We start from the raw sequence: 288,358 nt of genomic DNA on the forward strand, positions 1-288,358 counted from the left end.
CATAATGTGTCATGCTAATCTGGAATAGATATACTTGTTGGTGCATATCATGGACCTATTTGTCGGTAACAGCAAATATGCAAACCCGAATAAACAATTAACCAAATTGCCAAAACTAAGTGATCGAATAATGTCTTCGACATAACCAAGTAGTCTCCAAGTCATTCCAATTGTTAGTGAACAATATAATCTATCGGTGAACCAATACCAGTGACTGTGCATAAGTCTTTGACTTGTCGGTGAACATAACCAAAGATCTCCAAGTGCTAATAAGTGTTGACAAGTGATGACCGGTGTTGACATCAATGACAAAACCATATCAACATATCCAAAATGCTAACAATCTCCCCCTTTGACATTGATGGCAACACAAGATGGAAAAACCATCAAAGTGCCAAAACAAAAATGCCAAAAACCAAAAACCAACAATCTCCCAAAGAGATCATTAACCAGAAATCAAAATACATAATATATCTCCCCCTAGGAATAATCTCTCCCCAAAAGAAAAAGATAATGTGTTTTTCCATATCAATCTCTCCCCAAAAGAAAAACATAATGTGTTTTTCCAGATCAATCTCTCCCCCTTTGACATGAAATGCCAAAGCAATACAAAAACCAATTTCAAATACAAGATACCAACTTATTATACCAACTACTCCCCTTGAGAAGTAGCTCTCCTCATCAAAGCTAGAAAAAGATTTTTCTGTTAATTCTGCCAGTTGATGACAAACATCAACTGTCTAAGTCACTACTGGTGGGGGTAGGACTCCAAGTTGCTCTCTGAGATACTCAAATGTTTCCTTAGGCAAAGGTTTTGTAAAAATATCTGCAATTGCTCTTTAGTATTCACATAAACCAATTTCACTTCTTTTGCTTCAACATTCTCTTTTAGAAAATTGAATTTGATAAAAACATGTTTAGTCTTAGAGTGAAATATTGTGTTCTTTGCTATATCAATTGCTATCATATTATCATAGTAAATAGTTATAGGTTCCTTCCATTTTACCTTTATGTCCTTGAACATTTGCTTGATCCATAATACCTGTGTACAATTAGTTGCTGCTATAACATATTCTGATTATGTTGTTGATAGACTTGTACAACTCTATTTCTTGCTCAACCAGGAGATTAGTCTGCTGCCAAGAAAAAATACTCCGCCGGTGGTGCTTTTTTTGTCATCCACATCTCCTACCCAATTAGCATTTGTGTATGCACATAAATCAAAATTTTCATCTGTAGGATACCATAAACCAAGATTTGTAGTGCTTTGTAGGTACTGAAAAATCCTTTTCACTGTTGATTCATGATTTTCTTTAGGATTACTCTGAAATCTTGAAACAATACATACTACATTCATAATATCAGGTCTTGTTTGTGTCAAATACAGTAAACCTCCTATCATAGACTTGTATCTAGTCAGATTAACAGGTGTAGATTCATCCTTCAAAGATAGTTTATCAGTTGTAGTCATAGGTGTGCTTACTGGTTTATAGTTTTCCATGCCAAATTTCTTTAGTAATTCCTTTAAGTACTTAGATTAACATAGGAATATACCTTTATTAGTATGTGAAATCTACAATCCTAAAAAGAATTTTATTTCTCCAATCATAGACATTTCAATTTCTTGTTGCATTTTGTTAGAAAAGTCTTTACACAATCCATCTTCTCCTCCAAAGATTATATCATCAACAAAAACTTCAATAACAAAGATGTCATCATTAGTCACTTTTTTAGTATAGATTGTTGTCAGCATTACCTTTAGTGTATCCAAGCTTCCAAAGATATTTGTCCAATCTAGCATACCAAGCTCTAGGAGCTTGTTTCAATCCATATAAAGCTTTCCTTGACCTGCAAACCATGTCTTTGTTATCTGTCAAAGAAAATCCATCAGGTTGTTCAATATAAACTTCTTCTTCAAGATCTCCATTCATAAATGCACATTTAACATCCATTTGATATACTTTATATTTCTTGTGTGCTGCAAAAGCCAATAAAAGTCCGACTGCCTCAATTCTAGCTACAAGTGCAAAGGTTTCATTGTAATCAATTCCTTCTTTATGTGAATATCACTTACACACTATATTGCTTTGTTTATGATTACCATACCATCTTCATTAAGTTTATTTCTGAAAATGCATTTAGTTCCAATTACATTTTTGTCTTTAGGCTGGGGAACTAATGACCAAGTGTTATTCCTTTCAATTTGTTCCAATTCATCTTCCATAGCTTTAATCGAATATTTTGTTGGCAAATGCACACTCAAAAGAGAAATTGTAGGTGATTGAACGTTTTGTCATTGATGGCAACCTTGTAATCATATGATACCGGCAAGACAATATATCGACACTGGCAATGACAAACTCTACACCGGCACACAGAACACCGGTAAAGGATAGATACCGACACCCTGGCCGACAGGAATTTTGGTTATAATCTATTTTGTAATTAATTGTAAAATCATTGTAAGCCAACATGGCGAGTTGTAATATGACTCATATATGTATGAGATCATTGTAGAACATTTTGAGAACAATGTGATAGGTGAAATAAGGCAAACCTAATATGCAATTATAGGTTAAGGGTTTATGTATGAAGCAGAGCTAAAACCGGTATTGGATCTGGCATAGCAGATGCTAATTTGAAGTAGTACAAGACATTGGATTTGTATAATCCATTTTGTAAGTCAGTGTGACTTCTTATTTTGTAATTGAGCAGTGAGCTCTAGGCACTTGGTCCTCCCTGCATGTACAGGCCCCTATTGTAAGAGTAATATTCACTTATTGGCCGGTAAGCGAATATTGTGGGTCACAAATCCCAACGAGGTTTTTCCCACACTGGGTTTCCTCGTTAAAACTGCTATGTTATGGTGTGCTTTTCATGTGGTTATTGATATTCTTGGTTACTGCATTGTTCTTGGTTTACCAATATACAGTATTGATATGCTTTACATGTTTTAAATCAAGTAAATTTATTAACCAGATACTGATTCAGCCCCCCCCCCTCTCAGTATCTTTGGGAATCCTAACAATTGGTATGAGAGCTTGGTCCTCTATTTTCAAAATCCTAATAGCTTGAGGAAGATCTTGACATTGGTAGAGATAGATAACTTGAAGAAACAATTGGAAATAGCTCTTTCAGACTATGATGTAGAAAAATTGAAAAATATCAAAATTGAAGATGATCTAAAAGCTGCTCAAGATATTATTCAAGCACTTCAAGAAAATCTTATCATTGCAAGAAATAAGAGAAGAGAACTTTGTGAAAAGATGCAGAATGAGAATGATGAAAAGGAAACTCTTAATGATCTGGTAAACAAACTAAGACAAAAGTAGTACTACATAGAATGAGATGCAGGATATGACTATGAGATTTTGCAAAGAAATTGAAGAAAGGAAGAAAAATGAAGAAGATCTGACTAGAAGACTGAATCATGTTGCAAATGAAAACACAAGACTTAGTTATGAAAATGATATGTTGAAAACATATCTGATGCATACACAAAATGACTCAAATGAACGTATGAGATAGAAAGGAATCTTGGAAAGAGAACTGGCTACTGCAAATCAGCACAAAGAAAAATTCAAGAAAATCTCAGAAAAACTTGGTGACATGCTAAAGAATCAGAAACCTAAAGGTGACACTAATGGCCTTGGCTTTGAAGTTGGTGAAAGCTCTGGTACTGCAAACACACATGATCATAGCAAACTGGTAAGGCAACCAAATGCTTATAAATTTAATGGCAAATGCTTTAACTGTAACAAGTATGGTCATAGAGCAAATCAATGTAGATCTAGAAATTATCAGAACACCAATACACCCACTGGTCAATGTCCTAAATGCAACGAAGTTGGTCATAATTCAGAGAATTGCAGAATGAATGTAAGATGTTATGTTTGTGGGAGATTTGGACACTTATCTAATCAATGCAAAATACAAACCGGCATAGGATATGGGAAAGCTATTCAGAAAAATAATGTGACTTGTTATGCTTCTAACAAGATTGGATATATTGCAAAATTTTGTAGAAGTAAGGCACCACTGGCAAATAATAATGGTGCTAGTTTGAAAGGTTAAAAAAAGGTTGAAGAGGTAAAACAAGAATTCTCAAAACAATAGATCAGAAAATCAAAACAGAATGTTGATGGGAATACTCCTCCACCGGCAGAACAGAGTAACACTCCACTGGCAGGAGACTCTTCATCTAATTGAAGAAAATTCCTTTGGGGGTTTAGTAACTAAATGAAAAAAAATGCTATTATTCCCTCGGTTGATGGTGAGAAGTTGAGATTACTTCTTTACCGGAGATAAGTTAAGTTGTGACTTAATCGGCAAGCATTAAATGTGGTAGGTGAAGAAAATAACATTATAAAACAAGTGTTTTGGCTCCATTTTCATTTCACTGAGCATTCAAATCTTTGAGAGCGTGAAAATCCCAAGCAAAGGCATTCCAAGCAAAGAAGCGAAGCAATCTATCAAATCTTTCATCCCTAAGGCATATTAAGGTATTTATAGCTATGGCATCTTCATCTACTCCTGAATTTATTGCAAACCCTACTGTTGTTAAAGTTATTAAATGCCCTAGACCTATATTCTAGCTAGTTCCCGAAATTGCGAAGAAAGATGATAGCTTAGGTGCATTTTCTCAAATAACTAAAGGGGTAGTATATGCTGAAGACCCTAGAATGTATACACACTGTCATATTGATGAACTAGGTGATGAGGAAATTGAGAATATGTATGAATTTGTGATTTGTGATGAATCGAGAAATGTCAAACATGAACATAAGATAATAGAAACCCTAGGTTTCACTGAAATTCTCAGTATCCCGGATTTCCCCAAGGATATCATAAGGATAGTATTAAGCAGAGTACATGGTGAATTTTTTTTGTTGGACTTAGTTCATAAAATCACAAAAGAAGCAGTAAAGGTTGTGACAGGGTTACCCTCCACCAGCAACAGACCTCACAAAAGTAAGAAGGTCTCAAATGATCTAGTGACAAACCTAACTGGTGCAACATTTGATAAGAGATCACTAAGGGTAAACGATGTAAAGGATACAAATATCAGATTTATCAGTATGATCTTAGGTTACAAGATACACATGTAAATATGTTAAACTCAGTTTCTAGCCTATGTATTAAGAGTTCCTATGATATGGTAAATGATAATGCAAGGATAGACATATGTGAATGGCTTAAAGATGAACTAATAGACAATCTAGCAAAGATCAAAAGGGAAAAGAAAGGAACATTCAGATTTGGAAACCTACTTGTTTGTCTGATGCTATATATAACCAAACAAGTACCCGGTATTGGCACCAAAGATTTTGGATATGATATACCAGTAGGAAAATAACTATCATAATTGCTAAACAATATGGGAGAGAACAGGGAGAAAACCATAAATGAGAACTTTCAAGCACTAAAAGATCAAATGAAAACAAGAGTAAGGTTATCACAAGCTATTGTGGATAAATACCAAAAGGAAATCTATTTTGTAATAAGGAAAGATGAAATTTGGATGGAGGCAGTTGCTCCTAGAACCATATGGGTTACTAAAATGGGGTATGAGACTTATGACAACATAATAGAAACCTATGCAAAAGCCCTCCTTGAAGCTCCTAAGGAACCTGAAGAAGAAGTATTTGGTAATGTTGAAACTATAGAAAGTCAAATTCAATCAAAGAAAAGAGTTAAACGGGTTGAGGCAACTATGAAAAAAGGAACCCGACAAGCAAAAGCTATTAAAGAAGATGTGCTAAAGCAAACCGGTATAACTGAAGGTGAGTTGGAAGCACTTCAACCAGAAACACACCTTTCACCGATTGGAACTTCTTCTGAAAGTGGCATACCTACAATATTCAAGAGAGTTGAGAGGAAAAGAAAACCTTCACCAGCACCTTCTCCTACACCAAAAAGATAGAAGCAACAGGCAGTACGGCCCCCAGCAAAGAAATTAACACCAAAGAAAAAGAAGTTGACTCCTAAGAAGAAGTCAAAACAAACTATAGATCCTATTGATAAATTACTAAATGAAATTATTAAGGATGGCAAGTTGAAGAATATCAGCAAACTGTATAACACATTATCCGCTAATGACAAAGAAAGAGTAGAGAATAGTGTAATACTACACTTAGATATTTTCAAGAAATTCTTGATGCAAGTTATTGATGAAATACCGGCAGATCTATATAACAGACTAGAAGCTAGAAGAGTAGCTATTATTGAGCTAGATAAGGCACCCTATTAACTCACCTGATGAGATAGATAAATTAATCTCTGAGGCTAACCGGTCATTATTCTCAACTGCTCACCGACATGTAGCACTGATGGCAAGAAGAGTGAATCAGATAATAGAGGAAACAACAAATGCATGGGATATATTCCTGGTAGAAAAGGAGAAATAGGAAGAATATCAAAAACCTAAAACCTTCAAGGCATATCAAAAGGATAGGGACAAAGGAAAAGGCAAGGTTGGTGGACCTCCTAGTATAAAGATAACAAACAACTTACCCCCACCACCTTTAGATACTCCACCGGTAGACACTACTGAAAATCAACCGGCAATGGAGAGTATGAAGACAACACACGAGGACACAAATCCTGATTCTGAGGTGTTGTACACAATGAATATCGATACTCAGGAAGTCAACATTTTGGTTGATAACGAAACAAGTGAGAAAAGAGATATGGCAACTGAGCAACCAGTAGAAGACACAACAGTTGAGACAAATTTTGAAGATACAGTTGGAGACATTGAAATTGGGAGTGAGCAACAAACTGAATAGACAATGGATACAAGAAAAGCTGATAGCACTGGTGTACATAATGTATCTATTGAGCAACCGACAACTGATAACAATGAAAAACCTGTTGACATACCAACTGAAAACATTTTAGAAGCAAGCGCGGAGAAACCGATAGAAAATACAGAGTCACAAATAGAAAAACTGGCAGTGGATACCACTAAAAAATCATTAGAGGCACCATCAGAGAAACCATCAGTAGAGAGTACAAAGAAACAGGTAGAACAACAGGTTCATTCACAAGTACATTCAGAGACAATGCCACCGGCTACAACTAAAAGACCTAAACCTTTGGTAGCTGAAATGCAGACACAAATTGATCCTCCAGTGAAAGAGGAAAGCAATACTATTATCACCACCGATGGATTAAAAATTTATGAAGATAGTTGGACATACATCCAGAACCTCCATGTCTAAATTCAGACGAACAAATGTGATAGAGGTATTGCTAGATTCAATTAAGAAAAAAATAGATTGTAATGCAATAGCATATAAGGCTATTGATAACACCATACCAATTTTGAAGATGATTGCACCTTAGTGTAACATAGAGAATAAAGATTCTTTAGGACAATTAGACACATTGTCTAAATTCATCATCGGTAACTTAATCACTATTGATCAAATAAATGAGGATACTTTTAAGGAAAGGATGATAAAAGAAAAAGAGAAATTCTTTATGGAAATTGTGAATAAGAACAAAGAGGAGATGGATACTCTTTTACCAGAACTCAATGAAATCATTTTTGACTTCAAGAAATTGTACAGGGATACATGCAAAACGGATGTATTAACAAAAGATCTTGACAAAGAAATCAGAAAGACACAGATAAGATTAACAATATTGCTGACAATCTAATTGGAACATCAGATTCATTTTTGGAATTAGAGAAGAAAATTGCAAAGCAGGAAGAGAAAATCAGGAAACTAGAAAATGAAAAACAAAGAATAAAGGACAAAGCAAAGGACTTAAAATGCAGACTTGGTCCAAGACTAGAGTATCTTATTTCTTTGAGAAAAGAAATATCGGAGGCCCAGGTTCCCGGACTAAAGACACCGGAAGAGAAAATGCACATACTCACTGGTACAGTGCAGAGAACCCATGAGGCTATTAAAGATAGTAAAACATTTAGCAACGACATAAATTTAATTTTGATAGATATTTTTCAAAGTGTAACCCACCAGTTACAAGAAACCAGGCACGACTCCACTGACAGCGAATGACAGCCTTTGTCATTGATGACAAAGGGGGAGTAGAGGCTATGAGAAAAATGATCAGCAGATGGCTCATTAGCTCGGGGGGAGCTCACAATTTTTTTGGTAAGACAATTCTAGTAGACTCGTTTTTGGATGACACTTTTTGGATTTTTCTCATGAGTGTTGCCATCAATGCCAAAGGGTGAGATTGTTGGCAAATGCACACTCCAATGAGAAATTGTAGGTGATTGAAGGTTTTTTCATTGATGGCAACCTTGCAATCATATGATACTGGCACACAGAACATCAGCAAAGGATAGATACCGGCACGGCAAAGAATAGATACCGGCACCCTGGCTGACAAGAATTTTGGATATAATGTATTTTGTAATTAATTGAAAAATCATTGTAAGCCAACATGGCGAGTTGTAATATGACTCATATATGTATGAGATCATTGTAGAACATTTTAGGAACAATGTAATAGGTGAAATAAGGCGGACCTAATATGTGAATTATAGGTTAAGGGTTTATGTGTGAAGCAGAGCTAAAACCAGTACTGGATCTAGCATAGCAGATGCTAATTTGAAGCAGTACAAGACATTGGATTTGTATAATACATTTTGTAATTCAATGTGACTTCTTATTTTATAATTGAGCGGTGAGCTCTAGGCACTTGGCCTTCCTGCATGTGTAGGCCCCTATTGTAAGAGTAATATTCACTTATTGGCCAGTAAGCAAATATTGTGGGTCACAAATCCCACCAAGGTTTTTCCCACACCAGGTTTCCTCGTTAAAAATATTGTGTTATGGTGTGCTTTTCATGTGGTTGTTGATATTCTTGTTTACTGCATTATTCCTGGTTTATCTGTATACAAGACTGATATGCTTTACATGTTTTAAAACAAGTAAATTGATTAACCGGTTAGATACTGATTCATGCGCCCCCTCCCTCTCAGTATCTTTGGGAATCCTAACATATTTATCTTCACATGCCTCATTAATTGATGTAGGTTCAATTTAAGAAATAAGACATACCTCTTCATTTTCCAATCTTCCTCTAGTCATAACTCCTTGAAATTTGTTTCTGTAGCGTCCTAAAATTGCGACACTTGCAATTTCGACTGCATTTCGGTCTTCACGATGGCAACGCAACACGCAACCTGAATGGAGACCCTGAAACTTGCTCACGACACTGAAAACTGCATTTTTCAAGCACCCTGGCCTGAACCTCCTTGCACCCTGCTGTCCCGGGAGGTGGGACCAGAGCACCCAGCGCCCTGGTCCCTGGGTCCTATTTTGGGCCCGATCTCCTAAGGGGCTCGGGTCTTTTTGTTTGCAATTTGGAAATTAACTTTCCTGGTCGGCCTAAGGTCAGGAAAATCAGTCTATCAGCCCTAAATGACAAGTATATAAACTACATTTTTCTCTCTCATTTGGCATGAAGAGGATATGTGTAAAAAGTGTGGAAATTATATTCAAGCATTCAAGCATTCAAGCATTCCTTCAAGCAATTGATCATTTCAAGTCTCCATTCAAGGCTAAGTGTTGCATTCAAGACAAGGATTCAACCATTGAAGAGGAGATCACATATTACATACTACTACAACATACAACATACAACATCTAAACCTTCGCACATAAGGATACAAACATCCTTAGAACAAGGTATTAGTACTTGTTTTACAGTCATTTACATTTACAGCTCTTGCTCATTTCTTGGTTAATTCCAAAACCGGGGTTTGACCTAAAGGCAAACCCCTAATCCCTAACCCCCCAATCGTCTTCGCTTTTCTGTGTGTAGGTTGTAGGTACGCGGCTGAAATTGAAGATCTGGAATCCTTGTGCAGAGACGAACAGATCCCCCTTCGTTTCGCGGATTTTTCGGAGGACCGTGGCACCGGGCACCATCGTCCTGACAACTTTTGCTCAAATTTGTAGGACAGCACCGTATCGACATTTTACTGCTAATTCCAGGTCCGCAGCTTCATCATATAACCCGAACTCAGTTTATAAGCGAATCTTTATGATTTTCTATGCATTCCTAGCTTAATTTCCTTAACAACATTCTTTACAAAAGAGGGTAGCCTTGCTTTCCTAACCCTTGAAATTCATTTAGCATCCAATCTTGCATTGTGTGGGATTGGATCTTATGAGTTTCAACCCCTCTTTTGAATGTAAAGTCTCTCCCCTAAGTGAAAAACCATCGAATCCTAGCGAACCTCCCTTCTCTCTCCTCGGAGTCGGAAGAGGGGAGAGCAACTAGGGTTCGATCATGATATTTTTCCGCTTTACATTTTGGTGAACCCGACATGAACATCCTTTCTGATTTTTCATGCTTAGATCTGAAAAAATTGATTACATTTCCATGTTTGATCTTTTGCAAAATTTTAGAGGCGATTGCATAAAAACCCTAAATTTTCTTTTTAGTAATTGAACCTGCGAAATGTCTAAATGTTAATGTCTGTTTCAGATCTGCCCTTCTATTACAAATTTTCAATTCATATTTATGCTTTAATTCTGAAAATTAAGTGGTTAAGTGTCAAAACCCTAATTTTTGAAACCCTCTTGATTCAACCTTTGTCCGACAATTTCACTAATCAAAACATCTCCAAATCAGCTGTAACTTTGGATTCCGCAATAAAATCACAATATCTTTCATCCCTGAAAATTTGGAAAAAAGTTGCGAGGACCGTGGCGCCGAGCGCCATCGTCCCCGACATTTTTTCCGAAATTTCGGGAGCGAGATCTTACTGTATTTTCCTGCTAAAATCCAGAATTTTGGCTGATTTTATCAATTTTAACACCTTCAAAATAACAGTCAAAGTTGGTCTAGGGATTGCTTGGATTAACGCTTCTAATCATTCAAAAATCATTGAAACTGAAATTTTGTGTCAAAATTGTGTTCTTACTGTCCTAAATCTGAAAAGTGTGTTATCATTCATTAAAAATTTCAGTGCTTTATTCAAATTCTTGCATTTTGTGACCTTTGAAATTAAGTGCTTAATTACAACAACTTTAATTTCCGCTTTCAAAATTGAATTTTGCGTGAAATTAAGTCAATTTTCAAATTTCAAAATTTGCATTGCTCTTGACATTCCCTCTAAAATCACAAAATTCAAAATTTCAGTTACCCTCTCTTTTTCAAAAATTCAAATTTTGCATTTTTCGACAATCTTGATAGGGTTCAATTTTGAGATTACAACTTTAATTTGGCCTATCTACAGATCGTAAAATCACTCAATTTTTTCAGATTGGCTCTAAGATCATCATACCTTTCATCCCTGCAAATTTCGAAAAAAGTTGCAGGGACCGTGTTGCACTCTGGGCGCCACAGTCCCGAGCATTTTTTTTGAAATTTCGGGAGACTGTTGTGATTGCATTTAACAGCTTAAATCTAGAAGATTGGCTGATTTTACTGAAAATTGCTACCTCTAAATTCAAAATCTTCTCTCTCTTTCTAGTGCATGAGTTTTACAACAATAAGCCCTACTTACACTATTCCCGTTAGACGAAGCCGTAGAATTAAGTCTTTCCGAGGTTTAACTACTGAGGAGATGGAACCTAATTTGAATAGCCTTTTTAACGAGGACATGGGTAATTCCTCTAATCCTCCTAATGATGAAGAAGCTCTCCATGAGGTTTCTGAAGAACAACTTTCGAAATTGGATAACCAATTTGACGATTTTCGACAATGGATGTCTCAAGAATACCCTGATAGTCAAGCTCTTCCTTTAATTGAGGGTCTAAAACGTATGCTTCAAAGTGATAAGAATGGAATTGATATTTTGCGTGGTATTTCACACATTGTGAATTTGAATGTGATGCCTATGAAGAGTTGTGCTGAAATTTTAGGTTATACACAACCTCCTACACAAGTCAATCATTCTATTCCTTTGACAACTCCTATTGCTAGTATACCTACCTTTACATCAAACATCATGGCTACCTCTATACAAGACATTCCTCCCATGATTACTAGTCATGGGGGCAACCCTTCTTCTTCAATTAACCCTCTTCCTTCATTCAATCCGATTTCTTCATTCGTCCCTTCAATGAGTGTTCCTATTACATCTCCGCAAATGAACATGACGCAAGGGGGCAATTAATTTAATCATTCCATTCCTCCTTGTAGTGTTCCTCCTGTCCAATCATCTCCTATGACTAATTATCATAGGGTCCCACCACCTTACTCTTTACCTTCTTTCAATAACATAACACCTCCATCTCAATCTAACACATCTAATATGAACTCTTCGACTGAAGCGACCATTAACAATCTTGCACAAACTGTCTCTTCTTTATAGCAACAAATTGCCTCTATGAATCAATCTAAGTTTAGTGTGCCCACATTTGATGTTGCGAGCCCACTTTCTCTTGACATTGTTCAAGCTATCCCTCCTAAACATGTTGAAATCCCGCATTTGGAACTTTATAATGGTAAAGGAGATCCTCTAACACATGTTAAGACTTTTCAAACAATTTGTACTGATTTTGCTTATGACCAAAGGTTGCTTGCAAAACTATTCACGAGAACATTAAGAGACAAAGCCCTACAATGGTATTGCTTGTTGCCTTCTTATTCTATTACTTCTTTTGAACAACTTGCAAATGCTTTCATTCAACAATTTCAAAACAATATAAGTCCTAAAGTTACTTTGATTGATTTAATGCATTGTAAACAAGGTGTTAAAGAAAAAGTGACTGATTTCATTGGTAGATATAAGCATTTGTATGCTCAAATTTCTTTTCCAGTGCCTGACAATGATATTCAAAGAATCTTTATTTCTAATTTACAAAAAGATATTCGAGACAAACTTCTGTTTTCTGAGTTTACTTCTTTCCAACAGTTGTGTGCCACTCTTCACAATTATCAACTGACTGTGAGTCAAATGGAACAATCACATCCTATGGCTCCGAGTGATAAGGGTGATAGCAGTCAACAACCATTTGGAAAGTTTAAACCGAACAGAGATTCCATCAAATTCAATGAAAACATCATCAACAACAATGTGAATGCAGCATCAGGTGTGCCTCCTATTTCTAAATTTTTCAAGAAAGAAAGAAAGTATACTCCTTTGAATGAATCATTGCATAGTATTATGCATAAGTTATTGGAACAAAATGTGCTTACTCTTCCTCTTATAAGACAAATTGATCCTGCAAAGATTACTTCACCTTATTTTGATAACAAAGCTTTTTGTCAATTTCATCGTCAGCCTGGGCATGATACTGAAAAATGTTTTTCTTTAAAGGGTAAAATTCAAGATTTGATTGATAATAATACTATCTTTGTTTCTGGAGTGAATGATAAAGGCAATACATCTGTAGCTCCTCCTAATCAAAATCTTCAGATTTTCACTGATCCATTGCCTTCTCATACCTCTAATGCAATTGAGGCTAATGATTCCTCTCTCTCATCTGATGGTCTTGTGTCTATGACTCCGAATGTGATTAACTTCGTAGAGCAGCAAGAAATCCCTAAAGAACCTTCCATCACATTTGATTCTAGCGAAACCATTAGGGCACCTGATGGTCCTTTATACATAGTTGCAAAAGTCAAGAATACACCTTGCCGTGGAGTGCTTATTGATCCTTCGTGCATGGTTAATGTTATTACTGAAGAATTTCTTTTTACTTTGCAATTGAATCAAGTGATATATGACAAAACAGATGTGATTGTGAAATTATTTGATGCATTTTCTTCTCCTGCAATTAGTTCTATTACATTGCCTATTGAGGTCCATAACAAATCTCTTGATGTGAACTTTGCTATTATTCCATCTTCCGAACAATTTCGTGTGAAGCTTGGCTATCCTTGGCTATCTTCCATGAAAGCTATTGCTTCTCCTATTCATAAGTGTTTGAAATTTCCCCATAATAGTGAAGTTGTTACTGTCAATCATAGTCTCTTTAAACCAGCTGAAAGAACCTCTAGTGTTCCTATTGATTACTTTTGGCCTAAATAATTCCAATCTCTTCCTCCGCGAAGTGATCATCTTTTCAAATCTTATCAAAAGTGGAAAACGGATATGATCCTATCTCTAAGTGAACCTAGAGCACCTAAACTTGATATTCCTATCATTCTTGAGAAGGAAGTTCTTCCTTTGAAAGATAAAACTAATGTCTTTCCTCAAGAAGATTCTCAACCCATCCCTATGGATGTGACTATGTCTATACCTAATAAACTTCCTAAGAGTAGACCTATACCTCCTCATCATGATGGACTTGGTCTTCTCCCTAAACCAAAAATTCCTCCTTTATATGGAGCAGTTCCTCCTCCTTCTTTTTATAGAGAGAAGAGACCTTCTTCTTCTCCTATTATCCAGCCTAAGAGACCACAACCTAAACACCCAAGTGCTAAGGATGAGAACATTCCTCCTCCTCAGTCTTCTCCACTTCCTACTAAGACTAGACGAAATCGTTCTCCACGTGAACGCCGACGAAAACGTCGTCTTAGAGCTCAAACTTTGCAATCTCCAAAAACACCTTCAACAAGCATTATTCCATTTTCTCCTTAGCCGGACATTGAGCCTAAATCTCCTAAACATAAGATGCATGATGGTCTTGATCCTGTGCGAGTTAAAGATCCTATTTTTATAAATCTTGATGATGATATAGATGAAAATGTTATTCATGATGAAAATGTTACTCCTCTTGCTTCTGATAGTGAATATGAACTTGTTGATGTTGATAACCATTTATCTAATGAATTTTCTAAAGCACTTATCCTAGCTCCTAGACAAGAACAATGTGGCTCGGAACATGAACATAGCCCTTGTTTGGATCTTGTGATAGCTCCATCTGCTGTGTTGGATGTTCCTCCTCTAGCGTGTTCCCTGCCTTCCCGAAACATTGATCAGCAAGATCGGGGGGTAGATGACATGCTAGACTAGTTACATTAGCATAGTAGATTCTCTCCCTCTCTCTTTTGTTACTTCTTCTATATGTTATTCTCATTCTTCTATTTGTCATCCTTAGTGTTGTCTACTTGAGGATGATGCAAAGCATTGAGATCTCTCGATCTGTCTGATGTTGACTCAAAAGACACATGTGTTCCCTTCTTCTAGGTGACCTTCCTTGATTGGGGAATGAAGAACAATTATGCATACATACATATGATATATACATGACTTATCATACAGCATACTGACCCCGAGGAAAGCGAAGTCACCTTGTGCTTTGTGTTGTGTGTCTATTATCCTTGGGTTTATCTCACACTTGGGGGCTAAATCCTTGCGATAACATGCTCCTTTCCTTTATCATTTCTTATGTGTATCACTACGTTAAAACAATCACCCCCGGTGAGGCGTGTGCGATTGCTTTAATGTAGGGGGGCATACATCCCGTTCATATCTTTTCAAGATACTTGAAAATTTCTTGGCAAATTTAGCCTTCCCTTGAAAATTTTTGATATCTTTCTTGCATGACTCATAGTGAGGGAGCCTTACTACTGACAGTCATGGTTCTTCCTCGCGATCTTCCCTTTTACTTTGTCAATCGAAGTCGTAAGATCCTTAGTCCACTGGGGGCTCGGTGTATCTTGCCTCCTTGACGTGGTGAAAGTCTTTCAATGTTGTTTCCTTGTACTTTACCGGAAGTATGAGCATACATACTCCCGCTAAAGTGGGGGCTAAATGTAGCGTCCTAAAATTGTGACACTTGCAATTTTGACTGCATTTAGGTCTTCACGATGGCGACGCAACACGCAACCTGAATGGAGACCCTGAAACTTGCTCACGACACTGAAAACTGCATTTTTCAAGCACCCTGGCCTGAACCTCCTTGCACCCTGCTGTCCCGGGAGGTGGGACCAGAGCGCCCAGCACCCTGGTCCCTCAGGACCAGGGCACCCAGCGCCCTGGTCCTTGGGTCCTATTTTGGGCCCAATCTCTTAAGGGGCTCAGGTCTTTTTGTTTGCAATTTGGAAATTAACTTTCCTGGTCGGCCTAAGGTCGGGAAAATCAGTCTATCAGCCCTAAATGACAAGTATATAAACTACATTTTTCTCTCTCATTTGGCATGAAGAGGATATGTGTAAAAAGCATGGAAATTATATTCAAGCATTCAAGCATTCAAGCATTCAAGCATTCCTTCAAGCAATTGATCATTTCAAGTCTCCATTCAAGGCTAAGTGTTGCATTCAAGACAAGGATTCAACCATTGAAGAGGAGATCACATATTACATACTACTACAACATACAACATACAACATCTAAACCTTCGCACATAAGGATACAAACATCCTTAGAACAAGGTATTAGTACTTGTTTTACAGTCATTTACATTTACAGCTCTTGCTCATTTCTTGGTTAATTCCAAAACTGGGGTTTGACCTAAAGGCAAACCCCTAATCCCTAACCCCCCAATCATCTTCGCTTTTCTGTGTGTAGGTTGCAGGTACACGGCTGAAATTGAAGATCTGGAATCCTTGTGTAGAGACGAACAGATCCCCCTTCGTTTTGCGGATTTTTCGGAGGACCGTGGCGCCGGGCGCCATCGTCCCGACAACTTTTGCTCAAATTTGCAGGACAGCGCCGTATCGACATTTTACTGCTAATTCCAGGTCCGCAGCTTCATCCTATAACCCGAACTCAGTTTATAAGCGAATCTTTATGATTTTCTATGCATTCCTAGCTTAATTTCCTTAACAACATTCTTTACAAAAGAGGGTAGCCTTGCTTTCCTAACCCTTGAAATTCATTTAGCATCCAATCTTGCATTGCGTGGGATTGGATCTTATGAGTTTCAACCCCTCGTTTGAATGTAAAGTCTCTCCCCTATGTGAAAAACCATCGAATCCTAGCGAACCTCCCTTCTCTCTCCTTGGAGTCGGAAGAGGGGAGAGCAACTAGGGTTCGATCGCGATATTTTTCCGCTTTACAGTTTCCAATAATCTGATCTTTAGAATGATTCAGTCTTACATACCTGGGTGTTTTTACTTGTTGTTGTTCTTCAGTGACTGTTGAATCTCCAGATGATGTCGGTGTCACCGGATCACCAATTTGTATCGGTGTATTCGTAATAGGTTCATTTGTGATTATCTCTATTGCCGGTTCAGAGTCTGTGTACTTTGAATTTCCTCTAAATTGTTCATCAATCTTCACATTTGCACTCTCAACAATTTTCTGCAATCTCTTGTTAAAACATCTATATGCCTTGCTCTTAGATGAATAACCAAGAAATATTCCTTCATCACTTCTAGGATCAAATTTGTCAATATACTCATCTCTTCTAATATAGCATTTACTTCCAAATATTCTAAAATATTTAAGAGTAGGAGTATTACCAAACCATAGTTCATGTGGGGTCTTACCGGTTTCACCTCTAATGTGAACTCTGTTGAATGTATAAACTACTATATTGACCACTTCTCTCTAGTATATATAAGGTATATTTGCTTCCGATATCATACTTCTGGCTGCATCCAAGATAGTTCTATTTTTCCTTTCCACAACGCCATTCTGTTGGGGTGTCTGGGGTGTTGATAATTATCTTCTGATCCCATTCACTTCACAGAATGTATTAAATTCCTTAGATGTGAATTCACCTCCTTGATCTGATCTCAAACATTTGGTTTTCTTGCTAGTTTCATTTTCTACCATCACCTTGAATAGTTTGAATTTCCCAAATGCTTCAAATTTTTCCCTGAGGAAAGTAACCCAACACATTCTAGAATAGTCATCAATGATTAGCATAAAATACCTATCTCCTTGTATACTTCTAGTTCTTGCTGGACCACATAAATCAGTATGAATTAAATCAAGAACATTGTTAGACTTCTCCGGAATACTCTTGAAATTTTCTCTAACTTTCATTCCAAATTGACATTCCTTACATACCGGATTGTGAGGTTTAACTATCTTAGGTAAATCTCTAAATGCCTTAGTAGTACTGATTTTCACAATGCAATCAAAATTTACATGACAAAGTCTCTTATTCCATAACCAACTTTCATCAATATGTGCAATCAAACATGCCTTCTCATTATTGTTCAAATGAAAGATATTACCTCTAGTCTGATTACCAATTGTAATTTCCAAACCAGTTCTGTTTAAGATTTTGCATTTACCATTCTTGAATTGTAACTGAAATCCTTTCTCAACTAATTGACCAACACTCAAAAGATTATGCATCAAACCTTCAACATAGTAAACATTATCAGTATTATGCTTACCATCAAATGATATAGTGCCTTTTCCTTTGATCAAACAAGCTTTATCATCTCCAAATATTACTAGAACTCCATCCTATTCCTGAAAGGTTAATAATTTACTTTTATCACCAGTCATATGATGTGAACATCCCGAATCAATAATCCATTCATCCTTATCTTCAACTTTAGCTTCCAGGGCCTGCTCTACCGGTTGAACAGTAGGCATCGGTTGATCTTCTGTTATAGCAACAAAAACCCATCCATTATCTGTTGGATCCTCATTAGAATCATCAGTAACTCCTTCATTAGCATAATAACAAGATTTTTCTCTATTCTTCTTAAACTTGTATTTCTGATAGTCTGGGTTAGGCTTTTATGTTATTTTAGCTTCTTCTCTTAATCTTGCATGTCTATCAGGACATCTAGAATCCATACGACCAATCTTATTATAGTTAAAACATTTAAAGGGTGTTTTAACTTTCATACTTACTTCCAATAGGACCTTTAGGCATTTTCCTTGCAAATAGTGCTTCAAGTTCTTCATTTTCTCTCCTACTTTCTTCAAGTTCTCTTGCATAGAAGGCTTTCCAATCAGACTTATTAGATAATGATGACGATGCCTTGAAAGCTAGATATGTCTTGATAGTAGTAACAGGACCAAATTTCTCAAGCTCAAAAGCTGAAAGTTTTCCAACAAAGTGTCTCTAGATATTGATGCATTAGGAATTGTTCTCAATTCATTTATAGTAGTAACTTTCATTTTATATGTCGGTGGCAAATCTCTTAAAACTTTAGAAACAATCTCATCTTCACTTAAGGTTCCTCCACAATATTGTATACCCAAAACAATTTCATTCTCTTTCCATAAAAGCAGAAATTCTTTCTTCTTCTTCCATTTTCGGACTTTCATACCTGACCCGGAAGCATTCAAGTTTTGCAATTTTGACTGTGGAATCTCCTTCATTCAATGTTTCTAGTTTGTCCCAAATAGCTTTAGTAATAGATCTATCTAATAATCCCATGACTTGTTGATCTGACAATGCACTCAAAAGTGTTTCTCTTGCTTTGCAATCATTTTCCTCATCTTTAGCCAAGTTTGGTCGATTAGGTTGACCTTGAGTAGGAACAGTATAGCCATTTTTTGTAACATCGCATATGTCCTTTCCAATGCAATTCAAATGTGTCTCCATCCTGATCTTTCATATGCCATAGTTAGTTCCATCAAGTTTCGAACTGTCCTTCCTGAAATAGTTAGAAGACATTGGATCTCCTCAAGCTATTAAACTTCTGCAAAAAGAGGACTAAGCTCTGATACCAATTGTTACGTCTCGGAGACAACTGAGAGAGGGGGGTGAATCAGTTGTCCAATAAATTCAACCAAAATTAACTTAACCAAAACTTAATGCTTAATACCAGTAAACTAAACTTTATGCCGGTAGACAGTCTTAACAGTTAATTGTAGTACCAGTAAAAATTAATGCATGGAACAGAAAGACAATAACATCCACAACACATAACACAAATATTTGTACATGGAATCCCTGTAAGGGGAAAAACCATGGTGGGAAGCCTTACCCACAATCAAATGATACTACTAAAGATAGTATGTGTGTACAATATGGATTATGCACATGCAGAAAGGCTAGTTGCCTAGAGCTCACTGCTCGATCACAAAATGAGAGTCACACTGACTACAATTGGATGGTTAAATCCAATAATAATGTACTGCACAAAATAGCATCTTAATATGCTGGATTCAATACCAGTTTAGTTCTGATTGCCATCACAAAATCCTTCCTTCAACCTTCAAATGATGTCTGCATGTATAGCTATGCTTATTTTTCACATATACCTTATTACAATCCTTTTCGCATTCACATATTAATCTCACAAATGAGATCTTACATTTATACCATAACCTAAGACCAATTTGAATAGGTCGGCTCACTAAAAGATATTACAATAAAATCAATTACAAATAAATCAATATCCGATGCATGATGTCGGCTCAATGCATTTACAATAATAATAAATCATCTCCATAATGTGTCGTGTTGATCTGGAATAGATATACCTGTCGGTGCATATCCTGGACCTAGTTGCCGGTAACAGCAAATATGCAAACCCGAATAAACAATTAACCAAATTGCCAAAACTAAGTGATCGAATAATGTCTTTGACATAACCAAGTAGTCTCCAAGTCATTCCAAGTGCCAGTGAACAATATAATCTGTTGGTGAACCAAATATCGGTGACTGTGCATAAGTCTCTGACTTGCTAGTGAACATAACCAAAGATCTCCAAGTGCTGATAAGTGTTGACAAGTGATGACCGGTGTTGACATCAATGACAAAACCATATCAACATATCCAAGATGCCAACAACAACAAACTGCCAACCAGCTACCTATATAAGGTAGAATCCACAGAAGGTGTAGAACAAGTGGTAGACAAAATAACACCTGACTGAAATGGTGTGGGTGTAGGTTTGCAAGTAAGCATGTCAAATCTGTGAAGCATATCAAGAGCATACTTTTGCTGAAGTACGGAAATCCCATCAGAAGACTGAATAGCCTGGAGACCCAAAAAATAGTGCAGAAGGCCAAGATCTATCATCTCAAACTACTCCATCAAGGCTCTCTCAATATCCTGAATCAAGGAGGATGAGCTACCGGTAATGATAAGATCATCAACATAGAGCATAAGAATAACTATATCATCCCCCTGACATTGAATATATACTGTGGGATCGGAATGACAACATGTAAAGAGTATGGAGAGCAAGAAAGAGTCCATCTTCTCATACCAAGCTTGAGGAGCCTGTTTGAGACCATATAATGAACATCAAAGTCTGCAAACTAAAGAGGAATCCTACAAAAAAGCCTGAGGCTGCTCCATATTGATCTCCTCACGAAGGTCTCCATGCAAGAAAGCACTCTTCACATCCATCTAAAAAAATTTACATCCCCATGAAGCTTCCTGAGAAAGTACAAAGCAAATAGAATTCAGCTTGGCGACAAGAGTAAAGGTCTCAGAGTAATCAATACCCTCCACCTAAGAAAACCCCTTCGCAACAAGATGAGCCTTATACTTATTAATAGAACCATCTACAACATACTTGGTATGGTACACCCAATTGCACCGAACCAACTTTCTTCCTTTCGAAAGAGTACAAAGATCCCAAGTACGATTCTTCATCAAAGAAGAATACTCCTCATCCATGGCCCTATTCCACTCCGGGTAACGTGTTGCCTCTGAAAATTTTTGAGGATCATCTAAAATGGCATGACTCAGAACCAGATGTTTGTGTATGAGTATGACGAGTGTCAGAAGGATCACCTACCATAGAACCAGCATCATCAACTGTAAACCAGGCCCACTTGGGCAAAGGCTAAGCGGCGGGTGGTGGTGGTGATGGTGGACCATCATCTGCATCATCCTCAAAGGAGAAGGAATCCTCAAAAGATGAAGAGGGTGGAGGAGGCAATGAGGGAGAAGCTGGTGATGGAAAATCCATCTGAGGAAGGTGCTCATCAAATTGGACATCCCGCCTAAACAAGACCTCTCGGGAATCAGGATGAAACAACTTGTATGCCTTAACATCCTCACAGTAGCCAACAAAAATGAGTGGTTGGCTCTTCCTCTCCATGGATTTCCTCTGAGGATCTGGAATAAATTCTTAAGCCTCACTACAAAAAACTCAAAATGAAGAAACATCAGGCTTGACATGGGACCAAGCCTCCTCAAGAGTCAACTGGTGCAATGCCTTATGGGGCATTTGATTCTGAATATAAGTGGCACAATTAACTTCCTCAATGCAAAAAGTAGGCTGCGTAGAACGTGACTAAAGAATACAATTGGTCATCTCCCTTAGTGTTTTGTTCTTTCTCTCAGCAACACCATTCTTCTAAGGGGTGTGAGGAATGGATAACTAATGCTGCAAACCATGCTCTGTGCAGAAATCTGTAAAAGCCTAATTCACATATTCTCTCCTAATATCTGTGTGTATCCTCTTTATAGAAAGACCAGACTGCTTCTCTAAAAATGGCTTAAAGACTCAAAATGAATCAAAGACATCAGACTTGTACTTAAGAAAGTACACCCATGTACGTCTAGAGAAGTCATCAATGAAAGTGAGCACATACTTGGACCCTGAAAAAGATGGAGTCGACAATGACATAAGATCATTGTGGATCAAATCCAAGGGTGCCTTAGCACGGGTGGCTCTTCTAATAGTAAAAGGATCACGGTGATGCTTTCCAAGTGCACAACCTCAATATACACCATCAGTATAGGATATCTGAGGGAGCCCAATAACAAGTGCATGTGTGCTCATCTGATGTAAGTATCTGTAGTTGACATGGCAAAAATGCTCATGCCACAGTCTACTCATTGAATCTACATGTACTACAAGAGAAATACCTGAACCATCTGGACTCTCAAAGCCATCAAACCGATATAACTGAGAATCAGTATCAACACTGCCAGTAGCCACAACCAAATTAGGATCATGGAGCTCCCTAATAACCACATCATGTGGTGAGAACTCAACTATTTTAGCAGAGCTAGAATGGCAAATCTGATAAACAGAGAGGAGGTTCGTTGAAATTTCAAGAACCAAAAGAACATCCTAAAAACAACCACCTCTCAATGGAACAAAACATGAACCTAAAACTGAAAGTTGTGTTGTCACCAACTGCTATCTATAAAGTATTACTGTGAGAAAGGGAGGTAACAAGTTGCGGTGAGTATGTCATGTGGTGAGAAGCCCCAAAATCAATAATCCAAGTGGATGCAAAAGGAATAGCTCATGCAGAAAGAGCATGTCCTTTCCCAGTTGAAGAGGAAGATGGAGGCTAAGGAGTAGAAATATGATGTTGCTGCATGGCTGCCTCCAAAGCCTCTAATCATTTCAAATAGCAAGAAACTGGATGAACATCATTGCCACAGAAACTGCAAAGTTCATCTGATTTCTTCTTAGTCTTGGAGGAAGACTCACTAGACTTAGAAGAGTGCTCTTGTTTGGGATAGGACTTCGGTTTGAAATCAAACTTAGGTGGTGGCTTGGAGGGATGCTCACTGCCAATTGAATCCTTTTTAGGCTTCTTGCTCTCTTTAGATGTCTGAGCAACCAATGTTTTTGTCTTTGATCTTATGATAGTGTCCAACTGAGATAGGTGATCCTGCTCATGAGTCAAGCGATCATAGAACACATAAAAAGTAGACATGGTGAAGTGTGTACCCAATGCATCCATAGTAGAATAAAAGGTGGAAGCAAATATCTGATAGGGACCTCGAAGCTTAGAGAGAATCAGTTAGATACACTCTAGGTCTGTCTTATTCTTACCACAACTATGTAGGATAGATCTGGTGGTTTTAAACTTGTTTAGAAAGTCCTCAATGTGAGGAAAAGACTCAAGTAACAAGGAAGAGAGCTCTGCCTCAATCTATAATGCTTTGAACTCATTGGTAGTACCAAAGAGAGTTTCAAATTTAGACCACATAGCCCGAGGAGTGAGAAAACCATCAAGGTGAAAAAGCAAGTTGTCTGAAACATGTAAGGAGATGACACCCATAGCCTCATCCATTTTATTTCAGTGCTAAAGAATCTGAAAAGGACATTGCAACAACGGCTGATCTGCATCCAAACAAGACCACAACCCCCTTGATCTGAGAAGCCTCATCATATGAGCTTTCCAGAGGTGATAGTTCTGGGATGTAAGAAGCTCAACTGAAGAATCTACCATGTGTACCTAGACCCGCTCTTGATTTTTTTAATTAAGTGATCTTTCAAACTAGATAGAAGAAGCAGAAGGGGTTTTTTGTTTTTTTTTAGTTTAGGTGTTCTGATTTTCTGAAATAAATTACAGAAAATAGTAAAAAAAATAACACCCCCCACAATATGTAAAACAAAAAACCAGTACAATCTGAGAGCCAAAAAAGAAGACAAGAGAAAAGAAAATGCGTCAGACACTATCTTGTGTACTTGGTGATTTTTTTAGAAAAAATAACTCCAAATCTAAGAAGGGCTCTCCAAGACCTTTCCGACGCCTATTCGTTTTCCAAAAATGGAGTCTGTTTTCCCAAGTTATGGCTCTTAGAGTGTAGAAAAGAGCGCTAACTTGGATGGAAAAAAATAAGTACTAGATGAAAAAATCAACAAATCTCACCTCCATATCAGAGTAGGGCTCAAAAAGAGATTTCTGGCGCCTATTCATTTTCAAAAATCTAACTCTGTTTGCCCAAGTTAGGACAAAAAAACCTCCCCCTATCAAAAAGGCTTGCAAGAAAAAACAAGAGGAGGAGAGGTGACGGAGGTGGCACGCTGGTGGCCATAGCAGAAGAGCTTTTGGTGGTGGCAGAGGTTGGGTGGCAGTTGGACTGGGTAGTCTGGAAGGCAAAGCGGCATCGCGTGGTGCAGTGGGCGACGGTGGCCCCAAGCGTTGTGCGGTGGATGGCAATGGCCAGGTGCAGTGCAGTGGGCGATGGTGACCCCAGGCATTGTGCGGTGGATGGTGCCAGCTAGGTGTGGTGCAGCGAGTGGCAACGGCCTTGGGCTAAAGGCGGTCAGGCGATGGCGGCCCTAGGCGGAAAACTAAGGCCGAGGCGGTGGGGCAGAGGAAGACATTGCCTGCGGTAACCATCGACTGCATAGCTGGATGCGACGGTTTAATAAACTGCCAATGGCTGGTAGTAGTGGGTGCGGCTTGGGAATATCATTAAAAGGCCTGAAAAAGTGTTTTTTGCCTCAAAAAACATGCATGTAATGGCCAAACTCAAAAAAAAATTCCCAAAGCTAAAGTTGTCCAATATGAAAATGGGGGTTTTTGGGTGTTTTGAGCTCAAGGGTGAGGTCTGTTTGAGCTCAAAATGCCAAGAAACAAAAAATATACCCCGGATCCAAACTAAAACCTTTGAAAAAAACTGAAACCCTTGCCTCTAGAGAAAATATTTTGAAAAGAAATCAAGAACAAGCAGCAGTAGATGTAAGCTTTGATACCATGAAGAAGTTGAGAAAGTACAACTTCTGAGATCCCAAGAGCATCTGCAAGAAAAAAACCTGTCACAAGAGAAGATTGGAGACATAACACAAAAAAGACTCTTAATAAAAGATTATCATTTAGAGAGGGAATGAAAAAGAAAAGTTACAATATAATCCTTATGACAGGAGAATGGAAACCCTAAAGATGTGCAACCCTAAAGAGATAAAGAGTATTTAATAATTAGAATAATTATTAAATACCTACAATATTATTTAATGCCTAAGTTTAGCTTAAGCATAGAGTATAATAGACTAATAATTAAACAAATAATTATTAGCCAATACAAGATAACTCTAACAAAAGATACTACTCAATAAAGAAAAGAAATTGATGAATGATCAAAGACTTCCAACACCAAGGAGGAGGTCCCAATTAAGGATATGTACTTAAGATACCCATTAGGGATGCTTGTTCCAATATGAGAGAAGAAATTCAAGTATGAATACACCTCTACAATCAATAAGAAATCCTTATAGAAGACACTACTTCACAAAGGGGAAATTTCAATCTTAAGAAGGAGAGATGTTTGAAATCACTCTTGTCCCCCATATATAGGGAGAAGAGATTAGATAGAAATAGGCTATTATGTTGCTTCCAAAAGTATGATTACACGTGAAATTGTACCATCATGAATGACAATGATCCCATAGTAAATGAGCTACCAATGTCACATAATGATGAGCAACATAATAGCCATTAATTTTATTTAAAGATATGATAGATTGAATGAGGTATTTGAATATGACATGTTAAATGCTCTACTATAAGTGAGATTAAAACACATTTATAAAATGAAGAATGTTAAAAAGTCTTTAGAAATAGAGAAGTTTATAGGAGAAAAATAGGCCACTAAGTCATACTTTTCTTGAACACAAGAAATCTTAGGAGAGGGATAAGTGTTTTTCATTAGAGCCTTATTCCTAGAAAAAGTAATTTTAGAATGAGTAGAAAATAAAGTCTTATAAGTGGGATTAGAAATCTCTTGAGGAGATTCATAAAGAGATTTGTGCATCACCAAGATTTCCTTATGAGGGGGATGAATGTTGAAAGTACGAGATGATTTAACTAAGTTGAGGTCATCATCACTACTAAATATAGAATTCACATTGAGAGATGGTCTTTTATATGCTTTGGTGGGCTTAGAGGGATTACATCCTGTTGGAAACCAATAACACTAAGAGGGGGGGTGAATCAGTGTTAGACCAGAATAGTAGATTTTAGCTTTAACAAAACATGCATACACCAACCGGTATACCGGTACATAAAGAATTGAAAAAAGTAAAGCAACCAATAAGCCAATCACATAAATGAGAATCATAACACACAGATTTATACGAGGAAAAACCATGGTGGTATTTGTGACCCACAATATCAATCCACTGGCCATATGAAGAGATATTACAAAATATGAGGGGCCTGCACTTGCAGGAAGGCTTACAGCCTAAAGCACACTGCTCAATCACAATAAGAGCCTCACTGACTACATAAAATTCCAAACAACAATCCAAAGAAGTGTGAACTACTAAGATAGCATCTTCTATGCCAGAATATAGTTTTGGTTTAAGCTCTGTATGTTCCGGTTTGAAACCCTAAACCCCTTTACTGGAATAACCTTTACAATAAATTCCTCACATACATAATCTCTCTGCATAATCTTGCATCATGATCCATTACCTCCTATCTCATGTCTATATCTCTATCAAAATGATCTAATCTTAACTAACCTATATACCCTATACAACTTTGTGCCTTATGTCGGCTTACAAAGATATATACAATATTAGATTACATGTCAGCCAAATAACATAAATGTATAAACATTAAAAAAAATTGCCGACGTCGGATCTAAGATATGTCAGCCTCCAATACCGATAACCTTTACTATACCATGTCAGCCTGCATTGTTGGTAACTAAAGAAATCTTTCTAACCTACCAGTGTCAGTGTCATATTTGTGAAGTGTCTGTCAGTACACCATATGAAGCCGGAACAAAAAATCATGTTTCCATCAATGACAACATAGTGAAATCAACCAATAGAGTGTCAATTGCCAACAATCTTCCCCTTTTTCATTGATGGCAACACTCATGTGAAAAATGGTCAAGGTTTCATCCTACCCTACTCCCCCTAAGCTAAATATGCAAAAATACTCCATCTCTCCAAAAATCCAAAAACTCCATAACTCCCCCTAATGTATGCAACTCTTTTATTCTTTTTCACATCTATACTACTCCCCCTTTGACATCAATGCCAAAAAAATGTCAAAGAATAAGAATTGTATAGTGAATATCCCCAAAAATGTCTTACCAAAGCTTGACCAACTTCAAAAATTTTGGATAAGCCTTCTCCAGTATCTCCACATAAGTATCCTAATCGGTTTTGAATGTGCCAGAAATAGATACAAGTCCACTCAATAAATGTGCAAAAGACTCTTTCTCATTTACCTCTGTCGGTGTGGGCTTTCCCACCATATCCATGCATTCTTTCTTGTGTACACAGAGTGAATCCAATCGTGGACTCACCAAGCATCTCAGACTTTTGGTTCTTCAAATTATTTTGTCTCTTTCCTTCTCAAGAGCAGAGATTTGGTTCTCCAAAATCAAAATTTGACCATCAATTGATGTAGTCAATGAAATTAATCCATCAAAAGGGTTAGCAATACTTGCAATTTTCTCTTGAATCTGCTTTATCTTTTTATAAGTATTTCAGTATTACAACATACCCTATATATATTTGTACATTGTTTCAAATAATTTTCTATTAGGATTAGCTTCTCCTCAATCTTTTTCTTCTCTATTTCAATTACCTAATCAAATGCGGCTCTCTTAGACTGAGTAAATCTTTCTAGTGCTTTCGGTTTGAGATTTGTTGTAAGGATTGAAAGTCTTTTGATATGTGCTAAGTGATTGCCTTAAGCTTGTGGGAAGGACTCGCTTCATTTTCAATCTTACATTCCAGGACCAATCTATGTAGAATAGTGATTGATTGATCTATAATCCCCTTGTCTGTGGATCCCTCCTTCATCAGTTTTTTAGCAGCTATTATCATTATTTCAGTGGGACTCATCTTTGTGATGGTTTTCTTTTCTACCTAAGAAGTTTCCATTGACAATAATCAAGGGCCAACAACTGGTTCCCGGCTGGATTCCCCTATTTTCTCCTCTCATGTTTTATCCTTTATAACCTCCTTACTTGCACCGGTGGCTTCACCACTTGGTGCAGTCTGTGTAAATGTCGGTTCCTCTGTAGGAACAGTATCCTCAACATGTAGATTTGTATCCAGAGGACAATTGTCCTCAATATTAGTATCCTATACAATGTTAGCTTGTTCATTCTCAGTATTTGTCTGTACATCTGTATTTATCGGTGGCTCAATTTCTACTATCTTAATATTTTTCAAAACTGATGGTGAAGTGCCCATAATCCCCTTTCCTTTTCCTTCAACCAAGGTATCTACAGTATCTATCTTGGTTTCTGGTGAAGTAAAGAATCCTCTATTTTCTCCCAAAAATTTGACCCATGCTTTTTGAGCTTCCTTTATTACTTCATTCACTCTCCCTAGCATCAGACTAGTTATCCTATTTTTTCCATTGAAAACTTTTTTGTCTACCGCCTCAATTGTCTCATCCATTTCATCTAGAGCTATAGTAACATAGGTAAATAATAGTTCTTGAATTTTAATGTGGTTATCCTCTTTCATAACCGATAATCTTCTAGCATCTAACATGTTATATAACTCAGTCGGCATTTGATTTTCTATCTCTATTAAGGATTTCTTATAGATATCCAAGTATAATAGGATTGCTTCTTCTACCTCTCTCTATTCATCATCCTCTAAGTTTTCATAATAAAATTTAATATTCTTCAACATGCCATCTTTAGTGATTTCATCTATAATTTCTGCACAAGTTTTAGGTGGTATGATAGTTACACTACCAGTTTCAATTGCTAACTCAATGTCACTCTTCTTCTTCCTCTTGGCAGTACCGGATGTAGTTGTAGGTGTATCTTTAGGTGCTTTCTTTTGTGCTAGTAGCTTGATTGTGACCCTCCTAACTAGTTGCTTATTTGCTTACACCTTTTTTTCCTTTGGTTTCTTCCTAACAATCCTCTTAAATACTAACGGTGTGTCATCCTCTGATTTAGATTCTGCAGTAACCAGTTCAATATGAACTTTCAGATCCTTCCTCTTTCTGCCTTTCTAGTGCAGGAGCACTTAGGCACAAGAACACTAACAGGAGGTACATTTGAAATAAAGGAAGATTTGAAGACAATCATGTCATTTTTGATATTGTTATAATGTTACTAAGGTCATTGAACCAACATATGTAAGGCTATAAAGCCAATTTGCAAAAGTTGTCCACTAGAGGCCTAGATTAGTCAAAAGGTCAAAATCATATAAAAGGACATGAGAAGGCTAGAAAGTATGTAAAAGGCATTAAATAGGTCATTTTGACATGTATTGAATTTTTTTATAAAGCCACGAAGTCATTTGTGCAAAAGTGTAAATGTTGTCAAACAAAGTCACACAAATGCAACAAAAGTTGAAAAAGGGGTTAAAAGTTGGTTATGAGAGGTAGTTGTAAGGTCAAAACTAACCAAGAGTCTATAAAAATATATTGTATGGTCATTCCAAAGGATAAAAAGAGAATAAAGGGAAGAAAAAATATTTTGATACATTTTGGTGCATTCTACTATTGCTATTTTGATTGGCTTTCCAGTTTTTATGTTGGTTCCAGGCCTTGTATGACCATGTATGGCTTGGAAAAAAATTTATATGTATAATGGATAGTTAGATATGTGAATTAAATTTATTTTCCTTTTGGTTTGGAGTGATTATGTTAAGAAATGAAGAAGTTATAAAATTTTTGGTGAAAGTTGTTAATTGCAGATTTGATATTTCCTTAGAACAGTCATGTTGCAGCGTATGGTATGAACTCATATGGGATGATTAAGACCTATAAATAGATTTATTGGAGATATATGTGAATCTTATTTCTTTTCCCTTTGGTCTGAGTCATTTTTGTTTATATTTGTGGAAGTTATGAAGATTTTGGTGAAAATTGGTTTTAAACCATCTTCAATGGAGTTGCAAGCAATGGTTTATCTTTATATAATGATTAAACCATTGGAAAATTTAATGGATTGCATATTATGAAATTAAATCCATAAAAGGGTTCATTTGAAGTTGGTTTGGGATCATTTTGGTTTGTTGTTTGAAAGATGTTTGATGCCCTAGGCGGAATGGGCATGCACATGATTTCTTTGGGGACAATAAAAATGGGTCTCAATGCAACGATCATAACTTTTAATCTAACTATTGGATGTGGATAATTTTTGGATATTTTATTTGTAATTCATTTATTCAGGGTTGGACTGAAGGGATTGAGGTTTTTTTATTTGGGTAGAGAGTTATAGACCTCTGTGTATAGGTTTATCCAAGGGGACATCAAGTTGGCAAGTTTGATACCTAGATTAAGTTTATGTTTTCTTGATTGATTGTTGAAGTATGATGAAATATGCCTCTAATGAATTGTTATAATGTTGAAAATATGGATGGATCAGCATGATCCTAGAGTTTTGATTGGTTTTCCAGGATGCCTCTGCATCACTTTCTCCAGGATAGCATCAATTAGTGCTTGAATATCCTTTGAGACCTTTTGCACAAACTTACTTGCTTTGTCTTCCTGCTTCTCTCTTTTCTTCCGATTGAACTCCGTTTCAACCTCTTGAGTTTTCTATTGGGCAGTATCACATTGCCTCTCTACCTCATCAACCAGTGCATCAATTAGCATTTTTGCATAGGCATCAAGAATCTATGCATCTACCTCATATCCCATTTCTTCACTCCAAATCTTTTGGGACTTAACTTCTTCCATGAGAGTTTCATCCTTCTTTAACATGAAGCATATGTCGGTAGAATATTTTTCTACTATCTGCTCAAGTACCCTTACCGTAGACCTTATATATTTTTGAAATGCCTTAAAATACCCCCATACTGTTGAAATGTGGCGACTGATCAGCAAAGTACTGTACACTCAGCACGTATCCTCACTGAGGTTTGAGGCCGGGCCGGGCCCTGGGCAGGGGTTTGGGGGCGGCAACCCCCGAGAAAGTGGGGATTCGGGGGCGGCAGCCCCCGAGAAAAAAAATTTTGCTATTTTTTTGTTGATGAAAACCGACATTGTAATAAAACCCTAAAAAAGGCCGACTTTGTTTGTTGCCCTAAAAACGCATGTTATAAGCGGCTGAGATGCTTAAGGCATTGGAATGTTGATGTACTATTTTTGCTGGATAATAAGAAAGATTGGACGGCTGTGTATGGTGGATGTAACCCATTCTGGGTGAACCACGTTAAATCTCTGTGTTATCTGTGTCCTGTTTTATTTCTTTATCTTTTTTATTTAAATCTGCATATAATTGTTAGTTCATATTTGCTTCGAATCTGCTTGAAACCCTAACAATTGGTATCAGAGCGAGGTTTTCTATAGATTGGCAGGACTTTCAAATTTGAGTGGGAGCAATAGAGGATTCCAAATTCAAGGTTGAAAAATTTAACGCCTAGAATTATCAGTTATGGAAAATGCAGATGGAGGATTACCTGTATCAAAAGGATTTGTAGCGGCCATTGGAAGGAAAGGCAAAGAAATCGACCACAATATCAGATGAAGAGTGGGACATTTTAGATAGAAAGGCACTGGGATCCATTCAATTGTGCCTTGTGGTGTCTGTAACATTCAATATAACAGAAGCAAAAATGACTGTAGATTTGATGGCAACATTGGCTAAGCTGTATGAGAAACCCTCGGCTTTGAATAAGGTATTTCTTATGAAGCGTTTGTTTAATTTGAAAATGAGTGAGGGAGGATCTGTAGTGGAGCACTTAAATGAATTTAATACAATTACCAGTCAATTGTCTTCGGTAAAAATTACCTTTGTAGAAGAGGTTAGGGCTCTCTTGATTTTATGTTCTTTGCCAGAAAGCTGGAACAGCTTGGTTATGGCTGTAAGTAACTCTGTCTCTGGTAAAAATACTTTGGTATTTGATGATATTGTTGGTGTTATCCTAAGCGAGGAAATGCGAAGGAAAAGCACAGGTGAGACTTCAACATCATCGGGTAGTGTTTTGAATGTGGAGAACAAAGGAAGATCAAAGGAAAGAGGAAAAGGCCCTGGGAATGAGAAGTCACGAGGGAAGTCAAAGAAAGGACGCTCTCAATCTAGAGGAAAGAAAGATTGCTGGTACTACGGAAAGCCTGGTCATCTAAAGAAAGATTGTTGGTCTCGGAAAAACAAAGAAGGAGACAAAAATGAAAATGACAGTAAGGAAGCTAATATTGCAAGTAATACTTTACAAGATGCTTTAATCTTATGTTTGGATAATGTTAATGATTCCTGGGTAATAGATTCTGGGGCTTCATTTTATGCTACACCCCATAGAAAATATTTTCTAGATTATGTTCAAGGTGATTTTGGACAAGTATATTTGGGTGATGATGAGCCCTGTCAAATTGTTGGAAAAGGAAAGATAAAGATCAAGTTGCAGAATGGTAATGACTTGTTTTTGCAGGAGGTAAGACATGTTCCTAATTTAAGAAGAAATTTAATTTCTATAGGGCAACTAGGTAGTGAAGGTTGCATAGTTACCTTCTCAGACAGTATGTGGAAGGTCACTAAAGGATCATTAGTAGTAGCTAAAGGTGCGAAGGTAGGCACATTATATCTGTCTATTGGTAACACTTACTCTACCTTAGCTGCTACAGATAAAGTTACTACAGGGACAACAACAATAAATGTTGCAAGAACAGATTCGATAATGTGGCACCATAGGCTTGGGCACATGAGTGAGAAAGGGATGAAAATCCTTCACTCCAAAAATCTATTGCCAGGACTAAAGAAGATTGATTTAGAGTTCTGTGAAAACTGTGTTTATGGTAAACAAAAAAGAGTCAGATTTCTCATGGTTGGGAAAGAGAAGAAGAGTGAGAAGTTAGAGCTTGTACATTCAGATGTATGGGGACCGGCTCAGGTATCATCTCTTGGTGGCTCTTCTTATTATGTTATTTTTATTGATGAATCAATCAGAAAAACATGGGTATATTTCCTAAAACAAAAATCAGATGTTTTTGAAACTTTTAAGAAATTGAAAGCTTTGGTTGAGAATGAGACAGGAAAAAAGTTGAAGTGTCTCAGATCGGATAATGGAGGTGAGTATTGCAGCAAAGTATTTAAAGATTACTGTTCCTTAAATGGGATTCGAAAGCATAAGACAGTTCCAGGAACTCCACAGGAAAATGGTGTGTCAGAGAGAATGAATAGGACCATCATGGAACGTGCGAGGAGCATGAGATTGCATGTTGGATTGCCCTTACATTTTTGGGCAGATGTTGTACATACTGCTGTCTATTTGATAAATAGAGGACCTTCAACCCCTTTAGATGGTGGTATTCCAGAGGAGGCATGGACTGGTAAAAAGGTAAATTATTCTTTTCTAAAACTTTTGGTTGTGAAGCTTTTGTCCATGTTGATAAAGAAAACAGAACCAAGCTTGATGCTAAATCTCAAAAATGTACCTTCATTGGATATGGGATAGATGAATATGGCTATCGGTTATGGGATTTTGAAAATAAGAAAATAATTAGAAGTAGAGATGTTATATTCAATGAGAAGGTTATGTATAAAGAACAGATGCAGGAAAAGAAGCATGAACATGACAAAATGGAATATGTGGTGTTGGATGAGATTCCTAAAAATGAAATGCCACAGGTACCTGATGCTCAGCAACAACAGATTGTCCCACAAACTCCTACAAGTGTTAGACATTCTACGAGGACAAGTAGACCCCCTGAAAGATTTTCTCCTTCTTTGTATTATATTTTATTAACAGATTCTGGTGAACCAGAAGAATATGAAGAAGCAATGCAGGTGGATGCCAAACAACAGTGGTAGCTAGGCATGAAAGAGGAGATGGACTCCCTGATGAAAAATAAGACTTGGGACTTAGTTCCTTTACCTGCAGACAAAAGAGCCTTGCTTAACAAATGGTTTTATCAACTGAAGGAGGAGGAAGGAGGTCAGAAAAGATATAAGGCTAGACTTGTGGTAAAAGGTTTTGCACAGAAAAAGGGTATAGATTATGATGAAATATTTTCTCCAGTTGTAAAAATGACTTCAATTAGAACTATCTTGTGGCTGCAGATGATTTACATCTTGAACAATTAGATGTCAAAATAGCTTTTCTCCATGGAGATTTGGAGGAGGAAATTTACATGTTGCAACCATAGGGATATGAGGTCAAAGGTAAGGAGAACTTGGTGTGCAGGTTGAAGAAAAGTTTGTATGGCCTAAAGCAAGCACCCCGACAATGGTATTTAAAATTTGATAGTTTCATGGCTGAACACGGTTATCATAGATGTCATTCTAATCATTGTGTATATTTTGAGAGATTTGATAATGGCAGTTATATTATCCTATTGCTTTATGTTGATGACATGCTTGTTGTTGGGTCTAACATGCAACATATAAATGATCTTAAACAGAAATTAGCCAGGTCATTTGCTATGAAGGATTTGGGTGTAGCTCAGCAAATTCTTGGTATGAGGATTACACGGGACAGGAAAAATAGAACCTTGAATTTGTCCCAAAGTGAGTATATAAAGGTGTTGAAAAGATTTAACATGCAGGATGCAAAAGCAGTTAGTACACCTTTGGCTAGTCATTTCAAATTGACTAAGGAGATGTGCCCAAAGGCACAGGAAGAGGTTAATAAAATGTCTAACATCCCGTATTCATCAGCTATTGGCAGTCTGATGTATGCAATGGTATGCACAAGGCCAGATATTGCACATGCAGTGGGAGTTGTGAGCAGGTTTATGAGTAATCCGGGTATGCAACATTGGAATGCTGTGAAATGGATTCTTCGGTATTTGAAAGGAACTACTATGAAGGCATTGTGTTTCAAAGGATCTAATGCTGCTCTAAGTGGATTTGTTGACTCTGATCTGACGGGTGATATTGATTCATGGAGGAGTACTACAGGGTATGTTTTTACTATAGGGGGAACTGCAGTCAGTTGGATTTCTAGGCTGCAAAAGGTTGTTGCACTTTCAACCACTGAAGCTGAGTATGTTGCTGCTACAGAAGCCAGCAAAGAGATGATTTGGTTGCAATGTTTTCTGAAGGAATTGGGTCAGACACAAGAGGATAGTCCATTGTCTACTGAAAGCTAGAGTGCCATTCATCTTGTGAAGAACTCTGCTTTTCATTCAAGGACAAAGCACATTCAGCTCAGGTACCACTTCATCCGGACTATTTTGGAAGAGGGTTAGTTACGGCTTGAGAAGATTCACACAAGTGAGAATCCTCCGATATGTTCACAAAGGTAGTTCCACAGGAGAAGCTGATTTCTTCATCAGTTTCTGTTGGTCTTCTTGATTGATAATTGTGGAATTTATACCAGTCAAGTCCTAGTGTTTTATCCAGCAGATGTTGCATGTACAATGGTGTCGTGTAGTATCAGTCTCCAAGTGGGAGATTGTTCGGTGTGGAGCCTGATCAGTCTCCAAGTGGGAGATTGTTGAAATATGGCGACTGATCAGCAAAGCACTGTACACTCAGCACATATCCTCACCGGGGTCCGAGGTTGGGCCGGGCCCTAGGCAGGGGTTTGGGGGGGGCAGCCCCCGAGAAAAAAAAATTTGCCATTTTTTTGTTGATGAAAACCAACATTTTAATAAAACCCTAAAAAAGGCCGACTTTGTTTGTTGCCCTAAAAACACATGTTATAAGCAGCTAAGATGCTTAAGGCATTGGAATGTTGATGTACTATTTTTGCTAGATAATAAGAAAGATTGGACAGCTGTGTATGGTGGACGTAACCCATTCTGGGTGAACCACGTTAAATCTCTATGTTATCTATGTCCTGTTTTATTTCTTTATCTTTTGTATTTAAATCTGCATATAATTGTTAGTTCATATTTGCTTCGGATCTACTTGAAACCCTAACACATACCTTATCATCTCTTTTGCTTCCTAATGCAGCAATTGACTGTTTCAATTGTCTTCCTACCGAAATGTCAAAAGCCCATTGCCTCTTACCAGAACCGAGTGAATCATTCAGAAAATATAACATTAGGAAAACTAACAAGTTCCCATACTAGAAATTTCCCTCCTTCTCACCCTTAATCTTTCCTAAGCTGATTAATAACTCATTAAGCATCCAACCACATAGATCTAACTTTACGTTATCTCTCATCATTTTGTATGTAGCCAAAATGCATGGACTGGAAACAAAATTCAGTCAGTTTGACTGAGTTACCTTATATCCGATAATCATGCTACCAAATTTGATGTCTATGTCGGTGATAGTGCTCACTTTCATGGATTTTTTGTCAGATGTAGCACCGATGATCTTCCTCACGAAGTCGTTTGAAACTTTCTTGTCTGGATGTTTCCCTACCAATGGCAAACCAGTAATTGCCTGGATGGATTCCTTAGTTATTTTGTAAGGTCTATTCAACCATATGAATTCCCCATGTACTTTTCTCAGTATATATCTAATTATCTCATCCTCAAACTCCAGAATATCCAAAATGTCTGTAAACCCTAGTTCTTCAATATGTTGATATGTCGGTTTTATCTTTCCAGATTCTCCCATTAGGTCACTCATATACATTCCCTTAATTTTTTAAGCTCCCAAGTCCTTGATATGATAGTGAATATAAGCCCTAACATCCTCTACATACACAAATCCCTCTGAAACATGAGAAAACACTCCAACCGAATCTTCCTGGGTAGCCACATGTGGATACCGCTTGAAAATTGGTCTAGGGCAGTCCTTGACCTCCACGACAAATGGGTTTGCAACAAAAATAGGAATAGAATATGATCTCGCTTCCATGTTTAAATAAAAATACCTTTTGATTGCTCTTGGTGAAAACCTTCAGCAAATTCTTCTAGACGTCGGTGAAATCACTCAAGAAGAAATTTGATTGCCTCTGAATAGCCTCTGATTGCACTAAATCACTATGAATTGCTCTGAAATCGATGTGAATGTAGGGTGATTAATAATGAAGTGTATTCAACCCTTTAACCTTCGACAAAAACCCTAATCTTCCATTGACATAAATGACTATTGATGAAAGATACCAAATCTCTCTCAGAACATATCCATGTTGGATAATCCTCTCCAATATCTAGAACATCTTCGAGAACCTCTTCCTGGGGCATATGCACTATCTTCATGAATTTTTCCTACCCCTAAGGCATTTTCCTTAGTTACCGGATGAGCTCATTGTAAGTGCAGGAGAAACCTCTTTTGTCGGATAAGTAACTGAGACATTCCCATCTGATGTTTATTCTTCAGTCTTCCTAACCCATCTCTGAGTATGATCTTGTCGGATTTCACTAACCTTATCTTTTCCTTTTTTATTTGATCCTCCATTACTAACCGGTGGATTTTTGCTTCTACAGAACTTAGCAATATGTCCAACTTCATTACATGCATAACATGTAACATTGTTCTTCTGAATTGCTTTGCTAAAACTAGTGAAATTGCTTGACCTACACTAATTAGCCATATGTCTAAATTTTCCACAAGCATAGCATTTTACATTCATTTTGCAATCTTTTGTCTTATGACCAAACTTATTGCATTTAAAACATTTACCAGGAGCAGAATCAGGGTTCTGATTTTCTCTATTTCTACATTGCCTATTCATGTGACCAAATTTGTTGCAAAAAAAACATCTACCATTGAATTTATAAGAATTGAATTGTCTTACCAGTGCCTTTTGGTTTTGATCTTCATTAGTAGTACCGGAACTCTATCCTTGCTCAAATCCAAGTCCACTAGAATGTCCAATTTGCCTCTATCTCTTCAATAACTCATCAAGTTGTGCTGAGCTGATCTTGAATTTTTCTTTGTACTCACTTGTAGTAATTAAATCTTCTCTTAGTATTATCATTTGTCCCTCAATCTCTTGCTCATTACTTCGGGATTGTACCAAATCAGTTCTCAACATATCATGTTCATGAACCAGCCTACCGCATTCTTCAAATTTGTTCTTCAGGGATACAACAAGATTTTCTTCCTTTTATTTTTGTCCTCAATCTCCTTAGACATCCTCATAGTTATAACTTGCATTTCATTCTTCATAACGATGTTCTCCTGACTCAATTTCTGACATTTCTCCTTAAGTACATTTTTCTCTTCATCATCCTAATTTTGTAAAAGTTCCTTCCTCCTAGCTTGAACAAATGATAGCCTCTCTTGTAGGACAAGAATGAATTCTTTAGCAAAATTCAATTCATCTTGTAGTTTTAAGTTCTTCAACCTTTCAGCATCATAATCTTCAAGTGCCATCTCAAGTTGCTTCTCCAAAGCCATATTCATTGATTTTGATTTCAAGATATTCCTCAAGCTGTTAAACTTCCTCTGAGGCACAAGACTCTGATACCAATTGTTGGAAACAAATAACACTGAGAGGGGGGGTGAATCAGTGTTATACCGGAATAGTAGATTTTAGCTTTAACAAAACATGCATACACCAACCATCAGGAAGAGAAGGGACAGAAAGGTGAAAGCAACCTGGAGCAATGGAAAAAGGAAATGAACAAAAAGGTGGAGAAGCTGGAAATTCAGATCAACAAGTTGGAGGAAGGAAAGGCTGCCATGAAGAACTTCCTGATTTTGATTACGGAGATCCTTAACTCTGCGACCAAGAATATGGAGGAAATATCCAAATACCTTAATGGTCCCACCCCTACCAAGTCTATTGTGGACCTTGATGTTGAAGAGGCTGCTACTGAGGCTGAGAATGTGGCTAGTGCTCATGGAGGTGCGGCTAAAAGGACCAGGGTGAGCTTGAAAAAGGTTGCCTCGACTTCTTCAAAGGAAATTCTGATTCTCAGGGAGAATATCAAAGAAATGCAAGGGATTAGCGAGAAATTGGCTAATGCCCTTAAAAACATAATATAATTTATCTTTTTTCTATTTTTGCTAGTTGTTACTGGTAGTGTTGGACTTTTGTGCTGGCTTTTGCCAAGTACTTTACCGGTTTTTCCCATTCTATCCTGTTTAGTTTCTCAATGCTTTTATCTTTTATGGTTCCTTTGTAAAGGGTTTTGGGGTCCCTTCAAAACCTATTTTTCCTGTAATAAAAAACATGCATACACCAACCGGTATACCGATACATAAAGAATTGAAAGAAGTAAAGCAACCAATAAGCCAATCACATAAATGAGAATCATAACAAAGATTTATACGTGGAAAACCCAAAAGAGGAAAAACCAAGGTGGTTCTTGTGACCCACAATATCAATCCACTGACCATATGAGGAGATATTACAAAATATGATAGGCCTGCACTTGCAGGAAGGCTTACAGCCTAGAGCACACTGCTCAATCACAATAAGAGCATCACTAACTACATAAAATTCCAGACAACAATTCAGAGAAGTGTGAACTACTAAGATAGCATCTTCTATGTCAGAATACAGTTCCGGTTTAAGCTTTGTCTATTCTGATTTGAAACCCTAAACCCCTTTACCGGAATAACCCTTACAATAAATTCCTCACATACAAAATCTCTTTGAATAATCTCACATCATATTACATTTGCATCATGATCCATTACCTCCTATCTCATGTCTATATCTCTATCAAAATGATCTAGTCTTAACTTACCTATATACCCTATACAACTTTATGTCTTATGTTAGCTTACAAAGATATATATAATATCAGATTACATGTCAACTAGATAACATAAATGTATAAATATTAAAACAAATTGTCGATGATGGATCTAAGATATGTCGACCTCCAATAATGATAACCTTTACTATACCATGTCGGCCTGCATTGCCGATGACCAAAGAAATCTTTCTGACCTACTGGTGTCAGTGTCGTACCTGTGAAGTGTCTATTAGTACACCATGTGAAGTTAGAACACAAAATCATGTTGCCATAAATGACAACATAGTGAAACCAACCAATAGAGTGTCAATTGCCAACATATCCAAGTCCAAATGAAGCTTGATGTGTATTATGTTCTAAAGGAACTTTAATTCATTGTTGATTTGCACCACAAGCATTGCCATCATAGCCACTCTTAGCCAAAATGTGAAAACCAAGACCATAAAGGGATGCCAAATCAGAAGGAGATGGTGATACCTCATAGGTCTCAGTGCTATATGAATGAGAGGAAGGATTTGAAGAATCGTTTGAATTGGAAGAAACCACAAAGTGGTTACTTAGTTGTTTAGACAAAGTAGGTTGCTCTTTAGGTTCCTCCTTAGATTTCTCCTTCTCAGTCTTAGATCCTTTCCAAGGTACCCTATATTCTCCTACAAACATAGGCTTAAAGTCTAGAGATCCCCAATCATAATTTGTGAGCACTTCTTCAAGAGGAAAGAGATCCCTGGGAGGAGATTTCGATTGAGTAGAAGAATCGGGATTCTTAGAAGGAACAAGATCATTAAAATAAGTAGATGTATTTGAAGAATTAGAAGGATTGGAAGAAGAATGGGAATTAGTTGAACAAGAAGATCCATATTTTAATGGTTCTTGAGGTTTAGCAGCTAACAAGGTGTAAGTCATATTGTTATAAATGAATTTGACTTGCCTATGCAAAGTTGCGGGGACAGCTTGCATGCTATGAATATAAGGTCTCCCTAATAGAAGGTTATATGCCAAATTACTAGGCATAACATGAATAGGAATAGGTAACACAATAGGACCTACCCTAACAGGCAAGGTTATGACACCTAGACATTGTTTAGAAACATTATCAAAGCCTCTAATAGTAAGAGAAGAATGCTCGATGAGAGAATGATCCACATTAATATTATCCAATAAGTCTACACCACAAACATTAAGGCCAGATCCATTGTCCACAAGGGTTTGTCTTATAGCACTATCATGGATAATAACCACAATCATAAGAGGATCATATTGATTTTGGATTTCAAGAGAAGGTAACTCATCTTGTGTGAATACAATTTGAGCTTTGGAATTGTTTGTAGGATCAATCAAACTGGACATGTTATTAGGTGTCACTGCAAGTGGGATATCTAAGTTTTTCAAAGCATCTTGTAACATCCCATGATAAGTAGGTGAAGTTTGAACCAAATCCCAAATAGAAATCTTAGCAGGAGTAGCTTTAAGTTGTTCAATGAGATCATACTCCTTGCTAATATTTGATATACGAGGTGCTTGTGGAAGAATAGGTTGAGAGGGAGAAAGTGAAGTTGGGATAACTGGAGGAGGACTAGGTTGCCTATTGTTTCTTGTGTTGTAGGTATGAGAAATTGTATGATAACTCTCTCCAATGATTTTCTTAGTATACTCATAAGGGCTCTTAGTAGGATAACCTCCTTGCATAGTAATAATAGGTTTCTTAGGAGTGCAAAAAGAATCATTAGCATAACCACCTTGAACCACTAAGATAGGCTTACGTGGGGAATTTTGAGAAGGACAAGCACCTTGAACTTTCAAGAGGGGTTTATTAGTTGTTTCATTCACATGTATCAAATTGATTGAGGATGGTTTAGGAATATCAAAGGTGTCTTTAGAAGAAGAATGAACATGATTATTGGAAGAATTGTTGATAGTCTCTTCTTGCACTAAAATATTATCATGGATAAGATTAATTTTAGAGGGAGACTAGGGGTAGGCATTGATGTTTTAGGAAAGGTCATATCATTCTCTATCACCAAAGGATCTATATGGGGAATAAACTCTTCAGGAGAAGGATCAACATTACTCTTTAAAGTCTCACCTTTGAGAGGGGGATCTTTGAAAAATATTTTAACCATCTCATCTTGAAATAGGGTATCCTTATGAGTAGAACCGAGTTGAGGAGAAGGAGATGATTTATTTTTAGAGGGAGAATGACTGAGATTCATGGAAAGTGGGATGATATCAAGGGAGTTATAAATCATGATTTCATCCCCTTTGGCTAGGGTTCTCTCATGGGGGAGAGAATAATCAACACATTCTTCTAATGGTTCATCCCAAATAGTGAGCTCATTAGGAAAAGTTATAGAAATATCTTGCACAAAGATGTCCTTATTGCTATTGCCAATTTTGGGAGAAGGGATAACATTGTTCATTAATTCTTCATCCTTTGGAAGGAGAGAATCACTACATGTATTTAAATCATCCTCTTTCCTCAAAATATCTTCAATGGGATCTTTAGGGGAGAGAGAATTAAGTAAATTTATTATGATTTCATCTTCTTTCTCTAAGGCATCTTTAGGGATAAGACAAGATTTAGGAGAAGGGCAAGCATTTCTCATTAATGTATAATCTCTAGTGGGAATTTTGTTGAAATAAAAATAGGAAATACCATCACTAGAAAAAGTAGGGACAATACCATCTTCTAGCACAAAGTTAACCTCATGAGGGGAGTATTATTTAGGAGGGAGATGAACATCTTTCTCCAAAGATTCATGCTTAGGAAGGATATCTTTGAGAGAAGTGCTCATAACCTCTTATTGCACTAGCATGCCCCCATTGGTAAGACCAAATTTAGGAGAAGATAATTCAATGTCCATCAATACCTTTTCACTTAGAGAGAAATCATGTAAGGAAGGTAAGGTAACATTAAGAAAGGTGTTTATGATATCATCCTCTTCCTCTAAGATAGCTAGATGAGAAGGGCACATTTTAGGAGAATTGTCAAGATCACTCTTCAAATCTTCATCCTTAGAGCATGGGAGAGTTTTGAAGGGGTTGGTAACAACTCTTTTAGGTACTAAAATGTTGTCATAAATAAGAGGTGGTTCTCTAAGAGATGGAAAAATTGAAACAAGGGAAGCTAACCTATTATCACATTTATGAAATGAATACATCGTGACAAAAAATTTCCTCTTTCATATGATAAAACATACAAAAATCAATGCAAGCACTCTAAATGTTGATTTATAAAATGAAATTTATGAGTGAAATGTGTTCCTAAATCAGATCCAAAATTAATGATCCCAATTAAGCTACCCACAAGTTCAATTTTGACCTCTAAATTTTGAAATTTGCAAGGAATTGAAACTTGCAAATGTAAATTTGAATTTGAAATAGCAAAAACACTAAGATCTGAGAACATAAATTAGAATTAAAGAAGGTTGGATTCACGTCGAGTTCACCAAAATGTGGAGGCGGGAAAAGCGAGATCGGGTGACTAGGACCTAATCCCACTTTTACCAACACATTGGGAATATGAAAGAGCCTAGGGAGATAGCTCACTTTGGCTACTTCTTGTGAGAAAGAGAGAGCCAAGTATTATCTCTTAGGGTTTCTCTTCCTCTTGTTGCAAATGATGAGAAAAACTAGGGTTTGAATGATCAACTAGACTAGGAGATAAAGAATGAAGCACAAATGAACTTGAAATTGAACAAACTTGCAGATCTGAAACTGGGATATTGAAAGCATGAAAGGGGGAGGATTCTGGATGTGTACCTGATGCTGAAAATTGAACAAAACTCACCTAGACTAGGGTGACGTGCCACTATCTTATTTCTATAGACAGGAGGTTGCAATTGAGACACTACAAAATAGAGGTTCTGAGTCTCCAACCTGTCAAACTTGATTGCAAGATGGAGGGACCAGAGTGCCACGCCCCTGTCCTTAACAAATTTCTACACTTCTGAGACTTTTGAGTGGTGTTGATACCTTATCCATATCTGAAACTACCTCTGAATGCCCGTTTATACACCTATAACTAGAAAGGGAAGGTTTGGGTGGCTATATAGGGTTTTGCCTTAGTCAAACCCCTATATTGGTGATTTAAACCTCCACAAATAGTCGTTAATGTACTGAAAATGTGTGTGCTAGAACCTTGTGTGTGTTGGCATTATGGATGAATTGATTATGTGTTGCATTAATGTTTTGTCATTGATGTCAACACTATCTGTTATGGATGGTTACCAGCAGACAGGTTATCGGTAGAAGATCTAGTGTTACTGGCAGAAGAGATTGTCTGTTGACACTTCTGGCATGTTTGGATCAGTGAAGTATATTGAATTTCATGTGCTATATGCTCCATGAGAATGTTTTGGTCAGTTGGTATTGGCTTGGTAATTGGATGTTGTCATACACTTTGGTTAACCCTTACCGGCACTGGTTTAAGCCTTTACCGACAGAGCTTTCATTGAGGAATTGTGACAAGATGCACAATTGGTGTTGGTGCAGCTTCTTCATGGATTTCAGGATGTTGAAGATGTTCGTTGATCATGTTTCAAATTCTTGAAGACTTTGCTTTGGCGTGGTGGACCCATAATAGGTCTAGTACCTATCTAGGTTATGGACCGGTATCATGCTAGCCTATACTCTACATGTTACCGAGATTATTCGAGATGTTTTATGGATTTTTTATTATTGTTTTGGTCTTAAGCCGACATGGCATATCATTGTAATGGAATTATGTAATGATATTATTGTAATATCTTTAGGTGGTCGACCTAATTGGTTTAGGCCTTAGGGTTTGTATAAATAAGAGGTAGAAACTCTTTGTAAAGTATCATGGTTATTGGAAAGGTCATCGTCAAGGAATGTAATGTTTGAATATTGTAATATCATTCAAGCAGAGGAGTTGTTCGATCATTGGTGATCGAACTGGATTCAGAAGAGGATTTAGTCCTTCGGCACTAAGCTTAACTGGGACTATAATCAGGCATAGTAGATGCTATTTCCAACAGTTCACTCTATTGGATTGTTGTCCATTTATCTTGAGAAGGTTGTAGCCTCTCTATAGTCAATGAGACTCTTTTTTAATGAGCAGTACACTCTAGACAGTGTGCCTTCCTACAAGTGTAGACCCCTCTTGTAACACATACTTTCTGCAAAAGTATCATCTGACTGTGGGTAGGCTTCCCACCATGGTTTTTCCCTTTTCGGGTTTTCCATGTACAAATCATGGTGTTATGTAGTATGGTTGCTTTGCATTGATTATTTGGTTAATTGTTAAGTTGTATTGTTTACCGGTATTTGTTCCTACCGACATCTATATATGCTTTACCGGTACTTGATTTGTTTAAGGTTATATTGTAGATTAAAAGTTATAATCTGTTAAGAACTAATTCACCCCCCCCCCTCTTAGTTGTTCACTTTCCCTAACAATTGGTATCAGAACTTTGGTCCTCTTTTACAGAAGCTTAACCACTTGAGGTAGATCCTATGGCAACTAACACTTCTAATCCACCGACAGCTATTTTTAGAAGAGAAATCCCTAAGCTTCATGGAACAAATTATGGGATATGGAAAATTTGAATCGAGACCCATCTTAGATGTCTTGGCAAGGATAATTGGGAGATCACTGAGAAAGGATTCACACCTTATGATCTGGCATCTGGCAATCCTACTCTTGTGGACCTGGATAAGAATATTGAAAATGATTGCAGAGCTAGAGAAGCCCTCTTATGTGCACTTACTTATCCGCAGATTATGGGATTGACTAACAGATCATTGGCTAAGGTTATATGGGACAAATTGAAAACTCTAAATGAAGGTTACCCTACTGTCAAAATTGCTAAACTTGATGGTTACTGGGTAAGATATGAAAACTTGAAGATGGAAGATAATGAAAGAATTGTTGTGTTTATGGAAAGAGTACATGAGATTGTTATGGGAATTCAATGTTGTGGAGGATTTCTAAGTGAAGATGAAATAGTTTCCAAAGTCTTGAGAGCCCTTCCACTAGCTTACAAGATGAAGGCAACTAAAATCAATGAGTTAAGAACAATGGAAAACACTTCAGTTAACAAAGACATTCTAATTGGGAAATTATTTGCTTTTGAGCTTGAAGAATTTGGATCATCTGGAGTTGTAAATCTGAACCTTCTTTTCATGCGTCATCATCAACATCTACCGACAAGAGTGATTGGAGAGCCCTATATGCAAAAGAACTGGAAGACATGAGGAAAGAAGATGAAGAGCTTGAGCAACTTGAAGCCTTATTTGCTAGAAGAGTACCTAAAAGTCCAACTGGAAGTAAGTATGAAGGAAAAGCACATTTTAAATATTTTGCATGTAATAAGATTGGTCATTTTGCATCTAGATATCCTGAAAGGATTGCAAGGTTTGAGGAAAGAGTTAAGAAAACTTTTAAGCCTAACCCGAATAGATATAGATTCAAGAAAAGTAAACACTGCTACATAGCAGATGAGAAAGGAGTAAGTGATGACTCTAGAGATGAACCGACAGAAGACTCTACTAGTGGATATGGAAATGGTAAGGAATGGGTGTTCTATGATTTGAAGGAAGATGAACTGGAATCAGCTATCAAAAATAAAGAAAAGGCCCTGGCATCAAAAGTTGAAGATAAAGATGAATGGGTAATTGAAAGTGGATGCTCACATCATATGACTGGAGATATAAGGAAATTTTTGTCCCTGCAAGAATACAATGGGGGTCAAGTCAGATTTGGAGATGACAAGGCATGTATGATCAAAGGTAGAGGTATTATTTCTTTGGATGGAAAGCATAATGCTAATAATGTCTATTATGTAGAAGGTTTTAAGCATAATCTTTTGAGTGTTGGTCAATTAGTTGATAAGGGTTTTCAACTTCAGTTTAAAGATAGAAAATACAAAATCATTAACAAGACTGGTTTGGAAATTGCAACTAGTATTTAGACTAGAAGTAATATTTTTCACTTGAACACTGATAATAAGACATGTTTGATTGCTCATATTGATGAGAGTTGGCTATGGCATAAGAGGTTGTGTCATGTTAATTTTGATTGTATTGTTAATATCAGTTCAACTAAGGCAGTTAGAGATATACCTAAGATTATGAAGCCTCATAATCTGGTATGTAAGGAATGTCAATTGGGTAAGAAAGTTGTTTTAAGAGAATACATGATAAATCCAATGATGTACTTGATTTGATTCACACTGACTTATGTGGTCTAGCAAGGACTAGAAGCTTTCAAGGTGATAGGTATTTCATGCTGATTATTGACGACTATTCTAGAATGATGTGGGTGACTTTTCTAAAGGAGAAGTCTGAAGCTTTTGAGAAATTCAAGATCTTTAAAGCATAGGTTGAAACAGAAACTGGATTAAAAATTAAATGTCTAAGATCAAATAATGGCGGTGAGTTCACCTCTCATGAATTTAACAGTTATTATGAGACAAATGGAATCAGGAGACAACTATCTGCACCTCGGAATCCTCTGCAAAATGGAGTAGTTGAAAGAAGCAACATAACCATTTTGGATGCAGCTAGATCTATGATGATGGAAGCCAAATTACCTCATATCTACTGGAGAGAAGCAGTGAGTACATTAGTCTACACATTCAATAGAGTTCACATCAAAGGTGAAACTGGTAAGACCCCTTATGAACTATGGTTTGGACATACACCTACTATTAAGTGTTTCAGAAGTTTTGGAAGTAAATGCTATATCAAAAGAGATGATTAATTTGGAAAGTTTGATCCTAGATGTGCTGAAGGGATATTTCTTGGTTATTCAATTCAGAGCAAATCTTATAGATGTTATAATAAAATATTGTAGAAAATTGTGGAGATTTCTAATGTGAAAGTGGATGAACAGTACATAAATCATTCTATATCATATGACAGGGAACCAACAGTGGAAATGATCATAACTGAACCGACAATGCCTCAATTAGTATAGGAAGTTGAGACAGTTACATCGACACAATCAGAAAAAAATTCAACTATGACTGATGATCAGAGTAGTGAACCTAAAGTTTAGAAGACACCAAGGTATGTAAGATTAAATCATTCTAAAGATCAAATTATTGGAGATAGAAACAAGGGAGTTATGACAAGAAGAAAACTGGCAGATGAAGAGGTATGTCTTATTTCTCATGTTGAACCAACAACTATTATTGAAGCTTGTAAGGATAAAAATTGGTTAAAGGCTATGGAAGATGAATTAGATCAAATAGAGAAGAATGAAACTTGGTCTTTAGTTCTCCGACCTAAAAATAAGAATGTTATTGGAACTAAATGGGTTTTTAGGAATAAATTGAATGAGGATAGTCAAGTTATAAGAAACAAGGCTAGATTGGTTTGTAAAGGATATTCTCAAATGGAAGGAATTGATCATGGTGAGACATTTGCGCCTGTAGATAGAATTGAAGTTGTTATACTATTTCTTGCCTATGTGTGTGGGGGAAAAAGCAAGACTAGGTTAATCATGCCCTAATCCTACCTTTTGACACACATTACGGAATACGAAAGAGCCTAGAGATATCGCACGATTGGCTACTTCTTTTGGTGAAAGAGAGAGCCACGGGATATCTATTAGGATTTCTATTCCCTTGTTGAAATTGTAAGATCAAGTAATGCAAGTTCAAACCCTAATCCCAAAATGCAAGTATAAACTAATAACAAGATTGCAGAATTGAGATTAAACAATGAACAGCTGTAAATACAAGGATGAAATAAGAATGTAGATATGTACCCGGAGTCAAAATCGGACTAAAAATGTTCGGGACAGGAGCGCGGGCGCCACTGTCCTGAAAACTGCACCGGAAACCACTGTTCTGCACCCTGAAACACTGTCTGCAAACTGTCTGAAAGCTGTCTGTCCGGAGGACCAGGGCACCCAACGCCTCTGTCCCAGGGACCAAGGCACCCAGCGCCCCTGTCCTGGCAGGACCAGGGCACCCAGCGCCCCTGTCCCAGTCTTCTGCTCTACAACTTCACACAAAGTGTTGTCTCGACCTTCTCTCTCCGGATCTGTATCCCGCGGCGTTGTCCGAATCCCGAAACCTGCAATAATATCTGAAAAGGGGGAGGGGCGGCTATATAGGGTTTTGCCTTAGTCAAACCCCCACTTCGGTGATTTCCACCTCCATGAATAGCCAAGTTGTTTTGTAAAATGTATTGTGTGTGCAGACCTAGTGTGTGTGCAAGGTCCAAAAATGCAAGAAAGCAAACTAGAGCAACCTAGAAAGTAAACCCTAATTGCTTGTAAATGATAATGCAAATGCTCTAAATCAAGATGCAATGTGATCTAAAGCATGACTGAATGATGTATTAAAGCTTATGTAAAGACATGAAAACAACATGAAATCATACCCAACCCTCAAGGGAGGAGTACAAGCCAATCTTCAATCGGTAATCTCCTATTGTTCTTCAATGTCTTCCAAGCCCTAAGTGGATGAATGAATTTGATAGATGCTTGATAGAAGGATGTTGTAAGATGTTGAAGTCTTCAAATATCTGCTCTTTCGCTGCATATGAAGTTCCTGAAAACAAAAATCGGCCCCTTCAAATGAGGAAAGAGAGCTTTTATGTATGAAACCCTAGGTCGTAAATTCGTATTTTGGCCGACCTAGAGATTGAATATCCCGCCAATTTCTTGGGGTTAAGCTTTATTTTATGATTGGATCGCGCTCCTAAAATTTGGGGAAAAATGTCCAGGACCATGTTGCACTCCGGGTGCCACGATCCTGACAACTTTTCACCAAATTTTCAGGGCCGTCGGATATGATGATTTTAGAGAGAATCCCGAAGTTACAGGTGATTTCGAGATGTTTTGACCCCGAAACCAAGCCCCCAAGTTCGAAATAGGACTTAATTAGGGTTTTTGATTGAGTGATGTATTGGAGGAATAAAATGCGAAGGGCGCGCTTTAGTGAAAAGGGCCCAATTTTATGATGTAGAGAATGATGAAATAGGACCTTAGACCTAATTAATTTGATTAATTAAGTGCTTAAGGAGAAATGCAATGCAGAATGTAAAATGCACTAAGGCGGGTGCTAAACTAGGTGTGAAATTGTACCACCCTAGCAAGTGTGTACAATTTACGACGCTACATTTAGCCCCCACTTTAGCGGTCATATGAGTACTACATGCATATGCAAGATAAAGTACAGAAAAGTAAACATTATTTGAAAAAGGATATATCCATAAGTTGTCGGACGAAGCCCCCAGCGGTATCTGCAGTACATAGTTAGGAACCGCACCCTACAAAACACACGTTAGATCACAAAATCACCTAATGCTTACTAGGGAAAGTGATGAAATCTGTGAGTAGCTATATGCCCCCCCCTGTTTCGACTTGCTTATTAGGGAGGTGAAACAGGGTAGCATGTTTACTTGCAACAAATTGTGTAAGAGAGTATTGATGAGGGGTGTTCACTAAATAGGCTTCATCAGAGCACTTTTTGGAACATCCCGAGAGTAGGGGAAGGAAAATACAATTCCAACGCAACAAACGGTTCGAAAATCGCATCTCCCAAACTCAAGTTATGATAAAATGAATGACAAAGGAGAATTAGGGTTTCAAAAAGTAAGAATAACCAAACGAGAGTATATACCTCGAAAGTGACACTTGTATTCATCACTTTGTTGATTTCAGAATACTATTCAGTGCAGCGGAGCCCACATAGCCATCATCATGCCTTCACAATGACCGGAGCGTCCCACGAGGATCGAGATCTTGCGCCAGGCCGTGATCGACGACGAGCCACTGGACGAGGTGAGTTGACTGAACGTTTGACTTTTGATTCTTTCGCATTTTGACTTTTTTGTGATCGTATGCGGGCCTTGAAGGCTGACCGGGGCCCACCCAGGGCGCCATGGTCCCTGTGGGGCGCCCTGGTCCCCCCAGGGCGCCATGGTCCCTGACAGGGGCGCCATGGTCCCTTCAGGGCGCCATGGTCCCTGACAGGGCACCATGGTCCCCTCAGGGCGCCATGGTCCCTGACAGGGTGCCATGGTCCCCAATCAGGGCCTGGCGAGGGGTTACAAGGCTAGCATACAATGTACGACAGTTGCATTAGCGTTTTTGATGATCGAGTACTGATTACAGTCATGTTTTGATGTTGTAGGGTCTCCCGTACATGAGAGAGCATACAGTGGGACATATTCTTCGCACTTTGCGAGATCAGATTCCGCGGCTGACTCAGTCAGAGAGAGACACACTATCGATTGTGGGATTTGGGTCTGTGATTCTCATGCCGGCCATTCGATTTTATCCTGCGATGCTGATGGCCTTGATGGAGCGATGGGATCCTGACACATGCACTTTTCACCTTCCAGTAGGAGAGCTGACGGTCACACTCGAGGATGTATACCGTATACTTCATCTTCCTATCAGAGGAGCGACAGTTACATACGCGATCGATCGACTAGCAGAGGATCATCAGAGAGAGCAGGTGTACTGCATAGGGAGAGTCATGCCGAGCGAGACGAGAGGTCGCATCATGGTCAGCTGGCTCTTACATCCTACAGGGGAGGTACCCCTTCTGAGACGCCTTATGATAGCCATCATAGCACTAGCCGTCTTCCCTAATGGGCGAGGGACACACATGCATGGGGGTCTCACATGGTGTATCAGAGAAATGGAGAGACATAGGAGAGTGTATGCTTGGGGTCAGAGTATGCTTGCACATCTCTATCACGACCTTGAGGAGTATGCATTCGGACAAGGGTTCAGTTTGATGACATGCACACTTCTGCAGGTGTGGATTTTAGAGCACTTCACATGCACCAGGCCCGTCGGCTTTCCGCTGAGTACAGCGAGCGAGCGACCTAGGGTGTTCGCTTATCCACTTACCAGCGAGTGGAGATTTGGAGATTTGTTATATTGGAGAGTGATTTTTGACAGACTGATAGCCGAGGTGATAGTGTGGAGACCTTACCTACAGATGCACAAATGGGATGGTATGGAGAGACAGTTAGCATGCCTACAGAGGAACCGCCTACTGCGAGGATGATATGCACACATCATAGTCCTTTTCTACTTCGACCGAGTACGGAGGCAGTTCAGACTAGAGCAATGTGTTCCAGCCGATGTGCCCATTTATACTCGACACTCACGGGTCCTTCCCAGACCTAGAGTAGTAGCGAGACCGACGGTAGATGACATTGAGACTACAGACTTAGAGGGATCCAATCAGGATGTAGTCACTGACTACTCTACAGAGCCTGGAGCACAGTGCAGGTACGTCTCATGGTTTATGAGATCATATCCAGGTCCTATCTTTTCACCAGATCATCTAACAGGCTATCCAGGCCCATGGAGATGTGGAGACCAAGACGAGGACCAGGGATCCAGGTCAGAGGAGCCAGAGGAGGGAGAGGATCATGAGGAGGCAGGAGATCCTGATCCACCTACAGGCGATCAATCCAGTGCCGAGGAGGAGGAGGAGGAGGATACAGATAGAGAGGAGGATGAGGGAGATGCAGGTGATGATGTGGATGAGGATTGAGATGATGAGGAGGAATCAGATGCAGCTCCCCACCATTTAGGAGACGATACCATAGCTCTGGATCCACCTCTTATTCCCCAACAGGGGGAACATGAGGCGATACGGAGACCTGTTCCTAGTACCGTCCAGCCTACACCCATCGTGCACAGATTATTCGAGCGAGGGGAGCCTATCGGTGCCCAGGCACAGATAGTACCATATCATGATCCCTACTGGCGTGAGGGAGATCCAGGTATAGTAGTTTTATATTGATTGATTAATGTTTTGATGATATAGAATGGTACTAACAAAAAATCTGTTCTACTACCACAGCTAATGTGCAGGAATGGCGTTCCCTGATTTAGCAGGCAATGACAGATATTTCCATGATAGCACAGATCCCCAGTTCCTCACAGATTGCCTATAGGCCTCAGGGGAATGCGGGTCGGCATGAGGACTTGTTTTCCCCATTCCGAGTATAGGTAGATATATGGAGGGAGAGAGAGAGAGTCCTATCAGAGGATGTCTAGCGGGCGCGACAGAGAGAGAGAGTCCTATCAGAGGACCTCCAGCAGGCGCGGCGAGATCTAGTAGCAGCTCAGGCCGAGGCTACCACCTATCGCGCGATCCTTATGGATAGGGATCATAGGAGTTCCTCTCGGAGTCACTCACGGTCTGTATCGCGCTACACACCCATGGGTCCACCTTCACGGCCAGATCAGGAGGGAGCATCCAATCGACACTCTCCAGCCACTAGCCCTAGGGATAGGAGATGATTTTATGATGTAAAAGAGAGGTCACATTTTGGATATACAGTGACCTATTTTTGTATACGATCCACATATATATATGTATATATACATGCTTCTCTTTGTCTCAAATGTGTTATCTTTAATGCTTAAAACAATGTATATTTTGTTTTGATTAAATCTAATTCATTTGGTAAATGTACATGTATGTACAGAATTTAATTTCCATGTGATTGATTTCTCAATGCCCCATGATTAAATTGATACATGTGTGACTTAATTAAATATTTAATCAAGTACTACATTGATGATAAGGAAGACATATGCATTAAGTCTAAGAATCATATAACTAATGTGATTTAATTCTGAATTTAAACACAACATGATACGATTCTACTTAACACATAAAGACACTGTATAATATGCTAGCATAATAGGAATGTAAATCTTTTACAATTTACATGAATGAATTCAAGACAAACTATAAAGTAAGAAGACACGCTTGTCAGGAACGAAGCAATATAGATTAAACAACATAACATTTAATTCTATTTTGCTTTAATTAAGAGATACTAACATATTATCCAATGTTGAAGAATTGAAAAAAAAGAAGAAAGATGAAGAATGAAGAATTAAGCATAATATCTACGCAAGTGCATAGCATTAATAGGTTCTTTAAGAGGTGTACCATCTACATCTACTATTTTGTAAGCACCTGATCCATAATCCTCAATAACGATATATGGTCCAAGCCAATTAGGACTAAATTTTCCCTTTTCTGCAGGTAAGGCATTCACATTGCACTGATTCTCATAAAGGACTAAGTCGCCTACTGAGAAGGAACGTTGAATGACCTTATCATTATAGCTTCGTTTTAGAGTTTTGTGATATGCTTGAATATGCTCAAGAGCGTTTATGCGCTGTTCATCAAGCATCTCAAGCTGTTGAAGTCGTTGTTCTCTATAAGAGTCATCATCTACTATACCTTTGAGAGAAACCCTAAGTGATGGAATCTCTAATTCTAAGGGCATAATAGCATCAACACCATAAACAAGATTATAAGGAGTAGTTCCCGTAGCAATTCGTACACTCGTTCGGTAAGCCCAAAGAGAATAGATCAGCTGGTTACTCCAATCCTTACCATGCTTGTTCACGGTTTTGCGCAAAATTTGTTCAATTATCTTATTGGATGATTCGGCTTGGCCATTTGATTGAGGATAGTATGGTGTAGAAAATCGATGTTTGATATGATACTTCTCGAGGAATTTCTTCACGTCCTTGTTCTTAAATGATGTCCCATTATCTGAGATTATAGTGGAAGGTATCCCGAATTGAGAAATAATGTTTTCTAGAAGAAATTGACAAATCACCTCAGCAGTAGTAGAGCGAAGGGGAATAGCTTCTACCCACTTTGTAAAGTAATCTGTTGTGGTTATAATGAAGGTGTGTCCTTGAGATGAAGGAGGAGAGATTTTTCCAATAAGATCCAAACCCCATGCGGAGAAAGGCCAAGAAGCTACTTGAGAACGGAGTTCTAGGGCAGGAGCATGAATCAGATTATTGTGTTGTTGACATTGATGACATTTTTTAACAAATGAAAAGGAATCCTTCTGCATAGTTTGCCAATAGTATCCCATACGAAGCAATCTATGAACCAAGGATTTGCCCCCAAAATGCCCCCCACAGGCACCTGAATGTGCCTCTTCAAGAGCAACAGGGATTTCCGACTTGTTAAGACAACGAAGGAGAAGACCATCATAACCCCTCCGGTATAGGACATTAGAAAGAATGATATACCTAGCAGACAGCTTCTAGATTCTAGCCCTAGTGTTCCTATTAGCGGAATCAGGAAAGGTACCATCAGTCAAATATCTTACGATATGCGAGTACCATTCGTCTGAGTCTACAAAGTCACAACATGTTACCAGGCTAGAATCATCTACAATAGCTGGAGAAATAAGATTGTGAATAACAAATTTAAGATCGACCACAGGGTCCTCTAAAGATACCAGAGAAGCCACACATGCCATTGCATCCACATGTCAATTATCTTTTCGAGGAACGGGTTCCATAGTATAAGAATCGAAATTTTGTAATAAAGAGACAGCAAGGTCTTTATATTGTGATAATTTGTCTTGTTTTGCTTGATATATTCCAGTTACTTGTCTTATAATCAATTGCGAATCTCCATAGATATGTATGTGTTTTATATTCAGAGCTAAGGCTGCTTTTATACCCGCTATAAGAGCCTCATACTCAGCAATGTTATTGGTACACAGGAAATTTAGACGATATGATAAAGGAATGGACTTCTTTGTAGGAGAAATCAGAACAACACCTGCCCCCGATCCCGTACGACACTTAGAGCCATCAAAGTATAACTCCCAAGTTTCATCTTTCTCTATAGAAAGAATGAAGTCGTCAGGAAAGGACTCAGGGTTAGGGAAGGAGAAAGGTGAAGGGGCCTCAACTAAGTGATCGGTCAACGCTTGTCCTTTAATTGCTCTTTGTGAAACAAATTTAAGGTCAAATTCAGTTTAACATCATAACCCACTTAGCTAGACGTCTTGATAAATCAGTTTTAGAGAAAAGATGCTTCAAAGGATCAAACTTTACCATGACATGGACTTCTGAATTCAAAAGATAATGTCTCAATTTCTGAGTCGTAAATACCAAGGCCAAGCATTGTCTTTCTATCGCAGAATATCGGGTCTCATAATCGAGTAAGGTACGACTTATGTAATAAACCGGACATTCCTTACCATCTTTATCATGTTGTGCCAACAATGCTGCGAGAGCATGAGAGGAAGCAGCTGTATACAGAAGGAAGGGTTTAGAAGGTTCGGCAGGTAGAAGAATAGGAGGACTAGCCAAATACACTTTTAAATCTTCAAATGCTTGCTGACAATCCTCATTCCATTGAAAGGTGATATCCTTTTTAAGAAGTTGAGTAAAAGGAAAGGTACGATCCGCAAGCTGAGACACGAACCTACGAATAGCTTGAATCTTTCCTTGTAAGCTTTTAAGTTGAGACACATTTCTAGGAGGTGGCATGTTGACAATAGCATCTATTTTCTTAGTATCCACCTCAATCCCATGATGCGAAACTATGAACCCTAATAGTTTTCCACTATCCACACCAAAAACACATTTTCGGGGATTCAAGTGCATGTGATATTTACGAATTCTTTCAAAGATATGACGAAGGACTTTAACATGATCCATGCGAAGAAAGGATTTGGCCAAAATATCATCAACATAATCCTCTAAAATCTTATGCATATAATCATGAAAGATAAGGGTCATCGCTCGTTGATAAGTTGCACCGGCATTTTTAAGTCCAAAAGGCATCATTATCCAACAAAACGTACCCCAAGGAGTAGTGAAAGCAGTTTTGAATTGATCTTGAGGGTTAATAAAAATTTGATTGTAACCTGAAAAACCATCCATGAAGGATAACAAGGCATGTCCTGCCGTAGAATCAACTATCATGTCAATGTTTGGAAGAGGGAAATCATCTTTCAAGGAAGCTTTATTCAAATCTCGAAAGTTAGTACACATTCTTATTTTGTTATCTGGTTTAGCCACAGCGACAATATTTGAAATCCAGGGGGAATAGTCAGTAGGGCGGATAAATCCAGCCTCCAATAATTTTTCAATCTCAGCCTTAACAAGCAGAGCCACCTTAGGATTCATTTTTCGAATTTTTTGTTTCACAGGCTTAGCATCAGGAACTAAGACAATATTATGAGTAACAATCTTAGGATCTATACCAAGCATGTCAGAATATGTCCAAGCAAAGATCTCAGGGAATTCATGCAATAGTTCTTCATATTGTTTCTATTCCTCTTCATCCAAACATTTTCCAATTTTAATAACTTTCTCTTTATTGCAAAGGTCTATCTTAACATCAGTGGTATCACTTATGAGAAGATTACTTTGTTGAGGAGTGTCCTTTAACTGAGGGAATTCTTTCACAATCTCATCATTATCAATCTCTTTTCCAAAATAGGCTTCAGTGTTCAAACAATAAGGGAGTCCCCTATTGTGATGATAACGAGGAAGAGTGTCATAGGCTCCCAAGAACTCAGCTAAAGCATCATCGGTAGGGAAGATATCCAAAGCACAGTCACCTGAAGGATCCCCATCAATATACTCAAGGTGCTGCATTGATAGAGATGTAGAAATAGCATTAACACTAATGCATGGTTTTTTAAAAGCTTTAGTACGTCTGCAGGGATTATAGCCAAGTCCAAAGGCATAATTGTGAAAATTAGTCTCTAGAGGAACTCTTATCCCTTGTTCATGAGCACCACAACCTTTTCCATGATACCCATGCTTAGCAAAAATGTGAAAACCATGACCATAATGATTAGCCATTTCAGGAAGAGAAGGTGGTTTTTCATAAGACAAAGAATCAACCTCTTCATAATTATAGATGTGAGGAGAAGAAGTTTGAGAAGCGGCCACAAAATTATTACTCATAGATTCAGGTAAGGTTGATTGATTTTTAGCTTCTTCTTTCTTTTCAACTTTATGATTTTCAGCTTCTTCCTTCTTTTCAATTTTAATTTCTCTAGAAGGAACCTTATATTCACCTACAAAGGTAGGGTTAAAATCAAGAGATCCCCAATCATCCTCTGCGAGAACCTTCTCAGGATCAAAATCCTTTTTATGTGTAGTTTCAAGTTGAGAAGGATCCTCTTCAGGAGCTCCAGACTCATCCAAAGAATTCCGATCATCGGAGAGCGAGGATTCATCGATAGGTTTCTTGTTTAAAGAGTCATCACTAGACGAGGATGGCTTAGAAGAATCTCCTTTAGAATTAGATGTTTGTAGACAAGCTTGAAAATTAGTATCACCCATCAAAGTGTATGTCTTATTGTTATAAACGAATTTAACTTGTCTATGCAATGTAGAGGGGATAGCTTGCATGCTGTGAATCCAAGGCCTCCCTAATAACAAGTTATATGTTAAATTTCCCAGCATAACATGGATAGGAGTAGGCAAAGTAACAGGTCCCACTGTGAGAGGTAAGGTGATGATACCTAATGAAGTCTTAGCCACATTGTCAAAGCCACGAATGGGATGAGAGTCAGGCTCAATAAGAGACGTATCCACATTCATCTTATGCAATAAATTAATGCTACACACATTAAGGCCAGAGCCATTATCTACTAGTGTTCGTCTTAAAGCAGTGTCTTTCATGATAACCACAATCATCAAGGGATCATATTGTTGTTGAATTTCACTAGTAGGCAACTCATCTTGGGAAAACACAATTTGAGCTTTAGGATTCATCACAGAGTTAACAAAAGATGCTATATTACTAGATGTATTCGGTGGAGGAACATTCAAATCTTTCAAGGTATCTTGTAACATTCCATGATAAGCGGAAGAAGTTTGAATCAAATCCCAAAGGGATATCTTAGCAGGGGTAGCTTTAAGTTGTTCTATGAGATCATATTCCTTACCCATAACTTGCGAAATACGGGGAACTTGAGGAAGAATTGGTTGAGGATTAGGAAGGGAAACTGGAATAACAGGAGGAGGATTAGGTTGCCTATTATTTCTAGTATGATAAGTATGGGCAACCGCATGATAACTCTCTCTAGTTATTTGTTTAGCATAACTGTAAGGACTTACAATTTTTCTTCCTTGCACGGTGATGATTGGTTTATTCGGGGTACGAAAGGAATCATGATCATACCTTCCTTGGACAGTAAGGAGAGGTGATTTAAGAACTTGAAAGTTGGGAGAAGGATAAGCACCTTGGACTTCAAAGAGAGGCTTATTATGTTCATTCAAGTTTATCATGTTAACCAATTTAGAGGCCTTGTTCTTGTTTAAAGATTTCGATAAAGCCACAAAGTCATCAAGAGCATCATCCAACAAAGCATGATCACATCGGTTAAAAGGTTTGTCATTTGATTCAAAAGGAGACATCTCCTCATAGAGGGGATTATCGAAAACAACCATGTTACTAGATTCAGGGGAAGAGTTGATAGGAATGTATCCTTGAGAGGAATCATTCGACTTATCTTTCTCATCACACCTAAATGGCATAGTAACAAGGTTTATGAGTTTTTGGTAAAATGAAGGTTTGGCATCTTTAGGGTTTAAAAACTCATCTAAAGCTTCATCTAATTCATCTTGGCTATACTCATAATAATCATCAAAAGCATGAACATTTTGCAAATAAAAATCTGACATTTTGAAAAGATTGCATAAAATTTAAACACACAATGCAAAGAAACACACTTTTTTTTTTTTCTTTTTTTTTTTTTTAATGAAAATGAAATGAAAACACACTAAATCTAGATCTAGATCTAACAAATGTAATGCAAGAGGAAGCAATGATAGATTCACGTCGGGTTCACCAAAATGTGTGGGGGAAAAAGCGAGACTAGGTTAATCATGCCCTAATCCTACCTTTTGACACACATTACGGAATACGAAAGAGCCTAGAGATATCGCACGATTGGCTACTTCTTTTGGTGAAAGAGAGAGCCATGAGATATCTATTAGGATTTCTATTCCCTTGTTGAAATTGTAAGATCAAGTAATGCAAGTTCAAACCCTAATCCCAAAATGCAAGTATAAACTAATAACAAGATTGCAGAATTGAGATTAAACAATGAACAGCTGTAAATACAAGGATGAAATAAGAATGTAGATATGTACCCAGAGTCAAAATCGGACTGAAAATGTTCGGGATGGGAGCGTGGGCGCCACTGTCCTAAAAACTGCACCGGAAACCACTGTTCTGCACCCTGAAACACTGTCTGGAAACTGTCTGAAAGCTGTCTGTCCGGAGGACCAGGGCGCCTAGCGCCTCTGTCCCAGGGACCAGGGTGCCCAGCGCCCCTGTCCTGGCAGGACCAGGGCGCCCAGCGCCCATGTCCCAGTCTTCTGCTCTGCAACTTCACACAGAGTGCTGTCTCGACCTTCTCTCTCCGGATCTATATCCCGCGACGTCATCCGAATCCCAAAACCTGCAATAATATCTGAAAAGGGGGAGGGGTGGCTATATAGTGTTTTGCCTTAGTCAAACCCCCGCTTCGGTGACTTCCACCTCCACGAATAGCCAAGTTGTTTTGTAAAATGTATTGTGTGTGCAGACCTAGTGTGTGTGCAAGGTCCAAAAATGCAAGAAAGCAAACTAGAGCAACCTAGAAAGTAAACCCTAATTGCTTGTAAATGATAATGCAAATGCTCTAAATCAAGATGCAATGTGATCTAAAGCATGACTGAATGATGTATTAAAGCTTATGTAAAGACATGAAAACAACATGAAATCATACCCAACCCTCAAGGGAGGAGTACAAGCCAATCTTCAATCGGTAATCTCCTATTGTTCTTCAATGTCTTCCAAGCCCTAAGTGGGCGAATGAATTTGATAGATGCTTGATAGAAGGATGTTGTAAGATGTTGAAGTCTTCAAAGATCTGCTCTTTTGCTGCATATGAAGTTCCTGAAAACAAAAATCGGCCCCTTCAAATGAGGAAAGAGAGCTTTTATGTATGAAACCCTAGGTCGTAAATTCGTATTTTGGCCGACCTAGAGATTGAATATCCCGCCAATTTCTTGGGGTCAAGCTTTATTTTATGATTGGATCGCGCTCCTAAAATTTGGGGAAAAATGTCCAGGACCATGTTGCACTCCGGGCGCCACGGTCCCGACAACTTTTCACCAAATTTTCAGGGCCGTCGGATATGATGATTTTAGAGAGAATCCCGAAGTTACAGGTGATTTCGAGATGTTTTGACCCCGAAACCAAGCCCCCAAGTTCGAAATAGGACTTAATTAGGGTTTTTGATTGAGTGATGTATTGGAGGAATAAAATGCGAAGGGCGCGCTTTAGTGAAAAGGGCCCAATTTTATGATGTAGAGAATGATGAAATAGGACCTTAGACCTAATTAATTTGATTAATTAAGTGCTTAAGGAGAAATGCAATGCAAAATGTAAAATGCACAAAGGCGGGTGCTAAACTAGGTGTGAAATTGTACCACCCTAGCAAGTGCGTACAATTTACAACGCTACACTATGCAACTTATAAGAACTATAAGGTTTATCAAATGGATGTTAAATGTGTATTTTTGAATGGTGAGCTTGAGGAATAAGTTTACATTGAGAAACCTGATGGATTTTCACTGACAGATGACAAAGACATGGTTTGTAGATTGAAGAAAGCTTTATATGGTTTGAAATAGGCTCCTAGAGCTTGGTATGCAAGGTTGGATAAATATCGTTTGAAGCTTGGTTTTACTAAAGGCAGTGCTGATAGTAATCTATATTATAAGATCACTGGTAATAATCTTCTGATTATTGAAGTTTTTGTTGATGATATCATTTTTGGAGGAGAAGATAAACTATGCATGGAATTTGCTAACATGAGGAATGAATTTGAAATGTCCATGATTGGTGAGATGAAATTTTTCTTAGGTTTGCAGATTACTCAAACTGAAAAAGAAATTTTTATCTGTCAAACTAAGTATCTAAGGGAATTGTTGAAAAAATTTGGTATGGAAAATTCCAAACTGGTAAGTACTCCTATGACTACAAGTGATAAATTATCTATCAAGGATACTTCTACACCAGTCAATCCGACAAGGTATAAATCTATGATTGGTGGTCTATTATATCTAACTCAGACTAGACCTGATATTATGAATGCAGAAAGTATTGTTTCAAGATATCAAAGTAATCCTAAAGAAAATCATGAATGTGCAGTAAAGAGGATATTTCGGTATTTGCAAGGAACAATAGAATATGGTTTATGGTATTCCAGAAATGATGATTTCACTTTATGTGCATATACTGATTCAGACTGGGCAGGTGATACTGATGACAAGAAGAGAACTTTTGGTGGAGCTTTCTTTCTTAGATAGAAAATGGTTTCATGGATAAGCAAAAAATAGTCATGCATTTTATTATCTACTGCAGAAGCTAAGTATGTTGCAGCAGCAACTAATTGCACTCAAGTTTTGTGGATGAAGCAAATATTGAAGGATATCAGGGTAAATTGTAGTGAACCGGTAGTTATCTATTGTGATAACTCTACAGCTATTAACATGTCTAAGAATCTGGTATTTCACTCTAAGACTAAGCATGTTTCAATAAAGTTTAACTTTCTGAAGGACAAGGTTGAAGCAAAGGAAGTCAAATTGGTTTATGTGAACACTAAAGAATAGATTGTAGACATATTCACTAAACCGCTATCTAAGGAATCATTTGAGTATTTGAGAGATAGGTTAGGGATTTCTGCCCCTCCGGCAGAGACTTGATTGATGAATTTTTTCATTAGTCTGACATGTATTATCAAAGACATTATTCATTTTGGCACTGATGAGTGGTGCTACTACTCAAGGGGAGTAGTCAGCTTTGAGATTCAGAGGTTTATATCATTGCTTTGATATTTTTGTCAGATTTTTGGAATTTATGTCAAAGGGGGAGTGATAGTAATGTGAAAAATCATTTAGAACCTTACAAAGATATCATTCACAGGGGGAGAGCTATTGATTGGTTGGTTGTCTTCCACAAGGGGAGACTTGTTTGGCATTTCTTGTTACTTAGATGTTTTTCACATCTAGTGTTGCCATCAATGCCAAAAGGGGAGATTGTTGGCATTTTGGATGAATTGATTATGTGTTGCATTGATGTTTTGTCATTGATGTCAACACTAGTTGTTATGGATGGTTACCGGTAGAAGATCTAGTGTTACCAGCAGAAGAGATTGTTTGTTGACACTTTCGACATGTTTGGATCAGTGAAGTATATTGGATTTCATGTGCTATATGCTCCATGAGCATGTTTTGGTCAGTTGGTATTGTCTTGGTAATTGGATGTTATCATACACTCTGGTAAACCCTTACTGACACTTGTTTAAGGCTTTATCGGCAAAGCTTCCATTGAGGAATTGTGATAGGATGCACAATTGGTGTTAGTGCAGCTTCTTCATGGATTTCAGGATGCTGAAGATGTTCGTTGATCGTGCTTCAAATGCATGAAGACTTTTCTTTGGCATGGTGGACCCAGAATAGGTTTGGTACCTATCTACATTATGGACCGGTATTATGCTAGCGTGTACTCTACACGTTACCGAGATGATTCGAGATGTTTTATGGATTCGTTATTATTGTTTTGTTCTTAAGCCAACATGGCATATCATTGTAAATGGAATTGTGTAATGATATTATTGTAATATCTTTAGGTGGCCGACCTAATTGGTTTAGGCCTTAGGGTTTGTATAAATAAGAGGTAGAAACTCTTTGTAAAGTATCGTGCTTATTGGAAAGGTCATGGTCAAGGAATATAATGTGTGAATATTATAATATCATTCAGGCAGAGGAGTTGGTCGATCATTGGTGATTGACCTGGATTCAAAAGAGGATTTAGTCCTCCGGCACTAAGCTTAATCGGGAGTATAATCAGGCATAGTCGATGTTATTTCCAGAAGTTCATTCAATTGGATTTTTGTCCATTTATTTTGAGAAGGTTGCAGCCTCTCTATAGTCAGTGAGACTCTTTTGTAATGAGCAGTACGCTTTAGGCAGTGTACCTTCCTGCAAGTGCAGGCCCCTCTTGTAACACATACTCTCTGTAGAAGTATCATCTGACTATGGGTAGGCTTCCCACCGTGGTTTTTCTCTTTCTAGGTTTTCCACATACAAATCATGGTGTTATGTGGTATGGTTGCTTTGCATTGATTATTTGGTTAATTGTTAAGTTGTATTGTTTACCGGTATTTGTTCCTATCGACATCTGTATGTGCTTTACTGGTACTTGATTTGTTTAAGGTTATATTGTGGATTAAAAGTTATAATCTGTTAACAACTTCTTCACCCCCCCTCTTGGTTGTTCACTGGTTATCCTAATAGTGTGTATGCAAGATCCTAAATGATAAGAAACTAGAGCTACCCTACGCATGAGAGTAAAGCCTAAATGTAAATGTAAATGTAAATAATATTGCTTCAAATCAAATATGCTAAATGATATAAAGAATGAATGTAAATATGCAAATTGATGTAAAGAATCTCATACAAAGACATGAAAATAACATGAAATCATACCAATCCCCAAGGGAGAGATATTGTCACTAGATCTCATATTACTCTTCAATGTCTTCAAGGCTCCTAATTGATGATGAATGCTTGATGAAATATTGTTGAATGTTGTTGAATGTTGTTGAATGTTGTTGAATAATCCACATAGGCTTCTCTTTCACTACATAGAAGGCTCCTTTTGTTCCAAAAACCTGCTCTTAGATTCTTAGAAAGATCCCTTCAAATGAAGAAAGAAAGCTCTTATGTATGATACCCTAGATCTTAATTTCGACTTAATTCCACCTTTAGGCCAACCTAGGAATTGAATTTCTTGCCAATATTTTGGGGGTAAGCATTATAAGATCATAGAATTGTGCTTCCAAAATTTTGGGAAAAAAGTCGAGGACCATGTGCACTCCCGCCATGGTCCGACCAACTTTTCACCAAATTTTCAAGGCCGTTAGATATGATGATATTAGAGCGAATCTCAAAGTTATAGCTGATTTTGAGGTGTTTTGATATGTGAAATCGGTCCTTAAAGGTTGAAATAGGACATAGTTAGGGTTTATGATTAAATGATTTATTAGAGGAATAAAATAAAAAGGGGCACACTTAGGGTAAAGGGCCCAATTTTATAATGTGGGGAGTGATGAAATATGACTTTAGATATAATCAAATTAATTAATTAAATGTTTAAAGGGAATTAGAAATGCAAGATGCAAGACACACTAAGGCGGGTGCTAGCCTAAGTGGGAAATTGTACCACCCTAGCAAGGGTGTACAATTTACGACACTACAGGTCCATACTATGTCTTAGCTGACATTGTATTGGTCTACATGTAATATTGTAGCGTGTGTGGTTATATCTTGTAATTTGTGATGTGGGTTGACCCAACCTTAAAATATAGTTCGATGATATGTATAAATTAATGTAATATCATGTTGTGGATGTATCTACGGTATTTGTGAATGTGTGTGGTGTGTGAACAATGTCTTGATCTTTCGGTAGCAGGGGAGAAGTGTGAAAGAGCAGTATATGAGCTTAATCAAAACTATAACCAGGCATGAGGAGATGCTATTCTATTAGTTCATGATCTGCCAAATGTAATCTAAATGTTTTTGTAAGACAGTGAGCCTTCCCCAGGGTCGTAGCACTTGTTGTTGTTGTTTTGAGTAGTGAGCTCTAGGTAATGTGCCTGAATGCATGTGCATTCCCCATTGCAATATTTTATATACTTCTAACATGGTATCATCATATTGTGGGTAGGTTCCCACTGTTATTTCTCCCTTAACTGGTTTTCCACGTCAAAAATCATGGTGTTATGTGTGTTATTGATGTGGTGTTAATTTATGCTTTCATTGTTATTTATCAGATCTGAAATTGTGTTTGAGTTAATTAAAGTTTTTGAGAAAACTGATTCACCCCCCCTCTCAGTTTTTTGTCTTGTTGCCAATAGTTATAACTCAAGAATATGATCCAAGATCTCATAGATCAAGGAGATGTCATTGTGGATAACAATAAAGGCTCTTCCAATACTGATCACATCATTTTCAGTGACCCATTTGTCAAGCATGACAAAGGAAAGCTTCAAGTTCAAACTCATGGGATCACATTGCAAACTACACTAAGGTATCTTATGATTATGTAATCAATAATATTAGTCAAGGAGATGATATAGTGACAACTATCACTATTAATCCAAGGAATCATGACTACACAATTATCACCCTCTACTCAAAATTCACACTGCAAGGAGTTTCTTCAAACCCTCCTCTGCCAATGGGGACTTATAATGTTATTGATCAATTGAAGAAAATGTCTGCACATATATCAATTTTTGAGCTACTTCACATCTCTCCAAATCATAGAGTAATCCTGGATAATGTTATTTGTAAGTCAGTTGTCTATAGAGACATAGATGAGAACACCTTCCAAGCCATGGTTGGAAATTTAGTTGGTGTTCCTCATGTTGCCTTCATAGAGAAAGATGTTCCAGCATATAGACACTTGCATAAAGACCCATTGCATCTAGAGGTCATTGTTCAAAATAAAGATTAAGAGAGTAATGAGAGATGGTGGAGTTGGTTTGAACATATGTAATATGAATCTGATCAAAGCTTTGGGCTATTCACATCTTCACATTGATCCTTCCAAAAGGATAAACATTAAAGCCTATGATGATAAAGAATGCCCATCGAAAGGTGTGGTTAATCTACCAGTGCAAGTAGGAACTGTCACCATAGATACCACATTCCAAGTGCTAGATAGAGAGTTAGGATACAACATGCTATTGGGTCGCCCATGGATGCATGCCATGCAAGTTGTGTTGTCAACTTTCCATCAATGCATCAAAATCCCATACAATGACATTGAGATCACAATACAAGGCGATCCAAATCTATTCCAACATTGTAATAATATATGGGCAAGAAATAACAACTAGGTCCCTATAAATCAAGTATCTCCTCTCACCTCACAACTTAAGTCCTTGACAATGGCAGACACATCAACTTCTTCATCTTACACAGCTAGTGTGTCATTAGAAATCATGAATGGAGGATGTGGTGAACATTCTTACTATGGAACTCTTTTTATTGGGAAATTAAAATCCTTTGGGAGACCACCACCGAATCATGTTAGTCAAAACAAAGGAAAATAAGTGGTTTGGTATTCTTCCTCTTGTTCTTTCATTAGATGGGGAGAGTTAAATGAATAATTTTTGGAAGAAGATGTAAGTAAATGGCTATACAGAGATGAAGAAGATAACCCTTCAATCAAATTTCCATTGGATAAATGTGGAAAGGGTTTCAAGATGCTACAAAGACATGGTTATGATAGTACAATAGGATTGGGGATATAGTATCAAGGGGTTATAGAACCAATCTTACCCTCATAGAATCCTAGAAATCAAGGTTTGGGATACACGAGCGTAACACAAAGACCAATAGCTAGACACGATACTCTTGTTATACTAAACATGCCCACACCAATGACACCTCCCATCACTCAAATGTTGAGCAAAGATATCCCACTCAGAGTAACTTGTCAATGGTTGTTCGTGTGTCATCATCCCATATTAAAATATCAGAGGAAACTAGTGTAGCACTCACCAATGAATCAAGTATCAGGAGACCAAAACACCTTATTCAAGAAACTGGCACTACCTCAGTCACAAAAGAAAGGTATAACATATCAGTGGAAATAGGTGTGGCACTTGCCAATGAATCAAGTGTTAGGAGAACAAAGCCCCTTATTCAAGAAATTGGTGTTGCCTTAGTGATAGAAGAAGGATCCACAAGTCATGAAAGCATCCCATTAGACATTAACACTATTGGATCATATGTAGAAATATATGTTGAAACTAAGATAGATTCTCATGAATATGAATGGTTCTCTCTTCATATCAGAAACACCTATGTAGTGGACAGACCTCACGATCATCACCACCTGTTGATGATGGCATTATCTATGAAGACAAGGAAATAGATCCTAACTCCTGGAGAGAAAATCATGAAACCCAAGCATGCATGATTACAACAACACCTTACTCTGACAAAGGGAAAGACCTATGTCTCATGTTTCCACATCTGATAGATTAGAGATAGCAAGAGAAACCACACTTGGATTGATTTGAAAATGATGAAGCAATAGCAGAATTCCTAGGTGCACGTGAGGGATTACCATATGGAGACCACAAAGCAGGTTTTTCAGTTGACTTAGATAGAACTGCATACTTCAGAGAGGCAAGCTCATCCTCTATTCTAGAGAATCCTAAAGAAGATGAAAATACAAACAAAGATAGACTAGATTATTTGTCAATTGATAAAGAAAGTTTAGTAATACTTGTAGAGAAGAAAGAATAGGTCAACATCGGTGATGGTGAAACTGTACATAAAATTCACTTAGAAGAGTCTTCAAAGCCTAAAGAAATAGAGAAGTTTATCTAGTTCTTTAAGAAAAGACCAATAAATTTCACTTGGTCATATGCTGACATGACAGGACTAGACCCAAAGCTTGTTCGACATTATTTACCAATTCTCTCAGGTGTTGGGTGAATATTTTGTCATCAGCGTACTGAAAACAAAATATATGTTTCACACAACTATGATGAGACAAAGTCTCTCCTCTCAACAAGTTGATACTTCAACAATTGAAAAATTAAGTCTTGGGGGTACGTCTAAGGTCGCACATCGGGGTTCAAAACCCGATGGTGACTGGCTTTAAGGAAATTGTATGTTGGGTTTCAAAGGCCCAATATTCCACTTCAAGAACAATGAGCAAGGAAAGCAAGAAAAAACAAAAACAACGATGCCATAAGAATAAATCCTAATGTCATAAAAATGAACAAATAAAAACCTGAAAGCTTCAGCAAAAGCATTAAAATCTGAGAAAATAAATACCTGAGAACCATGAAAATTGGAATAAGAGGGCTTTAAAAGACCAAATAAGATGCAAAAACCAACTCTTGTAGTCAACATGTGCTCTTGGTGCTTCAAACTAGACTAAACAAACATAAAATACCATAAAAAACCCTTAAGATGAGTTTAAAAGCTAATTAACAAGGGCAATAAATGCACAATGTTTCATAGCGTGCTTTGTAGTTAAAACTCGACTTGCCAATAGACAATCCTACAGGTTGGGTTTTAAAACCCGACCTACACATATTGCAGAATAACACTGCACTTCGAGTTTTAAAACCTGACCTCCAGGTAAGCTAGAATAGTTGTTGTAGTCACATAAATATGCCCATTTAATTAAATGAATATTTACTATTTATTTGATTATTAAATCCACTAGCCAACAGTTAATTAAATTAATATATAATTAATTCATCCTCAATCCCCTCTCCTATTAATTAAATAAATTATCCAATTTATTGAAATTAATTCATTAAACCAAATTCACAATCAATTAAATGAATAAATCATATTTATTTAACTCAACCCCCCTTTCCTCTTTTAAATAAATAATTAAAATATTTATTTTAATCCCTAAATTCCCCCCACCCCCTAACTTGCATTCTCCTACAAATGCAAGTTGCAACCACAAATTGAAATAAATTAATTTTATTTTAATTAAAATTCTATTTTCCCTCACCCACCAAACTCACTTGCAATCCTAAATCCACTTCTAGAATCTTCTAACCACTCTCTAGATTCTTCTAAACCATTCCTAATTAGCCTAATCCCATCCCCTAATTATTGTCACATTCCTAACCAACTTGAAGTCACTTCTCAAAGCTTCAAAGTCTTTGAAAAGCATTTAATGTTTTATGTGTTCAACAAGCTCACATAAAGTCTTCCAAACCACTTATGGCTCTTACATGACCATTAATGGTTCTTACATAATCATTTATGGTTAACTCAACTCACCCACATGGTTAGAGACTTTCCCTCTAACTCAACCTCCACTTAACTCATGGGTCTCTTTAAGGATTTATTGCTTTGACCATGGTTATCCTCACTAACTCTTACACAAGACTTTATCCATTGGATAAAGGCATTATTCATTGGATAAGGGATTTATTCATTCAACTCAACATTAACCTTAACTCCTAAGGTAACCCTCAAGTCATCTCAAGCATTTAATGCTTCCTCCATCTCCCCTCAACCCATCTCATGTTGACATTTGTCATCCTGGGATTGGATTGAAAGCCCTCACATGGATCATAAACCCATCAATCTTGACCCTTATTGAGATTACTCAATCTCAACCATCCATTGCTCCATTTTTCCTATAAATAGAGCCCATTCCTTCATAATCTAGATCCTCAAATCTTGTGTTCATCTAAGTTATAGTGAAATTTAGAGAGCATTTTAGCATAATAGTCCATATTGTCTTTTGGCTAAAATTAACAATAGCTAATTACATAACATCTCATATTTAGTTTGCTTTACACTTGCATTGGCATAATTAATCATTTCAAATCTTGAATCTCCATAAGACATCCAAAATAGTGCAAAAAGCTACTGACAGCTACACTCATTTGGAACTTGGAGAGGAGAGGAACAAGGGAGGAGTAGCTACAAACATGGTGGAGAGAATTTGGAGATGTTTTATTGCATTTCTTAGTTTGGTTAATCTTTCTATTTTGTGTTTTGTATCTCTCTTGATATGCTTTCTTAGGATAGTCTTTCATTTGTGATTTCTAACACTAACACTTGGATTGTTTCTTGTGTGTTTTTGTTTGTCTTCCTAACATATTCTAGCATCCTTTTTGCAGAGTATCAGCTGCATTTCGGGTTTTAAAACTTGAAGTGCAAGAAAAAGATGAAAATAAAGAACAAGGCAAAAAGGCAAAAAATGAGAATGACGCAAAATGAGGACGTGGACTGGTATGAATTATGTGGTAAGTCATCCAACATTGGAGGAGATGGGCTACAAAGAAGACAAGTTTTGTAGGGGTTGTCCCATGATTTAGGTTGGCTGAAATCAGTGACAATAGCTGGCTTTGACTGGGGAACAATCTTCACTAATGTTGTAGAATCCAGAACTCCAAGTGCATGTATTTATTGGGCTATGGAGTCAGGCGACATAAGACAAGATGCAAAAAGACTTATATACAAAAATTTACACATATACAAGAATTACAAAGCTCCTCATTGAGTGAAAAGCTTGAGATGTTCTCCACTATGGGGAAGCGTGAATGGAGTACCATCTGAGTATGCAATCAAGTAACTATGTTCCCCACATATTTGTTGAATTGTGAAAGGACCCAGCCATAAAGAATCAAACTTCCCATGCATTCCCTTTGGTTCTCTCCTCTTGTTATAAAGCAAGACTTGATCACCAACTTTGAATTCACGAGATATGGTCTTTTTGTCAAAAAGTGCTTTCACTTGATTTTGGTGGTCAAAAATATGATCTAGAACTTCATCTCGTGTCTCTTCCAATTGGGAAAGAAACATAATTATCTTATCAAGAAAATTGTGATAGGTCTCATCTTTAATGGCCTTGGAAGATTCAAATATGGAAGCTCTTGTGTGATAGGGATCTCAGAATTTAACTCGTACAAGAGTTGAAAGGGTGACATGTTGATTGCCCTCTTGGGCATGATACAATTTGCCCATAGTGCATCATAATGAGCTTTATGCCAAGTCCTCTATTTCTCATCAACAAGTTTCTTGATAATAGTAACCAGATTCTTGTTGCTAGATTCATCTTGATCATTCCCTTACGGATAATAGTCAGATGAATGCAAAAGGGTAATACTATGATCAAAACAAAATTCATTGATCTCATAAGATGAAAAATAAGATGCGTTATCAATAACAATCTTGTGAGGGACACCAAACCTTGAAACAATGTTCTCTTTTAAGAACTAACAAACCACTTCTGAAGTAGCTTGCTTAGTGGTAATTTCCTCCACTCGCTTGGTGAAGTAATCAATTGCAGTGAGAATGTACATATCACTAGCACTAGATGAAGGATTCATTGGCCCAACGAAATCCAAACACCACTGCTAAAAAGGCTCTTCAATTATAACAGATTTAAGAGGCAAGGCAGCCAACTTAGGCTTACCAACAAATTTCTGACATTGCTCACATTTGTGAACCCAACTGTATGTATCCTTCAACAATGTAGGCCAATAGTACCTTGCACACAAAAATTTATGAGCTTTGACTGGATCTGAAAAATGTCCTCCACAAGCTAGGTTATGAAATGATTCAAGCAACCTAACTTGTTGTGCCTTATCTAAACAATGTAGTAAATTGCCATCTATACCTTTCTTATATAAACCATTGTCCCATAGGATGATGTTTACTACTTTGAGTTTCAAGGTATGTTTCTCTTTGCATAATGGATGTGCAAGACACTCACCATATGTTAGGAAACATACCAAATCAGAATACCATTCATCAGTAGTGCTAAAAAACAATACTCTAGGAAGTTCTTCTAAATTTCCTTTATTTTCAAGCATTACTTCTTCCTCACCAGATTTATTATCAGCAATAAATTAACATAAACCTTTACCATGTACCAACTTAGTAGGCCTGATCTCCATGATATACTCCTAGATCTTTGCAATCTAGTTTCCTCACTTAGTCCCAAACTCTTACTATGTGAGAATGGACTTGACAATAGTGTCAGGAACAAGAGCAATACCATGAGAGTTAAGTATATAAAACCTAAAATGTTTTACTTCTTTCACCATGGAAAAGACATGCTTCTCCATTGCAGAGAATTTCAGCTCATCATTTTTCAGAGGATAACTCTTGAAAGTGATGGGTGGTTCAATACCTTCATCATTCCTTTGCATCAGTATAGTTGAACAAGTGTGATCTGATGAATAACTATACATTATGAATTCCTTTGTATAATTCGGACATACCAAGACTGGAGCATGAGTAATAGACTCCTTGATTCCATTTAAAGCTTGCTTTCCTTTACGACTCCATTTGAAAAGAGATTTTCCTTTCATCATGTCAACAATGTGGCGAGTCTATTCGACAAAGTCTAGAATGAACCTCCAAAAGAAATTAACTTTACCAAAGAAAGAATGCACGGTAGTTTTACTTTTAGGAAAGGAAAGACTATGAATGGATTTGCCTCTCTTAGCATCAATCTTGATACCTTCTTTGGACACAATGTGTCCAAGAAACTTGCCTTTCATAACCCCAAAAAATGATTTCTTGGGATTAAGAGAGATCCCATGTTGTCGGCACTTCTCCAACACTTGTTGCAAATGATGAAAATGATCCAGACGTTGTTTGGAGAAAATAGTTAAACCATCTAAATAAATGACAATGAACTTACCAAGGAAATCCTAAAATGGCAGGTCCATTGCATGTTGAAAAGTTGCACCTACATTTATCAACCCAAAAGGTGTTTTGTGGTATGCAAAGGTGCCCCATGGAGTTGTAAATGTAGTTTTTTGCTGAACTTTCTTAGCAACTTCCACTTGATTGTATACAGAGAAACCATCTAACATAGAAATCATTTCAGACCCGATAACAGATTGCAAGACATGATCCATGACCGACAATGGGTAATTATCTTTCAAGGAAGCTTGATTCAAATTATGAAAGTCAACACAAATTTGGATTTCTTTGTTTTTCTTCCATACTGGCACAATATTAGCTATCCAAGTGGAATGATGGATAGGAGAGATAATTCTTGCTTTTAGCATCTTCTAAATTTTAGCAAGAATAGTACTTGATATCTTCATGTTGTATTGCCTTTTCTTTTGTTTGAAAGGAGCAAAACCTGATTTGAGGGGAATTTTCATGACAAAGTTCTTCAGGAAGAAATGACTTCAAGTCATCATAGGAATATGTAAGAACATTGATATATTTCTACAATAATGCAACAAACCTCTATTTTTCTTCCTTCGAACAACATTTACCTATGTTAACCATTTTGGGATTATCAGTTGTTCCCAAATTCACTTGTTCATATTCCATAGTGCTAGCAGATGTCTTCAGTTGCTTCTTGACATAGCGGTCATGCTTGTCAAAAAGTTTCTCTAGAGAAACAAGACCCTTAGGGATCTTATTACCTTTCAACTGTAAGAACTTCTCACCAGTTTGAGCATCAACATCTTCCACTATATCCCTGGGAGGAGGCTGACTACCCTCAAAGTAAAGATCATCAAAATTATCAGAATTTTGCAAGAAATTTATAACTTGATGATCATCATTAAACACTTGGCGTAAACACCCTTTCAATAGTATATTTTGGTCCTCAAAAATATTTATGCGGAATCAACAAGGTAGCAGAAACTGCCAGAGAATTTGCTCTATCATTGAAATATCTAGGAATAACTGATATATCAAAGGCATCAAAAGCCTATATTGAATCCCAAACAAGATTTTGATAGTGCTTTAATCTATCATTTCTTGTTTGCTAGATATTCCTCACCTAGAAAACTACAAGTTCAACATCCCCTTGAGTATGCAAATTTGTAATTCCCTTCTTTTGAGCAACATCCATGCCAAAAAGTAGAGCTTCATACTCAGAAGTATTATTAGTATTATTGAACTACAATTTGAATGAGAAAGGGAAAATTTTACCATCTAGAGACACCAACACAATTCTTGCCCCTGAATCTGTAGAGGAACAACTACCATCAAATTCCAATGTCCAAACATCATTTGGACTGCGCACACTGACAACTTCAAAATTGTGAGGATATTCTTGTGAAGTTGAAGAACCCACAAAAGATGCAACAATACTTTCATTATCACTTGGTTTCACTTCAAGAGAATCCATATCTCCTGGTTCTGATGCTACTACAAATTCATCATCAACATATAAGAAATAATTGCCCATACCAGATGAATCAAAGAGAATCTGAGCCCGTTGATCATTGGACTTCACAACTGTGTATTGTGATTCCCTTTCAAGATGCAATTTCTTGATCTCTCCTTTTACTGGAATATGAGCCTCTATCATATCCATATTTAGCTCTTTGCCAACGTCTCTGCAAAAATTCCTTCTAAGAAGAATCCTGTATGAAGCTGGCACATTAGCTACCAACACTGTCATTTTAATTTTCTTCTCTGGAAAAGCAGCAAAATCAAATTGTGCATCTTTTATCTGGCCTATCAATGACACTTGTTTATTATCCATAGAAAAATACCTGTATGCGGGAAAAGCGGGTTGATAAAACTCAATATGTGAAAAATGTTCCAAAATACCTATCCACACACACACACAGGACTTCTTGGTGCAAGCTATGGAGTGATGAAGTATCACTCAGCTTCCCAAGGTTGGTCCCATGGTTCTCTATCTCACAATGTCCCTCAAACCAATGTTTTTGCTCTCAAATCACTGAGCAAAATGGTTTTGGGATGGCAAATGCAAGAACGAGGGATGCTTTGATAGATTTTAGAATGAAATGCATCCTAAACTATGCATGATTCTTAAAATGCAATAAACTAGATTATAAGATGACAAGGTTAGTATAAATACTATCCTAACAAGATATATTAGTTCAATGATTTAAGCTAGTGATAATAAAGAAAGTATTCTAAACATGCATATTTAGACTAATTCCTAGTTAAAAGATAGGCTAAATGATGAGCATAAGATGAGATATGAGAGCTTCAGTGTATTTGAGCATAAGTATGATACTACAAATTTGAAGGATGATCAAAATGGAGGAATGAGAGCTCTATGTATAGCAAAAACAAGGCAATGGATGGTCAGGATTGAAAGAGTTGATCAAGGGTAGAGTTTGAAAGTTGGGGATCCATGTTTGCAATTTGCACCAATGAAATGGTGACAAGTGTCAACATAGGGTTGGGTTGAGAGAAGGGGTTGGAGACATTAAATTCCTGAGAAGACCTTAGGGTTATCTAGAGATAAGGGTTAAGCTTAAGTTAGGCTTACCCTAATGGATTAAGAGTTAATCCAAGGATAAACCCTTGTGAAAATTATTAAGAGATAATCATGGTCAAAGCATTAAATGCTTGATGAGACCCTTGGGTTGGATGAAGGTTGAGTTAAAAGAAATTATTTAACCATGTAAGAGGGTTTGAGTTAACCATTAATGGTTATGAAGACTTTGGGGATTTAAGTGGTTGAAGGCTTGAAGCCTTTAATGGTTATCAAAGACTTTGAGGAATTAAGTGGTTGAAGGCTTGAAGCCTTTAATGGTTATCAAAGACTTTGAGGATTTGAGAAGTGACCTCCCCTTGCTTAGGGATGTGATAAAGTTTAGAAGATGGGTTAGGCTAATTAAAAGCGATTAGAAGAGTCTAGAAGGAATTAGGAATAGGATTTAGGATGCAAGTGGGAGATGTAGGATTTTGCAAGTGGATGGAGGGATAATAGGATTTAATTGAATTAAATGATTTAATTCAATTTGGTTGCAATTAAATAAATTAGATTTATTTAATTTGGGATAACTATTTAATTAAATTTAAATTTAATTAAAAGTGGATAGGGGGAATTTAATTGAATAAAATGATTTATTCATTAAATGGGTATAGTGAATTTAATTTAAATAAATTGAATAACTTAATTCAATAGAGGAATGCGGGTATTTTAATTAAATTGGATTTAATTAAATAGAGAAATGAACATAAAATATTCATTTAGGAATATGGTCATTTTTATATGTCTACATTTTGCCCCTCTTTGAAGTGACAGGTGTGCACATGTTATTTCAAAGAAAATGATGCTTTATCATGATTTATGATCAAATGCCATTTTTGTGTTGCTCTTTTGATTTGCAAGTCGTGCCCCAGATTTGATTTGATGCGTGATGCCCCAGTTTTGATATTTGATGGTGATGCCCCCTCAGGAGATGAATCAATATTTTGAAATTTTTTTATTTAATTTGATGAGTTGCGTGCGATGTGTGGGATTTCATCTATGTGAAAGGTGGGTAAATTGATTCATCTCCCGATAATGTACAGCGTGTAGGGTATAGGGGAGACCGTGACCATAGTACATGTCCGTTTGGCTAACCCCAATTTTATTTTCCTCCTATAATAAGGGGAAAATAGCTTGGATTTGATTCATTTGTGCTTTGTTGACTTTGGAGAAAGAGAATTTGGTCTGAAGAGAAAATGCCTATTCCGTATTCCAGACACCGTTTCGAGCGCGTTCAGAGGTACCGGAGACCTGCAACGTATGGACCACCAGTAAGTCAACATTTTTTACCCTCTTTTGATTTTTGATTTGGTCATTTTTGGTCATTTTTTAATTTTTAAAACTCGGTTTTAGCGTTTTAGCGCGTCAAAGTCATAGATTAGCGCATACGAAGTTTTAAGTAGCGCATCAAGTTTATTTTAGGGGTGCATCCGAAATAAAATAGGGTAGCACATAGGAAATATAGGTTAGCACATATAGTGAAAATAGCGCATGGTGAATGTCGGGTAGTGCGTCAGGTCAGTAGGTTAGCACATAGGGTAGACCTAGCGCATAGGAGTCACAGGGGTTCACATGGGTAAGGGGGTTTAGCGCGTAGGGCTAACCTAGTGCATAGGGTGAAACAGGTAGCACCTGGGAGGGATAGATTAGTGCGTGGGTAAGGTTTAGTGCATGGGGTGGGTTAGGTGGCACATGGGCGGAAGATTTAGCGCATAGAATTAGTCTAGCGCATAGGGTAAATAGATTAGCGCGTAGGAAAAACAGCCTAGCGCGTGGGTGAAGTTTAGCGCAGCGGGAGCCTGTTTTAGCGCATCTAGAAAAATTTTGCAAAATGATGTGGTTTGTAAATTTGTTGTGTCGTGCTGTCATAATTTTATGGATTTGTCCAATATGAGTGTTGATATAACTTATTTTGATTTGCAATATTTCAAGTTATGTATTGATATCAATGTGGTGTTTTGATCAAAATATGATTTGTGTGTATCCCGTTTCAAGTTCAATGTATGAAGCTTGATTTGTGTTACAAGCTGGTATGGGTTGGAAACTTGAGTTGTGTTACAAGTTGATATGGGTGGGAAACTTGAGTTGTTTTACAAGTTTATGTGATTATGGAGACTTGAGTTGTGTTACAAGTTTTGATATGGTTTTTGATAACTTGAGTTGTTTTACAAGTTGATATGAAATGATAGGATTTTGAACTTGATGTAGATGAGCAAATTGTTTCATGTTGTTGATGTGAGTTTGATTTTGATATTGTTGTTTTGATGTGGAAACTGATATTGGAATTTGTTTTGCTTGTTGACAGGAGCGATTAGGTGTGGTTTAGTCGTGAGAGAGATTTCCGAGACCATGGACATTGATTCTGTGGTTGTCTCAGGCTGATCTCGACATCATTGAGAGATGTGGGTTGACCTCCCTTTTGGATATTCCTCGGTTCACTATGAACTGGGAGCTACTGACAGCATTGGCAGAGAGGTGGCATAGCGACACAAACACCTTTCCTTTTGCTACTGGAGAGATGACAGTCACACCAGAGGACTGTTACAAGATCCTGCGGATTCCCGTAGTAGGTGCACTACTACCGTATGAGCAGTCGGAGGAGGGTGGTATAGAGGCACTGCACCGTATCTTCCACGACGAGACAGTCTGTGGCTATGAGATCCCATGGCAGGAGTTTTTGGGCCTAGATTATGCGCCACTACCATTTGTACTAGCAGGGTTTATTGGTGGATTCCTTTGTCCTGATCATAGGTCAAAGGGATTCTCTGTGGGATGGAGGCTGGTATTAGAGGAGATGGTCACACAGGACCGAAGATTTTCATGGGGATCAGCTATGCTGGCCCATCTGTACAGGGGCCTACATGAGGTGGTATACCTCGGTTATGGCAGTTTGTCAGCTGGCATGACACTGTTACAGGTATGGTGCTGGGAGCACATTCCAGCGGTGAGGCCAATAGCAGATAGAGACAGGCTCATGGGATGCACATATGCGTATGGATACAGGGGTCTAGTTGTCCAGCGCAAGCTAGGCAAACTAAAGCATTGGAGGAGAGTGCTTGATGATATAGATACGGTCACCTGGCGACCGTATACAGGATGCGAGGTGTGGGCAGAGGACAGGCTGGAGATGCCCTTTGTTTTTATGACTACATACCTGATCGGGAGGACCCCGTTTGTGATAGAGAGGTTTGTGGTGACCCGAGTTTTGAGACAGTTTGGGCGCCAGTAGGGTATTCCACAGGGAGCGTGCCTATATGCACGCTGGAGGTAGGATGTAGCGGATTGGGGCCCGACCATTGATAGTGCAGTGGCGGTGGAGAAGTTTGTTGGGTTGGTGGGGTAGATATAGGATTATGCCTCGGAGATTTAGGATGCAGGCATGACCGATGATTTTGCCAGATTGTTTGCAGCACGGGCGGTAGCCAGGATATCAGATCCTAAGAAGATGAGGCCAGCTTTTGATTCCGATGAGGAGGGAGAGGGAGATGATGATGATGATAGAGAGGATGGAGGAGATGGACGAGGGAGAGGAGCTAGAGGGAGGCGGGGAGGTAGAGCTAGGAGAGGAGATAGGGGTGTGGAGAGAGCGGTGAGATAGGGGGTGATAGACAGGGGGAGAGGTGGATTGGCTATTGGAGCCGGTGGAGAGGGGAGAGTGGGGGAGGTGCTAGCTGCAGTGGGGGGTGTTGATGAGGCGAGGCGACCAGCATAGAGGAGGAGGATAGATGTGCTCCCACCTCCAGCACCGAGGACAGGCCGAGTAGGAGGAGTTTCCCCTGCACAGGTACCACTACGGGTTTGGGTCCCTACACATGTTGAGGATGCACAGATCTGGACCCTACAGGTGACTGTACAGCAGCTGCAGGCACAGATTTTGACATATCAGCGGCAGATTTCACAGTTGACCACTGAACGGGACATCGAGATAGAACAGAGGGGGGGAGCGGAGGAGCTGGTATCTAGCATGTAGAGAGCAGTGGCGGGTGGTCCGATGAGAGACACCCTGAGAGAGCTAGCATTGAGAGCTCAGGAGGCGGAGTACTATCGGTAGCACTATGAGGCTGCGGTACCCAGGGACCGGCGAGTACAGAGCTTTACATAGTCGACATCCAGTCGATCTCAAGATACTGGGTCGCGGTCTGAGAGCCAAGGTGTTACAGGGCCACCGAGACAGGACCCTCCTGGGGATCCAGGGGCGCGTGCATCTGGAGCTAGACCATCTCCGTCAGGGGATAGTCATACTTGAGAGACGTGATCTCTTTTGTATTTTTGAGCATTGTTATTCTTTGTACTGGACACAGTGTTGATACATTTTGTACCTTGTGATCATTTTTGAGATATATATATATACGGCACCAATTTCTCTGATCATGTGGTGTGTTTATATGGATGCATGTTATGTGGGTTATTTCTTCATGATGATGCAATGTTTAAATATATGATATAATGTATGATGCAGGATGTATGTTTTTATATGCTGTGAGATGTATCTTGAAAATGAGATGTATGATTGGATATGCTGTGAGATGTATCTTGAAAATGAGATGTATGATTTGATATGCAACTAAATGTAAAAGGATATGCAAACATGTTAAATGATATGCAACTAATTGTAAAATGATATGCAACTATGTTAAATGATATGCAACTATGCTTTTGGTAGCATCCTCATTTTGTATTTGCCATCCGATATAGCCATATGTTGTTTGCTTTCTTTTTAGGTATCATCATTAAGCATTGATTTGTTTAGGATATGTTGAAAATTTATACAAGCATAATGGTATAATTGAACCATAATGACCTGAGAAAAATTTACATGATATTTGATTTTGCAAGATAGTACAAGCGTCAAGGTATAATTGAACCTGGACGACCTGAGTGTGTATTGCGTAAACAGACAAGATTAAATCATTTGTATGCATGAAATAGAATCAGGCCTTTAGTGATATTCGATGTATCATGTCTTGAGGCAAGTATTCACACAGTACAAGTGATCACCTCCCAGACAGAAGACTAAGAAAATATTGGAAGTTCCTCATGATCTCTAGCTTTGAAGCATTTTAGTGAGACAAGGAAAAGAATCCAATAATTCAAAAAGTTCAAATGCAAAACTAGTCAAGATATTATGTTGTAATGCAACATCCAGTACTTCAGAAAATCATCCATCCTTGGTATTTGTGTGAATTGTTTTGTTTTGTGATGAAGCGTAGTTTTTGGTTTGTTGGATGTCATGCTTTTGAGTTTTGCAAATAGCCTTGATGTCTTGAATGTTTGCAATATTGAGACGATTTGAATGCCCCTAGCTGAGTGTGCCTCTTGATGTGAATATGTACAATGATTTCCAAGCCATGCTGTATTTGTGGTAAGAGGATATATATGGATAAACCAGGATAGTGACTACGCTAAGTATATCCTGAATGGATATTTGTTGAGTGTCGGGCGATGGCCGATAGTGTTTGTACGGATAAAATGGTATGGATATAGATAGAGGAGCCATTTTTTCACAAGAGCACCTATTTACCAGGTTTTCACCATTTGTTTTTATTGTAATTTATGTTTTTGCTTTTTCTGGATTTTTTTGATTTTTTTGCTTGTTTTGGCTTTTTCCGTGCACTAGGCCACTTAAGTGTAGTATTTCTTCAGATGGATGTTGTTAGTTGGTTCATCAAGCACATCTCCTTCTGAAGTTGTTAGCTAATAGGCACCTGATCCATAGACCGATATGATAACATAGGGACCCAACCAGTTAGGTTCAAATTTCTCTTTCTTTTCCCGATCTTGCTGATTTCTTGGATTTTCTTTGAGGACTAGGTCACCAACTTTGAAGTTGCGGGGGATGACCTTGTGATTGTAGCTCCTGCACATGCATTGTTGATATGCTTTGAGATGAGTATAAGCATGCTGATTTCTTTCATCTAATAGTTCAAGTTCTTGCAGTCGGTTAACTCAATACTCTTCATCTAGGATTAAGCCTTTCAAAGAGACTCTGAGAGATGGGATTTCTACTTCCAGGGGTAAAATGGCTTCTGATCCATATACCAATGAGTATGGTGTTGCTCCTATAGGTGTGAAGATGTTGGTTCTGTATGCCCAAAGTGCTGGATTGAGTTGGACGTGCCAATCTTTGCCTGCATCATTTACTGTTTTCTTAAGGATTTTTAGGATAGTTTTGTTAGATGCTTCTGCTTGACCATTTCCCTGTGGGTAGTATGGTGTAGAGAACCTATGTTGGATTTTGAATTTTTCACATAGTTCTTGGACATCTTGATTTTTGAAAGGTCGTCCATTATCTGTGATGATTGAACTTGGAATACCATATCTGCAGATCAGATAATTGAGGATAAAAGAGGCAATTTGTTTCCCTGTCACTATGGTCATGGGAACTGCTTCTATCCATTTGGTAAAGTATTTTGTTGTTGTTATAATGAACTTGTGTCCATTTGAAGATGAAGGATGAATTTTTCCTACTAAGTCCAGTCCCCACTGACAAAAGGGCCAGGATGTTGTAAATGGCTGCAGTTCCTGTGCTTGAGCATGTATGATATTACCATGGATCTAGCATTTAAGACATTTCTTAGCGAAGTGATATGAGTCTTTCTCCATTGTAGGCCAGTAGTATCCCATCCTTAGAAGCTTTTTAGCAAGAGTAGTGCCACTTGAATGTGTGCCACAAATACCTTTGTGAAGCTCATGTAAAGCAAAATCGGAATCATTACGATCAAGGCAATGAAGAAGAGTACCATCTAGACCTCGACGATACAAAGTATCAGTGGTAATGGTGTAACAGGTAGCTTGTCGGATAAAGTTACATTTTTGGTTATGGGATTGGTCAATTGGTAAGATATTGTGCTTGAGGTAGTCGTATATCGGTCCATATAACAGAGAATCTGAACCAGTCAAGGCATAGATAACCTGGGATTCAGAGTGGTCATAGGCGAGGGAGAACAGTTGCTCTACCAGGAACTCGTAATGACTCTGTTGCTCTGGAATTTGTAATAGTGAAGTGATAGTAGCCATTGCATCGGCTGCTTTATTGTTCAATCTCTGTATTTGCTCGAAGGTGATGTGCACAAAATATTGTTTGAAGTCATCCACCATTTGCTTGTAGGGTAGTAGCTTGTCATCTTTTGTCTGATAGTTGTTGTTGATTTGATGGACGACCAGTTGCGAGTCCCCATAGACTTTTAACTATGTAATTTTCCATTCTACGGCCATTTTGATACCTATAACCAATGCCTCATATTCAGCCACATTATTTGTGCAGGGAAACATAAGCCTATATGATCTTGGTATAGTGTGTCCTTCAGGAGTGATGAATAGAATGTCAGCACCTGAACCATGTTATGTATAGGATTTGTCAAAGTATAGGGTCCATTGTTTAGTAGAAAGAGCAAGAACGTCCCTATCTGGAAATTCAATCTCCATGGTGTGTTTGCCTGGTAGCGGTGCTTCAACCAACTGATCTACAATTGCTTGTCCTTTGATGGCTCATCTTTCTGTGTATTGGATGTCAAATTCACTGAGAATCATGCCCATTTAGCCAATCGGCCTGTAAGAGCTGCTTTACTGAGTAGATATTTGAAAGGATCAATTTTTGCAACTAGCTTAATGGTGTGTGCTAGCATATAATGTTGGAACTTTTGAGATGCGAAGACCACTGTTAGGCAAGCCTTTTCAATGAATGTATAGTTGAGTTCATAGCCATTCAATGTCCTACTGATGTAATATATAGCCCGTTCCTTCCCTTTTTGATCTTCTTGTGCCAATAGTGCCCCCAGTGATATATCTGTTGTTAAGATATATAGGATGAGAGGCTTTTCGGCGACTGGTGGTACTAGAACTGGTGGATTCATCAGGTACTGTTTGATTTGGTAAAAATATTCTGCACACTTAGTCTCCCATCTGAATGGTACATTTTTGTGTAGTAAATGGTTAAATGGTAGAATTTTATCTGCTAGCTGAGCGATGAATCGCCTGATTGATTGAAGTCATCCTTGTAGAGATCTGAGTTGACTGATATTCTTTGGTGGTGGCATGTCCATAATGGCTTGTACCTTTGCTAGATCTACTTCAATACCTTTAGCTGAGACAATGTAGCCTAGTAACTTGCCTGATGTAACCCCGAAGACACACTTCTTAGGGTTGAGCCTGACTTGAAATTTCTCCAATCGATCAAAGATCTTTGTTAGGATGCTGAGATGTTCTACTCTGGTGAAGGATTTAGCGAGTAAATCATCCACATAGTCTTCCATAAATGTATGCATCATGTCATGGAATATTGTTGTCATTGCTCTTTGATAGGTGGCCCCTGCATTCTTTAAGCCAAAAGGCATAACATTCCAACAGTACATTCCCCAAGGACAGGTGAAGGTGGTTTTATCTTGATCTTCTGGGGCTATTTTGATTTGATTATAGCCTGAGAAACTGTCCATTAGTGAGAGCATTGCATGGCCTGCTATGAGATCTATAATTATGTCGATATTGGGTTGAGGAAAGTCATCCTTTGGACAAGATTTGTTGATGTCTCTGAAGTCAGTGCATATTCTGATACTACCATCTAGTTTTGATACTAGACTGATGTTGGAAATCCATTCTGCATAGTCAATGGGTCGGCTGAATCCGACGTCTAATAATTTCTTTAGTTCAGTTTTGACCATGAGTGCCACCTGTGGATTGATTTTTCATAGCTTTTGCTTGACTGGTTTAACTCCTGAAGAGATGGACAAGTGATGCATGATTAAGTGTGGATCCACTCTAACCATATCAACATATGACCAAGCAAAGTTAATTTGTTGTTCTTTAAAGAAAATGATGAATGCTGATCTTTCTTCCTTTGTCAGAGATTCTACAAGGTGTAGGTTTCTGATTGCTTCCGTGGTACCAATGTTGATTGATTGAGTGGGCTCAATCAATATGGGTGATTGCTCATGAAAGTGCTCAGGAAGAGTGTTAAGTCTCCCATCGTTAGGTGCCTTAAAAAGGTTTTCACCCTTAGATGCGTCCTTTATTTTTACTTTTTTGTGATCTAGAGCTGCCATTGACTAGTTTCCAACATCAGATCCTTTATTTGGTTCATTTTTGCGACTAAGAGACTTGGCACTCCCTAGTTTGTAGACATCGTTACGTTGTTCACTGGTAGAACCTGTTTCCGGATTTACGGTACATAGGTAATGGATAATAGACTTATCATCTGGGAAAATTGGTAGATCATGGATTTTAGGTTCATCCCAGTCGATGAGGTCAGGAAAGACAGGCGGTAAGGAATCATTAGGTGGATCAAGTTCGGCTACTGTGAGGGTTAGGACAGAGTTTTCATCGTGATTGTTCTTGGTTTTAAAGAAGTCCAGGATTTCATCGAGGTCTTCGATGGATTTATCTTCTACATAGACTTGTTCATAATGTTTCTGTTCGCTTTCCGTGGCGTCATAGATATTCTACGGTCCAAATTCAAGATGTCTATCTCTTGCGCTATGTTCTTCTTGAGAAAAAGATATAGAATCAGTATCATTAGGGATATCTGTAGTAGAAAATGAGCAGGTACCCCATTCATATTCATTGGAATCAGTCTCCGAGGCATCATCCCAGATTCTATCAGTGTTGTAAACTAGTATGTTGTATGGTGAAAACAAATTTTTGATGATAGATACCATTTTGATAGTTTTTGTTGATTTTGTGTCAGATCCGTCTTCTATTTTCTATATTTGTTCATAGACTGTGCTTCTTCTGGGAGAAACAAAGGTATCCGGAGATGATTTTATTGTTTCTTGAGATATTGGTGCTTGAATATGAGCTACTACTGCAGATATGGCCCTTTTGTGTTTTAGAAACTTTTCCTGATGTAACTTCTGATCCTGACGTTCCCATGCCTTGCGGATTGTTTCTGTTGATTCAAAGAGTGCTTCCTGCCAGGATTCTTCTTTGTACTTCGTCTTTACTTTCCATTGAGGTTTTGTAGTTAGGTGGGGTGGCCTTTTTAATAGGAAGGTGAGCTCACAACCCAAGCCTGCTTTGTTTCTATTGGGTTGTGAAAGAAGATTTATAGGTTCAGTGACTCCTTCCTTGTGTTTCCCAATAGGTCCTTTACCGTCATATTCCATTTGCTGCATGATTAAGTATCATTTTTCATATAGGTGTGTAGGTAGAACAATATCTAGAACAGCTGCTCTATTATCTTCTTTCTCATCTTTGTATAACCAGCTAAGAATATCCTTGTCTTCTGATTCATGTGCCAGAGTGCCCAATTGGATGAAGGTACCATCAAATTTGGTGATGGGCTGAGTGACCAGATGTGTCGATGTAGTAGGCAATCCATGAGATCTAGGTGATGTTGGTAATTTGGCCAAACATAAAGGCTCCAAAGAGTATTCTCCCATACCTTGGTCTTTGATTTGCATTGTCTATTTGAAGTCTCCCAATAAGGAGTTGGATTTTGCTGTTTGTTGATCTAATGTTGAAGATCGCTGCTTTTCTTTATTATGAGGAACCAAACTATCTTGGGCTGCCCCCATTGCATTGCAATGTTGAAATGGATTATGATCAGCAGATATGGAGACTTCTTGTCCGTCATAAAGAAATTTGACACACTGGTGATACGTAGAAGGTACTGCTTGCATTTCATGTATCCAGGGTCATCCTAACAAAATATTGTAGGTGAGATCAATATCTAAGACCTAACATATAGTAGCTTTTTGCACTGGTCCTACTTGAATGGGTAATATCACAGTTCCTTTAGAGGACCTTTCCTCATCATCATATGCCTTTATGGTGATCTTCTTGCAGGGATCAATAGATTCTTCTGAGAAGCCTAATGCACGGATAAGCTTTAAAGTACATATATTAAGTCTGGCTCCTCCATCTATTAGGACTCTTTTTACTCGGTGTTTGCAAACAATGACTTCGATATGGAGAGGAGTATTATGCGGATGGCTTAAGGAAGCATCGTCATGTTCTGAGAAGGTGAGGTTATGAGGTCTAGTCATATGGGCCACCATGGCTTGAAATCTATCTGTATCCAAATTTTGAGGTACATTGGTTTCCAATAGCGCTTGTTCTAATATGTCTTTGTGCTTTGGTGATAGTTTCAACAATTCTTGTATAGATATCTGTGCTGGAGTTTTATGGAGTTGGCTAACCAAGTCATATTGGATTTTTGGTGTGGTAGTCGTAGGTGCAGTATGTCCTTTCAAGACATATTTCTGAGTTTGGGTTGTTACATTAACAGATTCATGATCCCGCTTATCTCAGATGGTGATGACATTTACTTGATGATCTTCAGATGATATGTGATTTATGGTGTTGTTGTAGATATGGTTGACACGAGCTCCACGTGTATCATCTGAGGTTGAAGCTCCATCTTTGTAATTTGGAAGAGGATTTTTAAAGGCTCCATGATCACCATTTGTTTTGAGACCATCTATTGTTAAGTCACCTTGATCAATCATATCTTGCACCACGTGTTTTAACCTCATGCAATCGTTCGTCTGATGACCCTTGTTACGATGGTAATCACAATAGTGTGAATCATTCCACCAAGGTGGTTTGATTTGGGGTTCATAGTTGCTGATTGGAGGCAAAGAAAGAATCTTGTCTGCCAAAAGTTCTCTGAATGCTGATTCTAGTGATTGCCCTAGTGGTGTGAAGATACGCTTTTGAAAATTGTTTGTGTTGTTGCATGAATTGTTGTGAGGTCCTGGATTCATGTTTTTGCTTTGAGTATCATTGGTGTTGTTTGTGTTAAGTTGTCCTTGATCGGTGTTTGGTGCTTATGTGTTAGCATTTGGATTAGCATTCTTAGGATTTTTCGTGTTTTGAGGATTTCCGGATAATGCGAGCATTGGTTGTTTAGATTTGGGATCATATGATTCATTGTTGCCTTCATTTTTGTTTCGAGTCCGAAATCGAGATTTGTCAAGGTTGGTGTTGTTCTGGTTATTGTTTTTTGATGAGTTTGTTCCTTCCTTGTAGAATTTGAGTGTTCCCTTTTTCACACATGCTTCTTCTACTTGAATGCCATTCTCAATTAATTTAGCGAAAGATGGTATGCATTGAAGTTTTAGTCTATAACTCATTTCACTATTCAAGTTATCGATGAAGATTTCCATTTTCTCCTTTTCGGGAATATCTCGAGGATATCTGGATACCATACGTCGCCAGCGTTGAAGGAATATAATGAATGTTTCATTGTTCTTTTGTTTGGTATTGCAAACATCTAGCATGGTTATGGCATGTTGGATGTTGTAGGAATATTGGGTTATGAATTTGTTAACCAATTCATCAAATGATCTGACAGGTGGTGTAATTTTGGATAGTCATTCCATGGTTTGCCCTCCCAAGCTTCTGGGGAATAACCTCATCAAATAGGTGTCATCATGAGCAAATTCAAGGCTCATTGTGCAAAATTCTCTAACATGATCTCGGGGATCACTTTTCCTATCATATTTATCAAATTTGGGAATGTCTAAGTTTGGAGGAAAAGGGATCATGTTTAATCTTCTATCAAATGGATAAGGACATATTTCATTTAAAGAGTATCGCACTGTTGTCCCTTGTTGCATATCCTGTATTTGCCTTTGCAAAATTTGCATTTGTTGAGTAAGGGCAGCCAAAGGTATGTTGTCTTGTCGAGGGAAAAGTTCTTCCCTTGTATTTGTTCCCAGCTGAAAAGGTGTGGTAAATGGTATATTTTGCTCTAGTGTTTCTAGTTCGGGTATACGCATTTCTGGTATACGTTGTTCTGGAATGTGTTGCTCAGGTATGTGTTGTTCAAAGTTATGGGTTTCTTCTTCTCTTTGTTGTTCTTGATATGCATATTGTCGAGATCCATTTTTAAAGATGTTTCAATCTAAATCTTCAGGAAGTTTAATGCCTTTACTTGTAAGCATGAGCAGATATTTTTCTTTGTCATTTTCCATGAGATTTTCTACAAGCTTTTGAAATGAGGGGTTTTCCTGACATTCTTGAAGAAGTGCTTCAGAAATTTCAGGTTCTTCTAAGTGTGGAACTTCAAAAGGATTTGACAATCTTTGATTCATACTAGACTCGACGTGTGTCTCACTTTGTTGGTTTCTTTGAGAGCGAGTAACAGGCATTTTAGTAGAAACTTTCAGTGATAAAAGGGACAAAAGCCTCGTTGATATGTTGTTCGGGGCTGGGTGGTTCTGGTCGAGGTGTGTTATAAGTGATACACTCGTCGGGAAAGAATGCTGGATTGATTTTTCTACCACGGTTTATGATTTGATTAAAAGTAGACTTTTGACAGTAGGTTCTTGTCTTCAAGGGTTCTTTGTCAAATTTGTTGGATTTGTTTTGGATATAACATTTGACGTAATGAAGGAATACCTGATGAGATTTGAATAGTTGATGATTGATGTATAAGAACTTGTTTCTCTTGATGAATTTGGAAAAACTAGGTTGTTATTTCTTCAACGTGATGTTATGATAAAGGTTCTTTCTTCTCAGAATATGAGGATTAGTCATGCATGAGTGATCAATGGTTTCCTTTGATTTGTTTGGATTTAGTTGATCTTATTTGAAAAATTTCAAATCTTACTTTATCAAAGTGAAGGTTTAGATGCCCCTTCATGACAAAGTGTGTCAAATGATATGGATAAAAGTCTCCCGATATGGAAACTTGATTTGACAACTTGAAAAATTTAAACAAGTGTTTTTGTGAGATAAAATCCCTAAGATGGTAAAGGATTCTGTTGATACTAATGATGAGGTTTCCAGATTATGATAAGATAGACATGTTTTATCATGTGATTCGTTTAGAATTTTACAATGTTTGTTTTGACACAAATTAGCTCAAGAAATAGTCTTAACAATTTGTTTTTGCTATTCTTGTTTGATGAAAAATGATGTTTGATGAAGAAGTCTTCGAAAAATGTTTTCAAAAATTTTAAAATTCCTCACTGTCTTGCCCTCTATTTTTGTGTCTTAGATCATGAGCTAAAACATAGCTATATGCGCTACAAAATTTACCCCACGCACTAAAATAATGACCACATGCGCTAGGCTGCCCCCAGACACACGCTAATGTTTTCAATGTTAAAAAATGTTTTCTATTTGTTTTGAAAAATCTATGCGCTACCCTGGGCCTGCAACGCGCTAACCTGTGAACCTGATGCGCTAATGTTTAGCCTCCACGCGCTAAGCTGATGCTTCCACGTGCTAGACTATTTCTTTGATGCGTTAAATGATTTCACACTGTTTTGCCTTGAGATGAAATGCTATTGTTTGGAATCGACATGCTAATTTGATGTTTTGATGCGTTAACAAAAAGTCTGCACGCGCTAAGAAGTTGCTCTTATGCGTTAAACTGCCATGATTTTTCCTTTGGTTGGTTTGTTGCAAATTTTGAATTTTTGTCATGAATTTTTCAAGTTTGATGGATGATTTTCTAAAGTAGTAAATGCAAGCACGGCACAAAAAGTACAACCATTTTGCCTAATCTAACAAAAAGTGTATGTTTTGCGAGGATGTGTTCAAATCCCCAATGTTTTAATAGGTTTTGATACAAATAATACACTTCAAAAAGACTCTTTAGTCAAGGGTCATAAATAACATCATAGCCCACTAGTCTTGATACTCCGTCAGCTCAAACAGCTGTGTCACCCCCTAGAGGGCGCCCGTTTTTTTGCCTTTTGCCAGAAATTAACCCAAAGTGAATTGCTTCACAGTTGAGTAGTTATCTTGGGAGATATATGGTGAGTAATCTTGGGGGTAGATTCTTCCCCACCCTTGCACTATGATGTTATAAATGTCTGGTTACTGACTCGGTTCAAAGCTTCTATTTCTATGGTTCGTAATCAGGCTTCCCATTTGGCCGTCAGTGATAAACTCCCTCAGGAGGCTTCCCAACCTTTAGAACAAAGGCTTTACGTATCTCAAAGATACTAGGGGAAGGCTAATCGCTGCGCGCAACCATTGAAAAGGACTTTCGTCACTTTCCACGTTTGATTATAGTGGGTTGGAATTCTTGGCGTCAAAGTCGTTCCCCACTTAGGTCGTTCCCTTGACACTGGCCATAAACGGCTTTAAGAGTTGATTTCAACTCCTCGGGAAGGCAGGCCTATTAAAGGATTTAAATGCAGTATGACTGAAAGCGTAAGAGTAGGCTGGCTTTTTGATCACCCAGTTAAGGGGAGAGCATATACCTTCTACTTTCGAGACAAAGCAAACAAAGTTATTTTTATCTTTCAAGTCAATGATTTTCTAAGATCTATATGGAGATTGTTGCTTCATGAAAACATGGTGTTCTTTTTATTTCCTTCAAAGCAATGATTTTCTAATCTAGGAAAATAATTTGGTCAACAAAGCAAAATTTCGATCTTGGTGGTCAACAAAAGAAATCGATAAAAGTGGAAGGACTTCCCTCTTTGATTTCAAACAAAAAAATTAAAGTGAGGTTCCTTTTTCTTGCAAAATGTAAAATTGATCCTTTTAAGCACCAAAGGATGGTGATATTCTTTTTACCCCTTTCTTGCAAAAATAAAGCTTGTTTTGTTCCTTTTAGAACCCAAATTGAGAAAGTTTTTCCTAGAAAAAGTAAGAAAAGATTAATGTTGTGGTTCGTTTTACAGCCCAAAGTAAGGTGAGTTCAATTTTATCCAACAAGAATTAAAATGACTCTAAATTTTAACTAACTTAACTAAGTTAGCAAAAATCTAAAACTATTTGTAATTCTGCAAATAAAATCCAGCTCTACCTACAAGAAATTGTCAGAGTCCTGCAAAAATTCCAATCAAATAGTTAGAAAAAACTGGATTTTGGTGGACTTCTACAAGTCTAAATTTAATTTCGGTTACAATTTTAAATTTTTGCCTTCTGTCTGTGATGCACTACAGAAAGGACTGTACGCGCTACAATATAACCTAGATGCGCTAAAATAATGTCCCAATGCACTACACTATTTACTGGATGCGCTACTCTGTGCGTCGACAGCGCTGCTCTATTTTTCTCCCGCGTTGAGACCTACAAAGAAATTAGTGATTTGATGCGCTAAAAGATGGACTTCATGCACTGGATGATGGACTCCATGCGCTAGACTATGAACTGAATGTGCTATCTGACAGACCCGAAGCGCCAAACTATTTTTCCGATGTGCTACTCTGTTTTTCTTCCGCGTTGATACCTATAGAAAAATATTAGTGGAAGTCATGCACTAAAGAAAGGTCTTCACACGCTAGAGTATAGACTCCACGCGCTAAATAGTAAGCGGGGTGCACTAGACTGTTGATCGGATGTGCTAAACAGTCAACTTAACGCGCTAATTCATTTTTCCCGCGTGCCTACAAAAGTGGTTAAATTTAAAAACTGATTTGATATATGGGGTTGAGCCCTACGGTGGGCGCCAGAAATGTATGCGGGAAAAGCGGGCTGATAGAACTCAATATGTAAAAAATGTTCCAAAATACCTGTCCACACACACACAGAGGACTTCTTGGTGCAAGCTATGGAGTGATGAAGTATCACTCAGCTTCCCAAGGTTGGTCCCATGGTTCTCTATCTCACAATGTCCCTCAAACCAATGTTTTTGCTCTCAGATCACTGAGCAAAATGGTTTAGGGATGGCAAATGCAAGAACAAGGGATGCTTTGATAGATTTTAGAATGAAATGCATCCTAAACTATGCATGATTCTTAAAATGCAATAAACTAGATTATAAGATGACAAGGTTAGTATAAATACTATCCTAACATGATATATTAGTTCAATGATTTAAGCTAATGATAATAAAGAAATGTAAGGCCTTCCCCAAACCAAGCTTTGATTTACTTAGTTGACCATGTTTGACCTATTAATAAATGCTTTATAATTCAATAGAATGGACTGTGTTAGGCGGATAGGTTTGTGAGAAAAATAATTGAACCAAGTTATAGAGTTATCACACCTAGTGGTGTACTTTTGATGTGTTATGAAGTTGAAATCCTAAAAGACCCATTGATTGGATAATCTTGATTTAACATATGTTAGCTATGTCTGGATGTAGAACTTATATGATTTTGTGATTGGGTAACATTTATGAATGTGGATGCTTCATTTATATGCTTTATAGATACAGAACTCTAGATGATCCTAGAATAGGATAAATTTGAGAGGAGGTATGTCATTATTGGATTTGCAGGACTTTACTATGATGATAGGAATAGGAATGCATGTTTTAATGAATGGATCAAAATTATGTGAATGATAATAATTGTTATGTGGAGTTATTTGGATGACAAATGTATTGGTTGATAAATGTATATTGTATGCAGAGTGGTTGTAGTGCATTATTATTCAGGTGTTTTATATTATATGAGATTATTTGGAAGTACTAATGTGTAAATTGAGTTGCGCAGGAATTATCCATGTGACCATGGAAATATTACGGAGAACCAAACCTAGACTTATGTATGTTCGTAAGCCAGGGGTTGTCTATTTGGAGAGACAACACCCCATTTGTGTTGTATTTTATTCGTAACAGTGTATGCTGCATGAGTGTTAAGTGTCATTTAAATTTAATGTGTAAAACCCATAAGAGACGATTTCGTGTTTTAAATTATAAAAATGTTTTATTTGTGTCACTTGACACATGTGTGGATTTAAGTTTAAATGTTTTATTTTTGTCTCTTGGTGGGAAAGTGTTCAACTATAGCTCTTTCAAATAATATAACATGTTGTCATAAATACCTTGGGAAAGGAATCTTTGGAGAGGTCAACATATGTTTGACCCGAAAATAAACTTCAGAGGGGTTTAAAATGGGTTAAATGAACACCTAGTGGTAGTTTAACAGGGTTTCCTAAAGCCCATAAGGTATACCTAGGGGTTAGGGGTAATTTTAGGCAAGTTTCTACTTTTAAGTGACCTTTTTGACACTTTAAAAATTGGCTTTTCTGAGTTGTGCAAAAATTGAAATTAGAAGTTTGATCTAATTGAAAACTTTCCTATTCGAATGAAAGTCTTTTTCCCATTCTGTCTTACTTTCCTTTTTGGTTTTTAGAAACTTGTGAGAACTCAGAGAATGAGCTTATTAAGCAAGAATTTGAAAATTTGAGGGTAATCACCCACTCTCCATTTTTGGAGACAAGAGAATTTTGTAAAGAAAAGATAGAAAATTGGTTTTGAGAATTTTAGCTAAGGGTAGAAAGAGAAGAACCGTGGAATTGGGCTGCTCATCCTCAACAAAACTAAACTACCTTTTGGGTAGATTAGGTTGGTCATATTCATCATATAATGGATTTCTTATTGCATATGTTTGTAAGTAATGTTTGTGAAAAAGAGATTTGTTTCCGTGCATGTTCTTTTGGAAATTTATTTGGTATTTTGTTTTATACTTTGTTTTGTGTTTGGGAGTAATCAAGATCTCCTACTCTTGGGAGAGAGGAGGATCTTGTGGGTGGTAGAAGTGATAGCCCTCGAGTGAGAGACTCTCGTTATGAGAGCGATCACAAGGGAATTTGTGTGACCCTTGCTACATGGCTTGTTTATGCATTGGGGGTCATAAGGAGGGAAATAAGGCATGAATGCCTTGGGGGGGCATAAGGAATAAAGGGCTGATTATGTTATACTTGATGTATTTTGTTTGCCATGAGGTGGCTATTTGTTTGGCCATACTTGTAGTCTCCTCAGGGTACTTGGTCCACTACCACCCTTGTAAGGACATCACAAATGTGTGGTGTAGTGTAGCCCGGGTTGGGAGTGTGTTTTGAGTTTGTGAGTATTTTGTCTTCTGTGTTGCATGCTTGTTACCTGTCTAGGGCTTGGTTCTCCGAGCTCGAGGGTGGCTACTAGTTAGCCTAGGCTGGGAGGTGAGCACTCCATGGTCATAGCCTATGTTTTATTTACAGGTTTGTTGGAAGAAAGGAAAGAGGACAAGTAGAGGTTGTTGGATTTCAGTTGTTACAGAAAAGATGTGGAAATGGAATATATATGTTTAAAGTAGCAACATTGTAATAGGAAATTATGTCGTATCTATCTTTCGAAAAGAAATGTATCACATGTTTGTAAGAGCCTCACTGAATAGAAATGAGAGATCCATTAGTATTGAAGGTTATTTCGTAATTTGATGTACCTTATAGAGATGAAATATTGTTTTATGTGATACTAAAGAAATGAATCTGGATTTAGTTCCTAAAGATTTTCTGAACTTTAATAATTGTAGGTTATACAATATTTAGGAAAGAGAAATGAAATTTATTTTATCCCTTTATGCATATGAAATAGATTAAGGAAATAAAGAAATGATTTAATGATTGCATGCATGTTGTTTTCGAATATGAAAGTTCCAATTTAATTCCTATTGCACGGCTAAGTTTAAAAGATTCTAGATAAATTAAGTTGCAGAAATTAAAATCGCATATGTATTTGTAGGAATTTAAGTCTGGAAATTTAATAGTCTATCTAGTTTAATAATCACATATGTGTGTAGTTGCTGTTAAAATTTTCGTACTCTATTATTTATCTTTTTGCAGAAAATAAAATCTATACTATTCTTAGTGAATTTAATTCTGATAGTTACCTTATTTTTGGCAGAAAGTAAAACTATATTTAGATAAATCTAAATTATTTAGCCTATTTTTTATTAAAGCAACAAGGTTAGCAAAGAAAGAAATAATTTAAGTGCGTTCAAAATATGTTTATTTAAGTTTATATCTAGAATATATGTATATAAATAGAAAGTATATATATATATACATATATATTTATTTATAATCATATTTAACCCATATTTGTATTTATAATGTAAAAGATATATATATATATATTTATATATAAAAAATTATTTTAAAATAAAATATATTAAAAAATAAAAATAAATAAATAATTTTTTTTTAAAAATAGGGTTTCGGGCAGAGGGCCGAAACCCACTGTGTGAGCACACAATGGGCGGCACCAACGCCGACACTGTGTGAACACACAGTGAGCGGCCCGTGGACCACCACTGTGTGGGCACACAGTGGGCGGCGCCCGCACCGCCACTGTGTGAACACACAGTGGATGGCCCGCAGACCGCCACTGTGTGGGCACACAGTGGGCGGCGCCCGCACCACCACTGTGTGCGCACACAGTAGCGGCAGGGTAAAACCCCCGCGCCACTACCTCTCCCTTTTTTTAAAATAAAAATAAATAAACCTCGGCCACTCCACCATGGGTTTCGATTTTGATCGGCCCTGCAATGCGAGAAACTAAAAGTAAAACCCTAGCCCGGGTAGGGCTAGGGTAACATGAGAAAAGAAGAGTTTTTTTTTAAGAATATATAGGGTGTTTTATGATTTACATTTTAAGTTAGGGTTTGCATGCATGATTTGTAAATATGAAATAAACAAATATATATATATATATATATATAGAATTTGAAAATATGGATGAATAGGGCAAATTTTTAGACTAAATATTTTAATAAACTTATATATGCTTTTGATAATTAAATGGGCATGTTTTAAAAGGATGTATAAATTTTAAATGTTTCTGGAGTTCAATCTTATGAAAGATTTGGATGAAATTGGTAAATTAATTTTGGAGATCTAATTGGATGTTCATAAATAAATGAAATTATTAAATAATTAATATAAGAGGATAGTGTAGGGGCGTAAAGATTAATTCCTCTAAGTGGACTAAACCTTGTGAAACCTGTTAACCCAAGAGGGAACTTTTATTAGGTAAATTAACCATCTTAATGATGATTGGCACTTTAATTGTAATGGCTCCATTTGATAATATTAACGCAAATAAATAGGTTTTAGTATTGAATTAATAGAAGCCAATTTCTTTATAAAATTAAGTATTAAGGAGGAACGTAATTACAGGATGGAGGAAAATTGATATGTAATTAATATAGAACCAAGTAAATTATGTTAATGTCTAGTTAAGAGAAATGGTTAAATTTATGTTCTAATATTCACAAGTGAAATGCTAAAGACTTTGGAATGAATTTATATTCCCTTATAAATTTTATTCGCCCCACTTGATTTTAGGAACTATCATAAATTGTTATGTTAGTATTTAATATCAATTAATAATTTGTTAGAACCACATGTTAAGTTGTCATAACTATTTAAAGCGAATGAATGCATGTAATTATGGGTTTAAAAAAAAAAAAAATTGTCGGTTGTGTTTTGCCCTAAATTTTGGGCATGACAAGAAAGTATTCTAAACATGCATATTTAGACTAATTCCTAGTTAAAAGAGAGGCTAAATGATGAGCATAAGATGGGATATGAGAGCTTGAGTGTATTTGAGCATAAGTATGATACTACAAATTTGAAGGATGATCAAAATGGAGGAATGAGAGCTCTATTTATAGAAAAAACAGGGCAATGGATGGTCAGGATTGAAAGAGTTGATCAAGGGTTGAGTTTGAAAGTTGGGGATCCATGTTTGCAATTTGCACCAATGAAATGGTGATAAGTGTCAACATAGGGTTGGGTTGAGAGAAGGGGTTGGAGACATTAAATGCCTGAGAAGACCTTAGGGTTATCTAGAGATAAGGGTTAATCTTAAGTTAGGCTTACCCTAATGGATTAAGAGTTAATCCAAGGATAAACCCTTGTGCAAATGATTAAGAGATAATCATGGTCAAAGCATTAAATGCTTGATGAGACCCTTGGGTTGGATGAAGGTTGAGTTAAAAGAAATTCTTTAACCATGTAAGAGGGTTTGAGTTAACCATTAATGGTTATGAAAACTTTGGGGATTTAAATGGTTGAAGGCTTGAAGCCTTTAATGGTTATCAAAGACTTTGAGGAATTAAGTGGTTGAAGGCTTGAAGCCTTTAATGGTTATCAAAGACTTTGAGGATTTGAGAAGTGACCTCCCCTTGCTTAGGGATGTGACAAAGTTTAGAAGATGGGTTAGGCTAATTAGAAGCGATTAGAAGAGTCTAGAAGGAATTAGGAATAGGATTTAGGATGCAAGTGGGAGATGTAGGATTTTGCAAGTGGATGGAGGGATAATAGGATTTAATTGAATAAATGATTTAATTCAATTTGGTTCCAATTAAATAAATTAGATTTATTTAATTTGGGATAACTATTTAATTAAATTTAAATTTAATTAAAAGTGGATAGGGGGAATTTAATTGAATAAAATGATTTATTCATTAAATGGGTATAGTGAATTTAATTTAAATAAATTGAATAACTTACTTAATTAAATAGAGGAATGCGGGTATTTTAATTAAATTGGATTTAATTAAATAGAGAAATGAACATAAAATATTCATTTAGGAATATGGTCATTTTTATACGTCTACAATACCTACCAAAAGTCTTAGTCAAAGTGAGACCAAGAGCATTTGCAAAATTTGTTGGCATTACATTATCTGATGCTTCAGAGTCTATGACACAATTCCTTAACCTGTGACCATTAATTAATAATGGGATATAAAATGGTTCAATTTTCTTCGGAAGAGCAGGAGAAGTCACTAAGTTGTTTTGAGAAACATTGTGTTTCTGTGGAGGATTTGGCATATTATCCTTTTCTTTAACAAACTTTACCAGCCGGTCAAATTGATCTAGATTAGACCTTAAATATTCTACTTCGGACATTTGAGCTTTAGTTTTCTTTGCATGATCTATTATATCAAATTCTTGAAAAGAACGGATTAAAGATTGAGAAATATTTTCACTTTGAGGATTAGTATTACTTGGTGCACTAGTCTTCGACATAGCTACTAAAAAATTTGCAGAAGTTGAAGGAGCACTTACATGTTTTTCATTTGCATTATCTTTTCAAGGATTTGGAAAAGGCTCTCCATGCTTGGAAATAGTCACTGACAAGCACTAAGAATCTTTCACTTGTGTACAATCATCACTCTTTGCACTTGCATGAGATTGATTCACTTGAGTCTGTGAACGACTGAAAACAACAAAGACACTTCGTCATGTCCTTCTTCCTGCACATGGTCTTCTTCATATTGCACGTACCGAATGCTAGAGTCGCCTGTTGGAATTTTGATGATGTTTTGATTGCCATTGATGGACACACACTTTCTTGATGTATGAGTTATGCTCAACCAGTAACTAATCCAGCCAGTATTGTGTATTATTGAATGTATAGTCTTTAGACTATCGGTATTTTGCAGAAGATGTTTACCGATCATAGATTGACTTAAGAGCTCAAGCAATACAAAGGACCCCAAGTGGTTTGAGGAGCTCAAATGGTACGAAGGACCCGAAGCGGTTTGAGGAGCTCAAGTGGTATGAAGGAACCAAGCAATAGTTGACTTTTGATCAGAACACTATGTTCTACCAGTCTTCATTTTTGACAACCGATAATCGGTATATTGTATTAACCAGTATTACTCTGTGATGAGTTACCAACCGGTATTACTCTGTGATGAGTTACCAATCGGTATTTCTATAATGTGTGATGAGTTATCATCCACCAACACTTTGGCAGTGATTTTGTGTTGTGTTACCAAATGTGTCTAGATGCATTGAACCTAGGAACTTGTAGTCTAATTCTATTGGACCGACATGAAATCAGTTTCCTTTATAAGGACATCATGTCTAGGGTTTGCATGTGAGGTATGAGATAATGTGTATGAGAGATAGAAGATAAATGGTTATGTGCGATCATTGAAGATAAGATTAGGTCTGTATGAAGAGACAGTGTGGAGATATTGAAGACTGAAGTAATGTCGAAATGCATTAACAATGAGCTATCAAGGATCTAACTAAGAATACTGTGCTATTGCCTATATCATTCACTGGTTAATTACTAATATCTTTGACAAGTCTGAAACCCTTAACCGGGTAGGCCCAGCAAAGCCTTCGTAAATCCTCTAACAAGGTGGTTCACAACTGTGGATCTAAAATCCCTTAACAAGGTAGTCTTTTACAGGACTTATCTCCTAACAGAGATCTAGATTCCTAGCAGGATCTATTATGGTGAAGAACATTGTATGACCTTAACCGGTCTGACCTTAACCGCTCTGGTTTCTATTTTGCAGATAGTTACTTGTGAGTTTCTACTCACCTTGGTTTTTCCCATTTGGGTTTCCACGTCAAATATCTTGTGTTATGGTGATTGTGCTCTTGTGGGTGAATGATTTGTTTGCTATTTGGTTTGCATTTATCTTAACGGATTTATTAGTGAATCTGTTGCATCGATGATCTACTAAACTATTTAAGAGTTTGTTTACAGCAATTTTTGGTATACTAATTCACCCCCCCCCCCCACCCCCTCTTAGTATTCATCAATTGGTATTAGAGCCAACCATTCTATAAGTCTAACCACTTGGAAGGAGATATGGGGGAATACAGTGTGAGGGAACTTACTCATCATCTCACTCAGATTGAGAGAGCCTATGATGAACTCAAAGTCAAGTATAAAGCCTATTTGGCCAAGAGAAGAGAGCATGTTGAGAAACTGATGGAACTCACTAAAAATAGCTCTTTTGATGAAGCAGACATGGATGCCCTAGTTGAAGAAGTTGAAAAACTGAATGAATCTAAAGCCAGTCTGAGAAAAGAGTTGGAAGGGCTAACTATCAGAATGTGTCAAGAGCTTAAGAACAGAAGGAAAGCTAAAGATCTAGTAAAAGATAAAGATCATGAGATCTCCAAGCTGAAGAAAGAAATCAGTACCCTTACCACTCATCTCCAAGAGAGTAAAGTGGAAAAAGAAGAAATGCAAGGTGAACTAAACATGGCTATTTCTGAGAATGCAACCTTGATGGAATCCAATGCTGCTATTTCAAAGGAACTTACTGATTCAAAGGAGATACTTTCCAAATTCAATAACAGTACTACTAAGCTAGAGAAAAAGCTAGAATCGGCAAAACCAGTAAAGAATACCACTGGACTGGGTTTCTCTGGGTATGAGGAAGGTGAGACCTCTGGAACAAAAGCTGAAGCATCAAAGAAGCAACCGACATCCAAGGATAAAGGTAAGCAAAAATTTAAACCTGTTTGCTTTAATTGTCTCAAAGAAGGACATACTACCAATGTGTGTAGAAGCAAGGCCTACAACAATTTTCCTTATTTCCTAAACAATAAGCCTAGATCCAATAGATTCAATGGAAATTGTTATGCATGCAACAAGTTTGGGCATAGAGCATTTGAATGCAGGTCAATTTTGCACAACACTGGGAGACATCCTCCAAGGACTCAAGGAGTTATCCCGGAACCTTCTGTGAACCGAAATCCTAACCGATACAATACCTATGACCATCGGTCAGGTGGTTATCAAGGGGCAACTAGTTAGAGAGCAACCTGTTTGATCTGTCATGGTAGCAGTCACACTGTTGCAACATGCAGAAGGAAGAATGTAAGTATGAATAATGGACCATGGAGAACACCTAGAATGGTATGCTATCATTGCAACAAACTGGGACACACTGCCAGATTTTGCAGACTGAGAAAGAACTTATCAGATGATATACCGATCACTCTAGAAGAGAAGATTCATGTTGAAACCGTTCAAGTGGAAATGAATTAAACTTAGAAAAAGAAATCAGAAGAAGAGTCACAGGATGAATTGGTTTGTGCACCTAGTGTGGAAGTCTCTGAACTGGCAAACTGAGCTTCAGAAAAGCTTAGGGGGAACATATCGGTGGAATATTTTGAACCCCTAGTTTATATCGGTAAAGACCTTAACCTGTATATGTTACCTGTCAATCAGCAGAAGATTTGAAGCGGTAAAAGGCAAAATTAGGGTTTGTGCCCTAGAGGTGATGCATTTATTATGGTAGGGGAAAGTTTGTTTAAAAGGGATTTTCATCATCATTATCACTTATCAGTTTTTGAGAGAAGAATTTTCAAGAGCAGAGCGACAAAGAGCAATTCGTCTAGCGATTCAAAGTGAATTCAAAAAATCTTGTAGAAGAATTTAGAGATCTTTTTCAATCCATCAGTGAAGAACACTAAGCAGTAATCATACAACCAAAGTGGTGTATTGTGGGCGACATTGGCAAACCCTAAATTTTGGATTGTGAAGGTATTTCTTGAAATTCTCTCTTATCATGGCTTCTGCATCGCACTCTAGTACTAGTGCACCTGTAGATTAAGTCGAATTTATTCAAAGGAAAATGAAATACAATGCCCTATCTCAAATACCCGCCAGAGTTATTGTCGAGGAAGACATTTAGGGTATATTGACTATAAATTGGAAGACCTATGATCCCTAGTAATTCATTCCCAGCTAAGTTTGTTCTGTGGAGATGACAAGAAGATCAAACCTGAGTATAGTATCCTTGAAAAGATGAAACTACACAATGCGTTATATTTTCTGGAAGAGTTCACAGAAGATCATACTCACATCATTCTTAGCAGAGTGCACAACGATAAAATGTATCTTGAGCAGACGCATGACATCACACCAGAAGTAATTTATGTCATCGCCGGTTTCTGCAAAATTGGAGAGGTACCAGCCTTATCGAATGTCACCAAAACTGAAATGACAAAGCTCACCGGTTCTGTGAGTGACCAACGAACGATGACCGTCAACACCATTAAAGATGATCTGGTGAAATATGCTTGCATGGTGAATGGTTACCAGATGTTTTATGCCAGCAGAATGAATTATGTCCCTATTGCTGCGGTGAATGTCGCTTACAGGATGATCAAGAAAGACACTACATTTGACCTATGTACCTTTCTACATAAGCAATTGATGTTGAATCTGAAGTCCATCAAACAGGACAATTCTTCAAGGTTTAGGTTTGGCCAACTTCTGGTTGGCTTATTCTTTTATTTTCAAGGTTATTTCCCTGGAATAGGTGATGTGCAATGGTCTACTAACCTAACGGTCTCCAGACAAATTAAGGAAAATCTACAAGTAGTGGGAACTACATATCCTGAGGTTCTAAATAAATATTTTGATGAATTCAAGTGGAAGATGAGCCAGAGAATAAGGATATCTAGTGATATTTTGAAGAAGTATGAAGATGACATCTACTTCACAATAAGGATTGATGACTGTATAATGGAAGCAGTGAAACCGAGAAAGGAAGTAGTTGGCCCTATGGGCTATGAAGTGATGTATGACATGTTGATCGAGTATGCCTCTACCTTACGTGCCTCTCCACTGGATGCTAAGAAAAAGAGAATGGGTGCCTACTTAGAAAGGGTCACACCAGTTGAAGAAACAAAATAGAAAAACGACAAAGCAGTGCCATTAGTATCTACACCGGTTACCTCTACCAGTCTAAAAGTGACCAAGCAGTCACCAGCTAAGAAGAAACCTGAGAAGGTATTTGAGAGGAAGCGGAAAACCAAAACCAACTCACCAGAGTCAAAGGACACTGAACCGGAAATACAAACAAATAAGACAAGGCAATCAAGCAAGAAGGGGAAGTCTACCGGTAATGTGCCTGCAACTTCAGCACCGGTAAATATAGATATTTCCTCTTATAAGCCAATGACACATTGTCAGAGGACTCTAAAGAATATAAAGAGGAAAGTGCTTGATGATTTAAAGGAATATTTTGATGATTTTACTGATAGTGGGAAAGAAGAAGTAGAACAGGAAGTCATCAAATACTTATGTGTTAATGATCGGTCCCCATCTGAGATTAGATCGGTTACAATAGATTCTTTGTATAATTCTTTAGATAACAAGTGGCACATTGCCATTGAGAAAGAAGAGGAGATCAAGGATAAAAATTTTGCACAATACTTTCCTGATGCTTCTAATTCAGAATTATTTGAAATAATGGATAAGAACAAAGGCATCTTTTCATGAGAAGGAGAAGACTCAGGCTACTAGAAGGAAAAGCTTCTAAAGTGGAAAAGGACACACATATACAAGTGAAAGCTATTGTCAGAATACACCAAGTATCTGAAGCCAATAAGAAGGCTGAACAAGCACCAGACCTATCCTCAGACCAACCGGATGAAGTATTTGACAGTGAAGGTGAAAGAGTGACAGAACAACATATTTATGTTGATGCATTAGATAATGAGAATGTCACTCCTAACAAAGAGAAAGAGAAATAGGACAAAGCAAAGAAAGAGAAACAAGAAAAAGCAAAGAAAGAAAAACAGGACAAGGAAAAAGATGAAAAAGAGAAAAAGAAAGAGGAAGACAAGAGAAAAGAGGAAGAGAAAAAGAAAGAGGAAGATAAGAGGAAAGAGGAAGAGAAGAGGAAAGAAGAGGAGAAGAGGAAAGAAGAGGAGAAAAGGAAAGAATAGGAGAAGAGGAAAGAAGAGGAGAAGAGGAAGGAAGAAGAAAGGAAGAAGGAAGAAGAGAAGAAAAAGAAGGAAGAGGACAAGAAGAAGGAAGAAATGGAGAAGAAAAAACAAAAAAAGGAGAAAAAGAAGAAAGAAGAGAAAAAGAAAAAAGCAGAAGAGGAGAAGGAAGTAGAAAAGAACAAACAAGTAGAGACTCCTAAGGCAACCGGTGATCCAACCAAATAGGTTGATACCACTAGTCCTATTGATCTTCAATCAGCAGATGAGTCTGAGCTACTTTGAAGCATCAAACTTGCACAAGAGAGACTGGAAGCATTACGGAGGAAGAAAGAACAGGATGTCATACAAACTATGGTTGACACCCTTACCAGTCTGATTCCTGATACCAACCTCCCCAGTACTGATTCCTCTCTATCCAAGCTTAAACTTCTTTGTATCATAGTGGAGGACCAGGTACAATGCTTGGAAGATGCTGTTGAAGCCAATACAAAGAAGAACCATGAAAAGGCACTCAATACTTCCTTAGTCAAGCAAATGAATGAGCTTCGGACATAACTACTGAAGCAGTAGAATGATATCAGTGTTGCTATGGGTGAAGGTAAATTACTATTGAGTAAAATCTACCAACCCTATCTATTTTGTGACGATGTGCTTAACCAGAAAGCTAAACTCGAATCGGAGTTATAGGCATATATCAGCAATTTCAAGATGTCATATGACTCATTCACTACCTATGGACAAATTGTTCATCATTATCAGCAACAGACTGCCAAGATGGACTTAGAGATCAGCAACCGGTCTAAAGATTAGCAAGAGCTTCAACTGCTCCTATTGCCAAGACTGCAGATTCTTCAGAAATGTTTTCTCAACCTGGAAGCTATCACGGTAACTCAAGAGATGAGTACCATTGATGCAATGGAAGAACTGGTATTTCAAATGAAGACTGAAAGTGAGGTTGCTACCTCATTACTTGAGTCATGGACATTGGCCATGAAAACTTTTATGTGGGACTTTAAATCTGTTTTTGATAAATTTCATTCCTTATTGTCATGAACATCTACTCTATTTTATTATATATGCAAAAAGGGGTTACTTTGCATTACTTTGTCATTGTTGGCAAAGGGGAAGTAGTGTACATTATAATTTTGGTGAATGTTACCATTTCATGTATACTTTCATGTTACCATTTTGGGAAGTAGTGTACATTGTAATTTCTACAAAAGGGATAGTGTATATGCTTAGGGGGAGTAATTTTGATTATGGCAATTTTTGTTGTAAAAACACTTAGATGTCAAAATTTTCCTAAGTGTTGCCATCAATGCCAAAGGAGGAGATTGTTGGCATTTTGATGATGTTTTGATTGTCATTGATGGACACACACTTTCTTAATGATGGACAAACACTTTCTTGATGTATGAGTTATGCTCAACCGGTAACTGTTCCAACCAGTATTGTGTATTATTGAATGTATAGTCTTTAGACTATCAGTATTTTGCAGAAGATGTTTATCGGTCACAAATTGACTGAAGAGCTCAAGCGGTATGAAGGACCCCAAGCGGTACGCAGGAACCAAGTGGTAGTTAACTTTTGATCGGAACACTATGTTCTACCAGTCTTCATTTTTGACAACCGGTAATCGGTATATTGTATTAACTGGTATTACTCTGTGATGAGTTACCAATTGGTATTACTTTGTGATGAGTTACCAACCGGTATTTCTGTAATGTGTCATGAGTTATCATCCACTGACACTTTGGCAGTGATTTTGTGTCATGTTACCAAATGTGTCTAGATGCACTGAACCTAGGAACTTGTAGTCTAATTCTATTGGACCGACATGAAATCAGTTTCCTTTATAAGGACATCATGTCTAGGGTTTGCATGTGAGGTATGAGATAATGTCTATGAGAGATAGAAGATAAATGGTTATGTGCGATCATTGAAGATAAGATTAGGTCTGTATGAAGAGACAGAGTGTGGAGATATTGAAGACTGAAGTAATGTTGAAATGTATTAAGAATGAGTTGTCAAGGATCTAACTAAGCATGTTGTGCTATTGCCTAGATCATTCACTTGTTGATTACTAATATCTTTGACAAGTCTGAAATCCTTAATCGGGTAGGCCTAGCAAAGCCTTTATAAATCCTCTAACAAGGTGGTTCACAACTATGGATCTAAAATCCTTTAACAAGGTAGTCTTTAAAAGGACTTATCTCCTAACAAAGATCTAGATTCCTAATAGGATCTATTCTAGTGAAGAACATTGCATGACCTTAATCGATCTGACCTTAACTGCTCTGGTTTCTATTATGCAGATAGTTACTTGTGATTTTCTGCTCACCGTGGTTTTTCCCATTTGGGTTTCCACGTCAAATATCTTGTGTTATGGTGATTGTGTTCTTGTGGGTGAATGCTTTGTTTTCTATTTGGTTTGCATTTATCTTAACTGGTTTATTAGTGAATTTGTTGCACCGGTTATCTGCTAAACTGTTTAAGAGTTTGTTTACGACAATTTTTGGTATACTAATTCACCCCCCCCTCTTAGTATTCATCATCGCCAACCAACTCTACCTCATCACCTTGTGTAAAATTGGCATTCTCTTCATCAAATGGGAGAAATTATTATGTTCTGCCTCATAATAACCAGTGGGTGAATTTTGAGGTGGTGCTTCCAATGCAAGCTTCTCCAAAGGTGGAGGAAACTTGTTTTGATTACGGGAAACATAGTTGGAAGCATTGTTTGGGAATGTCCTCCTTGGGACATCACGATATGATGCATTCCCTTGCACAGAGATTTGCTTCTTCAGTGCTAACAATTCGTTCGTTAATTTTTGGACCAAAGGATCTAAAGAACTTGAAGTAGAAGATGATACATCAACAATTTAATTATTCCTAACCTTTTTAGGACCCTTCCTTATCTTCCCGGAAAATATAAGGTGGTCTTCAACTTATGTAGCTAACGGTTGTGTGATAGCCAAATTTGTAGGAGCATCTCTACGCAAAATAAAACTCACTTTCGATAATTGTGCATTAATAAAGAAACTTTTTAAATTTATAGCAGTAGGTTGTGAGGCAGTCAAAATGCGATTATATAGCTTGTTAAATTTGGCCACAAATTCCCGCATGGACTCTTGTGGTTCTTTCTTCATTTGAGTCAATTGCGCTAAAAGTGCATGCTCATCTTCAGAAGGTTTAAACCTTTCCTCAAACCTTGTTTTGAGGGTATCCCAATTTGTGATGGAATAATTAGGAAGATGATAAAACCAATCAGCAGCTATGCCTTGCAAGGTTTCAATGAATAATCTTACAAAAACATCTTCATGCTTAACATTGAGAATACCACATGAAATACAAAAAGTAGTGATGTGTTCATTAGGATGTTGAGAACCATTACCCAAAAACTTAGGAAAATTCTTTCTTGAACCTCGTGTAAGTTCATGAAGAGGTGGCGTAAGGTTCAATGAATTGAACGCAATACCCCAAGGATCTTGGGCAGCCATCCTATGACTGGGATAACTACAACTAGAAAACTTGATGCCTCACTTAGAACAAGAGACCTCTGCGCAGTAGAAGAAAATCTCCTTGTAGGTTGCAAAGGAGATCTTGTCCGTGAAGGCAAGAAAGGAAAATTATGTTGTTGCAAAAACTCAAAGGTAGGATCAACAATTCCTTCTTCTCTTCGCCCATGAGTGTAACTTGGGTTTTCTAGATTAGTACTTCGATAAAATCAACAACTAAGATATTATAATGGAAATTCTAACATTGTAACCGAAAAGAATTACACTGGTTACAGGTTCGGATCCCCAATAGAGTCACCAAAAAAATAGTTGGGTAAATATTTTGTCATCAATGTACTAAAAATATAATATATGTTTCACACATAGCTATGATGAGACAAAGTCTCTCCTCTCAGCAAGGGGAGGTTCCTTGATAGAACTTGATACTTCAACAACTGAAAAATTAAGTCTTGGGACTAGGTCTAAGGTCGCACATCAGGGCTTAAAAACTGATGGCAACTGGCTTTAAGGAAATGATATGTTGGGTTTTAAAGGCTCGATCTGCCATTTCAAGAACAATGAATAGGGAAAGTAGGCAAAAACAAAAATAACAACACCATAAAAATGAATCCTAGTTTCAGAAAAATGCATAAATAAAAACCCGAAAGCTTCAGCAAAAGTATTAAAATTTGAGAAAATAAATACTTGAGAGCCATGAAAATTAGAAGAAGGGGGCTTAAAAAGACCAAATAAGATGCAAAAACCAACTCCTGCGATCAACCTATGCTCTCAATGCTTCAAATTGGACTAAAAAGGGGTAAAATGTTGTAAAAAACCTTTAAGACAAGTTTAAAAGATAATTAACAAGTGCAATAAATGCACAATGTTTCATGGCACGCTCTGTAGGTTGGGTTTTAAAACTTGACCAACACATATTGCATAATAACACTGCACTTCGGGTTTTAAAACCCAACCTGCAGGTAAGCTAGAGTAACCGCATTTCGGGTATTAAAACCTGAAGTGAGGGAAAAAGATGAAAATAAAGAACAAGGCAAAAAGGCAAAAATTGAGAATGATGCAAAATGAGGACGTGAACTGGTATGACTTACGAGGTAAGTCATCCAACATTGGAGGATGTGGGCTATGAAATAGAAAAGTTTCGTAGGGGTTGTCCCATGATTCAGGTTGGCTGAAATCGGTGACAATACCAGGAACAAAACCTTATAAGAAAAAGCTCTAAAAAATGCTTCCACAAATTGCTCTATTAGTAAAAGTGGAATTATAGAAACTACTAGATGTGGGTTTCATCAGGTTGATAGACTATGCAAAATGGATCTCTAACTTGGTACCATTAACTAAACCCATTGGGGGCATCAAGATTTGCACGAATTTCAGAGACTTGAGTAAAGTTTGCCCAAAATATTATTTTCCACTCCCAAACATTGACATGATTGTGGATATAACTGTTGGAAATGAAATGCTATCATTGGTGGATGGTTTCTTTGGGTATAGTCAAATCAGAATTGTGCCAGAGGATCAACATAAGACTTCTTTCACCTGTCCATGGGGGACATACTATTGGAATGTGATGTCGTTTGGGTTGAAGAATGCTAGTGCAACCTATCAAAGAGAAATGACAATGTTATTCCATGATATTATGGAGAATTATATGGATGACTTTCTAGCTAAATAAAAAACTAGAGATTATCACCTTGATGTCCTTGCTAGGATATTTGATAGACTTGAGAAATAGAAGATCTGACTAAACCCAAAAAAGTGTGTATTTGGAGTAACAACTAGAAAATTCATGGGTTTCATAGTCTCAAATAGGGGTATTGAAGTAGATCTAGCTAAAGTCAAAGTTATTCTGGAAATGCCTCCACCATCTACTTTAATACAGTTGAGGAGCATACAAGGAAGGTGCTACAATCCATTAGGCGCTTCATAGCACAATTAATTGATAAGTATCAACCATTCCAACATTTGCTAAAGAAAGGGGTTACCTTCAAATGGACAGATCAATGTCTGGAAGCATTCCAAGCATTAAAAGACTATCTTTTGTCAACATCAGTCCTAGTGCCTCCAACACTAGGAAAACCCTTGTTGTTATACATTTCAACAACTAACTCATCCTTAGGAGCACTCTTAACACATCATGATGACTAAGGAAAACAAGGGCTATCTACTATATCAGTAGAACATTGGTGGGCTATGAGCTCAATTATACCCCCATAGAAAGAGCATGCCTGATAGTAATCTTTGCATCAAAAAAGTTTAAACAGTACATGCTTAGCCACAAGGTGCAACTCATCGCAAGCTTTGACCCACTCAAATACCTCTTAAGAAAAGTTGTGCTAATAGGAAGATTGGCTAAATGGGTCATAATCCAAAGTGAGTTTGACATTGAGTATGTTGATAAAAAAGCACTTAAGGGCCAAATAATTGCAGATTAGTTGGAAGACGCTCCTGTTCAAGATAGTCATCCCTTGCTAACAAATTTTCCTAATGAGTCAGTATTCACATCGACATCCTCAACAATGTGGAAATTATATCTTGATGGATCCTATACCAACCATGGAGCAGGTGTAGGCATTCTCTTTGTCACTCCCCAGGGTAATTCCATCCCAAAATCATACAAAATCAGTTTCCCATGTACCAACAATATAGCTTAATATGAAGCCCTCATTATAGGACTTTGTATTGTTGTGCAATGGAAAATTACAAATTTACACATTTATGGAGAATCGCAGCTTATAGTTAATCAAGTTGATGATGACTATACTACCAAAGATGACAAATTGATGCCATATAAATGGCTGGTGGATTATTTTAAGCAGCATTTCAGTCATATTATCTTTAAGAAAATTCCTAGAGTTCATAATAAAGCAACAGATGCCATGACAATTGTAGGGTCTCGTCTCGACATGCTGAGTAATGTAACACAGTTTGAAATTATGGTTAAACAATTTATGGTACCGACATATGAGATCCTCCTTCAAAATATGTGTGCATGATAGTTGGTCCTAAGTTGCCATGGTATAATGACATATATGCATATCTTCATGATAAATACATATCTCCGGATCTTTACTGTAATCAATGCAAAACTCTAATGCATCAGGTATCCAAACACGTCCTCATAGCAGACACCTTGTATAAAAAAAGTCTAGATGGCACACTGCTTTGATTTCTTGAGTCTAAAGAAGCACAATTGGCTTTAAAAGAAGTGAATGATGGAATTTGTGGCACCCATTCTAGTGGCCCTACCCTAGCAAAGAAATTATTATGCATAGGATATTACTAGCCAACTATAGAGAAAGATGCATATAAGTACATTAAAAAATGTAGACAATGTCGGATACATGGGGACCTAATTCATGCACCTGCTCAGGGTCTCCAACCTATAAGGTCACCATGGCCATTTTCACAATGGAGACTAGACCTCGTAGGGAAAATCAACCCTACCTCTTCCAATGGGCATAAGTTTATTTTGACAACCACTAAGTATTTTACCAAGTGGGTCAAAGCAATCCCTCTCACATACATAACCGACAAGAAAATATCAAAGTTTATACTTAACTACATTATTTATCAGTATGGAATTCCAATATGTATAGTCATAGAAAATGGACACCCTTTCAAAAACCAGGAAGTGTGCAAATTATGAGATCAATTCTATATTCATTATCGCTTCGTAACTCCATACTACCCCCAAAGCAATGGCCAAGTAGAGGCGACAAATAAGACAATTCTAAAAATCCTTACGAAAGTTGTCAATTAAGCCAGATGAGATTTGTAATTCCAATTTAATCCAACTTTGGGCCTACAAAACAAGTGTCTGCACAGCTACAGCAGCTGACCCATATTCTTTGGTCTTTGGCTTAGAAGCAATTCTGCCTATTGAGGTCATATCATATCAGAAGAAGACTATAGAGTAGCTAGGTTGCCAGACTTAGAGATGCTTGATGAAAAATGACAAAGTGCACTAAATCACCTACAAGGATATCAGAACAACCTGGGGGGTTATAATAAGAGGGTTAGAGAAATATTCTTTGAGGTAGGAGACCTAGTTTTGAAAGAAAATTAGAGAAATCTGGTAGAACAAGAGTGATCAGGCAAGTTTGAACCTAACTGGTTGGGTCCTATGGTAATAACCAAAGTCATTAGAAACAGGGCATATAATCTAACAACAATGGAGAGTGATTCACTGTTTGAGCCCATTAACAACATGCACTTCAAAAAGTATTATGTCTAATTGTTGTGTAGCTTAAAATTTCTTTGCACTTCGTTGCATGTAGTTTCTTTCAATAACATTGGTCACATTCTTGCATTGCATTCCCATTTAGTTTTGTTAGTAGAGAATTTTATGAAGGAGCTTGTGTGAGTGGGTTGCTTGTTTACACTTGAATAAGTTAATGTTCACCTCATTGCTTAGATATTCATCCGTGAAGTTTGTGAAATCCAAGGTTGCTCATCTTCACTATTATCTTGTGGTTAGGATTTGTCTTTGGTTGGGTAGAGGATTCATTGTTGTTCTTGTTAACTAAAGCTATTAATTGCTATATGTTTCACATTTAATCACTTGCTCTAAGTCATTGTAGATACCTGGTTGACAACATGACTAGTGAAAAATCTAAAATCCTACTTCAGTGTTGTTGTATTTTCATTACTTACCAGCCAATGCAAAAAAAATTAAAGATGCTTAACAATATGTCAAAAGATCAAGGAAAAAGAATGAGCAAGAAAATAAATATCAATAAATGTATTGAATATCAAAAGCTTAACTATGGGAACAAACGAATAACTCCGTCGGGACTATAAACATATGTTGGCAATGGAGAAATATTCGAGAGATTACAGTGATAACCTCGTTGAGGCTATAAACGCCTGCTAGGAGCGAGGCTCTATCCAGGATACTTTTGGAGTTAGGATAACTCGTGTAGCTAGTCATGTAGGATTCTAAGGGTCGCCAATGGTCATAAGAGTTAGAATAAACCCAATTGCACACACATAGGCAATTGCAGACCAAAGTCTCAAGAGTCAATGGAGGATTTTTCTACGTCTCCATTTACAAATCCTAATCACTTGTTGTGATAAGGTGAGTCATCCAAAGGTTGTTGAAAATAGAATGGATCATCATCTCTAAATTATTGTACAACCCTAATTTTATCTATGTATAACAATGTGATAAATGCACACAAGCGTCTTTGTTCGGATAGGAGGTTTCATTTAATTTCTCTTTTTATTTTGCATAATAAAAGCACTCATGTTGTGTCAGTTATCATCATGTTAAAAATCTAGTCTGCAAATGAAGTGCATAGGTTGTCAATTGCATCATGTGGGTTTGTAAATTGGGGGCAAGCTTGAAAAGTCATAAAAAAATCGAATAATGTCTTGAAAAAATCCAAAAAATCAAATAATGTCCTGTTAAAAGCCTAAAATTGCAAAATGTCCTTAAAAAGGCCTAAAAATTGCAAAATGTCCCCAAAAAAATCCAAAAAATCAAATAATGTCCTTAAAAAAGCCTTAAAATTGCAAAATGTCCTGAAAAAATCCAAAAAATCAAATAATGTCCTAAAAAAAGCCTAAAAATTGCAAACTATCCTAAAAAAACATAAAAATTGCAAAATGTCTTGAAAAAATTAGAAAAAATAGAAAAATGATCCTAAAAAAACATAAAAAGCAGAATAATGTCTTGAAAAAAGTTCTAAAAAAGTATAACAAGTCTTGAAAAAAAGCACTAAAAATCGAAAATCAAAAACCAAAATCTTGTAATAAATTGTATCGCATAGATCAAACACTTGAGTAGATATCTAGTAAACACTTCATGCGAAGTCAACAATGGATAAACTATCTTATCAAAATCTGCAATCAAACCGATCAACTATCTTATCAATCGGATCATCCAACCCTATCAATGAATCATCATCTATTCTTAAACTAGGAAGGGTGCACTTGAAATTAGATAGATCGGTCTTACATAAGGTATTCAATCTCTGAGATCAAACATCAACCATCACATCAAACAATCAAAATGAAGGCACAGATCAATATGGTTGGTAGATTTTTATCCTAGTTAGTCTTTATCTTTTATCAATTGGTGGCAGGTCATGTTCCTATGCTAATCAAGGATGTTCACAAGTGACTAGAGGAGCCAAGATGATTCATGATCTTTTTCTTTATTTGTTGTTTGTGGTGTGAACCGCTGAAGTTCTGGGGAAATAGTACTTTGGGTGTCTATGTTGGTATGTTCATTCGGCAAGTATCCTATGCAAATGAAAGTCAAGGATAGTTATGCTTGTGACTATCACACATACCTTGACCCTTGGTGCTATACCCAAAATGGAGGGGCTCACTCCTTGTCTGTTGCATGCTTGTTTTTGCAATGGGATATCATTTACATCTTGGTTTCTTATACCCCGGTGTACAAAGCTCCATTGGAACATAATAAGGCTTAATGATGATTAGGTTGCACTAAAAATAAAGGCACACAAATTTGTGGTTATATATCATCTCCAATCTCTTATCTTCATCTTTTCATTTCTTTTGATTCTATCTCAAATTGTTTCTCATCAATCTTCTAATTTACTAATAGTTCTTCAAAAGCATTGGGTCAACAAACAAAGAATGTATTTTGACACAAAAAAATATACAGTTGCATTCATTTTCATATTTGCATTAGGTTGCATTCTATTAAGGTTCATTACATTTCATAATAAAGGAATTTCAAAATGATTATATTCATATACTCATTAGTTCATTTTAGTCAGATTGCATATAAGATTAACACATTCATTTATTAGGTCTCATATCATATAGATTATATAATCATAATTGCATAATATCATCACAACATATTATGTAGATCATATAGAACATTTAGAAAGTGCATAAGTAAGATTGCATTAAACCATTATAATATGTATCATGAAACATATAGAGCATCATGCACAATAAGAATAAATGCATCATCATGATAACATGCATCATAGAATTAACCATCACATATACATCACAACACATAATAAATGTATATAGAAGCATCGCCAAAACTGCATCTCATATATATCTCAAAAATATGTTTGTCAAAGTACAATAGCATGAAGGCCCGAAGGCTCAATAAAATTTCTAACTAAATCAACCAGTGCTCCCCCTATCAGGAGCCTGCCTGCTCGATCCTTCCACAGGATGACACGATAGTCGATAAGGTAGACCCATAACTCCCCCACTGCTCGCATCTCGGCTCTGCAGTTGAGATCTGCTCTGTGATATAGAGGCTCGATAACTAGGAATCCTCTATCCCTCTAGAACAACAACTCATAATGATGACACCATTAAGATGTCTCTTAGCCAGCATGAAACAATCTATCAGCCATCTATCATGCATTTTTACAAGCTACAAAGTATCTCTGATATGAGTCAAAGCATAGTTGAGCCCTCATGACTGCCTCATCCCTATTAGCTTATAGCTTGTCTCACTCCTTGATCCAGGCTTCCTACTCTTGTTTGAATCTTGCTCGATCTTCTCTCCTATTCCTCTTCTATGTGGCTAGGGATTCCTATAAGCTTTGTATCTGGGCTCTCATGACATATGGATCTTCGATCTGTGCAACATCCTAGCCCATAGGGACATCCTCCAACTTGAGCATATCAGTATCCTCATTGTTGCTCTCAGTTCCCTCTAAACTAGATGAGCCTGTGTTGGTATGTGGTGATTGATCTTGCAAGTACTGTACACTCATAATGTATCCTTGTTGGGGTTTGTGAGAAAAAATTGACATTGAAAAAATCCCTAAAAGTTGACTTTGCAGGTAGCCCTAAAATTGCATGTTAAAAGCAGCTAGAATGTAAAGGGCATTGTAATGGCATTGTATTGTTTTGCTGGATAATAAGAAAACATTGGATGGCTATGTTCTATGGATGTAGCCCACCTTGGGTGAACCACATTAAATCTCTATGTTATTTGTGTTGTGTATTTTTTTTCATCTTTGTGTATTTGAATCTGCATATAATTGTTAATTTGCATTTCCTCAAGATCTACCCAAACCTTAACAATTGGTATCAGAGCCGTGTATTTTCTATAAATTGGCAAGGACTTTCAGATTTGAGTGGGAGCAGTGGAAGAAACAAAATTCAAGGTTGAGAAGTTCAACAGCCAAAATTATTAGTTATGGAAAATGTAGATGGATGATTACCTGTATCAAAAGGATCTGTGGTGGTCATTGGAAGGAAAGACAAAAAAATCATCCATGATGTTAGATGAAGATTAGGATATTCTAGATAGAAAGGCACTAGGGACCATTTGGTTGTGCCTTGCACTGTCTATAGCATTCAATATATCAAAAGCAACAACAACTGAAAACCTGATGGCGACACTGGTGAAATTGTATGAGAAACCCTTAGCTTCAAATAAGGTATTTCTTATGAAGTGTTTATTTAATATGAAAATGAGTGAAGAAGGATATGTAAAAGATCATTTAAATGAATATAATACAGTTACCAACCAATTGACTTCTGTAAAAGTTAACTTTGATGAAGAGGTTAGGGCTCTCTTAATTTTATGTTTTTGCCAGAAAACTAGAATAGCTTGGTTATGGTTGTAAGTAACTCTATTTTTGGTACAAGAACTTTGAAATTTGATGATGTTGTTGGTCTTATCCTAAGCGAAGAAATGCGATGGAAAAGCACAGGTGAGACTTCAACATCATTAGGTACTTCTTTGAATGTAGAGAGTAGGGGAAAACCAAAGGAAAGAGGAAAAAGCCCATAAAATTGTGAGAAATCATGAGGTAAGTCAAAGAAAGGACATTCTCAATCTAGAGGAAGAAAGGATTGCTAGTACTATAGAAAGCTAGGACATCTAAAGAAAGATTCTAGGTCTCAGAAAAATAAATAAGGAGACAAAAATGAAGATGCCAGTAAGGAAGCCAATGTTGCAAGCAATACTTTCCAAGATGCCTTAATTTTGTGTTTAGATAATGTTAATGATTCTTGGGTAATAGATTCAAGGGTTTCATTTCATGCTAAACCCCATAAAAATTATTTTCTAGATTATGTTCAAGGTGATTTTGGAAAGGTATATTTGGGTGATGATGAGCCCTATCAGATTGTTGGAAAAGGCAAGATAAAAATCAAGTTGTATAATGGAAATGACTGGATGTTGCAGGAGGTAAGGCATTGTTTGGTGTGGAGCTTGATCACCCTATAAGTGGGAGATTGTTGGTATTTGGTGATTGATCATGCAAGTATTGTACACTTGTAATGTATTGTTGTCGGGGTTCGGTGATAGGTCGGGCCTCAAGAAAGTAGGGGTTCAAGGGCACAACCCCCAAGCAAAAAAAAATTGGCCTTTTTTTGTGAAAAAAAAAACATTGAAAAAAGCCCTACAAAGTTGACTTTGTAGGTTGCCTTAAATTACATGTTATAAGCAGCTGAAATGTAAAGGACATTGCACGGTTTTGTTGGATAATAAGAAAAGATGGATGTAGACCGCCTTGGGTGAACCACATTGAATCTTTGTGTTATTTGTGTTGTGTATTTTTCTTCATTTTTGTGTATTTGAATATGCATATAATTGTTGTAGTCACATAAATCTGTCCATTTTAATTAAATGAATATTAGCTATTTATTTGATTAAAAGCCCACTAGCCATCAGTTAATTAAATTAACATTTAATTAATTCATCTTGAAACATTCTCCTATTAATTAAATAAATTATTCAATTTATTTTAATTAATTCATTAATCCAAATTCACAATCAATTAAATGAATAAATTCTATTTATTTCATTTAAACCCCTTTCCTCTTTTAAATAAATTAAATAAAACATTTATTTAAATCATTAAATCCCCCCACTTCCATTCTCCTAAAAATGCAAGTTGCACCTATTTGTTGAAATAAATGAATTTTATTTTAATAAAAATCCTATTTTCCCTCACCCACCAAACCCACTTGCAATCCTAATCCCCTTCTAGATTCTTCTAACCTCTTCCTAATTAGCCTAATCCATCCCCTAATTATTGTCACATTCCTAAGCAACTTGAAGTCACTTCTCAAAGACTTCAAAGTCTTTGAAAAGCATTAAATGCTTTATGTGTTCAACAATTTAAGCTCTAAAAGTCTTCCAAACCACTAATGGCTCTTATATGACCATTAATGGCTCTTACATAACCATTTATGGTTAAATCCACTTGCACCCATGGTTAGGGACTTTGACCCCTAACTCAACCCTCATGTAACCCATGTGTCTCCTCAAGAATTTATTGCTTTGACCATGGTTATCCTCACTAACTGTTGCACAAGAGTTTATCCATTGGATAAAAGCATTATTCTTTGGATAATGAATTTATTCACTCAACTCAACACTAACCTTACCTCCCAAGTTAACCCTCAGGTCATGTCAAGCATTTAATTCTTCTTCCCTCTCCTCTCAACCCATCTCATGTTGAAACTTGTCATCCTGGGATTGGGTTGAAAGTCCTCACATGGATCTTAAACCATTCAATCCCGACCCTTGTTGAGATTACTCAATCTCAACCATCGATTGCTCCATTTTATCTATAAATAGAGCTCATTTCTTCATAATCTAGATCCTAAAAACTTGTATGCATTTACATTATAGTCATTTTTAGAGAGAGCATTTAGCATAAATCATCATATATTGTTATTTTGGATTAAAATAAATCATTTTCATTCCATATCATCTAATATTAGCTTTTTGTTTACACTTGCATTGCATAAGTAAATCATTTTTCATCTTGAACCTCCATAAGACATCCATAGTGCAAAAAGTTGTTGAGAGCTACACTTATTTGGAACTTGGAGAGGAGAGGAACAAGGAAGGAGAATCTACTAGAATGATAGAGAGCATATGGAGATATTTAGTTACATTTTATAGATTCATTAAGCTTTTTAGTTGTTTTGTAGTGTCTTTCTTGATATGCTTGCTTAGGATGGTGTTTTCCATGTGATTTCTAACACTAACAAATTGGTTTCTTGTTCTTTGTGTTTGGTTATCATAACTAATCCTTCCATTTTGCAGAGCATCATTTGGTGAACCCGACGTGAATCCAATACCAAAGTTTTTAAAACTACTAATAGTTTTCTTTATTTTAATTGTCACACAGGTTGCGCTTTGGCGCTTTTGAACACGCTTTAACGCTTACGAAAGTTTGTGCTTTAGCGCTTTTGTTCACCAGAATAGTGTTATTATTCGAGCAATAGTGCTATTGTCCGTATTCTAGCACTTTTTGACTTAGAGTAGCGCTATTATTAGTATTTTAGCGCTTTTGACCTCCCTGTTTGACAGAATTTATTTCTGTCCGACAGAATCTTTTAGCGCATTTGTAATAAGTTTAGCGCATATGTAATTAGTTTAGCACATTGGTCAGTTATTTAGCGCTTTCGTGTTAAATAGTGCTTCTGTGTTTACACAGAGTGGCGCTATTGTAATAGAGAGATGTAAAATTTATACTTTGTAACCGAAAATGAAAAGTTAGGCTTGTGGAAGCCAACCTAGACTGCATTTCATTTTTTAACTTGTTTGATTGTTTGTGCAGGGTGAAGGACTTTAGAGTAGAAAGTAGTTAAGTTTATTTCTTTAAACTTTGTTTTTCAAAGTTGGATAAAATAAATTCATCTTCTTTTTGGCTTATAAATTAAACTTCACACTTTATTTTTGGGTTCTTAAAAAGAAACACAACTTTTATTTGGGCTTAAAAATGAACTTCATTTGTCCAAATTAAAAAGAACAAAAAACTCGAAATCCCATAAATTTGCTTTCATTGCAAAGTTCGGATTCACTTATATTTGTTGCTTTAAAACAAGACAAACAAATCTCATTTCTTGCATCAAACTTAAGGAAATTCACAATCAACACTACATTTTTTGTGCAAGTAAAAAGAACAATCAACTTGTCAAAGTTTTCTTATTTTTTAAAGCGATTTACTTCAACAAACGTGTTTTTCATTCAGTTGACCAAGATTTTATTTTGCTAGTTTACTCAACATTTTGCCTTTGAAGTTAAAAAGAACACCATGATTGTTGGAGCAACATCTCCAAATAGTTAGATCACATTGCGATAATGGATTAAAAAAAAAGTGTCTTTTTTGTTTGGCACACTTGTGCAAAGTTTGTCGAGTGGTCCTACTTCTAACACACACTATCCTCTCCCTTGGCTTTCGTGGTCCTAGGTGCAAGAGAAAAGTGTTAGTAACACTCAAAGTTTATATTTTTAAGAGAGGTCTGCCAAGAGACACATCACTCTTGGGAACGACCTCGCATAGTAAATCCTTCGAGCCACTATAGAAATCCTTGGTTTTTTGTTTGTTGTTTGTGTTTGGTTATCCTAACAATCCCTCCATTTTGCAGAGCATCATTTGGTGAACCCGATGTGAATCCAACACCAAAATTTTTTAAAACTACTAACATTTTTTTCTAATTTTAATTGTCACACAGGTTGCACTTTGGCGCTTTTGAACACGCTTTAGCGCTTACGAAAGTTTGTGCTTTAACACTTTTGTTCACTAGAATAGCGCTATTGTTTGGGAAATAACGTTATTGTCTATAGTTTAGTGCTTTTGCTTATAGAGTAGCGCCTTTGTCCTTAGTTTAGCATGTTTGCATTCCCTATTTGACAGAACTTATTTATGTCTGACAGAATCTTTTAGTGAATTTGTAATAAGTTTAGTGCTATTAACCTTAGTTTTAGCGCGTCTGTAATTAGTTTAGCACATCTGTAAGTTATTTAGCACTTTCGTGTTAAATAGCGCTTATGTGTTTACACAGAGTGGCGCTATTGTAATAGAGAGTTGTAAATTTTATACCTTGTAACCTAAAATCAAAACTTAGGCTTGTAGAAGCCCACTTATACTTCATTTCATCTTTTTAATTGTTTGATTGTTTGTGCAGGGTGAAGGAGTTTAGAGTAGAAAGCATTTGAATTTATTTCTTTAAACTTTGTTATTTTTCAAAATTGGATAAAATGAATTCATTTTCTTTTTGGCTTAAAGATTAAACTCACACTTCATTTTGGGTTTTTAAAAAGAAACACAACTTTTATTTGGGCTTAAAACAAACTTCATTTGTCTAAGTTAAAAAGAACAACAAACTCAAAATCCCACAAATTTGCTTTCATTGCAAGTTAGGATTCACTTATTTTGGTGCTTAAAATCAACAAACAAACTTCATTTCTTGCATCAAACTTAAAGCAATTCACAATCAACACTTCAATTTTTGTGCAAGTGAAAAGAACAATCAACTTGTCAAAAGTTTTCATGTTTCAAGGTGATTTACTTCAAGCATACGTGTTTCAAATTCAGTTGGCCAGGATTTCAATTTCCTAATTTACTCAACATTTTGCCTTTGAAGTTAAAAAGAACACCATGATTGTTGGAGCAACATATCCAAATAGTTAGATCACATTGCGATAAGAAAAAGGTTAAAAAGAACAAGTCATTTTTGTGATTGGCACACTTGTGCAAACAGTTTTGTTGAGTGGTCCTACTTCTAACACACACTATCTGTTAGGTCCTGGAGACAACTAAGAGGGGGGATGAATCAGTTGTCAAATAAATTTAAACCAAAAACAACTTAACCAAACTTAATGCTTAATACCGATAAACCAAATTTAATGTTGATAGACATTTTATTAGTTAATTGCAATATTGGTAAAGATTAATGCATAAAACAAAAAGACAATAACATCCACAACACATAACACCAATATTTGTACGTGGAAACCCTATAAGGGGAAAAACCACGGTGGGAAACCTTACCCACAATCAAATGATACTACTACAGATAGTATGTGTATACAATAGGGGGTCTACACATGCAAAAAGGCCAAGCACCTAGAGCTCACTACTCAAACACAAATAGGAGTCACACTGACTACAATTGGATGGTTAAATCCAATAATGATGTACTGCTCAAAATAGCATCTTCATATGCTGGATCCAGTACTGGTTCAGTTCTGATATGCCTTCACAAAACCTTCCTTCTACCTTCAAATGATTTCAGCATGTAGAGCTTTGCTTATTCTCGCATATACCTTGTTACTATCCTTTTCCCAATCGCATATCGATCTTAGAAATAAGATCTTACATATATACAGAAGATATTACAATAAAAACAATTTACAAGTAAAACAATAACCGATGCAATATCTGATTCAACATGTCGGCTTAATGTATTTACTACAATAATAAATCATCTCCATAACGTGTCGTGCTGATCTGGAATAGATAAGCCTATCGGTACTTATCCTAGACCTATTTACCGGTAACAACAAATATGCAAACACGAATATACCAATGAACAAATCTCCAAGACAAAGTGTCCAAACGATGTTTTCGACATAACCAAGTGTTTTCCATGTCATTCCAAGTGTTGGTGAACAAGATATCCTGTCGGTGAACAAAATACCAGTGAATGTGCATAAGTCAATAGCTTGCCGGTGAGCATTGCCAACTCTCCAAGTGCCAGAGTTGATAAGTGTTGACATCAATGACAAAACTATATCAACATATTCAAAATACCAACACTATCCTCTCCCTTGGCTTTTGTGGTCCTAGGTGCAAGAGAAAAGTGTTAGTAACACTCAAAGTTTATTTTTTTAAGAGAGGCCTGCCAAGAGACACATCACCCTTGGGAATGACCTCACGTGGTAAATCCTTCGAGCCGCTATAGAAATCAAGTGTGAGCGAAAGCTGCAACCTTGGGTATAGTTGTTCCTACGGTGTAACTTGCCGAAAGGACAAATGGGCCCCACCACAAGTTACAAGGCTATTAAGTGAGTCACTGTAGAATGAACATATGTCCAAAGACATCAAAAATTACTAAACACCTTTATGTAGTAGCCCACCCATTCTATTGATTGAGGATATTTGTGAGAAGTTCAGTGCAAGAGCATAGAAGTTTTTGCTCCCAAGATACTCACCATACATATTTCCTTGAGTAGAAACATAGCTTTTTGAAAGGCTACTTGTAGCTTGATAAAAGTGGTGACTCCCCCATCATAAGGATCATCTATTTGTTATGCTCGTGCAAGACTTAGTATATCACATCCTTACCTGCCACAGCGAGATTCATAAGGTATGTAGTACCAAAGTTGAAGAAATATCAAGATGTGAGCTGAAATTATCGCAACTAGCCATTTGACCTTAGGGATAAAGTGTGTTTGAAGTGTCTTCATTTTGTGTCAAGACCAATGATAAACTAAGCTAACTTCAGGCTTTTTATAAAAAATACTCAAAAACATTTGGAAAAGGGGGTCAAAAATTCCAAAGATTGGGTTGATTTAGACCCGCACTTATTTGTGCCTTTTGAGGCAAAATTCTTGTGTTTGTGTGCTTGCTCTGTTTTCTTGTCAAAGAAAAATCAAAAATCAATTCCAAAACAAATATTCATCCAACACAAACATTTTCAAATACCAACAAAGAGCAACAAAAAAGTATCAAACTATATGACCATTTTTCACATTTTGAGAAAGAAGAATCTTCATCAACATATCAATTTGAAGAAAAGACCATTGAGCTTAAAGGCTTTCATCAAAAGAAGGAAATTCTTCTATCTTAATAGACAAATCTTTGTCTCACATAGAACCTTCTTACATCACATGCATCTATATCTTCAAGGAAAATCCAACGAGTTTGATCAAGAGTCTTTAAAGTGCAGAGCTTTTACTCAATATAGAGCTTTGAGTTATCATAAAAAAAAAGGAGGCAAAATCAATCCTGCCTTCTTTCAAGACATTTGCATCACATATAACTCAGCTAGGGAAGAACCACCAACCCTTGAAAGAGAAGAGGAAGAGTTTGTTCCTTTTGTGACATAAAGTTTCTATTGAAGTTAACATTTCATCCATTTTCACCTTCACACACATCATTAATCCATTCCAACTCTCAAAACATAAAGAGATCTTGTCCTAAGTTCTTCTTAGATATTGCTTGAATCAAACACAACACATCACTTTTTAGAGTGTCTCTACATCTAGGGTAAACTCATCCTAAGAGACATTTCTATGTAGGTTAAAACTAGTCTATGAGTGCATCCTCTCATTACTAGGTAGTTGGGTCTGTAACACATCTCAGGCCTCTCTAAACCTTATCATATCAAACATTTCAACAAACACAACAAGCAATTCATAGAAGGACTTTTGGTAACATCTACCTTTAGTGTTAGAGATCCATATGCAAAACACTTTACCAAACATATATCTCTCATTCCATCACCAACTCATCATCATTTTCACCAAACTTCAACAAAAACTTGTAAACAAAATGGCTCAAACCAGATCAAGGTCTAGACAACTAGAAATTGAAGAGGAAGAGGAGGAAAATATCAATGAATTCCAAGATTCCCTTGAAGGAAACACAAATAATGAAAATCCAAGTACTCCTACTCTTGCAGCAATAGAAAGGGTGCAACACAACCCTCTCTTCAATCGACTTTTTGACAAAATCCACAGGAACAATGTTGATGCTCACTTTTTAAGACTTGCCCAAGAGGGAACCAAACTACCCTCTGATTTTGATACAACACAATTACGGCAAGCATCAGAACATCATAGTCATAATGAGGATGGAAGAGGTCGAGATCACATCAGATACAACCTTCATCAAGGAAATCCCCCATCTCCTCAACCTCCAAATGACATTGACATGTTGTAGCAACAAGTCGAGAATCTCGCCCAACAACTCCACAGTGGTGTGAAAACAAACCAGTTTTCACTTAATGATATTTGTCCCTATCCCTTTGATAGGAATCTACATATGCCACCTTTTCCATGAGGGTTTGAAACACCTAAGTTCGAAAAGTATCGAGGAAAAGGAGACCCTTGTGATCATGTTAGGGAATTTCACTCCGCTTTCCTAGAAGTGCCATATGAAGACACATACCTAATGCGTCTCTTACCTCAGAGTTTGGCAAGGACAACCACGCAATGGTTTCCCCGACTAATAGATGACATTACGATGTTCGAAGAACTAGTCCATAAATTCATTGCACATTATTCCCATAACATAGAGCGCAATGTCACCATGGCAGACCTGTGTAACACCAAGCAAAAACCAGGGGAGCTATTTTTAGCTTTCCTACAACAATGGTGACAAATGTCTAGCAGACGTTCCCTTCAGCTACCTAAAAGAGAGCTAGTGGAAATATTTATTCCCAACTTGAATGAAGAAATGGAACTTCATTTAGACATGAAAGGCACAAAGTCTTTTAATGACATGATCACATAGGGTTTAAAATGTGAAAGGGCCCTCATCAAAAAGGGGCTTATCAAAATATACAATGAACCAAAAGATGCCCCTTGACCGCGCTTCAACAGTGATAAACCTAACTTCTAGAATAAAAACAAAAACATCGTCAATGACGGGGTTGTAGATGCAAGGACTATCAAAAGTGCACAATGATGAATACTAAGAGGGGGGGTGAATTAGTATGCCAAAAATCTTTGCACTTAAACACTTTGCAAGACTAACAGTAAACCGGTAAAATAGTTTGGCAGCCAAACTAGTTAACACACATGCAAACCAAATAGCTAATAATGCGTTCACCCACATAAGCACAAACACCATAACACAAGAGATTTTGATGTGGAAACCCAAATGGGAAAAAAACCATGGTGAGATGGAACTCACAAGTAACTATCTGCAGAATAGGAACTAGACCGATTAAGGTCTTACAATGTTCTTTACCAGAACAAATCCTGTTAGGAATCTCAATCTCTGTTAGGAGATAAGTCTGATTAAATACTACCTTGCTAGAGGATTTTAGATCCACAGATGTGAACCACCTTGTTAGAGGATTTACAAAAGGCTTTTGAGCCTACCCAGTTAAGGGCTACAGACTTGTCAAAGATGTGAGTAATCAACAAGTGATTGATCTAGCTAATAGCACAGATTTCTTGATTAGATCCTTGATAGCTCATTCCTAATGTATTCCAGCATTAATTCAGTCTTCTACACATTCATATTCTCTTCAACTCCTCAACCACCTTAAACCCTAGCAACAACATTAACTTTTCGCAACAACAACCTAAAACCCTAGACATTATGTCCTCATAAAGGAATTTGATTTCATGTTGATCAAATAGGATTACAATCCAATTTCCTAGGTTCAATGAACCTAGACATACTTGGTAACACGACACAAAAAGCACCGTTAAAGTCTCGACACCGTCAAACAATCGGTGGATGGTAACTCATCACAAAATGTCGGTTGGTAACTCATCACAAAGTATTACCGGTTCATACAAAATGTCGGTTCAAGCAAAATGTCGGTTGCCGGTTTGACAAAATGAAGATTGAGAAGTATGTGTTATGTCGCTTTGATCCTTCGTACCGCTTGAGATCCTCGAACCGCTTGGGGTTAACATGCCGCTTCAGACCGGTAAACACATTCTGAAAAACACCAATAGTCTAACGACTATAATACAACATACCAGTTGTAACATATTCTGGTTGAGCTTAGGCTCATACATATAAAGAAGATCTCAATGCAAGTGTGTGTCCATCAATGACAATCACATCATAAACATCAAAAATGCCAACAATCCCCCCCCTTTGGCATTGATGGCAACACTTAGGAAAATAAAATTTTGACATCTAAGTGTTTTACAACAAAATCATGCCATTAGCAAAATTGCTCCCCCTAAGCATATACATTATCCCTTTAACAATACAATGTATAACTATTTTGCACATAGAGATATCAGAGCATACATCAAAATTTTAAATACTAGATACTTCTCCCTCTTAGAATACTTCTCCCCCTTTGCCAACAATGACAAAGTACAGCTGAACAACCCCTGTTTTCATTTGGTATTAAAATAATAAAAGTTTATGACAATAAGGAATAAAACTTGTCAAAAATAGATTTAAAGTCCTACAAGAATTGTTTCATAGATAAAGACCAGGACTCAAGTAGGGAGGTGGCTACTTCTTTCTCTGTCTGCATCTGGGAGACCTGTTCTTCCATGGCATCAAATATGCTCATCTCTTGTGTCACTATTAAGGCATCCAAATTTAGATAGAACTTCTGAAGAATTTGCAGACATGGGAGTAGAACCAGTTGTAGCTCTTGCAAATCTCGAGACCGGGTGCTGATCTCATGCTCCATTTTTGTTGTCTGGATGTGAAACCGGTGAACAGTTTTCCCATAGGCTGTAAAGGAGTCATAAGGCGGCTTGAATGTGCTCATGTAGGACTACAAGTCAGATTGAAGCTTTTGCTTTTGTGCAAGCACATCGTCATAGAACAGATGGGGTTGCCAAATCTTGCTGAGTAGAAGATTCCCCTCATCCAGAGCATCCCTTATATCCTTTTGTGCTTTTTGGAGTTCAGTCCGAAGCCCATTTAACTTCTTAACCAGAGCAATATTTACAGCCTTTTGATTCTCTTTCTTAGCATTTGCCTCTGCTACCTCTTCTAAGCTCTACACTTGATCACCTACTTTTATGTGTAGGAGCTTTAGTTGTGCCAATGATGAGTCGGTACTAGGGAGGTTTGTACTGGGTAACAAAATGGTAAGAGTGTCCACCGCAGCTTGGATCACATCTTCCTCCTTCTTCCTCCTTAACACCTCAAGGCGTTCTTGAGCAACCTTGATGCTCTGCAATTGCTCTATTTCACTTGCAGACTGGAGGTCAATAGGACTGGTAAGGTCAGCTGGTTTGGCTTGACTACCAGTTGCCTTAGGTGTCTCCATCTATGTGCTTTTTGCCGCTTCTCCTGCCTTGTCTTCCTATGTTTTCTTCTTTGCCACTTCTCTTCTCTTTTCCTTTTCCTTCTCTTCCTCTTCCTTCTTCCTTTTCTTTGTTTCCTTCTGCTTCTCCTCTTCCTTATCTTCCTCTTCCTTCTTCTTTACTGCTTCCTTTCACTTCTCTTCTTCCTTTCTCTCTTTCTCATCCTCTTCCTCTTTCTTCTTCCTTGCATCTTCTTGTTTCTTTTTCTCTTCTTCCTCTTCTTTTCTTTTCTTTTCTTCTTCTTTTCTCTTTTCTTCCTATTTCTGTTTCTCCTCATCTTCTTCCTTTTTCTTCTTCTCTGGTTCATCCTTCTTCTTCTTCTCTTCTTCATCTTTCTTCTTCTTCTCCTATTCATCTTTCTTCTTCTTCTCCTCTTCATCTTTCTTCTCCTTCGCTTGCTTCTTCGCTTCCTCCTTTTTGTCCTCTATTTCCTTTAGCTTTACTTCCTTTTCTGCCTGCTTCTCCTGTCCTGTAACTTCCGATGGTGTAACCTGAGCAACTTCTTCTCCATCTAGAGCATCGACATCAATAGTGTCGATAGGTTTAACAACCAGGTTTCCTTCATCATCAAAAGCTTCATCCAGTTTTGTTATTACCGGTTCTTGCTTAGCCTTCCGCTTAGCTTCAGCCACTCGATGCATTTCAGAGCTTCTAGAGAAAGGGTGTGTGTATTCTTGAGCACTTCTTTACCCTTCCCTTCAAGTAATAGGAGTCTTCTTCTTCTCATGAAGAAGAGGCCTTTGTATTTGTTCATCACTTCGAACAATTCTGAATTTGATACATCAGGAAAATGTTCAGCAAATACTTTTTCTCTCATTTCCTGTTTCTGCTCTATGGCAATGCGCCATTTATTGTCTAAGGATATATACAAAGAATCCGGTGTCTTAAATCTGATTTTTGAAGGCGACCGGTCATTTACACATAAATACTAAATTATTTCTTTTTCAACCACTTCCTTTTCATCATCATTAAATTCATCAAAACAATCGATCAAATCATTCAACACTTTTCTCCTAATATTTTTGATAGTTCTTTGACAATGTGTCAAAGGTTTGTAGGAGGAGATGTCAATATTTATCGATGCCGATGATGCCAGTTCATTCTTTGTCTTTTTCTTTGCTTGACGTGTCTTCTTTGGTTTTTCCTCAAACACAGTTTCTTCTGAGTCTGGAGAGGTATTCCTTGTCTTCCTCTTTCTCTTGAACACTTTAGCAGATGCCGCTTCAGGTTTCTTTTTAGCCGGTGACCGCTTGGTCACTATAGGACTGGCTATAATAGTCGGTGCCAATGCTAAAGGCACTATGTTTGCCTTCTTCACTGAAGGATCTTTTCCTTTCTTTGTTGAGGGTTCCTCAATCGGTGTTATCCTTTCTAGGTAGGTGTCGGTTCTTTTTTCCTTTGGATCAAGAGGTGAGGCAATAAGGGTAGAGGCATATCCTTCCAGCATATCATTCATTACCTCATAGCCCATAGGCTCCACTTCCTCCTGTTTGGGCTCAACAACCTCCATTATGCATTGATCCACTTTAATGGTGAAATAGATATCATCTTCATATTTCTTGACAATATCACCTAATATTCTCACCCTCTAAATCATTTTGCATCTGAACTCATCAAAGTACTTGTTCAAAACTTCATTGTAACCAGTTCCAACTACTTGAATGCTTTCCTTGATTTGCTTGGTTACCGGTTGTTCAGCAGACCACTGGACATCACCTACTCCTGGAAAATAGCCTTGGAAGTAAAAGAATAGCCCAAGCAGTAGTTGTCCAAACTTGAACCTCAATGCATTATCCTGTTTGATTGATTTAATAGGAGTTGCCTTTCCATCCTGGTGCATAGGTCAAATGATGCATCCTCTTTGATCATCCGATAAGCAGCATTTACCACTGCAGCAGATACAGAGTTAATTCTATTGGCTAAGAACATCTGGTATCCAATCACCATACATGCATATTTCACCAGATCGTCCTTGATAGAATTGACGGTCATACCTCGTGAGTCGCTCACTGAACCGGTGAGCTTGGACATTTAAGTTTTGCTTACTATCCTTAGGGCTGGCACTTCCCCTGTATTGCAGAAACTGGTGATGACATGAATTTCTTGTGGTGTTATATCATGCGTTCTTTCCAGGTACATCTTGTCACCATGAACTCTGCTCAAAAATGATCCTAATGTGATCATCTATGAAATCCTCTAGGAAATAAACAGCATTGTGTAACTTCTTCTTCTCTAAGATACTATACTCCAGTTTGATCTTTTTATCTTGTCCATAGAACAAACCTAGGTGTGAGTGAATTGCTAGAGACCCTAGGTCTTCTATTTTACAATCTATGTAATCTAAGATTCCCTCTTCTACTATCACACCAACTGGAACTTGTGATAGGGCATTATATCTAGACTTGTGTTCAATAAAGCTTGCTGAATCTACAGATGTACTAGAGCTAGTATGGGATGCAGAAGCCATGATAGAAACTGAAAACTTGAAAAATACCTTTCGAAAAATGTGAATTTAGGGCTTTCAGAGTCTTCTCTACCTCGCACTCCGTTGGTTGTAGAATCACCGCTTTGCGTTCTTCACTTAACCATTTGCAATTTGAATTTGAATCTCCTTCAAGGTTTCTTAAATTCTCAGAATCACAGCACAAATCACTTTGTCATCGCTTTGCACTCGAAAACCTCCTTCGCTTCGAAAACTGATAGTGAAAAATGATTTGAAAAATCCTTTTAAACATATTCCTCACCTACCATAATTAATGCTCCACCATTAGGGTGTAAACCCTAATTTTCCTTTTACCATTTTTGGTCTTCCACCTATTGACAAGTATCGCATACCGATTAAGGTCTTTTACCAGTGTAAACCGGGGGTTTGAAACATTTGCCGTTTGCTCCCACTAAGCTTTTCTGAAGCTTAGTTTGCTGGTTGCGTGATTTCCATACTAGGTGCAGAAACCGGTTCCTCTTGTAACATCGTTGGTTTCTTCTTCCAGGTTTGTTCATGTCTGCTTGAACAGTGTCAACATCAATGTTTCCTTTCGGAGTGACCGGTATATCATCAGATATGTTCTTTCTTGATCTACAGAATCTGGCAATGTGACCCGGTTTGTTGCAGTGATAGTAGACCAATCCAGGTGCTCTCCAAGGTCCATTATTCATGTTGTCGTTCTTCTTTCTACATGTTGCAGCAGTGTGATCATGACCATGATAGACCATACTATTTTCTCTCCATCTGGTTGCCGCTTGATAGCCACCGCTTCTTGGCTGATGATTGAAGGCACTAGACCGGTTGAGATTCTGGTTCATAAAAGGTTCAGGACCAACTCCTTGGGTCCTCTGAGGATATCTACCGATGTTGTCCATAAATGACCTGCATTCAGATGCTCTATGCCCATACTTGTTGCATGCATAACAGTTACCATTGAATCTATAGGATCTAGGCTTATCATTTAGGAAATAAGGAAAATTGTTGTAAGCCTTACTCCTACACACATTTACAGTATGTCCTTCTTTAAGACAGTCAAAGCAAACAGGTTTAAACTTTTGCTTACCTTTATCCTTTGATGCTGGTTGTTTCTTTGATGTTCCAGCATTTGTATCAAAGGTCTCACCTTCCTCATGACCAGAATAACCAAGTCCATTCGTATTCTTTTCCGGTTTGGCAGATTCAAGCTTTTGCTCTAGCTTGACAGTACTCTTGCTGAACTTAGCAAGTATTTCCTTTGACACGAAGAGTTCTTTGGAAATAGTAGCATTTGTTTCCATCAAGTTTTCATTCTTAGAGATGGCAATGTTCAGTTCTCCTTGCATGTCTTCCTTTCCCACTTTGCTCGCATGGAGTTGAGCAGTTAGGGCACTGATCTCTTGTTTCAGCTTGGAGATTTCATGATCCTTGTCTTTGACCAGATCTTCATCTTTCCTCCAGTTCTCAAGTTCTTGGCACATTCGAATAGTCAGTCCTTCCAATTCTTTTCTCAGGTTGGAATTGGATTCATTCAGCTTTTCTACTTCTTGAATCAGGGCTTCCATGTTTGCTTCATTAGAGGAACTATTTTCAGATAGCTCCATCAGCTTTTTTGCATGTTCTCTCCTTTTTGCTTGAGATGCCTTGTATTTGACCATAAGATCATCATAGGCTTGCTCAGACTGAGTGAGCCGATGAGTAAGTTCCTTCACTGTGTATTCCCCCATATCTCTTTCCAAGTGGTTAAACTTATAGAAAGGTAGGCTCTGATACCAATTGATTAATACTAAGAGTGGGGGGTGAATTAGTATGCCAAAAATCTTTGCACTTAAACACTTTGCAAGACTAATAGTAAACCGGTAAAACAGTTTGGCAGCCAAACCGGTTAACACACATGAAAACCAAATAGCTAATAATGCATTCACCCACAGAAGCACAAACACCATAACACAAGAGATTTTGACGTGAAAACCCAAATGGGAAAAAACCACAGTGAGATGGAACTCACAAGTAACTATATGCAGAATAGAAACCAGACCGGTTAAGGTCAGACCAGTTAAGGTCTTACAATGTTCTTTACTAGAACAGATCCTGTTAGGAATCTCAATCTCTGTTAGGAGATAAGTCCAATTAAAGACTACCTTGCTAGAGGATTTTAGATCCACGGATGTGAACCACCTTGTTAGAGGATTTACAAAAGGCTTTTGGGCCTACCCAGTTAAGGGCTACAGACTTGTCAAAGATGTGAGTAATCAACAAGTGATTGATCTAGCTAATAGCACAGATTGCTTGATTAGATCCTTAATAGCTCATTCCTAATGCATTCCAGCATTACTTCAGTCTTCTACACATTCATATTCTCTTCAACTCCTCAACCACCTTAAACCCTAGCAATAACATTAACTTTTTACAACAACAACCTAAAACCCTAGACATGATGTCCTTATAAAGGAATCTGATTTCATGTTGGTCCAATAGGATTACAATCCAACTCCCTAGGTTCAATGAACCTGGACATACTTGGTAACACGACACAAAAAGCACCGTTAAAGTGTCGGCACTGTCAAACAATCGATGGATGGTAACTTATCACAAAATGCCGGTTGGTAACTCATCACAGAGTATTACCGGTTCATACAAAATGCCAGTTCAAGCAAAATGTCAATTGTCAGTTTGACAAAATGAAGACTAGGAAGTATGTGTTCTATTGCTTTGATCCTTTGTACCGCTTGAGATCCTCGAACTACTTGGGGTTAACATGCCACTTCAGACCGATAAACACATTCTGCAAAACACCAATAGTCTAACGACTATAATACAACATACCGGATGCAAAATATGCAGGTTGAGCTTAGACTCATACATATAAAGAAGATCGCAATGCAAGTTTGTGTCCATCAATGACAATCACATCATAAACATCAAAAATGTGAACACACAACCTGTGGTCTGATTGGCGGGGCAAAACCCCCCTCCTAAGAGCAACACAGTTCCTCCCCCACCAAATCAAGGACGCAATGTCCAGTAAGAAGAACCAAGGCAAAGATAGCAGAATTATAAACCAAAACGTACATACACTCCCTTAGGGGAACCTATTGAAACAATGTTACGTCAATTGGTCTCGTCAAATTTAGTGACCTTACCCAAAACATCTAATTATGAACCTAAGGTCAAACCTCCATGGTGGAGGGATAATGAACATTGCGAATTCCATCAAGGGAAAGGGCATAAAACAAGTAATTGTCATAGATTGAAAGATCTTGTTCAGGATCTTATTGACCGAGGCGAGATTGAAATTGAAGGACATGACCCAAAAACCACAAACAATGATCATCTTATGTTTAAAAATCCACTTCCATCACAAGATCAAAGGGGTCCTTCCACATCAGGACGAAACACAAATACCAATAGTTATACGCGAGCCGCTTATAATTACACTGTGAATCACCTATATGATGTCGATGAACAAATTGCAACCATTACCATCAAAAATCCAAGCTCTACTTGCAATGTTGTTACGCGGCATAGCAAGATCACCATTAAAGCATCTCCACAAGGCACCCCCTCCATCCCAAAGTAGTATAACCTTGTGGAACAATTAGATAAAACACCCGCACTTATATCTATCTTAGAGTTGTTGCGCCTATCCCCTACTCATAAAACAATCTTGGATCAAGCTCTCCAAGAGGCATGAGTCCCTGCCAATCTAAACACAGATTAATTTCAAGCTATGGTTGGTAGTCTGAGGTCATCGCCATGTCTTACTTTCTCAGAAAATGACAATACATCTTTCCAGCAACCTCATAACACCTCACTCCATATTGAAGGATTTATCAACCAACACAGGATCAAGAACATCATATGTCAAGTTCTGGACCTTCCTCTGTCCTATAATTTGTTGTTAGGAAGACCTTGGATACACGCCATGCAAGTTGTTCCATGCACCTACCACCAATGTCTCAAGTTTTCTCATAACGGTGTGGAAATTACAATCTTGGGTGATGCAAATCCCTTTGCTTATTGTAACAATATCAACCATCAACTAGAGATTACCATTCCCAACAACAGAGAAGTTATCCCATCCACATCATATGTAAGTTCAGCCTCTCTTTCCAGTTCAAACACCACTATACCCAAGCGAGAGAAGCTAAAGCTGAAAATGGTAGAGGAAGGTCATGGGGAGTATAATCTCAGCCAACTCTTTTATGTTGGGCAACTACCCACTTCCCCTAGAACTCATGGTAAACCTCAAAGGTTACTTCAAGCACCACTGGTCAAGCCAACATGCACTTTGATGCCTTTTATCCTTGGAAAGAGTCAAGAAGAAGAGACCAGAGATGAGGACTTAGCAGAATGTATCTATAAAGACCCTATCACCACGGACATCCCACAAGCTAAGCTTCCCACAAATCAATATGGAAAAGGCCTTCTCATTATGCAAAGAATGGGCTATGATGGTCAAAGTGCATTGGGACCTTGCAAGCAAGGACGACATGAGCTGCTGCAGTCAAAATTAAAGCCTAAAGATGACACTAGATTAGGCTTTCAAAAGGAGACTCTTCCTAAGCTCCAATTCAAAGGGAAACCCAACAAACCTCTATATCAGCCCAATTCTCTAAAGAGGCCACCCTTGATTATCTCAACAGCACCACAAACCACACCAACTGCCCCAATGCGGCTAAAAATCCCAGCAATATCATCCACAACACTAATCATCCTACCAATCAAACCAGCAACCCCATCAACAACAACAACTGCATCAATAGCACCATTATCAGTATTAGAACCCTCTGCAGTATCGCCAACACCAACAAATCCATCAGAAGCAGAAGATTCAACAATACCGATACTCCCAGTATCAGATTCACTGATCCCAATAATCCTTCCAGCAACACCAATCATTTCATCTACAAGGGTACATCAACTGATCACACCTGCGGTATTTAACTCAAAGGATATCCTGGTATGGTATAGTAATCAGATATTGGAAAGCGACTCAGAGACCGACTCACATGAGTGGAAATTTGATTCAATACATCTCAATACTTCAAATGAGGAAGACACATCACCCCCTCTACCTCACAAAGAAATCCCTGTTTATGGAGAAGCGCGAATTAAAACCTCTTGGGTTCCTGAACTGGAAACATCTTCCACAGACCCTGGAGACATCTAAAAATGGTCAACGCTTGCAGTCATACTTTAACATTTGTGCATTGCCTTATTTTAGGGTTCTTGCGTCGCATTAACATTTCTTTTATGTTGTGCACTTGGTCTTTATCATTTGCGAGCATCGAGTCCTTCTTCTGCATTCCTCATTTTTCTCGCTTTCGAATTAGGTCTTATCGATAACAATTTTCAGTCATGATTTTGGTCGATCCTTGTCAATCTCGTCATTTTGCGATCGATTCGTCATCGATCCTTGTCCTTGTCAATCTCGTAATTTTGCAACTGATTCGTCATCGATCCTTGTCATCTTCAATCATGTCAATTTGGATCGATTAGTCATTATTCCTCATCAATTGGTGCTTATCAATTTGATCTCCATGTCAATCTTGGTCAATTTGTCATTGATTTTTGTCAACCAATTTTAATCATTTATCAACATTGGTCCTTTGTAAGTCAGAATCATGATCAAATCGACCCTACATCAATTATCTTTTGTCAAGACTTAATTGTTGTCCTTGCATTTCTAATTCATCTTCTAGGGTTTTATGATTTATTCATTTAATCTTGTTTGTCATTTTCCCTCTAGGTTAAATAATTTATTTATTTATCCTAAGTCTTCTTGTCACAATTAAATATTTATTTAATTGGCTAATTAATTCCCCCTCTTTTTGTGAATTAATTAATGAATGAAAAATTATTAATTAATTCACCTAATTTTCTAATTTCATCAATTTCTAATTTCCAATTCATTATTTCTAACCTTATTTCTAATTTTCCTAATTCCTAATTTCCACCTCATTTTCTAAATTCAATTTCCACCTAATCAATTCCTCTCTAGTCTCTCCCTATTTTTGTGCTTCGGTGGAAGCATGAATTTCTCATGCGTCATACTGTTGGCATAGCAAGATGTCATAAAGCATTTAGTCCTCTAACCTTTGCATTGGCAATATGTCATAATTCATGACATAGAAGGTGTCATAACCTTCTTCCTTCAACTCAATTTTGCCATTTTTGAAATCAATTGCCTAAAATATCAATTTCATGCTAATCTTGCCCTCTCTCCAATTTGTCCATAAATTGGATGAGTTTCTTCGATAGATAAATCGAGATCAATCAACCATGCTTCTAGTATCCTCATGCTATCAAAATCAATTTTGCTTCATGCTTTTGCACTTGTAGGAGAGATCCACACAAATCCGCTATTTGGAGGAGAAAGGAGAACAATGGAGGTCAATTGAAAGAGGCATTGGTGATGGATTTTCATTTATTTTGAGTGTCTTGTTTTCAATTCTTCTATTGTTTGTAATTAAGATTTATATCATTGCAATTTGGCTTTGTGGTTAGCTAATATCTATTTGCTTTGATGATTACCGAATTCCTGATCTACAGACCCTACGTCACATCCTATGCTTGATTCTGGCAGGGAGAGTACCATCAATGACCTTCACCACAATGTCTTAACCCTCACTGACACATCTTATGAGCTTAACCTAATCAATGAGGTAATGCCTATTAAACATCCTGAACTCATCGAATGGAACCAATCTAATCCCCCATGCCTTGACCACTTCCAGAATGATGAGGCAATCATTGACTTTTTGGAACTACGGGATAACATACCTGTAGTCACATAAATCTGTCCATTTAATTAAATAAATATTTCCTATTTATTTGATTAAAAATCCACTAGCCATCAATTAATTAAACTAATATTTAATTAATTCATCTTCAAACATTCTCCTATTAATTAAATAAATTATTCAATTTATTTTAATTAATTCATTCAACCAAATTCACAATCAATTAAATGAATAAATCATATATATTTCATTTAATCCCCTATTCCTCTTTTAAATAAATTAAATAAAACATTTATTTAAATCATTTATCCCCCCCCACTTGCATTTTTCTACAAATGCAACTTGCACACATTTATTGAAATAAACTAATTTATTTTAAATAAAAATCTTATTTTCCCTCACCCACCAAACCCACTTGCAAATCTAAACCCCTTCTAGATTCTTCTAACCCCTTCCTAATTAGCCTAATCCATTCCCTAATTATTGTCACATTCTTAAGCAACTTTAAGTCACTTCTCAAAGACGTCAAAGTCTTTGAAAAGCATTTAATGCTTTGTGTGTTCAACAATTTAACCTCCAAAGTCTTCCAAAACCACTAATGGCTCTTACATGACCATTTATGGCTCTTACATAACCATTTATGGTTATTTCAACTTGCACTCATGTGTCTCCTCAAGCATTTATTACTTTGACCATGTTTATCCCTTTTGCCTTTGCACAAGAGTTTATCCATTGGATAAAAGCTTTATTCTTTGAATAAAGAGTTTATTCATTCAACTAACCTTGACCTTAACTCCCAAGGTCATATCAAGCATTTAATGCTTATTCCCTCTCCTCTCAACCTATCTCACATGGACACTTGTCATCTTGGGATTGGGTTGAAAGCCATCACATGGATTGAATATCATTCAATCCTGGCCCTTGTTGAGATTACTCAATCTCAACCATCCATTGCTCCATTTTACCTATAAATAGAGCTTGCTTTCCTCATTTTCAAATCCTCAAGCATTTAACATTCATAGTCATAATCCTAAAAACTTGTATGCATTTAAGCTATAGGCATTTTGAGAGAGCGTTTTAGCCTAATCAACTCATATATTGTCATTTGGGTTAAAATAAATCATTTTAGTATCAATAGCATAGTATTAGCTTTTTATTCACATTTAGAGCAAATACTTCAATCTCAAACCTCCATAAGCATCCATAGTGCAAAAAACTGCTGAGAGCTACACTATTTTGGAACTTGGAGAGGAGAGGAACAAAGGAGAAGAAGCCAAGAGCATGTTAGGAGGCATTTGGAGATGCCTCATCATATTTACCTTCCTAGTTAGACATTCTATCATGCTTTTGGTATCTCTTTTGATATGCTTGTGTAGGAAAGTATCTTGTTTATGATTTCTGACACTAACAACTTGGCTTTTCTTCTTGTTTGTGTTTTGTTATCATTGACTAACCTTCCCTTTTTGCAGAGCATCATTTGGTGAACCCGACGTGAATCTAAACACTTAAATAAACAATTTTTTTGACAACTAACATGTTTGAATGTTGAAACTTGACACACAGGTTGCGCTTTAGCGCTTTTGATCACGTTGTAGTGCTATTGCAACTTGTTGTTCTAGCGCTATTTCTCTTACAATAGCACTATTGTACCAAGTGTAGTGCTATTGAACTTGTTGCAGCACTTTTGATATCATTTCAGTGCTTTTGACCTTGTTTTGGCACTATTGCTTTCGCTGCCAGAGTTTTACTTTTAGCACTGTTGTGTCTATATTAGCGCATTTGTGTCAAATAGAGCTTATGTTTAAACACAAAGTAGTGCTATTATAACAGAACGTTGTAAAAAAGACCTTGTAACCGAAAAAGTGAAAATTCTTAGGCTTGTAGAAGCCCACCATAGGTTTGGTTTTTACTAACTATTTGTTTCTTGTGCGGGTCTAAAAAAACCAACCTCCTTAAAAATCAAAAACTTATTTTTGGTGTTTTAAAATTAAACAAAACAAAATTTGCTTTCTTGCAAGCTTAGGATCAGATTTTGTATTTGGTGCTCTAAAATTGAACAAAACAACTTTGTTTATTGCAAGTTTAGGCTTAACTTTTCATTTGGTGCTTAAAATCAATAAAACAAAATTTATTTCTAGCATCAAACTTAAGCAAAAATTTACAATCCACACTTCAATTTTTGGTGCAAATAAAACTCACAATCCTCTTGTTCCAAAATTTGTGCAAAGTGATTTTTCCTTCATACGTGCTTCAAATTAAGTTGACCAGGATTTTCAAAGTTCTAGTTTACTCAAAATTTTGCATTTGAAGTTAAAAAGAACACCATGATTGTTGGAGCAACATCTCCAAATAGGTAGAAAATCATTGCAATGATAAGTTAAAAAGAACAAGTGCATTTTGTGATTGGCACACTTGTGCAAAGAGTTGGTCGAGTGGTCCTACTTCTAACACACACTATCCTCTCCCTTGGCTTTCGTGGTCTTAGGTGCAAAAGAAAAGTGTTAGTAACACTCAAAAATTTTATCTTTTTAAGAGAGGCCTGCCAAGAGACACATCACTCTTGGGAATGACCTCGCGCGGTAAATCCTTCGAGCCGCTATAGAAATTAGGTGAGAGCAAAAGTTGTAGCCTTGGGTATAGTTGTTCCTACAGTGTAACTTGCCGAAAGGACAAATGGGCCCCACCACAAGTTACAAGGCTCTTAAGTGAGTCACTGCAGAATGAACTTATGTCCAAAGACATCGAAAATGACTAAACACCCTTAAGTAGTAGCCCACCAATTCTATTGGTTGAGAATATTTGAGATACAATTCAGTGCAAGAGCATAGATGGTTTTGCTCCCAAGATATTCACCATACATATTTCCTTGAGTAGAAACATAGCTTTTTGAAAAGTCACTTCTGGCTTGATAAAAGTGGTGACTCCCCCATCATAGGGATCATCTATTTGTTATACTTGCACAAGACTTAGTATATCACATCCTTACCTGTCACGGCGGGATTCATAAGGTATGTAGTACCAAAGTCGAAGAAATATCAAGATGTGGGCTGAATTTATCATAATTGGCCATTTGACCTTAGGGATACAAAGTGTTTGAGGTGTCTTCGTTTTAGTCAAGACCAAGTACAAATTGAGTTGACTTCAAGCTTTGGAAAGAAAAGCACTTAAAATACACTTAAAGGAAAGAATCATAAAAAGTCCAAGGATTGGGTTGATCTAGACCCATACTCATTTGTGCCTTTGAGGCACCATTCTTGTGTTTGTGTGCTTGCTTTTGTTTTCTTGTCAAAGAAACATCATAAAATCCAAAAATCAAAACAAGTATTCATCCAGCCAAACATCTTTCAAAACAACCAAGAGATCAACAACAACAAAGTATCAAACTTTATGACCATTCTTCACATCTTGCGAAAGAAGAATCGTCATCAAAACATCAACTTGAAAAGAAGACCATTGAGCTTAAAGGCTTTGATCAAAAGGAGCAAATTCTTCTATCTCAATAGATAAATCTTTGTCTCTCATAGAGTTTTTCTACATCACATGCGTCTCTACCTTCAAGGCAAAACAAACGAATTTGATTCAGAATCATTAAACCACAGCGCTTTTATGCAATATAGAGCTTTGAGTTATCACAAAAACCAAGGAGGCAATATTAATCCCAACTTCTTCCCAAACGTTTGTATCACATACAACATAACTTGAGCAATGCCACCAACGCCCGAAAGGGAAGAGGTAGAATTTGTTCCATTTGTGACACAAAGCTTTTATTGAAGTTAAAACATTTCATCCATTATTTCACTCATACATCATCACTTCATCATCAATCCATTCCAACTCTCAAAACATTAAGAGGTTCTTGTCCTAAGTTCTCTTTTAGATATTGCTTGAATCAAATGCATCCCATCACTTTTTAGATTGTTTCTACATCTAGGATAAGCTCATCCTAAGAAAAACATCTATGCAGGTTAAAACTAGTTCATGAGTGAATCCTCTCATTACTAGGTAGTTAAATCTGTAACACATCTTAGATTTCTCTACACCTTATCACACCAAACCTTATCAAACAAACAAGCAATTCAAAGAAGGAATTTTGGTTACATCTACCTTTAAAGTGCTAGAGATCCACATGCAACACAATTCACCAACCATCAATCTCTCATTTCATCAACAACTCATCATCATTTTCACTCAACTTCAACAAAAACTTGTGAAAAAAAAATGGCTCATACTAGACTAAGAACTAGACAAATGGAAATTGAAGAAGAAGAGGAGGAAAATATCAATGAATTTCAAGAAGCACTTGGAGGAAATGCGAATGACGAAAACCCAAGTACTCCTACTCCTGCAACAATAGAAAGGGCCCAGCATAACCCTCTCTTTAACAGACTTTTTGACGAAATACTCAGGAGCAATGTCGATGCTCACTTTTTAAAGCTCGCTCAAGAAGGAGCCAAGCTCCCCTCTGACTTTGATCTTGCCCAATTAAAACAAGCATCAGAATGACAAAGTCACCATGAAGAAGAAAGACGTAGAGATCCCATCAGATATAACATTCCTTGAGGTAACCCACCACCTCCTCCTCCAAATGAAATAGAGATGTTGCGGCAACAAGTTGAAAATCTCGCCCAACAACTTCATAGTGGTGTAAAAACCAACCAATTCTCACTCAATGACATTTGTCTCTATCCCTTCGATAGAAATCTTTATACGCCTTTCTTTCCACGAGGATTCGAAACACCCAAATTCAAAAAATATAAAGGAAAGGGAGATCCTCACGATCATGTTAGAGAATTTCATTCAGCTTGCCTCGAAGTGGCATATGAGGACACATACCTAATGCGACTTTTTCCCCAAAGCTTGGGAGGAACAACCACATCATGGTTTTCCCGACTACCAGGTGGCATTAGGACCTTTGAAGAGCTAATTCAGAAGTTCTTGGCACATTACTCTCATAACATTGAACGTGACATCACCATGGCTGATCTATGCAACACTAAACAAAAACCAGGTGAACTATTCTCAGTATTCCTGCAACGATGGTGTCAAATGTCTAGTAGACGTTCTCTTCAGTTACCTGAACAAGAACTAGTGGAAATATTTATTTCCAACTTAAACAAAGAAATGGAATTTCACTTGGATGTCAAAGACATAGACTCTTTTAATGACATGATCACCAAGGGCTTGAAATGTGAGCAGGCTCTCATCAAGAAAGGACTTATCAAAATCTATGATGAACCAAAGGATGGTCCTCGCCCACACTTCAATAGTGACAAACCAAGCTTCTGGAACAAAAAAAAAAAAATCGTCAACGATGGGGTTGTGGATGCCAAAACTATCAAAAGTGCACAACCTATGGTTCGATTTGCAAGACAGAATCCCCCACCTCAAACTAACACAAATGTTCCTTCAAATCAAGGTCGCATCACATCTCATGACGAACCCAGACCTCGTCAACAAAAACAAAAATGAACATACACTCCCTTAGGGGAACCCATCGAAACAGTGTTGCGACAACTGATTTCTCAAAATTTGGTAACTCTACCTAAAACATCAAACTATGAACCTCAAGTCAAACCTGCATGGTGGAGGGATACTGAACATTGTGATTTCCATCAAGGGAGAGGACACAAGACAAGTAATTGTCACAGATTGAAAGATCTTATTTAGGATCTTATTGACCGAGGTGAAATTGAAATCGAAGGGCATGACCCAAAAACAACAAACAATGATCATCTGATGTTCAAAAATCCACTTCCATCACAAGATCAAAGGGGTCCTTCCATTTCCCGAAGAGGCACTGATACCACTGATTATTCACAAGCTACGTATAATTATACTGTAAATCACCTGTATGATGCTAGTGAACAAATTGCAACTATAACCATAAAAAATCCCAGCTCCAATTGCAATGTTGTTACACATCGTGACAAGGTTACCATAAAGGCAGCTCCACAAGGCACCACCTCCATACCAAAGCAGTACAATCTTGTGGAAGCTATTGCACCTATCTCTGTCTCATAAAACAATCTTGGATCAAGCTCTCCAAGAGGCATCAGTCCCTGCAAACCTGAATACAGACCAATTTCAAGCCATGGTTGGAATTCTAAAGTCCTCCCCTTGTCTCACTTTTTCTGAAAGTGACAACTCTTCCTTCCAGCAACCTCGTAATGTCTCACTACACATTGAAGGATTTATCAACCAGCATAGGATCAAGCGAGTCTTGATCGACAATGGAGCAGGCCTGAATATTTGTACACTATAGTTGGTCACAACATTGGGATATGCCATAGAATCAGTGGATCCCCATAAGAAGATCACAATCAAAGCCTATGATGATGCAGAGCGTTCCTCCAAAGGAGCGATGGTACTACCAATCCGAGTGGGCCCTGTGGTGAAGCATATCATCTGTCAGGTTCTGGACCTTCCTCTGCCATACAATCTATTGTTAGGAAGACCTTGGATACATGCCATGCAAGTCGTTCCATCTACCTACCATCAATGTATCAAGTTCCCACATAACGGTGTAGAGATCACAATCTTGGGTGATGCAAATCCCTTTGCATATTGTCATAATATCAGTCATCAACCAGAGATTACCGTTCCTAACAATAGAGAAGCCATTTCCTCCACATCATATATAAGTCCAGCCTCTCTTGCCAGTTCAAACACCACTATACCCAAGGAAGAAAAGCTTAAGATGAAAATAGCAGAGGAAGGTCCTGGGGAATACAACTTAAGTCAGCTCTTTTGTGTGGGACAGATGCCCACTTCTCCTAGAACACATGGCAAACCACAACAGTTACTTCAGCAACCACTGATCACACCAGCATGTGCTTTGACGCCTTCATTCTTGGGAAGAGTCAAGAAGAAGAAACCAAAGATGAGGACTTAGCAAAATGGATCTATAAAGATCCTATCACCATTGATATGCCACAAGCTACACTTCCCATGGATCAGTATGGCAAAGGCCTCCTCATAATGCAAAGAATGGGTTATGATGGTCAGAGTGCTTTGGGATCTTGCAAACAAGGAAGACATGAACCACTACTGCTAGAATTAAAGCCCAAAGATAATACATACCTAGGCTTTGAAAAGGCGATCTTTCCTAAGCTCATATTCAAAGGAAAACCCAGCAAACCGCTATATCAGCCTATTGCAAAGAGGACACCTTTCATTATCAAAGCAGCATCAAACACCATCGCAACTGCCCCACTGAGGCTCGAAATCCCAACACAACCATCTACAATGCTAATCATCCCACCAAACAAACCAGTAATCCCATCAGCAGCAGCAATAACATCAATAGCACCATTAGCAGCAGCAACTGTATCAGAACCTGCAGCAGCATCTACAACACCAGCAGTTCCAACATAAGCAACTGAGTCAACACTACCGATACTCCCCATATCAGATTCTTTGATCCCCATCATCCTTCCTGCAGCACCAATCATTTCATCTACAAAGGTACATCAACTGATCACACCTGTAGTATTTAACACAAAGGACATCCCAGTATGGTATAGTAATTGGATGCTGGAAAGTGATTCAGAGACCGACTCACATGAATGGGAATTTGATTCCATACAACTTAACATTTCAGATGAGGAAGACACATCACCACCTCCACCCCACAAAGACATCCTTGTTTACGGAGAAGCACAGATAAAGACTTCTTGGGTTCCTGAACTAGAAGCTTCTTCCACAGACCCTACGTCACATCCTACACCTGATTCTGATAGGGAGAGTACCATCAATGACCTTCACCATAACGTCTTAACCCTCACTGATACATCTAACGAACTTAACCTAATTGATGAAGTAATGGCCATTATCCATCCTGAACTCATCGAATGGAACCAACCAAATACCCCATGTCTTGACCACTTCCAAAACGATGAGGTGATCATTGACTTTTTGGAATTAAGGGATAACCTACCAAGCGGGGATCACAAAGTTGGATTTGCCATGGAACTTAATAGCGCAGCATACTTCAGGGTGGATGCCAAACCTTTCAGCTGCAAGAATATAACAATAAAACATGGATCTTCTAGTGAAAACCACACCGTTGCATTGTTTGATTCAACAAAAGTAAAAAGAAAGAGCGTATCCAACGGTGAAAACCTCTCTAAGGTGCCTGAGGATGAAAGGTTTGACATCCTTCCCTGTAGCACACAACGGGAACGATCAATGATTCTTAGTGAGGAAACAAAAGAATACAAAGTGGGGAATCCTGAAACTCCTCACCAAATACACCTGACATCTCTTCTAACTCCAGAGGAACAACCTAAATTTGTAGAGTTCTTTCAAAAGTGTCAGATCAACTTTGCATGGTCATATGTAGACATGCCTGGTCTTGATCCAGATTTAGTCATGCATCACCTCACCGTAGCAGAAGGAGCCAAATCTATCAAGCAGAAGCTTCGCAAGATGCATCCTCAAATTGCAGTACTAGTCAAAGCAAAACTCAAGAAACTCCTAGATGTTGGTTTCATTAGACCAATTGATTATGCAGATTGGATATCCAACATTGTGCCTGTCGGCAAGCCAAATGGGGGCATCTGTATTTGTACTAACTTCAGAGATCTAAATAAGGCATGTCCTAAGGATGACTTCCCCCTACCAAACATCGACATCATAGTGGACCTAACAATAGGACATGCCATGCTTTCACACCAGAGGATCAACATAAGACAGATGACTCATGGATGGCTTTTCAGGATACAATCAGATAAAGATCGCACCAGAGGATCAACATAAGACAACCTTTACATGTCCATGGGGCACATACTACTGGAATGTAATGCCTTTCGGTCTAAAGAATGCAGGAGCAACCTATCAATGAGCAATGACCACCATCTTCCATGACATGATGCATACTATGATGGAAGATTATGTTGATGACTTACTAGCAAAATCACTCACCAGAGAAGGTCATCTAGACATATTAGATAAAATATTTGATAGACTGGAACAATACCATGTTTGACTCAACCCAAAGAAATGTGTCTTTGGAGTAACCTCAGGGAAACTTCTTGGATACATTGTCTCAAGCAAAGGTATTGAGGTCGACCCAGCAAAGGTAAAAACAATCATGGACATGCCACCACCAAAGAATATCAATCAGCTAAGGACATTACAAGGACGCCTACAATCCATCTAAAGATTCATTGCACAATTGGCTGATAAGTGTCACCCATTCACACACCTGCTACACAAGAACATCTGCTTTCAATGGGATGCCAGATGCCAGCAAGCATTCCAAATGCTTAAAGACTATCTCATGAATACACCATTGTTGATCCCACTAGATCCAAGTAGACCGTTATTACTCTATATCTCAGCAACAAGTACAACATTGGGTGTACTACTGGCACAGCATAATGCAGAAGGGAAAGAATGTGTTGTTTACTACATCTCTCACACACTGGTTGGCTATGAACTCAATTACACACCTATTGAGCGAGCTTGCTTAGCAGTAATCTTGGCAGCCACTAAACTGAGGCACTATCTATTAACACACAAGGTACAACTCATTGCAAAGATTGATCCACTCAAGTATTTACTCAGCAAAGTAGCATTGACAGGTCGCTTGGCCAAATGGGTAATGATTCTAAGTGAATTTGACATCAAGTATGTGGACCGTAAAGCTATCAAAGGTCAAGTTATTGCAGATCAGTTGGCCGATGCTCCACTCATAGGCGATCATCCTCTCATTTCCAATTTTCCAGATGAAGAGATATTCATGATCACAACAACACAACCATGGAAACTATACTTTGATGGTTCATACACTAGGCATGGCTCGGGGACAGGCATTCTATTTATCACACCTCAATGTGACAGCATCCCAAAATCTTACAGGCTCACATTTCCATGCACAAATAACATAGCAGAATATGAGGCCTTGATCACAGGACTCAGGCTAGCCATACAATGGAAATTACAAGAACTACAAGTATATGGAGACTCACAACTAGTCATTCGACAAGCAACAGATGAATATCAGACTAAAGACGACAAGCTCATGCCATACAAGCAAATGGTGGACAAATTAAAGGTATCATTTACTACTATCACCTTTGAGCAGATACCAAGAGATCAAAATCGAGTTGCTGACGCTATGGCTACTATTGCATCTCTCCTAGATCTTCCACTAAATTCAACGCGCTATGAGTTCTTGGTAGAATAGCTTTGGATCCTTTCTTATGATATCCTTGAATCCGAGATGATATGTTGCCTTATTGGTTCCGAATCCCTATGGTACGGTGAGTTCTACACCTATCTTCGCGATCACACCCTTCCTCCTAACCAATCGAATAACCAACGTAAAACCTTCATTCGTCAAATTGCTCGATATACCACTATTGCTGAAACCCTATACCGACGCAGTCTTGATGGTACTCTCCTTCGATGTCTGGAACAGGATGAGATAACAAAGGCCTTGGAAGAGGTACATGAAGGAATTTGTGGAACTCATGCAAGTGGTCCGTCACTAGCCAAGAAACTCCTGTGCATTGGATACTATTGGCCATCCATGGAAAAAGACTCCTACTACTTTGTCAGAAAGTGCAAGAAATGCCAAGTTCATGGAGACCTGATACATGCACCAGCACAAGAACCGCAACCAATCACAACACCATGGCCCTTTTGTCAATGGGGCCTTGACCTTGTGGGTAAAATCCATCCATCTTCATCCAATGGCCACAAATTCATTATTACCGCGACTGAATACTTCACAAAGTGGAACAAAGTTGTTCCACTTACCCAAGTTATCAGCAAGCAGATCGCCTCATTCATCCTCAATTACATCATTTGCCGGTATGGTGTACCCATGTCCATCATCACAAATAACGATCTTCCTTTCAAAAATTAGGATGTCCATGAACTCTGTGAGAAATTTCACATCCAACACCGCTTTTCCACTCCCTATTACCCACAAGGCAATGGTTAGGCTGAAGCCTCCAACAAGAACATATTGAGAATCCTAAAGAAGACAGTCAATGATGCCAGCCGTGGTTGGCATGTTCAACTAAATCCAGCACTATGGGCATATCGAACTAGCATTCGAACCCCTACAGGCGCAACTCCTTACTCACTGGTCTATGGTGCAAAAGCTATCTTACCTATTGAGGTCGAGATACCATCTCTACGAGTTTCCTTGCATAATCTGATAGATGATGAAGCATACAGAGTATTCCGTCTTCAGGACTTAGAGCTACTTGATGAGAAGCGACAAGCTGCATACAACCACCTCAAATCCTATCAGCAGCGCATGAGCAGAAGCTATAATCATCGAGTTAAGCCTCATACATTCGAGGTAGGTGATCTTGTTCTTCGAGAAAATCCTCGTAACCAACCCAACCGAGAACATCAAGGAAAGTTTGAATCAAATTGGTTGGGTCCATATGTTGTCACTGTTGTATTTGGGTCCATATGTTGTCACTGCTGTATTTGAGTCCAGGGCATATCAGTTGGCTACATCAAAAGGAGAACCGCTAGTAGATATGATCAACAACATGCACCTCAATTGGTTTTATACATGAGCTACACTGAGCATCAGGCTCCCATACAACCGGCAAAAACACCAAAAACATTCAGAAAATATCCTGAAGAAAATACAAAAACAACACCAAAAAGAGTAAAGAAAAATCATGCATCCAAACGGTGAACAACCACTCCGGTGGCACCTTGGGTAAGTGTGATGGTGAAAACCTAGCAAACAGGTTCCACTCGTAAAGGCTATGGCTCCATTATCTTTCAGACTTGTTGCGATCACATCTACTTCATACATACATCCATCCATCCAAAACCATGGCTTGTTATTCATCTGCAATTAAGAAAGTACTCCATGCGTCTTGCATCCCTCTTTTTCATAGTCATGTCCTAAACTGGGGGCAATGCCCTTAACCTTTTGATGGAATTGGATTCTACATTGTCTTATGATTCATTAAGTTCTTCATTCAAAACTATCTCCTAAAATACCAAAAACATTGGAAAACTATCTCGCAAAAATCCAAAAAACATTCAAAAACAATCATCACAAACTCCAAAAACATCAGAAAACATAAAAAATCAATCAAAAACAGGGCCGCATATTGTACATACTCATCCAAGCAGATACTAAACAAACATTACAAAATACTTGCACGATGATCACTTCTCAAAATTGACCAAAACAATCGACATCAATAATCAAACTATCTTCAACAAGGATGCATCCTTCCTTACCAAAACAAAGACAAAATGACATTTTCTTTGACAAGAAAATTGTGTTAAGCTATCAAATACTTGGTTGATTTGTGAGTAATTCATTCATTTATCTGTATTAGGTTCCTACTGCATTGTTTGTGTATCGTCTGCGCATTATTCCGATGAAGTTCTGGGGCATGTACTAATGGTGTCTACGTGGGAAGTTCACTAAGCTACATGATCTTATGCAACATGCAGTCATAGATCACTACGGCTTGCTGACTACAGCGTATACCTCGACCATATGAGCATGAACCATTACCAAGGATCCATATTCTTTATTCTTTATGTACATACTATTTGCTTACAGAACAATGCTCCTTCTTTGGTTCCTCCTCATCCAATTTGGATAAAGGTTTTTGTCTCTTATTAAGGTGTGAACTTGTCTTGGGATATGATCAGCCCAAGATCAAGGAGGATGATCCAAGTCATGCATAAATGAAGATTATACTTGTCTGTTCCACAAGCAATACTCTGGTCGACTTGACCCATTATATCAAGTCGTTTGTATTAACTTGCTATATCAAAATCCATGTAAGAACTACTCAGGTCATCTTGAATCATTATGTCAAGTTGCTTGTATTTTCTTACAACATTTTAAAGTTCAATGATGAAAAATAAAGCACTATGGATCGTCATTTCATCTCATCTGTATATATTGCATTCGTTGCATTCCACCCATCCATACATTCATAATAGATGCATATCATGCATACATAGTAATGACAATGGGTGCATACTCTATTTTCCTCTTCTTCCATAGGAATGAGTCATAGGTCCTCCATTTCTTCTATCTAACATCGAACCCCCCCCCCCAACCCTCCCCATCTCGATAATCAAAATCACATACCCTTCATCGTTTCCCATCAACTCAATCAAGCATTCATCACCATCCATCTCTAACAGGAGGGACTGCGCTTCTCATCCTCAGTCATCCACACAATCAAGCAAGTTACTCTATTTGCACAGGTACATCAACTCACACACACCTAGACTATCAACAGATACTCTGATCAAGTATCTTCGGGTCTCAACAGGTAATTGATCATGGTAATCCTAGACTACATCAGGCATTTATCATAATAACCTAGTCTCAACGGGGGTGCTATAATTAACCACAACCATCCATCACCCACACACACTATCAATTTATCAACCAATCAAACACAATCTAATGGATAATTACATCAATTGTCTAAGTCTCAACGATTATTTTTGCTTCATATACCTTGACTTCATCGGGCAATTACATCAACTGTCTAAGTCTCATCAGGTCACTTTGATTCACTTACTCAGACTTTATCTTGTCCAAGCAAACAACTGGCACCAACTATCATGCTTTGACTCGCCCAGGGCAATTAAACCATTTACACCAGATTGTTCAACCAATTTTGATCAATTATATAGCATCACTCGAAAGCACAACCACCCCATTTTCACTGTATCTCCTGCATGACCTAAAGGTACTCACTGGCTTGATGTTTCTCCATATTCACTCCGATTTCTTCTATTCTTTCTAAATTCTTCTCTTCTATTTTCCTGCCAATTTTCATTCTTTTTCGAGAGATCGCCCGATTTTTCAAAAAATTTAGGCCCATCTCTTGAGGGGGCATACCACCCATTAAATCTACATTTATGGGCCATTTCTTCACACCTATTTTTCTTTCTTTGAAACAACGCGATAAACCGCACCGTCTCAAAGAGGGGCAAATGTAGTCACATAAATCTGTCCATTTAATTAAATGAATATTTCCTATATATTTGATTAAAAATCCACTAGCCATCAGTTAATTAAATTAATATTTAATTAATTCATCTTCAAACATTCTCCTATTAATTAAATAAATTATTCAATTTATTTTAATTAATTCATTCAACCAAATTCACAATCAATTAAATGAATAAATCATATATATTTCATTTAATCCCCTATTCCTCTTTTAAATAAATTAAATAAAACATTTATTTAAATCATTTATCCCCCCCCCCCCACTTGCATTTTCCTACAAATGCAACTTGCACACATTTATTGAAATAAACTAATTTATTTTAAATAAAAATCTTATTTTCCCTCACCCACCAAACCCACTTGCAAATCTAAACCCCTTCTATATTCTTCTAACCCCTTCCTAATTAGCCTAGTCCATTCCCTAATTATTATCACATTCCTAAGCAACTTTAAGTCACTTCTCAAAGACGTCAAAGTCTTTGAAAAGCATTTAATGCTTTGTGTGTTCAACAATTTAACCTCCAAAGTCTTCCAAAACCACTAATGGCTCTTACATGACCATTTATGGTTCTTACATAACCATTTATGGTTCTTACATAACCATTTATGGTTCTTACATAACCATTTATGGTTATTTCAACTTGCACTCATGTGTCTCCTCAAGCATTTATTACTTTGACCATGTTTATCCCTTTTGCCTTTGCACAAGAGTTTATCCATTGGATAAAAGCTGTATTCTTTGAATAAAGAGTTTATTCATTCAACTAACCTTGACCTTAACTCCCAAGGTCATGTCAAGCATTTAATGCTTATTCCCTCTCCTCTCAACCTATCTCACATGGACACTTGTCATCCTGGGATTGGGTTGAAAGCCATCACATGGATTGAATATCATTCAATCCTAGCCCTTGTTGAGATTACTCAATCTCAACCATCCATTGCTCCATTTTACCTATAAATAGAGCTCGCATTCCTCATTTTCAAATCCTCAAGCATCCTCAAGCATTTAGCATTCATAGTCATAATCCTAAAAACTTGTATGCATTTAAGCTATAGGCATTTTGAGAGAGCGTTTTAGCCTAATCAACTCATATATTGTCATTTGGGTTAAAATAAATCATTTTAGTATCAATAGCATAGTATTAGCTTTTTATTCACATTTAGAGCAAATACTTCAATCTCAAACCTCCATAAGCATCCATAGTGCAAAAAACTGCTGAGAGCTACACTATTTTGGAACTTGGAGAGGAGAGGAACAAAGGAGAAGAAGCCAAGAGCATGTTAGGAGGCATTTGGAGATGCCTCATCATATTTACCTTCCTAGTTAGACATTCTATCATGCTTTTGGTATCTCTTTTGATATGCTTGTGTAGGAAAGTATCTTGTTTATGATTTCTGACACTAACAACTTGGCTTTTCTTCTTGTTTGTGTTTTGTTATCATTGACTAACCTTCCCTTTTTGCAGAGCATCAATACCAAATGGGGATCACAAAGTTGGATTCTCTATTGAACTTAATAGCACAACATACTTTGGGGCAGAGGCCAAACCTTTTAGCTGCAAAAATATAACAATAAAACATGGATCTTCCAGTGAAAACCACACTGTGGCACTGTTTGATCCCACAAGAAAAAAAATAAAGAGAGTATCCAATGGTGAAAACCTCTATGAGGCGCCTGAGGATGAAAGGTTTGACATCCTCCCCTCTAGTACACAACAGGAACGATCCACAATCCTTATTGAAGAAATGAAAGAATTCAACGTGGGGACTCCTAAAAATCCTCACCACATACATCTGGCATCTCTTTTAACTCCAAAGGAACAACTTAAGTTTGTCAAATTCTTCCAAAAGTGTCAGATCAACTTTGCATGGTCATATGCCGACATGCCTGGTCTCGATCCTGATTTGGTCATGCATCACCTCATTGTAGTAGAAGGAGCTAAGCCTGTCAAACAGAAGCTCCGCAAGATACACCCTCAGATAGTTGTGCTCGCCAAAGCAGAACTTAAGAAACTCCTGGATGTTGGTTTTATTAGACCAATTGATTATGCAAATTGGATATCCAACATTGTGCCTGTCGGAAAACCAAATGGGGGCATCCGTATCTATACTAACTTCAAAGATCTAAACAAGGCATGTCCTAAAGATGACTTCCCCCTACCAAACATTGACATGATCATAGACCTAACAGCAGGAGATGCCATGCTTTCTCTCATGGATGGATTTTCAGGGTACAACCAGATAAAGATCGCACCAGAGGATCAACATAAGACGACCTTCACATGTCCATGGGGAACATACTGTTGGAATGTAATGCCTTTTGGTCTAAAGAATGCAAGAGAAACCTATCAAAGAGGAATGACCACCATCTTTCATGATATGATGCACACCATAATGGAAGATTATGTCGATGACTTATTGGAAAAATCACTAACAAGAGAGGGTCATCTAGAAATATTGGAGAAAATCTTTGACAGACTGGAACAATATCATGTTCGACTCAACCCAAAGAAATGTGTCTTTGGTGTAACCTTCGGGAAGCTTCTAAGATATATTGTCTCGAGAAAAGGCATTGAGGACAACCCTGTAAAGGTCAAAGAAATCATGGACATGCCACCTCCAAGGAACATCAGTCAGCTAAGAACATTACAAGGGCGGCTACAATCCATCTGAAGATTCATTGCATAACTGGCAGATAAGTGTCACCCCTTTACACACCTGTTACACAAAAACATCCACTTTCAATGGGATGCCAGATGCCAGCAAGCATTCCAGATGCTTAAAGACTATCTCATGAATACACCATTGCTGATCCCACCAGATTTGAGTAGACCTCTATTACTCTATATTTCAGCAACAAATACAGCATTAGGAGTGCTACTAGCTCAACATAATGCAGAAGGGAAAGAGTGTGTTGTTTACTACATCTCTCGCACACTGGTCGGCTTATGAACTCAATTACACACCTATTGAGAGAGCTTGCCTAGAAGTAATTTTGGCAACCACTAAACTGAGGCACTACCTGTTAACACATAAAGTACAACTTATTGCAAAGATCGATCCACTAAAGTACTTACTCAGCCAAGCAGCATTGACTGGCCGCTTGGCCAAATGGGTGATGATTCTAAGTGAATTTGACATCGAGTATGTGGACCGTAAGGCTATCAAGGGCCAAGTTATTGTAGATCAGTTGGCCGATGCACCCCTCATAGGCGATCATCCTCTTATTTCCAATTTTTAAGATGAAGAGATATTCATGATCACAACAACACAACCATGGAAATTATACTTTGATGGTTCATATACTAGGCATGGATCGGGGGTAGACATTCTGTTTATCACACCTCAAGGTGACAGCATCCCGAAGTCTTACAGGCTAACTTTTCCATGTATAAACAACATAGCAGAATATGAGGCCCCGATCACCGAACTCTGACTAGCCATACAATGGAAATTGAAAGAGTTACAGATATATGGCGACTCACAACTGGTCATCTGACAAGTAACTGATGAATAGAAAACCAAGGATGATAAACTCATGCCATACAAGCAAATGGTGGATAGTTTAAAAGCATCATTTACTACTATCACCTTTGAGAAGATACCCAGAGATCATAATTGAGCTGCTAATGTTGTGGCTACCATTGCATCTCTCCTAGATCTTCCACAGAACTCAACACGCTATGAGTTCTTGGTAGAATAGCTTTGGATTCTCGCTTATGATATCCTCGAATCTGAGATGATATGTCGCCTTGTCGGTTATGAATCCCCATGGTACGATGAGTTCTACACCTACCTCCACGATCATACACTTCCTCCTAACCAATCGAATAACCAATGTAAAACCTTCATTCGCCAAACCGCTCGATATACCATTATTGTTGAAACCCTATACCGACGTAGTCTTGATGGTACTCTCCTTCAATGTTTGGAACAGGATGAGATAACAAAGGCCTTAAAAGCGGTACATGAAGGAATTTGTGGGACTCACTCAAGTGGTCCTTCCCTAGCAAAGAAGATCATACGCGCTAGATACTATTAGCTGTCCATGGAAAAAGACTCCTACTATTTTATCAGAAAATGCAAGAAATGTCAAGTTCATGGAGACCTGATACATGCACCAGCATAGGAATTGCAACCAATCACAACACCATGGCCTTTTTGTCAATGGGGACTTGACCTTATGGGTAAAATCCATCCATCTTCATCCAACAGCCACAAATTCATTATTACTGCCACCGAATACTATAGAAGTTGAGAAATACAACCCCACAGTAGCCTGAAGATCTTATGCAAGCCGAATAACCTGTTATAAGGAGAAGCAATGAAGCAATAATCTGAAGAACACATAAAACATAGGAAAACTACTCTCAAAAGATGAGAGCTCCAATTCACCAAAAAGTATTGTGAAAAGATAATACAATGAAAAGAAAAAATAACCTCTAATAGGTAAAGAAACCCTAAAAAGGGAAAACCCTAGGCTTGCACATAATAATTAATAAAATAATTAATTAATATACACCTAATGTTAGCTTAAGTGTAAAAAGATAATTGGGAACTTAAAGAATTAAACAAATATTGTTTAATTAATCAAGTAAAGACCCAATTACTCTAACACCCCCCCTTAAGCTAGACTTAGGGAGAAGCTAAAACCTAGAACAACTACTGAAAGCATGAAAGATGGATCCCGACAACAAGGCCTGATTAGGTACCCAAATACAATGAGATCTCTATGAAACAAAGACAAAGGAGAAAACCTAGAGGGAAAAAACTCCTCTCCAAAAAGAGATAAAAGAACATGCTGAAAGAAGAAGAACGAAGGATGGCCTCATAAAGACCCCCCAAGGACAACTTCCTTCACGCCAAGCATAGAGCGCAACTAAAGATAGCGTGGCGATGCAAAAGGTTTCGTGAAGATGTCTGCAACCTGCTCAGAAGTGGGAATGTACTCCAGAATGAGAACACCGTCCTGAATCAACTGGCGGATGAAATGCATGTGAAGCTCAATGTGCTTCGTCCGCTGATGCTCTACTGGGTTGCGGGAAATATGAATAGCACTCTGATTGTCACACCAAAAAATAGTGGGACTATCAAGAGGAAAACCAAACTCAGTCACCAATTGTCGAAGCCATAAGATTTCCTGACTAGTGAGCACAATAGCTCAGTACTCAGCCTCTATAGATGATAATGCATGAGCAATCTGCTTCTTGCAAGACCATGTGATAGGACCAGAGCCAAGACAAAAAATAAAGCCAGAAGTAGACTTCCAATAATTGACATCACCAGCCCAATCTGAGTCAGTGAAGCCAACAATGTGAGGTTCCCCTGATGTGTAGTGAATGCCATGAGAACTAGTGCCCTAAATGTACCTCAAAATACGTTTGGCAGTTTGCCAATGACTCTCATGAGGATCATGGGAGAATTGAGAGACAAGACCAACCGCAAAGGAAATATCAGGATAGGTGTGAGTTAGGTACAACAAACTGCCAACCAGCTGCCTGTAAAGTGTAGAATCTACTGAAGGAGTGGGACAAGAGGTGGTCAAAACAACCCCTGACTGAAATGGAGTGGGAGCAGGCTTGCAATCAAGCATGCTGAAGCACTAAAGCATGTCAAGAGCATACTTCTGCTGGTAGAGGTAGATCCCATCAGAAGACTGAATCACTTGAAGACCAAGGAAATAGTGCAAAAGACTGAGATCTGTCATCTCAAACTAGTCCATCAAGGCACGCTGAATATGCTGAATCATAGAGGATGAGCTACCCGTGATGAGAAGATCATCAACATATAGCACAAGAATCAGGATGTCACCCTCAAGAAGCTGAATGTACACTGTGTGATCAGAATGACTACGGGAGAACCCAATGGAGAGAAAGAAAGAGTCCATCTTCTCATACCAAGCCTAAGGGGCCTGTTTGAGACCATACAATGAACGCCAAAGTCTGCAAACAAAAGAACTATCCTGCACAAATCCCTAAGGTTGTTCCATGTAGATTTCTTCTTGTAGATCCCCATGCAAGAAGGCACTCTTCACATCCATTTGAAAGACAGGCCAACACCGAGAAGCTGCAAGAGATAGTACAAAGCGAATGGAATCCATCTTGGCAACAGGGGCAAATGTCTCAGAGTAATCAATACCCTCAACCTGTGAAAACCCCTTCGCAACAAGACATGCTTTGTACTTATCAATGGAACCATCAGTAGCATACTTAATGAGAAACAACCAGTGGCACCTAACCATCTTTCTTCCCTTAGGAAGAGGATAGAGATCCCAAGTATGATTCCTCATCAAAGAAGAATACTCTTCCTCCATAGCACAATCCCACTCAGGGTGACCTATTGCCTCTAAAAACTTCTGAGGATCATCTGAAATAGCATGACTCAAAAGACTAGAACCCACAATATGAGAACGAGTGTGACGAGTATCTGAAGGATCACCGGCCAAAGGACCTGTCGCCTCAACTGTAAGGCGAGCCCACTTGCGCATCTGAGGTGGAGCGGGTGGAGGTGGGGATGGTGGATCATCAGCACCATCATCAGAATCATCCTCCAAAAGATCCTAAAGGGGTGCAGTGGTCGGAGGAGGCAGAGGAGGAGACACTGGAGTCGGGGTATCCACTCTGGGAAGGCGCTCATCAAACTAAACATCTCGTTGAAACATGACCTCTCTGGAACCAGGATCAAACAACCTATACATCTTAACATCCTCACAGTAGCCAACAAAAATGAGTGGTCGTCTCTTCCGCTCCATGGCATGCCTCTAAGCATCAGGAATAAAAGCCCATGCCTCACTACCAAACACTCTGAAAAAAGAAACATCAGGCTTGTCATGAGACCAAGCCTCCTCAAGAGTCATATGTCAAATAGCCTTATGAGGCATCCGATTTTGAATATAGTTGGCACAATTGACTGCCTCAGCCTAAAAAGATGAATCCATGGACCTGGACTAAATCATACAATTCGCCATCTCCAGTAAAGTTCGGTTCTTGCATTCAGCGACACCATTCTGCTGAGGGGTGTAGGGAACAGTAAACTGATGCTGCAAACCATGCTCAATGCAAAATCTCTGAAATCCTAATTCACATACTCCCCCCCATTATTTGTACGTATCTGCCAAATAGAATAGCCAGACTGCTTCTCTACATATGTCTTGAAGATTTGAAAGGAATCAAAGACATCAGACTTGTACTTAAGAAAGTACACTCATGTGCGTCTGGAGAAGTCATCAATGAGAGTGAGTACATACTTGGCCCCTAAAAAAGGAGTGGGAAATGACATGAGGTAACTGTGAATCAAATCCAAGGGTGCCAAAGCACGAGAGGCTCTTCCCTTTGGAAAGGGATCTCTGTGATGCTTGCCAAGAACACAACCATGACAAACACCATCAGTGTAGGAAATTTGTGGGAGCCCAAGAACAAGTGCCTGTGTACTCATCTGCTGAAGATATCTGTAATTGACATGGCCCAATTGCTCATGCCAAAGCTTACTCACTAAATCTGCATGTGCTATGAGAGATGAACCTATACCCAAAGAGGGCTCAAATTCATCAAATCTGTAGAGACGGGATGCAGAATCCACACTACTAGTAGCCACAACCAAATCAGGGTCATGGAGGTCCCGAATAACCACATCATGTGGTGAGAACTCAGTTGTCTTACCAGAGCCAGAGTGGCAAATCTAATAAATGGACAGGAGGTTTGTCAAGATGTCAGGGACAACCAGAACATTCTATAGAGTACCCCCATCCAAAGAGACAGAACCTAAACCCAAGACGGAAAGCTGAACTGAGTCACCCATTGCAATCTGTGAAATACCACAAGAGGCAAGAGAAGTCACCAACTGCTGAGTGTGTGTCATATGGTGAGAAGCACCAGAATCTAGAATCCATGTGGACCCATAGGTCAAAGCTCTAGCAGTGAGAGCATGACCTTTCCCTGTGGAAGGAGAAGACGCCTGAGGTGAGGAAATATGATGTTGTTGCATGGCTTCCTCTAAAGCCTCTAATCGTTTCCAACACTTGAAAACTGGATGTCCTTCCTTGCCACAAAAACTGCAAGTGTCTCCTGATTTCTTCGTAGTCTTGGAGGAAGACTCACCAGACTGTGAAGATTTCCCTTGTTTGGGAGGAAATGGTTTTGAATCAGACTTAGGAGTAGGCTTGGAGGAATTCTCACTACCTATAGAAGGCTTCTTCGGCTTTGGTTTCTGCTTCTGTTTCTCCTTCTCCTTAGAGGACTGAGCAACCAATGCTTTGTTCTTGGAGCCTGAGAGCGTATCCAGCTGAGAAAGATGAGACTGCTCACGAGACAATCGCTCACAATAGACATCAAAGGTAGGCATGTTGAAACGAACACCCAAGCCATCCATGGTGGAGTAGAAAGCAGAGGCAAAAAACTGAAAGTGACCCCAAAGCTTCGAAAAAATCAAATGAATGCACTCTGTATCAGTCTTGTTCTTTCCACATCCCTGAAGAACAGATCTAGTAGTCTTGAATTTGTTCAAAAAATCCTCAATAGTGGGAAATGAATCAGGTGATAAAGAAACCAACTTTGCCTCAATCTGTAATGCCCGAATCTCATTGAACCTCCCGAAGAGAGAATCAAACTTCAACCACATATCCCAAGGAGTAAGCAACTCATCAAGGTGAAACAGAAGACTGTCGGAGACATGCAAAGAGAGCAAACCCATGGCCTCATCCAGCTTGTTCCTATGCATAAGAATCTCATAAGGATGCTACAGTACTAGCTGAACCTCATCCAAAGAATCCCACAACCCTCATGCCCTGAGAAGCCTCATGATGCGGGGCTTCCAGGTGTGATAGTTGTGTGAAGTCAACAACTCAACTGAAGGATCTGCCATGAGAACAAAAAAACTCGGCACCTGCACCTGCTTGGTGGTTTTGTTTTATTATGTCATCTTTCAGAATAGACAAAAGATGTAGAAGGGTTTGTTTGTTTTGAGAGTTTAGGTGTTCTTGATTTTTGATATAAATGACAGAAAGCGAGAAAAAAACACTCCCCCACAATAGAGAAACCCAAACCCTAGTACATAGTAAGGAGAAGGAAGTAGTGCATAAGAAAAAAAATTCAAACTGATATCTCATGTACCTGGTGAAAATTCTAAGAAAAAGGATCACAAATCTGAATAGAGCATGCTAAGAGCTTTCCAACGCCTATTCGTTTTCGAAAAACGGAGTCCGTTTGCCCATTCTATGACCCTAGAAGTGCAAAAAAGAAGTCCGACTTTGACTGGTAAAAAATACAGTCAAATAGCACATGCAGGAAAAAATCCCCCACCATGAGGTCCAGCTTGGAATCACTTTTCCGACGCCTATTTGTTCGCCAAAAACCGACTCCGAATGTACAATATAGGCCCAAAAAACCAACCCCCTCTCAAAAAGACTAGAGAGGAGGAGCTGGTGGTGGTCCGGGCAGAGGTGGGGCTCGGGCCCGAGCTGAGCGAACCGCTGGCCAGGCGGAGGTGGCAGTAGGGGCCAGCGGAGGTGGTGCAGCCCGGGCTGAGCGGAGAGCTGGCCGGGCGGAGGGGTCGGAGCTGCCGAAGGCTGGCAGCGCTGCCGGAGTGTGCAGCCGGCGGGGGCCGGGGTGGACGGAGGACGGCGAGGCTGCCGGAGTATGCAGCCCACGGGGGCTAGGGTGGCTGGAGAGCCAACGAAGCTAGTGGGGCCAGCCTAACTGGTCTGAAGGCACTGTACGATGCCGGACAGTCAAGCCTGGTGCCCAAAAACCTTAAAAAATTGCCTTTTCGCCTTTGTAAATGCTTTGTGATTTTTTTAATTTTTTTTTTGTGATTTTTTTTTAAAAATAAAAAAAATTCAGCCTGTATGTCATAAAAAGGCAAATTTTTCTTTTTTCGAATTTTTTTTCTCGATTTGTGTGCCAAGGTTGTACGACCTGGTTGGGAGAAAAAAATCACCCAGATGCTCAGGAGTCAAAAATGGACAAATTTTATATGACTATAGGGGTTTTTGGGCCTTTTGAACATGATGGTGAGGTTCGTTTATGCCCAAAGTGCTCAGAAAAAAAAAAACATTAACCCTAAGCACACAAAAAATGCTTGAAACCCCAGATCTGCTTCAAATGCAAAATTCTCAAAAAATAGGAATAGGTAGCTACAAATTTGAGCTCTGATACCATATAGAAGTTGAGAAATACAACCCCACAGTAGCCTGAAGATGTTCTGCAAGCCGAATAACCTGTAACAAGGAGAAGTAATGAAGCAATAATCTAAAGAACACACAAAACATAGGAAAACTATTCTCAAAAGATGAGAGCTCCAATTCACCAAAAAGTATTGTGAAAAGATAATACAATGAAAAGAAAAAACAACCTCTAATAGGTCAAGAAACCCTAAAAAGGGAAAACCCTAGGCTTGCACATAATAATTAATAAAATAATTAATTAATATGCCTCTAATGTTAGCTTAAGTGTAAAAAGATAATTGGGAACTTAAAGAATTAAACAAATATTGTTTAATTAATCAAGTAAAGACCCAATTACTCTAACAATTACTTCATAAAGTGGATCGAAGTTGTTCCACTTACCCAAGTCACCGACAAGCAGATAGCCTCATTCATCCCTAATTACATCATCTGTCGATATGGTATACCCATGTCCATCATCACAAATAACGGGCTTCCTTTCAAAAATCAGGATGTCCATGAGCTTTGTGAGAAGTTTCACATCCAACACCGCTTTTCCACTCCCTATTACCCACAAGGCAATGGTTAGGTCGAAGCATCAAGCAAGAACATATTGAGAATCCTTAAGAATACAGTCAATGACGTCGGTCGTGATTGACACGTTCAATTAAGTCCAGCACTATGGGCATATCGAACTAGCATTCAAACCCCTACAGGCGCAACTCCCTACTCACTAGTCTATGGCGCAAAAGTCATCCTTCCTATTAAGGTTGAGATACCATCTCTACGGGTTTCCTTGCATAATATCATAGAGGATGAAGCATACAGAGTATCACATCTTCAAGACTTAGAGCTCCTTGATGAAAAACAACAAGATGCATACAACCACCTCAAAGCCTATCAGCAACGCATGAGCAGAAGCTATAATCATCGAGTTAGACTTCGTACATTTGAGGTAGGTGATCTTGTTCTTTGAGATAATCCTCGTAACCAACCAAACAAAGAACATCAGGGAAATTTTGAATCAAACTAGTTGGGTCCATATGTTATCACTGTTGTATTTGGGTCTGGGGCATATCAGTTGGCTCCTTCAGAAGGAGAACTGCTAGCAGATCCGATCAACAACATACACCTCAAACGGTTTTATAGATAAGTTGTACAACACATTAGGCTCCAATGCATATCAAAAACATAACAAAAGCATTCAGATAAATGTCCTGAAGAAAACACAAAAAATTAAAATAGTAAAGAAAAATCATGCATCCAAACGGTGAACAACCACTCCGGTGGCACCTTGGGTAAGTGCGATGGTGAAAATCTGGCAAACAGGCACCACTCGCAAAGGCTATGGCTCCATTGCCTTTCAGACTTGTTGTGATCACATTCATTGCACCCACTCATCCATCAATCAAAACCATGACTTGTTATTGATCTGCAGTCAAGGATAGTACTTCATGCGTCTTGCATCCCGCTTTTTCATAGTCATGTCTAAATTGGGGGCAATGCCCTTAACCTATTGATGGAAGTGGATTCTGTATTATTTGTGATTCATTGGGTTCTTCATTCAAAAATGTCTCACAAAATACCAAAAACATTCAAAACTATCTCACAAAATCCAAAAAAACATCAGAAAACATAAAAAATCAAGCAAAAACATGGTAACACCTTGTATATACGCATCCACACAGATACCAAACAAACATTTTGAGATACTCTAACAACGATCACTTATCACATCGACCAAACAAACAACACAGGTACGCACAACTATCTTAACAAGGATGCATCATTCCTTACTAAAACAAAGACAAGATACCATTTTTCTTTGACAAGAAAATTATGTTTAAGCTATCAAGTACTTGGTCGGTTTGATAATTTATTTATTCATTTATATCAGGTTCCTACGCTACTCCACGATATCCACAAGTGAGTAGAGTAGTCGGGATGGTTCATAAGCATTATTTGTTTATCTTCTGTGAATTATTCCAATGAAGTTCTGGGGCATGTACTAATGGTGTCTATGTGGGAAGTTCACTAAGCTATGTGATCATATGCAAAAATCTAGTCATGGATCACTACGGCTTGCTGACTACAGCGTATACCTCAACCATATGAGCATGAACCATTATGGAGGGTCCATATTTTTTATTCTTTATTTATGCTGCTTGTTTGCAGGTACAACGCTCCATCCTTGGTTCCTACTGCCTCGTCCAAGATTGATACTACCATGCTCAATGATGAAAATAAAGCACTATGGATCGTCATTCCATATCATCTGTTTATATTGCATTTTGTTGCATATCACCCATCCATTTAATCATTCATTATTCATATGTATGGTTTTGTATGCAAGTGTGAACAAGTTTTTAAAAATGAGACATTATTTGGTCTTGGATACAATCACGACAGAGTTCTCTGATACATCATCAGTGCATCATGCAAAGTCTAAACAACCTTGCATTCATCTATCATGAGCACATCACATCATCATTTCATTACATTTAGTTGCATTTGAATAAACTTAGTTCATTATTATGTACGTGCATATAGGTTTTATTAACTTCATTTTTTTAGATGTTCATTAAAGGGCATTTAATATCATTTAATTGCATTCGCATACATAAAATTCATTCTCATTAGCTTGCATTAGTATCATTACATCATTTCATCATTACAAAAATCATGACATTTACCTTCATTTGTATAAATTTCTCATCATTACATTTACTACCATTATTAGCCATTACTATGTATTCATTTAGTATCATTTAAACTCATCATTCACTATCATTTAAACTTATTTACCATATTATTTTATATTTCCTTAGTTGCATGCATTTATTTATCTATCCATTAGTTAAAAGTGCATTCATCTATCCATCTCGTATATTCTTATACTCATTCATTTTCATCTTACAACAATTTCATTTAGGATTCATAAAAATGCATTCATTATCCTTTTAATAGCATTAGACTGCAGTTATTCATTACCCAAGAAGTTGCATTATCATCACATTATCATTTCACTTAATCATATTTTATTCACATTTAGAATCATAACAAAAACCATTTGTCTCAACATTGGTTTATACATTTTACACATGCATTCATTTAGACATCATTACATAAACATTTGTACTTTGCATTTGTTTATCCATATTGCATTCATTTTAATCATCTATATGCATTTACATAAACCATTCAAAACATTGCATTTCAACATATCAAACATCACTGCATATCATCATCTCATCAACATAAAACATAAGTACTATCTATATCATCGTTAGTATCATTTCATTATGCATACATCATCATCATGGTATTTCATACATACATAAAGCATTACACCAACACATCATGCATATATAAACCTGCATCCACATGTTAGTATCACATTCATAAACATGCATATAGACATCATATAAATCAAACATAACATGCATATAGGAATCATCTCATCAACACCTACATATAGCAAGTACAAGTATCCATCTAAGCATAAATCATAGATCATCATCCTCCATAAATTCATACATATCATCAACATGCATATAATAACAAAATATGGGATCTCCTCATATATCACATCATATCATCTTGCAAAAACATACATGTATCAGAGTACAATGATGTCAAAATATTGGCTACCAAGAGCCATCCAAGACACAGTCCAAAATGACAATGTAATAAAATACATAAATGCTCTCTCAAATGCCACTCTAACCAGATGTTGCACCACCATCACCACCTACTCCCCCACTACCCCCTGCACCACCTGCACTACCTCGCCGTGGAGGACCCATCACACCACCACTACTCTGCATCCTGTGAGACTGTTTTGATCTCTCCCGATGCATCTATGAATAGCTCAGTGCTCGCCGACTAGATGACACCGCTTGCTCATATAGACCCCACCAATAATCAACCTCTGCACCTGCCCTCCGTAACTCTCTCGCCAATGAATCAGTCGATGGCCCATGTCCCTGTACTCCCTCTAAGGCCCGAACTCTCTCATGTAGCTAGATCACCCTATCAACTACCTGATCTCTCTACCATAGCACTACAGTCAACTCTAACTCCCGTGCAAACCTCTACACAAATCTAGTTGCAACCTCTGCCTCCATATCCTCTAGTCGAGTCTGCAAAAATAATATCATATGATCCCGCAGATCTCCTTCACTTGTAGCTCCCTCTCCTCCAGTAGCTCCCTCTCCTCATCTAGTGGCTCCCTCTCCCATATCCAGAGGTGCCTCCCCCTCCCCCATATCCCTGCCACCTAATCTAACTCCTCCTTCCATCAAAGGCCCCTATGACAGTCGCAATGGGTGCCCGCCTCTCCCTCTCCACTATAACCGTCCACCTCCACCGCCTCCACCTCCAAATCCACCCCCCTCCAAAACCACCACCCCCACCTCCTCCTCCTCCATCACCTCCTCCTCCATCCCCTCCTCCTCCATCACCTCTCCCTCGTCCTCCTACTACCACTCCACGACCTCCTCTCCTCCTCTGTCTCTATCTCCTCTCCTCCTTAAAGGATGGAATCAACTCTGTTGGATCTGATATACGAGGAATCAGATGTGTCGCAATGTACTGAGTGTACTCATTTGTCACCCTTGTGTCTGCTACCCTCGGCCTCATCTTCCATGGTCTTGCCTGTAGAGTCCGAAACTCTGCTAAAGCCTAATCATAGGGTAATACTGGCCCCCACAGGAACCTCTCTCATACCACCTGTGCATACTCTCCAAACGCACTCGACAATCCCTGCCTCTGTCCAAACTGTCTCAGCACTCTACCGAGCACCTGTCTCTCCACATTGTAGGTTGTCCTACCAATCAAGTACCGTGTCATAAATACGTAAGGCAAGGCCTCTGCATCATCCTCCCATGGCTCACACTCAATATAAGGTCTCCAGATCACTGTATCCAAATCGTCGAGCGCCTGCCGCCACCACTCTAACTTCCCCAGGTGGGGCTGATTCATCATACCGCCATACATATATACATAGGACTGATCCACTACCCTAAATCTCAAACTCATTGGTCGGGTCATAGGTAAGTGCTCCCATGCCCAGATATTTAGCTGAGTGATCCCCACTCCTAGTGAGCTCACCTCTCGGTATACTACCTCATGCAGCTTCTGATATAAGTGTGACAGAACGCACGGTCCCCATGCAAAGCGGGTCCCCTCAGTCATCATCTGCTCTATCACCTGGCCCCAACCCACGACCAGTCCATGAGATTGTCGATCTGGACATAGCAAGCCCCCAACAATACCTAATAAAACAGTAGGTAGTGGCTCATATAAGGTGGTTATATCCTCCCATGTTATCGAGCCATCATGAATAAACACATCCTCATCAAAAAATCATTGCACTGCTGCGGTCCCCCAGGCTCAGTCATATGTCACCAGCTCTCCTCGAATAGGAATGTGCAAGATATGCCACACATCCTCCAGTGTCATAGTCATCTCCCCCTATGCTAGGTGAAACGTACATGTCTCACTATGCCACCACTCTACCAATGTTGTCATCAAACTGCGATTTGTCCGAATCACGGAAATATACATCACATCGTACAGGCTTGTCGCTGCAATGCAATCAACCTCAGCCTCTGTTAATCAATCTCGCAACACCTGTGTGGCTAGATGCCTCTCCTGCATCTATAAGACGCGAAACTCCTCCTACACATGCACATCAATCATCATCATCAGTTTTTTTTTTTTCAAACTTTCTTAAGTTTAAACCTAGACTATCAACAAATACTTTGATCAAGTATCTTCGGGTCTCAACAGGTAAGCAATCATGGCACACCTAGACTACAACAGACATTTATCCTAATGACCTAAGTCTCAACAAGGCTGCTATGGTTCAAAACAACTAACCTCTCCATCCAACCATCATTGACATCAGGAGATTCTTTTTCTCAACATTGGGGCATCTATTTTTCGCACAATAGCGCTACTCTGCTAATACTCATGCTACTTTGATAACAATCGCGCTACAACAACTACACATTAGTGCTAAACAAACAATAGCGCTAGAACAACTACTCAATAGTGCTACAAGAAGGACACAATAGCGCTCAAATTGTATTAGCGCTAAAACAACTACGCACCTGCGCTACAACTTTCAAAAGAGCTAAAACCACTATGCAATAGCACTATAGTGGCACAATAGCGCTAGCTTAATTGACAACAACGCCAAAACATAGTTTTAGCGCTATTGTTTTAACTCAACTTGGACAAGGCAAAAAAGACATAAAAAATGCATGAAAAACAAAAAATCAAATTTACATACCACTGGTTCGTAGTCATCTGGCCACTAGAATCGACGAACTCACTCTAGCTGATGATCTGCTATCGGTACTAGCATACTGACTGTTGCTCACTCTTTCAAAAAGGTCCCTATCAGAGCTCTGAAATCACTATGAAGATGAATGCAAATGAACCTATTTTTACCCCTTCACCCCCATATATACCCTTCACCCCCATATATACCCTTCACCCTAAACCTAATTTTACCCTTCTCACCGCCGTGGTCTCCGTGAACTTCCAGCGCCTCCCATTTCTCCATTTTATCTCCGATTTCTTCCATTCTTTCACCAGTATTGCTAAATTCTTCTCTTCTACCTCCCTGCCAATTTTCATTCTTTTTCGAGAGATCGCCCGGGGGGCATACCACCCATTAAATTAACATTTTATGGGGCATATTTCTTCACACCTACTTTTCTTTCTTTGAAACGACGCGATAAACCGCACTGTCTCAAAAAGGGGAAAATGTAGTCACATAAATCTGTCAATTTTAATTAAATGAATATTTGTTATTTATTTGATTAAAAGCCCACTAGCCATCAGTTAATTAAATTAACATTTAATTAATTCATCTTCAAATATTCTCCTATTAATTAAATAAATTATTCAATTTATTTTAATTAATTCATTAATCCAAATTCACAATCAATTAAATGAATAAATTCTATTTATTTCATTTAAACCCCTTTCCTCTTTTAAATAAATTAAATAAAATATTTATTTAAATCATTAAATCCCCTCCACTTGCACTCCCCTAAAAATGCAAGTTGCACCTATTTGTTGAAATAAATGAATTTTATTTTAATAAAAATCATATTTTCCCTCACCCACCAAACCCACTTGCAATCCTAATCCCCTTCTAGATTCTTCTAACCCCTTCCTAATTAGCTTAATCCATCCCCTAATTATTGTCACATTCCTAAGCAACTTGAAGTCACTTCTCAAAGACTTCAAAGTCTTTGAAAAGCATTAAATGTTTTATGTGTTCAACAATTTAACCTCTAAAAGTCTTCCAAACCACTAATGGCTCTTACATGACCATTAATGGCTCTTACATAACCATTTATGGTTAAATTCACTTGCACCCATGGTTAGGGACTTTGACCCCTAACTCAACCCTCATGTAACCCATGTGTCTCCTCAAGCATTTATTGCTTTGACTATGGTTATCCTCACTAACTCTTGCACAAGATTTTATCCATTGGATAAAGGCATTATTCTTTGGATAATGAATTTATTCACTCAACTCAACATTAACCTTACCTCCCAAGTTAGCCCTTAGGTCATGTCAAGCATTTAATGCTTCTTACCTCTCCTCTCAACCCATCTCATGTTGACACTTGTCATCTCGAGATTGGGTTGAAAGTCCTCACATGGATCTTAAACCATTCAATCTTGACCCTTGTTGAGATTACTCAATCTCAACCATCCATTGCTCTATTTTACCTATAAATAGAGCTCATTTCTTCATAATCCATATCTTGAAAACTTGTATGCATTTACATTATAGTCATTTTTAGAGAGAGCATTTAACATAAATCATCAATATATTGTTATTTTGGATTAAAATAAATCATTTTCATTCCATATCATCTAATATTAGCTTTTTGTTTACACTTGTATTGCATAAGTAAATCATTTTTCATCTTGAACCTCCATAAGACATCCATAGTGCAAAAAGCTGCTGAGAGCTACACTTATTTGGAACTTGGAGAGGAGAGGAACAAAGAAGGAGAAGCTACCAACATGATAGAGAGCATATGGGGATGTTTAGTTACATTTTGTAGATTCATTAAGCTTTTTATTTATTTTGTAGTGTCTTTCTTGATATTCTTGCTTAGGATAGTGTTTTCCATGTGATTTCTAACACTAACAAATTGGTTTCTTGTTGTTTGTGTTTGGTTATCATAGCTAATCCTTCCATTTTGCAGAGCATCAATTGTTAATTTGAATTTGCTCTAGATTTGCCTAAACCCTAACAACCTAGTGATGTATCATCATTGCCTTCTAACTTGGTATCACCTCCAATATCAACATCCCCTCCATCCTCCTCCTTAGCTACTACAACAATGGCTGCTACTCTCCCCTCATCCCCGCCTCTCTCGAGAGATCATCCTCCTATATCTCCTCCACCCCCATCTCCTCCTCTGACATCTCCACTATCTCCTCTTCGTTGTCTCGGTCATCGACTCATTTGTGTTGTGATAGGCACTATAGGATCTGTCAAAGGAATAGGTCAATGGGCTACCCACCACGCATCATACTATGGTGTAGTGCCTGGATCCGCTACCCCTACACCCCAGCCCCATTGTATAGATCTCAAGGTATCAAACTCTATATATGCAACATGAGGCTCAATGCAAACCCCCCAATCCGATACCTCTCGAGCTGACCTCACAAAATATGCGGTAACATCAGGAACACATTGTATCTCACCAAACTGTCTCAAAACCTAGCTAGGAAGATGTATCTATGATTCGCCAAGTCTACACTATCCTGCCAATCAAATACCTCTATTGGTGATAGTAGGGAAGATGTTGTGTGTCATCTGCCCATCTAGGGAAATTCAAATAGGGCCTCCATATAAAATGCTAAACAACATCAATCGCATGACGCCAGTACAAGGTGTTCCCTATACCCGTACATTTGATAGCACCTATATACCTATAGGCGTATGGCTCCTTGGCTTGTAGCTGTGTATGTGCTAATGGCCAAAACACAATAATATGCTCCTAAGCCCAAACTTGTAAGAGTGTAATCCCACAAGTGACCAAACTTGTATCTCAAATAACTATTGTGTGCATCTGATAGTATAACATAGTGAAAACACACGAACCCCATGCATAAACTCGCCTCTCTCCGATCATGCCTGCTAATACCTTGCCCCATCCTACAGGAAAACCATGACATCGTCAATCTGGAACTAATGGTCCTGCAATGAGACTGCACATAGCGATAGTCAAGTCATCATACTCTTGAATAAGGTGATCCCATCCAATCTCATATGCTCCATCCATGCCTAGATCCTATTGGTATTATGGATGTGTTGCATTGGTTTTGTCATTGATGTCAACACTTGTGAACACTTATTAGCACTGAAGATCTTTGGTTATGTTCACCAGCATGTTCAGTGACTTATGCACAGTCACCGGTATTTGGTTCACTGACAGTTTATATTGTTCACCGACACTGAGGATGATCTGTTATCATCTGGAGATTACTTGGTTATGTCGAAGACATTGTTTGGACACTTGGTTTTGGCGATTTGGTTATTGGTCTAATCGAGTTTGCATATTTGTTGTTACCGGCAAATAGGTCTAGGTTATGGACCGGCAAGCGTTATCTATTCCAGATCAACACGACATGTTATGGAGATGTTTTATTGATTGGTTATTGTTGTAAATGCATTGAGCCGACATGGTGCATCGCATATTGATTCATTTGTAATTGATCTAATTGTAATATTCTTAGTAAGTCAACCTACACATTTGGTCTTAGGTTTTGGTATATATGTAAGATCTCATTTGTGAGATTATGAAAGAAGGTGTGATAGAGGATTGTAATAAGGTATATGCAAATAAGTCGAGCTATACACGTAGAGAGCATTTGAAGTTTCAAGGAAGGTATGAAGAAGACAATCGGAGCTTAAGTTGTACTGAATTCAACATATGAAGATGCTATTTTGAGCAGTACATTATCATTGGATTTAACCATCCAATTGTAGTTAGTGTGACTCTCATTTTGTGATTGAGCAGTGAGCTCTAGGCAGTTGGCCTTTCTGCATGTGCAGACCCCATTTGTACACACATACTATCTGTAGTAGTATCATTTGATTGTGGGTAAGGTTTCCCACCATGGTTTTTCCCCTTACAGGGTTTCCACGTATAAATAACTATGTTATGTGTTGTGAATGTTACTTGTCTTTGGGTTTCATGTATTAAACTTTATCGGTACTATTATTAACTGTCAAACTGTCTACTAACATTAAGTTTGGTTTACCAGTATTATACACTAGGTTTGGTTAAGTTATATTTGGGTTGAAATTAATAGACAATTGATTCAGCCCCCCCCCCCCCCCCTCTTAGTTGCCTCCAGGTCCTAACAGATCCTGCTCTCCACACTCGTAAAACTCTCAGAGAGCTGCAACACCTACCCTATGGTCGCATACCACTCTCTCTACATGGATCGGAATGTGCAATATCCTCCACACATCCTCTAAAGTGACTGATGCCTCTCTAGTCGATAAATGAAAGGTGCATGTCTCTGAGTGCCACCTCCTGACCAATGCAGTAATAAGATCCTTATTGGTCGTAACCTCAGGGAGGTAGAGTAAACGGTACAATCCAACACAACAAATCAAAGCAATATTATCCACAGTCAACTGGTTGCATAATGACAAGCCACTAAACCTATTTTATCGAGTACCGAGCACATCAAGAATCTCCTGCAATGAAAAATTAGAGCATTAATCAAAATGATAGATTACAAGATGAATTTTTAGCAAAATAGTGAAAATTTAAAGCAAATCAACGAATACAAAATTGATTTTGTTTACATGGAAGAGATAACACACATGCAAAATTGTTATCACAAATGCGAATTATTTTTTTTACAACAATCTATAAATGCATGCCAAATTCATTAGTGGAATGTAAAAAATATTAGTCTTATTTGAGAGACATAACAAATGCAACAAGAAGATAACCATTGCGAAAAACATAAGACAAACGTGAAATTGATACGATTGGAGGATTCAAAAAAAAATTGAAAAAACTTTGAAATCAAGCAAAAAATGACAGAATTTTTCAAGATACTTACCATGCCTTCTATGCTAGTTGGACGCTGATACGACCTAACTCACTCTGATAGATGTCATCATGCTCCAATGCCTGCCATCGTGCTCAAAATACTCGCAAAGAGCTCTAAAATTGCTTTGGATGCTTTGAACTCAATGAATGCAAATGAGCAAAATGAACCTTGGAATTCCTATTTATAGGCCAAAATTAAGGTTTTTCCCTCCACAATGATCATGGTCCCCATCAAATTTGAAGGACTTGTAGGTCAGTCAAACAACCTTGAAAATTCACGAAACTAGAAACTAGCAATCGAGATATTATTATCATTAAATTGGTCTCAATTTCATAAATTTTTGACCAATTTTCTGAGGGGGTAGAGTTACACCCTATTATTGCCGAGGCACGCTGGGGCAGGAAATTTTGATTTTTTTTTTGAAATAACGTTGTTCCAACATTGTCTCAAAGAGGGGCAAATGTAGACACCTAAAAAGGGCTCATCACTAACACGCTAGTTATTCGTCTTAATTAATTAAACAAGTCTTTAATTGTTTCGTTAATCTAACTTTTATTCTTCTAAACTAATTTAATCATCACATTTCATCATTACTAATTATTCAATTTCTTTCTAATCGCTTAATCATGCAACCTCCCTTCCTTAAATATTAATTAAATAATTTTATTATTTAATTAATCTTGAATTAATACTTTAATTAAATAATCTTTATTATTTAATTAGATTCAATTTCTAATAATTAAATAATTTCTTTAAATTATTTAATTAACTAATTCATGCTTTTCAAATTCAAAAATCCAGTTTCCCCAAATGCTAATTTCAATAAATTTCAAATATGCATTTCGTTTCATGATTTTGAAAATCTAAATTTAAATCAAATGCAACTAAAATTTGAATTTCAAGCTAATTTCCTACAACACATGTCAAAATTCTAACTGGCACTAACTCTCAATCTAGCCATCAATCACCTTTTCAGTCTGAGCAATCAATTCAGTCATCTCCTCAGTTAACTCATCAATCAACTTTTTTGAACATACTTGTCTAATAAGTTATCTTCTCAATCTACCAAGTTCACTGATCAATCAATTCAATCAAATCATCAATTAAACGCGTTTAATTCTCAATCAATTTTATTTCAACCGTTGATCGATTTTGTTCTCAAATGCATCTCGATCGTTCAATCTTTCTATTCAAAATCTATAATTTGAGCTTCATTCTCCCATTCTCAATAACCACTATCTTCAAAATTATTGTGTCGTTCTTATGCAAGATTCGCAACGCAACACTGAGAGCCAATGAACAACAATGATTGAGAAGAGCAATGGAAGCCATGAATGGAATCAACGAGGGGGTTTTATATGCTTTATTTCCATGTGTCATTGAAATTTGTCATACATTTCATTGTCATTACATATTAGCTAGTTAGATTCAAGTTTTAGTGGTTAACTCGATTAATCTAGCTTTAATATGCCTAATTTTCTCATAATACAAATACATTAGATGTGCTTTGGAGGTTGGTTTTTCCTAAAAGGGTTTTCTCAAGCTATATCTTGTGTTGTGTGTAACTTAATTCTTTGTTGGATTGTTTGGATTCCAAATTATCTTGCAAGTATTATTTTGATTCAATTAATATGATTTCCTATAATTAGTATCAATGTTAAACCATTTAGGAATGACACTTGTGTTAGATTTCTCACAAATATGATATATATTAAACATCTTTAAAAACCAAGACATAACAAATTATTGCGTAGACTTGTACCATGTCGATTCTCAACGATTGTGAGGAATCAATGAGAGTAATCATTTGAATTATTTTTTATTTATTTTTGAAACAAATCATGTCATGCAAGATAAGTCCCATGCTATGTCATGTGGTATTGACCTTGGATGTTATGTCATGTGAAGTTGGTCCCACATGCCATGCCATGTGGCATTGTTCCCATATGCCATGAAAATGGCCTAGGATAGGGAATATGGAACCAGGGGGATCAGTCCCACATACCATGGAAATGGCCTAGGGTAGAGAATATGGAACTTGGGCATTAAATATGGATGTATGGAAATTGAGCATAATAAATGTTTTTATTCCAATTTATCTTGCAAGTGCTATTTTTTTTCAATTAATATGATTTCCTATAATTGGTATCAATGTTAAATTGTTGAGGATTGATACTTGTGTTAGATTTCTTATAAATTTGATGGATATTAAATATCTTTAAATACCAATACATATCAACTCATTGCATAGACTTGTACCAAGTTGTCTCTTAATAGTTGTGAGGAATGGATGAGAGTCAATCCTTTAAATTTTAAAAAATGATTCTCGGATCAAATCTTGTCATACAAGATAAACCCCATACTATGTCATGTGGTATTGATCCTATGTTATGTCATGTGAAGTTGGTTCCATATGCCATGCCATAGGAAATATGGAACCTGTGGGATTGATCCCACATGCCATGGAAATGTCCTAGGGTAGGGAATATGGAACTTGGGAATTAAAAATGGATGTATGGAAATCAAGAATAATAAATATAAATGTTTCTATTCCAATTTATCATGTAAGTCTTATTTTGATTCAATTAATATGATTTCCTATAATTAGTATCAATGTTAATCTATTGAGGTTTGATACTTGTGTCAAATTTCTTACAAATTTGATGGATATTAAATATCTTTGAATACCAAGACATTACAATCATTGCATAGATTTGTACCAAGTTGGATCTCAAAGACTGCGAGGAATGGATGAGAGTCAATCATTTAATTTTTTTTAAACAAATGAATTTTGGATCAAATACTATCATGATGAATAAATCATACATTATGTCATGTGGTATTTGATCCTATGCTATGTCATGTAAAGTTGGTCCCACATGCCATGCCATAAGGAATATGGAACTTGGGGGATCAATCCCACATGCCATGGAAATGGGGTAGGGTAGGGAATATGAAACTTGGGAATTAAAAATGTATGCATGGAAATCAAGAATAATGAATGATGTGAACATATGACAACACTTGTCGAAAAGACAAAGATAAGGACAAATGTATGGGAATGTGTGTAAACAAGGATGGATAGGGATTATACAAGGACCTATAGTTTATACAAAAGTATGCCAAGTGTTGCTATATCAGCATCATCATACAAAGGCATTCTCTCAAAATGGGCCCAAAATTAAATGACAGTTGACATGAACATGCAAATCTCTCACCCTTACAACTTATGTTAAACAATTATTAATCTTTAGACCAAAATTAACGATAACAATTTTAATTATGGAAAAAGACAAAATAATGAAAATATAGTTTCCTTTACGAACTATTGACGCCACCTTGAGTTAATATGGAATTAAAAAAAAGCTATTCGTGGAGCATTCGAAAAATTATAATCATAAAATATTTGGCACGTTACAGTCGCAAGCAGGGCAAAGTTTAATAGCTTAGGTGAAGAAGAAATTAGGAAATTTAAAAAAAAAAAAAAATGGTGGATGAGAAAGAAGATGCGTGAGAATCATGGCGTTGGGAAAAAAGCGTCTGGTTTCACGGGCTAATTTCAAGAAAAGATATAAAAGAAGATTAGCTGTTCAACTCATTAACTGCCGGCCGTTGGGGCAAAGAGTGGCACTGGCGGGTTATAAGTTATGAGGAGAGTTAAAATTAACCGTCCAGATGGCGAGCAGTAATGAAGGTAAGTTGGTGTTGATATTGATTTGGGTAAAGCCATGAATAGGACGGCGCTGACAAATAAAGGAGGAGGGGCAAGAAAAGAGAAGGTTAAAACGATTCATTCATTCATTTATCAAGATAAAAACGCATCGAATCGACCAGTTTGGCGGATTGCGTAGGAGGAGAGTTGAAATTTAGTTTTTAAATACTTATCCCTCCTTTCGCCACCTTAATTGGTACGTTAAAGCCCCCCATGCTTTCTTTAACTTTATCCACAAAAGAGTTTGGTCAGAAGCAACGAAATCGCTACAATCCTGGCGCAAATTTGCCGTCCTTTAGCAGTTTGGATTGTTATTCTGGAGATTGATATGCACACCAACTGCTTGCATTTGCATGATATGATAGGATACGGCTATGCTTTTGGTAAATAAATCATAACTCATCAACAATCTTTAGTTACTCGCATTTCCCACCAAACGTCTCGCTCTCCCAACTGCTTAATGGTCGCCTCCTCCTCATCCTTCTGCATGTAGGTGTACTGTTTTTCTTGCTTGCTCACACATTTTTCCTTCATTACCCGCCTTCTGGTTCAACCCACTTGAAGGCCCATCAACTATTTAGGATACATAAAGGGCTGTGAATTCAAGGAAGGATTGCCCATTGAAGGAAGGATCTGAGATTTATGGCCATTCAAGCCCAGCATCCCTCGAGTAATACTTTCATGGCGGATCTCCGCAACAGCAGTAGTAATAACAACAGGTTGGTCGTTGTTCTTGATTGGTATGCTGTGATGTTGAGTTTTTTTAAGTGTTTTTTTTCGATTTACTGAAGAACTTGGCTGGTTGGTTGGTGTGTTTTGATTTTATGAAGGGCGAGAGCAAGTCCTGTTGGAAGAGATAACAGAAATTTAATGGCGCCTGGTTCTGTAATGCCCATTTCGTTGACAGAAGCTTTTCAGCTTCAACCGAACATCAGTGCGGCCAATTTGTTTCCGGTCTACAATTCGGGTAAGCTGCGATTTTTTTGGTTTTGTGTAGCTTGGGGAATGAATTCTGGATGTGTTGGGTGTGTTTTAATCTGTTGTGGGTGTGTTTTAATGCAGTGGCTGGATTGAATTTCGGTCAGCAGCATGTTTTGAATGGGACTGTGTTCAGCGACCCGGAGAGCGAACTGACCTGTAATAATATGTCTGGATCCAGAAAGAGGGCCAGGGAAGATGAAATTATGCTCACGCAGCATCAGAGACAACAAATCTCGCAGCTTACATTGATGAACATGAACATGAGCATGAATATGAATATGAATATGAATATGGCAGATTTGCAGCAGAAAAACGCAGCGGCAGCCGTTACTGCGTCTTTGCCTCAATCTTTAGGTCTGGTTCCAACAGGTCTTCAGCTCGCATATGAGGACGCCCGATTGAACAATCCGGCCCCCGCATCCACAAGCGCTCGGAACACGAATCCTTCTTCTTCATCTAATTCTTCCTCCTCCACACGGCTGTGTATTTTTGGGGACGACCTGACAGCCCAGATGCAACGACACCAGGAGGAGATTGACCAGCTCATTACTATGCATGTAAAGCTTTTTCCCTGTAATCCAGATCTCTGATAACGAACATTTTTGTTAATTTTTTTGTTTTGTTTCAATGTGAGTGGGATTTTGATTTGGGTGCTCGGTTTGTAGAATGAGAAGATTCGAATTGCGGTGGAGGAGAAGCGGCAGAGACATAACAGAGTCCTGGTTGCGGCGCTTGAAGAGGGGATTCTGAGAAGGCTCGAGGGAAAAGATGCCGAACTGGAGAAGGCGAGTCGCAAGAATGCAGAATTGGAAGAGCGTCTGAAACAGCTGAGCGTGGAGTCCCAGATTTGGCAAAACGTGGCCAAGAATAATGAAAGCATTGCCAATACTCTTAGGGCCAATCTGGAACAGGTTTTGGTACAGACAAGAGAACAAAGCAGAGAAGGGCGTGGTGACAGCGAGGCTGAAGATGCTCAGTCTTGCTGCCATGATTCTGATGCAGATGATGCGCACTCGAGGACCCTGAGAGAAAACATTGAGTTGAAGGAACAGCGAATTTGCCGGGTTTGCAGAAGCAACAGTTGTTGCATTCTCTTGCTGCCCTGCAGACATCTCTGTGTATGCAAGGATTGTGACACCAGACTCGAGAACTGCCCACTCTGTAAATCCACCAAGAATGCAAGTGTACAGGTCTACATGTCCTGACTTTCTAGGTACAGGAACAAGGAAATCTCTGACATTATATTCGTTTAGGGCTATAGCAATTTGTACATGGAAAATTCATTTTAGGCTACCGGAACTTTTGCGTTTTGATTTACAAGAATTTCATATTATAAGCAATTTTGGTGTTGCAATTGCTGACCGAAAAAAGCATTCTCCTTGAATCTTTTCTTATCTGAGGATGGACCTGGAACTGTTTTTGATCCATTCTTCTTTTGGGGTTTAATGTGATGCCTAACTCGAGCACTGTTTAGCCATATGCAATTACAAACCATGATGGTCTTTCACAGGCTTAAATGAAACGATTAATAACTCCGCGATTATTCAGGGTTTATGACTGTTGATACCTGAACTGTTATAATATAATTTAGGTTTATAACGAAGAGGTCTAATCAAACGGACTTATGTTATTCTGATTAAAAATATATACAGTTGATTTCAGAAATAATTTTAAATTAAAATCTCTTAATGGAAATCATGTACAATATACAAAGCTCTGAAACAATCTTTTCAATGTGTCCTTATTTACAGAAATGGGGCAACTTACAGAATAGAAGATTTTTGAATCACAAGGTTCTGTAACTTCATTGAAATCATGTCGAATGTAGAGAGCTCTTAAACAATCTTTTCAATATATCCTTATTTACAGAAATGGGGCAACTTATAGAATCGAAGTTTCTTGAAGCATAAGGTTCAGTAACTTCATGGAAATCATATCCAATATACAGACGTCTGAAATAATCTTTTCAATATATCCTTATTTACAGAAATGGGGCAACTTATGTAATTGAAGTTTCTTTGAAACATAAGGTTCTGTAACTTAATCGAAATCATGTCGAATATCAGAGCTCTGGATCAATCTTTTCAATATATTCTTATTTACAGAAATGGGGCAAGTTATAGAATTGAAGTTTATTGAAACATAAGGTTCTGTAACTTTATCAAAATCATGTCCAATATACAGAACCCTTCTCTTGACATAAAGGTAAAACTGATGATACCAGGTCTCTTACCTTGGCATAAAGGTAATCAATAAACTTTTCAGGATTGAATAGGAAGCGATCTCATAATAGATTTATTGATATGACAATCTTCAAAAGTATTCAAAGACATGACTTCCATGGCCCCATTATAATCTTTATACGATGCCCATCAAGATTGAATGTGATCATTACCTCCATTTTCGGTCATTAGGAATTTCGTGTTATTCTGTGAATCGTTTTAGGCTGCAATCAAGTTTTTTAAATCGCTGCCCTGAATGTGGTTATTAGTTTGAATTAAAGAACTGATATCGAGTTGTATGGGTTGTGATTTAGGGTTATTCTCTGGTCTTTTGGGGGTTAAGCTCAGATTTTTGTTAATTGCAGTATTAACTTGATCCCTGCCGCCCTCACCATTGCAGGAGAGATATGATCACTGTAATCATCGCCGTGTGGTTCAATAACGTTAATCGAAAATTTCAAGGGCCCTCAGTCTGCATTAAAGTGCCGTTGAGGATTTGAACAAGCAAACCCTGGTGATTTAAAATCATTCTTCTTTAAAAGGGCTATTTTTAAAATTCAAATGTAAATTGAAATGAATAGAAAATATTAAACAAAATTAATTTGCTCTCAATAACAGCCACTCAGAATCCAAGGTAGCAGAGGGTTCAAAACCAAAACTTTTCAGAGTGACAACCCTAATTATTCCGAAATTGAGTGATCATTCAGCGTGATAATGAAATATCGCGAATGAAAAACACACAAAATTTATATCCGTTGAGAATTTGAAATATCGAAATATACAGGATAGGCATCTTTTGTTGCTCTGGTTCAAATAGGTTAATAGAAGGCTATTTTTTCGTTTTTGGATCTTTAATATCTCCATGACCAGTTTGTTCTTGGCTGAAGAAGTTTTACAGGTAAATCATTTTGTTATTTATTTATCAAATGGGTATGGGTTATGAGTATTTTTCATAAAAATAAAGTGGGTTCATCTGTACCAGTCATACACAAAATGGGGCCTTATGGAACAGTGTGGACTCATTCCAACCCCGCGGAATCTACGCCAATCTGTACAGAAATTTGCGCCACTTGGTTTTGCACAAGTCAAATGTTCCATCTTAGTCTTCAGGCATTTATGAAGATTGGTAAAGATCGAACAAACTATAAAAAGGAAGTTTGAATAACCCATGTTTCCTCTTTTGTTAAAGTCGGGATAAGTTGAATGAATTCTGGGCCCTGCTAATTATTTAATAAAAGGGTTTGTTTTGAAGATCATTAAAACTATTAAGAATACCTATTACGCCTTTTATATAAACATTTGGATGGGTGCGATGTATGAACTGTGATTTGAGTAAATAATCTATTATATCTTTTCTATAAATATTTAGATGGGTCAAATGAATTAATTGTGATTTAATATTTGAATATTTAAACATTAAAGAGAATAGATTCAATATATAAATATTTAAATGGGTGAAGTGAGTTAAGTGTGGAAAGAGTAAAGATAATGGATTTAAATGAGTTAAAAAAAACATTGATTAATGTGTTTTGAAAAAGAAGGTAAATAGAGTAAGTGTACTTTGAAATTAACTGTTACTTTATGACATGTTGTGATAAAAGATTATGATTGAAATTTAGTATTTAATTATGGATCTAAAGGTTGCAATCTTGTCTAGCGTTGGATTGAGTCTTCAAAGGCTTGACTTTTTTCTTAGTGGTATCCAAAGTAAGGAAACAAAGGGTGGTGCTAAAATTACTGTGTGGTTTCTTATGTAAGAGTAAAATTAAACATATATTAAATTGAAATGGAAGGTAAATAGGGTTTTGTACATCTATAAATGAAAAATTAAATATATATGACATACACGATTAATGATTAAGATCTAGCATTAAATTATAGATTTGAAGACCAAAACAATAAATCCTAAGTAGTTGAGTATTTAAGGTAGAATCACATTGAACATGTTAGAGAGTATCCAAAGGAAGGAAATAAAAGAATTATTATGGGGCTTGTTATGTAAGGATTAAGGTTGTGAAATACCTTGTGTCTTACATACTAAGTTAATAATAAAATAAAGAGTCAATGTTTGGATGTTTGTATATTGTTTAAAATGATGAGTGATTGTATTGGAAAATATCTTTGAAGTGTACTTTTGACAATATATGCACTTAATAGAAAATGGGTAATGTACTTATGGTGAATGCTTGTTTAGTTCTCCTTTGACTCAATCCATGATGCAAATGATTTAGAATGGTGTCTTAAAATAAGTCTAGATGCATGAATTTTGAAATTTTGGCACATGTGGTAATGAGTAGCAATAAAATCTTACAATGTGCCTTGAATAAGAAACTTGAATTTTGAACTAGACAACATATCATGTCTCGGTAAATAACACACTTAAATCATGCATATGCAACATTTACCTAAATAACATAAAACTATTAAAATATACACCCTTTGTTCTACACTTTACATCTAAAATTTAATGTTTATATTATACATGTAATAGAATAAAGTACTAATAAATAAATGATACACTTTGTTCAAATGTTATATTAATTGTTTGTGATGTACCATGTCTAACCTAGAGTGTAAAGAAAAAAAGAAGAAGTTAAAACTAGGCTAACAAATAATTAAACACAAAAGTAAAATTGGATATATATAAAATTGGATATATATATATATATATAAATTTTTTTTACATTATGTGTTTGTTTATTTAAAAGGTTGAGTTGATAGTGTGAAAATATTGCGAAGTGAAGTAAATTCACTCAATAACTTCTTTTTTTCAAAGGATTTATTTGGAATGGCCCACAATAGGGGAGGTGACAAGGGGAACCTCCCCACCTTCAACATATTCAACTTAGAAGCCACTTATTCAACTCTAATCAACTTAGAAGTTACGATGGAAATCCATGTTGACAACAACTTAATAACTTGTCATACAAGTTTCAATTTATATAGTTTAAATCATTTATATGATTTATTTTTATAATTATAATTTATTTCTTAAAAATAAAAAATAAAAATAATAAATTTTAGTATTAATTATTTTTATAGTATTTATTTTTATTTTAAATAAATATTTGAGTGTTTACAAAAATAAATAACGGATCAGTAGGAAATTACATTGTGTACTTTCTACCTTAAAATTTAAATGATTTGAGATTAGAATAAACAATTATTAATATAATTAAAGTAAAGAAAACAAAACAATTGAGAAGCAATAAGATATATGTTTGGTTTATAATGTGATATTGACTTTGACATCTTTGAATTTTTTTGAACAACAAACTAAAATTTGATACTAACTATATTTTAAAAATAATTAACTCAAAATGAAATGAAGACAAAAATATCAATTTAAATTACTTAAGTAACAAAAATTACTTAATTAACTTGTTTCTATTTCTGCTAAGTGTTATTCTCTCGACACTTACTTTGTGTTGTTGCTCATGTCTACTACTGATAATACGCTCTCTGCTAAAACTATGGGGGTGGGGGGACAGAGTGCAGTATGAACCTAACAACCCAAAGGATTTCAAAAAAGATGCAGTTGTGTGGAACTACTGTGTTGAAGGCGGGGTGGCAGAGTTCATGGAAAGCCTTGTCGACCACGATGAGCAACTCTCGGTCCAATTTGCGAACTCCTGGATGGACATAAGGGTTTTTTGTTGGTGGGGTTTCTTTTGATGTCTCTGTGGAATCTATTGCTCAGGTGACGAGCCTTTCCTTGGATGGGAGAAGATAGAAGAGAACCAGTCATGTTGCCAATAGCGAGGGACTCAAAAGATTTTTCAAAGGCAAGGAGGAACTGGTGAAAATGCAAGGTGGTTTTGCCAGAGAAGAGTTGAAATACCCTTGGAACCAGATTTGCATGATGATTATGAAGTATTTCATGTTGGAGGGACGCTACAAGGTATTTTATTACTATCACTTGCCCCTACTTAACCATTTTCACAATAATGATCTCTTTTGCTTGTCATTTTTTCTGTTGCATTCTTTGGAGGTTTAGATAAAGGAAGCCCTTGACCCCAAAAATGGGGATAAGTCGCCCATTCCCCTACATCAGGGCCTCATTTATAGGTTGTACAATTTCCACTTGTCTCTATGCTCTCACAAGATCCTCATGATTTACCAACCTCTGTTGGCTGCTTTGCATCCCCTCTCGGCCTTCCCTAGTGGCCTCACTTTCCCTAGGATTTTTTCAATTTGCCAACCAAGCTTTTGTTGCCCCTCAGTTCCCCTCCTATGTTTCTATCTCGAAGATTGCCTTGCACTTTGTGCCCTTTTCCTCAGTGGGGAAAGATAAAACCCATACTCAGACCAAGTGCAAAGGGAAATCCCCCTCAAAACGTAAGAGAATTGTCATTGACAATTCTTCTTCTGATGATTTAGAAGATGAATACCCTACCCCAAAGATTGGAGGAAGGAGGAGGTCCCACATAATTGCTTCCAAGGGTTCCTCAGAGAAGAAGATAAAAACCCAAAATATCTCTGACTCTGATGAGGAGGAGGAGGATGCACATGGCAAGGATGGGGGTGTTATGTTTGGGGCGGAGGGTGGTGAGGAAGTTAAGGTGTCGGTGCATGGGACTGAGGAAGGTCTTTCTCGACACCCTACCGATGTTGGGAAGGTTACGTCTGTTGAGGAACCTGTGGACCAAATTAACCTTGTGGACCCTGATCAGGTTATGAATATGGTGGACTCGAGTACTAACACTACTGGAGCCCAGGCTATTACTGTCTCTCAGGACGATGTGGCTAAGGAAGCAACGACCCCTAAGGATGCTAAGGAGAATTTGGGAGCGGACAATTTGATCAATCAGGACAATAAGGAGGATAATAGAGAAGAGGAAGATATTCCCCATGGGATTCCTACCATTGAACAACTCCAGAACATTGGCGGTGAGGTCAAGGACCTTCTGAAACGTATTGATAGCTTGGACCCACTTTTGGAGGTTAAGGACATCAGGGAAGAGATAAAGGCAATCAAGCATAGGATGGATGAACGTGATAAGCAAATCATTAGTGTTAACAAATTTTGTCTGCAGGTGCTGCACAACTCGGCGTTAACCCTCTCCCTCCCGCGGAAGCACACTGCTATTGATGATGCAGATAAAGATGAAGCTAGGGAGTTGTATAAATTTTTGTACAATGATTGGAATAAGGTCATTGAGATGACTAGGGTTCACAAGTCGGCCCCTTAGTTGATTTCCTTCTGGTCTCTGTTTTGCTGGGGGTCCCCCTTGTTTTGTTGCTCTAAACTCTTTGTTTGTTTTTTTATTTTGGAATGATTGTTCTTAGTGTTGTTTAAGTGATGTTATGGTGTTGTCTATAGTTCTTACTATGTAAAGGGTCAACACCTTGGTTCTCACTGCTTTTTTAATCAAAAACAAAAATACCCATTAAAATAATTATATAGATTATTAATAATAATTAATTTTAGGGAGGGGATCAGGAAGGTTCCCCAAGCCCATATGATAGTGGAGGATGTGTTGGGTCACCAACTTATAAGGAATGCTATACTTGAAACCTGCAATATAAAAAAATAAAAAATAAATTTCCACAAAATAAATTTCCACAAAATAAATTAAATTGAATATTATAAACATATATATCTACAGAATTGAAGTATAATAAGTTCAAAACCTTACAATCTACAATGTCGTACAAGTAAAATCATAAGGTTTGATGGGTGGGTATTTACTAATTACCTTTGGCAGATTTGTTTGACTAAGAAAGTGTCTTCACTTTTATAATACCTTTGAGTCGGCGTAAATATGAATGAAAAATCATATTCTTATTCCTTGCAATCTTCTTGTGCGGAATAAATTTGGTTTTACTGTTTGTCGTCTTTTCTTTACCATAACAATACAAGGGGGAATAATAAAAATAGATTGTGGAAGACAAAGGGATAGCGATGATGATTATTGGCTTGATATTTTTTCCTCCGAATCAAAGCTGTGGTTCATACAATGGCTGCAATGTAATGTATTTGTTTTGTTTGGTGAAAGTCTTGTAATTAATAAGTGAGTTGATTTAATGTGACATGCACGCGGTACTTTGGGGATGGGTTTTGTGGGCAGGACTTCTTGGATGATCATTAACTTGTTTGGGTGGGTTATAATGTTTTATTTTTTTTGTTGGATTGGGTTGAATTGGTTTAATCATTTATCTTTTCAAATCTACATTACGGATTTAAAGTACGATTGATATATATTGTGTTTATAAGTTTAAACTTGGTATATATGTTGCATTCACACTTGAATGCATAAGTTTGAAATTTTGGTGAATTTTGTATGGGTTTGTTATCTTGAACTATTAAGGTTTAAATCAGCTTAATTGCGAGGATATTGGTGCCTTAAAAAAAGATATAGATTAGATTTGATATGATATATAATATAAATACATAAAAAACCCTGATTACAAATGGATTTTGAAGTTTTTATGACTCAACTATCTTTGCTTTTTGTATTGTGGTCTAATTAACTCAAGTTTCCTCGACTTTAAACTTTACAAATTATAGTACCAATTTTAAATGTAATAGTGATGAATTTTGAAGTTATTGACACGATGTTAATTTGTGGAGCTTATTGAAAATTATAAATATTAATAGATATACAACTAACTATAAAGCGTAATGTTTGCTTTTTCTTTATTATTGGAAAACATCACTATATTTACTTCTCAAAGTTGTCTTCATGACTAAAAGAACTACTAGGTGGTCAATGAAAATAATTAAAAATAATCATGAGATATATACAAATAGTAAGGATAAAACTCCCCTAAATGATGATGGTGTTGTGGACCTTTAAGGTTCTTTATATTATATTAGTTTAAACAAGACCAATGAAACTGTATAGACAAATCAAGTTGATTATATCCATGTTGCTCAAGTAATTTCTAGTGTTCTTATTATTTTGCTAGAATATAGAAAACCCATCTTCTTGGGTCCCATTGAGTTTAGACCTTGTGGTTGTGGTACACATTTAGGTTGTATTCGTCTTATTTGGGTCCTCTACCTTTTGTATAAAGCATTCATATATTGATGAGCATGTGTTTTAAGTGGCCTACATATATAAAATATAATGTAATGTCATATCAAGATTAATATCATTATTGGGTTGATTAATATTTACACACTTGAAATGATATTTTTAATATTTTTCTTTATACTTGTAGATGCATTAACCTCCTAATTTGGGATTGAGGTAGCTCAATTTAAATACTTATTAATAGGTGGATTTTAGGCCATTATTATAGCCTTAGTCACCTTTTTTCTCATGGCCCCTTTAGCCCAACACTCATTCCCCACTTTCCCTTATATTGGCCAAAAGATCCCATTTGGACTCAATTGATCCCTCTATTTTCCTTCTTTAGCCTCATTTTTTCTAGCCACTATCATTTATTTGATTAATGATATGATTTTTCCTTCCTACTTAGATGACATCATTGCTTGGGTCAGCAATGTCAAAAATATATTTTACACATAATCAATTAGACCATTGATTGTATTTTAAAAAAAAAATGATATTTTATGGTTTGGGCCCAATTTATAAGCCATCTAATTCTATTTTCAAAAGTATAAGTTACTAATATTCTCTTATTGCATTTATATATTCCATTTACCCTCAAGGAATTTTTAAGGGGACTAGGGAAAGAGTAATTTACAAAAAAAATGCTACTTATACACAAGGACCCTTGAAGATTCAAGGATAGAATATTCATCTTTGATATTTTCAAAGTCTTTCGAGGTCACAATAATGGGTTATTGTAGCATTGTTCACTACCTAAAATATCAACATAGGATTTTTATGACAATATGTATCCCCTTCAATGAGTTGTATGAATAAGATGCAAGGAATTAAATAAGACGATTGTACACAAAGGTAAATGTAATCCACATATAAGCATGTAGATGGTAAATGTAATCCAACTATGCAAATAAAGTGTGTTAAAAATTTGAAGCTTATATGAGAATAAATAAATACAACAAACAAGACAAAAATGCCAAAGCAAAAAAATAAATAGAACAAAGTTGTTGTTTTCTCCTTTAATACTCTAGAATGAGAGAGGATGCTTCGATGTGTGTGGATGATAAATGAATGCAATTAAATACCTTTGAATACTAGCATATACATCATATTTTGTAAAACACGTGTTTAGTTAGTCCAAGGCGAGAAAGTAAAGGGGGCTAGTTGACCAAAATTGAAATTTGAGTTTTGGAAAGGTTAGAGCCAAGCTTGTAATTGGGGGATTGACCTCACAATTGTATACGTGACATTAGGCAATAAAATGGTTAGATCGAGGTGACAAATACATAAAAGGAGAAGAGACCTATGAATAGGTGTAATAAATGTGGGATATATGTAAATGTATTGGAATATGTGCATAGAAGGATAAGGTAGGCATTGAGTACATAAGAACATATGTATGTATAAAGATAGGCTAAGGTTGGGGAATGCACCCAACTTTGTACAAAATTGTGACATTTGTCAATATGTACATATATAAAGACACTTCTTCATAATGAACAAAATTAAGTAAAAAATAACATATATATTCAAAATTCATTATAAGAATAATTAAAAGGAGAATAGGTGTATGAATAAATATTTTAAATGTGAGATATAGGTGAATGCATTAGAATATGGATATAAGAAAATAAGATAGATTTTAAGTATGTAAGAATATGTATATATAGAGTTAATCAAAATATACATATATTAATAGATTTTTTTAAAATGAAAAATAATATAAATATCCAAAACTCACTATTGGAATAATTAAAAGTTGAACAAACTAAGAAATTCACGAAATAAATCATCATAACCAAAAAAAACTCTAAATTTAAAAATATAAAATTAGTAGTTTGACAAATTTGAGAGTTCTTCTACCCATGATAGTTTTCTTGTAGTTCGGTCCCACGTAATGTGTGGCTTACTAGGCTGGTTACCTATAATGATTGCTTACTATAACATCACAATTATGGTGTGCACCCTTGGACAAAAGTGTTTAAACAATGAGTTGGGTGGAAATGAAAGAGGTATTGTTTAATATAATATTATATGGAAGAGAAGAAAAGTGTTAAGAGTGGAGGTTTGAGGAGGTGGTGGACCCTATCATTATCATGTGCATTACACTTGTGAAATCACTTGTGTTACAATTAAGTGGATCACATTTGAAATTATATGCACAATAATGTGGATCGCAATTTGGGCACGGGATCCTGTCACAACAATTTCATCTTTCCCACAACCACTTTCAAAGTGCACATACACATTTTGACTTGAACCTCCTCACCAAGGAAGAACCAACCTATCTAGGTATATCTATGATTGTTTACTTTTATCCTGCTGAAAAGAAAGGCATTGCATTTGGTCGCTGAAAAGCATTTATGGATTACAGTGATCCATGAGCGTAAAAAAGGGAATTGTGGAGGATCCAATTTTTAATAAATAGGGTTTATTTGTGGAAGCACTAGAAACCAAACCAGAGGTGAATAAGAAAAAGGGGACAAATATGTCACCTTGGCAATTATGATGAGCAGAAAACGAGGTTGTAATATTTTAAAGCTATGGCCATTGTAAGCAAGCATAAGCATTAAGCCTACCGTCCACCACTACAGTTGTTGACCTGACCACCATGTCAGAGATAATGGAGGAGGGAAGAGGGATATAATAGACGTGTTGGGCATGATGGATCATTGGAAAATTGTGAATTGTTTTTAAAAAGCCGAAACAAATAAATAACTAATAAATAATGTATATGCTGTCAATCATTACTCGAGGGCAAAGGCAAAGGCATCTATCTCTGCATAATGGTGGGTTTAGGGTGGCGAGTCACTTTACTAGGCACAGGAGGACAGGAAAGCACAGGAGAGCAGGCGCTACAGGAGGTGTGAGGTCGGTCGGTCATTCTCTTGTGTGATGCGGTCCAGTACTAGTACTATCGCCTCAAACAAAATGGGCGTGCGTACGGTTCAGCTTTGCTTCGGAATCAATGTCACGTTAATCCGCCGGGTCCCACGCCTCTCCCAACGACTTTATACAAAGTCATCACGACAATGAATGACGAAAACAAGGGACTGATAGTTACGATTTCCATTTTTTCCCGAATGTCGAAGCTTTCCAATCTGGGCCCCACTGCCCCCTCTGCCCTACCGACTCATGCCCGGGCCCCACCACCCCTTACGAAAAGTGTCGATACGGCCTTTTTCCGTCTTAAATTGGTCATCACCTTTGTGCCCCGCCTGCCCGGCCCGGCCCGGGCAGGGTGCCGGATGCGATGTCATTTCTTACGTGGCTTATGCACAGTGACTGTTGTTTGTTCCGTCTGTCACTCTGCTCTGAAAGTGGGGAGGTGAAATTGTTGACCAATTTTAAAGCCTTTGCAGTAGGGGCAGGGCATAGAATTAGGTGTGACAGGACAATTACTCATTCCAACAAGGACTATAATTAAAAGCCATGTGGCTCCGGGCAGGGCGTTTTAACGGGTAGCGGCAAGGCAGGTGGGAAGGTGAAACTGAAACGGTTTGGAGGGGGAGAGCTTTTAATGGGTGGGTGACTGAGTAATTGAATTGTAATGAATTAAATTGATCCGTTGGGTCAAATCACGGATGTCTCGTTCAAGTGTAAAAGCAGGGGAGTGGGAGAGGAGAGGATCTTGTACTGAAAAGGTACAGCTAATGGGACGCCTTACACTGCACGAGATGTGTTGTTGTGTTGGAGACAGGGGGATGAATTTGACGGTTGATGTGGGCAGAAATCATTTAATGGATTGTCGTTTGAAAAGGAAAGGAAAGGGTCTTTAATAGTTTACAATGTCAGCAATCTATATACGGTTAGAGCAATACAAGACTACTTCGTATTCTTTGCGTTAGGTATCTAATTGCATTACAAACGAGACATACATATCTTACTCTTTTATGGGATTTGAACTTGTGACCAAGAAAGGGATAGTGAACAAGATTGGCTCACATCAACTTAGATGCAAAATGGGAAGATGGATGATACCCAAAGAGGAATGAGAAGATAGAAGATGTAGATATTGCACTCAAGGGGCGTACATACCTTACCCCCTTGTGGGATTTGAACTTGTGACCAAGAAAGGGATTTCTAATCTCAAGGCTCAATAAACAAGACTGACTCACATCAACTTAGATGTGAAACGGGAATATGGATGATACCCAAAGAGGAATGGGAAGATAGAAGACGTAGATATTGCACTCAAGGGGTGGTGGAGACAAAATGGCATTACATCATAGAGTGTCCAGCCTACGATGACATTCGGATCAATTATGTTTTGACACTAAATGTAAACACCTTGAGTGATCAACTTGACAAAGAAAAGATAACAAAGTTGCAGATTTCTTAATCAAGATACAAGATCCAAATTGCAGGTGGAGAAAGAGGTTTAGCAGTCACAGTATTCCGTTTGGATTTGTTTGGACTTCGCATACTTTGCTAGCTATCCGTGGGTCCCATACTATTTAGCCTGATAAACGGCGTTATTAAAAACATTCATTCATTCATTTAAGAGGTCATCAAATTTAGAAAGGAGGGGGAAATGAATTGGGCCATAAAAAGAGGTCCGATTCTGCGGTCAATTCATTAAAAATTTGACTGGGGCCCGGGCGGGGCGGGCAGGGCAGGGAGAGTCCCGAGTCTTGTTCAGTGACTGACCCGCCCTCTGAGATTAGATATCGGGCAGGCAAACGTCCGGGATTGTGTTATATATAATTTTTTCCCGGAAGAGCAGAGAGGGATGATAGAAAATACAAAAGTGGCAGAAATGGACCTACACGCTTTCTGGATTGTGTAAGACTGTCCCCATCGTGCGGTACGACTTGTAATTGCAAAGAAAGTTTTGAGATTCGCTGTCAGTTATAAAGAATAATGGTGGGGGTGGGAAGGGCGTTGTACGAGGGAAATGTAGAGGCCATGGTTGAAGATTTTGCCATGCTTTTGGTGTCTACGTGTACTGGCGGTGGCCCCCATCCGTCCTCTCTTTCCACGGCAGTCAATTGCAAATGTTGTCAGAGGTCACGGATAGAGGATTCGTCGCAGCACGTGCGAATCAGGTGTTACATCCAAAGCACGATGAAACAATATAAACAAGGAAAAGGCCCCTTCCTTGGTTCTTTCCTCCCCATTTTCCAACCTCTGGCCTGCATTTCCAATTCCTGCTGGTGGGGCCCTGAGCTGTGTGTTTTGTTCAGCGTCGACACATACGCCAGATACCCATTTGCCTGCGTGGAGAGCGGAGAAATATAAGTAGAGAGGAACACACTAGCACACTCTGGAGCTCTGCCACCTGATAATCTCTCCTCATGACTCCTGCATTATTTGGGGCTGTTTTTAATAGGCTGAGATTCCTGAGTGACTAGAGCAGCATGTGATGGATGGTCAGACGTGCGCACTAATACTAGTAATACTTCCAACCAAGTCCTGTGATTTCCCTGGGCCACCAACTTTAGCGGCATCTTCTCGAGAATCACTCACTAATGTGATCATCCATCCATCACCCGTGTCCCCACTCCACTACACCCCACGCCACTCCTCCACCCGGCCCCCGGCCCTTTTTTTTTGGGGGAATTTCAAATTACCCATGCTGTCAATATGTCTTTTTTATATCATTATGAATGGTACTAAATGACCCACTTAATTAGTGATCGAGATTAGAGTTTTCGTGAATGCAAGGTTTCGACAACATAATCTAATTAAGGATCGAGTTTTGGTGAGTACAAAGTTTCAACAAAGAAGAGATGAGGTTGAGATTGTTGACAAACTTGATGAAATAGAATAAAAGACTTTTAATGTCCATGAGCCCAAAAAGATACCATACGGGACAACAAATCCCATTGTTTTAGCATTGTTAAGTGTAATTTTTTTGCAATTTAGATCTAATAATGAGCTCTCTCATTCTCTCCACCCAATCTTTGTTGAATAAATCTTGAAAATAAGTCACTATAAAACATTTTATATCATTATGAATGATACCGAATGACCCACTTAATTAGGGATTGGGTTTTGTTGAGGGTAAAGTCTCAACAACATAATCTATTCACGAATCAAGCTTTGATTGAGATCGTAGACAAACTTGGTGGAATATAATATAATAGAATAGAAGACTTTTAATGTCCATAAGGCCTAAATGATAGCATATGGGACAACAAATCCCATTGTTTTAGCATTGTCAAGTGTCAAAATTTTGCAATTTAGTGTCTCATTCTCTCCACCCAATCTTTGTTGAATAAATCTTGAAAATAAGTTGCTATAGAACTTTTTTCCGTAGTTGATCTTGATGTCATTGTATGATTTGTAGTCTAAAATAAAGTATTTTTCCACTTTCATAGTCCTTGATGTGCATAGTAAACAAACCCCATCTTCCTAGATTTCTTTTTGCCTTTCCACTTCTTGGTTTCACATTGAAGATGGTTTGATTTAATCCTTAGTTGCACAATGATAATATTTGATCTCCACAAGATACTAGTCTCTCTATAGGCCTTTTCTTGATGATCCATGTTGTGGTTAAATACTTCACGATAATACTTCTTTCTCTCAATTGTCTTTTCCCACACAACCTTACGAAATTTCTCAACAATAAAGTCTTAATTTCTTTTCAATAAAAAACTCACTTTTTTCAAGTATCTTAAAAGACGCACCCTAATGACAATTTCAATAAGAATTGCACCAAGTTCGACTAAAAGAATCTCATAAAGAACCAACACTTTTTAATTTGAACCTAACAAAACTCTCCTCCCTAAAAAATTGTTTGTGGGTAAAATAACATCCTCCATCAGATTACCCATGCCGGCCACACACCGTCAATTTTGTACAGCTCAATCCACCAGCATTCATGTTTTTTGTTTGTTCAGGGTGGAGCCCATGCCCATGCCCATTCTCTCTCTCCCTTGCCGTGGAATGCACGCCCAACCAATGGAGAAGGGAGCATTTGTCCACAAAGACAATGTTGCAAAATGATACATATATATATATATGTAGGTACCATACGTTTGTCTTCCTCTCCCAACGGTCAGACTTTTATAAAGATTTTGACTGTAACAAAGGAGAGAAATTTGGGAGGGCACGTCACATGATATGGCTATAAAAAGAAAGGCAATGGCCAAGGGCACATTTGTCCAAAGATACTCAAGACCATTCTTTTCTTTTTTAACATTTTTCCTCGCTACGGTTTCGCTGTGAGTGTCGTCATGTCCAGAGTGTTGGAATGGAATAATATAACTTGTTTTTTTTAAGCTCTCAAACCCCACCACACCATATCATATCAACAAGAAGAAGTAAAATCCATTACTACTCATTCTCTCATTTTCGATGATAATTGCACAACCAACTGGGCACCCAAGAAATTCATTAAAAAACAACACGCCCCTCCTGCCCTTTTCAATTCTCAATAATTATTAAAATCACTTCGTCTTGCCTGTGTCACAGCATAAATCATCCATTCACCATTAATGTGGGCCACTCCATAAATATTGTAATGCTTGCCTTGCTGATTTTTTCTCCGCACCAGGATTTGGAGTCGTTTATGACTGACACTGACATCCCTTCCCATCAATATGCCCAAAAGTGAAGTGTATTAAAATGCCCAACTCATTATCATTATTCTAGATGTGTACACGATAATGGTGGTGAAAGACGCCTGCCGTGCCCATTCTTACATCTTTACCCGATTATAATATCTTTAACACAGATGTGATGGATCTTTTGGCCATATACTTTAAAGACCCAATTCCAATTTCCAACCAATGAGATACGCCTTAAAAGATTTTGTCGCTCATGTTGCCTGCAAATGGATGCGAACAAGTCAATGGGAGTAAAGACTAAAATACAGGCATGTTGGAGGTTTATCATCTTTGCAAGTCATGCTCATTTCTTGTCCTCAGTGGAATAGGAAAAGGAAAGCTCTGGCCCCATGCAATGCACATTTATCCATATGGTCCATGCTCTAAAATAATAATTCCAATGCCAATTCTTATGCCAATTCTATATCTTTTTCTTTCTTTACATATTTGGTTTATACTCCAAAGCAATCCAGACTTGTCACCCTCCACATAGAATTATCTTTACTCCTTTTTCACCTTGCCTTGGAGACTTCGCTATCCAAGAGCATATTTTAAAGCCCAAAGTCAGTAGTGTGTATATAATTGAGGTAAGTAGATCAAAATTTTGTGACACGTCCTAGTCAAAGATCTATTTATAAAGTCGCATATTCCCATTGACATCTAGGAAGGAAGGAAGGAAGGAGGCCATAATCATGTTTGATGCAAAAGCTTTGTATTGAAATGACGTTTCCTTTTATTGAGAGGATAAACATGAGCTTGTAGTTGGGTGCACGAATAATAATGGAGCTTCTTTGATGGATGTGTATTGGTATTTATTCTATCAAATTTGTTTGGAATATTTTATTTCAATATCAATATCAATATCAATATCAATTTTTATGATGTGGGATTTTACACTCAACAAAATTTGATCTTTGGTGGGGTTCTATGGACCGTTCAATTTGAACAATAAGCCAAGGGCCACTTAACATATTGAAATGATGTTGAAAAAGCTATTGTAAGGAAATGAAATGTATCTTACATTATTTTAGCATATTTTAAGAGGAGATAATAAATTAATCAAAACTTTATTGTTGGTGGGTTCTTTGAACCATTTGATTTTAGTATTAGGCTAAGGACCACTTAACTTATTGAAATGACGTTGAAAAGCTATCTTAGGGAAATTAAATATACCTTCCTTACAAAAGCTATCTTAGGGAAATTAAATATACCTTCCTTACATTAATTTAGTATGTTTCGAAGAGGAGATTATAAATTAATTAAAACTTGATCCTTGGTGGGTTCTTTGAACTATTCAATTTTCGCAAAAGACCAAGGGCCAGTTAACTTATTGAAATGATTTTGAAAAACTATAATAGAAAAATAAAATATAATTTACATTGATCTATTATGCTTAAAGAGGTGATGAAAAACTAATAAAAACTTGATCCTTGGTGGGTTCTTTGAACTATTCAATTTTCGCTAAAGGCCAAGGGCCAATTAACTTATTGAAATGATTTTCAAAAGCTATTATAGGAAAATAAAATATAGTTTACATTAATCTATTATGTTTAAAGAGGAGACGATACACTAATAAAAACTTGATCCTTGGTGGGTTCTTTGAATTGCTCAATTTTCACAAAAGGCCAAGGGCCACTTAACTTATTGAAACGATTTTGAAAAGTTGTTCTAAGAAAATGAATTATACCTTACATTTTCTTGAAGAGGAGACAATAAAGTAATAAAAAAATGATTCTTGGTGGGTTCCTTGAACCATTTAATTCTAGCAATAGGCCAAGGGCCACCTAACTTATTGAAATGACGTTGAAAAGCTATTGTAGGGAAATGAAATATACCCTACATTAATTTAATACGTTTTAAAGAGGGGATAATAAATTAATAAAAACTTAATCCTTGGTGGATTCTTTGAACATTCAATTTTAGTAATAGGCCAAGATCTACTTCACTTATTGAAATGATAATGCAAAGCTAGTGTAGGGAAATCAAATATACCTTGCATTTATTTAATATGTTTTTTGTTTAGGGGTGAAAAAGGTATGAAATGGCTATCAACTCAACTAAAAAAAAACCAAACCCTCTCTCCACTACATATTGGAATACAAACCTCTAAAGGGGGTATATGTTTGACTAGCTCTTATCCTAAGAGAGAGAAAATCCCTAAGGGTTCTATTATTTTTTTGTTATGAAAGCTTTCTTGATTTGAAATGTAAACTAACTAGGTATAAGCATGCATAAATAAACATATAAACTGATTAAATTGTTTGATGCATAAATTGAAACTACAAAACAAAGACTAAAAAATGCACTATGCTTGAAAGAAGAGCTAAAAATGGCAAGACAATGTTTCTAGGTGCATTGGTTTGACTGATGAATTACTGAACACTAAAACTAGATCTAGAACTCCACCACTCTAAACTTCTAGCATGCCAAATTTGAAGCTGAATTGAGAGGACAAGGGCACTAGACACCCTAGTTTAGGTGTTTTCTGATCAAATTTGCACTAGAACTCTGTCTCTAGGTCTTGAGAAATTTTCTATCTCCAATCTCCATTGAAAACCTATAGCCAAACTTGCAAAATATAGAGTTGTTTGTGGCTATATAGGGGGTTTCCTTAGTCAACCCCCCTTTTTAGAGATTTCCACCTCCACAAATAGACAATATTGAATATGAAAAATAATATGTGTGCTCTTGAAACTTAAGTATGCCTAAGATTACTATGAGCTAAGATGCATGAAACTAAACTAGAGTCCTACTCAAGTATGTTAGAGTAAACCCTAATGAAATGATCAAATATGAAACATGAATTAACTCAAGAACACATGAATCACATAACTTGAAATGATAAAATTTAGATTTGAAGCTTAATTGTAGAAATGTGAGAATAACATGAAATCATACCCAATCCCTTGGGGTGAGGTACAATCCAATCATCATTCGATGACTCCCTTTGATCCTCCAACATCTCTTGAAGCTTCCATCATGGTGAATGTATTTGATATGGTTGAATATTTCCTTACATTTGCAGATTTAAAACTTCCAATTAGGAAAGTCCTTCACTTCATAAGGATATCATAAGGTTGTACTCCCAATTGATTGATCATCACAAATTTGAGGAAGGTAGCTTGCTCATATATGAAATTGTAGCATCATAAATTGTATCCACATAGAATTTTGTCCTCACCTAGACCTCACCTTGGTGTTTTGTCTTTTAGTCCCCGATGTTTGCTTTGATTCTACTCACACCTTCCAAAAACCCACATTTTTTACTCCCCTTCTATCTCCAAGACTAGGGTGCTAGGACGCCATGGTTCTAGCTCAAGACCAGGGTGGCACACTGCCCTAGTCCTCATAATTAGGACCTGAATTTGGTCCCAACAATGATCACATCAAGTGGGTGTGAATTTAGGTCCCATGTCAACCTTCTCCAAAAATTCAAATAATGTTTGGAGGGTTAAGTATAAAATGAGGCCTACTGCTCCCATTTGAAGTCTATGATGTCTATGAAGCCTAAGTTGGATCTCTCTCTCAATTACACTCTAGAAAATTTAATTCAAGTGAGCAAGTAATCAAGCATTTGTCAAGCATTGAAGGAGAGGTTAAGTCAAGTTCAAGCATTCAAGATGGCATCCATGATCAAACTTCAATGAAGACATTCTACATGACATCGTAAACCCTTGTGTGAGGATTCAAGAAAGCTTCATCAAGGTATCAATGTCAATTACAAGAATTCAATTTTAGATCTAGCTTTTCCCTTAAAAGGAAAACATCTTGCTGCAATTCAATTCAATTTCTTTTTCAATTATCATTTCAATTTCTAGGTTAATTCTAAAACAAGGGTTTTACCCAAGGCAAACCTCTATCCACAACCCCCCTGCTTATCTGTGTGTGTGTGTAGGAAATTGATATAGGAGCTACGATCAAAGATTCTGACAAAACAAACGATGATGAACAAGTTTATCTTTTACAAGAGAAAAAAGCGGAGGACCAAGGCAACCTACCACCTTGGTCCTGATAAATTTACCCAATCTTTCAATAATGGATCTTGTGCATCTCCTTGATACCACTTGCTTGTCTGGAAGTTACAGGACTAGGGAGACCTATCACCTTAGTCTTGACAATTCAACTCGAATTTTCAGCAATAGGTTTTGATCCTATTCTTCTTCTTATATCTTTGACTATGGCTCTGTCTAACATTTGTAGCACTATGTTATTACTGTTTTTATTCAACTATCCAATTCTTTACCTTAGACCTTACAATTTAAATCAAATTTTAACTCAAAAGAGGGAAACAACAAACAAATAAATACAATTGGCATTTCAACCTTTAAATTTTTTTTTTTGTGGCTAGATCTATTGAATTTACCCACCTTTTAATGTAATGGTTAATGTAGTTAGAATAGTGGTTTTACTACCTTAATTGGTAAAACCCTAATTTTTCAACACCAAAACATTTTGGTTAACCTAACTTTCTTCATTCTTATTTCTAATTTATTGTCATATTTGATTTTTTTTTTTTTAAGCAAGTGCTATCTAGTTTGGGGATAGCACCCTTTTATTGAAAGAAAACTGTGGATTACATAGAGTCGGGCCCAAAAGAATAGCCCAGAACCAAAAAACAAAACCAAGCAGCCAACAAGACAAGAGGGACTAAGCATTTACAAAAGCCTGAGAATTGTAGCCACTCTGGCACCTAACGTCGCCACCCTTTCAATGTTGTTATTCGACAACCAACCCAGTTCCCCATTCATCATCCGTCTAAATGATCCCATCTCTCCATTCACAACCCCAACACGGAAGGAATCCCAAGCATTACACATAAAATTCTCTTTCCTCTGCCTCAGAGTTGCCACAACCTCCTAATCTTCCCCTTCTATGTCTGAATCCTCAGATTCAGAAAGGAACAACGCTGGATTAAAGTAAGGACCAAGAATGCTTGTCCATTCCTCCTCCAACTCCATGACAACACTACCAACTGCATCCGCATCCACTTCCCAAACCAAACCAGGCAATCTTTCTACACACGCTTCCTTTGAAGGAAGGATGTCCACGAGCAGACAGAGAATGGTTTCATATATGAAACCATTGCACTAATGTCTTCATCGATGAGAGAATCCTCTACAATTGCCTCGATCACAACCTTCCCTTTCGCATCTATGACAAAAAGTCACTCACACTGTTTAGACAATGTCTCTTCTCGACACATGCAACTCAGACCAAAATGGTGAGCCATCTTACCATTCCAAATGACTGGTAAAAGATAGAAGAGAAGCCTCTACTTATTGAAAAAATAGATTTTTCTGGAAAGTACCAAGCATATTCCTCGACCTGTGAAATGATAAGGTTTCGCCGCCTCTGCAGACAATCGTGCCAAAAAAATAGGGAGAACACATAGTCCACCGTCAAGGAATTGTACTCTTGGTCAACATCTATCTCCAGCGAGTCATAAAAAGAGATCAAACAACTACAATATACACCTCGCAAGCTATCGACCAATCAACTCTTGCCATCGAACACTTACCAATTGGAAAGAATAGACAACTCAACTCCCCAGTCCATCATCACTATATCTCTTGTTTATTCGACCCCTTGTTTGGGGATCCGCTCCTTGTCTAAATCCAAAATCTGAGCTAGATGCCCCATAAAAACAATATCCCGAGAGAATATACATGTCTGAGTTTGTACAATCCCTAGGTTTGCCAATATATCCACAATCTTATTGCCTCCTCGGTATGTATGAAGGAATCTCCTTCAATTATCACCTTCGAGATTCCATGTTTAGTCACCCATCTCAAACCTTCCTCAAGCGCTAAGATTTCTGCAATATTGTTGGAAGCTATACTTGTTGGTCCTGATAATGCTCCAATCAAATCACCATGATCGTCCCTAACTATGGCCCCAATGCCAGTAGGACCAGGATTCCCTTTACTTGCTCCATCAAAATTCAACTTCATCCATCCTGTTGGCAGAGGCATCCATCTTGCAACAGTTCTATTTGCTTTTTTATCTATCATTCTATGATTACTATATTTCAAACACCACCTTTGCTCCATTTCCATATCCCATTTGGAAAAAAATCTGAAACTCATGCCCTAAACCTTGCCATTAACTGTTTCTTCAATAGCCCCTTTCATATTTTCAATGATATCATCTGCTACCATAACTTCTTCTCTAAAAATCCATCTATCACATTCTTTCCACAAATGCCAAGCCACCAAGGATGGTGCAATTACCCACAAAGTTCCCCATTTGGAAAATCTCCCTTGAATCAGCCATGAAATTAAAAAATCTTTGAATGAGGGGCTACTAACTGTTTGAAACTACAACATATCTAGAAGCCAATTCTAGCAGATAGTGGCGAATGGACAACCATAAAGGAGATGCTCAGAGGTCTCTTTGTTCATCTTACACATCACACATCTACTAGGCCCTGAAATTCCAATTGATTTTAACCTGTTACTCGTTAAAATCCTTCCATGAATAACAATCCAGAGGAATGCGCCAGCCTTGGTAAAACTCTCTTATCCCAACACAGAGTCGAAGGCCATCTGATATCTTTCTCCCTCTTTCGTTGAAGCTCGTAACCCAGACATACCTTTTATTCCCCTGACTTGGCAGCTGACCATATAAGCATGTCTGCTTCCTTTGACAAGAAAGTCCTTCGGTTATGCAAAATATCTGCTATTTTCCTATTGTTTCCGGCATGCCAATCACCAACAGTTTTCCATTTGACAATATTTGAATGGCCATCGACACTAGCAACGTAGTCTACCACATATATATACTTGAAACAACCTCCACCTGATTAACCCAATCTTGGTCCCCCAATTGCTCAGCCAATGACACTTCACCATTCCAAGAATCTTGCCAGAATTTGGCTTTCTTTCCATCTCCAATTTTCCAGGAAATATGATCAGTGATAATCTTCCTACTCTCCCAGATAAATTTCCAAATCTGGGATCCTCCTTGAGAGTTAGCAACTGTAAAAAATCTTTTCGGTTCGAACGAGTCCAGATATTTGCAAGACATAATCTTACACCAACCCTTGTGGGGAAATTTATACATCTTCCAAGCTAATTTGGCACCCAATGCCAAATTTTGGAGATTCATCTTTCTCAAACCAACCCCTCCCTCTTTCAACAGACAAACTGTATCTCAGTTGATTAAAGGTATTTTCCTATCTTCTTTAGCGCCTTCCCATACAAACTTCTTGAGTAGCCCATTAATAGCCATTGCAGCCCTGCTTGTCAATCTGTAACAAGACATATAGTAGGTGGGAATTGCCGAAAGAACTGACTTTATCATCTGAATCCTGCTAGCTTGTGAAAGCCACTTATTCTTCCATAATGAAGATTTGGAATGACATTTATTAATGACATCTTCCCAAAGTTTTTTTAATCTATCTTCCGCGCGAATAAAGGCACTCCCAAATATTTCATTGGGAAATCACCTTGAGCGAAATCCAAAATCTTCAAAATTTTATTTTGACCACTCCTTTTGACATTGATAAAGAAAACCATGGATTTTTGCTTATTCATACATTGACTAGAACCTTTTTCATAGTCATCAAGAACCATTCTGATTGTGCTAGCTTCTCTTTCATTAACCACCCCAAATAAAACAGTATCATCCGCAAATTGCGAATGAAAAATGGGACATAAACTGTTGTGGATTTTAATACCCTACCATTGATCTAATCTGACCAACTTCTTGACATTTCTACCCAAGACCTCTGCCATCAGAACAAACAAAAAAGGAGACAAAGGATCCCCTTGTCTCAACCCATTAGTAGCTTGAAAAAAACCACAAACAGACCCGTTTACAATAATGGAAAATTTGACCGATGAGCAACAGTGCATAATACAATCCACCCATCTTTTATCAAATCCATACTTAGCTAGAGTAGCTGACAAAAAGGCCCATGAAACCCGATCATGTGATTTATTGACATCTAATTTAATAATCATACCTTTCAAATTTGATTGGCACATTGAATGAATAGTTTCTGCTGTCAAAATAATGCTATCAGTGATCTCACGACCAAGAGTGAAACCATGTTGTTCCTGCGAAATAATTTTGTCCATCAAACTCTTCAACCTGTTCTCCATAGATTTGGAAATGATTTTATAAATTGAGTTACAAAGAGATATTGGACGAAAGTCAACCATCGAACAACAATCCTGTTTATTTGGAATCAATGCTATGTTGGAGTTGTTCAATTCCTTGACAAATTTTCCTTTTTTCTGGAAATCTTCAACAACTCTCCAAATGTCTTCCCCCATAAAATTCGAACAATTCTGGAAAAAATCCATAGTCCACCCTCCGGTCCCGGGGCCTTGTTCGGGTGCAAATCGAATGTGGCTTTTTTGACCTCTGTGACAGAGAATGGGCTCATCAGAAACTTATTATCCACATCAAAAATATATTTATCAATACCATCCAACATGTACGAAGAAGGATCTGAACTTAAACCATCATCTTCCCCTAGAATCTGTTTGAAGTGTTTGACATCTATGACCTCAATATCCTCAACTGAAGAATGTCAATTGCCATCCAAATCCCAAATTCTATCAATTCTGTTTCTAGCTCGATTCGCCTTAACCAAAGCATGAAAAAACTTGGTATTGGCATCCCCTTCTTTAATCCACAAATCTCTAGACTTATCCCTCCAATAAATCTCTTCTCTTAAGAGGATTTCTGTCAGTTCCTTCTTAAGCAATTTCTCTTTGTCAAAGTCCACATTTGACATCTCCAAAGCTATCATTTTTTCATTCAACTGTTCCAACTCTGCTTCAATTCTGTTTTTTTCAGCAAAACATTCTTAAAAGATTCAACATTTTGTACTTGGATTTTCTGTTTGACAAATTTTAGCCTCTGAATAAAACATAAACTTGGGGTTCCAACAAAATAGTTGCTCTCCTGCCACCACCTTTCAAGACAAGGAAGAAAGTATTCGTCCCTCCACCACATAGAGAGAAATTTAAAGTTGCCCTTCTTCTTGCCACCCTCTTCGGACAACCTTAATTGCACCAGGAAATGGTCTAATAGAGAGAGGGGAAGAATGCTAGACTCAAGAAAGAAACTTGAATCAACCCAAAACTCTCCTACAAAAAATCTATCGAGCCTTTCAGAAATTCTGGTGAAATTGTCTCTTTTGTTAGTCCACGTAAACCACCCATTCTTGGGAATAACATCACAGAGATTATTAGAGTGAAAAAAGTTCCTGAAATCCTCCATCACCTTATTATTCATCCGCAAACCTCTTGCTTTATCATCAAAATTAAGAAGAGCGTTAAAGTCAGCGGCCACAATCACTTTCTTACTTTCTAAAAGCTTGATTTTATCAGTGAGTACTGACCAGACTCTTGCTTTATCAACAATTTTAGAAGGCCCATAGACATTAACCAAGGGAAACTCCATATCTTCCTTACGACAAGTAACCCGACAAATCATCCAATTATCATCTTTATCGATCAAATCGACCCTAATGCTATCAAGGATCCACATAATCCCCAAACCCCTGGCTGCACCATTTGCCTCTTGAAACACACCATCCCAATTCTTACAAGAATGTAAGAAACTAAAGCTTTGTCCATACTCAATTTCATTTCTTGAAGCAACAACACTTCACTTGAGATCTTATACAATGCTTGTCTAACCAAGCATTTCTTGTCAGGGGCCGACAGACCCCTAACATTCCATGAGGCGACTCTCATTTCTTTCCAAGGGAGATGCCCTCTCCCTTGGCCTTTTTCATGAAATCATAAACACTGATAATCCCTCTTTCATGTGCTCTATCTTCCCTTTTCTGTCGATTACTTTGTCTCCCTCTAAATCCTTTGGCCTTCCCCAATAATAAATTGGAAGAAGATTGAATTGGGTAGTGTAGATTGATTGGCTAATTCATCTCTATTTCACCCAATTTACACTACCCAATTCAATCTCTCAAGAATACATAACATAAATTCCATAAGAAAATCTATATCACAAACAAAGATTATTCCAACACAAAGTTTGAAAGCCAAAATTCATCTTCTTCTTATTTGATCGAGCTTGCAAAATCACAATTTGAACACAGTCTCACTTTGCTTTTCACTTTAGCAAAGTTTTGTTGCATAAAATAAAAGATACATATTACAAAGAGAACCCTCATATATATATGTGAGGTGCAATGAGAAAAGATAAGAAAGTTGCAACTAATTTAAAACTAAGTCAAAGAAAGAGTTTGATTTGACTTAGGACTTATGCACTCCTAAATGCAAAATTATATATGCAAAATGACACTAGAAGTGTTGATTGAAAATTCCAAATGACACTACATTAGAGATGCATAAAAATGACTTAGTGTCCAAAGACACATTTGTATTATGATCACCCTTCTTCAGAAAATCTTCATATTGTTGCCAGGTAGCTTGTATTTCAAGATCGTCTAGTATTCACAATGTTTGACACCACTGAGGATGGTAGGATGACCAGATAGGAGTCTTGCTTCTTGAACTTCATTGTTTTTTTCCTAGAGATGGTTTTGACATTTGCAAATAGCTTGAACTGCATCAGAGTTCAAAAAGGTCCTCTAGAATTAGATGAAATCATCTTTATAGAAAAACATCTTCAATACTTCCAACATTGGTACATTTCTCTACTTAGAAAATTTTCCAAGTATTAGGTGTAAATCAGATCTATAGACCTGATTTGCACCTAAGGGCAAAACATGTAGTTAAATGCAAATCGGGCCTATAAACCTGATTTACACTCAAAGTAGGTGGGTGAAAAAAATCCTAAGAATTGGGTTTATGAACTCAATTCACACTTTGGGAACATAGTGGTAAGAATCAATGTGTGATTCAGATCCACAAAATCGAACTACATGGGAAAACATATGCTAAGGTGTTGTTGGGATCTATGGAATCGAATCACACCAATTTGAAGGATGCCCTAGGTGGAGTTTAGGTTTACTAATCCGAACTACACCACTTTGGATAACTCTTAGGTGTAGTTCGGGTTGGTAAACCCAAACTCCATCATTTTAGATTTAATGTCAGGATGTGTATAGGTGGTGTAGGTTGGGTCGGCGAACTTGAACCACACTATATTGCTATGACTTCAGTGTAGTTCGAGTTGATAGGCATGAATTACACCACAAAATTTGAGTGTGATGAAAATGGTGTAGGGAGGGATTGGTGTATGTCAGTCTTGTGGATCCGAACTACACCAAGTCATATATGCTTGAAGAGGGAAAACGTAGCAAGGTAAGATTAGATGGTTAGTATTCAAATGAAGCATTCAAACACATAAAACACAAAGAATAACCATTTATACCTTGCTATTTTTACCTCTCCCTTAGATTGAGCTTGATGAAGTGGATGGATAATGAGGATATGCCCTTGATGCTCCACTTGATGTGCTCCTTGCTTGATTTGGATGTGGATTGATCTCCTTTGCTCAACAGGACTAATGGATTTGATAGGATTATTGGATGGATTTGAATTGAACGATTGAAGAAAGAAGAGAGAGGAGAAAAGAGCAGCATGACAATGCATGAGAAGTGGATTATTTGTGAGGAGAATAGGCTCCAATTTATGGATTGGAGAAGGCCAATGGAGGGCCAAGATTGATTTGATCATGAAGGGTTGAGATTGATTTTAGATAGAAGGCATGGATCAAGGGTGCCTTGGGAAAATAAACAGGAATATAAAATTCCTTGGGAAAAGGGGGGAGAAATTTGAATTTCAAATATGAGGAATTAAAAATTTAAAAATAAGGATGCATTGAGGGATTCAAAGAAATTTGAATTTCTTTGAGAGACTCAATGTTGATGTGACATGAGTGGAAATTAAAAATTAAGGGATAATGATAAGCATGATTATGAGAGATTCCAGAAGGATTAATTAGGTTGAGTGGGATTAGGAAAAGTGATTTGTAGGAATCACATTATTAGGTTAATTAATTAGAATTAATTAACTGAGTGGGTTTAGAGGAAATAATTATTGGAGGGGACTTTAGAAGAATAGGGGAATAATTTATTTATTTGATAAATTAATTATTGGACAATAGTGATAGGATTAATTAAATTAGATTTAATTGATACTGAGAAGAATAAGGATAACACAATTAAAGAAATTAATTATGTTGATATGCTTAAATTAATTAAATATTAATTTTAGGTGTCTACAGAGGGTTTGTATATATATGATGTAAGATCTCATTGCAAATCATTATAGGGATAAAGTCAGGGATTGAATATGGATATGTAATGTGCGAATAATGTAATATAATTCAGGCAGAGGATTTGGTCGATCATTGGAGATCAAATTGGGTTTATTTAAGAGGATTTAGTCCTCTGGTATTGAGCTTAACTGGAATTGTACTCAGGCATAGGAGATGCTATCTTTCCAGTTCAAACACTTCTTCCAGATTGTAGTATGGATTTCTATGTAGTTAGTGAGACTCCTTTTGTGATGAGCACTGCACTCTAGCCCGTTGGCCTTCTTGCAAGTGTAGTCCCCTCAACTATAATTCACATACTTACTGCAGAAGTATTATCTGACTATGGGTAGGCTTCCCACCGTGGTTTTTCCCTTTACCGGGTTTTAAACATATAAATCTTGGTGTCATGTGGATGGTATTTATTCTGTGATTATTGTTTATGGTTAATTGGTTTAACTTCTATTCTGGTATTTGGTTTAAGCATTCCAGTATTAATTTTTTGGGTTCCGGTATTAAATTTTTAATTGCTAAATGTTTTGGCAATCTGCGACAACTGATTCACCCCCCCTCTCAGTTGTTTTCCGGTTATTTGAACTATCTAACAATCAAACTCAAAATATTCCCTCATGATATCATACAATATCTCCTAACTCATCACACTTTTTATAAGAATCAACTTAGACAGCTACCAACCTTGGAACAATTTCCTAGGTTCAATGAATCTGGACAATCTTGCACTACATGCTTTACTTATGTCGTCCACCGACATAACAACTCAAAAATAAAACATTATGTGTATCGATTTACCGATCTTAGTGACTTTGTTCTACCAGTTAGTTGTTCTTCATGATTGACTGCTTTGTACATCATAACTCACTCATCCTATTGAATTTGTCGCTTTAGTGTTGAATATAGCTACCCGATACAATCTCCATCACTCCTACAAAACCGTATCACCTAACTCTTCATAGATAGCTCATACCGGTTGCTTGAATACAACTCTATTCCTCTTTACTAGTTGAAGTCCTATTTGCTGGTTCACTGATAAACTGTCTCCTCTATTGGTGGATAAACCTAAAAGACTTAGATGACTATTAAAACATAGTTGCCATCAATGACAACATAAAGCAATTCATCAATCAACCTATTACATCAAAAAATAATCATCAAGCCAACAGACTATGTATTGACTATGTAATGAAACTCCGATCACTGACTTGTGTTATTTTACATTTATAGGACTGTGTTCTACTATTACTTCTGGCTTAGAGAGCTATGACTTCTTTCATGCATTCATAACTAGCATTACTTGTTGACTTTGTGTGCTCTATATCTCTACCATATATGAGCTTATTTCCTAATGCAATGGCCTACAGAGTAGTAATAGCTCCTCCCAAAAACCTTTTCTTTGTCATTCCTGCCCCTAACTGATTTTGGGTGATCCTCTTAAGGACATGAACTACATTTTGGGATTGAACCCTAGAAATAAAATGCTCATTTGTTTTGCATTGGTTTCTTCCTTGATATTAGTTGGCAATTGCTACTGTGAACATGGATCCTTGGTTGTTTATCAACTATTATATCCTAAACACTGCTTTATACATTGTGACATGCTCTGTAATCATGATAGTGTATCCCTGAGATAGTAATGTTTGTTGTTCACTGATTTTTTCATGTTGGGCTGAATACTATAGCAATCTCTATTCACTATATATGGCTTGAACATGTGACTCACTTTTTTAATGAATGCCTTCTTTCAAAGCTGCTATGACTACTTTTTTCGATTCCATGATATGAATGCATTCAATATAGTTAAGACAAAAAAAATATCACTACCTTGGCATTAAGATTAATGTCCTTGATTCCTTTTTGCATGAACTTTTTGTATTAAGACCATGAATACTTCTTAGAATAATTTTCCTTGACAACCTTTGACTATCACTGTAATGTTAAGATAGTAAAATGACTGTCATTGATATTCTTTGGGGTTGATTGCCTTCTTCAATGTTGTTTGTTTCTTTACTGTCTTACTGTGTCATTCTTCAAATAATGCCACAATATACTCATGACTGTACCTGACTATCTTTGTTCTTTGATGAGACCTTTACACAATGATATTTTGGTTTCTCATGACTTCAATACTATTAAAACTTAATGCTCAGTGATTACTTGCATGGGTAATCTGTTCTATATCTTAAATGACTGCAACTCTGTCACTGTATTGTATTTTGTTCGAAACTTTTGAAAGTACTCATGACTTTTAACATTTGTCATGATTTGATCTTTGATTGGTTCATGACAGTCTATAAGTTTATAAGTTGTCTATTCATCTTTTACATGAATATCACAAGATTGGCATTGTTATTTGTAAATTAATCTTGTGACATTATCATGATAGTTGCAATAATTATATCAAACTTTGTAGTGACTGTTCCTTGATGGTCTGTTATGATCTTTTGACTCTTTCCTATGATATTCTTTAAACACTGAAGCTTTCTCTGTGACAGTCTATGATACTGTGCATTTGATAGGTGACTGTCCTATTTGTTGCTCCATACCCTAATAATGGCTGCCTTCTATTACTTTATTATGGTGTCTTAGTGGCCTTTATATATGACTGCGATTGTGGAAGTCTTTATGTATGAATATGTTTTGAATGTCCCTTTGGCTACTTTGCCACTGTTGTTTCAAGTGTTGGTATTAATGTCTGTTGCAAATATTACTCCTCTTTGATGATTGATCTTCTTTTCTTCTTACTAAACATGAACTCATAAAACTTAGTCTTTTTGAAACCTTCCATACTGTCTTTACTCATATTATGGCTCTAGTCATCCATCGATCATGGGATGCAGTTCTATTCACTGTTGTATGTGTTGTCATTGAATGACAACTTTTGTTGTCATTGAGTGATAATACATGGGACTTTGGTTACGGTTGTGTTCCTTTTTGGTAGCTGATTAGTGTTACTGTGTGAGTAGTGACATGTGTGTTGAGCTCAACCCCTTCCCTTCGGGAGCCCATTTTAACCCAAATACATGATGGAAATGAAATGAAAACCTGTATCTACACATGAAACAAACAAGCTAGATAAAACATGATGCTTGTTGCTATCTTATGGCACTTTATCTGTAGTCATCTTTATTCTTGCTCTAAGTCTGATGTAGTACTGTAAGCACATCGCGAAGAGAATTATGTATGTAGGAGTGGGATAGGTAACTTAGAGCTCTAACAAATTTTTCTTCTCTCTATTTTTAGGTCATCTCTTGGAGTGGCCAGCGAAGCACTTGGACCAACGAAACTAATCGAAAGACTTCAAAGAGAACTCATCAACCTATCCAGGAAACAATGGGTTCCCTCTCTCCTAATTTCATACATTCTTCTGATTTTCTTTTGTGTTTACTGTTCTATAATCAGAGAGAGACCACTTGGCTATTCCCATGGCTTGTGTGGGATTTCATGAATAGTTTAATCTTGATAAATAAAAATGTGTTACATGCAAATGTTTTATTCATATATATCTCTTTTGATCAAAACAATTGCATATTTTTGAAATAAGATACTTTTATGGCATACATGTTTATTTTTAAAGATAGCAAGCTTGAAAAAAAATTATGTACCTTTATTCGAAATGGAATTTATTAGGTCTGTAATGAATAAGACCTGTATAGGTCACCAAATTTAGGTGTGATAAAAATTTGGTAATAGTCCTAAGAGGTCATATGGTGTCGTTAGGGGTCATATGTGGTCCTAGGAGGCCACACATGTGTTAGGACACCATATGACCCCTTAGGACACCATATGACCCATTAGGACATCATATGGTGTCGTTAGGTGTCATATGGGGTCCTAAGGGGCCTTACATGTGTTAGAACACCATATGACCTCTTAGGACACCATATGACCCATAAGGACATCATAGGGTCCTACGGGGTCATATGGTGTCATTAGAGATCATATGGGATCCTAAGGGGCCACACATGTGTTAGAACACCATATGACATCATATGGTCCTAAGGGGTCATATGGTGTCCTAAGGGGTCCTAAGGGGCCACACGTGTTAGAACACCATATGACCCCTTAGGACACCATATGACCCATTAGGATACCATATGGTCCTAAGGGGTCATATTGTGTCCTAAGGGGTCATATGGTGTCGTTAGGAGTCATATGGGGTCCTAAGAAGCCACACATGTGTTATAACACCATATGACCCCTTAAGACACCATATTACCACTTAGGACAACATTTGGTCCTAATGGGTCATATGTTGTCCTAAGGGGTCATGTCGTGTACTAGTATATTAAAATGGGTCATATGGTGTCTTAGGGGGTCATATGGTGTCCTAAGGGGTCATATGGTGTCCTGAGGAGTCATATGAGCTCGTAAGGGGTCATATGTTGTCTAGAGGGTCATATAGTGTTACCATATGACCCCTTAGGACACCATATGATCTTTAATGACACCATATGACCTCTTAGGACACTATATGACCCTCAGGACACCATATGACCCCTCAGGACATCATATGATCCCTCAGGACACCATATGACCCCTTAGAACACCATATAACCCATTAGGATATCATATGACCTATTTTAACATCGTAGTACATGACATGACCCCTTAGGACATCATGTGACCCCTTAGGACCACATGATATCCTAAGGGGTCATATGGTGTTCTAACACATGTTGGGCCCCTTACGACCCCATAGGAACCTTAACAACACCATATGACCCCTTAGGACCAAATGATGTCCTATGGGGTCATATGGTGTCTCATGGGGTCATATGGTGTTCTAACAAATCTATGGCCCCTTAGGACCCTATATAACCCCTTAGGACATCATATGACCCCTTAGGACCATATGATGTCCTAATGGGTCATAAGGTGTCCTAAGGGGTCATATGGTTTTCTAACACATGTGTGCCCCCTTAGGACATCTCACGACACCATATGACCCCTTAGGGCACTATATGGCCCTCAGGACATGATATGACCCCTTAGGACCTTATATGACCCCTCAGGACACCATATGACCCCTTAGGACACCATATGGCCCCTTAAGATGACATGGTGTCCTAAGGGGTCATTTCGTGTACTAGGATGCTAAAATAGGTTATATGGTGTCCTAAGGGGTCATTTCGTGTACTAGGATGCTAAAATGGGTCATATGGTGTTATGAGGGGTCATATAGGGTCGTAAGGGATCATATTGTTGGCATTTTGATGATGTTTGTACTTAGTTGTGATTGTCATTGATGGACACACACTTATTTGCTGTATAATTTATTCTCAACCGGTAGTATGTGATGTATTTTTCAAACCTGTATTATATGCCATTGTATGCATAGTCTTTGTTTGTAGAAGACTATCGGTGTTTGCAGAAGGATCTTATCGATCGAAGCATGACCAAGTACCTCAAGCGATACGAGGACCCCAAGCAGCAACCAATCTTTTTAAGATTAGAACACTATGTTCCAGTTTACCAGTCTTTGTTTGTAAACCGGTATACTTTGTTTTGTTAACCAAAAAACTTGTAAAGTGTGATGAGTTATCATCCACCGACACTGATGTGGTGATTCTGTGCCGCGTTACAAATTATGTCTAGATGCACTGTACCTAGGAAAATGTAGTCTAATCTCATTGGACCAACATGAAATCAGATTCCTATTTGAGGACATCATGTCTGGGGTTTTGAGTGTGTTGCATAAGAAGATTAGGTCTTTGTAAGAAGGTATCTTGCGACAAAGATTGAATGTGCGAAGGAAAGAAGACTGAAGTAATGCTGCAATACATTAACAAAGAGCAATCAAGGATCTAACTAAGCATTTTGTGCTACTTTTTAGATCACTTACTTGTTGATTACTAATCTCTTTGACAAGTTAGAAACACTTAACTGGGTAGGCTCAGTCAAGCCTATTCTAAATCCTCTAACAAGGTGGTTCACAGTTGTGGATCTGAAATCCTTTAACAAGGTAGTCTTTAATAGGACTTATCTCCTAACAGAGATCAGGATTCCTAACATGATCTATTCTGGTGAATAACATTGTAAGGCCTTAACCAGTCTGACCTTAATCTGTCTGGTTGCTATTCTGTAGATAGTAGACTTGTGAGTTTTACTCACCGTGGTTTTTCCCATTTGGGGTTCCATGTCAAAATATCTTGTGTTATGGTGATTGTGTTATTGTGGGTGAATAATTTATTTTCTATTTGGCTTGTTTGTGTATTAACCGGTTTACTGTTTAAAGGGATATATCAGTTTGCAGTAAAAATGCTTAAGTGTTTGGTAAGGTGTTGGGTATACTAATTCACCCCCCCTCTTAGTATTCATCAATTGGTATCAGAGCCAAACTTTCTTTAAGTTTAACCACTTGAAAGGAGATATGGGGGAATACAATATGAGGGAACTCACTCACCGTCTAGCTGAATCTGAGAGAGCCTATGATGAACTTAAGGTCAAGTATAAAGCCTCTTTAGCCAAAAGAAGAGAACTTGTTGAGAAAATGCTGGAAATTACTGAAAACAACTCTTCTGATGAAGTAGACATGGATGTCCTAGTCAAAGAAGTGGAGAAACTGAATGAGTCCAAAACTAATCTGAGGAGGGAACTGGAAGGACTGGCCATTAGGAGGAGCCAGGAACTAGAAAACCGAAGAAAAGATGAGGATCTAGTGAAGGATAAGGAGCACGAGATCTTTAAGTTGAATCAAGAAATTGGTACCATTACTGCTTATCTGCAAGAGGGTAAGGAAGAGAAAGAAGAAATGCAAGTAGAACTCAATGCAACCATTTCTCAGAATGAAACCCTAATAAAGACCAATGAAGCTCTTTCCAAAGAACTTGCTGAGACAAAGGAGATACTTGCAAAGTTCAACCGGAGCACTACAAAATTGGACCAAAAGATGGAATCAATGAAGCCATCAAGGGATACCATTGGACTTGGTTTCTCTGCATATGAGGAAGGTGAATCCTTTGGAACCAAGATTGATGCATCAAAAGAGCAACCGATACTTGAGAACAACAACAAAAGAAAAGGTAAGTCAAAGTTCAAACCTGTATGCTTTAACTATCATAAGGAAGGACATGCTGCCAACGTATGTAGGAGCAAGACTTATAATAATTTCCCTTACATGAAAAATAATGTGTATGACCACAAGGATAGAACTGGTAGATTTAATGGTCATTGTTATGCATGCAACAAGTTTGGGCATAGATCTTTTGAGTGCAGATCAGTTATGAACAACCTTGGAGGCTATGCACCAAGATCAAAAGGAGTTGTCCAAGAACCTCTTATGAACTGGAACCCAAACCAGTATAGAACCTATGACCAAAGGTCAAATAGTTATGGAGCGACAAACGGGTGGAGTGCAACCTGTGTGATCTATCGTGGTAGCGGTCACACTGTTGCAACATGTAGGAGAAAGAATGGAAAGGTGAACACTGGACCGTGGAGAGCACCTGGTATGGTATGCTATCATTGTCACAAACTGGGACATCTTGCTAGAGCATGTAGATTGAGACAAAATCAATCGGAAGACAAACTCATTGACCTAGAAGGTAAAGGAAAGGTCGATGTTGAAACCGATCAGGCATATATGAATAAAAATTGGAAAAAGAAATCTGAAGAGAAGCCACAAGATGTACCAGTTTCCGCACCCAGTGTGGAGACCCCTGAATCAGAAAATTGAGCTTCGAAAAGCTTAAGGGGGAACATATCGATAACAGTGTTTTGAACCCCCAGAGTATATTAGTAAAGTGCTTTTATCGATATTGGTTACCTGTCGATCAACAAAAGAAATGAAGTGGTAAAAGGTAAAATTAGGGTTTGTACCCTAACGGTGATGCATTTATTATGGTAGGTAGGAGCATGTATAAAGGCAAGGCTTGTAGTCATTTTTACTTACCTATTTTTGAAGAAACATTTGTCTAACCTGAGTGCAACAAAATCGATCAATCTTGCATTCGAAGAAATCCAAGAAGGAATCTTGTGCAAAACCTAGTAGTCATTTCAAGCTATTCAGAGTGGAGTTCAGAGTGGTAAAGAAAGCTTTTGGAGAAGTGCATTGTGCTCAACATCAACGAACCCTAGTTCAGAGTGGAAAGGTATTTTTCTTTAAATCACTCTTATCATTCAGGATTATTTAGACATGGCTTCTACATCCAAAGTCTCTTCTAGTTCTTCTGCACCTGAGGAGTCATCCGAATCTCTTAGGAAGAAGTTGAATTACAATGCCCAATCTCAAATTCCCACCAGAGTCATTGTTGAAGGGGATGTTTTTGGTTATATTGATTGCAGACTGGAAGACCTAGGGTCTCTAGTGATTCACTCCTAGTTGAGTTTGTTCTATGGAAAAGATAAGAAGATTAAACCAGAGTACAACGTGACTAAGAAGAAGAAATTCCACAATGCAGTATACTTTCTTGAGGAATTCATAGAAGATCATATAAGAATTATTCTTAGTAGGGTTCAGGGTGACAAGATGTATCTTGAGCGAACCCATGATATCACACTGGAGGCAATCCATGTCGTGACCGGATTCTACAATATTGGAGAAGTCTGTGTTCTTTGTAAGGTCACAAAAGCCAAAGTGGAAAAGCTCACCGATTCTGTGAGTGACAAGCAAGTAATGATTGTCAACACCATTGGAGATGACTTGGTGAAGTATGCGTGCATGGTGATCGGTTATAGAGTATTCTATGCCAACATGATCAATTTTGTTCCTACAACTATGGTGAATGCCGCTTATCGAATGATCAAGGAAGATGCAGAGTATGACTTGTGTACCTACATGCAAAAACAACTCGTGGAGAATTTGAAATCCATCAAAGAGGACAAGGCACCAAGGTTCAAGTTTGGTCAACTACTTGTCGGGTTGTTTTTCTACTTTCAAGGGTATTTTTCGGGAGTTGGCGATGTTCAATGGTCAATTGACCTACCGGTTACAAGACAAATCAAGGAGAGTCTGCAAGCAATGAGATCTACTTATCCGAAGATTCTAAACAGGTATTTTGATGAGTTCAGATTGAAGATGAACTAGAGAACAAGGATATCAGGTGACTTGGTTAAGAAGTATGAAGATGACATTTGTTTCATGATCAAAGTGGATCACTGCATAATGGAAGCGGTTGAGCCAAGAAAAGAGGAAGTTGAGACTATGGGCTATGAAGTGGTGAATGACATACTCATTGGGTATGCCTCTACCCTACTTGGTTCACCGCTTGATCCAAAGAAGAAAAGGACTGGTACCTACTCTGAGAGAGTTAATCCTCCTGAAGTACCGAAGAAGAAGAAGAGGAAATTTGTGCCATTGGCATTGACATTGGTTACATCTACTGCCAGTCCAAAAGTGACCAAGAGGTCACTAGCTAAGAAGAAACCGGAGGCTATTCCGCCAAAGGTATTTGAAAGGAAGAGGAAAACCAAGAATGGAGCATAGGATTCAGTAGATACTGAATCAAAAGATGAAATAAAGAAAGTGAGGCAATCGAGTAAGAAGACCAAGCTAACCGGTAATGTACCTGTAACCTGTGCACTAGTAAATTTACACATTGCTTCTTACAAACCTATGACACAATTTCAAAGGACTATAAAGACTATTAGAAGGAAAATTCTCGATGATCTAAAAGATTATTTTGATGATCTTGACAATACTTAAAAGAAAGAGGTAGAGAAGAAATCATTAAGTATTTATGTGATAATGATCGGTCTCCAACCGACATTAAACCTATAGTTTCTAATTCTTTGTATAATTCTTTAGACAATAAATGGCACATTCTCATTGAAAAGGAGGAAGCAATTAGGGAGCAAATTTTTGCTCAATATTTACCAAATGCTTCCAATTCTGAACTATTTGAGATTCTTGATCGATACAAAGGCACCTTTTTCATGAGAAGGAGAAGACTTTAGTTACTTGGAGGTAAAATCTTTGAAGTAGAAAAGGACACTCATCTGTAGGCTCAAGAAGCTGTCAAGATGTAAAAGGTATCTAAAGCAAATCTATAGGCTGAGCAAGTGTCTCCCTAATCTAAACCGGAAGAAATCTTCAATGATCAAGGAGAAAGAGTAGCTGAGAAAAATGACCCTATCGATGTGGATGCATTAGATGCTGAAGGTACTAAACCGGAGGTAGATGAGAAGGAGAAAGTGGAGAAGGAGAAAATGGAGAAGGAAAAAGTGGAAAAAGAGAAAGCGGAGAAGGAAAAAGCAGAGAAAGAGAAAGTGGAAAAAGAGAAAGCTGAGAAAGAGAAAGTGGAAAAAGAGAAAGTGGAGAAGGAGAAAGCAGAAAAAGAGAAAATCAAGAAGGAGAAAGAGGAGAAGGAGAAAGCGGGAAGGAAAAAATAGAGAAGGAGAAAGCGGAAAAGGAGAAAGCAGAGAAAGAGAAGGCCGACAAGGAGGCCAAGGAGAAAGAAGAGCAGGAGAAGAAGAGACAAGAGGAGATCAAAGCAAAGGAAGGTGGATAGACTTGCGAGACTCCCAAGGCAATCAGAGATCAAGTTCAAGCTAAACAGGTTGATCCCACCGGTCACAATGAATTGACTCTTGCCTGTCTTACCAAATATATAGACAAAAATGAGCTACTTAGAAGTATTCAACTTGCTCACGAAAGATTGCAGGAACTAAGAAAGAAGAAAGAAATAGATGTTATTCAACTTGCTGTTGATACTCTTTGAACCTTAGTCCCCGATACTTGTCTTTCCGGTACCGAATCCTCACTAGCCCTGTTGAAGCTTCTATGCACAATAGTGGTGATCAAGTACAATCATTGGAAGATGTTGCCCAGATTGCTACAGAGAAAAAGAATGAAAAGGCACTAAAAGTTGCATTGGTGAAGCAATTTAATGTAGACAAAGACAAACTGATCTATCAGAGGGATGATATCAGTCTGGCAATGGTTGAAGGACATAAACTTTTGAGCAAAATCTACCAGCCCGATCTATTCTATGGTGATGCTATTAAGAAGAAAGGTCAACTTCAATCGGAATTAAAGCAGTATATAGAGACCTTCAAATTGCCACATGATTCCTTCACACTGTGTGGGTAGAATTTACAGACTCATAGGCAACAGATTGCCATGATTAATTCAGAGATCTGCAAACAGACTCAAGATTTGCAGAAGCTTCAGTTGCTTTTGTTACCTAAGTTGTAGATTCTTCAGAAGTGCTTTCTGAACATGGAAGCCATCATTGTCACTCAGGAATTGAGCACTATTGATGCCATGGAGGTGATAGTTTTGATACTTAATATAAGTACAGATCCAATAGCCAACAAGATGAGAGGGGGGGGGGGGGTGAATCATACAAACTTAATCATCCATAACAACATCAGATTCAACCTCGGTAACATATACTTCAGTAATATAACCAAAACTGTCAAACATGCAAACTCAAAAGCATATGAACAACATAAACCTCACAACACCAAATTTAACGTGGAAACCCAAATAGGGAAAAACCACTATGGGATTTTGGACCCACTAAGAAATATACTCTTCTAGAGTATGCTTGGTTAAAAGCAAACTCTATTAAAGATTACAAACACATTGCTAGATGTGACCCGGTTAAGGGATTTCCCTTAGATTTGTTAGGATCTTCACTTTGTTAGAAGTGACCTTGTTAAAGGATTTCAAACACTCAATCAGAATGTCACCTTGCTAGAGGGTTTTACAAATAAGACTGTTAAGTCCACTTGGTTAAGAGATTTTCTATCACTTTCACAAAATAATAGTAATAAAAATCTATCTGCAACTTCACATCTAAAATGCTAAAGCAAATTCCTATTTGTTCAATACAATCTAGACATAGAACTAATCTTGTCTATCTACTGGGCTTCTATACTCTATTATTCTAACAGGTCTTCAAGCTTCTGTGCTCGGTAATCATTATGTAGCATCCCTGTGCATAAACTTGCCCACATACATTGTTTATCAATAGTTTCCTATTTATAAACAATTAGGTAACCGCTTCATCTCCTTGATCACATTTCCCATGATCAATCATAGCCATCAGATCTTCAATCTTGTCTAGGTTCAATGCATCTTTAGATCTGAAAATGTTTTTCCCCACCTTGGAACTTGCATATTAGTCTTGGAACTTGTGCCAGGGTATTGCGGTTCAATCTGAGCTGTAGATCTTCATGCTGACTTTCCTTTGCCTTAGATTCATTAACAAACTTCATTCACGACTCACCAATCATTTAATCCGTTCCAGCTCATCAGCTTCCTTCATTAAATACCTCATGTAAACATTTAATGCATTATGTTATAGCTTGGTTACAACTTAGTAACAACTCGGTGAATATTAAACTTCACTCGGTAGAGATTTTGCCTTCATTAACCGATAGTGATAGGGTTTACCGACTAGGTTCTTTGCTTGATAACATAGTATAGTATTGACCTTTACATTTTACAACATATGTATGATGTTAAAACAATCTAAAACATCATGATCTCATCATTGTCTGACTCGGTAATAGTTGCCCATTGAATACGTTATTCTTCCCCTTATTCATCATATTCTTTCCTGTGTCTTTTACCGACATCTATATACTCTTCATATCATACTTCTCAAGATATGGCAACATCATACTGAATTAGAAATTCAATTTCTTGACATCAATGACAAAATAATAATATCAAGACAGTAAACATCTTTAATCAGTTATATCCATAATCATCAACAACCTTCTCAATATCCTTATGAAATGCCAACAATCTTTCATTGTCTGTTATAATGCAATATTGCCAATAGGAGGAGTTAGTATTCCAGATGAAGACTCAGAGTGAAATTGTTGCCTGACTCCTAGATACTTGGTCTAGAGACATGAAGGGATTTCTGAAAAACTTTAAATTCATTTTTTAAAAGTTTTACTCATTATTGTCATAAACACATACTCTGTTTTCATGTTATGCAATATGATTTTGGTAAATCTCTATGGCATGTTTGCATTACTTTGTCATTGTTGGCAAAGGGGGAGTGGTATTGAATGAAAATTTTATGCAAATGGAAGTAGTACATGCTTGTAAATTTGGCAAAGGGAGTAGTGTATATGCTTAGGGGGAGTAATTTTGATTATGGCATCATTTTTGTTTTGTAAGCACTTAGATGTCAAATTTTCCTAAGTGTTGCCATCAATGCCAAAGGGGGAGATTGTTGGCATTTTGATGATGTTTGTACTTAGTTGTGATTGTCATTGATGGAAACACACTTATTTGCTGTATAAGTTATTCTCAACCGGTAGTATGTGATGTATTGTTCAAACCGGAATTATATGCCATTGTATGCATACTCTTTGTTTGAAGAAGACTATCAATATTTGCAGAAGGAGCTTACTGGTCAAAGCATGACCAAGGACCTCAAGTGGTACGAGGACCCCAAGTGACAACCAATCTTTGTAAGATCGGAACACTATATTCCAGTTTACTAGTCTTTGTTTGTAAACTGGTATACTTTGTTTTGTTAACCGACAAACTTGTAAAGTGTGATGAGCTATCATCCACTGACACCGATGCGATGATTTTGTGTCGTGTTACAAATTATGTCTAGATGCACTGTACCTAGGAAATTGTAGTCTAATCTCATTGGACCGACATGAAATTAGATTCCTGTTTGAGGACATCATGTCTAGGGTTTTGAGTGTGTTGCGTAAGAAGATTAGGTCTTTGCAAGAAGGTATCTTGTGACAGAGATTGAATGTGTGAAGGACAAAAGACTGAAGTAATGCTGCAATGCATTAACAGAGAGAAATCAAGGATCTAACTAATCATTTTGTGCTACTTTGTAGATGACTTACTTGTTGATTACTAATCTCTTCGACAAGTCAGAAACCCTTAACCGGGTAGGTTTAGTCAAGCCTGTTCTAAATCCTCTAACAAGGTGGTTCACAGTTGTGGATCTGAAATCCTTTAACAAGGTAGTCTTTAACAGGACTTATCTCCTAATAGAGATCAAGATTCCTAACAGGATCTATTCTGGTGAAGAAAATTGTAAGGCCTTAACCAGTCTGACCTTAACCGGTTTGGTTGCTATTCTGCAGATAGTAGACTTGTGAGTTTTACTCACCCTGGTTTTTCCCATTTGGGTTTCCATGTCAAAATATCTTGTGTTATGGTGATTGTGTTATTGTGGGTGAATATTTTATTTTCTATTTGGCTTGTTTGTGTATTAATCGGTTTACCTTTTTAAGGGCTCTACCAGTCTGCAGTAAAACTTCTTAAGTGTTTGGTAAGGTTTTTGGGTATACTAATTCATGCCTCCCTCTTAGTATTCATCACATATGGGGTCCTAAGGGGTCATATGGTGTTCTGAGGGTCATATAGTGTCCTAAGGGGTCATATGGTGTCATTAGAGGTCATATGGTGTCCTAAGGGGTCATATGGTGTCATTAGAGGTTATTTGGGGTCCTAAGGGGCCACACATGTGTTAGAATACCATATGACCACTTAGGACACCATATGATCCCATATGACACCAGATAACCCCTTAGGACCATATTATGTCCTATGGGTTCATATGGTATCCTAAGGGGTCATATGGTGTCTTGAGGGGTAATATATGGTCCTAAGGGGTCATATGGTGACCTAAGGGTCATATAATGTCATAAGGGGTCATATGGTTTTGTTAGAGGTCATATGGTGTCCTAAGGGGTCATATGGTGTTGTTAGGGATCATTTGGGGTCCCAAGGGGCCACACATGTGTTAGAACACCATATGACCCCTTAGGAAAACATATTATCCTAAGGGGTCATATGGTGTCCTAAGGGATCATGTCATATACTAGGATGTTTAAAGGGGGTATATGGTGTCCCAAGGGGTCATGTAATGTACTAGGATGTTAGAAGGGGTCATATAGTGTCCTGAGGGGTCATATGGTGTCCTAAGGGGTCATATGGCGTCGTTAGAGGTCATATGGAGTCCTAAGGGGCCACTCATGTGTTAGAACACTATATGACCCCTTAGGATATCATGTGGTACTAAGGGTTCATATGGTGTCCCAAGGGGTCATATGGTGTCCTAAGGGGTCATGTCGTGCACTAGGGTGTTAAAATGGATCATATGGTGTCCTAAGGGGTCATGTGTTGTCTTAAGGAGTCATATGGTGTCCTGAGGGGTCATATGGGGTCCTATAGGGTCATATAGTGTCCAGAGGGTCATGTCGTGTCCTAAGGGGTCATATGGTGTCGTTAGAGGTCATATAGTGTCCTAAGGGGTCATATGGTGTCGTTAGGGGTCATTGGGGTCCTAAGGGGCCAAACATGCGTTAGAACACCATATGACCCCTTCGGACATAATATGACCCATTAGGACATCGTATGGTCCTGAGGGGTCATATGGTGTTGTTAGGGGTCATATGGGGTCCTAAGGGGCCACACATGTGTTAGAACACCATATGACCCCTTAGGACACCATATGACCCATTAGGACATCATATGGTGTCGCTAGGGGTCATATGTGGTCCTAAGGGGCCACAAATCTATTAGAACACCATATGACCCATTAGGACATCATTTCATCCAAAGGGGTCATATGGTCATATGGTGTCCTAAGGGGTCATATCATGTACTAGGGTGTTAAAAGTGGTCATATGTCATCTTGAGGGGTCATATGGTGTTGTTAGGGGACATATGGGGTCCTAAGGGGTCATATGGTGTCGTTAGGGGTCATATTGGGTCCTAAAGAGCCATATATGTGTTAATACACCATATGACCCCTTAGGACATCATATTATCCTAAGGGGTCATATCGTACATAACAAGATGGTGTCCTAAGTAGTCATATGGGGTCCTAAGGGGCCACACATGTGTTAGAACACCATATGACCCCTTAAGAAATCATATTGTCCTAAGGGGTCATATGGTCTCCTAAGGGGTCAAGCCATGTACTAGGATGTTAAAAGGGGTCATATGGTATCTTGAGGGGTTTTATGGTGTCCTAAGGGGTCATATGGTGTCATTAGAGATCATATGGGATCCTAAGGGGAGGAAGAGGTGATGACCAAGAGAGGGGAGAGAGAGAGAAGAGGAGAGAGGGAAGAATAAAGAGAAACAAAGAGCTAAGGATAGAGGGAGAGGTGGGCAAGGAGTGGTTGTGATAGAGAGAGGGAAGAGATAGATAGGCAAGGGAGAGAGAGAAGAAAATAAGATATATAAATTTATAAAGAGAGAAAGAGGGGTAAGGAGGTGGAGAGGAAAGAATTAGAGATGAGAGAGATATAGAGGTGAGCGATCTAGAGGCTAGGAAGAGAGAGGTGAGAGACCAAGTGGTGCAGGGCACCTAACACTCCATGCAATTTTTGGTTTGTTCTAAGTATTTTATGTTGTAATAAGTAGACCAATCATTTGGGACTCAATGAGGCCATGGTTGAGTTATCCAAGCTTTTGTTGTGTTCAGGATTTCTGATATCCTAGAAGATGTAATGTTGATGTTGTTCACAGGAGTACTACTCTAAATCAGATTCATCATGTAATAAGGGATTAATGTATTGTTTTAGGTCTCCTAGGATGCATAGAGGGCCTTTTTGAGCCTTGGTGTGCACTTGAGTGCAAAGTTGCATCCTCAGGATGAAAAAGATGTAAAGTTGCTAAGCAACATTTGTAATTTTGCAAAAAGTTGCATTTTTGTTGATTGGTGGTGAAGAAGTTGGTTCTAACCAATTGAATCATGTTGATATAAGACAAAAAAATGTCATTGTATAGGTTGGAGGATTTGGAATGCAAAAGCAAGTTTTGTTTGCAAGAAAAAACTTTGTTTTTACACCGTTTTGACTGTTTTCCTTGTTTTTGCTGTGTAGTACGACCCAATACGGACTTGTCAATAGAATTTAATTACAGGGCATGAGAGTTTGTTGAATCTACTTTACAACAAGGTAGATTAGCTATTTTGATCATGTCTGGTTGCAGAGATTCAATCCATTCTCTATGACTAGGTGCAAAACCCTTGTAAACTAGGGTTTAAGCAAGAAATGGCTCTAACCTAAGTATCCACTGATGGTACCAATTGTAATATTGTGGAATGATAGGATAGGGTCTGTAAATATTTTTATAGTAGGTGTTTTATTTTTGCATACCTTTGTGGTGAATTTACAATGATACCCTAGGCTTACAACTAGGAGTTGGTGAGACTAGGATAGTAGGAGATGTGCGTTTTCAGAGCAAATATGGATCGGTGGAGCCAAAGTTGACACATGGTTGGAGACCCCTTTGAATTAACTTAATTAATACTTGATTGTTTTTTTCATAGGTTTTGATTGGTGAAGCTTTCCAAAGCCATGTTTGCAAGTCACCTAGATCGGGCTAAAACCCCTAAAAATAGGATAGTATTGGAAACCCCATTTGTATAGAGAACCCAGATGGAATTTTGAAATATTGTATGTAAATCTGAAAAAGGGTGCCCATAAATGTAATTTATTTGTGGCCTTGTGTGGGAAAATTTGAAACTAAGCTCTGAAAACCGTAATAGGAGGGCTAATTGAATTAGACCTGTTTGGAGCTGGTATAGCCAAAGAAACCTCGGAAAGGCTTGGATATGGGTTTAAAGGTGATAAAAGCCCTAAAGGTCATCAAATACACTATGTAACTTCATTATACACTCTTGGAACCAGTTTGAGATCAAAAGATCATTTGCAGAGGTTTGTTGGAGCACTTGGAAGTGGTGTTAGGGATTGAGGTGGAATCCTCAATATGAAGTGTTGATTGCTAGAGATCACTGGCTATACCTTGGAGGAAAGACAAAGTGGGTTAGGACTTGAAGGTCTAACTAGAAGAACCCTTACCAAGTACCACTGGATGGGTTGGAGGAGTTAGAGGGTTAGTGAAAGCAACAAAGACAACTAGGTGATTTGGATCTACTCCAAGAACCTCTGCATTAGAGTGGTATCAGAGCCACCCTTTTTGAAACATTGGTGTATGTCAGACATTGAGGAATCATAAGCAAGTTCAATGCCTTGAAAGGCAGTGACTCCAGAAGCCATCCGACAGATGGTGACAAAGATGTTAGAAGGAATGAAGACTAAGGAAGAAAAGAAAGGGACCCTAGATGCTAAGAAGGAGAAGGGGAAGGTAAAGACATAATGGGGAGATGAGACAGATGAAGAAGTGGAAGATGAGGAGGACTAGACAACAGTGGCAATTCCTCAAGACCAAAAACTATTCTTGGATGTAGTCAAATCCATCTCCAAGGATAACTTGGATGGATTACCCACCTATGGAGGAAATCTCAATGGAGAGGAGTTATTAGATTGGATAGAAGCATTGACTAATCATTTTGATTATAAGGAGGTAGCAGAGGAGAAAAGAGTAAATGTAGCCAGGTCAAGATTGAGGGGATCAACCCTGGTTTGGTGGAATATGATGCAAGAATAAAGGGTACAAGTAGGTAGGAAAAAGATAACTTCATGGGAGCGTATGAAGATAAGGATGAAAGCTCAATTCCTACTAGGAGATTATGAAGTTCAAATCCACAAGAGACTGCAAAATTTGAAACAAAGGGAACTAGATGTCAACGCATACATTGAGGAATTCCACAAACTAAGTTTGAGGGCTAGGAAATATGAGAATGAAGTGGAGAAATTGGCCAGATACATGAATGGCCTTAGACAAAACATACAAAATGAAATAAGCATCCTCACACCAGACACTATTCATAAGTGTTTTCAGTTGGCATTAAGGGCAGAGGAAAATATCAAAGGGAGAAGTGAGCAAAATTAGAAACATATAGGTGGTAAGAAGTTCAGAGGTAGAGGACCCTTTGGTAGAGGGCAAAGTGCTTCAAGAAATGATGAACATCAAAACCAAGAAGGAAGTGGGGATTCACAAAGAGGAACATATAGAGGATCCTTTAGAGGGAGAAGCAATTTTAGGGGCAGGTTTGGAAGCTCAGGGAGAGGAAATACAGTCTTCACCGGTAGGTGTTACCACTGCAACCAAGTTGGACATACCATGAGTAGGTGCCCGAGAAAAACCTCAAGTTCAATAAGCTCACACATGGGTGAAAGGACTTAGTTAGTGCAAGAGGAGGATACTCAAAGTGTGACCTCTCTAATCAGCAAGGCATGGCTAGTGACAAATGGAGAAAATTTAATGATGAGAAGAACAATGTTAAAGATACCCCAAGCTCAAGATTCACCACTTGTAAGTCACATGGAAAAATTTGTAAGGTGATTGTGTATTCAGGTTCTATAGAGAATATTGTCTCAGTTGAAATGGTGGATAAGCTCAAACTGAAAAAGATTGCCTCATCTCACTCCCTATAAGGTATCACGGCTCAACCGGGGTCAACATGTCTTAGTTGATGAACAAGCATGGGTGGACTTTGAAATTGGTGAATACAAAGACAAACTTCTATGTGATATATTGCCTATGGATGCTTGTCATTTGCTTTTGGGCCGTCCATGGCAATATGATGTGAAAGCCTGTCATGATGGAGAAAATAATAGTTACCTCATCACCAATTATGGAAAGAAGTATCAAATGGATCCATTACTCGATTCAAAGGAGGAAAAACAAGTAGGGTCAAGTGTTATGTTGCAGAGTGGAAAATATTTCCTTAAAGTGTTAAAACAACAAGGTAATCAAGGTCAAGCTATAGTGCTAAAGCCTAAAGATGAAGCTAAGGCAGATCCAATGAGTGAAGTGCCTCAAGAAGTGCAAGGTTTACTAAAGAAAAATGCAAAAGTTATAGGATATGATATGCCTAATTATTTGCATCCAATGAGGGATGTAAATCATCAAATAGACTTGATACCAGGGGCAAATCTGCCTAACAAAGCTGCTTATAAAATGACACCTAGTCAAAATGAAGAGATTGCCAAACAACTGCAAGAACTCTTAGACAAAGGGTTTATGAAAAAGAGCTTTTGTCCTTGTGTTGTACCCACTATTCTAGTGCCTAAAAAAAGAGGAAAATGGAGGATGTGCACTAACTCAAGAGCAATTAATAAGATCACTATAAGATACCAGTTTCCCATGTCAAGGATAGAGGACCTATTGGACAATCTAGGTGGAGCATGCTACTTCACAAAGGTGGACTTGAAATTTGGTTATCATCAAATAAGAATCAGACCAGTTGATGAATGGAACACAACCTTTAGAACCAATGCATGCCTATATGAGTGGTTGGTGATGCCTTTTGGCCTCACCAATGCGCCTAGTACCTTTCAAAGGCTCATGAATGAAGTCTTAGTTGATTTTATTGGTAAATTTTTTATTGTGTATCTTGATGACATTTTGGTCTTTAGCAGGTCCAAGGAGAAACACCTTAAGCATGTGGAGATGGTCTTGAAGAAGTTGAAGGAGGCTCAACTCAAAATCAACCTTGTAAAATGTGAAATCTTGAAAACAGAGTTAGTTTACCTTGGTTTTGTTATTTCACAAGGTTGTTTGAAGATGGATCCAAGTAAAGTAGAAGCAATACTTAATTAACCTATACCTAGGGTCATAAGTGATGTTAGAAGTTTTCATGGAATGGGATATTTTTATAGGAAGTTTGTGAGAAACTTTAGCCATGTTTGTGCTCCTATACTCAACACCATTAAAGGAGGGATTAAATGTCAATTTAAGTGGACAGAGGAAGCCAATAAGGAGTTTGAATTGTTAAAGATAAGATAGTAGACTTGCCAACCCTTAGATTGCCTGATTTCAGTCAGTTGTTTACAGTCGAGTGTGATGCTAGCCAAAGAGCAATAGGGACCGTTTTGAGTCAAGAAGGTCATCCCATAGCATTCTTTTTAGAAAAATTGAATGAAGCCAAGAAAAGATACTCCACATTTGACTTGGATTTATATGCCATGGTGCAAGCATTGATGAAGTGGCATCATTACTTGCTACCTAAAGAGTTTGTAGTTTACACTGACAACCATGCCCTTAGTTTCCTTAATGGGCAAGAGAAGTTGAATCAAAGACACCTAAAGTGAGTTGAATACTTACAATCCTACACCTTCACTATCAAGCACAAAAAGGGAACTGCAAACAAGGTAGCTCATGCATTAAGTAGGAGAGTCTTGACTATGCAGGAGATACAATTGCAAAGTGTGGGATTGACTAAGTGAAAAGACCTCTACAAGGATGATAAAGATTTTGCAGAGATATATGTTGTTTGTTCTAATTTTTATAGCACCTCACATGTCTCTTATTTAGAGTATATGATACAAGAGGGTTTACTATTCAAAGGAAACCTTCTTTGCATTCCCCAATGTTCTATGAGACAAAACATTATCCAAGAAAAGCATCAAGGAGGTCTAGGAGGTCATTTTGGCATAGATAAAACTAGGAGCAGGTTAGTAGGTTTTACCATTGGCCCAAGTTGCAATCAGAAGTGAGAAGGGTTGTAGAACAATGTGCAATCTGTCAGAGAGCAAAAGGTTCATCAACTAATGCAGGTCTATACCAACCTTTGGTCATACCTCAGAGGCCTTGGGAATGTTTAAGCATGGATTTTGTGTTAGGCTTACCAAGAACTCCAAGGGGATTTGACAGTGTGTATGTAGTGGTTGATAGGTTCAACAAAATGGCACATTTTATACCTTGCAAGAGCACCAATGATTCCACCTATATTGCAGGACTCTTCTTCAAAGAGGTAGTTAGAATTCATGGCCTTCCAATTAGCATAGTTAGTGATAGGGATGTAAATTTCTTAAGCCACTTTTGGAGAAAGTTGGGCACAAAATTATCCTTTTCATCTACCTACCATCCTCAATCAGATCATTAGATAGAGGTAGTCAATAGATCCTTGGGTAATCTACTAAGATGTCTCACCAAACAACATGGACAGACTTGGGATTTGGTACTTGGTCAGATAGAATATGCATACAATGACTCAGTTAACCGAAGTACAAGTAAAAGTCCCTTTGAGATAGTGTATGGTTTTCATCCTAGGGGCATACTAGAGCTCATGGATGTTAGCTCTATGACACCTAAGAGTGCACCAGGTGAGAATTTTGCAGAAGGTATCAAATAAGTGCATGATAAGGTAAGGCAGACCTTACAACAAAAGTCTGAGCAATATAAGATGAATGCTGATAAAAGAAGAAGGAATGTGTAATTTAAGATTGGAGATTTGGTCCTAGCATACCTAAGGAAGGAGAGACTTCCAAAAGGGTAGCCTACTAAGCTATTGATGAAGAAGATTGGGCCTCTCAAGGTGGTGCATAAATATGGTCAGAATGCATATGAAGTTGAACTCCCTCGCACCTTGGGTATTTCTCCTATCTTTAATGTATGTGATCTTTATCCATATAAGGGATAATCACAAACACATCAGTTGGACACCTCATCACAGGGTACTGAAGATTGGGTGAGAGATTTTCCACCATGCCAACTGGTCAAGTTGGAAAGTATCTTGGACACCAAGATAGTAAAGCAGACAAGAAAAGGGGTATACAAGCATTATCTTGTGAAGTGGGCAGAGTTACCTGAATCAGATGCTATGTGGATGTCAGAATCAGATATACTTCAGCATGGTGTGGAAATTGTAGACCTCTTAACTCAAGGGACTTCAGTTCTTTGTCCCAGGGGAGTATGGTGCAGAGAACCTAACACTCCATGCAATTTTTGGTTTGTTCTAAGTCTTTTATGTTGTAATAAGTGGACCAACCATTTGGGACTCAATGAAGCCATAGTTGAGTTGTCCAAGCTTTTGTTGTGTTCAGGATGCTGATATCCTAGAAGATGTAATGTTGATGTTGTTCATAAGAGCACTACTCTAAATCAGAGTCATCATGTAATAAGGGAGTAATGTATTGTTTTAGGTCTCCTAGGATGCATAGAGGGCCTTTTTGAGCCTTGGAGTGCACTTGAGCGCAAAGTTGCATCCTCAGGATGAAAAAGATGTAAAGTTGCTAAGCAACATTTGTAATTTTGCAAAAAGTTGTATTTTTGTTGATTGGCGGTGAAGAAGTTGGTTCTAACCAATTGAATCATGTTTATATAAGCCAAAAAAAATGTCATTGTATAGGTTGGAGGATTTGGAATGCAAAATTAGGTTTTGTTTGCAAGAAAAAACTTTGTTTTTACACCATTTTGATTGTTTTCCTTGTTTTTGCTGTGTAGTACGACCCAGTACGAACTTGTCAGAAGAATTTAATTGAAGGGCATGAAATTATTTTGAATCTAATTTCCAACAAGGTAGATTATCTAGTTTGATTCTGTCTGGTTGCAGAGATTCAATCCATTCTCTATGACTAGGTGCAAAACTCTTGTAAACTAGGGCTTAAGCAAGAAATGGCTCTAACCTTAGCATCCACTGATGGCACTGGTTGTAATCTTGTGGAATGCTAGGATAGCATATGTAAACATGTTTAGAGTAGGTTTTTTGGTTTTGCAGACCTTTGTGGTGAATTTACAATGATACCCTAGGCTCACAACTAGGAGTTGGTGAGACTAGGACAACAAGAGATGTGCGTTTTTAGAGCACATATGGATTGGTGGAGCCAAAATTGACACATGGTTGGAGACCCCTTTGAATTCCATTAAATAATACTTGATTGGTTTTTGTAGAGGTTTTTGCTGGTGAATCTTTCCAAAGCAATGTTTGCAAGTCACCCGGATACGGCTAAAACCCTTAAAAATAGGACAGTATTGGAAACCCCATGTGTACGGAGAACCCAGATGGAATTTTGAAATATTGTATGTGAATTTGAAAAGGGCTCCCATAAATGTAATTTATTTGTGGCCTTGTGTGGGAAAATTTGAAACTAATCCCTAAAAACCATAATAGGAGGGCTAATAGAATTAAGCATGTTTGGAGCTGGTATAGCCAAAGAAACCTTGGAAAGGATTGGCGATGGGTTTAAAGGTTATAAAACCCATAAAGGTCATCAAAGACACTATGTAACTTCATTCTACACTCTTGGAACCAGTTTGAGATGAAAAGATCCTTTGCAGGGGTTTGTTGGAGCACTTGGAAGTGGTGTTAGGGATTGAGGTGGAATCCTCAATAGGAAGTGTTGATTGCTAGAGATAAGTGGATATACCTTGGAGGCAAGACAAAGTGGATTAGGCCTTGAAGGTCTAACTAGAAGAACCCTTACCAAGCATCGTTGGATGGGCTTGAGGAGTTAGAGGGTTAGTGAAAGCAATAAAGACAACTAGGTGATTTGGATCTACTCCAAGAACCTCTGCATCACCAAGGGTGGAAAGATAGAGGTGAGGGAGATAGAGGGGGAGAGAGAGGTGGGTAATTATATAAAGAGGGAGTGGTAGAGAGGTAAAGATGGAGGGAAGGATAAAACTGTGTATGGAGATAGAGGTTGGGAGGGGCAGGTAGTGATGAAGAGAACAAGGAGTGAGTGGAGAGAAATAATAGGAGGATAAGAGAGATGGAGGTAGGGAAGGATAGATATGTATATAAGGAGGGAAGGTTAGAGAGAGATGGAGAGACCATAGGAGAGACCTAGAGAGTGGAGAGAGAGAGAATACATAGAGAGAAAAGAGGGAGAGTAATAGGTCTAGAGTTTTTGAGATATAGAGAGGTGATGGTAGAGATAAGAAAAGAAGAGAGTTCATAAAGGGAGATTGGTAAGATGTGACAGAGAGAGAGAGGTGGAGAGGAAGGGAGATAACTAGAGAGGGGATAGATAGAGAGATGAGATATCTAGAGGGTGAGAGAGAGGTTAAATACCTAGATGAGAGGGAGAGGGGAGAGATAGATAAAGGGGCATAGAGATAGGTGCCTAATGAGACATGGATGGAGAGATATAGAGGTGGAAAGGGAATGGGGGAGAAACCTAGAAATTTGAGAGAGTGAGGGAGAGAAACTAGGAAGGAGAGGTGATGATCTAGACAATGGAGAGAGGGAATAGATAAAAGAGAAAAGAGATTAGTAAGAGGGAATGAATGGAGAGGTAGACATGGAGTGAGTCAAAGACCTAGGGAACAAGGAGATAGATAGGTTTGGAGAGAGATAAAAGAGGGAGAGAGTTCATAAATGGATAGGGGTAAGGGGGAAGGGAGAGAAAGCTGGAGATAGAGGGAGAGAACTAGAGGGTGGATAATTAGATAGGTGAGAAACCTAGAGGAGGAGAGAGAGGTGGGTAATAAGATATGTAGGGAGAGGTATTGAGGTGAATAGGGAGGGAGGGTGAGACCTAGATATGGGGAGAGAGAGGATATAAGGGATAGGTAGTAACCAAGAGAATGGAGAGGGAGGGGAAAGAAATAATAAGAGAATGATAGAGAAGAAGAGAAAGGGAAGGAAACAAGGATAGAAATTGGGTTAAGGAAGGAATGAAAGGTAGAGAGGGTGGGATATACCTTGAGAGTAGAGAGAGAAGTGAGAGAGATAAGAGAGGGAGAGAGATAGGTCTAGAGTTTGGGAAAGATAAAGAGAGTGAGATATAGAGATAAATAATGCTAATAGGAGCATGCCGATTACTAAAATTTGACATGCTAATTACTGAAATTTGACTGTCTGAAATTTTATATATCCTCTAAAAAATAGAATCTACATTATAACTCCAATAGAGTTGAAACCACTCTCAAACATCCTGCCAATATATACATGAAATATAACTTATACTTTAATGTTATATTTCATGTATTTATTCTCCTTCGGGGGTGGGTATAATTTGTTCCAAAATTGAAAATTTGTGCATTCACAAAATCTTCAAGTTGGACAATGCAGAACATTTGGCACACTCCAAATTTGGAACTCTCTAAATGCAAAAAAAATGACTTTTCACATTTGGTGTGCACCAAACGTGAAAATTCAAAATTTTGAATTTGGTGAGTGCCATATTTGGTGCTTGCCAAATAGTTTGTATTGGAGAATACCAACCCTTTGGGTTCGATTTTCCTTGGGCATCCAACCCAAAGGTTTGGATGACCTTTTCATGCCAATGACGTGTTTTTATGAAAAGATAAAAAGTGGCACCTTTTTGGTACCAACACTTTGTGCACTTACCCCACATCAATTCTTTCCCGCAAGAGGGAGAGTGTTAGCACAAAGCTATGAAGCACCTGTAGGTAGAATTTGTTGATGTTGACTATCTGCTTGTCTTTGATATCCATGCCGCACTTTATTTCCTTGATTTCCTCTCTGAGTTCCTTAGTTTCCAAGATTGGTCCTAGGTTGTTAATGCGTTTCAATAGCTCACAGACCTCATTGTTAAAACCTTGCAGCTCCTCCATACTAGGGTTACCCTTGGGAACCTCTTCTTCCTTTTGAAAATCCTTATGCTCCTCATGCATGGGAAAACTCATACCAAATTCTTTTTCTTTTATGTCCCTGTCAGACTCCTTGCTTTTAACCCCATCATCCCTAAGAACCCCCACATTAGCCTGGGTTCCAGAATCTAGCTTAGAGGCCCTATGAACAACATGGTCCACCATTTCCATAATTTCATTTAGGTCCACCAGGTCAATTTTTCCAACAGGTTCCTCCTTGTCAAAATTTAAATTCTGAATATCCAGAGGGGGCCCAAGGCTTACCACATCAACCGTGTCCATAGAGGCCATGGCTTCCTCTTCACGCACCAACTCCTTCAAATTTACACCATCCCTGCCCTCTTAAAGATCATCCTTAGAGTCCATAGTGTTTTGGGGTTTTCCCTTCTTCTCAATAGATCCCTTGGAGCCAAGCCTGTGAGACTTCCTTCTACCCTCCGTTTTAGGAGTAGGGTTCTTCTCTTCCAACTTTCTAGAGTAAGAATTATCAAGGATAATTCTCTTATGCTTCCTAGGGGACTTTCATTTTCCCTTGTTTGCAATGGGTTTCTTGTCCTTCCTAGGTGAGGAGGATGGGAAGGAGTGAGGGGCTAGCTCAGAAATTGAAACAAAGGACAATGGAAACTGGGGGGAAGCAAAAGCTTCAGTAAAAAAATAAAAAAAAGTGGAGGGGGGCAGGCCACTAGAAAAGGCCGCTAGGGGATGAGAGATAGGCAGTGGAGGTTGAATGAAAATGAAGTTCCTGTGGGGGACAAAGACAAATGAAAATTATAAAGCCTGTAGATAAGGCTTTGCTGAAGGGGGATGGGAGTCTTATCTGCATTCTTAGGGTTGAGGGCTTGCTTTATAGATTTTTCCAAGGAATGTAGAAGATAAAAGGGGAAACAAAGTGAGTCATTTTTTCTAAAATGGTTCAACAAGGGAAAATGGTAGTAGTAGAATACCTTGTAGTGGCCCTCGAGGGTGAAATATTTCATAATCATCAGATAAAGTTGGTTCAAGGGGTGTTTGAGCTCCTCCCTAGCGAACCCTCCTTGCAATTTAACCGGTTCTTCCTTTCCCCTAAAAAATTTGTTTAGGCCCTTGCTATTGGTGACATGGATAGTCCTTTTCCACCTTCTATCGTCAAAGAAAGGCTCATTTCCTGAGCAATAGTTTTCTCACAAACATCAAAGGAGATTCCTCCAACAATAACCCTTATGTTACTCCAAGAAGCTACAAATTGAGTAGGAAGTTTCTCGTCATGGCCATAGAGGCTCTCCATAAATTCCACCACCCAACCTTCCACACAATAATTCCAAACCATCACATCCCATTGAAAATCATTAGGTTTGTCAGGCTCATAGCGAACTTTGTTGCCTCCCATGGTTGACTCAGGAAACTTAATAGCGAGAGCTTTTGTGAAAGCACGAGACATATGCAAAGAGGCAGAGAAAGTGTCCAGAATACAACACTTAAACACAATAGAAAATTTTTTATCATAAAAGAGATTTTGCTAGGGATTTGGCGATCATGTAGCCCTATCGTGAAATAATTACCAAAAATTATACACCAGACAAGATAAATCATGTGAACCATAAATCAAACCTTTCGACATGACCTTGGGCATGTAGAAGGCCATCTTGGAATTGGAGCATGAATACTAATTAATAATGTAGGATCCACATGGAGCAATTTGCTTGATACATCCAATGAACACCGTCCCTCTAACCGAGTTCACATGCATGGTAGCACATGCCAACTTCATAATTAGCAAGAATAAGAGGAAAGTATGCCAATAAATGATGATGATGCAAACATCACATTTCATAACTGTGTTGGTAGTCCACATAATCTGACCGTTGATGCTAGTTAGCAACAGGTTAAAGTTTCAATCAACCAGTTAAGCTTGTTCAATCCTTTAATAGTGCCAATTATGAGTTTAGAGTCCCCCTGAATGACAATTGACCTAATGCCAATGTAGAGGGAAATACAAATGACCCAAGCCAAGGCCATAGATTCAACTTGATTGCTGGAGGTGACCATTTAAAATACCTGCATATAAAGCAACAAGTGCTCCACTATGAGTTTTGATAATTCCACCCTCCACGACTAGTCCATGTCTTGTAGCACCATCAAAATTGAGTTTCAAGCAGCCAGGAATCAGGGGGACCACTTGGTATTTTTTCTGAGGAGACGCTCAGAATTGTTAGTGTGAGCAAAGGAGCGAGGGAGATTCTAGTAGAGAGAAACCTCCTAGTCCCTATTTGAGGGGGGATTATGAAGCTTCTTAACAGAGGCTACAAAGATGTTCTCTAGAATAAGTTTGAGGAAACAAGTGAAGACAATTTCCATGAAGGATTCCTTATGCCTGAAGATCCCGTTGTTACTTTCCTTCCAAATGCTCTAGTAGAGGTGTGAAGGAATCTGCATCCAGAGTTGTTGAACCAGTGGGTTGGAAGTGCCCCCCCATTCTTGCAACATATGTATCATATTTTCATTCATGGTCTAGCAAAGGTTAAACTTGTGGCATACCATACCCCAAAGGGCTTTGGAAAATTCATAATGGAGGAAGAGATTGGGGGGAATTTTACTCATTCATTTTACATAGAACACATTTGTTGGGGAACTGAAACCCACTCTTAGCCAATTTATCCTGGGTGAGAATTTTGTTGTGAAGAGTAGTCCACCAGAAAAAAATGATCTTGGGGATAAGGTGGGGATTCCAAACCTTTCTCCACCATTCCTAAGAAATGGGGTCTCAAAGAAGGCTGTTGTAGGCATTTTTAACAAAGAACTCCCAGAGGGATTCCATTTCCAAATAAGTTTGTCCTCCCTCAGAAAGAGTGGGAGTCTAGTCATACTAAGCTTGTTTTGTAGCTCTTGGGCAATAGGTAGCAGATGGGGATGATTGTGGCAACAAGTAGAAATATCCTTCCATGTGTTGATAGAGAACTAATTGCAAACCTAATAACCAAAGAATTTAATGGCAATCCTCGAAAGCCTTCTTATAGAAGGGGAGGAAATCAGAGGCTTATCTCCAAGCCAACAATCCTCCTAGAAACTAATGTTTCTATCATTTCCAATGAGCCACTTCATGGCATGAGAAATAGAGTCTCTGCATTTAAGTATATTATTCCATATTTTGGATCCCCTAGGGAGTCCCTCCTCATTCAGAACCAAATGAAATCTACCTTGGTCAAGGTATTTATCCCTCATAATTCAACCCTTATCAGAATCCTGGCGGATTAACCTCTAGGCCATTTTAGTCATTAGAGCCTTGTTAAAGTGGGAAATTTTGTGGATTCCCAGCCCACCATTGATTTTAGGACAATATACTTTATCCCAACTAACAAGTGCAAGCCTTATTTTCTCTTCCATGCCCGTCCAAAGGAAAGTTCTTTGAATTTTTTCAAACTTGTCAGCCATGGAGGCAAAGATTTTGAAAAGGGAAAGGAAGTACACTGGTAACCCCTGCAGAGAGGAGGCCAACAACCGGAGCTTCCTAGAACTACCAAGAAATCTTCCCTCCCACCCTGACAGCTTCTTCTACATTCTCCCAAGAATGAAAACCCAAAAGGAGTTGGAGACATATTTGACCGTAAGTGGTAGCACAAGGTAGGTGCCAAGAAGGGAGGTAACTTGATAGCCCAGGATACCCCTAATTTTAGCTTGAAGTTTGTCAGTGGTGTGGAAGAAATAGATGTTGTTTTTATCATAATTAATATGTTGTCCCGAGGCCTATACATAAAGGTTGAGGAATTATTTCCATCCCTTGGCCTCAACAACTAAAGATGAGCCAAAAAGGATGGTATCATTAATAAACTTTTGCAAGATAGTGAGGCAGACAATAGAGGTAGGTTTGATACCCAAAAGAGTTTCCTTGTTGATGAGTGAACTCAAATTCCTGGCCAAGACCTATGCTAGAATAATAAAGAAATAAGGGGACAAAGGGTCACCCTAATGAAGTCCTTGGGATTCCCTGAAGGATTCCCAAGGGATACCATTAACCAGGACAGAGTAATTGATAGTAGTAATGCATTCCTTGATGAGGTTTAGTAGCTTGACCCCTACACCAAACTTTCATAGGACTTTAAATAAAAATCTCCAATTCATTCTATCATTATCCTTAGAGATGTCAAGTTTCAAAACCATGCCGAGCTTATGACTCATGTCCGTTGAGTGAATGAATTCATGAGTGGAGATGGTCACATCCATGACTTTTATACCAGGGACAAAAAACTTCTAACTTGGGTTTATTAGAGTATCCAAAAAAGGCTTAATACTATTATAAGAATTTGGAGTAGATATTGTGTTAGGTCCCAGAGACAACTGAGAGGGGGGGGGGGTGTGAATCAGTTGTCAAATAAATTCAAACCAAAAACAGCTTAACCAACTTAATGCTTGATACCAGTAAACTAGTCTAATATGCCGATAGATAGTTTTAACAGTTAATTGCAATACTGGTAAGGATTAATGCATGAAACAAAAAGACAAAGTCATCCACAACACATAACACCAATATTTGTATGTGGAAACCCTAGAAGGGGAAAAACCATGGTGGGAAATCTTACCCACAATCAGATGATACTACTACAGATTGTAAGTGTATACAAATGGGGTCTGCACATGCAGAAAGGCCAAGTGCCTAGAGCTCACTACTCAAACACAAAATAGGAGTCACACTGAATACAATTGGATGGTTAAATCCAATAAGGATGTACTACTCAAAATAGCATCTTCATATGCTAGATCCAGTACCTGTGTAGTTCTAATATGCTTTCACAAAAACCTTCCTTCACCTTCAAATGATGTCTGCATGTATAGCTCTGCTTATTCTCGCATATACCTTCACACAATTCTTTTTTGCATTCCCTTACTGATCTTACAAATAAGATCTTACATTTATATTATAACCTAAGACCAATTTTAGTAGGTTGGCTCTACAAGATATTACAATAAAATCATTTTACAAACAATACAATATCTGACGCAATAAATGATTCAACATGTCGGCTTGATGCATTTACAACAAAAATAAATCATCTCCATAGCGTGCCATGTTGATCTGGAAAAGATAAACCCGCCGGTGTATAACCTGGACCTATTTGCCTTGTAATAACAAATATGCAAATACGAATATGCCAATAAACAAATCTCCAAGACAAGGTGTCCAAATGATGTCTTCGACATAACCAAGTGTTTTCAATGCCATTCCAAGTGCCGGTGATCATTATATCCTACCGGTGTACCATATACCAGTGAGTTCATAAGTCATTTGCTTGCTGGTGAATGTTGCTGATTCTCCAAAGTGCCAGAGTTGATAATTGTTAGTAGGTGTTGACATCAATGACAAAACCATACCAAAATACCAACAATCTCCCCCTTTGGCATTGATGGCAACACAAGATGGAAAAACCATAAAAGTGACAAAATAGAAATGCCAAATACCAAAGTACCAACAATTACCAAAGTATAAGTAAACTCTCCCAAAGTATCAATCTCTCCCCCTGAGAGTAAAATGTGTTTCCTTGTGTTTTCCCATACCAATCTCTCCCCCTTTGACATCAAATGCCAAATTTATTACCAAGCCAAGTTCATATACAAAAATACCAATCAATTTAGTATACCAACTACTCCCCCTAAGAGGTAGCTTCCTCATCAAAAGTCAGAATAAAATATTTCTCTGTTAATTCTGCCGGTTGATGACAAATATCAACTCTCTAAGTATCTACCGGTGGGAGTATGACCCCAAGCTGTTCTCTAAGATATTCAAAAGTCTCCTTAGGTAGAGGTTTAGTGAAGATATCTGCAATCTGCTCTTTAGTATTCACATAAACCAGTTTTATTTCTTTTGCTTCAACATTTTCCCTTAGAAAATTCAGTTTGATGGAAACATGTTTTGTTTTAGAATGTAGTACCAGATTCTTAGATATATCAATTGCTGCAGTGTTATCACAATAGATAGTTATAGGTTCCTTGCATTTTACTTTTATATCTTTCAACATTTGTTTTAGCCAAAGTACCCATGTACAGTTAGTTGCTGCTGCAACATATTCTGATTCTGCTGTTGATAAAGATGTACAACTTTGTTTCTTACTCAACCAAGAAACTAGTTTGCTTCCAAGAAAGAATGCTCCGCCGGTGGTGCTTTTTCTATCATCCACATCTCCTACCCAATTTGCATCTGTGTATGCACATAATTCAGAGTTTTCATCTCTAGGATACCATAATCCAAGATTTATAGTGCCTTGTAAGTACCGAAAAATCCTTTTTACTACTGATTCATGATTTTCTCTAGGATTACTCTGAAATATTGAAACAATACATACTACATTCATGATATCAGGTCTAGTTTGTGTCAAATACAGTAAACCTCCTATGATAGATTTGTATCTAGTTGGATTAACAGGTGTAGATTCATCCCTTAGTGATAGTTTGTCATTTGTAGTCATAGGTGTGCTTACCGGTTTAGAGTTCTCCATCCCAAATTTCTTTAGTAACTCCTTTAAGTATTTGGATTGACTTAAGAATATACCTTGGTCAGTCTGTGAAATCTGCAATCCTAAAAAGAATTTTATTTCTCCAATCATAGACATTTCAAATTCTTGTTGCATTTCAATAGAAAATTCTTTACATAATCCATCTTCTCCTCCAAAGATTATATCATCAACAAAAACTTCTATAACCAAGATGTCATCATTAGTCACTTTATAATATAAATTGCTGTCTACATTACCTTTAGAAAAACCAATTTTCAAAAGATACTTATCCAATCTTGCATACCAAGCTCTTGGAGCTTGCTTCAACCCATACAAAGCTTTCCTTAGCCTGCAAACCATATCTTTGTTTTCTGTCAAAGAAAATCCATCAATTTGTTCAATGTATACTTCTTCTTCAAGATCTCCATTCAGAAATGCATATTTAATATCCATTTGATATACTTTGTAGTTCTTGTGTGCTACAAAAGCTAAAAATAATCTAACTGCCTCAATTCTAGCTACCGGTGCAAAGGTTTCATTATAATCAATTCCTTCTTTCTAAGAATATCCTTTGCACACTAGTCTTGCTTTATTTTTGATTACCTTGCCATCTTCATTAAGTTTGTTTCTAAATACCCATTTGGTTCGAATCACATTTTTATCTTTAGGTCGGGGAACTAATATCCAAGTGTTATTCTTCTCAATTTGTTCTAATTCTTCTTCCATAGCTTTAATCCAATATTTATCGTCACATGCCTCATTAACTGATGATGGTTCAATTTGAGAAATAAGACATACCTCTGCATTTGCCAATCTTCCTCTTGCCATAACTCCTTTATACTTGTTTCCAATTATCTGATCTTCAGAATGATTTAGTCTTACATACCGGGGTGTCTTTGTTTGTTGCTGTTCCTCAGTCATAGTGGAATTTTCAGATGATACCGGTGTAACTGGTTCTTCATTCTATACCGGTGGGTTCAGTGTAGGTTCATTTGTTAGAATTTCTATTGTTGGTTCAGAATCTATATACCTTGAAGTTCCTCTGAATTGTTCATCAATCTTCACATTTGTACTTTCAACAATTTTCTGCAATCTTTTGTTAAAACATCTATATGCTTTACTTTTAGATGAATAAGCAAGAAATATTCCTTCATCACTTCTAGGATCAAATTTCCCAATGTACTCATCTCTTCTAATATAGTATTTACTTCCAAATATTTTGAAATATTTAAGAGTAGGAGTAATACCAAACCATAGTTCATGAGGGGTTTTACTGGTTTCACCTTTGATGTGAACTTTGTTGAATGCATAGACTGTTGTACTTACTGCTTCTCTCCTATATACATGTGGTAGATTTGCTTCTGATAACATACTTCTAGCTGCATCCAATATAGTTCTGTTTTTCCTTTCAACAACTCCATTTTGCTGAGGTGTCCGAGGTGTTGATAGCTGTCTTTTGATTCCATTCACTTCACAAAATGCATTAAATTCCTTAGATGTAAATTCTCCTCCTTGATCTGATCTTAGACATTTGATTTTCTTACCGATTTCATTTTCTACCATTGCTTTGAACAATTTGAACTTTCCAAGTGCTTCTGATTTTTCTCTGAGAAAAGTAACCCAACACATTCAAGAATAGTCATCAATGATTAGCATGAAATATCTATCACCTTGTAAGGTTTTAGTTCTAGCCGGACCACATAATTCAGTATGAATTAAATCAAGAGCATTATTGGATTTTTCTAGAATACTTTTGAAACTAGCTCTAACTTGTTTTCCAAATTGGCATTCCTTACATACTATATTGTGAGGTTTGACAATTTTAGGTAAATCTCTAACTGCCTTAGTAGTACTTATTTTCACCATGCAATCAAAGTTACATGACATAGTCTCTTATGTCATAGCCAAATTTCATCAATATGTGCAATCAAGCATGTCTTTTCACTGTTATTCAAATGAAAGCTATTACCTCTAGTCTGATTACTGGTTGTAATTTCCAAACTAGTTCTATTCATGATTTTGCATTTTCCATTTTGGAATTGTAACTGAAATCCTTTCTCAACTAATTGACCAACACTCAAAAGGTTATGCTTTAAGCCTTCAACATAGTAATTATTGTTAGTATTATGCTTACCATCAAGAGATATTGTACCCTTACCTTTGATCAAACAAGCTTTGTCATCTCCAAATCTCACTAAGCCTCCATAGTATTCTTGAAAGTTCAAGAATTTACCTTTATCTCCTGTCATATGATGTGAGCATCCTGAATCAATGATCCATTCATCCTTTACTTCAATTTTAGATGCCAAGGCCTGTTCTACCGGTTGAGCAGTAGGTGCCGGTTGATCTTCTGTTATAGCAACAAAAACCCACCCATTGTCTGCCAGATCCTCATCAGAATCATCAGTCACTCCTTCATCAATAATGTAACAAGATTTATCTTTATTCTTCTTAAATCTGTATCTTTGATATTCAGGGTTAGGCTTGTATGTTCTTATAGCTTCTTCTCTTAGTCTAGCATGTCTATCAAGGCATCTTGAAGCCATATGACCAATCTTATTGCATTTAAAACATTTAAAGGGTGCTTTACCTTCATACTTACTTCCCACTAGACCTTTTGGCATTTTCCTTGCAAATAAAGCTTCAAGTTCTTCATTTTCGTTTTTGCTTTCTTCAAGTTCTCTTGCATAAAATGCTTTCCAATCAGATTTGTCAAATGATGATGTAGATGATGTTGATGACTTAAAGGCTAAATCTGTCTTTATAGTAGCAACAGGGCCAAATTCTTCAATTTCAAAAGCTGAAAGTTTTCCAATCAATGTATCTCTAGTTACTGATGTATTAGGCATTGTTCTTAACTCATTTATACTAGTGACTTTCATTTTGTATGCCGGTGGCAATCCTCTTAAAACTTTTGAAACACTTTCATCCTCACTTAAGGTTCCTCCACAACATTTAATACCCAAAACAATTTCATTTACTCTTTCCATAAAAGCAGAAATCCTTTCATCTTCTTCCATTTTCAGATGTTCATACTTGACCCGAAAGTTTTCAAGTTTTGCAATCTTGACTATGGAATCTCCTTCATTTAGTGTTTCCAAATGATCCCAAATAGCTTTAGCAGTAGACCTATCTGATAATCCCATGATTTGTTGATCTAATAATGCGCTCAAAAGTGCTTCTCTTGCTTTGCAATCATTTTCTTCATCTTTAGTTAGGTTAGGTGGATTGGGTTGACTTTGAGTAGGAGCAGTATAGCCATTCTTTGTAACATCCTAGATGTCCTTTCCAATGCAATTTAAATGTGTCTCCATTCTGATCTTCCATATGCCATAGTTGGTTCCATCAAGTTTAGGACTGTACTTCCTGAAATAGTTAGTAGACATTGGATCTCCTCAAGCTGTTAAACTTCTGCAAAAAGAGAACTAGCTCTTATACCAATTGTTAGGTCCCAGAGACAACTGAGAGGCGGGGGGGTGTGAATCAGTTGTCAAATAAATTTGAACCAAAAACAACTTAACCAACTTAATGCTTGATACTGGTAAACTAGTCTACTATGCCGGTAGATAGTTTTAACAATTAATTGCAATACTGGTAAGGATTAATGCATGAAACAAAAAGACAAAGTCATCCACAACACATAGCACCAAAATTTGTACGTGGAAACCCTGTAAGGGGAAAAACCACGGTGGGAAACCTTACCCACAACCAAATGATACTACTGCAGATAGTAAGTGTATACAAATGGGGTCTGCACATGCAGAAAGGCCAAGCACCTAGAGCTCACTGCTCAAACACAAAATAGGAGTCACACTAACTACAATTGGATGGTTAAATCCAATAAGGATGTATTGCTCAAAATAACATCTTCATATGCTGGATTTAGTACCGGTGTAGTTCTGATATGCTTTCATAAAAACCTTCCTTCACCTTCAAATGATGTCTGCGTGTATAGCTCTACTTATTCTCGCATATACCTTCACACAATTCTTTTTCGCATTCCCTTACTGATCTTACAAATAAGATCTTACATTTATATTATAACCTAAGACCAATTTTAGTAGGTCGGCTCTACATGATATTACAATAAAATCATTTTACAAACAATACAATATTCAATGCAATAACTGATTCAACATGTCAGCTTGATGCATTTACAACAATAATAAAACATCTCCATAGCGTGCCATGCTGATCTGGAATAGATAAACCTACCGGTGTATAACCTGGACCTATTTGCCGGTAACAACAAATATGCAAATATGAATACGCGAATAAGCAAATCTCCAAGACAAGGTGTCCAAACAATGTCTTCGACATAACCAAGTGTTTTCCATGGCATTCCAAGTGGTGGTGATCATTATATCCTGCTGGTGTACCATATACCGGTAACTGTTCATAAGTCATTTGCTTGCTGGTGAATGTTGTTGATTCTCCAAAGTGCCAGAGTTGATAATTTCTAGTAGGCGTTGACATCAATGACAAAAGCATACCAAAATACCAACATATTGTAGAGTTTTACAAAGGCTAACGGGTCTGAAGTCCTTGGGAAGGGTCGACTCCTGAGTTTGCGGGATCTGAGCAATGAAGGTGTTGTTTAACTTCTTGATAAATTTTCTAGATCTAAAGAAATCCTTAGTGGCGATAACCACATTAGTATCAACCACATCCAAAAAATCCTAGAAAAAAGTTAAAGGCAAACCATTTGGGTCTGGCGCTTTAAAATCCCCCATGGAGAAAACATAATGTTAATTATTGTTTGTTTATAAGATTTTAATAGAATTCATATTATGAACACAGTTTTTGCTTGACTAATTGAAATAAAAAAATTATGATTTTTTATGAACTATATAAACCCATCTAATCACCAAAACTAAGAAATTTGACTTCAACATGAGCCATTTAGAGATGCTAAGGATGACTAGAATCATAGTTTCAAGATTGAATCTTTATCAAGCGATTTGAAATTAAAAATGAAGGTTAATGTTGAATTATCAAAACTTCCTGCAATAGTGTACTCCACATATTAAAATAAAAATATGAGAAATATATAAATTAATTTTGTGACCAACATGTCAATCTAAAGCTAAAAAATATTTTTGTCACATAAACTAACAATTGAATGTTTGAGATATGAGGCACAAAGTCGAGTGCAAATAGGTAGATATTAAATGAATGGTAAATGTACCAAGTCAATAAGATTTAATTAGCATAATTTTCAATCAATAACTATTGGTCAAAAGAATATTACCTTCATTATTGAATAATTTTACACAATGGATTTAACTTTGATGATTTTTATATCTTATTCTCTTTGTTCTTGAGGCATTATCAAAACAATTTTGTAATGGCATCTAGATTCTAATTATATGTGCGATGCATTTGATAATACCACATTTAGATCTAATGGTATGTATATTTTACTTTATCTCTATGGATCTATACATATATATACATATTCACAAATGTATGCTAATATAAATGTGTTGGTATTATGGATGATTACTGATTACTATATTTCCATATTTGGATGACATTCATTTATGTTGAGTTATTTTAGGTTTGATGATTATATGATTTCTATGATGTTGTACCATGTTTGATGGTTTTACTTTATTTTAGCTATTAGGTGTGTAGATAGGTTTGGTTTGTGAATTTAATGTGTTAGTATAGGGTTATTTCTCCACCTAAATATACAATTTTAGCTTATTTTCTAATGGTGATTATACCAAAGATGTTACATTAGGCATTTTTTTTGCTACCCCTAATCACACCCAAATCAAGTCTTAAATATGTCTTACGATCCAACAAGTTTAATTAACTTTGAATTGGTAACAATTTTAGAGTTTTGATGTGTTGCAAACTATGACTATGTGATTGAATTGTGATTCCTTATTTATTATTTGCATGGTAATTTTGTATGATGCATTTTTTAGAAATGAGAAACTAGAAAGGAAAAATGGGAAATTTTGAGATAAATGCATTAGAATATTATATGTACCTTGCTCGATGATTTTTCTTTATTTTGTATATTATGCATGTAGATATGCTTGGAATATGAATTGAGTGTGTAGGTATATGATGCATGAGCATTAATATGAGTCAAGTTCACGAGCCTTAACATGATGTCTCCATCGGTGTTCTCTTGCACAATGATTTCTTTTAGTTTTAGCTGAAGGTTGTGAAGGTTTAGGATCACTAGGCATAAGCTTCTCTTTCTTTAAAGAAAGGTGCGTGGGTGAGGGTTTTTTAGGTTGAGAAATAAGAGATGTCAGGTGCTTCCCATTGTAAGATGTAGGAGGTGGAACCATAACATATAGAGGAGGAATAGAGGGTGTAGGAAGGAGACCAAGTCCATCATGAGGAGGAGGAATGTATAGATTTATCATGAAGAAGAGGAATGGGATTGGAGTCTCTAGGTTTAATCAAGGATAGAATAATCTCATTCTTCCACCTTTGATAAGATTGAAAAACAACATCACTTCAAGGCTCAAGAGGTTCAAATTCTTTAGACCAAAAGCAATAAATATTAACATCTCCATGCCTTATCGTGGGTTGGTACATGCTATGATTAATTGTTATGATTTTTTCATTAAGAGGAAATTTAAAGCACTTATGAACATTAGAAGGATTTTCTTTCATGGAAGAGAGCCAAGGATGTCCCAAATTCATGAAATTTATTTGATGTAGGAATGATAACAAAATTAACATCTAAAGGTTTAGTACAACCTCAATGGAAAGAGTAATAGAACCAATAGGAGGACAAGAGTGTTGGCATTCTACACTCTTATGAGAATAGTTGATGTTGTCATTAATGGCAACCAACTGGAAACCAACTGGCAACCAGCTGGCACCAATCGACAATAGGTTTCTACATGCACTGACATCACAAACTTCATGCACCGATAGACACCAGCACCGACAGGCACTTACACTAGCATTTAGATTACATCAACAACAAGGCACACTGGCACTCAAGATGGCATGGGATGAACTTTTGTTTATTGTAATATAATTATCTATTGTAAGCCAACTTGGTATATTGTAAAAGACTCATATATGTATGAGATCTTATAGGTCATTTTGATATGAGAATTGTAGTAGATGATATGATATGTATGGTAGAAGATAATTGTTTAGTGGTAGCGAAGGTTTTTGGTTAAGGTATCTATCTGAGCTTAAACGGGTACTGAACTTGGCATTAGAGATGTTGTTTTGAGTAGTACATTGTATTGGATTTAAATATCCATTTTGTAGTCAGTGAGACTCTTCTTTGAGCAGTGAGCTCAATGCTGTTGGCCTCCCTACATGTGCAGGCCCCTATTATAAGTAGTATTTATTCATTGGCCAGTGAGTAAATATTGTGGGTCACAAATCCCACCGAGGTTTTTCTCACATCGGGTTTCCTCGTTAAATATCTTGTGTTATGGTGTGTTTCTATGCTGTCTCTATTATTTTTGTTTACTACATTAATTCTTATTTACCGGTACACTATTTTGGGTGGCAAAGTTATAAATAAATTTAAATATTCAACTAACCGGTTAGACACTGATTCACCCCCCTCTTAGTGTCTGTGGGACTGCCATTGAATCTAACAATTGGTATTAGATCCTGGTCCTCTATTTGCAAAAACTTAACAAATCGAGGAAGATTCTGAAACTGGTACAGTTGGAGAACTTAAGAAAATAGTTGGAAGGAGATCTTGAAGATTTTGATGCAGAAAAATTGAAGAATATCAAACTTAAAGATGATCTGAGGAGTGCTAAATAATTCATTAAAGGACTTCAGGAGAACCTGATTATAGCACAAAATAAGAGAAGGGAACTTCATGAGAAAATGCAGAATGATAATGATGAAAAGGAAACTCTTAGAGACATTGCAAATAAGTTAAGACAAGAGAACACTAATATGAAGAATGAAATGCAAGATATGACTGTAGACATCTAAAAATGGTCAACGCTTGCGGAGTCATACTTTAACATCTGCGCATTGCCTTATTTTAGCATTTTTGCGTCGCATTAACATTTCTCCTATGTCACGCACTTGGTCTTTATCATTTGCGAGCATCGAGTCCTTCTTCTGCATTCTTCAGTAGTCTCGCTTTCGAATTTGGTCTTGTCAATAACAATCTTCAGTCATGATTTTGGTCAATCTTATCCTGTCGCATCAATGTGCGTGCTCATTTGTCATCATTTTGGACATCATCAATCCTAATTAGGGTTTTGTCCTCTTATCAATCTTGTCGTTTTGCGATCGATTTGTCATTGATTGTTGTCATTTTCAATCTTGTCATCTTGCGATCGATTTGTCATCGATCGTGGTCATTTCCAATCTTGTCGTTTTGCAATCTATTTTATCATCGATTATTGTCGCTTTTGTCATTTTGCGATCGATTTGACATTGATCGTAGTCCTTCTCAATCATGTCAATTTGGATCAATTAGTCATTGTTCCTCGTCAATTGGCGCATTTGTCAATCAAATCACTTATCAGCATTGGTCTTTTATCAATTCAAAATCATGATCAAATCGACATCAAATCAATCTTACATCAGGACCTAATTGTCGTTCTTGCATTTCTAATTCATCTTCTAGGGTTTTATGATTTATTCATTTAATCTTGTTTGTCATTTTTCCTCTAGGTTAAATAATTTATTTATTTATCCTAAGTCTTCTTGTCACAATTAAATATTTATTTAATTGGCTAATTAATTCCCTCTCTTTTTGTGAATTAATTAATGAATGAAAAATTGTTAATTAATTCACCTAATTTTCTAATTTCATCAATTTCTAATTTTCTAATTTCATCATTTCTAATTTTCCTAATTCCTAATTTCCACCTCATTTTCTAATTTGCTAAATTCAATTTCCACCTAATCAATTTCTCTCTAGTCTCTCCCTATTTTTGTGCTTCGGTGGAAGCATGAATTTCTCATGCGTCATACTTTTGGCATAGCAAGATGTCATAAGCTTCTAGTCCTCTAACCTTTGCATTGGCAATATGTCATAATTCATGACATAGAAGGTGTCATAACCTTCTTCTTTCCACTCAATTGTGCCATTTTTGAAATCAATTGCCTCTAATATCAATTTCATGCTAATCTTGTCTTTTCTCCAATTTATCTATAAATTGGATGAATTTCTTCAATCAAGACTACTACCTGGTCAAATCAATCACGCTTCGAGTATTCTTGCGCTACAATCTTGTCTACTTGCTTTCACATCATGCTTATGCACTAGTAGGTGAGAGCCACAAACAAATCTATTTGAAGGAGAAAGAAGGACAATGGAGCCACATGAAGGAGACATCCAAGTCTGCATTTGGTTTGCTTAGTTTTCAATCTTGAATTGATGTCTTGCTTTCATGTCTTTATTGAGTGTTTTTAGGATTGATCATTGTATTTGAGCTTTCGTGATTGAGCTAGATTAATATTGATTTGATTTGATGATTTCTAGATTCCTAGCTACATTAATTGGTGAACCCGATGTGAACTAACCCCCTAACCATGCTTTTGAGTGCTTTTGAGATGATTTGTAGGTGAAAAACCCAAGAAACAGGGTAATGCAGGCCTTTCTGGGCACTTCTGTGCCTACGTAGGAGCAATCTGCACCTGTGTCAAGCATTTTGTGCCTATGTCAAAGACTTCTACACCTGTGTCAAAGGGATCTGCGCCTATGTTGCATCATTCTGTGCCTATGTAAGGCCAGAAACAGAGGTAAAAAAGCAGTTTTTCTTACTTGCAAATTGATTTGTTTTGCATTCTGTTTCTGCTTTTTGGTTTTATGGTACTAATTCTTTGTGTAGCATCTTGGCATTACGCATGGCAAAGACAAAGATGAAACTACTAACGAGTTTTATGCAGGTTCGATAGTCAAAGATCAAACATATCAAACTTCTAACTTGGTGGTTTTGCAGGTTGCCTTGGATTACAACTAAACTTTGTGTTTGAAATTCATATTTAGGCACTTAGTATGATTTCTAAATAGGATGGAATGAACGTATGTTTGCTTTGATTGTTGAGTTTGACATTGGAGTAGGAGAGTATGCTCTCATCCTTCTTAGGGTGATCAGAAATCCAGATCTTCAATACCATTCTCATGTCTTGATTGTGTGTTACCTTTAGAGGGCCTGCCTTCCTGACCATTTGCTTTTGCAAGCAAGTGACAATCGTGAGAAGGGAACGACCCAAAGTGAGTACGACTAGAATACCTTGGCATTCTAACTCACTATAAATAAATACCTGATGAGCGAAAGCTTTGAAGGAAGGGTTATGTGGGAATTGTAGTTACTTGGGAAGTGATGACCCTTGAACTCTTTCTCATATCAACATCTAAGTAGGACCTCACAGTCTAAATCATGCTTGTGTGACTACATTTGTTTGGTATCTTGGTGGGCTTAATGTCTCAATCACGCTTGCGTGACATCAAGGAGTAACACTTAACATAAATCCTTACTAAACACCTTGTATTTAGAGGCCAAAAATCCTTCTAGTTGCTTGAGAAGGACAAGTTTGGATACTTGGAAGAGATACTAAGTTTGCCATGGGGAGATTTCCATGGGGACTGATGCTTGGCTACCCTGAGAAGTGAGTGCCGTGGAGGGGAGCCCGTGAGGTCAAGCATCTATGTATTCTCCTTGAATCTCATAACGAGTCTACCTCTCAAGTACCTAATGTCCTTGCCTACTATAAGAAATGTGTGAATGAGCATGATTGTCTTGAGTCTAAGTTGAAATATCTTGTCTTCTTTGTTTGTCAAAAGTTGAATTGTATCTCATTTCAAAAGCAAGACAAATTGATTCAAAACAAGGTTAAACACAAGAACATTCCATCCAACAAAGTTCAAAACACCTTCAAACATGGTTGTCAAACATTTTTCAAAGTCTTATCTCAACATTCATGTCACTTAGATTTAGGTTCATCCTAGGTGTCCATTTTGTAAAGTTCATTGTCAATTACCAAGGTTAAGTTTCACCTAGGTCATACTCCTTTGCATATCAATAAGGGTCATTCATTTGCATATGTCCTCTTGCATTAGAGTAATACCATTGTCATACATTTGCATTTGCATACCCTAGGTCTCTTCATTAAGCTTAGGTCATTATCATATCATATTAGGATCATTTACATAGTAATTGTCCCTTTGCATATAGTGTCAAAACTAGGTTTTGTCATACTTGAGTAATGCAAATCTTTGAGTAAACCCTAAGTCATTGTTAGGAAGTCTAGACCTTATCAAACCTTTTCTCTTTTTGTCATTATTGTCATTTGGTCAAACCTAGCTTAGTATCCAAGCATATAGGGGAGACATTGTCATTTTGTCCTTTTGTCACTTGGTCCTTTTGTCCTTTGAGGTCTAGTCATCATTTCAATTTCCTAAGGGTCTCTTTTTAGATTTGCATTTCAAAAGTTTGTCAAAATCTTGAAAAACAACCAAAAACATAGATTGCATGCTTGCCATAGATTGCATTTTCATCTATTTAGTTTGCATTTAGTTGCATATCATACATTATCTTTGAAAAATTCCAAAAATATTGCATTTGCATAAGTGACATGCCTGTTGAGACAAGATCAAAATCTAAAAAGATGGGTGAACCAACGTATCAACCCATTGACAACATATCAAATTCACAGTTTCAAACTAGTCAAACAGTACAAATTGAAGGTTCATCAAACACATCATTACCACCATATGGAATGGTTCAACTTGGACCACCTCCATTATATGAACCAGTATTTGTACCCATGAAACCAGGACATGGGAGTGTTCCACCAACACTAAGAGGAAATGCACCTTTCAATTGGAATCAACCAAACCCACAACATGAAACTCAAACATTATATGAGGAACAAACTCTTTCACAAGGATTTGGTTCAGATCAAGGCATTCAACAAGAGATAAATCCAAATGTTTTACCAGATTCTTCATCAGATTCCAATGCTTCCGATGATGTTGATATGTTCCTTCAAGATCCAAAATTGACAAAAAAGATGGATAAATTCTTAAACAAGGTCCTTAAGATGTTCCCATAGAAATATCTTGACATGATGAGTAATGTGACCTCCTCAAGTGAGCAAATCAATGTGCAAAAACAATAAGGCGGTGAGCTGTTAAGTTTCTCTCCACATCCAAATGAAGAACATGTGCAACAAGAGACTCAACCTACCTTGATGAGTAAACGTGCTTCAAAGGCATTGACAATGACTATTCCTCAAAAGTCACCATTTGAGACAATAAATAATCCATTATTTAACACAACACCTGTAACACAAGATCAAACGAGGACCACACAAATATTGACAGCTGTCCCTCAACAAGAAGTGGTTCCTCACATGCATAAAGTTGGATCAAAATCTAAGATGCAAGAAAGCTTCAAGACTGGAATGCCTGATCTCACCAATGTCCAAAACAATTCCACAATGCAACAAAGTTCCTATGTCCCACTAAGTTCAATATATTTGCCAAACACTCAAGTACCTGTTATGCAGACTATTGTGATAGATCCTTCGATAATGGCGACACAAAGGGCTACAGATAGTGGTTTGCACCAACAACAAATGTTGCAACAATTGAGTAATACACAGAAGGTACAATCGAATGTGCAATCCAACAATGTACAACAACAACAATATCGCATTTGACAACAAATCACAGCGCCTTCTGCCTCATTACAAGTTAATGCAAACTTGAAACCACCACAATGGATTGGACAAACAACACAACAAGTTAATGCAAGGGCCATACCCCATCTTAAGGAGAAACAACAAAAACCACCCAAACAAAGTTTTTTGCAAATGATGGGATTTACACCGCGACAACAATTGGCACAAAGTTAGCAAATTCTGATTCGTCAGCACCAACACCAACATGTGCCCCAATATGTGCCAAGACAAACAAGCTATCATACTTCACAACCACAGTTGACGTCTGTGTAATATCAACAACACCCTCAATTGCAATATCAACCTAGACTACAAACGATAATTCAACCACAAGAAGCACAGCAACAAGGTCAATATCAAGGCATGGCACAACCACAACAACAAGAGGTCTACCAAGAACATTATATGTCGGAGACACCAAAGATGGCAGTTTTAGAGCATCAACAACCGATCGAAAACATGATGTATCGACAATGAGTACCCACCAGAATTAATGACGGACCTCCAAAATCTGATACAATTGCGTAACAGCTTGAGAAGTTGCAACGACAAGTTGACGCATTAGAAACCAAAGGAACAAAGAAGCTGTACACAGATCAAGATTTATGTCCTAATCCATTTGACAAGAGCTTATATATGCCTCCATTCCCTAAGCATTTTGAGGCACCTAATTTTGAGAAATATAAAGGGAATGGCAATCCAAAAGATCTCATTCGAGCATTTTTCATGGTGTGTACCGAAGTGAGTTATGAGGAAACATATTTAATATGCTTATTTGCACGGAGTCTCACGGGACAAGCCATGGATTAGTATTCGCATCTGCCAGGAAACATAAAGACTTGGTCGGAACTGGCTCAAAAGTTTATATCTCACTTTGCGTTCAACATCGACAGTGACATGACTATGTCAGATTTATGCAACACCAAGCAAAAGCAAGGTGAACCATTAGTGACTTTCTTACAATGATGGCGAAGCTTGTATAGTCGTTCTTCCCTAGATATACCTGAAGAACAACAAGTGAACTTGTTTATCCAAAATTTGGTCCCAGAAATGATGTATGAACTCAAATTGAAAAGTCCCAGTACTATTGAGAAACTCATTAAGAAAGGGATGAACATTGAAACTGCTCTTGTAGCTAAAGGAATCATTAAGCTCAACAAAGACAGTGATAACACAAACAATTCTGGGGACCGAAATAGATTTTGGTACAAAAACAAGAATGTCACTAATGATGGAGTTGTTGATGCAAGAGCGGTGAATGCAAATCAACCCCCGTTCACAATAAAGAAATTGAGTGCTCCTAATATGTCAACTATGGAACAAAATCAAACACCAGCGAGCAATGTTACTCAACATCATCCTCAACAATATACTCAACAATACACTCAACAACAAGGTCAGCAACAAAACCAGCAACGCAAACCTTTCCGATCAAGGGATGGACCTCCTTGACAATTTACGCCATTGGGAGAGCCTACTGAATCAGTAATGAAATAATTAATACAAGCAAAATTTATCAAGTTACTAGATATCAAGGCAGAACCATTGGTAAAGCCACATTGGTGGAATGATAATGCCTATTGTGAATACCATCGGTCAAAAGGGCATAAAACTGCATCATGTTTTCAATTGAAACATATGATTCAAGACCTGTTAGAGCAAGGAGTAATTGAGGTAGATCCGCCCAACACAACCTCTAACACTGATCATACAATTTTCAAAACTCCTTTGCTTGATCATGACAAGGGTAAAGCATCTTCTTCAAACTCTACCCAAACAACAAATTATGCAAATACTGGTTATAACAATGTCATCAATTATTTTCGAGTGTCAAATGAGTATGTTTCCACCCTAAGAATAAAGGAACAAGATCCCTCTTGTGTGGTCACCACTTGTCGATCCAAAATAGTCCTAAAAGGAGCATATCAAGGATAACTTTGTATGGGTGTTAATCAATGTCTATGCACCTAATACCAAAACTGGGAGAGCTAAATATTGGAGAAGCCTTGCTGATGAAAGACTTAAGTTTGCTGATCAAAGCAAAATAATAATGGGAGATTTCAATACTCTGCTAAAAGAGGAAGAGAAGATGGGAGGTCTCCCCTTGCAACTTGATGGGAAACAAGACCTTATGGAGTTCATTAATGATCAAGCTCTTATGGATGTGGATCTTCAAGGGATTAACTATACCTAGACTAATAGAAGAACCGTAGCAGACTTGATTCAAGTAAAGTTAGATAGAACTTTACTTTCTCCTGAGTGGTTAGCCAAGTATAGCTGCTCTCTTACTTCTGTAGACACCTAAAATTGTCATATTTTATTTATTTAATTATCTAAGCCTAATTCTTCTATTAATTAAATAAATCTTTATTTATTTAATTAATTCATTTATCCTCTTCTAGCCTTATTTCTCATTTAAATAAATACATTTATTTATTTAAATTATCCTTTTCCTAAATTAAATAAATATCTTATTTATTTAATTGATCCCACTTCTTCTATTAATTAATTAAATATTTTTTTATTTAATTAATTCATTAGCCTTTTCTACCCATGACACATGTCATTCATCTCTTAATTCATACACTACCTACCCCTTTCATTATTTTATTATTTCCTCTATCTACCCTCTATTCATAGCCGACCATTTCTCTTTTACACATCTCAATCTTATCCCTCCATTTCATATAGTGTCTTCTATATAAGGAGATGCTTCCTTCATTATCAAACCCTAACTAACTAACTACCCGACTACTTGACTACACTACGCTTTTCATATGCGATCCTACTTGCAACCACATTCCATTCTTTGTTGAGCTCTTGTGCACACATAAAATCTGAGAGCAAATATATCAAGCAAGATCAATGGAGATAGGAAGAATGGAGATTCAAACCCTATTGGACATGTGATGGTATAATCTTTCTGATTTCATTTGATTTGGATTGTCTTAGGTAATCTTCATATGTTATGGTGGATCTTTGTTGTTGTTAGGCTAGGGTTTGTTGTGGTTGAATCCATTTAGTCTTTCAATATTATCATTGTTGTATCCATTTTCACCATAAACATTTTGGCCTGCCCGGTGGGACTCTTGTCCCTTTTGCATTTAACATCCTTGTTGCAGATATTGTATTTTGAAGTTGCAGATCTGACATTGTCGACGACATTTTGGTATTTTCGCGTCTGCATACTTTCGGATCGCGTTTTTTGGTTTTCTGCCATGTTTGCGACATCTTGGATCGCGTCTACATCCTCGACAGTATTTTATTTTTGCAGATTCTGAAAACCGCGCTTGTGTTCCTTAGTCATGTCTGTGGTGTTTGTAGACACGTCTATGTCTAGAAGCCGCGTCTGCATTCTGAAACCGTGTCTGTGTTTCATAGAAGCGCATCTACGTCAGAGAGCGACGTCTATGTTTGGGATAACTACGTCTGTGTGCATTGATTTCATTTTTTGGAGTTTTATTGATTCGGTTTTTAGTCATTCAGTTTTATTTTTTTTAGATCTGGATTATTTTGAGCTAACATTTGCAAATATAGCTAATTAAATTGGTGCAACTTGTCTTGAAAGCAAAATTGTTTTGTTGAAGGTCCCTATTTTCACAAAGTCATTTGGACCTAAAATTTACCTAACTTGTGTGCTTACAGGAAGGGGTGATTATTTCAAACAATCCAAACTATAATAACTCTTTGTTGCAGGTCCTTGGCAAGGGTTTTTGATTTTTATTGTGTGCCTTGTTTTTCATAGACTAGCAAACACTTCAATTGGTGCACTAAAATTGAACCATTGTCTTTTGTGTCTTGAGCAATAGGCTCTTTTGTTTAATCTTTAGAGGGCCTATCTCCCTGTGTGGTCATTAGGACAGTAGTGAGGAGAGAACGACCCAAGTGGTAGCAAAAGAAAAGCCATCTTCTTCCAAACCACTATAAATAACTGTATCCATGGTGAAAACTATGGATAATGTGTGCTGATTAGTTCATACCGACACTATGTCTCCCCATAAACCCATTTGATCAAATTTATTTGATCATTTGTAGGGCGTAACCCCTACCATAGGAGCTTTCTGTATTTATAGAGCTGAAATTGCTACATGTATGGCCACACGAGCAGATGCCCTTACTAGCACCTTTTTGTTTTAGAAGCCAAAATCCTTCTAGTTGTTGAGGCAGGAGGTCGGACCTCTGGTAGCGGCCCACACACATACAGTTCTTAGTAGAGATACAAAGTTTGCCACAGGGAGTTTTCGTGGGGACTGATGCTTGGCTGACCCAAGAAGTGAGTGCCGAGGGTGGAGCCAGTGAGGTCAAGCATCTAAGTATCCACTCTAAATAGCGTAGCCTTGGGGGTAAAACCCCATGTGGGATCAAAAACTATTGTCTTGTCCAGCCATAAGAATTATGCTTGACTTATTTTAAACATTCAAACATTCAAGACCAAACAACAAAACCTTGTGTCTTTTGTGTCTTCAAGTGTATGCAAAACAATTTTACATTGAACAACACACTTTTCTTTGAGTCATTTTGTCTAGACACTTGCAAACATTGAGTCCTCATCAACACTGTGTCCTCTTGTCATGAAAAATAGTCAAACATTCAGATTTGGTCACAAAATAACTTCACAGATTGGAAAAAATTGCACAAATTTTGCAGAAATGTGTCTATGTCTGATATAATCACGTCTGTGTTGTATAACCGCATCTGTGAAGGGCAGAAATGCGTCCGTGTTCTTAGTATCAGCATTGCATTTACAAAATCTTAGAAATGCGTTTGTGTTAAATAGAACCACGTCTGTGTCAGGAAATCGCATCTATGCAGTATACAGGTGCGTCTGTGTTCAGAATTGAAAAACTTTTACAGTCCAGCAAACAAACACAGTCAGTTTTGGAATTCTTGAGCTTCCTAGGTTATTTCTCTAGGTTTTCATCTAGCATTCAACCTATCTTTGGGTCTCACACAGTCCATCATTGCTTTACACCTTACATTACATTCACATTTGTCTAAACTTGAGTCAAAAGGTCACTTGCTTGTCCTTATCTTGCTTTGTCAACACACTACATACAACAACATTTTGCTAAGTGGTCCCTCATCAAGGTCTATCACCTTTGGGTCTCATTTGGTCTTACTTAGAGTCAAGGTCAACTTACCTCATCAAGAGAAACTATCATCTCTTTGGAATTCACACCTACTCTACTACATTCATACTTGGTCTTACACTTTGGACATTGCAAGTAAACCTCAGATTCATTTACATTCCATCCAACTCTTGGTCTTCCATACTCTTTTCCATTTTCATCTAGTCTCTCACATCTTGGTCAAGACCTAGTTCATGGTTGAAACCCATTCACAAAAATCTAGGAGAGAAGCTAAAGAGGCTCAAGAGTCCGCAAACATGAGTGTCTATGAGTATGACAATGATGTATTTTTCATTACTGATCATAACACATTACCTGACATGGATGCCTATAGAAACATTCCAAATGTTGAGAACATGGACACTACAAACAGCAATGATACACACAATGACAATATGGACAACATTTCAGTACATTCAGTAGAAGTGGAAGACACCATTATGAATCCCCATTTCAATCGATTGGTTGAGGAAATGATGAGGAGAGATAGATAATATTTTCTACAAGTAATCACACAAAGTGGAGCCAAGATCCCTAATGATTTTGACATGTCTCAAATAATGGAACATAGACCTTTGCAACAATCTCACTCCAACATGGATCAAAGGAGGCCTAATAGTGGAGGCAATAGAGGACCACATCTTGTACCTGAATCACCATCATCTTTGTTTCAAAAACCAGAGGTCCCATACACACATGGTCAAGCATATGATACTCACCTTCGCAGACCATTATGGAAGTCTTATGCAGAAAAATATGCTCAATCACATACCAATGCTAAGGATCAACCACAAAAGCAATTGGATATTCAAAGGCATGCTCAAAATTTGGACACAAGGAAACCCTGAGTCAAATTTGGGGGCAACACACTAGAACAAACTCATGACATGCCTATAGAGTATGGTATACATGGACAAAGCAGATATTTCATTCCTCAACATGAATCTATACCAAGTGGTCCATATACGCAGCATCATTATAGACCTCCTCCATATGAACATGTGTATGATCAATATCATCCATATATGCAACATGCTCCTCCTCCAATTGGTGCCTCAAGCATGGGATATGGTCCAAGAAGTCGATCTCCACCTAAGAGAAATTTGGAGCAACAAACTAGGGACTTACAAAAGAAAATGGAGGACATAAATGCACCAAAGCCAACATACACAATGAGAGACATATGTCCTTACCCATTTGACAAAAGCGTTCCAATGCCTCCATTTCCTACACACTTTGTGACGCCTAAGTTTGATACGTATAGAGGAAAAGGAGATCCTAAGGCACACATAAGATTGTTTTTCACAGCCTGCATTGAAGTAGCAGCAGAAGAGACATATTTGATGAGATTATTCCCACAGAGCCTAGGCGATCAAGCTATGGAATGGTTCTCTCAACTTCCACCTGGAATTAAGTCATGGGGTAACTTAGCAGAGGCATTTATTCAAAATTTCTCCTACAACATAGAGACAAACATATCAGTCACTACTTTGTGCAACACCAAGCAAAAAGAGGGAAAGTCTTTTGCATCATTTTTACAAAGATGGAGGAATCTAGCCAGCAGATGCTCTTGCAAAATTCCACAAAAACAAATGGTAGAGATGTTCACCCAAAATGTTAACAAAGACATTGGCTATGATCTAAGGAAAGCTTGTTTGTCTACCTTCAAGGACGTCATTGAAAAAGGATTAGTGACAGAAAAGGTCCTAATTGAACAAGGAGTCATTAAGATATTAAAAGAAAACAAAGATGACTTTATAGGAAAAGATAAGCCAAGATTTTGGAATAAAAACAAGAACACAGTCAATGATGGTGTTGTAGATGCCAATACAGTGCGACCCAAATTCATTTTTTTGGGATCAAGTTCTACAAACAATCAAGTGAATACTCAAATAACTTCTAAATCATGGAGGAAGTACACTCCATTGGGAGAACCACTTGAGTTAGTTTTCAAAAAGCTAGTGGCAAACAAGGTAATCACAATTCCATATTTTCCTCCATATGAGCCAAAGGTGAAACCAAATTGGTGGAATGATGATGAATATTGTGAATTTCATAAGAGCAAGGGTCATAAGACAAGAAATTGTCATCGAATGAAGAACATCATACAATATCTCATTGATAGAGGTGACATTGAGATTGAAGGACACTCATCCAATCAAGAACATGAGATGTTTAAGGAACCATTCCCAAAGCATGACAAGGGAAAAGCTGCAGCCACAGATGACCAAACCAACTATACCAGAGCATCTTATAACTATGATTCAACCATCAATCACATTTCAATGGACAATTATGTCTCTACCATTATCATCAAGGATAAAACCCCTAAGAATTCTACCCAGAGACCCAAGATCATTCTGAAAGGCATTGGATCTTCTTCTGAACCTACTTCTGAATGTCATGTTACAACCCATCAAGGTAAATTCACTTTGCAAGGTGCTCCAGCTAAAAACAACACTTCTTCATCAACCAAGCCTGAGTATGACCTTGTAGAACAGTTAGGAAAAAGACCCGTGCTTATTTCCATCCTTGAGCTTTTACGCATATCTCCTGCACATAAAGCTATTCTTGACAAAATATTGAGACAAACTTTCATCCCCACTGATCTGAACATGGACCAGTTTCAAGCCATGGTGGGATACCTTTCCATTCCACACTCTCTTACATTCACAGAAACTGATGACGCCTCCGTAAGTCAGCCACATAATGCACCATTATACATTGAAGCCTTCATACACAAACATTGAATCAAATGAGTCCTGATAGATGGAGGAGCAGCTCTAAACATTTGTACATTGAGCACTATTAAACAATTGGGATATTTTGATAAAGCTATGAATTCTACAAACAAAATTACCATCAAATCATATGATGATGAAGAGCATTCATCCAAGGGCACAGTCACCTTACCTCTCAAAGTTGGGCCAGCTACAAAGGATGTGGTTTGTCAAGTACTTGATCTTGATCTTACATACAACATATTACTAGGACATCCTTGGATTCATGAAATGAGGGCAGTCCCATCTACATATCACCAATGCATTAAGTTTCCTCACAATGGAGTTGAAATAACAGTTAATGGTGATCCTAATCCATTCATATATTACAATAACTTGAGACCAAAAACTGAGACCATGATTCCCAGTAATCGCGAAGCTGTTCCTTCTTATGCATATATTGATCTTGAGTCATTAAAACCTTTGACATCAAAACAAGGTGAACTTAAGGGCAAATTCTAGGACAAAGGCATGGGTGAATACACTTTGAATCAGACCATGTACTTACAAGAAGTCATGAATTCACCAAAAGAATATGGATGACCACATCCTACTAAGCGGGTATCTATCATTACACTTGAATGGGATCCTACAATCTTCCAAAAATGGGGTGAACTGGAAGAAGAAGACTTATACAAAATGCTTTACAAAGACCTTTCAAATGATACACAAGATCACATCAGTTTACCATGTGAGAAGTATGGCAAAGGGTTCAAGATTCTACAAAAATTTGGGTATGATGGAAAAAGTCCTCTTGGGTTAAGAAAGGAAGGCATCATTGAACCTTTACAACCTGAATTGACTTTCAAAAAGGAACGTTCCAAAGGACTTGGTTTCATGACTTCCAAGGTTCATACTCAAAAGACAGAAGAAGCATTACAAATCAAAGCTTCCAAAATTCAACAAGAAAATCGCTATTGCACAGACTCCAATGAATGGGAATGGGGTTCAGACAAATCCTCTAGTGACTATGAGCTCACCGAGACATTCAAAGAACCAAGTGAGCCAACAAAAGAAGAGGAATTTAATAGGAAATTCAAAGTTGGTCAAGAAACAACCCCAGAGGATTCCACACAATCCTTGTCTCTAGGTCCTAGGTTGAAAGCACATAGAATGAGAACACCTGTTCTAGAATGCGCTACTAGTGATGATAATTTGGATTCATTCACGATCGAGACTGATGAGGAGAGTGCCAATGATGACCTCGATAACTACCTTGACATACCAGAATATAACTGCATCTTCACTCTTAGCCCCACTAACTTCGAAGACATCAAAGGCCTTCCCCTTGTCCACCACCAACTCATTGACTGGGATCATGAAGGACCTGCACAGTTTGACACATTCCAAAATGATGAAGCTTTTATTGACTATCTTGGCATAGGAGATGATCTTCCCCCTGGGGACCATAAAGCAGGATACACTATAGAACTCAATAGCATGACATATTTTGGTGAGGGTGTTAGACCTTCCAATCGCAAAAATATAAAAATAAAAACAAACCAAGGGTCTTATGGTGAAAACCACACTGTGGCATTGTCTAACCCCAAAAAAGTAAAAAGAAAGGACGTATCTAAGGGCGAAAAACTCTCCGAGGCACCCAAAGATGGAAGGCTCGACATCCTCCCAGCATCATATGAGGAAAAGTCATCCATGTTGGTAGAGGAGACTATCAAAACAAATATTGGTATGGAAGAGGTTCCACACAACATATTCTTGGCCCAATCTTTGACAGAGTCAAAAAGGGCAAAATTCATAGGTTTCTTCAAAGAATGACAAATCAACTTTGCATGGTCATACACTAATATGTCTGGATTGGATCCGGATTTGGTAATGCACTATTTGATAGTTAAACTAGGGGAAAAACCATTGAAACAGAAATTAAGAAAGATGCATCCATAAGTGGCATTACTAGTCAAAGCATAACTTGAGAAATTATTGAATGTAGGATTCATACGCCCGATTGATTATCCTAAATGGATCTCCAACTTAGTGCCTGTCAGTAAACTAGATCGTAGTATCAGAATATGTACCGATTTCAGAGACATCAACAAAGCTTGTCCTAAGGATGATTTTCCATTACCAAATATTGACCTGATTGTCGATCTCACAGTAGGCCATGCGATGTTATCCTTGATGGATGGATTCTCTGGTTACAATCAAATAAAAATTGCATCCGAAGACTAGCACAAAACAACATTCACTTGTCCTTGGGGAACTTTCTGCTGGAATGTCATGCCCTTTGGGCTAAAAAATGCAGGTGCTACATATCAAAGAGCCATGACTACTATCTTTCATGACCTCATGCACGTTACTGTGGAAGATTATGTTGATGACCTCTTGGGCAAATCAGTAGACAAAGATACACATTTGGACATACTTTCAGTCATCTTTGATCGGTTGAAAAAATATAAAGTAAGATTAAACCCCAAGAAATGTGTTTTTGGAGTAACCTCTGGGAAGCTCTTGGGATTCATTGTATCAAAAAGAGGAATTGAAGCCAATCCAGCAAAAGTTAAGGCTATCCTAGAGATGCAACCACCATAAAACATCAGTCAACTTCGATCTTTGCAAGGGAGACTGCAATCCATACGAAGATTCATAGAACAACTTGTAGATAAGTGCAATCCTTTTCAACACTTTCTACATAAAAACATCAAATTCAAATGGGATGATAATTTTCAACAAGCTTTCCAGGCACTCAAAAATTATCTTCTGAATCCGCCAGTTTTGATGCCACCAATTCTAGATCAGCCTTTATTACTATACATATCAGCTACTTCAACAGCACTGGGGGCACTCTTAGCACAACAGGTTACTGAAGGCAAAGAAAAGGCAGTCTATTACATCAGTCACACATTGGTGGGATATGAGCTAAACTACACACCAATTGAGTGCACATGTCTCGCCGTGGTCTTTGCTTCGCAGAAATTATGACATTACATGCTAACTCATTAGACTAAGTTGGTTGCAAGGATTGATCCATTGAAATACCTTCTCAATAAAGAAACACTTACTAGGTGACTAGCCAAATGGGTGATGCTCCTGAGTGAATTCGACATCAAGTATGTGGACAGAAAAGCAATAAAAGGACAAGCTATCGTAGATCAGTTAGCGGATGCTCCCATGATAGATGATGTTCCTCTAATTTCAGAATTTTCAGATGAATCCATTTTAACAGTGTCACATGCAAAACCATGGCAATTATACTTTGATGGCTCATACACACAGCATGGGGCAGGAGCTGGCATCCTCTTTATAACTCCTCAAGGGGATTCTATACCAAAATCATACCGCTTATCATTTCCTTGCACTGATAACATAGTGAAATATGAGGCATTAACAACAAGATTATGAATTGCTGTTCAGTGGCAGATCTAGGAACTTCGTGTTTTTGGGGACTCTCAACTTGTAATCCATCAAGCAACTGATGATTACCAAAAAAAGGATGAGAAATTAATGCCTTACAAAAGAATGGTGGATGACCTAAAATAACATTTCACAAAGGTAGACTTTGAGCAGATACCAAGAGAGCAGAATCGAGCTGCAAATGCCATGGCTACAATTGCTTCACTGATCGATCTAACTCCGAATGAGACCCGCTATGAGTTCTTGGTGGATAACCTTTTGGTTCCTTCATATGAAATCACTCCTATTGAGATAATATGTGTCGTTGGTTTTGAGTCCCAGTTATATGGTTCCATTTTCACATACCTTCGTGACAATACCCTACCTTCTGATCTATCCAATAACCAACATTGCACTTTCATTTGCCAATCTTCTCGGTACATCATTTTAGCCGATATCCTATACCATTGAGGTCTAGATGGCACTCTTCTTAGATGTTTGGAAAGCGATGAAGCTCAGATTTTGTTACGTGAAGTACATGAAGGGATATGTGGTCCACATTCAAGTGGTCCTACCTTAGCCAAGAAACTCATCAGGACTGGATATTACTGGCCCAATATGGAAAAAGACTCATATCAGTTTGTTAAGAAATGTAAGCAGTGTCAACTTCATGGAGACCTCATTCATGCGCCAGCACAAGAACTTCAACTAATTGCAACTCCTTGGCCCTTTTGTCAATGGGGACTCGATCTCATAGGCAAGATTGACCCTCCATCCTCCAACGGTCATAAATTCATTATTACTACCACAGAGTATTTCACAAAATGGATCGAAGCCGTGCTTCTCATGCAATTCACTAGAAAACAGATTGCTACGTTCATTCTCAACTATATCATTTGTCGATACGGTATTCCTGTTTCCATTATCACCGATAACGGGTGCCCCTTCAAAAATTAGGATGTTCGTGAACTCTGTGATCAATTCCATATTTCCCATTGTTTCTCCACACCTTATTACCCTCAAGGTAATGGTCAAGCTGAGGCATCTAATAAAACAATCCTTAAAATCTTAAAAAAGATAGTCAACGACGCTGGCCGTAATTGGCATATCCAACTTAATCCTGCACTTTGGGCCTACCACACAAGTGTCTGCACACCTATAGGAGCTACACCCTATTCACTTGTCTACGGCGCTGAAGCCATCTTTCCTATTGAGGTCGAGCTACCCTCTTTACGAGTCTCTTTGCAAAACATTATCAGTGATGAAGATTATAGGGTCTCTGGCTTACAAGAACTTGAACTATTGGATGAACGAAGACAAACTGCTTTTAATCATCTCAAGGCTTATCAACAACGAATGAGTCGTAGCTACAATCACAAATTCAAGCCTCGCACATTTGAGGTAGGTGATTTGGTTCTTAGAGAAAACCCCAAAAATCAGCAAGACAGAGAGAAGAACTGCAAGTTTGAACCAAACTGGCTTGGTCCTTACATCATTACAACAGCATATGGATCTGGTGCATATCAGCTCTCAACCACAGAGGGTGAACCTTTAGAGGGTCCTATCAATAACATGCACCTTCGCTGGTTTACACATAGCTCTTCGGAATATCCTAATTCAAAAATACAAAAAAAATCATAAAATAAAATATCGTTACTTGGTGAAAACCTAGCAAATAGGCGCCTTGTGACACAAAAAAAAAATCAAAAAAGTAAAGAGAAATAATTTCGTCTAACGGTGAAAACCACTTCGGTGACGCCCTGGGCAAGTACCATGGTGAAAATTGGGTCACCAGCACCATGCGTAGAGACATTGCTGCTCCCTCCTTCAGGATTCACTTTCATCCTTTCACTTTGCACACACTCCCATCCTATCCATTCATAATAAACTTACCCATTCCCATCATGGCTTGTTATTGATCTACCCAAGATTGGTTAGCCATTCATAATAAACCTCCCTTTTCACCCCTTTCCTTCCATAATAAATCAGCTCCTATCTATGGCTAAGGCAAATCCTACATCTAGTGATGGGTGTGGAACCGAGAGCATCACATGTTCTGAGGAGTACAATTTCTTCCACTTTTCTTTAGTCTATTCATGCACAATCTGCAATAAAACAACACTTGCATCGCCAATCCGCAATAAAGTTTCATCTTCTCCGCAATAACATATCAGTTTCATGGATTCAGTCAGTTTCAGATGAGACACAGTAGTAACACTGGGCTTCAACAAATCAAATCTTTCAGCAGACTCAGACAACATTATGGTTTAGTGCGATCTATCATTTTTGTGAAAGTAAACATTGTGACCACAATCAAATATCACTTATACAAGTGACAAGAGACACTAAACTTGAGGACTACAGTGAATGTTGGTGTCGAGTCTTGGTTTTCTTTTGATTTTTATCTTTTGGTGACATGTCTTTTAGCTTTTCTAGGATGTCTTTGACTAGAGATTTTATCTCCAGGATGTCTCTGACTAGAAAGGTGAGGATGGGGTATCGTCACCTATTTTTCTTTGCTGTCTATAGATTGTCTCTTAGTAATGCCATGACTTGTCCAAGGATATGAGGACACTATGAGTCTAGTATGAACTGGGGTATTCCTTGTTTGCAACTGTCTTATCTCCATGCAAATGGGTACAATGACTTTCTGGGTCGAACATATGCCTCGATTGTCATAACCTACTTGCCATAATAAAGCTCAATGATGATAATGCACAAGAAGCTCTTTCACTTTCATATCTTCTATCTTCCATCCCCCTTTCTAGATTGACTTCCATCATCCTTCTTGAGTCTGTGTAGCCTGCTATTACATGACTGAGTATAATGACACACCAAAAATATTTGGATTTCATGTAGTTTGCACCTGCATTACCACATATTAGCATTTCATATATACATATGGATATCACAATTGCATCATATCTTGCACACAATACATATTAGAACATTTCACATTTTCATCATGTAAATAATTATTTGCATTGTCATATCCATCTGTATTTCATATATTCACATTCACATATGCATAACATATAAAATATAAAAGAACAAAAATATGGCATTTCATCATGTACATATTTGCATCCATATCATAACCATCACATAGAAACATACATCATGAAACATCTCATCACATAGGTATGCATGCATATAGCTGCCGTAAAGATGAATCATCTCATATATATAATCATAAGTGTCATGATACAATTATGTCAAAATCATATGACTACAATCACCCAAGCATGTCTTTCCTCTCCCCCCTCCCTCCGTGGCGCCACCCTCCTCTCTCCAACTGCACCCCACCTCCTCCATCGGACTCTCCCTCCACCATCTCCATCATCATCACCATCCCCACCACTATCTCCGTCTATCAGCTCTCTCAGATTTGTTAGGCGTGGGAAGGGATGCTCAGCCCAATACGTTGTGTACTCTGCATCCATGTTGGCATCCTCGATCTCTAGCCACATATCCCAGGGTAAGGGCACCATCTCTACCAGTTGCGTAACTGCCTAATCATATGACAATAATGGCCCAAAATGTGCTTGATCCCTAACTATCCACGCGTACATGCCTGAACCCCATGGCATCCACTAGAGCCTGCCAAACTGCTTGCCCACCTTGTCAACTAGCTGCCTCTCCAGTACATAGGGCATCCCCCCAATCAGATACTTGCTCTAGAAGGTGTAGAGTAGCTCTACTACATCATCCTCCCACTGCTTGCATCCCAGGTATGACCTCCATATAACCATATCAATCTCATCTATAGCTCGCCGCTAGTACTCCAACCTGCCAATCCGTGGCTGTGAGGTGATCATATCGTACAAATGCACGAAACTGCATCCGTGACCTCTACCCCTGAAATGTATCGGTCATGTAACCGGTAGATGCTCATAGGCCCATACCTGTAGCAATGTGACTCCACAACCCAATCCCACAGATCCATGGTAAACAAACTGATGCAGCTCATAGTATAAGTGTGCCAACACACATGGTCCCTAAGCATATCTGGTGTGCTGAGTCACCAGTGTCTCCAATGTGCTCCCCCAGCCCACATGCAACCCTTGTGTCGCTCTATCTAGACACAGGAACCCACTGATCACTCCTCCTACCACTACTGGTAGTGCTAATCCTATCCTGGTCATGGTATCCCATGCCACGTGTCCTGCCCTCATCTCCAGTCCTAGATCCTGGAACACTCGTCTCAAGACATCCCTGTCTCCCTCTCGATCGTACGGAATTAGCTCCCCATCGATCGGTATCCGTAGAATCCGGTATACATCCTCCAAGGTGACTGTCATCTCACCCATCGGCAAATAGATCGTGCATGTCTCTGAGTGCCATCTCTCAGCTAGTGCAGTCAGCAAACCCATGTTCACCCAAAACTCAGGCACATACAGAATATGTCTCAGACCCATAGCCTCAATGGTAGCTCTGTCCTCGAATGTCAACTCTGGTCACAACCTCTAAGTAGAGGGGAATCTCTCTCATGACTCTAGTATAGGCAGATACTCCTACAGTCAATCAAATCAATCATGTCAGTCATAGTGGCATTCACTATTCATCACAAAATGCTACTTTTTATCTACATAAATGTGATATTCTATTCTAGTGACACTCACTGTTCATCACAAAGTGTTGCTTTTTATCCTAGTGGTACTCACTGTTCATCATAAATTACTACATGTTTTTGAACTCCCTGTTCATCACAAAGTGCTTCCCACCTTTGCACTTACTGTTCATCACAAAGTGCTGCTCATATTTGTACTCCCTATTCATCACAAAGTACTCTCTATGTCTTGGTACTCAATGTTCATCACAAAGTGCCTCGACCTATCCTAGTCTTCCCTAGAGGACCTGCTTGAGTGTATCCTCTCCACAACTTATCCAATCGACAACGTATGTTCATCACAGAACTGCCGATTTGACCTTGAAGATATAAACGCGCCTTCATGACATAAACACGCTTATAGACTGCATAGATGTGCCTGCTCTGCACAGATGCGCCTGAAAAACATAGATGTGCCTATGCTCTGCATAGACGTGCCTACCTTCCACAGACGTGCTTGAATTTCACAGACACGCCTGCATGACACAGACGCAACTGCATTCTGCACAGATGCTTTTCCTAACATAGATGCGCCTAGCACCAACGCAGATGCACCTAGTGAGCATAGATGCATCTGGCACCAACGTAGACGCGACTGGATGTTTTTGACATTTTTTGGACCCTATCCTAGAGCGCATTTATTACCCTATCTAGCATGCATTAATGACAACAATAAATGCAACAAAGTACAAGGAGGTTTTGTGGTACTTACTGGCTCTCATGCATCTGCTGGCCTCTGAAATCGGCGAACACGATCAAATCTTTGAACCAATGCCATCGTTGCTGATTGCTGTTACTCTATCTCGCTCTGCACTCTGATCTCTTGGATGTGTGGATGACAATGAGGATGTTTTCCCCTCGTGGTCTATCTTATAGACTTCCCTAGCCCTCGTTTCCCGAGTCAGTCTTCATTATCCCGTGACTCTGTCACTCTATCCGGTCAGTCCATTCTAGCCATTCTTTCTTATCGAGAGATTGTCTGTGATCTTTTCTGACATTTTCATCCAATCTCTCGAGGGGGCATATCATTCCCATCTTGGGGCAACTTTGTATCAGTTAATCTTATCTTCTTTGAAACAACGGGACAAGCCACATTGTCTCAAAGAGGGGCAAAATGTAGACACCTAAAATTGTCATATCTAATTAAATAAATATTTTATTTATTTAATTATCTAAGCCTAATTCTTCTATTAATTAAATAAATCTTTATTTATTTAATTAATTCATTTATCCTCTTCTAGCCTTATTTCTCATTTAAATAAATACATTTATTTATTTAAATTATCCTTTTCCTAAATTAAATAAATATCTTATTTATTTAATTGATCCCACTTCTTCTCTTAATTAAATAATTATTTATTTATTTAATTAACTCATTAGCCTTTTCTACCCATGACACATGTCATTCATCTCTTAATTCATACACTACCTACCCCTTTCATTATTTTATTATTTCCTCTACCTACCCTCTAATCATAGCCGACCATTTCTCTTTTACACCTCTCAATCTTATCCCTCCATTTCATATAGTGTCTTCTATATAAGGAGATGCTTCCTTCAATATCAAACCTTAACTAACTAACTACCCGACTACTTGACTACACTACACTTTTCATATGCGATCCTACTTGCAACCACATTCTGTTCTTTGTTGAGCTCTTGTGCACACATAAAATCTGGGAGCAAATATATCAAGCAAGATCAATGGAGATAGGAAGAATGGAGATTCAAACCCTATTGGACATGTGATGGTATAATCTTTGTGATTTCATTTGATTTGCATTGTCTTAGGTAATCTTCATATGTTATGGTGGATCTTTGTTGTTGTTAGGCTAGGGTTTTTTGTGGTTGAATCCATTTAGTTCTTCAATATTATCATTGTTGTATCCATTTTCACTGTAAACAACTTCTATTATCAAAATTGGGTCAGACCATTATCCTATCTCTTTTACTGCCAACTCTTTTTTGGCTAAGAGAAACTTCCCTTTTAGGTTTGAAAAAGTGTGGTTATCCCATCCATCATTGGAAGCTTGTGTTGCTGATTGGTGGAATTATGAGGTTGAGGGTACGACTCTCTTTAGAATAGCTAAAAAGCTCAATATTATAAAGGCTAAAATTAAAATCTAAAATAAAGAGATTTTTGGGGACATCTTTAAGAGTAAAATTTAAATTAAAACTGATATAAAAGAAGTTCAGGATAGAATCCAAGAGAATGGGCCGTCTGATGAACTGAGGGAGGTGGAAAATTCCCTTTTGTCTAAATACCACACCATTATTTCTAATGAAGATACGTTTTGGAGACAAAGATCTAGAGCCCTGTTCTTGAAGGAAGGTGATAAAAATACCCATTTTTTTCACCTAACTTCTTCTAAGCATAGGGTGGCTAATAGGATATCCAGATTATCCTATAATAAAGGGATTGTAACGGAGGATAATGATATCAAAAAGGAAGCTCTGGAGTATTTTGGCACCTTGTTGGAAGAAGTGGATAACTTGGTTACCAGTAATCAAAACATCCTGTTGCAAGCTATTCCTTCTACCCTGTGTTAGGTCCCGGAGACAACTGAGAGGGGGGGGGGAATCAGTTGTCAAATAAATTCAAACAAAAAAAAACTTAACCAACTTAATGCTTAATACCGGTAAACCAGTCCAATATGCCGGTAGACAATTTTAACAGTTAATTGCAATACCGGTAAGGATTAGTGCATGAAACATAAAGACAAAATCATCCACAACACATAACACCAATATTTGTATGTGGAAACCCTCTAAGGGGAAAAACCACAGTGGGAAACCTTACCCACAATTAGATGATACTATTGCAGATAGTAAGTGTATACAAATGGGGTCTGCACATGCAGAAAGGCCAAGCGCCTAGAGCTCACTGCTCAATCACAAAATGGGAGTCACACTGACTACAGTTGGATGGTTAAATCCAATAAGAATGTACTGCTCAAAATAGCATCTTCATATGTTGGATTTAGTACCGGTGTAGTTTTGATTGTCTTCTCAAAAACCCTCCTTCAATCTTCAAATGGTGTCTGCATGTATAGCTCTACTTATTCTTGCATATACCTTCACACAATCCTTTTTCGCATTCCACATTTGATCTTACAAATAAGGTCTTACATTTATACCATAACCTAAGACCAATTTTAGTAGGTCAGCTCTACAAGATATTACAATAAAATTAATTTACATATCAATTAATACCTGATGCAATAAATGATTCAATATGTTGGCTTAATGCATTTACAACAATAAGAAGTCATCTCCATAGCGTGCCATGCTGATCTGAAAAAGATAAACCTGTCGGTGTAACCTGGACCTATTTGTTGGTAACAACAAATATGCAAATGCTAATGTACCAATAAAAAAAACTCCAAGACAAAGTGTCCACACGATGTCTTTGACATAACCAAGTGTTTTCCATATCATTCCAAGTGTCGGTGATCATTATATCTTGCCGGTGTACTAGATACCAGTGACTGTGCATGAGTCACTTGCTTGCCGGTGAATGTTGCTGATTCCCCAAAGTGCCAGAGTTGATAAGTGTTTAGTAGGTGTTGACATCAATGACAAAACCATACCAAAATACCAAAAATCTCCCCCTTTGGCATTGATGGCAACACAAGATGGAAAAACCATCAAAGTGCCAAAACAAAAATGCTAAATACCAAAAACCAACAATCTCCAAAAAGAGATCATAACTAGAAATCAAAATACAGATACAGAGAGTAATAATCTCTCCCAAACAACAATCTCTCCCCCTGGGAGCAACATGTGTTTTCTGGTGTTTTTCCATACCAATCTCTCCCCCTTTGACATCAAATGCCAAAGTTATTTCCAAGCCAAGTTCATATACAAAATACCAATCAATTTAGTATACCAACTACTCCCCTTGAGAAGTAGCTTCCCATCAAAGCTGGAATAAAAGATTTCTCTATTAATTCTGTCGGTTGATGACAATTATCAACTTCCTAAGTCTGTACCGGTGGGGGTATGACCCCAAGCTGATCTCTAAGATATTCAAAAGTCTCCTTAGGTAGAGGTTTAGAAAAGATATCTGCTATCTGCTCTTTTGTATTCACATAAACTAGTTTTATTAACTTTGCTTCAACATTTTCCCTTAGAAAATTCAGTTTGATAGAAACATGTTTGGTTTTAGAATGTAATACTAGATTCTTAGATATATCAATTGTTGCAGTGTTATCACAATAGATAGTAATAGGTTCCTTGCATTTTACCTTTATGTCTTTCAGCATTTGCTTAAGCCATAGTACCTGTTTTACAGTTAGTTGCTGCTACAACATATTCTGATTCTGCTGTTGATAAAGATGTACAACTTTGTTTCTTACTCAACCAAGAAATTAGTCTGTTTCCAAGAAAGAATGCTTCGCCGGTGGTGCTTTTTCTATCATCCACATCTCCTGCCCAATTTGCATCTATGTATGCACATAATTCAACGTTTTCATCTCTAGGATACCATAATCCAAGATTTATAGTGCCTTGTAAGTACCAGAAAATCCTTTTTACTATTGATTCATGATTTTCTCTAGGATTACTCTGAAATCTTAAAACAATACATACTGCATTCATAATATTAGGTCTGGTTTGTGTCAAATACAGTAAACCTCCTATCATAGATTTGTATCTAGTTGGATTAACAGGTGTAGATTCATCCCTTAGTGATAGTTTGTCATTTGTAGTCATAGGTGTGCTTACTGGTTTAGAGTTCTCCATCCCAAATTTCTTTAGTAAGTCTTTTGAGTACTTGGATTGACTCAAGAATATACCTTTATTAGTTTGTGAAATCTGCAATCCTAAAAAGAATTTTATTTCTCCAATCATAGACATTTCAAATTCTTGCTGCATTTTAATAGAAAATTCTTTACATAATCCATCTTCTCCTCCAAAGATTATATCATCAACAAATACTTATATAACCAAGATTTCATCATTAGTCACTTTATAATATAAATTTCCGTTTGCATTACCTTTAGAAAAACCAATCTTTAAAAGATACTTATCCAATCTTGCATACCAAGCTCTTGGAGCTTGCTTCAATCCATACAAATCTTTTCTTAACCTGCAAACCATATCTTTGTTATCTGTCAAAGAAAATCCATCAGGTTGTTTAATGTAAACTTCTTCTTCAAGATCTCCATTCAAAAATGCACATTTAATATCTATTTGATATACTTTGTAGTTCTTATGTGTTGCAAAAGCAAAAAATAATCTGACTACCTCAATTCTAGCTACTGGTGCAAAGGTTTCAAGTTAATCAATTCCTTCTTTCTGAGAATATCCCTTACACACTAGTCTTGCTTTATTTTTGATAACCTTACCATCTTCATTAAGTTTGATCTCGAATACCCATTTGGTTCCAATTACATTTTTATCTTTAGGCCGGGGAACTAATGTCCAAGTGTTATTCTTCTCAATTTGTTCTAATTCTTCTTCCATAGCTTTAATCCAAAATTTATCTTCACATGCCTCATTAACTGATGATGGTTCGGTTTGAGAAATAAGACATACCTCTTCATTTTCCAATCTTCCTCTTGTCATAACTCTTTTAAACTTGTTTCCAATTATCTGATCTTCAGAGTGATTCTGTCTTACATACCGGGGTGTCTTTGTTTGCTACTGTTCCTCAGTTACTGTGGAATTTTTCAGATGATAGTAGGGTAATTGGATCTTCATTTTGTATTGGTGGATTCAGAGTAGGTTCATTTGTTAAAATTTTTGTTGCCGGTTCAGAGTCTATATACCTTGAAGTTCCTTTGAATTGTTCATCAATCTTTACATTTGTACTTTCAACAATTTTCTGCAATCTTTTGTTAAAACATCTATATGCCTTGCTCTTAGATGAATAACCAAGAAATATTCCTTCATCACTTCTAGGATCAAATTTGCCAATATACTCATCTCTTTTGATATAACATTTACTTCCAAAAATTTTGAAATATTTAAGAGTAGGAGTAATACCAAACCATAGTTCATGAGGGGTCTTACCGGTTTCACTTTTGATGTGAACTTTGTTGAATGTATAGACCGTTGTACTGACTGCCTCTGTCCAATATACATGTGGTAGGTTTTCTTCTAATAACATACTTCTTGCTGCATCCAAGATAGTTCTATTTTTCCTTTCAACAACTCCATTCTGTAGTGATGTCCGAGGTGCTGATAGCTATCTTCTGATTCCATTTACTTCACAAAATGTATTAAATTCCTTAGATGTAAATTCTCCTCCTTGATCTAATCTTAGACATTTGATTTTATTACCGGTTTCATTTTCTACCATTGCTTTGAATAGTCTGAACTTTCCAAGTGCTTTTGATTTTTCTTTGAGAAAAGTAACCCAACACATTCTAGAATAGTCATCAATGATTAGCATGAAATATCTATCACCTTGTAAGCTTTTAGTTCTAGCTGGACCACATAAATTGGTATGAATTAAATCAAGAGCATTATTGGATTTCTCTGGAATACTTTTGAAACTAGCTCTAACTTGTTTTCCAAATTGACATTCCTTACATACTGTATTGTGAGGTTTGACAATTTTAGGTAAATCTCTAACTACCTTAATGGTGCTGATTTTCACCATGCAATCAAAGTTTACATGACAGAGTCTCTTATGCCATAGCCAACTTTCATCAATATGTGCACTTAAGCACGTCTTTTCACTGTTATTCAAATGAAAGATATTACCTCTAGTCTGATTACTGGTTGCATTTTCCAAACCAATTCTATTCATGATTTTGCATTTTCCATTTTGGAATTGTAACTGAAATCCTGTCTCAACTAATTGACCAACACTCAAAAGATTATGCTTTAATCCTTCAACATAGTAAACATTGTCACTATTATTCTTACCATCAAGAGATATTGTACCCTTACCTTTGATCAAACAAGCTTTGTCATCTCCAAATCTCACTAAGCCTCCATTGTATTCTTGAAAGTTCAAGAATTTACCTTTGTCTCCTGTCGTATGATGTGAGCATCATGAATCAATGATCCACTCATCCTTTACTTCAACTTTAGCTTCCAAGGTCTGTTCTACCGGTTGAGGAGTAGGTTCCGGTTGATCTTCTATTATAGCAACAAAAACACATCCATTGTCTGCCGGATCCTCATCAAAATCATCAGTCACTCTTTCATCAGCAATGTAACAAGATTTATCTTTATTCTTCTTAAATCTGTATCTCTGATATTCAGGGTTAGGCTTGTATGTTCTTCTAGCTTCTTCTCTTAGTCTAGCATGTCTATCAGGGCATCTTGAAGCCATATGACCAATCTTATTGCAGTTAAAACATTTAAAGGGTACTTTACCTTCATACTTACTTCCAACTGGACCTTTAGGTATTTTCCTTGCAAATAGTGCTTCAAGTTCTTTAAGTTCTTCATTTTCTTTCCTGCTTTCTTCAAGTTCTCTTGCATAAAAGGCTTTCCAATCAAATTTGTCAAATGATGGAGAAGATGATGTTGATGCTTTAAAGGCTAAATCTATCTTTATAGTAGCAACATGAACAAATTCTTCAATTTCAAAAGCTGAAAGTTTTCCAATCAATGCATCCCTAGTTACTGATGTATTAGGCATTGTTCTCAACTCATTTATAGCATTGACTTTCATTTTATATGCCGGTGGCAATCCTCTTAAATCTTTTGAAACAATTTCATTCTCACTCAAGGTTCCTCCACAACATTTAATACCTAAAACAATCTCATTTACTCTTTCCATAAAAGTAGAAATCCTTTCATCTTCTTCCATTTTCAGATGTTCATACTTGACCTGGAAGCTTTCAAGCTTTACAATTTTGACTGTAGAATCACCTTCATTTAGTGTTTCCAAATGATCCCAAATAGCTTTAGCAGTAGACCTATCTAATAGTCCCATGATTTGTTGATCAAATAATACCCTCAAAAGTGCTTCTCTTGCTTTGCAATCTTTTTCCTCATCTTTATTCAAGTTGGGTGGATTGGGCTGACTCTGAGTAGGAGCAGTATAGCCATTCTTTGTAACATCCCAAATGTCCTTTCCAATGCAATTTAGATGTGTCTCCATTCTGATCTTCCATTGCCATAGTTGGTTCCATCAACTTTTGGACTGTCCTTCCTAAAATAGTTAGTAGACATTAGATCTCCTCAAGCTGTTAAACTTCTGCAAAAGTGTACTAAGCTCTGATACCAATTGTTAGGTCCCAGAGACAACTGAGAGGGGGTGGTGAGTCAATTGTCAAATATATTCAAACCAAAAACAACTTAACCAACTTAATGCTTAATACCGCTAAACCAGTCCAATATGCTGGTAGATAGTTTTAACAGTTAATTGCAATACCGGTAAGGATTAATGCATGAAACATAAAGACAAAGTCATCCACAACACATAACACCAATATTTTGATGTGGGAACCCTATAAGAGGAAAAACCATGGTGGGAAACCTGACACACAATCAGATGATACTACTATAGATAGTAAGTGTATACAAATGGGGTTTGCACATGCAGAAAGGCCAAGCGCCTAGAGCTCACTGCTCAATCAGAAAATGGGAGTCACACTGACTATAGTTGGATGGTTAAATCCAATAAGAATGTACTGCTCAAAATAACATCTTCATATGTTGGATTTAGTACTGGTGTAGTTTTGATTGTCTTCTCAAAAACCCTCCTTCAATCTTCAAATGATGTCTGTGTGTATAGCTCTATTTATTCTCGCATATACCTTCACACAATCCTTTTTCACATTCCACATTTGATCTTATAAATAAGATCCTACATTTATACCATAACCTAAGACCAATTTTAGTAGGTCAGCTCTACAAGATATTACAATAAAATTAATTTACATATCAATTAATATCTGATGCAATAACCGATTCAATATGTTGGCTTAATGCATTTATAACAATAATAAGTCATCTCCATAGTGTGCCATGTTGATCTGGAAAAGATAAACCTGCCGGTGTAACTTGGACCTATTTGCCGGTAACAACAAATATGCAAATGCTAATGTACCAATAAAAAAACTCCAAGACAAAGTGTCCACATGATGTCTTTGACATAACCAAGTGTTTTCCATATCATTCCAAGTGTTAGTGATCATTATATCTTGCCAGTGTACCAGATACCGGTGACTGTGCATAAGTCACTTGTTTGCCTGTGAATGTTGTTGATTCCCCAAAGTGCCAGAGTTGATAAGTGTTTAGTAGGTGTTGACATCAATGACAAAACCATACCAAAATACCAACACCCTAGCTGTGGATGACAATAACAACTTATCCCGCATCCCCTCTAATCAGGAAATCAAAAAGGAAGTGTTTTCATTTCAGGGATATAAATCTCTTGGATCGGACGGGTTTCCAATGTTTTTGGCATATTGTGGAGACTGACATCTGTAAAGTTGTTAAAGAATTCTTTGGCTCTAGAAGGCTTCTTAAATAACTGAATGCTACCTTCATTGTCCTAATCCTGAAAATCCCAGGAGCTGATTCTCTCAATAAGTTTAGACCCATTAGTCTCTGTAACTCTGTTTACAAGATTTTATCCAAGGTTTTGACTTCTAGGCTGCTGGAAATTCTTCCAAGAATTATCTCTGTCCAGCAGAATGGTTTTGTCCCTGGTAGTCAGATTCTGGACTCCATAATAGCTATTCATGAAAATATCCATTCCCTGAAAGTTGCTAATAATCAAGGGTTCTTTCTGAAGTTAGATATGGCTAAAGCTTATGATAGAGTGAATGGGCAGTTTCTTCTAAGGATTATGAGAGCGTTTGGTTTTGGTGAAAAAGTTATTCAGCTTTGCTCTTAACTTATGTAAACTTCCTCTTCTACTGTTATCGTCAATGGATCCTCATCAAGTTTCTTCAAAAGCTCTAGAGGTCTTAGACAGGGGGACCCCATATCCCCTATCTTGTTTACTATTTTAGCTGAAAGTCTGGGTAGATTTATATTTAAAAATGTGGAAGAAGGCAATCTTAGAGGTCTGAAACCATCTTCATCCAATTTTAGTTGTACTCATGAACAATTTGTTGATGATTCTATCACTATGGGGGAAGATACCATTACGGAAGCTAAAAATATGAAGAATGTGCTGAATATTTATGAATCTGCCTCTGGTCAAAAAATTAATTAGGATAAGAGTTCTTTGTTCTTCATCAATCCACCTGTTCAAAGGCAATTAAGGATTGAAAGAATTCTTGGCTGCAAAATATTTGAGCTTCCCTCTTCTTATCTGGGCTTCTTCTATGTATTAAGCCTGAGGAGTTTTTCTAGAATAAGTTGGTTGATAGATTTAACTCAAAACTGGCTAGGTGGAAAGGGGCAATCCTTAGTCAAGCAGGCAAAGTTACTCTGCTCAAAGCCACTCTCCAAAACTTGCCTGTTTATGCTCTGAGTTTGTTCAAAATCCCCAGAAAGTTTGTGGAAGCAATTGAAAGAATTCAAAAAAGGTTTCCTTGGTCGGGGGTGGAAGTCAAAAACAAAATTCCCCTTATTGCCTGGAATAAAATTTGTTCCCCTAAGGCCTCAAGGGGGTTGGGTTTAAGGAATATCAGCTCTATGAATAAGGCTTTATTAACTAAACGAATTTGGAGAATGAAAGGGGAGGAAAGAGAATGGAATTTAATCTAGAAAAACAAATATCTTTATATGCAACCTTCCGAGGAAGAATTTTTAAATGATTCTTTTATTGTTGAAGGATCTACTATATGGAATGCAGTCCAATCAGCTAAAAGTTGGGCTGCTGCTGGTCGAATTTGGAACCTTGGGAATGGTAGGAAAATAAGATTTTGGGAAGATAGGTGGAAATTGGATAAATCTTTGGAGGAAGTTCCAATCATTAATGAATGGAAAGACTAGTTCAAAAGCAGGTTTGGGGAGTTGGTTAGAGACTACTGGAGAAATGGGAAATGGATTGATTTTAGCCACCATTGTCTGGGGCTTAAGTTCCTTCAGATTGCTTTCTCTGCTAAAGTTCCTAGAGACAATAAAGATGACAGATTGATATGGAGGGAAACCCCAGATGGGAAATATTTTGTGTCCTCAGCTGTGGCCATCCATAATGTATCTGTGGAAGAAACTCCTATTTGGGCTAAAGTCTGGAATAAGAAGTTAGTTCCCAAGGTTAATAACTTTTTTTGGATTTTCATCCAAAACAAGGTTTAACTCTGGACAACCTTCAAAAGAGAGGCTTTGTTTTTCCTAACAGGTGTTCTCTTTGTTGTAGGGAAGAAGAGACTACTTGCCATATTCTTAATCAATGTACATTTAGTCAGGAAATTTGGAAAGTTATCTTAAGCAGGTGGAACTTGAGCTGGGTTTTTCCGAATTCCCTAGGGGATTCTTGGCAGCAATGGCAATGCCCTAGTTCTAATCCAAAGATTGTGGAGACTTGGAAACTTACTTTCCCGAATGTTATCTAGAATATATGGAAAGAGTGCAACAATAGGATTTTTAGGGATAAAAGTGCTACTCCTGAAATGGTGGTGGATAAAATTTACAGGAGCATATTTGAATGTATCTATGGCACTGATAATGGACTAGTTGCTAAAGAAGATTTCAATGATAGGTGGAACCTCTCTACTACTACTACTAGTAAGGAGAAGGGTAGAGAAGGTCTTTTTTGGTGTTTTCCTCCTCAGGGGTGGATTAAGGATAACTTTGATGGGACCTCTAAGGGGAATCTGGGTAAAGCTGGATATGGGGGCATTGTCAGGAATTTTGCTGGAAGTTGCTAAGTGGCAGTGGCTGGTCCTTTGGGGAGTCAAACTAGTCATTTTGCTGAAGCCTCAGCTTCCCTGAATAGCCTAATTATAGCTAAGAATCTTAATCATGATAAATTATGGCTTGAGGGAGATTCACTTCATATTATTAAGTGTCTAAAGGGGGAGTTGGAGCCATCTTGGTCAATTGAAAACATTATCTTGAAAGCTAGGGAAATCATCACTACTTTTAAAGAAATAATTATTCAACATGCCTTTAGAGAGAAAAATATGGTGGCAGACTGTTTGGAGAACCTAGGAGTTAACTCTAATTCTCAAATGATTTGGCATGGGGAGGATATTAATATGAACATTAAAGCGCTCCTTAGAAAGGACAAATTTACGGGGAGGGAAGGACCGCATAACCATGATAGGGGATATGAATAATTTATGATTTGATGGAAAGGTAATAATTACCTAGAAAAGTGGCAGAACCCCAACCATTTTTAATATTAAGTCGCACACTTTTTGGGTCACCCTTTTCAAAATCCCAAGTAACTATGGGAAATAAGTGTTGAGTTTGCAGAGGAACAGAGTTGAGTATCCGAATTTGAATATGGGAGAAAATTTAAGCAGGGAGGAACCACATAATATGTCAAGATTGAAGGCGATGCCAAAAGTGTGGGTGAAGCTGGAAAAAAGGGTCCCTCACAAGCTTTATGGAGAAGTTGGTTGATTATGACAAAGGTAGGGTGAATCTAGCTGTTTCCAAAATTTCTGAAAATTGGTGTAATGGGTCCTTTAAATTCTATGGGGTTAAGTTCAAATTGGATGCGGGACTCATTGCTACTGTGAGTAGCATGCCCCATTCTAGGCTTAATTTTTTTAGAGACCTCAAAGTTTCCAATAATGTGGTTAAATTGTTCTCGTGTAAGGAAAAAGAGAGGGCCAGAATTGGCAAAGCCACAGGGGGTTACTATGAAGCGTCTAATATCAAGAAAATCTAGGGATGGGTTTTGAACGCCATAATAGAATATATCACTGTTGAGGGCCTATTTTCTAGGGCGCACACTTACCACTTTGTTCTTTTAAACCATTTCAGACATTACAAAAGGGTCTCCCTACCCTACTACCTTTTTAGGTCCCTTTCAAGGGCCCTCAATAAACACAGTAAGAACCCCTCTAATCCGATTCTCCATTGCAGGTTTTTGCTGCTCATTTATGAGCACTGTAAAACCCTCACCATTCTGGAAAATAAGAGGTTATCTGCCTCTCTGGGGAAGAGAAAGCTGGAGGGAGGCAATTCTAGCAAGAAGAAGGCATCTTCTAGCAAAAAAAGTAAGAGTTCCTCTGGGACGGAAACCCATGAAGAAAATATCGAAATAGATGAAATGGGAAAAGAAGACAGTGAAATGGATACAGATGATTCTGATGGTGAAGACAGCTGGAAAGATAAGGAGGTGGGTATTGAAGAAGAAGGTGGTGATAATGAGTCCGACAATGAAAGCCCTATCCATAGTGATTGCCCTGGTAAGGACAATAGCCACCCTATGGAGGATGTGGAGTACAAGGATAATGAGGATAAAGATGTAAATTCTGAGAGAGAAAAGAACAAGGATCCTGAGAAGGATATGACTAAGGACAGTTTAAGCGAGGATAAGGAAAGTGCAGGTAAAGGGTTATTCCTGGATAACCTTAGAAAAGTCAGTGAGGCGAGACTGGATTATGACAGATGGACCTATGAACTCTTGAAGAACTTGGAAAAAAATGGGAAACAGGTAGACGGGAAGAGGAAGGATAACGACAGGGATCAGATAAAATGGAAGAAGGATATGGAGGAGAAGGTAAAATCATTCAAAGAAGGGAGTGTGGTGATGAAAAATTTGCTGGGCATTATCCCGAATATCTTGTCAGCAGTCACTAAAAACTTGGAAGATATTGCTAAGGTGTTTGATAATTCTAGTTCTCCTAAACTGGTGGTGGACCTTGACATGGATGAAGATACTATCCAAATTGGCAGTGGTGAAGCTACTCCAGCTAGTGTTGCTAAGAGGACTAGGGCAAGTGTCAATAAAGCTATGGCTGCTTCTGCTAAGGATATCCCTAATCTTAGGGAAATCATCAAAGAACTGCATGGGATTAGCAACACCTTGGCTAATGCCCTGAAAAAAATCAATTAGTTTCTTCTCTTGGGTCTTGCTGGTTTTGTTGGCTTTGTGGGGCTTTAGCCGGTTCTCTATGGCTTTTTGCTGACTTTTCATTGGTTTGTCCCTTTTTGTCTCTTTTTGCTTTATCTGCTAAGTTCTGCTTGTAAAGGGTTTCGGGGCCCCTTCAAAACCTATTTTTACCTTAATAAAAAACAAATATGGTCATAAAGAAAATCAATGTAGATTTAGAAATAATCAAAATACAAACTTACCCACTGGTCAATGTTCCAAATGCAACAAAGTTGGTCATAATTCAGAAAATTGGAGAATGAATGTGAAATGATATGTTTGTGGTAGATTTGGAAATTTATCTAATCAATGCAAATCACAAACCGGTCAAGGATATGGAAAGGCTATTCAGAGGAATAATGTAACTTGTTATGCATTTAACAAGATTGGACATATTGCAAAATTTTGTAGAAGCAAGACTTCATCGACGAACAATAAAGGATGTAGTTTGAAAGGCAAAGAAAAGGTTGATGAAGTAAAGAAAGAATTTTCAAAACAATGGATTAAGAACAATGATTAGAGAACTGGTGAAACTATCTCTGCACTAGTAAAACAAAGTAACCCTCCACCGGTAGGAGATTCTTCATCTAATTGAGGAATAATCCTTAGGCGGTATTTCAGCAAGTTGAAAATCATGCATTCTAGCCTCAGTTGATGGTGAGAAGATACATTTCTTCTTTATTGGCAGATGTGTTAAGTTTTCACTTAATTGATGAGCATTTAATGCAGTTTTAAAGAACCTTCTTGGCTATAAAGCACCGAAAATCCCTCATTTTCAACTCACCGAGCATTCAAACATCAGAGAGCGTGACTGAGCAAGGGCATTCTAAAGCGAAGCTGTGAAGAGTTTTTTAAGCATTCAGAGAAATTTAGTTAAGAGGTATTTAACTTTTGAAATGGAAACCTCATCTTCTATTCTTGAGTTTATTGCAAACCCTACCATTGTTGAAAACATCAAACAACCTAAACCCATGTTTAAGATTATCCTTGAGATTGCAAAATAGGATGATTCTGTTGGAGCTTTTTTGAAAATTTTGAAGGGAGTCGCATTTGGTGAAGACCCTAGAATCTACATACATTGCAACATAGAAAACCTAGGGACTGAGGATTTGAAGAAAACATTTAATGAGGTTATTACCGATGGAAATGGTGTGATTAAACCTGAACATAAGATTGTGGAAGACTTAGGTTTTGTAGAGATTTTGAACATTCTTGAATTTCCAAAGGAAGTTGTAAGACTTGTATTAAGCAGAGTCCATGGAGAGTTCATATAGCTAGAGTCAGTTTGCAAGATAACCAAGGAAGCAATTAAGGAAGTTACTGGTTTACCTTTAGCCGGTAGTAGGCCTGATAAAACCACGAAAATACCTAACAAGGGAACTAGAGTCACATATGATAGTAGATCACTTAGAGTGAAAGGTGTTAAGGATATAAATGTGAGATATGTGAGTATGGTACTTGGATATAAAGAAACACATGCAAATAGACTGAATTATGTTTCTAGCCTTTGTATTCACAGTGCATATGAGATGGTGAACAATAATGCTAAGATTAATGTTTGTGAATGGCTTAAAGATGAACTATTTGACAATTTGAATAAGATTAAGGGAGACAAGAAAGGTACTTTCCATTTTGGGAACTTACTAGTATGCTTGATGCTATACTTTACCAAAGAGATACCTGACATAGGTCACAAAGATTTTGGTTATGACATTGCGGTAGGAAAACATATATAGAAAACTTTCATTGGTATGGGAATTGACTATGATAAGAACATTGCAAATTACTTTTAAACATTTCAAACTAAGATGAGAGCAAGAGAGAGATTACCGTAGAGCGTAATTGATAAGTATGACAAAAAAATCTATTTTGTCATTAAGCGAGATGAAACTTGGATGGAAGCAGTAAGCCCTAGAACTATTTGGGTCACTGAGATGGGTTATGTGGTAGACCTATCTGTTCTGGAGACATATGCTAAAGCTCTACTTGATGCACCAAGGGAGCCATCTGAGAAATTTTTTGGTAGTGCAGAAACCATTGAGAGTAATGTATCTATGCAGAAGAGGAGAAAAAGGAGAGAAAATTTTATTAGAGATTCCTCCAAGAAAGTCAAAGAAATCAAAGAAGATTTCATGAATATCAATGGTATATCAGCAAGTGAGCTTGAAGGACTATAACCTGAAGCACATGATTCACCGGTTGTAACATCTTTTGATACTAACAGTGGCAAGGCTACTGAGTTTAAGAGAGTGGAAAGGAAAAGGAAAACCTCACTGGTACCTTCTCCTCCTCCTAAGAAAACCATAACACTAAGGAAAAAGTAGCAGGCAGTTAGGGAACCGCAGAAGAAGCTTACACCAAAGAAGAAACAAACACCGGTTATCTTTACACTGGATGATCTACTAAATGAGATTACACAAGAAGGTAATCTGGTAAATGTAAATAAATGGTATAATTCTTTGAAGGATTCTGACAAACAAACCATTGAAGAAAACATTATTCTACATTTGGATATTTACAAGAAAGTTTTGATAGAAGTAATTGATGAGTCACCCAATGATTTATACATAAGATTAGAAGCCAGAAGACTATATGTGATGGAACTGGATAAGAAGTTGAAAGGTGAAGCACTCTTGGCTGTACATCCGGTAAACTCTAAGGAAGAGATAGATGAGCTTATATCTGAAGCTAACTAGTTAGTATTTGTCACTGGACACTGACAAGTAAGCCTGATGGCTGGAAGGGTTAAGGAAATTACAGATGAGACTGCAGATAAATGGGACATATTTTTCATTGAAAAGGAAAAGCAAGAAGAAAGAAATAGACCAAAAGAGGAAAAGACATTCAAGGTATATCAGAAAGAAAAGGGAAAAGATAAAATAGGTGGTGTACCTACTATAAAAGTAACAGATAACATCCCTCCACTGGCTCAGGATGTCCCTTTATTAACTTCAACATCACTGGTACATACAACTAATCCACCAGATATAGCTATCGAAGGTATAACTCATGATGATACTAACCCAGAGTTAGAAATACTTTTTACAATGAATGTGGATACATAGAATATAAACATTGTGGTGGACAAAGAAACTGCAGAGGTTAAAGCAGATAATGTTGAGGACAACAAGATCTCAGAGAAACCAGCACAGACTATTAACTCTCAGGAAACTAGGATACTGGCTCAAGAAGAGCAACAAGAGATCGAGAAAACAACAGAGGACAAGACAACTAACACATAACAATTGGAATCAGAAGAACCGACAGTTGTACAGACATAGAAACAATTTGAGGCAGAGGTTCATGTTGATTATGGGAAACTGACAATTATAGAGGTGCTTAATCTAACTGAGAAACCATCAAAGGAAGAGGCACATACATAGACAAATCCACCAGATGAAAATGTAAGTAAAGTGGAAGCATCTAATGGAAATAAAGAGGACATAGTAAAGGTAATTGGACAAACATCTATTGACAAGAAACCCATAGCAGAATCTAGCACATCAATAGGAGAATTTGGACCTACCAACATAACAGAGGCTCTATTGGATTCTATTAAGAGGATAACTGATTGCAATGCCTTAGCATTTAAGGTAATTGATAACACATTACCTATTCTAAAGATGATTGCACCTAATTGTAAGATAGATCACATTAACGATTCTTTAGGGAAATTCGACACATTGTCCAAATTCATTGTTGATAATGTAATAATGATAGATAAGGTGAATGAGAATACCATTAAGGAGAGAGTTGACAAAGAGAAAAGTACATTCTTTGAGAACACTATAAAGAAATGTACCAATCACTTGGACACACTTTTATTGGTACTTAATTCAACAATTTTGGAGTATAAGGAGCTACATAGAGAAGCATGTAAACCTCACTATTTGATAGAGGTCATTGATGAGGAGATAAAAAAGACACAAAAATAAATTGATGACATAGCAGACAACATGATAGGCTCATTTGGACTTATATCAGTTTTTGAGCAGGAAATGACAGTTTTTGAGGAGAAGTTGGAGAAACTTGAGAAAGACAAGGCAAGAATAAGGTCCAATGCCCGGGAACTGATAAGTAAACTTGGTTCGAGGTTGGATAGTCTAATTACTTAGAGAGTTGAATTATCTAAGGCAATAGTTCAAGGAGAACGATCACCAGAGTAGCAAATGCACTATCTCACCAGTATGATCCAACACACCGAGGCAATTCTAACTGATAGCAACAAGTTTATGCAGAGTTTGAATCTAGTTTTGGTAGACATCTTTCAGATAGTAACCAACCGGTTATAGACCTTGAGGTAGCATTTTTGTACTCTTTTGATTATTTATTACATCCTTTGTCATTAATGTCAAAGGGGGAGTAGTGGAGAGAAAAATGCATGTACAAAGGAGATCACTTGCTCAGGGGGAGCACACTTTTTTGGATTTCAGTTTTGGGTAACAGTTTTGGATTTTTCTCATGAGTGTTGCCATCAATGACAAAGGGGGAGATTGTTGGCATTCTACACTCTCATGATAATAGTTGATGTTGTCATTGATGGCAACCAACTGGCACCAACATGCACTTACACCGACATTTAGATTACATTGGCAACAAAGCACATTGACACTCAAGCCGACATGGGATGAACTTTTGTTTATTGTAATATAATTATCTATTGTAAGTCAACTTGGTATATTGTAAAAGACTCATATATGTATGAGATCTTATAGGTCATTTTGATATGAGAGATGTAGTAGATGATATGATATGTATGGTAGAAGATAATTATTTAGTGGCACCGAAGGTTTTTGGTTAAGGTATCTATCTAAGCTTAAACCAGTACTGAACCTGGCATTAGACATGCTATTTTGAGTTGTACATTGTATTGGATTTAAATATCCATTTTGTAGTCAGTGAGACTCTTCTTTGAGTAGTGAGCTCTAGGCTGTTGGCCTCCTTGCATGTGCAGGCCCCTATTGTAAGTAGTATTTATTCATTGGCCAGTGAGTAAATATTGTGGGTCACAAATCCCACCGAGGTTTTTCCCACACCGGGTTTCCTCATTAAATATCTTGTGTTATGGTGTGTTTCTATGTTGTCTCTATTATTTTTGTTTACTACATTAATTCTTATTTACTGATACACTATTTTGGGTGGCAAAGTTATAAATAAGATTAAATATTCAACTAACTGGCTAGACACTGATTCACCCCCCCTGTCAGTGTCTGTGGGACTATCATTGAATCTAACAAAGAGAAACCATCAAATATCTTAATTACCACATAAAATTTATCATATGTCACTTGATGCAATTCAAAGGTATAAATGTATTCTTTAGTTAGCACATTCACCATACACACTGGATCAACGAGCACTCCTCATGAGAGCATATCTTTAATCTTTGCAGTATATATAGTGGGCCATCAAGTGCTTTAATAGTCTCACTAGGATCAAAGGTAATACATAGGTCCTTAGGAGATTTAGGTTTATCAATAAGATTCAACATATTATTAGACTCAAGGACAAGATCATTAGGAGAAAGTGCAAGATGCTCAAACTCAATCATATTAGTGGAATGAGAAGGAAAAGCATTGGTAAAGATTTGGAGGTTTTGGTTAGGAGGAGCTACAAATTTATTTCCTTTATTATTCACACCAGCTATAGATATGATATTGTTATCAATAAGTTCTTGAATCTTACTTCTTATGGAATAACACTTTTCAGTGTCATGACTAGGATGACGATGATATTGGCAAAAATATTTGGCATCATGATAAGGTGGAAAAGGTTTGGTTGTGTCAATTGGTTTGATAGGAGGAAGTTTCAACACATTCTTGTTAAACAATTGTGTCATAATGTTATGCAAAGATTCAGAAAGAGGTGTAAATTCTTTTCTAAAATACTTGGATAGAGGAGACACACCTTTTCTCACAGTTGCTACCTGAGTATTGTTGTTTTCATTGAACTTGATGAATCCCTTGTTTGGTTTAAACTTCACAAAAGGTTGTTGAGAACTTTCATTCTTATCAAGTGAAGCCATTTAAGAAGATTGTTCAAATTGACTCACTTGAAGTTGATAGTTATGAAGTATTGTGCATAACTGCGTAAACAAAGTAAACTCAGAAAAGAGAATCTTATCCCTAATCTCTTTTTGTAGCTTAGAAATAAATATTCTTTGAGCATCTTGACTAGGCATAAAATAAGAAATTTGATAATACAAATGTCTATATATACCAATAAAATAAGTCACTTTTTCTTTAACACCTTGCTTACAATGAATCAAATCAGTCAAAGTAATCTTAGGACCAATATTATTGTGAAATTGTTGAATTAAAGCATTAGCTAATTTTTGAAATTATGTAATTGAATAAGGAGGAAAAGAAAATTACCATTGCAAATATTTATCTCTAAATTTTCTCATAAACGATTTAGCCAATACCATTGCAAATCTTTATCTCTAAATGTTCTAGTAAACAATTTAGCCAAAAGTCTTTGATCATGAGAAAAATCACTACACAAAGTCTGAAATGTTTTCACATGAGTCAAGGGATTACCTTATCCATTATAAAGCTCCAATTTAGGGACTTCTACATGCTTAGGGGGGACAACATGAACAATATCATTGGATAATGGTCTTGCTACATCAAATGTGGGCACATTAAACTTTGATTGGTTCATGGAAGCTATTTTTTGTTACAAGGATGACATGGTTTGAACTATACTATTAATGATTACTTCAGTAGATGGGTTGAAATTAGATATGTTAGGTTGGGCTGGAGGAGTAACATTGTTGAATGAAGGAGGAGGTTGATAATAAGGAGGTGGAACACTATGATAGGTAGTTCTGGGAGATGATTGGGTCACAAATGGAAGACTCACATAAGGAGGTATGAAATAATTTTGATTAGCAATGTGGCCCCCTTGACGAACATGTGTAGGAATAACATTTTGTGTGGAAGTTGCCATGATGTTGGATGTGAAAGTAAGCACACTAGTCATAGGAATATGATGATTAACTTGACTAGGATGTTGAGTGTAACCAAGAACTTCGACACAACTTTTCATAGGCATGATATCAATGCCAACAATATGAGAAAGGTCACACAACAAATTAACGCCAACTTTATCACTTTGTACCATTATTTTTATTCCTTCAATAAATGGGATAGCCTCACTTTCTAGGCATTGTCGACTCATCCATTGTTGAAGATTTTCAAATCCACTGTCAATCTTCTCTAATTGGTCAATGGAAACCCTAGTTAGTAATTCACTCTCATCATGAGAATTACGTAAAGAATGGGGATACATAACATCAATTGTTGGAATATAAGAACCACCCACATTCTCATGGAAGAAGTTATCCAAATTAGGCTCCATATCCTTAGTAATTAAACCTTGGGAATGTTGGTAACAAGGTAGAAAACTACAATGAGCTGATGATGAAGGCTTAGGATTTGCTGAAGAAAATTACTATGTAGTGCCTTCTCTATTTCTTTGCTATTTTTTCTTGTTAAGCTGTTCTTTCTGTTTGCTATTCTTTTGGCCAGTCTTTTTGTATGCGGACTTTAAAGCACTGTTCTTCTTGGTGCTTTTTCTCTATCTATTTTGTAAAGGTTTTGGGTCCTGAAAACCTATTTTTAAATTAATCAGAACAAGGTAGAAAACTAAGAGGGGGGTGAAGTTTTTTTCTCAAAAACTCTACTTAACTCAAACACAATTTCAGATCTGATAATTAACAATGAAAGCATAAACCAACACCACAACAGTAACACATATAACACCAAGATTTTTGACATGGAAAACCCGATCAAGGGAATAAACATGGTGGGAACCTACCCACAATATGATTATACCTTATTATAGGTAAATGAATATTATAATGGGGAATGCACATGCATTTAGGCACACTACCTAGATCTCACTACTTAAAACACATAACTGTTGGCAATATGGACGAATTGATTATGTCTTGCATTGATGTTTTGTCATTGATCTCAACACTAGCTATTATGGTTGGTTACCGACATACATGTTTTTGTTACAGGTAAGGGTTTAAGGTTTTATCAGTAGAGATTTTACTGAGAATATTTGATAGAATGTACAAGTGGTGTTGGAGCAGCTTCTAGATGGAATTTAGGATGCAAAAGGTGATCCTTGATCATGGATTGACTGATTGGATACATCACTTTGGCATTGTGGACCCAGATTAGGTCCGGTGCCTATCTAGGTTATGGACCAGTATCATGTTAATGTGTTATCTACATGTTACTAGGATGTTTTATGGATTGGTTAATATTGTTTTGGTCT

The 288,358-nt window shown here is 37.6% G+C and overlaps 1 protein-coding gene across 1 annotated transcript; it reads left to right on the top strand.

The window, feature by feature from the left end:
* The first annotated feature begins 174,996 nt into the window (after positions 1-174,996).
* Positions 174,997-177,488, top strand: LOC131063633 (probable BOI-related E3 ubiquitin-protein ligase 3). The gene is made up of 4 exons (XM_057997519.2): positions 174,997-175,749; positions 175,861-175,997; positions 176,093-176,568; positions 176,677-177,488. Exons 1-4 carry the CDS (start codon positions 175,673-175,675, stop codon positions 177,214-177,216), a joined length of 1,230 nt encoding a protein of 409 aa, XP_057853502.2. The 5' UTR covers positions 174,997-175,672; the 3' UTR covers positions 177,217-177,488.
* Positions 177,489-288,358: the final 110,870 nt, after the last annotated feature.

The sequence above is a fragment of the Cryptomeria japonica genome, chromosome 4, assembly GCF_030272615.1.
Source record: "Cryptomeria japonica chromosome 4, Sugi_1.0, whole genome shotgun sequence".
NCBI lineage: Eukaryota > Viridiplantae > Streptophyta > Pinopsida > Cupressales > Cupressaceae > Cryptomeria > Cryptomeria japonica.

Coding starts and splice junctions, on each gene's coding strand:
- LOC131063633 (XM_057997519.2), top strand. CDS start 175,673: ATGGCCATTCAAGCCCAGCATCCCTCGAGTAATACTTTCATGGCGGAT. Junction 175,750..175,860: donor AGCAGTAGTAATAACAACAG/GTTGGTCGTTGT, acceptor GATTTTATGAAG/GGCGAGAGCAAGTCCTGTTG. Junction 176,569..176,676: donor ACCAGCTCATTACTATGCAT/GTAAAGCTTTTT, acceptor CTCGGTTTGTAG/AATGAGAAGATTCGAATTGC.